The sequence below is a fragment of the Pelodiscus sinensis genome, chromosome 17, assembly GCF_052426305.1.
Source record: "Pelodiscus sinensis isolate ZL-2025 chromosome 17, ASM5242630v1, whole genome shotgun sequence".
NCBI classification, from domain to species: Eukaryota; Metazoa; Chordata; order Testudines; family Trionychidae; genus Pelodiscus; species Pelodiscus sinensis.
Window position 1 is genome coordinate 35,733,734 of NC_143068.1, and position 266,396 is coordinate 36,000,129.

At 62.8% G+C, this 266,396-nt stretch overlaps 18 protein-coding genes and 1 long non-coding RNA gene across 33 annotated transcripts; 9 read left to right on the forward strand and 10 right to left on the reverse strand.

The window, feature by feature from the left end:
- Window positions 1-20,129: 20,129 nt before the first annotated feature.
- LOC102461881 (uncharacterized) lies at window positions 20,130-23,735 on the reverse strand. Its single transcript, XR_331699.5, has 3 exons — window positions 23,578-23,735; window positions 20,877-21,011; window positions 20,130-20,466 (listed from the first exon to the last, which is right to left on the reverse strand). It is a non-coding gene; the product is annotated as an uncharacterized LOC102461881 (long non-coding RNA).
- A 4,852-nt stretch (window positions 23,736-28,587) lies between these two features.
- On the reverse strand, window positions 28,588-38,214 carry LOC102461634 (uncharacterized). The gene is made up of 2 exons (XM_006118402.5): window positions 38,058-38,214; window positions 28,588-31,117 (listed from the first exon to the last, which is right to left on the reverse strand). The coding sequence occupies exons 1-2, from the start codon at window positions 38,131-38,133 to the stop codon at window positions 29,643-29,645; spliced, it is 1,551 nt and encodes a 516-aa protein (XP_006118464.3). The 5' UTR covers window positions 38,134-38,214; the 3' UTR covers window positions 28,588-29,642.
- A 26,887-nt stretch (window positions 38,215-65,101) lies between these two features.
- Window positions 65,102-81,576, reverse strand: LOC149523480 (uncharacterized). Its single transcript, XM_089769786.1, has 2 exons — window positions 78,331-81,576; window positions 65,102-69,611 (listed from the first exon to the last, which is right to left on the reverse strand). Exons 1-2 carry the CDS (start codon window positions 78,404-78,406, stop codon window positions 68,860-68,862), a joined length of 828 nt encoding a protein of 275 aa, XP_089625912.1. The 5' UTR covers window positions 78,407-81,576; the 3' UTR covers window positions 65,102-68,859.
- A 150-nt stretch (window positions 81,577-81,726) lies between these two features.
- Window positions 81,727-90,355, reverse strand: LOC102461217 (uncharacterized). The gene is made up of 5 exons (XM_006118401.5): window positions 89,889-90,355; window positions 88,116-88,258; window positions 87,341-87,554; window positions 83,192-83,376; window positions 81,727-82,423 (listed from the first exon to the last, which is right to left on the reverse strand). The coding sequence occupies exons 1-5, from the start codon at window positions 89,905-89,907 to the stop codon at window positions 82,367-82,369; spliced, it is 618 nt and encodes a 205-aa protein (XP_006118463.3). The 5' UTR covers window positions 89,908-90,355; the 3' UTR covers window positions 81,727-82,366.
- Window positions 90,356-93,638: 3,283 nt separating this feature from the next.
- Window positions 93,639-104,425, forward strand: DNTTIP1 (deoxynucleotidyltransferase terminal interacting protein 1). Its single transcript, XM_075900777.2, has 13 exons — window positions 93,639-93,792; window positions 94,310-94,380; window positions 95,259-95,355; window positions 95,852-95,950; window positions 99,606-99,674; window positions 100,086-100,142; window positions 100,375-100,436; window positions 101,432-101,477; window positions 102,377-102,435; window positions 102,644-102,704; window positions 103,161-103,232; window positions 103,616-103,671; window positions 103,955-104,425. Exons 1-13 carry the CDS (start codon window positions 93,658-93,660, stop codon window positions 104,091-104,093), a joined length of 1,023 nt encoding a protein of 340 aa, XP_075756892.2. The 5' UTR covers window positions 93,639-93,657; the 3' UTR covers window positions 104,094-104,425.
- Window positions 104,426-105,385: 960 nt separating this feature from the next.
- Window positions 105,386-108,217, forward strand: UBE2C (ubiquitin conjugating enzyme E2 C). The gene is made up of 6 exons (XM_089769788.1): window positions 105,386-105,522; window positions 106,463-106,490; window positions 106,900-106,986; window positions 107,115-107,319; window positions 107,670-107,729; window positions 107,987-108,217. Exons 1-6 carry the CDS (start codon window positions 105,431-105,433, stop codon window positions 108,043-108,045), a joined length of 531 nt encoding a protein of 176 aa, XP_089625914.1. The 5' UTR covers window positions 105,386-105,430; the 3' UTR covers window positions 108,046-108,217.
- A 132-nt stretch (window positions 108,218-108,349) lies between these two features.
- On the reverse strand, window positions 108,350-110,942 carry LOC142818882 (regulator of G protein signaling 9-binding protein-like). Its single transcript, XM_089769787.1, has 2 exons — window positions 109,858-110,942; window positions 108,350-109,069 (listed from the first exon to the last, which is right to left on the reverse strand). The coding sequence occupies exons 1-2, from the start codon at window positions 110,006-110,008 to the stop codon at window positions 108,561-108,563; spliced, it is 660 nt and encodes a 219-aa protein (XP_089625913.1). The 5' UTR covers window positions 110,009-110,942; the 3' UTR covers window positions 108,350-108,560.
- A 140-nt stretch (window positions 110,943-111,082) lies between these two features.
- TNNC2 (troponin C2, fast skeletal type) lies at window positions 111,083-116,038 on the reverse strand. The gene is made up of 6 exons (XM_089769789.1): window positions 115,934-116,038; window positions 114,693-114,747; window positions 114,328-114,471; window positions 113,277-113,391; window positions 112,889-113,025; window positions 111,083-111,367 (listed from the first exon to the last, which is right to left on the reverse strand). Exons 1-6 carry the CDS (start codon window positions 115,934-115,936, stop codon window positions 111,336-111,338), a joined length of 486 nt encoding a protein of 161 aa, XP_089625915.1. The 5' UTR covers window positions 115,937-116,038; the 3' UTR covers window positions 111,083-111,335.
- Window positions 116,039-120,784: 4,746 nt separating this feature from the next.
- SNX21 (sorting nexin family member 21) lies at window positions 120,785-123,288 on the forward strand. 2 transcript variants are annotated; one of them, XM_075917070.2, is made up of 4 exons: window positions 120,796-121,415; window positions 121,628-121,861; window positions 122,060-122,217; window positions 122,483-123,288. In XM_075917070.2, the coding sequence occupies exons 1-4, from the start codon at window positions 121,280-121,282 to the stop codon at window positions 123,152-123,154; spliced, it is 1,200 nt and encodes a 399-aa protein (XP_075773185.2). In that variant the 5' UTR covers window positions 120,796-121,279; the 3' UTR covers window positions 123,155-123,288. The 2 variants fall into 2 exon arrangements, with proteins under 2 accessions (XP_075773186.2, XP_075773185.2); XM_075917071.2 differs by lacking the exon at window positions 121,628-121,861 and having other exon boundaries at window positions 120,785-121,415.
- Window positions 123,289-123,865: 577 nt separating this feature from the next.
- On the reverse strand, window positions 123,866-128,237 carry ACOT8 (acyl-CoA thioesterase 8). The gene is made up of 6 exons (XM_075917072.2): window positions 128,062-128,237; window positions 126,658-126,794; window positions 125,500-125,725; window positions 125,080-125,237; window positions 124,280-124,471; window positions 123,866-124,199 (listed from the first exon to the last, which is right to left on the reverse strand). The coding sequence occupies exons 1-6, from the start codon at window positions 128,235-128,237 to the stop codon at window positions 124,081-124,083; spliced, it is 1,008 nt and encodes a 335-aa protein (XP_075773187.2). The 3' UTR covers window positions 123,866-124,080.
- ZSWIM3 (zinc finger SWIM-type containing 3) lies at window positions 128,229-134,330 on the forward strand. Of its 3 annotated transcripts, none has more exons than XM_075917065.2 (3): window positions 128,229-128,366; window positions 129,187-129,398; window positions 131,514-134,330. In XM_075917065.2, exons 2-3 carry the CDS (start codon window positions 129,244-129,246, stop codon window positions 133,519-133,521), a joined length of 2,163 nt encoding a protein of 720 aa, XP_075773180.2. In that variant the 5' UTR covers window positions 128,229-128,366; window positions 129,187-129,243; the 3' UTR covers window positions 133,522-134,330. The 3 variants fall into 3 exon arrangements, with proteins under 3 accessions (XP_075773180.2, XP_075773178.2, XP_075773179.2); XM_075917063.2 differs by lacking the exon at window positions 128,229-128,366 and adding an exon at window positions 128,500-128,655; XM_075917064.2 differs by lacking the exon at window positions 128,229-128,366 and adding an exon at window positions 128,533-128,651.
- Window positions 134,331-137,373: 3,043 nt separating this feature from the next.
- On the forward strand, window positions 137,374-142,970 carry ZSWIM1 (zinc finger SWIM-type containing 1). Of its 2 annotated transcripts, none has more exons than XM_075917068.2 (2): window positions 137,374-137,622; window positions 138,422-142,970. In XM_075917068.2, the coding sequence occupies exon 2, from the start codon at window positions 138,489-138,491 to the stop codon at window positions 140,358-140,360; it is 1,872 nt and encodes a 623-aa protein (XP_075773183.2). In that variant the 5' UTR covers window positions 137,374-137,622; window positions 138,422-138,488; the 3' UTR covers window positions 140,361-142,970. The 2 variants fall into 2 exon arrangements, with proteins under 2 accessions (XP_075773183.2, XP_075773184.2); XM_075917069.2 differs by having other exon boundaries at window positions 137,538-137,622; window positions 138,647-142,970.
- Window positions 142,971-145,785: 2,815 nt separating this feature from the next.
- Window positions 145,786-149,809, reverse strand: NEURL2 (neuralized E3 ubiquitin protein ligase 2). Of its 3 annotated transcripts, none has more exons than XM_075917074.2 (2): window positions 149,005-149,809; window positions 145,786-146,177 (listed from the first exon to the last, which is right to left on the reverse strand). In XM_075917074.2, exons 1-2 carry the CDS (start codon window positions 149,664-149,666, stop codon window positions 146,066-146,068), a joined length of 774 nt encoding a protein of 257 aa, XP_075773189.1. In that variant the 5' UTR covers window positions 149,667-149,809; the 3' UTR covers window positions 145,786-146,065. The 3 variants fall into 3 exon arrangements, with proteins under 3 accessions (XP_075773189.1, XP_075773188.1, XP_006127231.3); XM_075917073.2 differs by having other exon boundaries at window positions 148,910-149,809; XM_006127169.4 differs by having other exon boundaries at window positions 149,009-149,805.
- A 107-nt stretch (window positions 149,810-149,916) lies between these two features.
- On the forward strand, window positions 149,917-157,473 carry CTSA (cathepsin A). Of its 3 annotated transcripts, none has more exons than XR_016347063.1 (16): window positions 149,917-150,030; window positions 150,336-150,499; window positions 151,718-151,829; window positions 152,074-152,124; window positions 152,532-152,618; window positions 152,722-152,877; window positions 153,210-153,301; window positions 153,867-153,951; window positions 154,177-154,268; window positions 154,524-154,602; window positions 154,728-154,876; window positions 154,944-155,019; window positions 155,120-155,209; window positions 156,421-156,522; window positions 156,984-157,147; window positions 157,237-157,473. XR_016347063.1 is itself a non-coding variant. In XM_089769793.1 (16 exons), exons 2-15 carry the CDS (start codon window positions 150,336-150,338, stop codon window positions 157,065-157,067), a joined length of 1,419 nt encoding a protein of 472 aa, XP_089625919.1. In that variant the 5' UTR covers window positions 149,917-150,030; the 3' UTR covers window positions 157,068-157,112; window positions 157,186-157,473. The 3 variants fall into 3 exon arrangements, 2 of the variants coding, with proteins under 2 accessions (XP_089625919.1, XP_089625918.1); XM_089769793.1 differs by having other exon boundaries at window positions 156,984-157,112; window positions 157,186-157,473; XM_089769792.1 differs by having other exon boundaries at window positions 156,984-157,473.
- A 446-nt stretch (window positions 157,474-157,919) lies between these two features.
- PLTP (phospholipid transfer protein) lies at window positions 157,920-167,287 on the reverse strand. Of its 2 annotated transcripts, none has more exons than XM_089769791.1 (16): window positions 167,091-167,287; window positions 166,006-166,127; window positions 165,612-165,711; window positions 164,886-165,014; window positions 164,635-164,790; window positions 164,138-164,201; window positions 163,802-163,865; window positions 163,235-163,326; window positions 162,918-163,088; window positions 162,697-162,756; window positions 161,957-162,121; window positions 161,775-161,842; window positions 161,648-161,690; window positions 158,558-158,621; window positions 158,393-158,469; window positions 157,920-158,124 (listed from the first exon to the last, which is right to left on the reverse strand). In XM_089769791.1, the coding sequence occupies exons 2-16, from the start codon at window positions 166,112-166,114 to the stop codon at window positions 157,990-157,992; spliced, it is 1,497 nt and encodes a 498-aa protein (XP_089625917.1). In that variant the 5' UTR covers window positions 166,115-166,127; window positions 167,091-167,287; the 3' UTR covers window positions 157,920-157,989. The 2 variants fall into 2 exon arrangements, with proteins under 2 accessions (XP_089625917.1, XP_089625916.1); XM_089769790.1 differs by lacking the exon at window positions 167,091-167,287 and adding an exon at window positions 166,710-166,846.
- Window positions 167,288-174,831: 7,544 nt separating this feature from the next.
- Window positions 174,832-191,942, forward strand: PCIF1 (phosphorylated CTD interacting factor 1). 2 transcript variants are annotated; one of them, XM_075917066.2, is made up of 17 exons: window positions 174,832-174,988; window positions 175,311-175,405; window positions 177,569-177,707; window positions 177,916-178,040; window positions 178,463-178,600; window positions 182,179-182,312; window positions 182,513-182,667; window positions 182,902-183,049; window positions 183,236-183,319; window positions 184,336-184,435; window positions 184,649-184,811; window positions 186,036-186,208; window positions 187,477-187,563; window positions 187,969-188,153; window positions 189,894-189,987; window positions 190,164-190,339; window positions 191,552-191,942. In XM_075917066.2, the coding sequence occupies exons 3-17, from the start codon at window positions 177,584-177,586 to the stop codon at window positions 191,796-191,798; spliced, it is 2,133 nt and encodes a 710-aa protein (XP_075773181.2). In that variant the 5' UTR covers window positions 174,832-174,988; window positions 175,311-175,405; window positions 177,569-177,583; the 3' UTR covers window positions 191,799-191,942. The 2 variants fall into 2 exon arrangements, with proteins under 2 accessions (XP_075773181.2, XP_075773182.2); XM_075917067.2 differs by having other exon boundaries at window positions 182,185-182,312.
- A 6,613-nt stretch (window positions 191,943-198,555) lies between these two features.
- LOC142825200 (E3 ubiquitin-protein ligase RNF182-like) lies at window positions 198,556-200,099 on the forward strand. The gene has a single exon (XM_075917079.2). The coding sequence runs from the start codon at window positions 198,731-198,733 to the stop codon at window positions 199,418-199,420; it is 690 nt and encodes a 229-aa protein (XP_075773194.2). The 5' UTR covers window positions 198,556-198,730; the 3' UTR covers window positions 199,421-200,099.
- An 18,426-nt stretch (window positions 200,100-218,525) lies between these two features.
- ZNF335 (zinc finger protein 335) lies at window positions 218,526-237,931 on the reverse strand. 5 transcript variants are annotated; one of them, XM_075917060.2, is made up of 29 exons: window positions 237,831-237,931; window positions 235,509-235,597; window positions 234,503-234,737; window positions 233,768-234,041; window positions 233,352-233,429; window positions 232,732-233,061; window positions 229,471-229,602; window positions 229,246-229,398; window positions 227,338-227,596; window positions 227,044-227,221; window positions 226,857-226,969; window positions 226,647-226,665; window positions 226,391-226,507; window positions 226,232-226,308; window positions 225,915-226,075; window positions 225,606-225,835; window positions 225,413-225,521; window positions 225,243-225,337; window positions 224,897-225,156; window positions 224,201-224,336; window positions 223,746-224,129; window positions 223,527-223,669; window positions 223,205-223,344; window positions 222,166-222,269; window positions 221,976-222,053; window positions 220,786-220,869; window positions 220,032-220,097; window positions 219,756-219,837; window positions 218,526-219,073 (listed from the first exon to the last, which is right to left on the reverse strand). In XM_075917060.2, exons 3-29 carry the CDS (start codon window positions 234,704-234,706, stop codon window positions 218,955-218,957), a joined length of 4,125 nt encoding a protein of 1,374 aa, XP_075773175.2. In that variant the 5' UTR covers window positions 234,707-234,737; window positions 235,509-235,597; window positions 237,831-237,931; the 3' UTR covers window positions 218,526-218,954. The 5 variants fall into 5 exon arrangements, with proteins under 5 accessions (XP_075773175.2, XP_075773174.2, XP_089625920.1 ...); XM_075917059.2 differs by having other exon boundaries at window positions 223,746-224,132; XM_089769794.1 differs by having other exon boundaries at window positions 218,526-219,070; window positions 223,746-224,147.
- Window positions 237,932-253,723: 15,792 nt separating this feature from the next.
- MMP9 (matrix metallopeptidase 9) lies at window positions 253,724-263,752 on the forward strand. Its single transcript, XM_089769795.1, has 13 exons — window positions 253,724-254,257; window positions 254,412-254,647; window positions 254,852-255,000; window positions 255,098-255,226; window positions 255,320-255,493; window positions 255,597-255,770; window positions 256,632-256,805; window positions 258,083-258,238; window positions 259,071-259,314; window positions 259,571-259,710; window positions 260,000-260,150; window positions 261,676-261,779; window positions 262,295-263,752. The coding sequence occupies exons 1-13, from the start codon at window positions 254,114-254,116 to the stop codon at window positions 262,402-262,404; spliced, it is 2,085 nt and encodes a 694-aa protein (XP_089625921.1). The 5' UTR covers window positions 253,724-254,113; the 3' UTR covers window positions 262,405-263,752.
- Window positions 263,753-266,396: the final 2,644 nt, after the last annotated feature.

Genomic DNA, 266,396 nt, shown 5'->3' on the forward strand with positions numbered 1-266,396 from the left:
TGCCAGGGGTTCTCCCGCGGGTGCACCCCGCCGGGGGGATTGTGTGCAGAGGCAGTGGGTGATCGCGCTGCCAGGGTCACCCACGCCCCATTCCTGTGGCAGCCATGGGGAGGCCACACACGGGAGCAATAATAATAATTGCAGCCAAGACGCGGAAACGTTTATTCCCACTCCACATGCCGCACCTGTGGAACTCACTGCTGTCAGGAAGGAGGGCGGCCAAGAGTGGGAGCCCAGGAAGGGACGGCGTGTTTCTGTGGCTCAGGCCCAGATCCAGCCCACATTCCACAGGGTCACGTGCCACGCCCCAGTAGGGCAGCTCGGCTGGCAGGGGATAGCCAGGGTGTGTCCTGGCTTGTTCTCTAACTGCCATGGCAGGACGCTCCGAGCAGCTGGGCCCAGCCTGAGCGACGGGGCGAGCAGGGCAGCACAAGCCCTGGCAGCAGCGGCCTGAGGCCTGAGCTTGGCGAACAGGAGGCAGAGTCAGGCGAGCCCCAGAGGCCGCAGACCCCCGAGGAGGCCAGGCCGGCAGCGCGATGCAGGGACCTTTGGTCCGACCAGTGTGCGCCCGGCAACGGGCGGGGCTCGGAGGGGCCACACGTGGCTTGTTTAAAACGGCATCTCGGGGGGGTCCTGGTCCATGCGAGGGGAGACTGCAATGTCCCACAGGCCACTGGGCCCGTCTCTCGCACACCAGGGGCGGCACCGCCAAGGGGTCCCATCGGGGAAACTGCTCCAAACCCGGGCAACTGGCAGCCTGGCCTGGGGCCCTTCCCTACGTGGCACCAGCCCAGCCCCACCGAGCACGACCGCTGCCCCCCTGGCCAGCAAGGAGCCTCCCCAGCAAATCCCCTCAGCACCCCAGCGCCCTGTGCCCCCCCTGCGCCCCCACACGGGGAGAGGTTATAACCCCTCCCCCCTCCCCTCAGACACCCCAGTGCTCCCTGTGCCCCCCCCCCAGCCCCACCTCGCACAGGGGAGAGGTTATAACCCATCCCCCACCTCCCCTCACACACCCCAGCGCTCCCTGTGCCCCCCCAGCCCCACCTCGCACAGGGGAGAGGTTATAACCCCTCCCCACCTCCCCTCAGACACCCCAGCGCTCCCTGTGCCCCCCCCAGCCCCACCTCGCACAGGGGAGAGGTTATAACCCCTCCCCACCTCCCCTCAGACACCCCAGCGCTCCCTGTGCCCCCCCCAGCCCCACCTCGCACAGGGGAGAGGTTATAACCCATCCCCCACCTCCCCTCACACACCCCAGCGCTCCCTGTGGCCCCCCAGCCCCCTTACACAGGGGAGAGGTTATAACCCATCCCCCACCTCCCCTCACACACCCCAGTGCTCCCTGTGCCCCCCCAGCCCCACCTCGCACAGGGGAGAGGTTATAACCCCTCCCCCCTCCCCTCAGACACCCCAGTGCTCCCTGTGCCCCCCCAGCCCCACCTCGCACAGGGGAGAGGTCATAACCCATCCCCCCTCCCCTCAGACACCCCAGCGCTCCCTGTGCCCCCCAGCCCCCCCTTACACAGGAGAGAGGTTATAACCCCTCCCCCACCTCCCCTCAGACACCCCAGCGCTCCCTGTGCCCCCCCAGCCCCCCTTACACAGGGGAGAGGTTATAACCCCTCCCCCACCTCCCCTCAGACACCCCAGCGCTCCCTGTGCCCCCCCAGCCTCCCTTACACAGGGGAGAGGTTATAACCCATCCCCCCCCTCCCCTCAGACACTCCAGTGCTCCCTGTGCACCTCCCAAACTGGAGCGGGTCACATGATCACCTCCCCTGCCCGGGTCCTTTCTATGGCGACAGCCGGGGGGTCCCTGCTGGTCTCCGGCTCCCGGCCGCCTCCCTCGGCCCGTATGGGCCACGCTCCAGGCCCCTCGCCCAAGCGGAATAGCCAGTCCCTGAGCAGCCCCCTCCCCACAGGCGGCGACGCCGGCTGCTCCCGGAGACACTGAGATAGCAGCGCAGGTACGCGGGCGCAACGCCCCACGCACACGTCCCACCGGGGACTCAGCAGAGCATCCGCGTCCCAGCCCCTCCCTGGCCCCGGCCCAGGATCTGGGGCAGACCCACCCCAGAGGGCACAGCACTGGCCCGCCTGTTCCTAGTGCAATCCGGTAACCAGGAGCCCAGCCCACGGCTCACCAGCACTGCCCCTGGCCGGGCGCCTCTCAGGGATCTCCTGGCCGCCGGGCGGTGCCTGCTGCACACAGGGAGCACACACACGCCCCCCGCCACAGGGGCACCTGGTCTGCCTGGCTCCCCGGGGCAGTGCTCAGACCAGCACTGAGGGAATGGGGTAAACGCCTGGGGAGGGAGAGAAAGGGACCCGCGGCGTCAGTGAACTACCCCCATCCCAGCCAGCCACTGGCCCCGGAACGACAACGCCCAGCGGGACACGGGGGGGGGAGCCCCGCTGGCTGCGTGGGGGCGAGGGGCGGAAGTTCGACGTGGGCCGGGTTGGACCGGTGCCACCTGCGGGAACGCTCGGCAGAGCTCACGTGGGCCGGCGAAAGCAGGTCGTACATCGGCCCAGCCCTGTGGCAAAGCCTCCCTGGCCGCTCCTCTGGGGCTCCCTGTGTCCCCGTGTGACGGCGCGTCGGGTCCCCAAACCCTGCAGTCCCGGAGCAGCAAGAACAGACTCGGCCAGTGGTAGAACTGGGGGGTTATTGCTCCTCCAGGACACGGCCCAGCACAGACGGGTGTGGCTACAGGGGCCAGGGCCAGGCAGCCTCAGACCCCAGGGTGGGGGCCCATCGCCCCTAGGCCCCAGCTTAGCCTCTTCTCCCCATGCTTCCCAGACAGCCACTGCCCCCCCCAGGCCCTGCCCCCCAGCCAGGTGCTGGTCTCCGCCCCCCTCCCTTTGTCTCCCCCTGGGCGGCTGAGCCGGGGTGTCTGGTGAATCCACATTTGGGAGAGTCAGTGGGAATCCCCCATCCCAGCACAGGGGGGCCCAGGTCACAGAGCAGACAGCCCCCCCTGCTGCGCCCCACAGCCCCCCCGCTGCGCCCCACCCCCAATCCTGCACCCCTGTAGCAGCATGAACAGACTCTGCTGCCGGTAGAACGGGGGGGGGGGGGTTATTGCTTCTCCAGGACACCGCCCAGCACAGACGTGACATGGCTACGGGAGTTAGGGCCAGGCAGCCTCAGCCCCCTTGGATTGGGGGATCCGTCGCCCCCCCAACCCTCAGCCCCCAGCTTAGTCTGTTCCCTTCATGTTTCCCAGCCAGAAACTGCTTGTCACAGACCCTGCCCCCCAGCCAGGTGGTGTCTCCGCCCCCCCCCCCCCCCCCGGGAAGAGCCTTGTTCCCTGCCCAGGCTGGGCCTGGGTGTCTGGGCCAACCCCCATGTGGGTGGGTCAGTGGGGATCCCAGCCCAGCGCAGGGGACCCGGGGTACAGAGCAGACCCCCCCACGTCACACCCAGCCGCAGGCCGGGCAGTTTGTCGTGACGAGCCTGTTCCACGCCGAGCCCAGGCCGGGCAGGGCGGAGACCAAGGGGGGCTTGGGAAGCCATCGGCCTGCTCAGCCGGCCATGGGGCTCCCTCCCGGACTCCCTGACTCCCCTGGGCTCCTGCTCCTGAGAGGCGCCAAGGGCTGAGCTGGCTCCCAACAGCAGGGTGGGCCTGAGGGAGGCTCTGCCCCTCCCCCCCCGTCCTGTGGTTCTCAGAGCCCGTGGGCACCTGATGGGCTGCACCCCAATGGGACGCTGTCCAGGAGCCAGCTCGCTCCCCGGGAGGGGCGTCTGAGGGGGACCCAGCCGGGAAGGTGGGCACGGCCCCCAGCACCCCATGCAAAGGACACGGGACGGGAGGGGAAGGGGGTCTCTGCCCTGCGCTCCCGTCAGAGCACACGGCCGTGCTGCGCGGGGGGAGGGCACCAGGCGGGCGCGAAGCCAGGATAAGACAAGAGGGGCTGCGGGGAGGGAATGCCCCTCGGGGAAGCCAGCTGCCTGCCCAGGTGCTGTCTGCTAGGCATGGGGGCACTGCTCTACCTGAGCCTGGGGGCCTGCCCCTGCCCTGCCCCTTGCTGGCGTGGCCAGGGCCAGTGGAGTGCTAGTTCAGCAGTCAGGGCTCGTGTCTCTGCTGAGCGCCGCCCGGCCCCTGCCGCGGGAAGCCGGGTGCTGCTCCCACACCCATGCTGCTGGCGTTGCTGCGGGGACTGGCCATGGAGAACCCCGAGGAGCTGGTGGTCAAACGGGCCCCTCCAAAGACCCCAGGCAAGGCCCGCACAGACTCTGCCTTGGCACATGCCAACCAGCGGGACCCTGCGTCTCCAGGCAGGGCGACGTGCCTGGAGCAGAGCACGCAGGGACCAGAACCCGAGCCAGGGAGCAGCGGTTCTGAGCCCAGCCTCGTCCCCGGGTGCAGGGCCGGGTCCTTGCCGGCTGGACCGCCTGCATCCCTAGGCTCACAGGCTGCTGCCTAGGCAAGATCGGCTCTTCCCTTGGGAGTTTGCAGCCAAGTGACAGTGCAGCTCTTGGGTTGGCTTGGAAAATAGCCATCTTCCTTAGCATCTTTAGCTCGGCACTTTGCCCCCCATGGCACCTAAGAGGAATTGGCCTGCACCCCGGCTCTGTTGTTTGCCACCCCCTGACCGCCCCGGTGCCCCAGTACTCAACCCCAAACACTCAGGGCCGGCTCGAGCCATTCCTGCGCCCCGGGCAGCGGGCACACGACGCATGCACGGCTCTGCTCCCGGGCGCACAGCGCATGCGTGGCCCTGCCCCCCAGCACGCTGCACCCCTTAGAGCTGCCATCAGGCGCTACACGCCAGGGGCCGGGGGTCGCACGGTGCCCCTTAGAGCTGCCATCACGCGCCACACGCCAGGAGCCGAGGGTCGCACGGTGCCCCTTAGAGCTGCCATCACGCGCCACACGCCAGGGGCCGGGGGTCGCACGGTGCCCCTTAGAGCTGCCATCAGGCGCCACACGGCAGGGGCCGAGAGCCACACGGTGCCCCTTAGAGCTGCCATCAGGCGCCACACGCCAGGGGCCGGGGGCCGCACGGTGCCCCTTAGAGCTGCCATCACGCGCCACACGCCAGGGGCCGAGGGTCGCACGGTGCCCCTTAGAGCTGCCATCAGGCGCCACACGCCAGGGGCCGGGGGCCGCACGGTGCCCCTTAGAGCTGCCATCAGGCGCTACACGCCAGGGGCCGGGGGTCGCACGGTGCCCCTTAGAGCTGCCATCAGGCGCCACACGCCAGGGGCCGAGAGCCGCACGGTGCCCCTTAGAGCTGCCATCAGGCGCCACACGCCAGGGGCCGGGGGCCGCACGGTGCCCCTTAGAGCTGCCATCATGCGCCACACGCCAGGAGCCGAGGGTCGCACGGTGCCCCTTAGAGCTGCCATCACGCGCCACACGCCAGGGGCCGGGGGTCGCACGGTGCCCCTTAGAGCTGCCATCAGGCACCACACGCCAGGGGCCGGGGGCCGCACGGTGCCCCTTAGAGCTGCCATCAGGCGCCACACGCCAGGGGCCGGGGGTCGCACGGTGCCCCTTAAAGCTGCCATCACGCGCCACACGCCAGGGGCCGGGGGTCACACGGTGCCCCTTAGAGCTGCCATCAGGCGCCACACGCCAGGGGCCGGGGGCCGCACGGTGCCCCTTAGAGCTGCCATCAGGCGCCACACGCCAGGGGCCGGGGGTCGCACGGTGCCCCTTAGAGCTGCCATCAGGCACCACACGCCAGGGGCCGGGGGTCGCACGGTGCCCCTTAGAGCTGCCATCAGGCGCCACACGCCAGGGGCCGAGAGCCACACGGTGCCCCTTAGAGCTGCCATCAGGCGCCACACGCCAGGGGCCGGGGGTCGCACGGTGCCCCTTAGAGCTGCCATCACGCGCCACACGCCAGGGGCCGGGGGTCGCACGGTGCCCCTTAGAGCTGCCATCAGGCGCCACACGCCAGGGGCCGGGGGCCGCACGGTGCCTCTTAGAGCTGCCGTCAGGCGCCCCCCATAGGTTGGCGCCCTGGGTAGCTGCCCGCTTAGCCCCTCCCTTGCAGGAGGAATAACAGGTAGTTCGAACCAGGGCTTTAATTCGAAATACGGGGTCCCTGCCGCGTGTAGACGCGGGGAGTTCGTCCGGGCTTGTACATTTCAAAAATGGCGCCGGCCGGGAAGATGCAAATCAAGCGCGGGACATTTAAATCCCAGGCTTGATTTGCAATTCGAATGCCACATTAGCCTCCCTCGTTCGAACCGGGGGCTAGTGTAGACAGACCCTCACTGAAAAAACGTCAACAACCACAAATGGTCCTGCAGCTCCTCGGAGACTCACAAAACACATGGAGGTGAGTCAGAGAGCAGGGACAATCCGTCTTTCATCCCCAGTTAGAACCTGGTGAATCCGGGCCCCGTTCTTCTGCAGGCGGCTAACGCCTCTCGTTCTATTGCCGGCCCTCCCCAAGGCGAAAGGGCGTGTGGCCAGCGCAGGGGTGGCAGGTCCGAGGCCGAGGAGGGAGTTTGCTGCACCCTGGCAGTCAGAGGAAGAACGGCTGCGAGGTGCAAGGTGTCGCCCTGCAATACTGAAAGGAATGGCGTCGGGGGGGGGGCTCCAGGCTGCACCGGGGGCTAATCGTGAATCACAGGCCTTGGCAGGAGCGGAGCATAAAAAGCCTCCGAGAAGAACTGAACTGAAGGCGTTTGCTGTGCACCATCACCATCTGCTGGGGACCCGTGGAAGTGGCAGAGGACGGGAGCTGAAATCGAGTCCTCCCGCGGCAGGTGTCCAATGACATCAGAGGCGAGGCCCTCCCGTGAGCCAGGAAAGGGAGGGCACCAAGGCTATGTCGACACTCGCGGCTTCTTGTGCAAAAAATATGCAAATGAGGCTAAGAGTGGACTATCGCTGAGCCTCATTTGCATACCTAATGAGCCGCCATTTTTGCAGACGAGGCTGTTGCGCCAGAAGGAGCTGTCTACACGGCCCCTCTTGCGCGATGCTGCTACGCCGATTCTTTTCAGGAACAGCGGCATTGCGCAAGAGGGGTTTTCTTGCGCAAGAGGGGGCCATGTAGACAGCTCCTTCTGGCGCAACAGCCTCTTCTGCAAAAATGGCGGCTCATTAGGTATGCAAATGAGGCTCGGCGATAGTCCACACTTAGCCTCATTTGCATATTACTGGCACAAGAAGCCGCGAGTGTCGACATAGCCCCTGTGCCCAGAGAGAGACTCAGCCCAACAAGGGGCTGCAGGCCTGGCCCAGCCGTGGGGAAAGACTCCCGGGGGGTCAGGAGAAGCCAGGGTATTTCCCCTTCTGTTGGCTGCTGTCAGTAACTTGCCAGCTCCCTGCTGAGACCCCAAGCAACCAGAGTCTCCACTTTACGGCCTGTGTGTCCAAATCAGCCGGAGAGACTGGAAGCAGGACGGGAAGCAGTGGCGTTTGCTGGTCTCAGCTTGTCTCTCCGGACCTTGCTATTGCTCTTATCCTACCAGCCTGCCCGGTCGCTTCAACTTCAGCTTTACGTCCAGCCGGCCTGTCAGCAAAGTGTGACGGCGCGTTGGGGTCCCCCGCCTCCTGCACCCCCGAAATGGCACGAACAGACTCCCCCAGCCAGTAGAATAGAGGTGGTTTATGGCTTCTCCAGCATACAGCACAGCACAGATGTCATCAGGTTACAGGGCAGGCCTAGGATGCCTCAGCCCCCCTTGAGATGGGGGGGGGTCTTGGCTTCTAAACCCCCCAGCCTGTTGCTGAGGCTGCTTCCTCCATGCTCCCAGACAGAAACTAACTCTCCTCCAGCCCTGCCCCCGAGCCAGGGCGGCATCCACCTTCCTTTGTTTCTCCCCATGGGGGGTGGCTGGTCAGACAGGTTTGGAGCCCCCTTTGCATAATGACTCGTGTTACAGACAGCAGAGGTTGCCACAGCCCTAGCAAGTTCCCCCCCACTACGTGACAGTTCTCCCCCCTCCGAGAGCGAACTGAGCAGGGTCATTCTGCTCTTAACAGGGACGTCGTGGGCCAAATACAGCAGCTTGAGGCGATGCTTTTGGGGGACGACCAGCTGCTGCTGGACCCCCCATGCCCTCACCTTCCTGGGGGGAAGCCATTCACGGAACAGGAATCCCTGCTCCCACAGGAATCTCTCCTGGCCACCTCCCCCCAGAGGCTGAGCCGCCCGGAGGCCAGCCTGGTCCCTCAGCCTCTGCAAGGAGGGGTCTGCCTGCACCTCAGCCTGGAATTCAGCCACTGAGGCAGGGATCGGGACCTGTCCCCCACCTTTGCCTAGGTCCGGAGTCCCAGCCTGGCTGGACCCCGTGTCCACCATGATGGTACCTTGAGGACCCTGTCGGGAGGCCTCCTCTGGACCCAGGTTGCCGGCCCCTCGTTGGCTCTGGCTCTGGGTGGTTACTAGAGCCCGCTGGGATTCATGGGGCCACTCCTCTAGGTCATTCCCCATCAGCACCTCGGTGGGCAAGTGCGGGTGCACACCCACTTCCTTGAGACCTTCCTTGGCCCCCCATTTCAGATGCACCCTGGCTACAGGCACCTTAAACGGGGACCCGTCTATGCCCTTCAGGGTCAGCTGCGCGTGGGGTAGTATCCACTCTGGGGCCACTATGTCGGATCGGGCCAGAGTCACCTCCGCCCCCGTGTCCCAGAAACCCGTCACCTTCCTACCATCCACCTCCAGGGGTATGAGGCACTCGCTCCGCAGGGGCCATCCTGCCCCCACCCGGTACACGGAGAAATCCGCCTCCTGAGGATCAGACCTCCCAGGGGAGGTGCACTGAGCATCCTTCCCCCCACTCTGAGCTGAGGTTTGCCTGCCAGCCCCTGCCTCTGGGGCAGCCTGCCCTTCCTCCCGCCCCAGCCAGTTAACCCTGGAAAGTCCCCGGTCCTGGGACCTGGTGCACTGAGCCCTCTTGTGGCCTTTTTGCCCACAGCGATGGCAAGTTAGGCTTTGGGCTGTCTCTGTCCAGGCCCTGGCTGGTTCTCTGGGGCACAGACGACCTGTTCCTTGGGCTCGCCCCGTAGTTGACTCCCTCCGTCGCTCAGCTGAGATCCGGTCTCTGCGCGGTTCCCTTTCTCTCCGGGACTCCCGTTCACACCCGGACCGGCTCTCCGTGAACTCATCCACCAGTCTCCTGGCCTCCTGGGGGGTCTCTGGTCTTCGGTCCTTGAGCCACAGCCTCAGTTTGGGTGGGCACGCTTCATAGAACTGCTCCATCAGGACCAGCTTGAGCAGCTCCTCTGCGGCCTGGGCTCCGACTCCAGACACCCACTTGCGGCAGTATTGCGACAGGCGGGAGGCCAGGTCCACATAGGTCTCCTGTGGCTCCTTCTGCACCCCCTGGAACTTCTTCCTGTACATCTCGGGGGTCAGCCCGAACTTGTGCAGCAGGGCCTCCTTGACTCGGTTGTAATCCCCTGGCTGTAGGTCCTCCAGCTGACTGAGCACTCCGGCCGCCTCCTGGTTCAGTGCGGGGATGAGCTCCTGCAGCCAGTCAGCTGGGGGAACCCGTTGCAGTCCACAGGCCCTCTCAAAGGAGCTGAGGAACCCGTCTATGTCGCCCACGTCCTTCAATTGGGCCACCACGAGCCTCTCCAAGCGTCTGGCAGTCCCGGGACCCTGGGGCCCATCCGCTCTTGGCACAGCCGGTGCCCCGCAGGTTCTCCGCTCTGCCATGGCCAGCTCATGCTGTCGCTGCCTCTCTCGATCTTGGTGCTCCTTCTCTCGGTCCTGTACTTCCAATTCCTTCATCTGCAGCTGGATCTCCAGCTGCCGCAGCTCCGCTGGGCTGGCCCCTGCCCTAGATGGGCTACAGCTTGCAGGCCTCCTGGGGGAAGCTGTCTCATTTCTCCGGTGGGTTCCAGTACTCTGCCCACCCTCAGCGTCTGACATGTTCCCAGGGGAGGTGTGACATTGTGGGGGGGTAACTTGCTAACTCACTGGCTGCTGTCTGTAGCACCACCGAGCAAGACAAGCGATGAGTCACTATGCAAAGAGGGTCTCAACCTGTCTGACCAGCCACCCCCCATGGAGAGGAACAAAGGGAGGTGAATGCTGCCCTGACTGGGGGGCAGGGCTGGAGTAGAGTGAGTTAGTTTCTGTCTGGGAGCATGGAGGAAGCAGCCTCAGCAAAGGCTGGGGGGTTTAGAAGCCGAGACCGCTGCCCCATATCAAGGGTGGCTGAGACATCCTAGGCTGGCCCTGTAACCAGATGACATCTGTGCTGGGCTGTATGCTGGAGAAGCAATAAACCACCTCTATTCTACTGGCTGGCGGAGTCTGTTCGTGCCATTTCGGGGGTGCAGGAGACGGGGGACCCCAATGCGCCGTCACAGGAGGTCTGACTGCTCCCCCTGGGGACAGGATCCTGGCCCTGTGGCTGGTCATTCTCTTCCAGCTGGGCAATCAGCTGGGCCTTGGTTGCTTTCTGCACAGGCAAGCCCCTCTCTCTGCACAGCCCCACCAGCTCTGCCTTCAAGAGTCGGGCGTAGGCCATCTGCCTGCTGGGCCCCTTGGTGCAGACTCACCAGTCTAGTGCTGCAGCACCCATGATTCCCAGGAACCGCTTTGCTCTGTCTGGCTCCAGGGCTCTTGCTTCTACTGCGCCTTGTCGCTCACCGCTGGAAGCTCCATCCACGGGGTGCAGTGGATCCCACTGCTGACACCAGTGTAACAGCACGTTGGGGGTCCCCCGCCTCCTGCACCCCTGAAATGGCACGAACAGACTCCGCCAGCCAGTAGAATAGAGGTGGTTTCTTGTTTCTCCAGAATACAGCACAGCACAGATGTCACCAGGTTACAGGGCAGGCCTAGGATGCCTCAGCCCCCCCTTGATATGGGGGAGGGGGTCTTGGCTTCTAAACCCCCCAGCCTGTTGCTGAGGCTGCTTCCTCCATGCTCCCAGACAGAAATGAAGCTAACTAAATTCTCCTCCAGCCCTGCCCCCCAGCAAGGGCAGCATCCACCTTCCTTTGTTTCTCCCCATGGGGGGTAGCTGGTCAGACAGGTTTGGAGCCCCCTTTGCATAATGACCAGACAGCAGAGGTTGCCACAGCCCTAGCAAGTTACCCCCACTACGTCACACAAAGACATACCCGTGGCGCCCATTCGGGCTCACCCTGCCCCACCCCAGGGACTCGGGAACCGGGCTAGGCGGTGGCCAGCCACAAGGAACTTCCATGTTGCTCCCAGTGCCAGGACTTAGGCCAACGCCGGGGGCCTCTCTGAATCCCCTCCCCCTGCTTGCCCAGCAGGAGCCATGGCAAAGGGGAGGGGGTCAGGGGCGCTATCCCAGCACTCCTGCCCCCGGCGTCTCCACCCCTGCCTCTCCCCTCGGTCTACCAGCCTGTGAGCTCTTGTCCCCTCCGCTCTGCCTGGGGCCTACAAGGGAGATCCAGCCACACGCTGCCCCCGTGGGATGGCACCTCCCTGGGGCTGCACAGGCCTGGCTGCTGGTTTGGGGGGGCTGCCTCGGCCCCCTGCCCATGGAGCAGGCTGAGCTCCCCCTCCCAGCACATACCAGGCAGCTCTTCCTACCCCTCCCCCAGCCTGAGCAGGGGGGACGGGACGGTGAAGAGCTTCGGGTGCCGGCCAGCCCCCCAGTCCTGGGCAGGGAGCGAGGGCCTGGGGGGCTGAGGAGGAGATGGGGAGCAAGGGCCAAGTTCATGCCAGGCCCAGGAGCAGCACGGGGGGCTCAGAAGCAAGCAGGGCACTGGGGGGCGGGCGGAAGACAATTGGTTTGCGGCTGGAATCAGTTGTTGCAGATGGGCTGTTATGGGAGACAGCGGCCATCTTTACTAAGGGCAGCCCGAGCCCAGGCGCAGTCACTTGGTGGCTTCAGTCGGACAGAGAGGCACCACCACGCACCCAGTGTACCCTGCGCAGCCCCAGCCAGCCCCCCTCGTCCTCCCGCTTTCAGTGGCAGCCGCGCCAGAACGCGCCCCGTGCGGGCCCGGCCCCTCTGGGCACACACCGCTGTGCCGGGCTCCTGGCAGGGAGCTGGAAACGCCGTGCTGTGGACGGACACCCAGGGCTGTGGCTACAATCCCAGGCCACAGCTGTCGGCAGCGGGGCCACATCCGGAGCAAAGCACCCGCGTTCCTGAGCGTGTGGCTTAGCGTCTGCTCTGGGGGCCCCATACAGACCAGAGAGGCCATCGCCGGCCAGCCCAAAGGCCCATCTCGCCCAGGGGCCCGGCTGCCCACAGTGGCCAGGGCCGGGTGCCCTAGAGGGAGTGACCGGAACAGGGAACCATCATCCCCTGCCACCCAGCCCGCTCCCCGCACCCAGCGGCTGGGGGCACTCAGAACTGGGGGTTTGACCCCAACCCTCTTGGCTACCGGCCGTAGGCGAGTCTACCCCCGTCCAGTTAGCCCGCTCTGTTTTCAGCCATTATAGTTTTGGGCTTCACAGCACCCGCTGGCAGCGTGTCGCACGGGCTGTGTTGTGTGAGGAAACGCTTCCCCCGGCTTGTTTTAATCCTGCTGCCTACTCCTTTCACCGGCTGGCTGCGGGTTTTGGTGCTACATGAAGGGGAACAGCACTTCCTTAGTCACGTTTTCCACCCCAGACCCGACTGCATAGACCTCTCTAGCACGTCCCCTCTCGCGCATCCCTTTTCCAGGCCGAAGAGCCAGTCTGATGCCCTCCTCTGTACTTTTCAAATTCTAATGCACAGGGCGACCGGCTCTCCACACCATACCGAGGGGGGCACACCAGGAACTTATATAAAGGCGCGTGGCTATTTCCTCATCAGCCTTTAAACTGGGAGCCCTGGATTCATTGGCTGAAGTCCCTTGTTTGCCCAGCCCCAGCACCGCCCCAGGAAGGGCTGAACAACCTCCACGTCCCGACGTCTGACGGCCTGGCGCTGGAGTCAAAGGTGAGTTGCCAGCAGCTCTTCTGAGGCAAGACGCGCTCCACGCAGCACACTGCTGTGATGCTCTATGGCTAAAAGGAGACATGAGACACCCCTGGAAACCAAACACCTCCCAGCTTCCTAATGCTCTGGGGCGCGGACCGTGCACAATTCATTCTGGATGAGCTTGAATTATGGCCTAGTGGTTTTGGCAAGCAGATCTGTCTGCCTAGCCAAAGCAAGGGGGCTGTAGTCCTTTGGGAGCCCAGCCCGGGGTGAAGGAAGGGCAATTGAACTGGGAAGCAGGCAGTGCTAGCAAGCTGACTGGCAGGACGGAGGACAGGGCGGCATCTACACCCCAGGAGAGAGAAACTTTGGGCTACAACAGGGGATCTGGCAATCGCCCCCAAAGGGGACCGTGGCAGAGAAGGGTGCCAAGGAAGGGCTCTTCTGAAAGCCAGCGAGAGGCTGGTGATGAAACCCCTTGTGAAATGCCTGCGTAGGCATCCCGGAGCCTCATGCATGTTTGGCTTCAGTCTGACTAGGAGCTGTATAAGCAAGGCGGGCCAGGGCGTTGCCAAACAGGTTCTACTCCCAGCCAGGAGAGGAGGCAGCGTGTGTCTGCAGTGAAACTCGTGCCCACTCGGGTACAAAACAAGTCCCTGGGCACTGAACGTAGGTGGGACAGCGGCTTAGGCAAAGCTCTTTCACCAGGGAAGACAAGGGAAGCCGGCCCCTTGCACTGCAGCGGGAGGTGCTGGGAAGGAAAAGTTGGCAAGAAAGCTACCTGGATCCAAGGCTGATGGCTGTGGAGTTGTGGCTTAGCCACTAGACAGGGTCTTCACTGTCTGTCGGTAACTCTGCAACTTTATTCCTCCTGCCCAGGCCCCGTCCCCACCGCCCTGGGTTGAGTTTGACAGGAGGCCGGCTCAGGGCCAGGCTCGCGGGGAAGTTATGCAGCTGCCATGTGCTTTTGTCCCTGCTGAGGAGCAAGCCAGTGGAGGATTGCTCTGCGGGCTCCAGGAGCCGTCTGGCACCTCGAGGCAGGCGGCTCTGGGGAAAGGCTGGTGGTGGGAGCGTGCTGTGGTCACCCCTGCAAGGTAGCCCTGGGTAGAGCTGCCCCAGGCCTGCCCAGCACCCAGGGACCTGCGTGTCGGCCAGCTGGTGGTTGGGCTGGACCATGGGCCGGTTCAGGCTCCCACAGCTGCGACAGCCCTTCACCGGGCTGGGCTGCAGCCCAAAGGGTATCAGCCTTTGGACCCATCCCAGGCAGGCCTGAGGGGGCACGGATCGGGCCAGCTTCTGTGTGTTCTCGAATCCTGACGTGGGCCTCTCCCGCGGGAGCCAAATCCTGCAGGAAGCTCAATGAGCGAGGAGCCCACGGATGCTCCTGTGCGGTCCCCAGGAGGTGTCCATCCTTCTGCCCTTTTCTTGCAGCGGGGAAGTTCTGCATTTCCCGTGAGCCCTGGCTGTGCCGGGCCCACTGGCCTCTGGCCCAGGCTCCCATGTGCGGCCTCAGCCCCTCGACACCCCGCACTCTGCTCTGGGGGCTTGCCTGCCCCGTGGGGCCTGCCCTCCTCCAGGGGCCCTGCCCCGGTGCGTGTGCAGAAGAGGGTGCACGAATAGGGTTGCCAGGTTTCCAGTACTGACCCGGATAGTCCGGTATTTCCTCCTCCTGGCCGGTAAAACAATGCAGAAAATTCCAGACACCTAAAATGTCCTGTATTTTCTGGGGGGGGGGGGCGGGGGTTTCCCTGCCAGGAGGCGAAAATACCAGACACCTGGCAACCCTACACATACTCAGCCCCCCGGACTGAGCCCACCTGGACCCGCAGCCCCCGGGGCCCCCGCCCACCTGGTTCCGCAGGGAAGCTGCCTTCTGGCTTGACCAAACAAGATGGCTGCCGCAAAAAGCCTAAAGACCTGAAGCAAGGGGAAGCAATGCCGTCCCTGGGTCTTAGTGCTCAACCGCTCTCACGCTCTATTCTGCCTCTGCATGCACTTAAAGGGGCCATGCTGGCTTTGTTTTTTTTTGCTTAATAACTCTCATGGTCCTTTTTTTGCTCAACAACTTTGGTCTCCCCCCTTCCTCCCCATCCCCCACAACAGAATTTTTTCCCTGGTGTTTTTTTGGGAGGGGGGTGTAGTATTTTTGGTTAAACCATCTGGCAACCCTATGCACAAACTGTCCCAGAGTGGGGCAGACTCACTTAGAGGTGCTGCTGCTGCTGCTGCAATCCAGCCCCCCCCCCCCCCCCCCGTCATGGGGCTGGTCGTGTGCTGCAGACTTGGGACTGCCAGCACCTCAGACGACTGTCCCAACCTGAGGAGGATAACGGGGCAGTCGGAGATAAAACATCTCAACACTGGCAGGACACCTCTTCTCTCCACTTCCTTGTTCTCCCGGCCATCTCCCCCGCCCACTGGCAGGAGGGTGAGGAATGAGGCCCCCACCCAGTGCCGACCTGTTCCCATTATTCCACCTCCACAGCCACCTGAGAATGAAAGCACACCTCCCACTGGGAGCAGGATTTGCATGCATTGCACATTCATCCTCCGGGCCAGGCGGCCAGGCCAGGAACTAGGGCACCGAGTTTCACCTGGCAGGACGGCTCTGCCCTCAGCCGAGTCCCCTCGCGAGTGACGTGTCACGGCTGCTCCCCCGCTCGTGTGCCCACCACGGCTGAGGTGTGAGTGCCGCGCACCCCTGCCCTGGGAGATCCGGCCTGGCTCCTCCCGGGAGAGCCGCTAGCAGGGAGCGAGCCGAGAGAAGGCGCCGCAGGCTGCCCCGGTGCTGCGGCTGGCCGGCTGGCAGCGCCGTCGCTGGGTCCAGGCACTGGCTCCGAGGCGGCACTGCCCAAGCTTCAGCCCCGCTCCAGGGACCAGACTTGTTGGGGGTCCCCCTGTGGCTAGAAATGTGTTTCCAGCACGGGGGCGTCCCGGCGGGTGGGGCTGGGCTGCGAGCAGGAAGCCGTCTCGTCAGGGCAGGAACCAAACAGGGAGGCAGTTTCCCCGGCCCCAGGACTCCGCTGAAGAGAGACGCAGGAAAGGCCCCCAGGTCTCTGGGGACACTTGCCAAGTCCCTGTTGTCGCTGGCAGGGGAGGGAGCTCACCCCCCTGGGGCTCGGCAGCGCAGGGGAGACGTGTCCCAGGCCGGGGAGGGGAGCTCCCCTCAGAGGGATCTGGGCAGCCTGCGTCTGCCCCCCATGGCCGCTGGGCCCTGGACAGGCTCACCTTGGCGGAGTGCAAGGGGAGCTGCAGGGAGCAGAGACAGGGAGGGGCCCCTCTGCTGCCCAGATGCCGGAGGCTCTGGGCCCGGAGCGCGTGGGAACCTCTCAGGCGGCTCGGGGAAGGGGCCTGTCCTAGAGCTGCCGGGAAGGGAAGGGGCCCGCGCGCGAGGCTCTGAGGCGTAGCCAGGTACAGCTCCCAGTGAGCACTAGCCTTGGCGTCCGGTCGGGAGTCGGGGCTCAGCCCGGGTGGGGGCTGATGGAGCTGCCCTTCAGCTCGCGGGAGGGGCCACCCGCACACCGTCAGCTCAGCCTCACGTGGCGACTGAGCCGCTCCCTGGAGCAGGGAATCCCCACCAGGAAGGGAACCTGTTACAGGCCTGGGTGTTCCCAGAGGCGCCTCACGCCTGCCCCCAGCCCTGGCCACGCCCGTGGGATGGGCCCACGCCCGCTGCCTGCGCAGAGGTGACGCACTTGGCCTCGCTGGCGGAGGCTGCTGCTTTGGGCAGAGCGGAGACGCACGGAGCCGGCCCAGCCCGCTTCCCAGGGAGCCGAGAGGGGCTCAGTGTGCACCAGCGTGGCCATGCCCTTGCCCGGCGTGCCAGCGGACAGTTCTGGCCACGGGCCCCAGGGCCCGCACCGGAGACAGTAGGGCTGGTGTGTGGCCCCCAGCCCCAGTGCAGGGGCAGTCTGGGGGGGCCTGGAGGCCATGCGCTCGAGGGGGGGGTCAGCAGGCGCTGGGAGTGGTTTCAACAAATGTTTTCGGGCAAGGGGCCAGGTCTTAGATCCCAACCCCCCTCGCCCCAGGCACCAAGCATCCGCCTCAGCCCGGACAGAACGGGGGGCTGCGGAGCCAAGCCCAGACTGAGCGGCTCTCCCTCACCGCCCTCCCCCTCCCTTTGCCTGCACCAGGGAAGAAGCGAGCCCCGTGCACGAGGCCTGCCTGGTGATACAGCCCGGGCTGCCCTGGGGCACGTTGGACGCCCCGCAGGTCACCTCTGCCGGGGGCTGCCCCCTCGCTTTGGGACCACTCGTCATGGGCCCTGGCCCCGAGGCCATGGCTGGCCCCCAGATCCCAGGGGTCACAAGCCAGCTTTGCCACTGTCCCTCCAGTGCGAGGCCTGGGCCGTCTCGTCACCAGGGCCTGGGGTCGGTGGCTTCACTGTCCCTCCCGGCCAGGCCTCTTCCCCCCACAGGAGCCCCAGGACACGTGACCTCCCTTCACCCCCTTGCAGACAATGGCCAGCCCCAGCACACGGAGGGCACCACCTGCCCGCCCAGTCCCGCCCCAGAGACCAGGGGTCCAGGAAGGGGCATCAGCCCCTCCCCAGTGAGTCTCTGGCCACGGCCGAGCCCTGGGCACAGTCTGAGCGGGCTGGGAAGGAGGCAGCGTGAGCCGAGCTAACGCAACCACAGGCGGGAGGGAGCGTCACGGGGCAGACTCACCGCCACGGCGCCTGCAGCGGGTTGCTCTGCGAATAGCTTGTTGGCTCGCTGGACGCCTGCCGGTGTCTCCCCGCGTCCTACTTGAGCACAGCCCCCCGGCAGCGCCCGCGCCAGTCTGCACCCCCTCCCAGGGGGGTTACCCAGCTGCACGCTCCAGGGTCCTCCCTGGTCCTCCCAGTCTGCACCCCCTCCCGGGGGGGTTACCCAGCTGCACGCTCCAGGGTCCTCCCTGGTCCTCCCAGTCTGCACCCCCTCCCGGGGGGGGTTACCCAGCTGCATGCTCCAGGGTCCTCCCTGGTCCTCCCAGTCTGCACCCCCTCCCGGGGGGGTTACCCAGCTGCACGCTCCAGGGTCCTCCCTGGTCCTCCCAGTCTGCACCCCCTCCCGGGGGGGTACCCAGCTGCATGCTCCAGGGTCCTCCCTGGTCCTCCCAGTCTGCACCCCCTCCCGGGGGGGGGTTACCCAGCTGCATGCTCCAGGGTCCTCCCTGGTCCTCCCAGTCTGCACCCCCTCCCGGGGGGGTACCCAGCTGCACGCTCCAGGGTCCTCCCTGGTCCTCCCAGTCTGCACCCCCTCCCGGGGGGGTTACCCAGCTGCATGCTCCAGGGTCCTCCCTGGTCCTCCCAGTCTGCACCCCCTCCAGGGGGGGTACCCAGCTGCACGCTCCAGGGTCCTCCCTGGTCCTCCCAGTCTGCACCCCCTCCCGGGGGGGTACCCAGCTGCACGCTCCAGGGTCCTCCCTGGTCCTCCCAGTCTGCACCCCCTCCCGGGGGGGTTACCCAGCTGCATGCTCCAGGGTCCTCCCTGGTCCTCCCAGTCTGCACCCCCTCCCAGGGGGGTACCCAGCTGCATGCTCCAGGGTCCTCCCTGGTCCTCCCAGTCTGCACCCCCTCCTGGGGGGGTTACCCAGCTGCATGCTCCAGGGTCCTCCCAGTCTGCACTGGCCACTCATCACTGGCAAAGGGGTGGACCTGCTGCCCCGCCCACCCCAGCTGCCTCTCTACAGCCCTGGCAGCCTCGGCTTGCTCGGCCATCCCATCCCATCCCATCCCTGCTCTGCTCTGCTCTGCTCTGCTCTGCCCTCCTCTGCTCTGCTCTGCCCCCAGGCCCCTCCTGCTCTCTGCCCAGGGCAGCAGGCCAGTATCTCGTGCCCTCCGGGAGCCCTGCTTTATAGCCCCCAGCTGGGCCTCCTTAGCCAGAGCTGCCTCCTGGGGCTCGGCTCGCGTAGGGCTGGGGTTTGCCCTTAAAGGGCCAGCGCAGGGCAAGCACCCTGTCACGGTGCCTCTTCCCCCTGGAGCTGACTCAGTGCGCACCCCCCGGCCCTCGGCCTACCCCCTGGGGCTTGGGCTGGGCCTGAAGGGGGCTGAGTGAAAGCTGAATCTGACACTGCTCCCTCTTGGCCATGAGCACTGCCTGCAAGAGGGGCCCCGCCTGCCACCCCAGCAGCCACGTGGGGCTGAGGCCACGGGCCGGTGTGCGATCTTTGGCCATTTGTGGAGCTGTCCTGTGACAACGTGCTACTGTCCGGGGACACAACGTGCCAGGTCACGGCCCGGCCCTCTCCCCTCTCCCGAGTGCCCAGACCGGCCTCCCCTGGCTTCCAAGGAGGCCTGAGCACCTCCAGCAGGAATGGGGCAAGCAGAGGGCTGGGTTCTGGCATGGGCATGGGGGCTCCCCCCTCCCCTGACGCATGGCTCCCGGCTTCGTGGGGCTCCTGAGAGCTCACCTGAGCGCCCAGACAAGCCGGGCTGAGATCGACTCTGCATTGGGGCAGCGGACGATGGACGTGCCAAGCAGGGGCCTGCAGCTCCCACTAAGCCCCGTCCCTCCTCCTGGCCAGGCAGGGGAAGGCCCTGAGCCAGGGCGTGGCTGGCCGTGCTCGGCAAGCGGTGACGGCCGCGTGGCCAGCCAGGCGCTGCGGGGAGGGCGGAGCAGCTAAGATGCCCCCGTTGCGTGTGGAGCAGGCTGTGGCAGCCGGACGTCTCCGCGGGGTGCTAGCCTGAGTGGGGTGCACGGAGGAGCAGACAGTGCAGGCCCCGAGGAGACCCGCGATCTAACAGATGGGACAGGGCCTGGAGAGCCCGACTCCCGACCGGGCCAGCCAAGGCTGCTGGTGCCGCTGGGAGCTGAGCCTGGCTACGCCTCGGCGTCTCGGGCATGTGGACCCTCCCTTTCCCAGCAGCCCCTGGGCAGGCCCTTTCCCTGAGCCCTGCCTGAGAGGTCCGCAGGAGCACCGGGCCCAGCGCCGGAGGCCCAGCTCAGGGCCTGGCTCGGGGGGGCGGTACGCACGCTGCCAGCGCCCCAGAGGCCCGGGCGCTGCGCTGCCCTGGTGACGACAGGGGACCCGTGCGCCATCACTTCCCAACACGCCAGGCCTGGGGCGGCCCTCCCGCTGGGGAGAAGGAACTGGCCGTGCAGGGAGGGACGGGGAAAGGGCAGGGTCAGCACCTCAGGACCTGCCCTTCCTGACTGACCAGCCAGGCTGCTCCAGAACCCCGACCGGCCCCCATGGGCCAGGGCCATGCAGAGCGGAGGGAAGAGCCCTGGTCCCTGCCGGCTCCTCCAGCATCATCCTGCCACGAGAGACACTTGGCACCTGGGATGGCCCTAGGCAGCCGGGCGGTCGCAGCTCACACACACAGCTTGTTACACAGAGACAGGCTTTACTGAGGCATTCACGGGGGGCTGCTCCGAGGCAGAGCCGGGCAGCGGCTGGGCACACGCTTCTTCCCCCGCCATAGCCACCAGCCTCCTGCGCCTGCAGGCACCCGCTGGGGTCTTGTGGGAGATGCTATCCGAGGGCGCTGGAGCAGGCAAAGGGGCTGGGCAGGGTGGTGGAGCAAGTGGGGCGCTGGGAGTGGGGCCTTTGTCTGCAGAACGAGCCGATCTCAGCAGTCGCCTTGCGCCGGTCAGCGGGGTGGAGGCAGCGCATCCCCTCTGGCGTCGGGGTTCCGGCAGGCGGGCGCTAGGGAGACCCTGGGAAGTAGCACGAAGCCGTCAGAGTCCCGCTCCCATATCACTGCTGCCTGCACACCGGGGCTGCCCTGTGCTCACCAGTGCTGTGCCGGTGGGGACAGCTACACCGGTGTGACGCCGCAGCAGGCGTGAGGTGGGACTCCACGCCCTGGGACAGAGGCTGGCTAACGGGGCTGAGGTCCTGGTCTGTCCCCCAGTTCCTCCCCCCCACTCGGATGCGAGCACATCCCCACCTCAGTGTTCCCGCTGCTCTTTTCCAGCCACGTGTGGATTTTTTCCAGTCCGCATGCAGAATAATGTGTATGTGCACCGAGGCATGTGCACCACCCGTAGAAACCCAGCCCGTCGCAGTGGGCCCTGGAATCTCCCCTCTGGCCCTGGCAGCCAAGGATCCCAGGCATGAAACTCACCTCCAGACACTCGCATGCACTGGTGGCCACACCCGTTACTGCAGCACTTTTCTCCCTCGCTGCAGGATCCGTCAGCGCCGCACAGCTCCACACAGAGCCCAGGGCCGGTCGGAATTGGGCAGCTCCCATGGCGCCCTGGGACACAGACGGGTCGTGTGGCCGTGAGACACTAGCCCTGCCATTCAGCGCCCCGCCCCCAGCTAAGGCTCCCAGCTCCCTGTGGGAGCGAGAGGGGCCGCCGAGGGAAGCCGGGGTGCAGAGACCCCAGCCAGGGAGCGCCCCGGAGGAGACTTGTGTCCCCACAGGGTGGCCCAGCTCAGCCGGAGCCAAAGGGCAGCGCTGACAGCAGGGAGAACGTGGCGCTGCCTCTCAGCAGAGGTGGGGGCCAGCCGCAGGGCCGGTTGGCTCTCCGGGTCCCTGCAGACCAGAACGGACAGCGGAGGCCCCTCTCCGGAGCCGTCTGGAGCCCACGGTGCAGCCTGGCCAGGGCCACTGGGCTCCTCCACCAGTGCCATGCAGAGCTGGCATGTGCTGGCTGGAAATGGCTTGGACTAGCCAGCCCCCTGCGTCTGGGCCAGGCACTCCCCGAAGACTCGCCCCACAGGGCCCTGCGAGTGGTGGGCAGAGCCGGATCCAAGAGCCTCCGGCCTGGAAAGTCCCCCCCCCCCACGACCAAACACACCGAGAGCAGCCCTGGGGCTCAGGCATGTGTCCAGCTGCTCTTAACCGCCCCGTGAGGGGTCCCCCCGCCCCCTGTTCCCGAGGGAACGAGCTGTAGAGTTAGAAACCCCGTCCCCAAATCGAAGCTAAACCTCCCGTCCTGCAGACGAGGCCGGTTCCTTCTCCCCTGTGGACAGTGAACCCCCGACTCTCGCCACAGCCCTCCCAGGTGTGGGGGCGGCTCGTTCCCCCCTCCCCCCCGCCGCCTGTTCCCACACTCACCCAGGTGTGGGGGCGGCTCGTTCCCCCCTCCCCCCTCCGCCTGTTCCCACACTCACCCAGGTGTGGGGGCGGCTCGTTCCCCCCTCCCCCCTCTGCCCGTTCCCACACTCACCCAGGTGTGGGGGCGGCTCGTTCCCCCCTCCCCCGCCGCCCGTTCCCACACTCACCCAGGTGTGGGGGCGGCTCGTTCCCCCCTCCCCCGCCGCCCATTCCCACACTCACCCAGGTGTGGGGGCGGCTCGTTCCCCCCTCCCCCCGCCACCCGTTCCCACACTCACGGTGCCCAGCTCTGTCAGCCTCCCTCGCAGGCAGAGGGCCAGAGCAAGTGGGGCCCCTCTCCACCCCTCCCACCAGCAGCCCCCACGGCCCCCAGCACTCCTGCTAGGGAAGTAGGATCGGGGTGCAGGGCCTTCCCACTTCCCAGCAGAAGGGTTGGGCAGACGGAACAAGTTGGGGCGGGTGAACACCCATTTTTCCAGTGCCTCCCAACCGCCTGGGGCCCTGGGCGTGGGCCCCACGGGCTTAGTGGCTAATCTTACAGGTCAGGTTTTCTCACCCTCTTGCCTCTCCCCCGTGTCTCCACGTCTTTCCTAAGGCGTGACCCAGAACTGGGCACCGGCTCTAGCCGAGAGCGCCCGGTGCTGGGCAAAGCAGGGGGGAGACTCCCATTCTGGGGCCTTTCCAAGACTCACATGCCATGTGTGGTCTGCTAGGGCTGCCCAGCCTGCGATTGCCCGGGGGGGGCGCATGGCTCCCCCGGGCAGGACTTTGCCCGCCTGTCCTGAACATCATGAATTCTCTCCAGCGTCTCAAGAGAATTCACCCTGGGAGTGCGCCGCTCGGCCAGCTGATACCGTCTCCCTCAGGGGCCGTTCCTCCCGTGCTCATCTGAGGCCTCTACACAGCGCTAGGACCACTCTGATACCCAGGCCTGAGCCTGACACACCCGCCCCCATCAGTGACTTTGCTCAGCATCTCCGGAACGCAGCGTCTGGCCTGCAACGGTGTCTGCTACTCTGAGGGAAGCGCATCCCTGCCCGGTCTTTGCCATGGTCAGTCCTGTCCCCAGGCAGTGACGACAGCAGAGACGCGTGTCTGTTGGTCCCTGCATCACTCCCTGAGGAGACAAACCAACCTGTCCCCTGACATGATGTAGGCTTGCCAGGTGTCCGGTATTGACCTGGACAGGCCGGTATTTTGGCCTCCTGACCGGTAAAAAAAATTCAGAAAATACCAGACACCTAAAATGTCCTGTATTTTCTGATTTTTTTTCCGTGCCAGGAGGCAAAAACACCAGACGCCTGGGAACCCTACACTCACTCAGCAACCGGGCCCAGCCCCCGGCCCCTGCCCCCCAGACCCTTCCCCCCGAGCTCCCCGGACCCTCCACTTACCTGGCTCCGCAAGGAAGCTGTCTTCTGGCTCGATCAGGAAAACAAGATGGCCGCAGGCAAAAAGCTTCAAAGGCTTTTCTTAAAGGGGCCATTGCTTAATAACTCTCGGGGTCCTTTTTTTTCTCAATAATTTTGGTTTCCCCCCTTTTTTTTTCTCAACTGAATTTTTTTTGCCGGGAGGAGTGTTCGGTATTTTTAGTTAAACCATCTGACAACCGTACTGCTATGCCAGGTTTTTCCAAGCCCCTGCTGCCCTTGCCCCTCCCCCTCCATGCTAGGGTTCCCCTCCGGGCCCTGCTCCCTTCCCTCTGTACTCCCTTTCAGTTGGTGCCCCCTGCACTCCTCTGCCTGCTGCCCACACTCACCTCCAGCCGCAGGCGGCAGCTCGGCCCAGAGGGCCAGGAGCCCCAGGAGGAGGAAGATGGTCCCTGACTTCATGCTGCTGCCAGGAGCCAGGTCTCTGCCCAGCGCTGAGCCGGGCTGGGATTTATACCCTCTCTCTGCTGGAGCCGGATCCGGTCAGAGGGGAGGTGGCTCACCGTGACCTCTTGGCTTCTGCCTTGCCCCAGCACCCAACTCACGGCATTTCACAGAAAACCCGTTCCACCTGCAAATCCCCTGCATGGAATGAGGAAAAAACCCTCTCCCCTGGGCTAAGAATCCCCCGAAGGAACCTGGAGAACAGGCAGACCCAGGTTCCAAGGTGCAGGTCGTAGCCAGGCAGTGGTGGGGGAACAGAGCCAGCCCATCCTGCGGGAGTGCTGGTCGCCCTTCACCCAGACACGGCCCATTGCCCTCTGAGTGCCCGGTGCCCTGCCAGCCCCGCTGTGGCCCAGCACCCAAGACGGCACTGGCTCTAGGCAAAGTCCCCAGGTGGATTCCATCCCCGGCAGTGCCCACGTGCCCCCTGGCTCCTGTTTCACCTGCAGACCCTGCTCAGGCCTTTGCCCCCCAGAGCTGTTGCTCCCCATGCAGGGCTCAGATCTCTAAGGCCCTCAGTAGCTGCCCTGTGCGTAGCAGCCGTGCGCCTCCTCCAGACTGCGTGCCGGAGGCAGCATCCAAGAGGAGCTTGTCCCTGGCCGTGGGCAGAGCTTCAGCCCCATTCCTGGTGTGGCATCCAACTGGCCTGGCAGGGACGACGTTTGCACTGGCACCTGCTGCCATTGTGCCGCAGCTCCAGCAAGGCAGCGGGACGCCCCGCCACCAGCAGGGCATGACACCATGTCTCCCGCCACCTGGAATCCCCTTGGCACCGCATGCCCCCATATCCATGCCCTGCCCACATGCCCCCTGGGCCCTTGCACTAGCTGCCTGGTCCAGCCCACCTCCCCGCCAGCCTCACTTTGCACAGGCAGCCCCCGCACAAGGCGCTCTGCAGCCAGGACCCTCCCTGTTCCCCAGGTTCTTTCAAGGGGCTTTCCCACGCCCTGGGGGCTGGTTGTTTCCTCTTCCATCCGGGGTCCCTGATTTATTCAGACTGGGCAGTGTTATGTCGTGGGGAGTCTCACGGCATAGGGAGAGATCAGCGGAATGGCAGAGAGCTGGAGTAGGTGCAAGTGTCCGTTTTATTGCACAGCACAGAGCTCACTAGAACAAGCCCAGACTAGCTGAGCTGACCCCAGTGACCTGCTCAGTTACCTAACAACAAGATCTAGATCTACGACCCAATAGACAACATATTCCTCCCCCCTTAATAAAAACGTCCCTTTAAGAAAACAAAAACTAACTATGAAATGAGGGTAGAACGCCTCAAGTTCTTAAGGTGATCCTCCTCATTCCCACCCGTGGCCAGGATGTCGTCAAGATAGCACTGAACTCCTGGCAAGCCACACAAGATCTGCTCCATAGCTCTCTGGAACAAGGCTGGGGCAGAAGTTATTCCGAAGGGTAAGCGACAATAACGATAAAGCCCTTTATGAGTCACAATAGTCAACAGCTCTTGGGATTCCTCATTAACTGGCATCTGTAAATATGCTTGACTCAGACTCAGATCAATCTTGCTGAACCTTTGTCCCCCAGCCAGGCCCGCAAAGATAGCATGGATGCGAGGAAGGGGTATTGCTCTGCACATAAAACAGGGTTAACAGTGACCTTAAAATCCCCACAAATCCAAATAGAACCATCTTTCTTCAATATCGGAACTATTGGAGTTGCCCATGGACTATGGGTAACTGGTATTAGGACTCCATTTTTGACTAGGCGCTCCAGGTCTGCTTCAACTTTTGGCCTGATCGCATATGGCACAGTTCTGGCCTTCAGATATTTTGGTTGGCTACCAGGTTTAATGTTCAGTTTCACGGTGATTCCCCTCATACTTCCCAGATCCTCTCCAAAAACAGCAGCATGTCTCTTTAATATACCAGTCAGACCTGTTTCTTCTTTAGTCATCCGGTGCACTTCTGCCCAGTCCAGTGGGATCTTCCTAAGCCATGATCTCCCCATTAAGGCTGGGTAATGGCCTTTCACCACAAACAGTGGTAATTCTGCAGTCCGTCCATTTAGTTCCACCTTAACATCAGTAGTGCCCAATGGGGTACTGCTTCTCCGGTGTATGTCTTCAGAATGATCTTTGTTGCTTTAAGTGGAAGATGCTTCAACTCTTCCTTATACACCGAGTCTGAGACCAATGAAACTGCTGCACCAGTGTCCACTTCCATGCGTACCGGTTTGCCATCCAACAGTGGGGTTACCCAGTATTCATGGGAGCCCCCTTTCAAAGACAAAACATAGCAGGGCACTTCTTCTTCAGACAAGGTGTCGCTTTGATCATCAGGCATCTGCTCGATGGGATGCAGATTTTCCTTTTTGTTCCGCCAGGCCACAAGCCTCTTTTTCTTTTGTTTACAGGCACGCTCAATGTGTCCTTTTTCCCACACTGTCGACACACTAGGTTCTTACACCAGCATTCTGCGGCATGGTGACCTGGCTTACCACAGCAGTAACATTCCTGGCTCCCCACTGTTTTGTGAGTAGGTTCTTGGGACATTTTATGCACCCCCGGGGGCGCACTCAGGTATTGTGCCTCCTGTGTGGCCAGTTCCATGGAGACCGCAATATCAATGGCCTTCTGTAAGGTGAGCTGAGCTTCTGTTAACAGACGCCTCCGTATAGCTTCACTGTGCAGGCCACACACTAACCTGTCACGTATGGCATCATTGAACATCTCCTTAAATTCACAGTGTTCAGCAAGCTTTTTCAAATTGGCTACAAATTGTACAATGGTTTCACTTTCTTTTTGGTCTCTGCTATGGAACCTTTCTGCAATGACCAGTGGGTTTGGAGCATAATGTGACCCCAGGATTTCCACAATGTCGCTGTAAGATTTGGTCTCTGGCTTAACAGGGAGCAGCAAACTGCGTAGCAGAGAATAGGTCTTAGCCCCTACAACACTTCAAAATATTGGCACCTTCTTCTCTTCTTTAATGTCATTTGCAATAACAAACAGTTCAAAGCGCTCAGTATGTGAGGCTCTGGGCCCGTGTCAGGCTCTGGCAGTTCACAAGGGCAGCAACACAAGCCCAGTGGTCCCCGAGGTGATTCCCTCCTGGCTCTGGCTACGTCCTCGTCCCCCGGGCAGGGGTCCCCCTTGGAAAGGGAAGGGATGAGGCTCAGCCTGTGGCAGGATCCCTCGGTCCCATCTGGCTGGCTTCCCCTGGGCTAATGCAGCCAGGCCACCAGGCAGCCAGCTGGTCCGTGGGCTTTGCAGGAATTGAACTCCGGGGCCCCAGGAGGCTGGTGGAACCATGGACTGGGAATGCAGTGGGGGTGGGGCCATGACCTGGGTCCCAGCCCGTGTCTGGGGTGAGAGGGTGATGCCCAGTCCCCCGCAGGCCAGTTGTCTGCTCCGGGGGCCAGCAAGGAACGAGGGGCATGCACCCCCAGCGCCACCAGCCAAAGACCCCTCTTCTCTGGAGCACGGAGCGGGGCAGCGTCCTAGGCGTGAGCATGGGCCCCCCGCAGTCTCTGAGCTGCAACCAACAGGACTTCTGGGCCTGGGCCTCCCTGTTTCTCCAGGTTCCTTCAAGGGGGTTTCCCACCCCCCAGGATCTGGGCTGTTTCCTCATTCCATGGGGGGGGTTGATTTATTCTCAGTTTGTGCTGGCAGCTGGAGCTGGGCCACTGGGTCACTGCAGGCGCCTCCCCCTTCTAATCCATCCCCACTGGGCTTAAATCCCAGCCCAGCTCAGCACTGGGCACTGGCCCGGCCTCCCAACAGCAGCATGAAGTCAGGGACCATCCTCCTCTTCCTGGGGCTCTCTGCCCCGGGCTGGGGGTGAGTGCGGGCAGCAGGCAGTGGAGGGGGAGGACTGAGAACCTCTGTCCCAGTTCAGCTGGGGAATGGTTCTACCACACAACTCCTGCCTGCCTCTGAGCTAGGCTCCTGGGCCCGTGCACCCAGCTCGCGACCCGGGAGCCCAAGGCCCTGGCAGACAGTCGCTTGCTTTGCTCTGCCCCTCGGCGCCTCTTATGCCAGGACTCCTGCTGGCTTTGCAGCAGGCCGGCCAAGAAGCGTGAGGAATTCACGTGTGGAGGCTGCGATGGGAGTGAGAACAATCTGGAGACTCCGAAAGTCTGGTGGGCACGGTGCGGCTCAGGGCGGGTCACCCCGTCCTGCAGGGCAGGTTTGGCAATATGGGGGCTGATCTGCACTCCCGGACCGGAGGGCCCTGAGACCTGCTAACTCAGCTGCAGCCCTGCATATCCCCATAGCTGAGCTGGGGGAATCAGTCACTGAGTGAAGGGCCAGGCCTGCCACCCCATTAACCAGGCCAGAGTGACCCCCCATAGCCCAGGCAGCAGCTCTGAGATTCTGCCAAAGCTGCGCATGGAGGTTCTCGCCCAAGCTCCAAGGTCTCCCTCCTGCACCCTCCTCGTTCCCACAGGAAGCCAGGGACTGTCAGCTGGGGCAGCAGTGTCAGGACGGGCATTTCAGTGGGGCTCTGTGGCACCTGCTGCTGGTTCCAGCCTCCACAGATGGTGCCGAGGCTTCTCAGTGTGGATTATCGCAGCAGAATTAGTCCAGGCAGAACCCTGCAATTTGTCCAGAAAACCTCCGGACTGCTGCTGCGGCTTCCTACGTTCTGACGTGCTCAGACCACATTGCTTGAGAGCAGCTGACTAGACAGTGGGAGGGGCCGTCTTAAAACATGGCGTTAGGCATGTGGGCGTCTTTGTTGTAGCTGCCATTGACAAGGACAGTGCAGCATTAGAGTGACCTGCTGCACTGCTAGCGAGTGGGGCTGTACGACACAGCCAGTGGGGACGACTGTTTGGTATGAGTGGCAATAGTGCTGCCTTTACCGAGAACACGGAGAGACACAGTAACTGGAGACTCATTCGCCCATTCACTCCACGGGGCGCCAGCAGCAGATGTGTCAGATTTAAAGATTTTATTAACATTCATGTTAAAATGATCTGATACACAGGTTAAGGGCAGAGCATCTGTACGTCTGGGTGGAATGCGCAAATTATCCCAAGGTACAAAATTTGGCTTAAAATCCATCACATCAATATAGTACGTAATCTGCTATATCCCCAATTATGGTTAACAAATGTAAGGATTCAGTTTAGATATTAGCATCCAAATGTTTGGGTATCTCCCTCACTAGTGGTTGTACTGACAGTAGCAGTAAGTGCAGTGTACCCTCAGTAGCTGAGAATTGAGGACAGGTTGTCCCTCAGTGAATACAGTCCATTGGAAAAGAAAGTCCCAGAAATTAGAGATGGAAAAGTCCCTTGACTCGTTCATCCCATTTACTCCATAGGGCACCAGCAGAGGCGGTATCAGACATTAAACCAAAGCTACGATCACTCTTAGCAGAAGGTCTGGCTGACCTATGCAGAGGAAGCCACAGTAAAAGGGGAATTAAGTAAAAGAGCTTTCCTTCTACTCCGAATTTCATCTCCCAGATGAGAGCACTGGCGCCAGCCCCAGCCTACACGGTCTGGAGGGAATGGATCTGGATGCACCGTGCGATGGGACAGGTATTTCAGAAGAATTGGCCTGAACCTGGAACACTGCTGGGAGTGGAGGACATCAGCGCAGAGGCCAGGCAACCCATCAGGAAAGATTCAATAAGAAAGAAAATTTATTTCAAGAATAAAATGAGCTGGAATCTGACCCAAAGTGCTCAGACACTACAGTGACGAGCTTGGAGTGAGAGCCCAGAGAGAGAACCCCAATGCACCTTCCTCAGGCCAGAGAAAAGATCCCTGATCACTGGTTTCCTTCACCCAGAGACTGATCCCTGAGCAGTAACCCCATCATCGATGAGGCAGCATGTTCCCAGGCAACCACTAGTAAAAGAAAAGGGAGAGCTGGAAAAATCACACAGGAAAGCGAGGCTCTTTAAGTGATGTAGAAGGAATATTTTGCAAGATGATCTGATAGGTTCTGTGTCAAGGTCAGTGGGGTCTGAAGAAATTCCCCTCAAAACTCAAAATTATCACTATCCCCATCAAAGTCTTCATCCCCTTCGGCGCCGTCATCCTGCAAGTCAGAATCGTCGTCTCCCCCGTCAAGGTCTTCGTCCCCTTCGGCGCCGTCATCCTGCAAGTCAGAATCGTCATCTCCCCCGTCAAGGTCTTCGTCCCCTTCGGCGCCGTCATCCTGCAAGTCAGAATCGTCATCTCCCCCGTCAAGGTCTTCGTCCCCTTCGGCGCCGTCATCCTGCAAGTCAGAATCGTCGTCTCCCCCGTCAAAGTCTTCGTCCCCTTCGGCGCCGTCATCCTGCAAGTCAGAATCGTCGTCTCCCCCGTCAAGGTCTTCGTCCCCTTCGGCGCCGTCATCCTGCAAGTCAGAATCGTCATCTCCCCCGTCAAGGTCTTCGTCCCCTTCGGCGCCATCATCCTGCAAGTCAGAATCGTCGTCTCCCCCGTCAAGGTCTTCGTCCCCTTCGGCGCCGTCATCCTGCAAGTCAGAATCGTCGTCTCCCCCTTCTAGGTCTTCGTCCCCTTCGGCGCCGTCATCCTGCAAGTCAGAATCGTCGTCTCCCCCGTCAAAGTCTTCGTCCCCTTCGGCGCCATCATCCTGCAAGTCAGAATCGTCGTCTCCCCCGTCAAGGTCTTCGTCCCCTTCGGCGCCGTCATCCTGCAAGTCAGAATCGTCGTCTCCCCCGTCAAGGTCTTCGTCCCCTTCGGCGCCGTCATCCTGCAAGTCAGAATCGTCGTCTCCCCCTTCTAGGTCTTCGTCCCCTTCGGCGCCATCATCCTGCAAGTCAGAATCGTCGTCTCCCCCGTCAAAGTCTTCGTCCCCTTCAGCGCCATCATCCTGCAAGTCAGAATCGTCGTCTCCCCCTTCTAGGTCTTCGTCCCCTTCGGCGCCGTCATCCTGCAAGTCAGAATCATCGTCTCCCCCATCTAGATCTTCGTCCCCTTCGGCGCCGTCATCCTGCAAGTCAGAATCGTCGTCTCCCCCGTCAAAGTCATCGGTATCATCATCCTGCAAGTCAGAATCGTCGTCTCCCCCGTCAAAGTCATCGGTATCATCATCCTGCAAGTCAGCATAGTCATCTCCCCCGTCAAAGTCATCGTACCCAACAACATCGTCATAAGAGCGAATACGTCTCACATTAGAATCATCTTCCCCATCAAACTCATCGGCCTCATCTGAGCCACCATCCCTTAGGCCAGCATCAGCATCAGCTCCATCGAAGTTGTTGTTCCCCATGGAATCTCCCACATCAGAACCACCGACTCGCAGGTGGGAGTCCTCCTCATCCCCATCAGAGTCATCATTCTCATAAGTGCGAATATCCGTCCCATCAGAGCCATCACCTCCGGCGCCAGACTCTTTTGCAACAGTTGCAGGGTTTTCACTCAATCCAGGTTCTGCTTCGGGCACATCTTTTGCTACGTCCTTTCCTGGGTCAACAGCAAAGACAGGAGAAGTTGCGTGTGAGATCCCTGAAAATGGGAGAGAAAACAGAAGAGTCAGAGACCCAATTCACATGTATCTGCTTCCAATCCACCCTGCATACTGGCTTCAGGCTGCAGCAACCTATGTATAGGATCAGGCACTGTCTTCCCTGGGATAGGTAGCTGTACATATGGTACCACATTTTACTCTATTCCTCTCTATTTAAGTTCTTAATGCTCCACCCCCATCCCTATGATATCTAAGCACCTTCTGGAAAGGCAGAAAACAACGTGACTTGTGTCTCCCACTATGACTCTCTCGGTTTCACCTTTCCTCTCCAGAGAGGAGACTGTGTTTTCTGTGACTATTTGCTCTCTATCCGCTGTGCTCTGTGTTTGTTACTGAAAGTAGATCAAACAGGCAAGCTTGGTATTAGAAACAGAAAATGGTGAGCGTCAAGGGGGGATGTAAATCCTGCAGGTGTCCATTCCAGTCTTGGACTGACCCCTGAGAAATGCTCTGTCTTCTGGACACATACCATGAAACCAAATACCATGTGAGTCTCAGCTGAAAGCCAGTGTCTCATTGGTTCTAACTATCACTGTGAAAGGGATGTGCACACACTGGGGAGTTATGTATCTAGGGTACACTGAGGCGTGGGGAGGGTTGTCCAGCAGCAGAGGTGAAAAGCAGACATTCCGACATGTAAGACGAGTTTATTCCTCGCTCTGTTCACATGGAAAATGGGTATTGCCTCATTCACAGTGAACCTCCCAGCAGTCTGTGGTAAATGCAAACGAAGGACTGTACGCTGGGACTCTCAGGAAGAGAAACGTAGTGGCCAAGGGTCCCTTATCTTGGTGTGCACTTCAGAGGCTTGCTCCACTTCTAGGGAGCGTGGTGGAGCCTCAGGAACACTGCGCTGGGGAAGACAATGACATGAAAAAGGCCTCTCTGCCAGGCTTGGCGAAAACAGTGAAGAGAACTTTGTAATAAACTCCTTAAGACAGACCCTGGGTTGGCTCTTACGAGCTGGGTCGGGCTGGTCCTTTGGGAATAACTGACCTGGTCATTCTGTGGGAGAACGAGGCCTGTGAGGACCTGAAAGGCAGGGCTTGTGCTGCCAGAGGCTCATGAACTCAGGGAGCTGATTGGCAGCAGGCAGAGGCAAGACTGCGTCACACTAAGGACAGGGGATTGTCAAGGGTCTGGACCCATGGGGAGCTGCTGTAACTTTCTGGCTTGAGTGTAAAAAAACCACATCCCCCCGCTCCCACGATGCCAGCAAGTTACAGCTCTGTCACGCGCCAGTGTGAACCATGCACGGTGCTGGGAGCTGTACGTCCAGTGCTGCTCGCTACTCCCCTGACAGAGGTGGTCTCCACAGAGCACAGGGAGAGCTCTCGTGCTACGGCCACACTTCCAGTTTCAAGTGCTGCATGCTGAGCTTTAAACTTTTACGTGTGGACAAAGCCTTAGTTTGAAGGGGGAGGGGAGAATTCCTCTGTAAAGGAGGCGCTAGCTGCTTCAGTCAGGAGAGGCACCTGTGACTTGTGGCCTCTTTTAGCCGCCAGGAAGGACAAGCATCAAACTCCCAGGTCTTTGCTCAAGTCTCCTTCAGGGCATCCCGTGCTTGTGGCATGAAGGAGCTGAGCTCATGGAGGCAGGTTGGTTCTTCGCTGGCTCGAGGGGATCAGACCCCTGGGTACGTCCACACAGCAGTGTTATTTCGAAGGAACTGATGTTATTTCAGAATATCACAATGCGCATCTACAGAGCAGGCCGTTATTTCGAAATACTGTCGAGCCGGAGGACTTCTTACTCCAGCTGCTGAGGAGAAGGGGAAGGTGGGGGAAGAGCGCTCTTCCTTCCATCCCCTGCTGTGCAGACGGTGCCAAAAGCCGAGTTCAGCTATTCTGGCTTCCGCCACGCAATCGACACAGCTGACGTTGCGTATCTCAAGCTGACTTCTGCCCTCCGGTGCAGGCGTGCCCTTGCAGCCCAAGACTTCCTGGATGGGTGATCTTTTCTCCTCCTGCCTTCTGTGCGAGTTAGCAAGGCCCTTCCTAGCAGGAGGCTGCGCTGCTTCAGAGGAAATGAAAAGGCCAAACATCCGACCCCTCCTTCCCACTCCCACCAGCCCACTCTGCCTCACACACAGGCAGCAAATGTCAAAAGCTTCACTCTCACTGAAACTTGGGATCTTTTGGTGGCTCTAGACCCATATCCTGCCTCCGTTAGCAGCTCTCACTTGATGCATCCAAGAAAGGGAGAAACCTTCCAGCATAATCCTCGATAAATTGTGAAATGTTTGTGGGAGTAAACCTCCCTCCTGATAGCACACGGATCAGCTGCTGTCCTTGAGATCTGACCGCCCTGATCTCAGCAAGTGGACCTACAAAGGCTGTAAACAGGTACAAAACTCTCCAAACTCTCCAGGAATAAGCAGCAAAAGGCTCACTCTGAAAAATGGCCCCTGGCCTGTTGTGACTCTTATAAGAGTCCTCTTTTCGCTCCCCACTCCTCTTCTCACTGCTCAGCCTCTGCTCCAAGACCCCTCGCTGCTCAGAAAGTAGCCGCAGTCCGGGCCCCCAGAGGTAGGGCAGAGCAGACCGGGTCGGATTAAGACTTGCTGAGACCCTAAGATATATGAGGTTTAAGAGGCCCCATAGCGTTACAAAAAATGAAATTTCGTAATGTTTTTGTATTTGGAGGCCCTTCATACTCTGAGGACCTAAACTGTATTTTACTTAGCTCATGCATAAATCTGGTACTGAGTGCAAACTAGAGATTTTGACACAGAACACAGGCGCTACGTCTAGACTGGCAGGATTTTCCGGAAATGCTTTTAACGGAAACGTTTTCTGTTAAAAGCATTTTCGGAACAGAGCGTCTAGATTGGCAGGATGCTTTTGCGCTAAAGCCCTTTTTGTGGAAAAGCGTCCGTGGCCAATCTAGACGCGCTTTTGTGCAAAAAAGCCCCAATTGCCATTTTCGTGATCGGGGTTTTTTTGCGCAAAACAAATCTGAGCTGTCTACACTGGCCCTTTTGCACAAAAGGACTTTTGCCCGAACGGGAGCAGCGTAGTATTCCCGCAAGAAGCACTGATTTCAGACAGTAGGAAGTCAGTGCGTTTGCGGAAATTCAAGTGGCCAGTGTAGACAGCTGGCAAGTTTTTCTGGAAAAGCGGCTGATTTTCTGGAAAAAGTGGCCAGTCTAGACACAGCCCGTGTCTGTCCCTGCTGCAAGCTTTGGCTATGACTGGCTAAGAACCGCTGTGTTGCTGGGCAGGGGAGATGCAGGCTGAGGCTGGGCCAGTGGGTTGAGTCGTATCTGGAAGGCAGTGACAATCTGTGGCAATGGGATCCTATGTCTGACCATTTGCAGTGTTCTAGCCCTCCCAGACCCAGCCAGCCTGCCCTGCTGCGTGTCTGCGTGAGGTTTCTTGGCCAGCGCGTTTCTCAGCACCGATTAGCATCAGGGTGCTGCAACGACGCTCCAATAGAACAGGTCGTTCTTGTCCCCTGAGCCCTGCCAGTTTCTGGGAGAATCCAGAGGTGTAACCGCCACGTATTCGCCACCACACCCCTGTGGCCACTGTGCTCTCACTGATTCATCCCCATGGAGCCACGCAGGCCCAGGCAATGGGTGAGTCTCACAGGCCGCGCACGGCAGCCAAGTAACAACTCCATGAGGAGGAGGGAGGAGCTGGAAGAGCGGGGCCCAATGACAGATCTCTGCCCCCCTCTCTCAACTGCTCGGCTCAGCCCCAGGGCCCCGCTCCATGCCAGCCTCTGCTCCCACATGCCACACTGGTGTAACCCCCACGTCTGCAGGGCACGGGCCACTGCCCCATGGGTACAGAGAGAAGGGGCGGGGGCAGGGCTGAGCTGGGGCAGGGGGCAGATTCTGTGGGGCAGAGATGGGGGCATGGCTGAGCTGTGGCAGGGGGCAGATGCTATGGGGCAGAGACAGGGGCAGGACTGAGCTGTGGCGGGGGGGCAGATGCTATGGGGCAGAGACAGGGGCAGGACTGAGCTGTGGCGGGGGGGCAGATGCCAAGGGGTCAGAGATGGGGCAGAGCTGAGCTGTGGCAGGGGAGCAGATGCTGTGGGGCAGAGATGGGGGCAAGGCTGAGCTGTGACGGGGGGCAGATGCTGTGGGGCAGAGATGGGGGCAGGGCTGAGCTGTGACTTGGGGGGCAGATGCTGTGGGGCAGAGATGGGGCAGGGCTGAGCTGTGGCGGAGGGGCAGATTCTGTGGGGGCAGAGATGGGGGCAGGGCTGAGCTGTGACTTGGGGGGCAGATGCTGTGGGGCAGAGATGGGGCAGGGCTGAGCTGTGGCAGGGGGGCAGTTGCTGTGGGGCAGAGATGGGGCAGGGCTGAGCTGTGGCGGGGGGGGCAGATGCACTCCTGTCCCATGCACAGCAAAGCTCTCCCAGGTTGCTTTCCCTGCACAGTGCCTCTTGTGAGGTGCAAGAGGGTAAAAGCTCCCAGGGCGAGGCCCAGATGTGGCAAAGCCACGTCAGCTTTAGGACTTTAGGGTCACAAGTGAGCTGAGAACTACACAGGCTCAGCAGGGCAGCAAACTACTGAGACTGGGGGGCAGATGCTGAGGGGCAGGGCTGCAGCTGGGGGCAGGGCTGAGCTGTGGCTATGGGGGGGAGATGCTATGGGGCAGGGCTGCAGCTGGGGGCAGGGCTGAGCTGTGGCTATGGGGGGGAGATGCTATGGGACAGGGCTGCAGCTAGGACCGTCTGTAGCTGGGTGCCCAGCGCTGCCACATGCCCCAGGCATAAGGCCTCGCAGCCTGGGCTGGGGGGCTTGTGACCAGACGGGGACTAGGGGTCGGGCGCCTGAGGGCGTGTGGGCACCGCCAGAGCAGGGCCCCCTGGTGCCAGCCCTGCCAGGCTGGGGCGTGCGAGGGGCAGTCTGGGCAGGTCTGGCGGGGCCCCAGGTCCCTCTCCCCTTCCCCTTGCATGTATGAGCTTTTAAAACACACCCAGGGTACGTCTAGACTTCATGGCTCCGTCTAGTTTACTAGAGGCAAACCGGAGCGGTCAACAAAGGCTTCCCTTGGTGACCGTGTCTAGACTGCCGCGCTGTGCCGGATCGGCTGATTATCGGCACAGCGCGGCGGCCATTTTTATTTTAATGAAGCTGGGATTATTTAAATCTCCTCTTCATTGACTATGCCGAGTAAACTATTTAACATGGCTCCATGGACGGAGCCCTGCAGTCCAGACGTACCCCCCGTGTTATTAACCTTACACACTAAAGGGAGCAGAAATAGCTGGCTCTCCCCTGCTGGGAATTCGTACAACCCTCGGGGGCAGGCTGGGCCCAGGCGGGGCACGGCCAGAGGCCTCTGTGCTCCAGCTCTCCTTCGAAGACAACGGGGGCTGCTCTCAGCAATGAGGACAGAGCAGAGGGGCGCAGAGTGGTGACTGGCTCCCTGAGGCTCAGCCCTTTCTGCTGTGCCCATGACGCAGTCTGGACCCACACATTTCCCGGGATGAGCCGGCGTGTGAGTGCGAGTGAGAAATGGGAGATCTCTGTGTGTGTCCTTCCTGAAGCCGCTGCTGTCCCACTGCCCATCCTGCCACAGCTCCAGGCCTGTTTTCAGCGCACAGGCTCAGTCATAGCTAGTGCCAGGACGTCTCCCCCGGCTGGAAATTGCACCTCCAGCTCCAGAGGCCAGTGGCTCTAACATCAGCTCAGCTCAGCACTGGCAGGTCTCTCTGGTGGTCACAGGCTGGTCCGTGTTTTATGTTGGAATATAAAGTCTCTCTAGTTAGCAATGCAAATGGCTAAATGAACTGCAGTAAAATAACAGCTGCCCAGCCCTCACACACAAGCCCTCTCCCTGCCGCTCAGTAACCCGATGCAGTCAGCCTTCCTTATGAAAAACCAGTTTGCCCATCAGGCAGCCAGCACATCAGCCTGGCCACAGGGCTAAGCGACGTGGCTGAGTTCTGACAGCCCGGGAAGACCTCGCTGGGAAAGGTGATTCAGAGAAGCAGCGCATGGTGCTATGGTTCCATCACTACAAGGCAATATAGCAGGGGCCTCGGTACCTGGAGGGGCGAGGCGATTGTGTGCTGATTTCCAACTGGACTACCTAGCACGATGGGCTTGGAGCCTGGTTGGTGTTAACAAACCCTGGGACAGAGGGAGCACGCTGGAAGCAGGGCTGTGTCCTCAGGAGCCAGAGCACCCAGCCCAAACCAGGCTGTCTGATGAGCTTTCCTGCCAAGTATCCATGTGAGACAAGAGGCTGAGTTCAGGGCCTTGGGTCTCTTGTGAAGTGCCGTGTCTAGCACTTACCCCCTTCACCCCCATCCAGAGCTGGGTCCCTCCAACTCCGACTCCCCTGCCCCCTTGCTGACTCCTGCCTGCCAGTCCACAACCAGCTCAGTTTCCAGGGAGGGCTCTCCCAGAGCCCGCAGGTGCAGCTCACAGGCACCTTCCAAACATGGAACTGGGAGGCCAGCGAGGCATGATGTTCCGTGCCAAAGGCAGCAGGAGCCAGGTGCTAGCGTGGCTGAGGAGTCTGAGATGATGGAGCTGACTGGCATGCCAGCCATGACAGTGGAGCATGGCCCCGGAGACCGTGTAAAACTGGGTGTCCTTGGGACACTGTCATGAGAGGTCGGGCACCTACAGATTTAGACGATAAGTCTCCAGCTAAAGCAGTCCAGAGCTGCCAGCCTGCCCCTCCAACGCCTGCCCCTCAGCAACACATGAATTGCAGAGTCTGGCCGGTCCAGATGGTCTGTAATTCCGTCTGCTGCTCCGAGGGAATGGCAGCCCTGTCCCTGTGCCACCCACAGTGGAGATGTGTTTCTACTGGCCCCTGAATCGGGTCACTGAGGAGACAAACCAACCCACTCCCTAACGTGTCTGGTATTTCCAAGCCCCCACTCCCACTGCCCATGCCCCCTCCCCTAGGGCTCCCCTCCAGGCCCTGCGCTCCCTGTACTCACTTTCTGTAGGTGCCCCCTGTAGTGCTGTCCAGAGGGTGATGAGCCCCAGGAGGAGAAAGAGGCCCCCTGACTTCATGGTGCTGCCAGAGCTGGGTCTGAGTGCCCAGAGTGGAGCCAGTCTGCAATTTAAAGTCACACCCAGGTGGAGCTGGTTCAAGCGTGGGAGGAAGCAGCGCACGGTGATCTAGAAGCACCACCCATGTTTAAGTCTAATTCAATGTTCTAAGGAGTCAGCTCCAGGTATCTGTCCCTGCCCACACAGAAGGGTATGATCAGCACTTGGTCATGTTTAGAAATTGCCCTGGAAGGCAAAGCAAAGAGCCCTCAGGAGGAAAGTAGAGGGATTGATCCATCAATGTCTAGGGCCATTGGCAACTGCACAAAACTGGTGATGTCAGAAATACTCCCAGCGAATGAGAATCAGACACGTAGAGAAAACCTCCCGACTCGATTAACATGCCAACAAGAGGGTGGGTGAGAGAATGGTGAGACACAGCAGGAGGGCCTAGTGGTCAGCGTGCACAGGACACAAACACGCCGGCACAAGGAGACTGGACACCAGGCTCAGAAATGGCTGAAGTGTGAAAGCTGCAACTTGGCTGCCAATCGTTCTTATTCCCCCCAACCCTGAGCAGCAAGGGATGCAGGGAAATTGGTCGGAACTGGACATTATTCCAACCCCTCCCCTCTTCCTATGGCGATTCTGACCGCTCCTGCAGGCTCTCGCGGCAGGCTGGCGCAGGCTGGGGAGTCTGCCCCAGAGTGGATCTGTTCGCTCACAAGTGAAAAGCTCCCAGCTTGCCAGACCCCTTCGCAGAACACTACCCATGGGAAAGAGGCTGGAGTATGGGTGGGGTGCCAGCCTCCCCACTGTCCAGGATTAGTTCTCTAACCTCCAAACCAGTATGCGGCTCTTCCCGTGAAGCCTAGAAAGGCAAGATCCCTGCCTCAAAGCGCTTGCAGTCAGACTCAGTGAGAGGCAGAACAACTCAGCGTGGGAGGCTGCTGGGGAAATCTCTGTGGGAAGGCTCCTTGCAAGAAGCAGGTTTTAAGTACAGGTTTACCTCACTTCCCAGCTGTGGCTCAATTCTGGTGCCAGCACAGAGTGATCCACCTTCTTCTATTGCATTTCCAGTATCCACACCTTGCAGCTTCAGAGCTTTCATCCCAGACAGTCGGTTGTTTGTCCTGCCCGGCTGTTATTATCATTGCCGGACTGAAAACACCACTGAGTTAATTCCTCCAGCTAGTTGGTTGAGGCTCTGGGAGGCGGCAACTGCAGCAAATAAAAGCTCGCTCTGGACACAGGCAGCTCCTGGGCTGAAATGTCAAACTACCCCAGCAATGGCTCACACCATCGGGCTTCAACGTAATGAGACTCCACAGCCTGAAGCCACACTCCTGAGGCACGGTGCTAGATCTCAGAGCTAAACATGGCCTGGCCGGGTCACTACTTGGATGAGAAACCCCCAAGAGAACCCAGGAGCTGCAGGAAGTGGCAGGAGTAATGATACTTTACCTTCTGGATCAGTTCAGAACCCAGGCTCCATCCTTGGAGGTCCCTGGACTCTTTTCTTAAGAGCAGGGGTGTTTGTCTTTGTTTCTTGGCCAAATTCCAAGGCAGGAAATCCCATCCTGACTCCCTGAATTCCCACCTGGATTTTCAGATGAACCAAGTATTTGTTGTGCAGTGTCACTGGTGAATAGAAAGTGATACCGAGCTTTCTGATGCAGGCTTGGCTGCACAGGGCTCCTGTGGACGTGACATCCATCTATGTTCCTATACTGGCCTAAACTGTCCGTCAAGCGCATTGTATGACAAATGTTATCAGAAGTCAGCGCTTGGTGGTAGTAATTAGACTACCATTTCCATAATCTGGAACCCAAATCCAACTCCTTCCGCCTGCCCCAGGGCACTTTCACAAGTTAGTCGTGCAACAACCAAAGACACGGGACCAAATTCAGCCCTGAGCAGATGTGACTCACTGATTTCCATGACGTGGCACTCACTTACACCAGGGCTGCACTGGGCCCACAAAGGAGTCCAAAGGCCCTTCCCTGGGAGGGCACAATCCTGCAGTGCCAGGAGGCTTCTTGTGTTTGGGGACAGCTCACTCTCTGTGTGTTTTAAGGTTAGGGTATTTGGATAACAGACGTCATGTCACGGTTAATAGAAAAACTGCTTTCTGCTCCCTTGAGATATGTCAGCACCACAGCGCTGCCTGCGTGCAAGGCCCAGGACCGTGACCCTGTAACACACAATATGAATCTTGACTGCTAGCAGTTCTACTTTTGTGATGTTAACGAGGAAGTCCCAGAACAGCAGTGTACAGGTGGATGCAATACCTGGGTGCATCTAGACTGGCAAGATTTTGTGCAAAAGTGCCTGCTTTGGTGCAAAAACTTGCTAGTTGTCTACACTGGCCGCTTGAATTTGCGCAAGAGCACTGACTTTGTAATGTACCAAATCAGTGCTTCTTGCACAAATACTTTCACGCTACCGCTCAGGGATAAGCCCGCTTGTGCAAGAATACTTGCGCAAGAGGACCAGTGTAGACAGGCACCTACATTTTTGCGCAAGAAAGCCCGATGGCTAAAATGGCGATCGGGGCTTCCTTGCGCAAAAGCGCGTCTAGATTGGCACGGATGCTTTTGTGCAAAAGCGCTTTTCCGGAAAAGCATCCTTGCCAATCTAGACGCGCTTTTGTGGAAATACTTTTAACGGAAAAAAATTTCCGTTAAAAGCATTTCCGGAAAATCACGCCAGTCTAGACGTAGCCCCTGTGTTTCCCCAGCAATGCCTGGTCTCTGCCGTTACCTAAAGGAGGCTGGTGTGGTGCTGCTCAGCTGCCATAGTGCATTTCACCTTCATGTGGAACATCAGGTGCTGGGCACTGCAGCCGGCAGAACACCCTGCTAGAAGTGCCGGTGTGTAAAACAGGCTGAGCACCAGTCTGACAGGACATGGCCATGCCTGAGCTATGCCATGGCGAGTGGAACTGGGACCAGAGACCCGTGTTCCCCAGAAAGTCTGTGGAATGGGCACGTTGGGCTGAAAGCAGCTCACCCACATGGAGAGAGCAATGCCTGGCTGGGGTGGAGTCCCCGCTCAGGCCCCTGGGTCTGGTGCAGTCACCCGTGCGTTTATTGTCAGTTCCCACCACCTCCTGTTTACAGTCAAGTCCGCCAGCTCCTCCATCTACCTGGGAGCACACTGAGCCACACCCTGGCTTTTCTTTTCTAAACTAAACAAGCCCAGTTCTTTCAGCCTTCCTTCATGGGTCATGTTCTCTAGACCTTTCATCATTCGTGTTGCTCTTCTCTGCGCCCTCTCCAATTTCTCCACATCCTTCTTGAAATGCGATGCCCAGAACTGGACACAATCCCCCAACTGAGGCCTGATCAGCGCAGAGCAGAGCGGAAGAATGATAGTGGGTTGTCCCCATGAAAGCTCATGATACCAGCTACATTTTTTGTGAGTCTCTTTGGGTATGTGTACACTGCCACCCTACTTCGAACTAATGTGGCTAATGTCGGCATTCGAACTTGCAAATGAAGCCCAGGATTTAAATATCCCGGGCTTCATTTGCATGTTCCCGGGTGCCACCATTTTTAAATGCCCCGTAGTTCGAACTCCCTGCCCACGGCGACACGCAGCACGGACTAGGTAGTTCGAATTACAGCTCCTAATTCGAACTACCGTTATTCCTCCTGCAAGGAGGATATTTAAATCCCAGGCTTCATTTGCAAGTTCGAATGCCTACATTAGCCACCCTAGTTCGAACTAGGGTGCCTAGTGTAGACAGACCCTTAGGTACTGCAGGACCATTGGTTGTTTTTTAAGTTTTTTCAGGTAAGAGATTGTCAGACAAAGGGGGTTCCTTCCAAAAACTCTCCCCTTCTACAGGGGAAGGGAACAAGGGATGCGGTGAAAATGGAGGCCTTGTTCAATATGTTGCTTTCAATGGCTGTAAGTGTTTTTCCTCCTTAACAGTATCTTTAAGAAAAGTTACAAGGAGTATCAGTAATGGTATAAGCAGGTTGTTTACGATGGTTTTAATGTTGGATTGAGACTGGATCGTTAAACACGGTTAACACTTTGGGCCCGTAGATTTCCTCCAATTTAATCCAACCAACAGCCCCAGAATGTTATAGCTGCAGTGCAAGAAGCAAAGGAGCAGCCCCATGAACAATGGACGCCATTTTGAAAGCATCTGGGGATATGTTTAAAGGCAGCAGGTGCTTCGAAGGAAAGCTGCATTTGGAAATAGACCCCACAGGGAATCTGTGCGCTTAGAATCGTAGGGTTAGGAGGACCCACAAAAGAGCAGGCCACCGATGGGGCAGTGGGGGGCCAAAGGGGGCAATTGCACGGGCCTGGCATTTCAAAGGGGCCCGGAGCTCCCAGCTGCTGCTGCTGCTACTTCAGCAGCCGTGGTGACTGGAAGCCCAGGCCCCTTTGAACCGTGGCTTTGATGGCTGGGGGGGACAGTGCCTTGGTCCAGGCGGCGCTAAGGGCTGATTGTCCTAGGCCCTGCCCCTTACACCCTTGGCCTTGCTCCTTCGGGGCATGGAGCCAGGGCCCCTCCCACCTTGCCCCAGGGCCTGCAGTGGCTGTCAGCCCTGCTGCAAGGGATATATAATCTAACCCCCTGCCGGGATGCAGGATCTGTTGTGTCTTAACCATCCCACAGGCGGCTCCAGCCTCCTCTGAGGCTTCCAGGGAAGGAGCCGCGGTGCCCTCCCCAAGCATCTGTCCCATGGGCCTCCTGTTCTCACAGCTGGGCCGTTCCCCTGAGATTTCTTCTCCCTGCTGTGCAGCGGTTGGACCCCGCTGCCTCTTGGCCGCCCTCTGTGGCAAGCGAGAGCAACGGCTCGCCAGCTTTCCTGGAGCAGCCTTTCAACCAGCTGAAGACCCTCTCCCCCCCCCCCCCCCCCCCGCTTCATCTCCTCTTTACTAAACTAAACAGGCCCAGTGACTGCAGCCTCTCCTCCTCCAGCGGCATCCATCCCTTTGATCTTCCTTGTCACTCGCCTCTGGGCCCTTTGCAGTTCCTCTACGCCCTTCGTAGACACTGGGGACCAAAACTGGACACTACTGCAGCCAAGGCCTCGCCAGTGCCATGCTGCGCGGTACAGTCACCTCCCAGGACTGGGCCGCTGTCAATGCAGCCAGACTTGCCTTTGCTTTCTTTTGCAACAGCATCGCCGTGCTGCCGTGTGCCGAGACAGTGACCCATGACAACGCCCGGCTCCTGTCAGCCACGCGGCAGCCACGTCCGGCTCTCCCCGGTCTGTCTTTGTGTGCTTGGCTTTCCGTCCCGAAACAGGCACCTTACCTTTGTCTTTGTTGAATTTCCTTTTGCCGTCTCTAGCCCCATTCTCCTGCCTATCAAAACCCCTTTGAAGTTTAGCTCTGTCCTCCAAAGTATTGGCAACCCCCCCTCCCCAGCTCTATGTCATTGGCAAATTTGATCAGTCTGCTCTTTAGATCTCCATCCTGGTCATGAATACAGATTTTAAACAAGGCTGTACCCAAAACAGAAGCCTGTAGAAGCCCATTGGAGCCCTCCCTCCAATCTGCCATGGCTCTACGCTGTTCAGTACATAAGGAGCTCGAAAGCTGCAGAGCCAAGGGATCGTTGCTCCAGTACAACCTGGGTAAGCAACATGGGGGAGGCAAAGACGCCATCAGGGAGACTATGCACCTGCCGGAATCGTAGCCTCTGAACCAGGCACTGACTAGAGGCCGCTAACCACTGCCCAGAGCTGATGGCCCTCGCCACAGCCAGAATCGTTGCGTCGGAGACGTGACCCATGGGGGTTGGGCACATGGGCCTGGGCGAAGGTGGGGGTTGGGCACATGGGCCTGGGCGAAGGTGGGCGTGACAGGGACTCGGCCCTTCGTAGGCATGATCCATTTTCTGCCCAAGTTCTGTCCACAGCCAGCTGCTGAAGGGGAACCAAGATGTCAGCTCCCGAGGCAGGATGAGGGCGGCTCTGGACACGCCCCCAGCAGCAAGCCTGGGACGTGCCGAACCAACTGCGAAGGGCCGTGTCTGTGCGGCGCTGCTGCCCACCAGAAGAGCCACGGATGCTCCAGAAGATGCTTCAGGCAAGGGCTCAGGGCGGCTCTTTCTCAGGAGCAGTTGATGGCTTGTGCCCGCAGAGCCCTGCCGCAGGCTGCCCTAGACGCCCCACTGCCCCGGGGAAAACAGCTCCACGAGCACAGCTACAGCCAGCCAGCAATAGCACCGGCAGCCCACCAAACCCAGGGACCATCTGGCAAGGCCCTGCCTTAGTGCACCAATAGATTGCTGCACGTGTTGACACACCGCCTGTGCTGGTGGCAGAAAGCAAGCATGGTTCAGGATGGCCACTGCTGCTAGTGACACCCTGAGCAAGCGGCCCAGTGCCCCTGGGTGAGCTGCGGGAAGGGGGTCAGGCTGCATGATCTCCCACTTTCTACTGCTGGAAATGAAGGTGGCTACAGACTCAGGCATCCAGCCACAAGCAGCCCGGAGAGGATCCTCACCAGGGCCCGGAGGAGCAGAAGGGCATTTTCAAATTAAAACCCAGCTGAGTGTGTGGGCTGGAATCGCACTGTGCACAGAGAGCCTCCGAACGGAGGGCTGTCGTGCAAACAACACGTGCCTCACGCCTGAGCACTGGCAGCTCTCTGGATGGGCGTAGAGAGTGCTTGCTGGCCAGGACCGCGTGCTCAGCTCTGCTCCTCCGCAGCGGGGCGTGGCACGGCCAGTTGTGGGATAATTGCCAGCAGAGTGTGGGAGCTGAGTTATTTACCTGCAAGTTAAACACCAGCTGCTATCCATATTGCGGGAGGTCAGTGCCTTGCCCGATACAAGAAGTCATTCGGTGCCTGGCAAACTGAAGGCCCGTTTGGTGAGAGATGCTATTCCAGACACGGCATTCACTACACCAGATCCCAGTTTGCCTAGGAAGAAATCAGGAAGTTTGCCCACAAATGGGAATTTAACCAGCACGTCTCCTCCGGGGAATGCACAGATCAACTCGGCTATAAGAGCTAAGAGACCCTCACACAAGCTGTTTCTTCTGGCTCAGGCCCCTCGTTAACATTGTGGACACAGGAATGTCTCTTCACAGGGGATCCAAACCGTCCAGCACAGACACTGACGGGCAAAAGGCCCACCCCGTGGTGCCAGTGTGGGAAGACCTGTTGCAGGGGGGAGATTCCACCGAGGGGAGGAGCCAACGATCAGAGCAAATAGGCAGTGGGGTATGACGGGCCAGCCAGTCACCCGCCAGCTTTGGAGATGGGCACTGCGGTGGGGAGCCAGACTTTAGCGGGACACCAGGACCATATTCGGGGGGTGCAGCAGCCCCCACGGCATGCGGGAGACAAGAGATACGAAGGCTCAGGAGACACTTACCAGCCAGCAGCAGCCCCGCTGCCCTGCAAGCCCCCAAAGATAGAGCCCAGCCCGAATGCAGCTGCAGAAGCAGCCGGAGGCCAGCCCCACAGGGAGGGAGGAGCGATGCCACAGGGATCGTGGTTTGTTGGAGCCGGAGGAAGGGAGATAGAGACAGGCGGCTTCCATGGGGCTGCCTGCTGAGAGCAGACTGTAAGCAGCTGAGAATGTGGTAAAGACAGGACCCCGGCTCGGCTCAGCGCCAGCAGCGGCTGGCGGAAGGGGCACAGGGTGGGGGCTGGTCGTCGGAGCCTTGTCTTAAGGTGCACGTTTGTGAAGGGGGGAAGAGGTTTCGTAAGCAGCGAGACTGGAGCCAGCGGGGCCATGTCCCTGGAGGGGCTGGTGGTGATGGGATCCGCGAGCACCTGGAATGCAGGGAGATAGGCTGCAAGCTGCTGAGCCGCGTGGACAGGCCGTTCAAACTTCCTCGTTTTACCCTGCGCTCAGCTTCACCCTCCAGACACACGGCTGGAGCAGGGCCAGTCGTGCCGGGTCTCTGCGAGCTGTGCTGCTGCTGGGCACCCCCGGTGAGCTCACGACCCTCTGAGAACTCAGACCTCTGGGTTGGCATTGACCGCCCAGCGTGGCGCCCAGCAGACTGCCCCGGGACCCCACGCCGAAGGCAGCAAGCACACTGAGGCTGCCCCTCTGGGCTTGGTGTAGCCACTGCTCCCCACGGACCGGCGGGAGGGGAAGAAACCTGAGAGCGCTGGCAGAGAGGGTCCCCTCCCTGCATGACTCCTTTCAGAGTCCCTTTGACTCTACCAAGGTGAGCTTATCCAGAGCCCAGCAGCCCTGGCAGGGGCAGACCCAAGCTGTCCAGAAGGGCATGAACCCCACCGCAGGGCAGCCACACCGGTGGTAAGCTTATAAGAAGCACAAGGGATCTTTTTCAGGGGAAAAGGCAATACACCACATTTATTGAAAAGACAGTGGCGAAGCCGTTATCATAAAGACAAGCCCACACATACATCTAGGCTGTGTCTAGACTGGCAAGATTTTCCAGAAAATCAGCTGTCTACACTGGCCGCTTGAATTTCCGGAAGAGCACTGACGATCTCATGTAAAATCATCAGTGCTTTTCCGGAATTACTGTGCTGCTCCCGTTCGGGCAAAAGTCTTTTTCCGAAAGACTTTTGCGCAAAAGGGCCAGTGTAGACAGCAGAGATTTGTTTTCCGCAAAAAAGGCCCGATCACGAAAATGGCGATCGGGGCTTTTTTGCGGAAAAGCGCGTCTAGATTGGCCATGGATGCTTTTCCGCAAAAAGTGCTTTTGTGGAAAAGCATCCTGCCAATCTAGACGCGCTTTTCCGAAAATGCTTTTAATGGAAAAGTTTTCCGTTAAAAGCATTTTTGGAAAATCATGCCAGTGTCGATGTAGCCACAGGGTGTGTCTAGACTACATGGCTCCATCGCCGGAGCCATGTAGATTAGGTTTCTAGACATAGCAAAATGAAGCAGCGATTTAAATAATCATCGCCACTTCATTTACATCAAAATGGCCGCCGCGCTGAGCCGATCAGCTGTTTGGCGGCACAGCGCAGTAGTCTGGACGCGCCGTGGTTGACTAGGGAAGCCCTTGTCGACCGCCCCATTATGCCTCGTGGACTTCCCTGGTCAACCGCGGCGCGTCCAGACTACCACGCTGTGCCGCCAAACAGCTGATCGGCACAGCGCGGCGGCCATGTTGATGTAAATGAAGCGGCAATTATTTAAATCACCGCTTCAGTTTGCTATGTCTAGTAAACTAACCTACATGATGAGCCATGTAGTCTAGACACACACACACACACACACACACACACACGTCCTTCAGATGGTGCGTAGTTACCAGTCTGTCATGGCTCAAGTCAGTGTCACTGGCCAGGCCAGGCTGACAGAGCGAGGGGTTGGGGTTCCTCTGACTCTTCTGAGGCTCGGCTTGCAGGACTGAACCCAGAGTCCCAATGGCCAGAGCCCCCCTTCTTCTCAGGTACATTCCCGGTTGGGGCTGTGGGTGCAGTGTCAGGCTGCAACCCTCCATCCTTGGGGAGTCCGTCTGTCTTTCCAGAGTTATCCTTTGCGAGGACTGTCGGCTGCCCAGCGGTGTCTCACTCGCGGGGGGGGGGTGTCTCTGCCTGTCTCCGGGGTTGTCAGTGCTGCTCATGTAATTCAGCCGCAGACACAAGGGCTGTTTCCTCCTTATCTTCTAAGTTTCCACTTCTTCTTGATTACCTGGGCATCCGTGCTGGCTGCCACACTCACCCCCCTCCACTCACACCACACAACTGAGCAGTTTCAGACAAGAATAGTTACTAAATGACACAACTTGGTGACACAGACAAGGAGTAAGACTCAATTTGTAATGCTAAGAGGGAGCAAGGCCTTCCAGGGACATTATCTAATCGTGAGAGACAGAGAGAGAGAAGCTACAGAACTTATAACCTCAAATCATCGGGCATCACACTTAGTCTCCTGACCAATACTAGCCAACACTAAAACACCGTGGCCTGGCCACGAGAGTCCATTGGACATGGCAGTGGAATAGAGACACTAGGACGTGGCAGGGAGAAAACCGGCCATGCAGAGAGTGGAGGAAATTGGTGGAGAAAGCCGCACCCTGTGTGGGCGGACGGGAAAGTTCTGGCGGGTGGGGAGGCTGCGCCGCTCGGCTGCTCCCTCCCTCCCCTTCACCAGACACAGGTGGCATGGCTGGAAACCCGGCTGCCCCCGCGGGGCGAAGGGCCAATTCCTCTTTCTGGGATCTCTTGGCCCCTTGTTCTCCTGGACGGGACCGGGTGGGAGGCAGCTCTGCCCTCTGAGGGGAGCTCCCCTCCCCGGCCTGGGACACGTCTCCCCTGCGCTGCCGAGCCCCAGGGGGTGAGCTCCCTCCCCTGCCAGCGACAACAGGGACTTGGCAAGTGTCCCCAGAGACCTGGGGGCCTTTCCTGCGTCTCTCTTCAGCGGAGTCCTGGGGCCGGGGAAACTGCCTCCCTGTTTGGTTCCTGCCCTGACGAGACGGCTTCCTGCTGGCAGCCCAGCCCCACCCGCCGGGACGCCCCCGTGCTGGAAACACATTTCTAGCCACAGGGGGACCCCCAACAAGTCTGGTCCCTGGAGCGGGGCTGAAGCTTGGGCAGTGCCGCCTCGGAGCCAGTGCCTGGACCCAGCGACGGCGCTGCCAGCCGGCCAGCCGCAGCACCAGGGCAGCCTGCGGCGCCTTCTCTCGGCTCGCTCCCTGCTAGCGGCTCTCCCGGGAGGAGCCAGGCCGGATCTCCCAGGGCAGGGGTGCGCGGCACTCACACCTCAGCCGTGGTGGGCACACGAGCGGGGGAGCAGCCGTGACACGTCACTCGCGAGGGGACTCGGCTGAGGGCAGAGCCGTCCTGCCAGGTGAAACTCGGTGCCCTAGTTCCTGGCCTGGCCGCCTGGCCCGGAGGACGAATGTGCAATGCATGCAAATCCTGCTCCCAGTGGGAGGTGTGCTTTCATTCTCAGGTGGCTGTGGAGGTGGAATAATGGGAACAGGTCGGCACTGGGTGGGGGCCTCATTCCTTACCCTCCTGCCAGTGGGCGGGGGAGATGGCCGGGAGAACAAGGAAGTGGAGAGAAGAGGTGGCCTGCCTTCAGCTTCAAGAGCTCCCCTTTGGAAGCGGGGCAGTCGTCCTGAGCTGGAGCCCAGCCTCTGCCTCCTGGGGAGCAGTGCCTGTTCGGGAGGCGACAAGGACACCAGCCCCCCAGGATTTCACACGAGCCCTGGCCCGCCGGATGGGAGCCGGCAGATGCTGCTCCCTGAGGTTCTAGAGGTGCCGAGAGGCCTTTGCCCCACAACCCACATCCTTCTTGGCAGGGCCCTTTACTCAGGAACCGGGGCAGCGCTGCTCATTGAAGAGATTTTGAAGGAGCATCAGTGCAGCCCCTGGCTGGCGGCTCACCCCGTCCTGGCCTGGGGTCACATTTTCCTCTTTGGACCCTGATGCAGTGAGAAAACTCTCGCCCCGTCTCCCTGCTGCCCCTGCTGCACACGGGATCCTTGTGGGGGAAAGGCAACACACCACATTTATTGAGAATACAAAGTAAAAAGTGAACGCGTGTGCACGCTCACACGCACACGCATACGCACACACGCACGCACACGCACGCGCACACGCACGCGCACACACACGCGCACACGCTCACACGCACACACACGCACACACGCACACACACGCTCACACGCACACGCATACGCACACACACACGCACGCACACGCACACGCACACGCACGCGCGCACACGCACACGCACACGCTCACACGCACACACGCACACCGTCCTGCTAATGATGTCACAGTGATGACTTTGGACGGGTCTCAGGGCAGTAGTGAGTCATGAGGCCCCCTCCTTTCTTCACACTAATAGCAAACACAGCGCTGGGCCAGACCTTTCTGCTAATGGGGACGGATGGCCAGGTACACTGAGGCACACTCCATTGCATAAGGCTGCATTTGAGCTACCCAGCCGTGGCTCCGGCGCAGAGCCCGCACTGCTCCTGGGTCAGCTCCTGCCAAGAAATGGAGCTCGAGGGTCGGGGCTGGGACGATCAGACCGAGGTGCTGCTGACCCACCTCTGCAGTCTGGGGGGCTGCTCACCGCTGGCTTTGCTCCTGACTCTGGGGTCTCAGCCGTTCGTGGTGGACAATCACTCCCTTCCCAGTGCAGGCTGCTGCCCGGGGGCATTCTGTAGCCCCTGCTCCTGCCCAGCCTGAGGCCAGTGGGAGAAGGAGGAGGCCTGGGTAGGGCTGCCGGATGGTGTCACCAAAAACACCGGACACCCCCCAAAAAAAGCGTCTGGCTGCCAAAATGAAGTCGCAGCCCCGTTAATTGCCGGGCCGCCCCCCCCCCCCCCCCGTTGCCTATGGCCGGCGTTTTCTCAATTCCTTTACCGGGCAGTAGCACAAATCCCAGACTGTCCGGGTCAACACCGGAGCCCTGGCAGCCCCCGGCCTGGGGCACCCAGTGAAGGTCTCTGCCTCGCCTGCCATGGACAGAGCAGTTCACTCCGCAGTCAGGTCCAATTGAGCCTGGGGCCTGAGGAGAGGCGCCGGCTGCGGCCCAGCCCAGGCAGCGCTGAATGGGGGAGAAGCCGACAGAAGAGACATCTTGCCTTTAATGCAGGGAGAGTCATCTATGACTTGCCGGGGTGGTTCTAGGCCGCAGCAGCGGCGGGAGACGCAGGCGCAGCTGTAACCCAGACAGCCACACACCTGCAGTGCCTGGCCGGAGGGTGGCACCGTCCCTCTCACGTCCCGCCCTGGGCGCTGCTCCCCAGGTTGGCACCAGTCTCAGGCTATTGCAGCGAGCCCTGTGTGGGGTGCGCCTTAGAGCCGGCCGGAGGCTGGCACTGGTGCAGAACGCAGCCACCTGCTTCCTGAGCGGGGCACGTCTCCGGGAGCGTGAGACCCCTGCTCCGCGATCAGCACCGGCTGCCTGTCGCTCTCTGCCACCCAAACCAGCCTGGGACCAGCCTTACTTCAGGGATCACCTTTGTCCCAGGCCAGACGGCCACAGCACGGCTACACTCCCGCAGCACCATGCAGTCAAGGGGCAGATTTCTCCTCCTAGGGCTCCCCTCCCTCCGGGCCGAGCCACCACCTGCATCTGGGAGTTTCTAGGTGTAGCTGCTGCTCAGGAGCTGTGCAGGGCCCTCAGCTGCACCATCCCCGGAGAGCCATGCGCTGCAGGCTCCGCTGCACAGTCCGACCGACCCCGCCGCTCCCAGCTCCCCGACGCCAGCACCTCTCTACAGCTGGCGGGAGCGTTTCTCTGCGGGCCAGGACCCTTGTTCCTGCTCCGGTCAAGCTCTGGCCTAGAGAGATGATGCCATCGGGGGTGGCAGGTTTGCAAAAGCTTTCGCGGTGTCCAGAATGTGCAAAGCCCGCACCCCTCCCTAACTCAGACTCTCCGCCCCACCACCAGCTGCCTGAGGCTGAGGGGGAGCTTGGTGGGAAGGGACGTGGGCTTTGGGAGGGAGTCTGGGTGCAGAGGAGTGAGGGGTGGAGCTCTAGGGGGCCTGAGGGGCAGGCTCTGGGAGGGAATGTGAGTGCAGGACAAGGTGAGGGATGCTGGCTCTGGGGTGGAGTCTGGGTGCAGGCTCTGGGAGGAAGTTAGGGGGCTACAGAGGGAAGGTAATTAGAGGGCAGGGCAGGAACATGCGGGAGAGAATACAAGCTCTGGAGGGAGTGGGGTGCACAACGGGTGGGTGGGGGTACCCCACTTATCTAGGGGCACCCCCCTCTGACAGTGGCTCCTGGGGAGGCAGGACTCTCCGTGTGTGCTCCTCCGGCCATCCAGCCCCGTGTGCTCTCCCCAGGTGACCCCCAATCCCGTCTGCCACACCCAGGTGAATTAAAATGCCCGGGGGGCCGTGGCCATCACCACCAGCAGCACAGTGGGGTTAGACCAGCTGCTGGCACAGGGTCTCAGTGCCACACCCTGAGCAGCTCTGTCCTTCTCCTGCATCTCTGCCTCCTCCCCTCCACCTCGGGACTGGGCCGGCCAGTTCTGGGCCAGATGGAATCCAGAGAGAGATGCCGAGTTGCCTGTGGGGGACGCTGGGGGTGTTCCTGTGTTTAACTGCGACTGGCTGAGCAGCAGTTCAGCAGAAAAGGCCCTGGGGGTTCCAGTGGATGAGAAGCTGGAGGTGAGTCAACAGGGGCCCTTGTAGCCAAGAAGGCCAATGGCATATTGGGGAGCATTAGGAGAAGTATTACTGACAGATCTAGGGAAGTGATTATTCCCCTTTATTCGGCTCTGGTGAGGCCACATCTGGAGTGTTGCATCCAGAACTGGGCCCCCCATTACAGAAAGGATGTGGACGCATTGGAGAGGGGCCAGCAGAAGGCGACCAAAATGATTAGGGGCTGGAGCACTTCACTAGTGAGGAGAGTCTGAGGGACTTGGGTCTGTTTAATCTGCAGAAGAGCAGAGTGAGGGGGGATTTGAGAGCAGCCTGCAACTCCCTGCAGGGGGGTCCAGAGAGGCTGGCGAGAGGCTGTTCTCAGTGGGGGCAGATGGCAGAACAAGGAGCAATGGGCTCAAGTTGCAGTGGGGGAGGTCTAGGTTGGAGATTAGGAAAAACTATTTCCCTAGGCGGGTGGGGAAGCGCTGGGCTGGGTTCCTGAGGGAGGGGTTGGAATCTCCATCCCTAGAGGTGTTTCAGTCCTGGCTGGACAAAGCCCTGGCGGGGCTGGTTGAGTTGGGCTGGTCCTGCTCTGGGCCGGGGGCTGGACCCGGTGACTCCCGAGGTCTCTGCCAGCCCTGGGACTCTGTCTTTCTTAAGCCCCAGAGGCTGGGCTGGTCCTGTGTCATGTATTACTGGGGGGGGGGGCACAGTCCCTCCACACCCTGGGGGAGCAGGGCTATCTCCACAGCACCCCAGGCAGCACCTCTGAGATGGGGTCCAGGGACACACTCCAGACTGTCTATGGAATAGGGATTTGGAGGGGAAGGGTTGGGGTGGATTTTTCCCATCAGCCCCTCCCCATAGCTGGGGGGGTGTCATTCAGGTAGGGCAGACCCAGCTCAGAGCCTGTGTCCCCTCTCCCCAGCAAGGCCAGCTGTGGGGATCAGGCCTGGGTGCCATTGCCAGGTGAGTCAGGCACCTTCTCCAGGTGTCTGAGTTCAGGCTGAGTCCAGGCGGGCGAGTCTCTCAGGAAGGGTGAGCGCATGGGGTGCCAGCAGGGCCCCGGCCAGCGTGGACAGGTCAGGCCAGTCCCTCAGATGCCCAGGCCCCCCGCCCTGTGGGGCTGCTCTTGCCCTGCCAGGCTGGTGTCCCAGAGAGGCTCTGGGTCACTGCATCTCGTGGTTTGGATTCCCCCGCCTTTGATATTCGTATTTCCATATCAGAAGCTAGGAATGGAACACGTCCAGCCTGACAACTAGCTTCATTAACACAGGTCCTGCAGGTCACTGGATTCTGAGTGTCCACTCAACGCATCTACCCCCGGAAGATCATGACCTAACATGTCAGTCTCTGAGGTGCCGCGGGACCGCTTGTTGTTTTCAGATTGTAAGAGGAACTCAAGATCGGAACCCAGTTCTACTACTTCTCCGGCTAAGGGGCCGAGAAGAACAGCTAAGAGACTCACGGGGATGCCCCCCAGGCTACCCCAGCTAATACAAGAGGTCAGAGAGGAGGAAGAAAGGCCGCCAGTGAGTCGTGGGAAGCCCTGACATCTGAGCCAGCCAGCACAGCTCCCCTGCAAACAGCCGGTGTACTGATGGTGAGCACCAGAGAGGAACTCGCCCAGCAAGCGTAAGCCCTAACAGAACGGATGGCTGAATCGTAACACACCATGGACCACACTAAGATGTCCAGAAACAAGGAGTCCCAGGCTGTGATGATGGAGAAGTCCACATTTAGAGCCAGGCAAAGGGGAAAGCACAGTTCTGCTACCGTGTGGTCAAGATGGGCACAGTGCTGCCAATTGCTGTAATGAGGAAAATCCCTGCTTAGTGTATGGAAAGCTAAGGATCAGTTGGGAGGGGCCAGGAAACTGCCACAGGGAATGGGGATGGATTTGCAAGAACCTTGGAGGAACATGAAGGACGATTTCTTAAGGGCTGGACATGTCGGAAGCCTGTGGACCAGCACTTTCCATTGCTAGGAGCCAGTTCTGCAGAACATCAGTATGAGTGAGGTCTGAGTACGGATCCAGGTAAAATAGAAGCATGGCCATGCCCCAGCACTTACAGGGAGCTTACGACCTTCCTCGGATTTAGTGGTTACTGTCTGTGACGTAGTGGGGGTACTTGCTGGGCTGTGGTGACCCCTGCTGTCTGGAGCAAGACCCAGCAGGGAAAACCTCACTATGCAAAGGTAATGCCAAACTTGTTGAACCAGTGGCCAGACACCCCCCATGGAGAGGAACAAAGGAAGGTGGATGCTGCCCTGGCTGGGGGGCAGGGCTGGAAGAGGGTTAGTTAGTTCCTATCTGGAAGGCAGGGAATAAGGAGCTGGGGAGGGGGCTGGGACTCCCCTATCTCAAGGGGGGCACTGAGGCCTCTTAGCCCCAGTTCCTGTAACCAGATTACATCTGTGCTGCGCTGTGCTGGAGGAGCAATAAACCACCCTCAATTCCACTGGCTGGTGCAGTCTGTTTGTGCCATTTCGGGGTGCAGGAGACGGGGAACCCCCAACGCGCCGTCACACTGTCGCAGGTTTGTGAAGAATTATGCTGCCGTTTTGAAGCCTCTAAATGATCTTACTAGGGGATACCCATCCAGCAAGCACAAGTATAAGTTCAAAGGTCAGGGGAGGTCTCCCAAGCAGAAGCAGTAGGCTCCAGAGTCCTTAGACCACGATGGGACAAGAGCCGTGAGAGGGATTTTTGAGAAATCGTTAACTGCCTGACTCATGCTCCTGTCTTAGTCTTTGCTGACCCAAGCAAGCCATTCACCCCACGTGCAGATGGCAGGTTGCTGCTCGTATGGTGTGGACAGACAACAATCCACTGACGTACGTGTTGACAAGTGCTACACTGGATGCTGCGGGGTAGAGATGGGAGGCCGCCTGGGCTAGCTACGAGTTCAGCATTCATCCCCAGTCAGGGAGATGCAGACACGCCCCATCCGCTGCTGCCATTGGAAATCCCTGTGATTCCTATGGATGGTATAAACACTATCTGCAATGGAAGTTAGAGGCCCACAAGAGTCTTCATGGCTGCGTTGCAGAGCCAGTGGTCCTGCCCTCTGAGAGCGGGCCATCTGCCTCAGTGAATTATATTGTGCTGGGCCAATCTCCATTGCGCAGGCTCAATTCTACTGACTAGCAAAAGCCCAACTGCAGGATGCTGACATTAGTGACACATTACTTGCAAAAAGAGACGGGCAACCTCCCGTTGCAATTATTCCATCCGCCCCGAGGGCAACTACTATGGAGGGAATGGAGCAAGCGGAGGTCATGTCCACGCTGGCAGATGCCAAGCCCTAGTAGTAACCACAGGAAAATGCTCTGGGGTGTCCACGCCATCAGCTGGAAGCGCATTAGGGTGACCACACTCATAGGGCTTGCAGTGCCTTTTGGAGTGGTGCATTCTGGGCATCTGTGCCACGGAGCACCTCTTCCTCTGCTGCTGCAGAGGCTTGTGGAGAGGCAGGGCATCCTGGGTCCTGCCCCAATGACCCGTGGTGCATCGCTTTGCAACCCAGCAGCCCTGCGATGCTGATGGGTCTCACTAGCACATCGTGCACGGCCCTCGAGTTATTCCGGAAGCTGCAAAGCGACAATGGGGAGTCGGAGCAGCATTTGCACAACACACGATTTCTTGGGGCATTCACAGAGGTGCTGACCCCCTTCTGGGCTCGGGAGACAAGCACTGAGGGTGGATCACACAGTCGTGCAAGCCTGGGATGACAAGCAGGAGCTGCACAACTTTCAGCTGAGGAAAGTCACTTTCATGGGGCCGTGGCTGAGCTCACCCCACCCAGCAGCACAAGGACGTGCAAATAAAGGCTGCCCGGCCAGTGGAGAATCCCAGGGCTGGAAGAGACCTCATCCAACGCCCTGCCCAAAGCAGGGCCAGTTCCATCTGCATCTTCCCAGCCAGGGTTTTGTCAGGCCGGGACTTACAAAGGCTCTTGAAAGTGATCACACTGTGGAAGCTGGCTACTCCAGACAGCTTTCGCTTGGGTCGCCAACCATTTTGGAGTGGGAAAGTCGACCATTAGGCTTGTGCTGATGGAAGTGTGCAGGGTCACCAATCGCATCATGCTCCAAAACACTGACTCTGGGCAACATGCGTGAAATTGTGGTTTGACTTTCCCAAACTGTGGTGTAGCAGTAAATGGCCATGCACCGTCCAATTTTGGCACCAGACCATCTTGTACATTAACCTCAAGGAGTATTTCTTCATGGTTCTGCAGGCACTTGGGGCTCACTGTCAGCATTTCACAGACATTCACCCAGGCTGGTCCGGAAAGGTGCATGACACACACTGGCCTGTTCAGGAAGCTGCAAGCAAGGCCTTTCTTCCCAAACCAGATCACAGTGGGGGAAGTGGAGATGCCACTGTGGTTCTTGGAGACCCTTCCTACCCTGTAGTGCCGTGGCTCATGAAGCCCTGCACGAGGAGCCTTGACAGTATCAAGCAGCAGTTCGATAACAGGCTGAGCAGGTGAAAAATGACTGGAATGTGCTTTTGGCCAACTGTAGGCCCACTGGGGATGTTCGTATGGGAATCTGGACTTGGCCGACGATAACATCCCTCTGGGTATCGCTGTGCGCTGCACCGTCCATATTGTTTGGGACGGGAAGGGTGAAAGCTTTGCTCACGGCTAGACCACTAAGCGCACTCTGGTTTGAAGCCTCTTCAGCAACTCAGCCCTCCGGCTGAATCGCACGCCCTGAGTCGCACGCCCTGAGTCGCATGCCCTGAATCGCACGCCCTGAGTCGCACGCCCTTAACATGGGCCCATCTTCGTGCCATCTTGACTCGTGTTTGAGTCCATTCCCTCAGTCTGTTCCCCTTCTGGTAGAGACTGGTGCCTCCCGGCCTTTGGAGACAGCATTCTCGCCTTTACCCTAGGCCGGTGGCTCTTCAAGTGCAGTCCACGGATCACTAGTGACTTGCGGCCGCTTCCCAGGTGGTTCGTGGCGGGAGCTCACCACCCTCTCCTCCCCCGTGCAGCAGGGAGCCCGCGCTGCCGCCTCGTGGTTGGCACACGGCTGTGAGGCTGCAGCACCAGCTCCAGCCAGCAGACAGGCAGCAAACTCACGCACAGCCTGTGCGGGCCACGGAGCTACGCGTGGAGGAGCGCCGCTGCGAGGTCAGAGCGGCGCATCCCTCAGTTGGTCCCGCAGGGCAGGCGGCCGGTTGGGCTGCACAGGACTCAGCCGGTAGAGGGGGACTCTCGTGGCACACAAGCAGCCAGCACGCCCCCTCCCCCAGCAGCAGGCTGGGCTGCACCGTGTGTGCCAGCAGTGAGAGGAGGCAACATGGGGCTCAGGACCCTGCACGCGCAGGAGGCAGTTGGGGGCTCGGGGCCCTTCGGGGCTTTGCACCCACGGGGACTCAGTCTGGAGGGAGGGCAGCTCCCAGGGGAGCCATGGGCTGGACACCTACGGAACCCCAAACCCTTCTTCCCTTTTTTAAAGATGGGCACCACATTTGCCTTTTTCCAATCATCCGGGATCTCTCCCAGTTTCCACGAGTTTTCAAAGCTAATGGCCAAAAGCTCCAAAACGACAATTGCCAACTCCCTCAGTGCCCTTGGATGCATTAAATCTGGGCCCATGGATTTGTGCATGTTTAGCTTTTCTAAATTGTTCCTAACTTGTTCTTTCCCCACCGATGGCTGCCACCTCCTTCCCATACTGCCTTGCCTACTGCATTAGTCTGGGAGCTGACCTTGTGCGTGAAGACAGAGACATAGAAAGCATCCAGTACTTCAGCTTTTCCCACCAGGTTACCTCCCTCAGCCAGTAAGGGCCCCACACCCTCTCTGATCACCTCTTATTGCTAACATGCCTGTAGAAACCTTTCTTGTTACCCTTCACATCCCTTGCCAGCTGCAATTCCAATTGCGCTTTCACTTTCCTGATAACTCCCCTGCATTCTCGAGCAATAGATTTATACTCCTCCCTAGTCATCCGTCCAAGTTTCCACTTCTTGTCAGCTTCCCTTTTGTGTGTAAGCTCACCAAGGATTTCCCCAGTAAGCTAATCTGGTCACCTACCATATTTGCTTTTCTTGCTGCACATCAGGATGGTTTCTTCCTGTGCCTTCAATAAGGCTTCTTTAAAATACTGCCAGCTGTCCTGGACTCCCTTCCCCTTCATGTTACATCCCAGGGAATCCTGCCCATCAGTTATCGGGGGGAGTCACAGTCTGCTTTTCTGAAGTCCAGGGTGTGTATTTTGCTACTCTCCTTTCTTCCTTTGGTCAGGATCCTGAAATCTACCATCTCATGATCACTGCTGCCCAGGTTGTCACCCACCTCTACTTCCCCTACTAGTTCCTCCATTTGTGAGCAGCAGGTCAAGCTGTGCATGGCCCCTGGCTGGTTCCTTCAGCTCTTGTACCAAGAAATTATTCCCAACATTCTCCAAAAACTTCCTGGATTGTCTGTGTACTGCTGTATTGGTCTCCCAACAGATGTCAGGGTGGTTAAAGTCCCCCGTGAGAACCAGGGCCTGCGATCTGGAAGCTTCTCTCAATTGTCCAAAGGAAGCCTCGTCTACCTCATCCACCTGATCCAGTGGTCTATAACAGACACCAACCACAACATCACCCCTGTTGCTTCCACCTCTAAACTTAACCTATAGAGTCTCAACAGGCTTTTCTCCCTCTAAATACTGGAGCTTTGAGAAATCCTACTGCTCTCTTACATCCAGTGCAACTCCTCCTCCTTTTCTCCCCTGCCTGTTCTTCCTGAACAGTTTATACCCTTCCATGACAGCGCTCCAGTCATGAGAGTCATCCCACTAAGTCTCCGTTATTCTAATCAAATCATAGTTCTTCAACTGGGCCAGGGCTTCTAATTCTTCCTGTTTGTTTCCCAGGCTTCTTGCATTTGTGTACAAACCCCTTAGATAGCCAGTTGATTGCCCGACCTTCTCCATTCAAGTCAGGGGTCCTCCTTTGTCGCTCGTTCCTCCTTGTGATTCTTCCCTGTATCTGCTTGACATCAACCAGTCAACTGTGATCGATGTCTTGGATACCCAAGATACAGGATATAATTGGGCCCTGCGAGGCGTCCCACAGGCAATTAGTGCTGCTTGGTAGCAGATTGTTGTTCTTTTCATTGCAAAGATGGCTACCAGTTAGGATGCCAATATAAAGCAACAGTAGACAAACTGATGAAACTTTCGCGTTAGCTTTCCAGCACTGATGGTTTATTTTGAAATGGCTGTATACAGGCAATTTCACTGCAACTAGGATGATTCCTTATATTAATAGTATTCTAGTTTAAATTAGTATTTATTTTTTAAATTGGTTTTTAGGCACAACTGGAATTTAACTGGAAAATAAGGGACCATTTTAAATTTAAATGAAAACTATTTAAAAATAAAACCCCTTACAAGAAATGGTCCCTTATATTCCAATTGTGATGGTTTTTATTCCAAACAGATTTAAATATTGCTATGAGGGAAAACAGCAGTAGGAAGTATATATTTTAAAATATATTTTTAAAAATTGCATTCCGCATTTATAAAAAAAAGCACGCGCGCACATGCACACACATACACACGCACACATACACGCACACACATGCGCACGCACACGCACACACATACACACACACACACACCAGAAATTCCTGCATATGGCCTGCTAGCCTAGGCACCTGCACATTTGTGCCTCTACCCTGCAGGCTGCCTTAGGGTGCCTGCCCATGCAAAGCATGGAGATTAGCCTGCCGTGTCAACACCCAGCTGGCCATTGGCGCAGCTTGAAGGTACGTCCTCGACGTTTGTGCATGGAAAACAGGCAGCCTGCAACTGCATCTAGTGTTGGGCTGGGGAACTGTGGAGAATCAGCCTGTGACGGGGCGGACAGGCCCCGCACTGATGAGCAGGGGATAGCCCAGGCCCAGCTGGCAGAGAAGGCCCCGCCCCTCCGACCCTGCTGGGCATGCTCCCAGCAGCGGCCGGGTATAAAGGCCGAGGGAGCCCGGCAGTCAAGGAGGCCCCAGGGCGAAGGAGGAGCCGAGGCCGGACCAGTGTTCTTGCAGCCGCTGGGCCCCGAGTCGCCGCCCGCGCTGGACCCCGACGCGGAGGACGCAGCTGCCGACCAAGGGCGGCAGGAGCGCGCCCACAACCCCGACAGGTACTGCCTGAGAGGCGAAGGGGCCCGGGGGGAACCAGGGCGTGGTAGGAAGCAGCCCAGGGCAAGGGAAACAAGATTTGGCTCGGCGTGTATCGGCCGGAGCCCCCGCCGGGCCGGCAGGAGCCATGGACCCTGCCTAAAGGGCCCTGGGCTGGGACCCGGTGGAGAGGGAGGGCCCGGGTCCCCCTACCACCCATTTTCCCCCTACCCTGGACAAACAAACCCCGGGCCAGGAGAGGCTTCTCAGAGCGGCTAGGCCTCTCCTACCGTATTGTCCCTGATAGAAGGGCCTGGACTTTTGCATTGAGACTGGAGTACCGTATAGGCCCTGATGGAAGGGCCGGGGCTTTTACATTGAGACTTTAGTACCGTATTTGCCCTGATAGAAGGGCCTGGACTTTTGCCTTGAGACTTTAGTACCGTATATGCCCGGATAGAAGGGCCGGGACCTTTGCATTGGGACTTTGGGGGCTGGACAGGCCCGGTAGGAGGGGGCCGAACCCCTTGACGGGGGCGTACCCCGCGACAACATGGTGAAGAATGTGGGTACTGCACCCCTGAACCTAGGGGGGGAAGGGGAGCATGAACGCCCCAACGGAGAGAGAACCATCGGGAGTAGAGAGAGCGAGATGGAGGTGGAGAGATTGTTAGAAGAGGCGGCCAAGAGGCAGAGGGAGCAGCTCCTGCAGCTGAGCCGGAGTCTGCAGCAGTGGACAGCGCTACAACTGGAGCAACAAGGGCAGCTGTTCCGGAAGCTGACGGAAGGGTTACTCGCCCAGCAAGGGCGGAGACTGCAACCCAAGGCGACCGCAGACAGTGGATATGCCCAGGTACCAAGCTCGGGGCACAGGGCTCGGGGGAGTGGGCCAGCAAAGGCCGTGGCGGAGGTACGGGTAGAAGGGACCCTGGTCAAGGCCCTAATAGACTCCGGGTGTAGCCAGACCCTGGTACAGGAGAACCTGGTAAAGAGCCCCGAACCCGCAGGGGGGCCAGTCCTGCTACAATGTGTGCACGGGGACATAAAGGCATACCCGACGGCCTGGGTGCGGATCGCAGACTCCTGCGAAGAGAGGATTTGTCGAGTAGGGCTAGCCCCCCAACTGGCGTACCCGGTAATACTGGGGCGAGATTGGCCCGGTCTCCGCAGGTTGGTCCAAGAGTGGGCCCAGCAGGAACCTCCCGAAGTAGGAAGACGGCCCCGAGGAGAGACGGTAGCCGCCCAGGGTGACAACCCCGAACCCAGTGACGAATCGAGAGTTGAAGCGGGGACTTCGGGCACAGCAGGACCCCCGCCCCTGCCCATAGGGGAGGGAGAGGCGGAGTGGCCAGGTGCCGGAGGGGACTTTATGCGGGACCAGAGGGAGGACCCGACACTAAGCCGAGCCTGGGAGCAAGTCCAGGAGGCGGAGGATAAGCGGTCCGGGGGCGAAAGAGGACCGCAAGGCCCGAGGTTTGAGGTCCGAAACGACAGGCTCTACAGAGTGGTTCAGGACCCGCAGACTGAAGAGGAATTCGCGCAGCTCCTAGTCCCTTCCAGGTACCGAAAGGGGGTACTGCGGTTGGGCCACGCCAGCCCCTGGGCCGGACACTTGGGCCGTGAGAAAACACTACAGCGGGTGGCCCAGAGGTTTTTTTGGCCAGGGATCCATCGAGAGGTACGGGAATTCTGCGAATCCTGCCCTGAATGCCAGCGCACCAGCCCAAAGGGGGTACCCAAGGCTCCCTTGGTGGCTCTACCAGTGGTGGGGGTTCCCTTTGAGCGGATCGGGTTGGACTTGGTGGGCCCTCTCGAGAAGGCTAGCTCAGGGTGCCAATATATTCTTGTCATAGTGGATTATGCCACTAGGTACCCTGAGGCTGTGCCTTTACGTAATACAACCGCAGCTACCATAGCCGCGGAACTCCTTGAGGTATTCTCCAGAGTGGGGATACCGAAAGAGATACTGACCGATCAGGGCACCAATGTATCATCCAAATTAATGGCTGAGCTGTGCCGGTTGTTAAACATTCGAGCCCTGCGAACGACTGTCTACCATCCACAAACAGACGGATTGGTGGAACGGTTTAATCGGACACTGAAATCAATGCTCCGCAAATTCGTAGAAGGGGACCCCCGAGGGTGGGACAAAATGTTGCCGGCCTTGCTTTTTGCAGTACGGGAGGTACCACAAGCCTCCACGGGCTTCTCCCCTTTTGAGCTCCTATACGGGCGGCAGCCCCGGGGGATCCTTGATCTCCTGAGAGAGGACTGGGAGGGGCAGGAGTCCCGTGTGATGGGGACGGTCCCCTATGTGTTACAATTGAGAGAGCGCTTGCAGAAGCTAGGGGAGTTCGCCCGAACCAACCTCTTGCAGGCCCAGGAGACCCAAGCCCGCTACTACGACCGAGGGGCAAAACTACGAACGTTCGAGCCAGGCGACCGGGTGCTCCTACTCTTACCCTCGCAAGAATCAAAGTTACTAGCCAAGTGGCAGGGCCCCTTTGAGGTGGTGCGCAGAGTGGGGCCTGTCGATTACGAGGTGAGGTTGACGGGGAGGAAGAGAGGAGTACAGATATATCATGTAAACTTGCTAAAAAAATGGAAGGTGCAGGAAGGACTCCTGATCGATCCCCGCCCACCGGACGAAGACTTGGGGCCGTTGGTGGTCGACCCCCCCACGAACCAACCAGCCACTCTGGGGGAAGAACTGAGCCCTGGCCAAAAGGACGAGCTGTTCCGCCTAGTCCAGAAATACGCCCACGTCTTATCTACCCAGCCAGGCCGGACTAGGGTGATGAGTCATCACCTAAACACCCTACCTGGCCACAAGGTTCGGGACCAACACCGTCCACTACCCCGGAAGATGTGGGGGCTGGTGCAAAGAGAAATCCAGGCGATGCTAGAAATGGGGGTGATTGAGGAATCACGCAGCGAGTGGCGCAGCCCCATCGTGCTTGTCCCGAAGCCTGACGGAACGATGCGATTTTGTATCGACTTCCGGAAAGTCAACGCCATCTCAAGATTTGACGCCTACCCCATGCCTCGCGTGGACGAGTTACTCGAGAGGCTGGGAAAAGCCCGGTACCTCTCCACGCTAGACTTAACTAAGGGGTACTGGCAAATTCCGCTGACCCCGACCTCCAAGGAAAAGACTGCCTTCCCCACCCCGTTCGGGCTGTACCAATTCGTCACGATGCCCTTCGGCCTCCATGGCGCAGCTGCCACCTTCCAGCGCTTAGTAGACCAGCTATTACGCCCTCATCAGCTGTACGCCACCGCATACATAGACGATATAGTCATCTATAGCCACACGTGGCCGGAACATCTCCAACACCTTGAAGCAGTACTAAAAGCCCTCGAAGAAGCGAACCTCATGGCAAACCCCGCGAAATGTCACTTGGGACGAAGGGAGGTGACTTATCTGGGGTACACGGTGGGGAGAGGGACGTTGAGACCCTTAGTTGACAAAGTACAAGCCCTGCAGGAGTGGAAGACGCCAACAACGAAGAAGCAGATTCGCCAATTCCTGGGACTGGCGGGCTACTACCGCCGATTCATACCCGAGTTTTCAACACTGGCGGCACCCCTGTCGGACCTGACCCGGAATTCCATGCCGACAAAGGTACGGTGGACGCAAGAATGTGAAGAGGCTTTCCAAGCATTAAAAAAACGTCTGGTGAAAGAACCAGTGTTGGTCCCCCCTGACTTCGAGAAGGACTTTATCCTCCAGACAGACGCTTCTGAGAGGGGTCTAGGAGCCGTACTAGCCCAAGAAGGGGACGGTGGAGAGCACCCGGTGCTCTATCTAAGCCGGAAACTCTTTCCCCGGGAGCAGACGTACTCCACAATTGAAAAAGAGGCCCTAGCTGTAAAGTGGGCTATAGACGCACTCCGATATTACCTGTTAGGTAGCCACTTCCAATTGGTAACTGACCACGCCCCGCTGAGATGGCTACACAGTATGAAAGACACCAACCCTCGGATAATGCGATGGTACTTATCACTGCAACCATACGATTTCGAAGTGGCCCACCGCCCGGGTAAGACTCATATAAATGCTGATTTCTTTTCCCGAGTAGGAGAAGAAGAAACCGGCGCCAAGCAGACTGTAACTACCCATTTAAGGGGGAAGGTGTGTGACGGGGCGGACAGGCCCCGCACTGATGAGCAGGGGATAGCCCAGGCCCAGCTGGCAGAGAAGGCCCCGCCCCTCCGACCCTGCTGGGCATGCTCCCAGCAGCGGCCGGGTATAAAGGCCGAGGGAGCCCGGCAGTCAAGGAGGCCCCAGGGCGAAGGAGGAGCCGAGGCCGGACCAGTGTTCTTGCAGCCGCTGGGCCCCGAGTCGCCGCCCGCGCTGGACCCCGACGCGGAGGACGCAGCTGCCGACCAAGGGCGGCAGGAGCGCGCCCACAACCCCGACAGGTACTGCCTGAGAGGCGAAGGGGCCCGGGGGGAACCAGGGCGTGGTAGGAAGCAGCCCAGGGCAAGGGAAACAAGATTTGGCTCGGCGTGTATCGGCCGGAGCCCCCGCCGGGCCGGCAGGAGCCATGGACCCTGCCTAAAGGGCCCTGGGCTGGGACCCGGTGGAGAGGGAGGGCCCGGGTCCCCCTACCACCCATTTTCCCCCTACCCTGGACAAACAAACCCCGGGCCAGGAGAGGCTTCTCAGAGCGGCTAGGCCTCTCCTACCGTATTGTCCCTGATAGAAGGGCCTGGACTTTTGCATTGAGACTGGAGTACCGTATAGGCCCTGATGGAAGGGCCGGGGCTTTTACATTGAGACTTTAGTACCGTATTTGCCCTGATAGAAGGGCCTGGACTTTTGCCTTGAGACTTTAGTACCGTATATGCCCGGATAGAAGGGCCGGGACCTTTGCATTGGGACTTTGGGGGCTGGACAGGCCCGGTAGGAGGGGGCCGAACCCCTTGACGGGGGCGTACCCCGCGACACAGCCCTACAGTCCTACACAGTTTCCTCCCCTACCTTCTGATAGGTATAGATTTACATTAAAGTGCTAAACTGGTGACTCCTCATAGCCGCACGAGGTAGGTCCCCATTCCACACCTGGGGAAACCTATCCCCAGAGGCAATGTCCAGACAGTTACACATGGGCTCAGCTGAGATTACAAACACAAGCAGAGCACAGAGGGACATACCCAGTGCCAATCCTCCATGAGGCCATGCTGCCTCTCTTTTGGCATGTTGAGTAAAGACGTGACTTAAAACACATAGTTAATCTTGGCGTCGGGTGCCACTTGCTCACTCCACAGTCCTTTCTCCGTGCCCTTCCAGAAACGGACCTCAGTTTTTATGTGCACAGCTGTGTAACTCAGCCATACGTATGGCTTCCAACACGCTACTTCAGGGCTACATTGTCCCCAGGAGAATGGATCAGCAGAGGCCCACCCAAGCTGCACAAATGGTTTCAAAAGCCAAACCTCCACTTCTAGAGTTCCAGAGCCACACATGCTCCTGTCATGAGGGGCAGCACGAGAGGGAACTTGCTAGAAACCTCCCACAGGTAAGTACTCAGACCTGTGGAGGGGCCAGAGAAGATGCTTTCTGGCAATGGACTGTCTCCTGGGCCTACGTCCTGGAGAGCAGCTTAGCACGGAATGAGTGTGAAGAGCTAGTGGAGTGAGTTGGTAGCAGGTCAAGGCTCAGTGGAATTCTCTTCAGTCTTCCAGGTTTGTCGAGGCATTTCAGTGGGGCTCTGTGGCACCTGCTGCTGGTTCCAGACTCCACAGATGGTGCTGTGCCTTCTCAGTGTGGATTATCGCAGCAGAATTAGTCCCAGGCAGAACCCTGCAATTTGTCCAGAAAAATCTCCGGACTGCTGCTGCGGCTCCCTACGTTCTGACGTGCTCAGACCACATTGCTTGAGAGCAGCTGACTAGACAGTGGGAGGGGCCGTCTTAAAACATGGCTTTAGGCATGTGGGCGTCTTTGTTGTAGCTGCCATTGACAAGGACAGTGCAGCATTAGAGTGACCTGCTGCACTGCTAGCGAGTGGGGCTGTACGACACAGCCAGTGGGGACGACTGTTTGGTATGAGTGGCAATAGTGCTGCCTTTACCGAGAACACGGAGAGACACAGTAACTGGAGACTCATTCGCCCATTCACTCCACGGGGCGCCAGCTGAGCATTAGTCACTAAAAAGGCTATGATTATGTTACAGCCCCCTTATGATTTATGAAAATTGGCTTATGAATATGCATAACTCGAAGTCTCAGACGGGTAGCCATGTTAGTCTGTAACTTTAAAAAATGATTGCTTTTGGTGTTAGTCTCTAAGGTGCCACAGAACTACTCATTTGTAATGAAGATTCTTTATGCAAAACAGTTCATTTAACATCAATTTACTGTGGTAATCTGCTGTATCTGTGTATCCTATTTTTGTGCATCTATTGTTCTTGCATATGAAGTTAGAAATATGAAGCGTGAATCTGTTTATAGTTCTAAATGTACTAAAGAGGCCCCTTAGTGATAATTCAGGTACCTAATGACTCATATTCAAACCAAGGACATGTGAATTGTTTTCTTTGTCCTGTAAGCCTAAACTGTAGTTGGTCCTAGAAAGACATGCAGCCATGCCACCTAGTATTGGAATCCATCTTGAATCTGATATTTTTCAATGAGGATGGGGTATATTGAACAAAGGGTTCCCACCCTGGGAAAAAGTGTGTTTAAGCAACGAGAAGCCATCACCTTTGGTCTTCAGTTGGCCTTTGAAACTACCTGGCCCAAGAGGATACTTAAAGAACTCTGAAAAGCTGTAGACCCAAGCCAGAGTAAAGATCAACTCTGACTGGAAGTTCTTTACCTGAGATAAGAACAGCTGTTTAAGTTAGGAATTTGCATGTAACAGGTTTCTTACTGGATTAGAACTAGCTAAGCAATTTTTTCATTTTAATTTAGTAACTTACTTTGATCTCACTTGCAATCACTTAAATCCTATTTTTTGTACTTAATAAAAACATTTTTGTTTCTTATCAAGCCTAGTGTAAATAATTCTTACGTAACGGGCCCACCGGCTGGTGAGTGCCCTACCGCAGCCAAGTGGTGCTGTGCAGGATCCTTACCTGGTTGCCCTCAAAGTCCTGGAACCAGGCCTGACTAGCCCTGTCCACGGTGCTCGTAAGTCTCTGCTTGTGGCAGGTCTTTTGCCAGTGGGTCTGGGTTTTACCCAGATCTAGGCTCAGCTCACACTGGAAGCTAGCCGTAGTGCTGATCTCCCAGGGTATAGACCTGGCTGGGTCAAGCTCCTGAAGGGAACTGGCAGGCCCCAGTCCTGCAGTTTCTTTTATACTCCTCTGCTGGGTCCTGATTGGCTGCCACAGAGACAGGCATTCTATAATGTCTGGAGGACCTCTTCTCTATTCCTCCTGCTGGGATGGGGGCGGCAAGGCTGCTAGCCTCCTGTAGGGTGCGTTGGGGCCTAGTCCAGCCCATCACATGTTACCTGCAGGGGGAACAACCATGGTGCATCGCTCTTTCATTGATAAAAGGAGCTGACTTTGTAAGCTTTCTCTGTATAAAACTTTTATACAGGGTAATATGGATTTATTGGGGATTTTGGTTCTTTTTGCAGACTGGTTTCTGGGGTTTCCTGAACTGGTTGTGTCTGTGTTGCTCTGCAAGGATACACTAACCCCAATTCTGTGTTTTGTCAGGAGGGATACCAGAGGATATGGCCCTGCAGGACAAGGAGGTGGGGAGCCCCACAGAGCAGGAAGGCAGGCATCAGAGGCATGATCAGTACATCAGGGGATAACCCTAAGGGGACTTCTGTGGTTCAACCCATCACAGATTACTCTTAGCCAGAAGGTCTCGGGGCAGAGGAAGCCACAGCAGAAGGGAAATGTTTAACTAAAAGAGTTTTCCTTCCGCTCAGAATTCCATCTCCCAAATGAGAATACTGTCCCCAAACCCAGCCTGAAGATGTCCAGAGGGTATGGCTCCGGGTGCACAATCCAATGGGACACATATTTCAGAAGAATTTGGCCTGAACCTGGAACACTGCTAGGAGTGGATAACATCAATGTGAAGGCCCAGGCTAACCCATCTGGAAAGATGTAATAAGAAAAAAAATGTATCAAGAAAAAAAGTATCTGGAATCTGAATCAAAGTACTCAGATACTATGGTGATGAGCTTAGAGTAAGAACCTAGAGAGAGAACCCTACTGTCCCTTTGCACCCTACACAGACCCCTGAACACTGGTTTCCTTTATCCAAAGACCAGTCGCTGGGCAGTAACCCCGTCATTTGATGAAGCAGTATGTTGCCAGTCAACCACCAATAAAAGAGAAGGGAAAGCTGGAAAACATCAAAGAGGAAAGAAAGGCTGTTGTCGCTAGGAACATGTTTGCAGGTCGATCTTATATCAGAAGGTTTCCTCACCATCAGCTGCTTTAGTGTCACCATCCCTTAACTCAGAATCATCTCACTTAGCACAACCATCAGTCCCAACAGAGCTTCTATTCCTCAGGGAAGAATCATCATCTCCCCCATCGAGGTCATCAGCCCCATCAAAGTCAACTCCCCTGGCAAACTTATCTGTCGCGTCAACATCATCAGATCCCTAGTCCCTCAGGTCAGTGTCATCATCTCCCTCAGAAAAGTCATCCTCATCCTCTCCTTCAGCAAAGTCATCCTCATTCGGGTCAGCACCATCATCTTCCTCAGCAAAGTCATCCTCACTCAGGTCAGCGTCATCTCCCTCGGCAATGTCATCCTCATTTATTTTAGTGTCATCATCTCCCTCGGCACAGACGTCCTTCTTCAGGTCAGCACCATCATCTCCCTCAGCACAGACAACCTTCTTCAAGTCAGCGTCGTCATCTCCCTCAGCAACATCATCCTTCTTCAGGTCAGCATCATCATCTCCCTCGGCTACGCCATCGGCCCCGGCAACGTCACCATTGCTTACTTCAGATTCATTTCCCCTGACAAAGTCATCAGTCCCAGGAAAATCACCATTCCTCATATCAGATTCATCTCCCCCAGCAAAGTCATCAGCCCAAGGAAAGTCACTATTCCTTGGGTCAGAAATATCTCCTCCGATGAAACTGTCATTCCCATCCAAGCCATTATCCCTCAGGAAAGAGTCTTCCTCACTCCCACCATAGGCATCATCATCTTCTCCACCAGACACAGGATGCTCATCAGATCCAGATTTTACAGCAGTCACAGGTATTTCACTGGGTACAGGATTTGCACTCGACACAGGTTCTGCTCCAGACACCCCCAATACAGGTTTTTCTTTCAGCTCAGCTTCTGATGTGTGCTTCCCTGGGTCATTGCCATGGACAGGAGAAGCTGTGCCAGGGATTTCTAAAAATAGCAGAGAAAACAGGAAAGTTAGAGACCCAAATATGCCTGGCACATGTCTGCTCCCAATCCACCCTATATACCTTCTTCATGCTGCAGCAACCTGTCTATAGGGTATCGGCACTGCCTCTTCACTGGGATAGACACTATGTAGTGGCACAGACGGTACCCAATTCTATTCTAGTCAGGTTCTTACACTGCACCCATCCCCATGTTATCAGAACACCTTTCAGAAGTGCAGTTAGCAATGCAATTGACACCTGTTGCTCAAACCTTGACTGTCTCTGTTTGGCCCATTGGCCAGACTCTAGAGGAGAGCCCCAACTGCTTGCAGCTGCCAACTTTTATCCCCTGCCTCACATCTCTGCAGTCCTTCATTCTCCAGCTCTGGAATTGTGCTCAGCTTTCCTGATGAGAGATGGAGAACTCTATATCCCTCTGCATCATTGATCGCCAGGTGTCTATGACTTGGTAACTGCATTTTCCACTGTTTTCTTCAGTACTCCACTGATCTGGGCACTGAGGCCCAGAGAGCGAGACAACTTTCCTATGTATGTTTTTAGCTTGCACGGAGAGCAGACAATCCTTTCCCCCTTACTTGGTAACAATGCAGCATGTGGGGGAAACGGACGTATAGCAGATTCATATAAATGTTATAGGAAATACCCATTTGGACACACTGAAGTGAGGTTGAGACCCAGTCCTCATCTGTAAAGATGGCAAGGAGTCTCCTAGACCATCCAAGACAGCAGGAACTGTGACTTGGAGGCGCTGCCTTGAGAGAGCTTAACATCCACGAGGTTTCTTTAGTGCCAGCTGGACTCTTGTGACTTTGCAAGGGGGAGGGGAGAATTCCTCTGTACAGGAGGCGCTAGCTGCTTCAGTCAGGAGAGGCACCTGTGACTTGTGGCCTCTTTTAGCCGCCAGGAAGGACAAGCATCAAACTCCCAGGTCTTTGCTCAAGTCTCCTTCAGGGCATCCCGTGCTTGTGGCATGAATGTGCTGAGCTCATGGAGGCAGGTTGGTTCTTCGCTGGCTCGAGGGGATCAGACCCCTGCAGCCCAAGACTTCCTGGATGTAGGTGATCTTTTCTCCTCCTGCCTTCTGTGCGAGTTAGTTAGTGAGGCCTTTCCTAGCAGGAGGCTGCGCTGCTTCAGAGGAAATGAAAAGGCCAAACATCCGACCCCTCCTTCCCATTCCCACCAGCCCACTCTGCCTCACACACAGGCAGCAAATGTCAAAAGCTTCACTCTCATGTCTGCAGGGAGCTTGAAATGCTGCTGCTGAGCAATCTGAACTGTACCTGTTAATCTTGAGGTAGGTTCCTTCTAAGTCCCAGTGAGAACACACTAAATTCCAATCTTCACATCTACTCCAGGGTGGTCACTTAAGCAGAAGCATCAGATTAATGTGCTTATCTGGCATCATCTGATAGTGGCAGACACTACCGTGGAGTGCAGTGGGACAGCTTGTCCAGGGCTGCTGGCTGGGGTGGGGGATGAACGGAAGCCTCTCCATTCCCCGTCCAAACCTGCCCGAAAGAGGGTGGTGAGAGGAGATGGAGACTCTTTCCCCAGGCCCCTAGTGTCAACTGCAGTTTAGATGATCAAAAATAAACCTGACATGTCATCTCTGTTGCAACTGTCAAAGCCTCCGTCTACCTGCAACGTATTCTACAGGGCGTGCACTTCCTACACTTACTGAGTGACGGTACAAAAGTCCGTGGGACACTGAAAACGGAAAATCAGAGTAAAACCGAGTTCAGTATCGAAATAAGAACCCAAGGAATGCTACACGGACGGCACTACACATGGGAATTCTGCAATGGAGGTTTTCACAATTGGCTACAGGGTTGCTAGTTTGCTGCCGAATTCAGACCCAAGTTATAGCTACATTACACCTGAGCCATGCCCATTGACTCCACGTCATCACAGCGCCATACGGTAGAGCTCCAGCTGCATCTGCATCAGGCATGTTGGCACCATCGTACATCCAAGTTCCTGCTTTTCACCCTCCAGCCCCTCTCCACCCAGGACCTTTCCTTCACTATTCAGCCTCTGCTTCAACATGCCCCTCTGCTTCGACAGGGCACCATTCGCCTCCTAGGAGATCATGGACTCCACATATAGGAGGCCTTCTATTCCCAGTCCACAGGAAACCTAGAGCAAGATAACTCCGTGTGAGTTTTCAGTGGGAATCCAGGGCCATAGCAGGATGTGGACAGAAATCTTCAATGCTCAGTGGGGCACGGAGTTAATTTCCTCTTGTCCTGAAGAGACTTTAAAAACTAGAATTCAGCAAGTCAGGAACAAGGGACAGTCCAGATTAGCGTGTTCCATGAAGGGGCTGCGGGGAAGATGGATTCTGGTGTTTGGAGAGGATGGATTCCAAAGGGCACTGCCATCAGAGCATCTCTCTGCAATGGGATGCATGTATGAGCTTTTAAAAATACACCTAGTGTTACATACTGAACCTCTGTAATCCGGATGTCCCTAATTCAGCAACACCCCTGGTCCGACATCGTCAGGATGCTCTGGGAGGGAGCACTCACAGGGAAAACCTGATGGGCTGGGACCAGGAACATTGCAGGAGTAGGGAACAGTGGAGCCCCATCCCCTAAGGGCTGGCAGCCAGGAGCAGAGCCGCTGCACCCCAGAGCTGTCGGCTGGGAGTGAGCCCCAACACCCTGGGGGCCAGCATTGACCTCCCTTGGTTCAGCAAATTCCCTGGTTCGGGACTGGTCAGGTCCCAAGAATACCAGACCAGGGAGGCTCAACCCAGGCACAGAAATTGCTGGATCTCCACCTCGAGGAATTTCTATATCCCTTCTCCTAGGTGGTATTGTGGGCCCAGAAAGGGGCATGACCAGAGATCTCTGTGCTCCAGCAGTCCCTAGAAGAGAAAGGGAGCTGCTCTAAGCAAGATGGGGGAGAGCACAGGACCAAGACTAGGGTCGGGGAGCTGTGACGGGCTCCCTGATAGCCAGTTTTCTCAGCCGTGCCCACATGCATTTTCTGACCTTTAGATGGTATTTGAGTGCAAGAAAAAATGGGGGTTTTCTTCGAGTGCTTGTTCACGTTGAGTCCAATCAGGTGTGCGCATTTGTACATGGTAGTGGGAAGATCTTCCCCATAGCATCATCTGTCAGGTCAGTCCACAGGCCCCGTGGATCATGGCACTCAACATAGAACCCTGCCAACCTGCTCCTCCCTCAGTTCCTTCTTACCATCAGTGACAGCAAACTGGAACTTCCCATAGCCCTTCATTTAACAAGCACGTTCACCTGGTTTGTACGTCGTTTATCTAAGTAGTAGGTAGAGTTGTGGGGGTCTCTATCCCCTTCTGATCCCCAGGCTCGTGGCATGTCCTAGTCGCTAGACTTTAGAATGTGTGGTCTGCGTGAAGCACATGCCAAAGAGTGATCCGCATTTGGTAGGGTCACCCAAAGGATCACTGGAAGACCAGCTGTGAGTTCTGCCCTGGACCTCTCAGAGATAGAGGGCAGTGGCTTCAAGTGATCCTCATGGAGGCAGCCTACACCCTGTGACAAAGCTCCTCCTTAGTCTTGATTGGTCTCTAAATTCATGGAGATTAAGTCCATTAATGGCTGTTAGCCAGGATGGGTAGGAACGGTCCCTAGCGCTGTGTCAGAGGGTGGAGTTGGATGGCAGGAGAGAGGTGGCTTGGTCATTACCCGTTCGGTTCCCTCCCTCTGGGGCACCTGGCGCTGGCCGCTGTGGGCAGACAGGACGCTGGGCTGGATGGACCTTTGGTCTGACCCCGTCTGGCCGCTCTGATGTTCTTAAGTCCCACACTTTCAGGTGGATTACTTGGCTCAGAGGATCCCAGCAGCCCTCAGTTTAGACACTGACTTGCTGTTTTGCTGAGCTACTCTCATCCGTGGCCAGCACAGGGAAAAGAGGGAAATAGGCTCGGTGGCTCCTCCTAGTGATACAGGGTAGGACATGCACTTGTACCAAAGCCAGTCTCTGTAGTGCTGGAATGGGGAATTGGTGTTGGGGAGGAGGGAACCCGGGGCCCAACCTCTATGCTGAGCTCCAGTCCAGAGACCCTGTGATAGCAGCTGTCTGTAATGTCTCTGGTAACCGCTGTGTGACAGCTACGATCCTTGGGCCACTTCTCCACCGCCTACCCCAGCAACAACCTTACCACACGTTCTTCCTCCTGGTACCTGCTTGCACTTTCTCTTCCGGACTCTCCTCAGACACCTTGCACGCTAACTGAAGAGGAGCCCTTTTTAACTGGTCTCAACTGATTCTTCATTGGCCCCAGGTGGTCTAAATAGTCTGATTCACTTGACTCTGTAAACATCCTAATTGGCTCCAGATGACTTAATTGCCCCAATTGGTTCTGGAAAGTTCCTGCTGGTTCTGAATTAGGCTTTGTTAGTTTACCCTGAGGACAGAGACTTCTTGGCTGTGTCTAGACTGGCCAGTTTTTCTGGAAAATCAGCCGCTTTTCCGGAAAACTTGCCAGCTGTCTATACCGGCCACTTGAATTTCCACAAAAGCACTGACTTCCTACTGTCTGAAATCAGTGCTTCTTGCAGAAATACTATTCTGCTCCCGTTCAGGCAAAAGTCCTTTTGCACAAAAGGGCCAGTGTAGACAGCTCAGATTTGTTTTCCGCAAAAAAGCCCCGATTGCGAAAATGGCGATTGGGGCTTTTTTGCGGAAAAGCGCGTCTAGATTGGCACAGACGCATTTCCACAAAAAGTGCTTTAGCGGAAAAGCGTCCGAGCCAATCTAGACGCTCTGTTCCGGAAATGCTTTTAACGGAAAACTTTTCCGTTAAAAGCATTTCTGGAAAATCATGCCAGTCTAGACGTAGCCACTCAGTCTAGGGTTAATATACTTCCCTTTTATTACTCTCCTGTACCCCTCTGGCCTGACCCTGGCACAGCTGCCATTCTGACCTTCGTTCAGGGGACTTGGCTCCTAGCATTTTCCCATTGGCACAGAGAACTCTGGCTCCATCATCAAGTTCAGTGCTGAGAAAAGACTTGTCCCGAGATGCTTAGCACCAGCATGGCGCCTCCTGAGGCCTGGTGGGGAGCAAGCTCTGGTCTCAGTCGCTGGTGCCCCAGGAAAAAAAAAGAAGCAGCTGGGCTGTTGGTCACTTCCAGCCAAATCTAAGGAAGTGAGATCCTGGTGGGCCAGTTTGAGATCCCGTTAGGGCCACGTTGACTCCTGTCCAGACAAGGCAGTTGAGTTTGCCCCCCCCCCCCCATTCACCGGTCCCAAGGAGCCAGCAGCTGCCACTTCCTTCAGCACTGGAAGTGTTTGAAACCACTTAGGACCTGCTGCCCCTTCCAGTGACACTCTTGCCCTCTAGGCAGTGGCAGGAACCTCCAGAACTGGCAGGACCACCCCCCGCAAGTGCAGTAGAGTGAGGCCAGCAATGGTGTCCAGCCATGCTCCCTCTCCACATCCTTCCGCACCAGCCCATTCAGGTGGAGAGTCTCGGCACCCCCCAAGCGCTCAATGACGTGAACCTCAGTTCCGCCACGGTCTCCAGTCTCAGAGGCCTCAGCGTCAGACTCCTACCACTTCTGGTGGAGAACACACTGGGTCAGACCAAAGAACCATCCAGCCCAGGGTCCTGTCGCCCACAGCGGCCAATGCCAGGTGCCCCCAAAGGGAATGAACAGAGCAGGGAATCCTGTCACCTTCCCAAACAGGCTATGGACACCACCCCTACTCCTCCTGGCTAGCAGCCATCGATGGACCCATCTAGAGTATTGCGTCCAATGCTGGGCCTCTCATTACAGAGGGATGTGGACGCGCTACAGAGAGTCCAGCGGGGGGCAACCAGAATAATTATGAGGCTGGAGCACATGACCTACGAGGAGAGGCTGAGGGATTTGGGCTTATTTAGTCCGCAAAAGAGAAGAGTGAGGGGGGATTTGAGAGCAGCCTTCAACTTCCTGAAGGGAGGGTCCAAAGAGGCTGGAGAGAGGCTGTTCTCAGTAGTGACGGATGCAGAACAAGGAGCAATGGGCTCACGTTGCAGTGAGGGAGGTTCCTAGGATATTAGAAGAAATGATTTCCCTAGGAGGATGTTGAGGCACTGGCATGGGTTCCCTAGGGAGGTGGTGGAATCTTCATCCCTAGAAGTTTTTAAGTCTCGGTGTGACAGCGAGTCGGGGTCCCCCAACTCCTGCACCCCGAAGTGGCACGAACAGACTCCACCAGCCGGTAGAACAGAGGGAGTTTATTGCTTCTCCAGGATACAGCACAGCACAGATGGAATCTGGTCACAGAGCTGGGCTAGGATGCCTCAGCCCCCTTGAGATGGGGGAGCCTGGGCCCCTAAATCCCAGCCCCTTGCTTAGGCTGCTTCCCCCCATGATACCAGACAGAAACTAAAAAAACCTCTCTTCCAGCCCTGCCCCCAGCCAGGTGCTGGTCTCGCCCTCCTTCCTTTGTCTCCCTCCCTGGGAGGCTGAGCCTGGGTGTCTGGGTTAATACACATTTGTGAGAGTCAGTGAGAATCTCCCATCACAGCGCAGGGGGACCCGGGTCACAGAGCAGACAGCCCCCCGCTGCGCCACACTCGGCTCGACAAAGATAGTTGAGATAGTTGGGATTGGTCTTGCTTTGGGCAGGGGGCTGGACTCGATGACCTCCTGAGGTCTCTTCCAGCCCTATGATTCTATCCTCTGTGAATTTATCTAGTTTTTATTTTGGGGGGGGGGTTGGAACCCTGTTAAAGTCCTGGTCTTCACAACCTCCTCTGGCAAGGAGTTCCACAGGTTGACTCTGGGTTGTGTGAAGCAATACTTTCTTTTTGTTTGTTTTTAAACTGCTATCTATTAATTTCATTTGGTGACTCCTAGTTCTTGTGTTATGGGAGCAAGTAAATAACTTGGATCTGTGAATGGACTTGTGGGGCTATGTAGAGCTGACGACAGGTTTCCTGAGTACTGGACATTTCACTGCATCATCCATCGGGAGCAACTGGTGTCTAAAAACCTGAATTTAGACCATGTAACAAAACCCGTCCTAGACATGGTCAGTTAAATTCGTATACATGCTCTTAACCACAGAATGCAAGAATCTCATTGCGGAGCTCAACCAAGGTCTTCCAGGAGACTTGCCACTGCACTGTACTGTAAGATGGCTTTCGAAAGGCAAAGTGCTGTTTCGGTTTTTTTAAACTTTTGGATGCCGTGAAACTGTTCATGGTAGAGAAGCATAAGGAATATCGCAAACTCTCAGACCCGCATTGGGTTTTAGATTTGGCGTTTCTGGTGGACACACTGGGTCATCTGGACAGACTTAACCTGACCTACTACAAAGGAAATTAAAGATGCTGCCTGACCTGGTGCAAAGTGTATTTGTGTTTGCCAATAAACTCAAGCTATTCAAGGCACAACTTCAAAGGCAGGAACTGACACATTTTCCCTCGTTGTTAAATGCGGTCAACAAGCAGCTGAGGCCTGGAAAAAAAGCACAGCACAGTATGCAACATTGTTGAAAAACTTCAGGATAGTTGTGTAGAAAGATTCTATGATCTACAATTGAAAAGGCCACAGATTTCATTCCTGGTCGACCATTTCACTGCGGAGTCTGACTGTTTGAAAGCCCTGTTGGTCACAGATGAAGCAACTTCTCAGATTGAGCTGACAGAACTGTCAGAAGACGATAGATTGAAGTCTTTTCTAAAGGAAAGAACACTTGAATTCTGGAAAACTGAACCGATGGGAAAAAACCACAATATTAAACAGGCTGCGCTCAGACTACTGTCAATGTTTGGATCAACATACCTTTGTGAGTCAGTTTTTTCTACATTGAAACTTGTGAAATCGAAGCATCGATCTGTTCTAACACACACGTGAGGGAATTACTTCGATGGCCTCAACCGAACACAAGCCAGATTTTAAGAGGATCGTTGAAAACAAGGATTGCCAAAAGTCCCACTGAGTCAAAAACTGTAACATGCAAGGTAAGAAATAACATTGTGGTTTACCTTTCCAAGGTATTGTAAATTACACACTGAAAAGATCTGTGTACATATATATATTTATACACACACACATACATACATACAATCACTGCAAACTTACCATCATGCAAGTTACATCTAAGTGCTTCAAGAGGATTATGCAGTTTACAGCTTACCTAGAACCTATAGTGTCTGCTTGTTCGTACCCAACAGAAATAATTTCCAAATTTCGAATACATTTCAACCTCTTGTTGAATCTTTATCTACGTAAGTGAAGGACCTTTTCTACAAATTCTTTAAGATTTCAAAGAATTTAACAAATTCAATGATTGTCTTCTTTTTACCATGGATATTAAGAGTTTCTACACCATCATCCCCCACAAGGAAATCAAGGTGTCATTGGGATGCTGTCGTGCAGAGGTTGGGCACCTAATATTTAGACGATAAGTCTCCAGCTAAAGCAGTCCAGAGCTGCCAGCCTGCCCCTCCAACGCCTGCCCCTCAGCAACACATGAATTGCAGAGTCTGGCCGGTCCAGATGGTCTGTAATTCCGTCTGCTGCTCCGAGGGAATGGCAGCCCTGTCCCTGTGCCACCCACAGTGGAGATGTGTTTCTACTGGCCCCTGAATCGGGTCACTGAGGAGACAAACCAACCCACTCCCTAACGTGTCTGGTATTTCCAAGCCCCCACTCCCACTGCCCATGCCCCCTCCCCTAGGGCTCCCCTCTAGGCCCTGCGCTCCCTATACTCACTTTCTGTAGGTGCCCCCTGTAGTGCTGTCCAGAGGGTGACGAGCCCCAGGAGGAGAAAGAGGCCCCCTGACTTCATGGTGCTGCCAGAGCTGGGTCTGAGTGCCCAGAGTGGAGCCAGTCTGCAATTTAAAGTCACACCCAGGTGGAGCTGGTTCAAGCGTGGGAGGAAGCAGCGCACGGTGATCTAGAAGCACCACCCATGTTTAAGTCTAATTCAATGTTCTAAGGAGTCAGCTCCAGGTATCTGTCCCTGCCCACACAGAAGGGTATGATCAGCACTTGGTCATGTTTAGAAATTGCCCAGGAAGGCAAAGCAAAGAGCCCTCAGGAGGAAAGTAGAGGGACTGAGACCCATCAATACCTAAGGCCATTGGTGAGGGCAGAGAACGGGTCGTATAGACTAGACCCACCTGAGTCCAACAGACAGGCCTGGCTCCAGACCTCCAATGCTCCTGCAGGGAACTTCTTCTGAAGCAGCAAGAACCATACTGGCTTGCACTGGGTCATGCACAGATTAGGATACTGATCCCATCTGAGGACTGAGAAGCACTCGTACCATTGTCCGCTTCCCTTGAGGCCCAGTCGGATGGATTCTGTTAGTGCTGCCCCGGGCTGAGGCTTGGAAAGAGCAAAAGCTCTCGGTGCATGTTTACTGCACGTATCATTTCTTTGGCATTCCTAATGGCAGGCATCTCCAGGAGCCCCCCGTCCTCATCCGAGTACTTGGAAGGTGCTGAAACACTATCACATTCTCCTTCCCACACCCTGGCACAGCCATGGGCAACCAAGGCTAGACAGTGGCCGCGGGAGGGGGCTGCAGGACTGTCGTAACCAAGTCGGTCTCCTGCTTGCCCACCTAGAACGCGCAGAGTGCCAACAGAACCGCAGCAGTGCTGGGACTGGATTGATGTGAGCAATCGGACGTACCTCACTCCATGTGCCCTTGATCTACACGCATGCCACTTTTGTAATAGCAGTAGGAAAAAAATCCCATGTGGATGGAAACCAGCAAAATATGGCAACCCTGCATGGGCAACGGTACACAAGATGTCGGGCCTCCCCCAGAACCCAACAGGCTATAGGTTGCCCACCACTGCCTTCTTATCGCCAGCCTGTGCTCAGAACTAACTCTGCATAGATTGATCAGTTCAGCAGCTCTTCTCCTGAACGTGGGATTCCCTGGGGTGATGATGTGCCCTGAACTGGATGCAGGAATCCAGGAGGGGCCTGTCAGCCAGGACTTTATACCATGTCTTGCCTGCTTTGCAATGCTCCTTCTGATGCAGAATACAGTCCTCGGTGTTTCGGGCTGCAGCTGAGCGAGCAGCAGCCGGCTACGCGAACATAATCCCCGAAGTCCCTTTCAAGGTTATCCTTCGTCCACATGGATGACTGCCTGTTTCTGCCTGTTATGCCCAGCAGCTCTTGCCTAGACTCTCCCTGTAACGGGTTGAAATCTTCTGGACAGTGGCTGTGGCCGTTCTGCTGTAAGAGCTGGTGCTATTCACAGGGCCTTCTCCTGCCACTGTCATCCATCCAACGGTGCTTCCGCAATCCCGTTTACATGCCTGACTTCTGCTCCCAGACTGACGCGTGCAGGCTGTGAGGCACGTCGACTGACGTGTGCAGGCTGTGAGGCACGTCGACTAACGCCTGCATCTAGGGGCCGGACCTCGCAGCCCTGGAGCAGTGCCCCAGTGAAGTCAACAGACAAAGAAAACCCAAGACAACATTCAATAACCAGCATTATCCACATTCCCCTCAATAGTAGCCTCTTGGGCCTGTTCAACAGGAGATTGCATCACTCTCCCCAGGGCTGTTCAATGCTATCGGCGCTGGTGCCCTAGGCAGCCCAGCACCAGCACCCCCCACTCCTCATGGGGGGTGATGTAGTGGGGGGGCCTTGCTAGGGCTGTGGCGACCTCTGCTGTCTGGTCATTATGCAAAGGGGGCTCCAAACCTGTCTGACCAGCTACCCCCCATGGGGAGAAACAAAGGAAGGTGGATGCTGCCCTGGCTGGGGGGCAGGGCTGGAGGAGAGTTAGTTTCGTTTCTGTCTGGGAGCATGGAGGAAGCAGCCTCAGCAACAGGCTGGGGGGTTTAGAAGCCGAGACCCCCCCCATATCAAGGGGGGCTGAGGCATCCTAGGCCTGCCCTGTAACCTGATGACATCTGTGCTGTGCAGTATCCCGGAGAAGCAATAAACCACCTCTATTCTACTGGCTGGCGGAGTCTGTTCGTGCCATTTCGGGGGTGCAGGAGGCGGGGGACCCCCAACGCGCCGTCACAGGGGGGACAGCCACTCTGAGAGGGACAGGGGGCTGCCGACTCTCCCCAATCGGACACCACTGCCAGAAATGGCATCTGGCCCGTCTAGCTCGGAATAGGGATGTGACTGGTTGGCTACCCTAGGCAGAGACAGGGAGGGGGGGAGGCTCACCTCCTCTTCAGGAAGCAGGCAGGAAGTGTGGGTGGCAGCAAACAGCACGTGCACAGGCCATTGGAGCAGAGAGGCTGTGCAGCCGGCAGGAGAGAAGTGGTGCTCTGAAGGGGACTTTCCCACCACTGACTGTGTGGACGCCCACTGCTCCTCCTGAGACCTCCGGCCCATGCTCGCGCCATTCACTGCCACCTGGGGAGCAGGGGCTGGGCGCAGCCTGCGGGGGGAGCCCGGCCGTGGGGTGGAGTTGAGGGATGGAGCTGGCAGAGCACGGGGCAGAGGGGCTGGCCAGAGCATGGGGACACCCTGACATGAGGCAATTTAGTGCCTCGTCTTTGTGGTGCCCCCTGCAGCTGCGTTTTGTGTGTCAGCAGGGATGGCCCTGACTCTGTCATGTACCAAATTAGTTTTTGCTAATAATTTTTGTCCCTTCAACCTTTTCCCTCCCCCCTTCTTATGTCTCGGAGTTTCACTGAGAACTGAATTTAGATTCACTGACTTGTAGTTTCCTGGTTTATTCGTTCCCTCATTTAAACTGAGGCAACGCGAGCTCTGCTCACATTGGGTCTGGCATCCAGGGGCAGGTTTCCTCCAATGAATGCATCGGACAGAGGGGCCCGAAGACATGCGGAGAGCAATGGTTGCGCCATCAAACCTCGACAGACAGGGCTGTCCTGGCGACTCTGCCCAGCACTCCATGGGGTACCCAGACAGCTCTGGGCAGGCCCCCTAGCTCCAGTGTGTCTCTCCCACTCCCTGGGACCATTCGGAGGGGGAGGTGATACAAACGTGACCTACCAGTGCAAAGGAAGTGCAGAGAGGCTTCTGAAGGAGGCAAGCCAGTGTAGCGTTACCCCCAAAGCAGAGTGCGCCCCCCCCACCCCGAGGTGCTGCCCAGCTGCCCTGGGAGAGCGCTGTGACCAGTACTCAGACATGCACATGCCGGCTCTCACATGTTCAGGAAAGCAGTTGTATTTTAAAACAATACACAGAACTGAGAAAAGCCCCTGCAGGCCACGTCCCACAGAGCAGATAGCTCCACTCTCATTCTCCAATCTTGCCCACTTCTCTGCAGGTCATGTTCACCCCGCCCCAAGGCAGCTGAGAGTCTTGGTCTGGCTGTACAGGATCTGCACATCACCCAAGACCTGAGCTTCAAGTTGGGTCCTTCAAGACAGAGGCAGCGTTTCCCAAAGGGATGTACTAAAAGTAGGCTTGTAGTTGTCTGAAGAGCTGGTGTTTCAGGCCAAACATCACCCATGTGCTGGGCTCTTTTCAAGCACAGACTAAGACAGCCTCTGCCCTGATCTTACAGTCTAACTGGAGCCCAGGAACTACACCCCACTGTATCGAACAAGGCAAAGGACATGGGGAGGGAGAGAGAAAAGGAGCAGTGCTGGGGGCCTGTGGCAGCAGAGAGCGGCTACGGGCCATGTAGTGCACCTGACGTCATTCCAAGCTTCTGGAATCATTCAAGCTCTGATCCTCCTTTCACTGCTCAAGGCTCAAGCTACAAATGCAGCTGCTCCTAGTTCCTGCACACAAGCTGCAAATTCTCGGTCGAAGCAAATCTCTCTCTTTCCATCATCTTCACACTTAGAGGCTCTCTCCCGCTTTGTTCCCTCTCTTTCCTTTCAGCATGACGACAATCACCTAAAGAGAATCATTAAAGCAGAGAGATCAGTAACTCCTGAGATTACGGCCTCAGCCTTAAAGGCTACACGCTCAGCTGGTTCCACTCACCCTCAGATTCTGGGTAAGAACGTATTTGCACAGGCAGAGCCAGACGCTGAAGCCTAATTCGCCCACTGGCAAAGGCAAGTCACCTTTGCATTTATGTTGTGGTTCCACGTCCAAGCAGCTCTTACCGTAGTTTGGCGTTTACAAGATGAAAGCCCCTTTTGGAAACCAGGGCCCTCCATGTGAGACTCGCCTCAGCCCGCCCAGAGCATTCCAGGCTGAGAGACACTTTGCTGCTGCAACCCCTGAGCTTTGGCTTCTGGATTAATGAGGACAAAGGTTATCCTGCAGCAGTGAATCCCCAACGCCCTCCCTACTTGTCCTCTCCATGCTGCCCGTCTGAGCCCCCCGGCTGTAGTGCAGCACCCAGGGGAGAAACACCTACCCCCACAGGACAGCCATTCTACCAACCCCTCCAGGAGGCACCATCTCTGGGCAGCCCGGGCGAGGGGGCTGAGCAGCTGCATCCCGTCTGCAAGTTGATTTCAAGTGCAGCATGTTTATGATGTTCTCAAATCCCACCAGCAAGCTGCTCCCTGGCCTCCTCTAGCCAAGCTAAGTGGAGACTCATTCCCATTCGGCTGGGAATCCCTTGCAGAGGGATGAGGTGAGAGTTCTCCTTCCCACCTTCACGCCCAGGGCAGCTGGCGCTGTAAAACACTCCAGGCTCCAAGGACTCACCGGAGTGAAGGCAAGGCTGAGCAGCCCTTTCCCCAGGTTGAGAGCCAACAGCCCCAGGGCAGTAGCAAGGACAGGAACCGGTTTCCCCCAGCAGCAGGTGGAATTAGGGCTCACGCTGCTTCCTTGCTCTGAAACCAGCAGCATAGTCCCCCTGGGTGATGAGATCGACCGGGCAGTTGAGCACTCTGGAAGACAAAAGGCCAGGCACAGGCGGCGTCAGACAGACTTCCTCCACCCCTCCCACAGACAGCGACACTTCCCGCTGGGGGGAGAGAGTTCCATGGAGCTGGACTCTCCATGGGACTGCCACACGCTAGAGACAAACCGCAACAAGTGTGGCAGCATCCCCACCTCTAATCACCACCAGGGAACCTGGTGGCTCGTTATTCGTGAGTCTATTAACAATTAAATGTCCCCTCCCCAAACTGAGCCTCCTTTTCCTTGAGGGAGATTTCAGGCTAAGGGGTATCTCCAAGCCGTACCCATTAGAGGGTCAGACCATGGCTTCCATTACGGGACATTCACTGGTGGAAATGGAGTTACTCCAGGTTTACACAAGTGTGACTCAAACCAGACTCTGACCCAGAGCATTTGGGGGTCAGACACGTAGAGAAAACATCCCTCCCGCCAATAGGAGGGTGGGTGAGAGAATGGTGAGACACAGCAGGAGGGCCTAGTGGTCAGCGTGCACAGGACACAAACACGCCGGCACAAGGAGACTGGACACCAGGCTCAGAAATGGCTGAAGTGTGAAAGCTGCAACTTGGCTGCCAATCGTTCTTATTCCCCCCAACCCTGAGCAGCAAGGGATGCAGGGAAATTGGTCGGAACTGGACATTATTCCAACTCCTCCCCTCTTCCTATGGCGATTCTGACCGCTCCTGCAGGCTCTCGCGGCAGGCTGGCGCAGCCTGGGGAGTCTGCCCCAGAGTGGATCTGTTCGCTCACAAGTGAAAAGCTCCCAGCTTGCCAGACCCCTTCGCAGAACACTACCCATGGGAAAGAGGCTGGAGTATGGGTGGGGTGCCAGCCTCCCCACTGTCCAGGATTAGTTCTCTAACCTCCGAACCAGTATGCGGCTCTTCCCGTGAAGCCTAGAAAGACAAGATCCCTGCCTCAAAGCGCTTGCAGTCAGACTCAGTGAGAGGCAGAGCAACTCAGCGTGGGAGGCTGCTGGGGAAATCTCTGTGGGAAGGCTCCTTGCAAGAAGCAGGTTTTAAGTACAGGTTTACCTCACTTCCCAGCTGTGGCTCAATTCTGGTGCCAGCACAGAGTGATCCACCTTCTTCTATTGCATTTCCAGTATCCACACCTTGCAGCTTCAGAGCTTTCATCCCAGACAGTCGGTTGTTTGTCCTGCCCGGCTGTTATCATCATTGCCGGACTGAAAACACCACTGAGTTAATTCCTCCAGCTAGTTGGTTGAGGCTCTGGGAGGCAGCAACTGCAGCAAATAAAAGCTCGCTCTGGACACAGGCAGCTCCTGGGCTGAAATGTCAAACTACCCCAGCAATGGCTCACACCATCGGGCTTCAACGTAATGAGACTCCACAGCCTGAAGCCACACTCCTGAGGCACGGTGCTAGATCTCAGAGCTAAACATGGCCTGGCCGGGTCACTACTTGGATGAGAAACCCCCAAGAGAACCCAGGAGCTGCAGGAAGTGGCAGGAGTAATGATACTTTTCCTTCTGGATCAGTTCAGAACCCAGGCTCCATCCTTGGAGGTCCCTATAGAATCGCAGAATCCAAGGGCGGGCAGAGCCCTCATGAGTCGAGTCCCGCCCCCTGCCCAATGTAGGACCAACCCAAACTCAATCATCCCAGCCAGGGCTTTGTCAAGCCAGGACTTAAAAACCTCTAGGGATGCAGATTCCAACCCCTCCTTAGGGAACCCAGCCCAGCGCTTCCCCACCTTCCTAGGGAAATTGTTTGTCCTAATATCCAACCTAGATCTCCCCCACTTGAGACCATTACTCCTTGTTCCGCCACCTGCCACCGACAACAGCCTTGGAACCTCCCTTCAGGAAGCTGAAGGCTCCTCTCAAATCCCCCCTCACTCTTCTCTTCTGCAGACTAAATAAGCCCAGATCCCTCAGCCCCCTCTCCTAGGTCATATGCTCCAGCCCCCTCATCATTCTGGTTGCCCGCCGCTGGCCCCTCTCCAACGTGTCCACATCCTTTCTATAATGGAGGCCCAGAACTGGACGCAAAACTCTACATGTGGCCTTACCAGTGCCGAATATAGGGGGATAACTTCTCTAGATCTGCTGGCAATGCTTCTCCTAGTACAACCTAATGTGCCATTGGCCTTCTTGGCTACAAGGGTGCCATGTTGACTCTTATTCAGCTTCTGATCCACTGTAATCCCCAGGTCCTTTACTGCTGAAGTGCTGCTTAGCCAGTCGGTCCCCAGCCTGTACCAATGTTTGGGATTCTTCTGTCTCAAGTGCAGGACTCTACACTTGTCCTTGTTGAACCTCATCAGATTTCTTTTGGCCCAATCCTCCAATTTGCCTAGGTCACTCTGGACCCTATCCCTGCCCTCCAGTGTATCTACCTCTCCTCCTAGCTTAGTGTCATCCACAAACTTGCTGAGGGTGCAATCCATTCCGTCATCCAAGTCATTAATAAAGATGTTTAACAAAACCGGCCCTAGAACTGTTCCTTGGGGCACTCCTCTTGAAAATGACGGCCAACCAGATGTCGAGCCGTTGATTGCTTACCTGTTGGGCCTGATAATCTAGCCAGCTTTCTGTCCGCCTTACAGTCCATTTATCCAATCCATACTTCCTTCACTTGTGGGAGACCGTATCAAAAGCTTTGCTCAAGTCAAGGTCTATCACATTCACTGACTTCCCCATGTCCACAGAGCCAGTTACCTTGTCAGAGAAGCTAATCAGGTTGGTCAGGCACGACTTGCCCTTGGTGAATCCATGCTGACTGTTCCTGATCACTTTCCCCTCTTCCATGTGCTTCAAAATGGATTCCTTGAGGATCCCCTCCATGATTTTTCTGGGGACTGAGGTAAGGCTGATGGGTTTATAGTTCCCTGGATTTTCCTTCTTCCCTGGACCCTTTTCTTAAGAGAAGGGGTGTTTGCCTTGGCTTCTTGGCCAAATTCCAAAGCAGGGAATTCCATCCTGACTCCCTGGATTCCCACCTGGATTTTCAAATGAATCAGGTATTTGTTGTGCTGCGTCACTGGTGACTAGAAAGTGGTATGGAGATTTCTGATGCAAGCTTGGCTGCATGTGTCTTCTGGGGAAATGACATCTTGGAACCCAAATCCAACTCCTTCCGCCTGCCCCAGGGCACTTTCACAAGTTAGTCATGCAACAAACAAAGACACGGGGCCAAATTCAGCCCTGAGCAGATGTGACTCACTGATTTCCATGACGTGGCACTCACTTACACCAGGGCTGCACTTGGCCGCTCGGGGGACAGTCCCACAAAGGAGTCCAAGGGCCCTTCCCTGGGAGGGCACAATCCTGCAGTGCCAGGAGCCAGTCACAGGCTTGCCGCCTGCACCCTTTTCCCACTTGTGCACATGGGAACAGTCTGGAACCTCTGTGAATGCTTTTTGTGCGTTAGAAGCTCTAGAATTCAAACAACCGTTTCCTTACGGAGTGCTGAATCTAGCAGCACCTTGATCTCACTAGCACAGGGCGAGACTGTTCCCTGGTTCTGCATAGCTATGCAGGAGAGCAAGGCCTCCCACCTGTGGGGGACCTTCAGGGGACCAGGTTCAGGGACAGAGTAGAGGCAGCATCCAGGAGCAAGTGGGCAGAGTTCTGGAGCCTGGTCAGGCATGAGGGAGCAACAAGCTGCATGCTCAAGTGGTATCACAGCTCAAATCCCTCCTCCCCCGCCCAACTGCAAGAGGGGGAGCAGAAGAGGACTGAAGAGTCCCCGAATCACAGGACCTTGCTGGAGAGCACAGCTCTGTACTGCTGAGGTGAAAGGCTGTCCAGCCCTGGGAACTACAATGAACCTCCTTTCTGCCCCTGCACCTTGTGATCAATCCGAGTCTCACTCATTTGCGTGGCCCATTGCCTTTGGCTGGGGGAGGGCACAACGTCTTTTGTCTAAACCCTTTTGTATCCCCGTGAAGTCTGACTGTGATCCAAACACTGCGCTGCCGCCTCACCTGCTACCTGCAGGATGATGTCTGCCTGCTGATTGAAATGCCCAACTCTGGCCCACAGGGAACAGCGGTAGGCGCCAGAGTCCTCCGGCTGGACCTCAGGAATGACCAAGGATTGCTGCTCATCCATCAGGAACTCCCGCTGGGTCCCTGAATACAGGCGGGTGCTATTCTCATGTCTCCGGATCAGCCCCATTTCATGACTCTCGTTGGCTACCTGCAATGCCCCAACAGAAGCCCTGTGAGCACGTCAACAGCGATCAGCGACAAGCTGTGGACTATGCTGCCACCGATCCCAAACATCTGACTTCTACTTGTGCAAACATTGGCATGAGCAGCCGTGGCATTAATGTGGGTGACCCCGTTTTATGCACACCAATGCCCCGTTTGCATGTATAAATTAGGTACTGAGTCCCCTGCTAGCAAAGCTCAATGTTTCTTTCATGGGAAACAGGTGCAGCCCAATTGGCGACAACCCGCTAAAATGGTCTCAAACCTGGAAGCTGGACATGAAGAGGCAGACTTTCCTGTTGCTGAAGGGAGAGTCCATAGCAGCTGTCTGGAGAAACCACCACTTCCTCCAGGAGCCAGGAGTAAGACAGAAAGCAGCACTGTCACACCCCTCTGGGTCTGTGCCTGCCCACCCCACAAGTCATGGCACGTGAAATAAGGTAGGGAGGACAGGACCCCTGGTTTGCTGGCCACGAGAAGCTCATAATGAAATTTGCTGCTGCTCAGAAAGGTTGCAACTTTCCAGGACGGTTAATAAAACAGTTACCTTGTACCAGCCAATGGCCCAGTAGTTGTGCATCCCTCCAGCAGCAGTGGGACATGGTAGGAGTGCAGTTTCCCCACACTGGGCTCTTACAGACCCAGCTGCCACAGCTGTTCTTTGCAGGAGAAGCCACAGGCAACAAAGAGCTAGAAAGGAGAGAATCAGGGTTCTGAGTAGTCTACTGCCGTCCCGTCCCCGTCCCCCCCCCCCATCGGTATTCTCAAGAGAGACTTAAATCCAGGTATCAGAGGGGTAGCAGTGTTAGTCTGAATCTGCAAAAGCGGCGAGGAGTCCTGTGGCGCCTTATAGACTAACTGAAGTGTAGGAGCAGAAGCTTTCGTGGGCAAAGACCCACTTCGTCAGATGTCTATAAGGTGCCACAGGACTCCTCGCTGCTTATATCCAGGAAAAGCCACTGATAAATCCGCTTCTGAATTCCTTATAACAGGAGCTGTTTCCACTGGGGCTGGAACCGAGGTCACCTTGGGAGGATTTCTTGTTAGTTCTATGCCAGCCTACTTATATACCTCCTGCACTTACTGGTGCTCAAAGGGTCCAGTACACCTTCTCCAGCTCTGTGAGACACCTTGTCCCTGAGTCCTTTTGCTGAGCTTTCAGAGGAGCTGCAGAAAAGTGACTGCTGTTTCTCTGAGATGCCATGAGTTTATTTGAAAGAAACGTCAGGCAATTAAAGCACAGAGACTGTGACCTGCTCCACATCACACAGGAAGTCTGTGGCTGAGCAAGGAATTGCATTGTGCGTCTTGTTTACATGGAGACTGAGTCTATGCTTTGAGCTAGAAGTGTAAATTCCCCAGTTCATGGAGCCAGCCCTAGGCTAGCTCAAAGTGAGTTAGTGTACTTAAACAAGAGTGTAGCCAGAGCGGAACACACGGTGAGTGGAGCTAGCTACTCAGAATATGCACCGTGTGTCCTGGAGGGATCTCACTCAGGGCCGCCAGCCCTTCCTGCCAGTCACGCAGCTTCAGCAACACTCTATTTTTAGTATGCAAGCTCCATCAGAGCAAGCATAGGTATGTTTCCTTGAGTTGAGAACTATCACTGCAGCTCCAAATGTAGATGCACCTGAGCAAATGGCAGGCCAGGGTGCAAATCTACAGCACAGCCTGTCAGGCACTAACAGGCCACACAGACCTCGCACTAAGCGTTTCATAGTGTAGAGCCCTGAATACATCACAAACGTTAATGTATTCATCTTACAACCTCCCTGGAGCTAGAAAAATATTATCCCCATTTTCCAGTTGGGGATACCGAGCCTAGGTGAGATTAAGCAACTTGCCCGAGGTCTCAAATTGAGTCTGTTGAACAGCCAGGAACAGAACTTAAATCTTCTTAACCACAAAATCATCTTGAGTCTTTCTTTCAGAGACACTTGGGGCAGAGGCTGTGTCTCCCCATGTCTGTAGCGTATTATTGGCACCGACAGGATGCAAAAAGAGTCATAACAGAGGACACTATTAGAGGAGAGGCGAAGACTTCATTTGGTTTTAAGAATAAATTTCACTCCCTTCCAAGTTACAGCTACGCAGACAAGTAATAACATTCTCCTGGAACATAAAAATAAGCAACTGAATTCACGTCCTCACAGGGAATTCTATTTCACATTGTACTGATCAGATGCACTGTCAGTCTCTCCCCTTGCTGGGCCACACAGCCTGTTGGGAGCTCACTCTACACCCTCTTGGCATGGTGCTGCCAAAGACGAGAGAAAGAAAGCGCAGGCAGGTGAATAAACGTCTAATGAGGAGGACTCACCCAAGCACAGGATCTGCATGGTCTGGGCAGCTTGCAGTCGCAGGAGTACCTGTGCCCCCTAAACTTCCTGTCGAGTAAATGGAAACAAGTGGGCTTGGCTTTGCAGAAAACGAAAGCGAGCGCTTCATCAAACCCCGCTCCCCAACATGACGCACTAGCTGGGACCCTGACTGCGGCACCGCCTGAGCACAGGGACAGGCCCAAGGTCATCAGACTGCCAGAAGGAACGGACTGGACTGGAGCGTGTGTCACCCTAGGGCAGTGGGGGGTTGCCGGGCTGGGGGGGCGGCCGTGCCCGGGCCACGTGCCGGGTGGCGGGGCCGCCCACGCGCCATGGTCCAGGAGCCAGCACCGCACACGCCGTGGGCAGGGCCGCCCACACCATTCCACGGGGACACAAACACCCACGGGCGCCACGCTGGGGACCACGGCCTAGGGCCCAGAGCCCTGCCAGGGCAGCCTCCCTCCTCCCACGCTGGGGCAGCCATTGCCCCCCCCCGCGGCTCTGCCCCTTGGGGCCTGAGACAAGACGCAGGCGCGGAGCGGGGGGGGAAGGGCCGGGCCCCCCCAGGCAGGGCCCCCCCCCCACGGCAGCTGGCGCCGGGCCGGGCCCCCCCAGGCAGGGCCCCCCCCCCACGGCGGCTGAGGCCGGGCCGGGCCCCCCCAGGCAGGGCCCCCCCCCCACGGCGGCTGAGGCCGGGCCCCCCCAGGCAGGGCCCCCCCCACAGCGGCTGAGGCCGGGCCGGGACCCCCCAGGCAGTGCCCCCCCCCCACGGCGGCTGAGGCCGGGCCCCCCAGGCAGGGCCCCCCCCACAGCGGCTGAGGCCAGGCCGGGCCCCCCAGGCAGTGCCCCCCCCCACGGCGGCTGAGGCCGGGCCCCCCAGGCAGGGCCCCCCCCACAGCGGCTGAGGCCAGGCCGGGCCCCCCAGGCAGTGCCCCCCCCCCCACGGCGGCTGAGGCCGGGCCGGGCCCCCCCAGGCAGGGCCCCCCCCCCACGGCGGCTGAGGCCGGGCCCCCCAGGCAGAGCCCCCCCCACAGCGGCTGAGGCCAGGCCGGGCCCCCCAGGCAGGGCCCCCCCCCCACGGCGGCTGAGGCCGGGCCCCCCAGGCAGGGCCCCCCCCACAGCGGCTGAGGCCAGGCCGGGCCCCCCAGGCAGTGCCCCCCCCCCCACGGCGGCTGAGGCCGGGCCGGGCCCCCCCAGGCAGGGCCCCCCCCCCACGGCGGCTGAGGCCGGGCCCCCCAGGCAGGGCCCCCCCCACAGCGGCTGAGGCCGGGCCGGGCCCCCCAGGCAGGGCCCCCCCCACAGCGGCTGAGGCCAGGCCGGGCCCCCCAGGCAGTGCCCCCCCCCCCACGGCGGCTGAGGCCGGGCCGGGCCCCCCCAGGCAGGGCCCCCCCCACGGCGGCTGAGGCCGGGCCCCCCCAGGCAGGGCCCCCCCCACAGCAGCTGAGGCCAGGCCGGGCCCCCCAGGCAGTGCCCCCCCCCCACGGCGGCTGAGGCCGGGCCGGGCCCCCCCAGGCAGGGCCCCCCCCACGGCGGCTGAGGCCGGGCCCCCCAGGCAGAGCCCCCCACAGCGGCTGAGGCCAGGCCGGGCCCCCCAGGCAGGGCCCCCCCCACGGCGGCTGAGGCCGGGCCCCCCAGGCAGGGCCCCCCCCACAGCGGCTGAGGCCAGGCCGGGCCCCCCAGGCAGTGCCCCCCCCCCCACGGCGGCTGAGGCCGGGCCGGGCCCCCCCAGGCAGGGCCCCCCCCACAGCGGCTGAGGCCGGGCCGGGCCCCCCCAGGCAGGGCCCCCCCCACAGCGGCTGAGGCCGGGCCGGGCCCCCCAGGCAGGGCCCCCCCCACAGCGGCTGAGGCCAGGCCGGGCCCCCCAGGCAGTGCCCCCCCCCCCACGGCGGCTGAGGCCGGGCCGGGCCCCCCCAGGCAGGGCCCCCCCCCCACGGCGGCTGAGGCCGGGCCCCCCAGGCAGGGCCCCCCCCACAGCGGCTGAGGCCAGGCCGGGCCCCCCAGGCAGTGCCCCCCCCCCCACAGCGGCTGAGGCCGGGCCGGGCCCCCCCAGGCAGGGCCCCCCCCACAGCGGCTGAGGCCGGGCCGGGACCCCCCAGGCAGTGCCCCCCCCCCACGGCGGCTGAGGCCGGGCCCCCCCAGGCAGGGCCCCCCCCACAGCGGCTGAGGCCAGGCCGGGCCCCCCAGGCAGTGCCCCCCCCCACGGCGGCTGAGGCCGGGCCCCCCAGGCAGGGCCCCCCCCACAGCGGCTGAGGCCAGGCCGGGCCCCCCAGGCAGTGCCCCCCCCCCACGGCGGCTGAGGCCGGGCCGGGCCCCCCCAGGCAGGGCCCCCCCCCCACGGCGGCTGAGGCCGGGCCCCCCAGGCAGAGCCCCCCACAGCGGCTGAGGCCAGGCCGGGCCCCCCAGGCAGGGCCCCCCCCCCACGGCGGCTGAGGCCGGGCCCCCCAGGCAGGGCCCCCCCCACAGCGGCTGAGGCCAGGCCGGGCCCCCCAGGCAGTGCCCCCCCCACCACGGCGGCTGAGGCCGGGCCGGGCCCCCCCAGGCAGGGCCCCCCCCCCACGGCGGCTGAGGCCGGGCCCCCCCAGGCAGGGCCCCCCCCACAGCGGCTGAGGCCGGGCCGGGCCCCCCAGGCAGGGCCCCCCCCACAGTGGCTGAGGCCAGGCCGGGCCCCCCAGGCAGTGCCCCCCCCCCCACGGCGGCTGAGGCCGGGCCGGGCCCCCCCAGGCAGGGCCCCCCCCACGGCGGCTGAGGCCGGGCCCCCCCAGGCAGGGCCCCCCCCACAGCGGCTGAGGCCAGGCCGGGCCCCCCAGGCAGTGCCCCCCCCCCCACAGCGGCTGAGGCCGGGCCGGGCCCCCCAGGCAGGGCCCCCCCCACAGCGGCTGAGGCCAGGCCGGGCCCCCCAGGCAGTGCCCCCCCCCCACGGCGGCTGAGGCCAGGCCCCCCCAGGCAGGGCCCCCCCCACAGCGGCTGAGGCCGGGCCGGGCCCCCCAGGCAGGGCCCCCCCCACCACAGCGGCTGAGGCCAGGCCGGGCCCCCCAGGCAGGGCCCCCCCCCCACGGCGGCTGAGGCCGGGCCGGGCCCCCCCAGGCAGGGCCCCCCCCCCACAGCGGCTGAGGCCGGGCCGGGCCCCCCAGGCAGGGCCCCCCCCACGGCGGCTGAGGCCAGGCCCCCAGGCAGGGCCCCCCCCACAGCGGCTGAGGCCGGGCCGGGCCCCCCCCCCCACGGCGGCTGAGTCCGGGCCGGGCCCCCCAGGCAGGGCCCCCCCCACGGTGGCTGAGGCCGGGCCGGGCCCCCCCAGGCAGGGCCCCCCCCCCCCACAGCGGCTGAGGCCAGGCCGGGCCCCCCAGGCAGGGCCCCCCCCACGGTGGCTGAGGCCGGGCCGGGCCCCCCCAGGCAGGGCCCCCCCCACGGCGGCTGAGGCCGGGCCCCCCAGGCAGGGCCCCCCCCACGGCGGCTGAGGCCGGGCCCCCCCAGGCCGGGCCCCCCCCACGGCGGCTGAGGCCGGGCCGGGCCCTCGTGAAGGGTCTGGGGCCACGGGGCGGCCCGGGGCTCAGGCAGCCGCAGGGGCACGTGGGAGCGCGCGGCCCCCGGGGGCGGGCCAGCGGGGTGTGGCTCGGGGGGGGGGGGGGCACGTCGCGGCGGCAGCGCGCGGCTCCGGCCCGGCGCGTGCCCGCCGGGAGGAGCCCGCCCCGCCCCTCGCAGAACAAGATGGCGGCCGGTTGCCATAGTAGCCGTCGCGCTTCCTCCTGGAGCGGCGTCGCAGGCGTGATGACGTCAGGCCCGTTCGGCTGCTTCCGGGTGCGGCGGGCCGGGGGCGCTGCGGGAGCCGCGATGGGGGCGGCCCGGGACCCGGAGCAGCAGGCGCCGGGGGAAGGGGGCCTCGAGGAGGGGGATGGGCAGCCGGTGAGCGCGGGCGGAGGGGCCGCCTGGCGAGCCCAGGGGGAGGCGGGGGGGGTTGCCTGGCGAGCCCCCCCCCCAAGGGGAGGCGGGGGGGGTTGCCTGGCGAGCCCCCCCCCAAGGGGAGGCGGGGGGGTTGCCTGGCGAGCCCCCCCCCAAGGGGAGGCGGGGGGGTTGCCTGGCGAGCCCCCCCCAAGGGGAGGCGGGGGGGTTGCCTGGCGAGCCCCCCCCAAGAGGAGGCGGGGGGGGTTGCCTGGCGAGCCCCCCCCCAAGGGGAGGCGGGGGGGGTTGCCTTGCGAGCCCCCCCAAGGGGAGGCGGGGGGGGGTTGCCTGGCGAGCCCCCCCGGGGGAGGCGGGGGGGGGGGTTGCCTGGCGAGCCCCCCGGGGGAGGGGGGGGGGGGGTTGCCTGGCGAGCCCCCCGGGGGAGGGGGGGGGGTTGCCTGGCGAGCCCCCCCCCCCGGGGGAGGCGGGGGGGGGGTTGCCTGGCGAGCCCTGCGAGCTCACCCTGCCTCTCCTCCCGCAGAGCCCCTGGAACATCATGATCAAGCACCGGCAGGTGCAGCGGCGCGGGCGACGCTCCCAGATGGCCACGAGGTAACAGCTGCCCTGGCCGCGCTCCCAGCAGCACAAGTCTCCTCTGACACCCGCTGTGTGATCCCAGCGGGCAAGGCTCCTGCCAGGGCCATGCCGGGGCCAGAGAAAGGCTCCGTGTGAAGTCTGGTCCTGCCTCTGCCACCCGCTCCCTGGGCCAGCCACAATGTGGGGCGCTCGATCTGTACAGTGGGGCTCGCTACCCACGGAACTGATATTCTTTGGGGCTGGAAATGCTCCCTAGCTGCTAAGGGGTTGAGGCCACACTGTGAGATATCCGGCGTTCTAGGGGCCGTGGCAGGTTGTTTGATCCTGGTGAAGTGGGGGATTCATCAGAATGCTCATACTGGGCCAAGCCAAAGATCTGTCTGCCCAAGTGTCCTGGCTTTCAGCTTGTGGCCAGTGCCAGATGTATCCGAGGCAGTGAACAGAACAGGCCAATGTATCGAGTGATCCATCCCTGTCATCCAGGCCCAGCTTCTGGCAGTTACGAGGGTTAGGATCATCTCGGCTAATAGCCAGAGATCGGCCTGTGCTCTGGGAACCGATCTCGTTCTTTGTTGAACCCAGTTGTGTGTTTACATCACTTGCGTGCAAACCACACTCCTCTCGGGCTGACACTTGGAGCCAGAGGCACTTTGTGTTCTCCTCTGCTGGGAGACTTAGAGTTGGAATCAGTGGGTAATTCCGCTGCTGGCTTTGGAGTGGAAATCAGCTTGCAGCCTGTGTTGTGTCCTTTGCAGACGCCTGTAAACTCTGGCGGACACTCACGTGGGTGAGAGCATTCGGGAGAGCACTGCCGCGTGGGGCTTTGGGGACTGTCTGGGTGGTGTGCTAGGTGTGGCAGGAAAGCCAGGTGGAGTCATTTCTCTCTCATTCAGCTTTACAGACCCTGCTGTCTCCATGGATTTGCTGCGAGCTGTTCTGCAGCCTAGTATTAATGAGGAGATCCAGACTGTCTTCAATAAATACATGAAGGTAAAGCTCACAGGAAGAGGGAAATTTCTTGGACGGACATCATCCTTCCCCTGCCTCTAGCCTGTGCTGGAAGGTGCTGCCACTGTGAAAGCCCTGCCCCATAGGCCAAGTCACATACACAACCCAACCCTGTGAACTGAATAAGAGGTGCAGGTGAAGGCTGCTCTGCCTAACCCTGAAAGGGTCCCACTCCAGGACTCCTGGTCTGAAATCCACAGAACTGTAAAAGTGAGTTCTGCTGGAGGGCACTGAGGGACCAGAGAGAATGGAGTCTTCTCCCAAAGGATACGGAGCTTCCGAATGGGACTACGTCCTGTGTTCTCAGTGCTGACCCTGATGGTATTAGGTTGTGGCATGAGCAGAGGTGGACCCTGGAATTGCCAGACCCTGCTTTTGTCTGTGCAGAGAACAGCCTTGTCCCAAGGAGGCAGCCTTCTGTGGAAAGAGCTGAGAGCAGCCAGCGTCATGCTAACTCTCTCCTTGGGCCCCTTCCCAGTTTTTCCAGAAGGCAGCAGGTAACGTGAGAGAGAACGTCGGGGAGGACGTGGATCCAGAGCAGCTCATCCAGGAAACGTGTCGGAGCTGCCTAGAACAGGTAGGCATGTGCCAGCGCCACACACCTGCTGCCACCGCCCTCTGGGACCAGCCTTGCAAGGAAATACCTGCTGCATGGTCTCCTGGGGGTGCAGAGCATTACAGGCTGGCTTCCCAGGACCTCACAGTGCAAAGAGTCCCTGGAAACAGGCTTTTGGATTCAGGTCAGTGATACGCGGGCTGCCACTCCCTAACATGCCCCAGCGGCTCGGGGCAGCCGTGGTATTAAAATGCGTGTGGTTTCGTTGTTAGTCGGGATGTTTCTACAGTGTCAGTAACCGACTGGCATTGGTCGGTCACTTTGCTGTGTGACTTGTGCAGTGAGTTCACGCTGCTGCAGCTCTCGGGTAATTTGGCTCCTGAAGCATGGACATCTGAGAGCTGCCGGCCTGGGGAGAGGTGGTTGTATGGCTCAGTCAGCAGCGGGTCTGACGGGAGGCACTACGTGCTCCTCTCCCACTGAGCTGATGTGGGCTGCAAGCGTGGCACGGCTGAGGGGCCGGGGCATAGAGCCAGCACAGAGCTGCTTGTCTCCTACTCCTTTGCTATGCAAAGCCAAGCAACAAGGAATTCCAGGGGTGGTTCTAGGCCGCAGCAGCGGTGGGAGATGCAGTCACAGCTGTAACCCAGACAGCCATACACCTTCAGTGCCTGGCCGGAGGGTGGCACCTTCCCTCTCACGTCCTACCCTTGGTGCTGTTCTCCAGGCCTGGCACCAGTTTCAGACTATTGCAATGAGCCCTGTGTGGGGTGTCTGTTAGAGCTGGCCGGAGGCTGGCACTGGTACAGAATGCAGCCACTTGCTTCCTGAGCGGGGCACGTCTCCGGGAGCATGTGACCCATGCTGCCCTGTTGGTCTCTATGTGAACGCTAAGGTGCTAGGTATTACCTCCGCAGCAGTAAGTAGCCTCGGACCAGTGTTCCCTCTAAGGTTATCCATCCGTGAGTGGAGTGAGTTTCGTTATGTGCACCAATATTGAGGTCATATGTGCCGCCGCAGCACCTGCCGGTTACTAGCAAATAGATAGATCTCTCTAAAATTAATACTGCAAAATGTTCAGTAGCCATTTGGTATCTTACATGTATCTTTTCCTTTGAGGCATAAAATAAAATTGTCCATTTTCTTGATAGAGCAAACAAAATATTTTGATTAGTATTGTCGAAGCAAACGCCTCACTCAGTTTACGCGGCTAAACAGACAGTTTTATTGGCCAATAAAAGCAAAGTGAGCCAAACGTGGTCCCAGCAAAGCTGGGTCCAGTAAGGCTGCTTAATACAATCAATCCTAGTATTTTATACCCTTAACCAAACAAGTCTGACGTCAGGGCAAGAAATCAAAGAACTTCAAAGAGGAATTATTATCAGCATAGAAAGAAACAGGTTAAAAGGGAGTTCGAGCTTCAGCTCAAAATAGTTCATTAACACATTCCAACAGCGCATCCCTCTGGTCTCTCCCCACCTCGGTGAAGGCCAGTTCACTCCCTCGTGCAGACACAAGAAACTGAAATGGCTTTTTGTTATACAGAATGGCTTCTAGCTAAATATGAAATAGCTTCTACAGTATTGATACATGCAATGAAATAGTTGTTACCAGTGCTTTTTTTTTTTTGTTAAAAATACATTTTTTGTGTGTGTGTGTGTGTGTGTGTGTGTGTGTGTGTGTGTGTGTGTGTGTGTGTGTGTGTGTGTGTGTGTGTGTGTGTGTGTGTGTGTGTGTGTGTGTATATATATATATATATATACACGTATGTGTGCCGGTAATAGGGTTACCAATGGTTTTGTCAAGCAAATAACCATGGCGAACGGCTTGGTTTGGGCGAACGGCCAAAATGCGGTCGCGGCTCCTTTAATTGCTGGACATCCCTAGTGGGCTTCCTTCCGGTGTGGCGCGAGTGCTCCCAAAAAGGTGCGTGCTGTCACAAAAAAAGCACTGGTTGTTACACTTTATGCTTGAAATTAAAGATGGTTACGTAATGGGCTCATTTCCAAGGACTTTTGTGCACATATTGCTCCCTTATTATCTAGGAAACAGGGTTTTTAATATTTCAGTGGTTTACACGTCACAAGTCTGGCGTAACTCAGCTCTGTGGAAAGAGGAATGAAATCCTTCCTCGGGTTTTATTCGTTAAGTTTTATTTCTGCACCTGAGCAGTGTCTGAATCGCATGGGTGGACAACGAGCTTCACTGTAGCAGCAGGTTAGCACGGAGTCGAGTTGTTCTCAGATGCGGATTGCTCTCTTAGGGGCCTTCCTGCCTTGCACTCTGAACAGGAGCCAAGCAGCTGGAGTTACCTGGGGGAAAGGGAAGGGGGCAGAGGAGCCTTTTTTTAAAGCAGCCCAACAAAACACGCGGCAGAGGGCAGGGGACATAGAGCTGCCTGAGCGGCTGCCCGGGCTTTTTGTAAAGCAGCTTCCTCTGTTCCCCCCCCGACCTGTTCCCACTTCCAGCTCCGGTGCCAGCAGTGCTCATGGGTGCAGGGCTGCAGGAACACTGCTGAAGGGCTCTGCTAACGAGGTGGGCGGGTCTTAAATACTTAGGTGCAGCCTACAGGGCACTGTGGCTGTGACTGGCCTTGTCTTGGGGATCAACATGTCTCCCTCAGCCTCTGTGGGGGGGCGCTCCGCCGGATTCCCTTAGGTACAGAGCACAGAGGGCGGCTGGCAGGGCACGGTCTGAGAGCCTGGGACTCTGGAACTTGCTCTTGGGTTGTGAGCCTGGAGGCCCAGGCCCAGTCCTCTGGAGGGGCGGGGGTTCTGCTTCCCTGACTGAGGGCGTGGTGGGGAGGTGGCTGCCTGCCTCTTGGCCGGATGATTAATGCTGCTCAGGCCGGGCTGTGATGCTAATTACCAGTTGGGGCGCCTGCGTTCTGGGGGAGGCGTCTCTGTTCTCTCAGTACCTGGCTCTTAATTGGATTTCCCAATGCCAGGAAGCGAGGCGCTGTAAGCTCCCAGGAGAGCAGCCAGAGCGTCCCGAGACCTGGAGAGCGCTTCCTCCTTGCTGCATCCCAGCGGGGCTGCCGCTCCCTGCACTGAAGCACAGCTTCATCTCTGCGGGGGTGGGGTGGACTGAGGGGCTGCAGCGCGGGCTTGTTTCTATCATCAGGCCCTCCTTGGGACCCCGCCCGGCAGCGTGGGCCTGTACGGACTAGGGCCTGGGCCTGGCGTACCATCTCCTTGGAGGAGGCTCCGGGTCTGGCTGGGAAGGATAAGGGGACTGGTGTGGCGGGAAGGAGTCTGACTGGGCACCACGCGTTTTGATTGAGACGAGGATTCTCCGAGGCAGTGTGGTGCCCACGAGTGGACGTCAGACCAACGCGCAGCACTAAGCAGGCTCCTCCTCAAGGGCTGTGCTTTTCGGGGCATCCCACAGGGATTGGTTCCTGGCCCCACATGTTTAACGTTTATACCCACGACCCGAAAGGCAGCCTGAAATCCCACTGGTCGAGTTTGCGGGTGGCGCACGGATCGAGGGGCGGCACGAAGGGAAAGGCCTGAGCCATCTGGAGCAAGCAAGCACTGTGCGTGTGGCCTGGCTCAGCAGAAATGTGTGCGCCGCCCCAGAGATGAGGTCATGGGAATCAAAGCAGCTGGGAATGCCGCGTCCGGCCGCCTCCTTGCAGCAGCTGCTGGAGGACGATTCCTTTCCCTCTCCGCAGGCGAAGCTGCTGTTCTCGGATGGCAAGAAGGTGATCCCCAGACTGAGCCATGAGCAGTCAGTGCCAAAGGTAGGGATGCGGGCTGGGCCACGGGGCTGGGCTTCTCACCCCCTTTCTCTAGCAGGGGCTTGGCAGGAGCTAGGAGAGCCCCAGAGCAGGACTGGGTTCTTATCTGCTAGAGACCAGTGGGGCGGGCAGGCATCTCCTAGCCAGTCTGTCCTTCGTCACGCCCCTGGGTAAGTGGGTTCCTAGTCTCTATAAGGAAATGGCCTGGGGAGAGCAGGGGGCTTGGCCGGAGCAGGGAGGCACCCAGGTCTGGCCTCCCTACGGCAGATGGGACCCGAGCGCCCGTCTCCTGGATCAGGGTGGGCTGCTGTCCCTCTCGAGCGCCGGGCGCTTCTCGGTGCCCGGGAAGAGTGGCCGGGGCGCTCCTGGGATGGAGAGGGGCCGCGTTCATCCTGTTGCTCGTTGCTTTGCCAGCGTGCCCGGCAGGCGGAAGAGGAAGTGAGTCGGCGAGGAAGCCCTGTTCCCAAAAAGGTAAGGAGGCCACCCCGGCACTGCCCCGTGGGGAAGCCTGGCCCTTGTTCCTTGCGCAGGCCTCACGGTGGCTCCCTCCTGGGTGCTGGGAAGGGGCAGCCCCCAGGGCGACCTGTGGCCATCACCCTGCTCAGCAGTGCTGGCTCCTTCGGCCCAGGCCCAGCTCTCCTAGCTGCTCCAGCTCCTCGGGGCCTGCTGAGAGAGGCGTTAACGGGGGACTTCTCTCCTGCAGAGGAAGGGGCGGCCTCCAGGGCAGAGCCTGCAGAACGATCGTGGAGCTTCGGGTGTGGCTGCGTAAGTGAGAGCCCGAGAACAGAGGCCCGGGGCTGGCTGAGAACAGGGCGGGCAGCCCCGCTCTCCTGGTGCCTCTGGCGAATGGGTGGCCAAGTGGGGGAGACGCTCTCGGAGAACAGAGGCCCGGGGCTGGCTGAGAACGGGGCGGGCAGCCCCGCTCTCCTGGTGCCTCTGGCGAATGGGTGGCCAAGTGGGGGAGACACTCTCGGCTGAGGGTGACTTGTCCTCCCTGAGTTCAAGCCCTCCCGGGAGGCAGCTCCGCGCAGGGGGAGGGTCGTGGCTGAGGTGCACTCGTGCATGTTGGCAAGCGGGAGGCTCAGGCGAGGGAAGGGAAGACGCGTTGGCGGGAGCCTGGCCACGAAGGGGTTCCAGTGGCAGCTCAGACACGCCAGTGAGGAGCCTGTGGATGGGGGCCGTGGCCCCGCTCCCTGTCCAGAAGGCAGAATCCCAGCACACGTGCTGGAGACAGGAGAAGCTGTAGAGAGAAACTCCAGAAGTGGAGGGGACGAAGCTCGGCGAGACAGTGGGGCCCGCGTAGGACTTGGGCCGGTGGCACTGGCAGATTTGCAGCCACAAGGGATGTGGAGGAAAACTCCTGGTGGGGGTGGCACTCGGCAAGGTGTCTGGCTCGGCTCAGACTCCTCCTGGCCCACACGTGCAGTTCTGGGGGCAAGGCCATCGCAGCTTTTCCTCCGGAAGGCCGGGCTTGGAGGGGCTGACGTCCGCGTGGCTGTGTTGGCAGGGTTAGGCTGCAGGCAGAGCGCGGGGGCTGTGAGTCTCATGGGGCGATGGAGACGCCAGCCTCAGAGAAGTGGGCAGGCGTGACCGGCCTCTCTGGGGAGAGCAGGATCGCGTTAGGCTGTAGGCAGCCTAGCTTAGTAAAATCGAAGGCTGGCAGCTCCCGCCCCACAGAGTCTGAGCCAGGGTTGATTCAAACTCCAGCCTCTCAGCACAAGCCCCTGGGAATTCGGTGCTATTGGGTTTTTCTCCAACAGATGGAAGCTCAAGTCCTGTGAGCCAGTGCGGCGGGAGGGGCCGAAGGTACGGTGTGCAGCCGGCAGGCTTGGCCCTGGGCTTGGCTCAGCAGAGCTCTGTGGAGCCCCGCTTCTCCCTTTGCCTCTGCTGTGATCGTCCTGCCACCCACAGGGCCAGAGGCCAAAACCGCCTGAGGAGCTGCACAAAGATCTCGCCAGGCGAAGTGATTGGGCCCCAATGGCAGATGACATTGGCAAAGTAGGCATAGCAAGGGTGGGGAGCCATGTAGCTACAGCTGCTCAGGAGAGATCCTGGAGCCTCCGGACAGTTCTCTGGGAACATCCTCGCAGTGCGCAGCAGCGAGCAAACGAGCACATAGAATGTGAGGAGTCCTTCAAAAACGATAGAGAATAAGACGGAGAATATCTTATTGCCTCTGTATAAAACCAGGGGCCGCCCACATCTGGAATCCTGCGTCCAGACGTGGTCACCTCATCTCAGAGAAGATCTCTTGGCACTGGAAAAGGGCAACAAAGTGACAAGGGGTTTGCCACGGGTCCCGTATGGAGAGAGATTCAAAAGACTGGGGCTTAGGAGACTAAGGGGGGCTAGGATAGAGGTCATCGCCCATAGGGGGAGTGTGGGGCTGGGCAGAGGCCTTTGTTTGCTGTGCCCATGCCCACAGCCTGCGAGCAGTCCCCAGTGCAGCATCTGGCCCCCTCCTGACTGAGCTGTCCCAGGGCAGCGCGTTCTGCTGGGAGGGCCAGAGAACCGCCCAGCCTGGTCGATAGGTAGAGCTGTATTTTCCCTCCATGGAACCCTTGAGCCTGCAGCTAGTCAGACCCCCCTACCCCCTGAACCAGTGGGGCCCCTGCTGGAGTTTCCTCCAGAAATCTCAGGCTCCCAGAGCAGGTGCAGGATCTGTTGGGTTTCTAATCTCTGCCCCTTTCCCAATGGCACTGTAGTGGGATCCATCCCGACTGACTGAGTCCACGACCTTTGTGCTGGGATCCCGAGCAAACAAGTAAGGAGGCTTCGGCGGGGGGCGGGCTCTGTGCCCCGTGGGTCTGGGCGCGGGGGGCTGCTCCCTCCCGAGTCACATCTCTCTGTGCCGGAGCAGAGCAGGCGGGACACGGCTCTGGGGGGGAGGAAGCCTCCGTATCCCCCAGCTGAGCTGCCCTGCTGCACAGGCCTAACCCTACCCCCCCCCCCCCCCCATGTTCCTGTTTCAGGGCTCTTGGGATGGGCGGGACCAGAGGGCGACTCTACATCAAGCACCCCCACCTCTTTAAGGTCAGTAATGGCAGCGCACCACTTCCTCCTTTGGGGTTTGCTCGGGGGGAGGGGGGAGCTGTTGCTCGGGACATGCTGCGGTGGGGGAGGGGGACTGCTCCGGACGTGCTCGGGGTGGGGGAGGTGTGTGTTTGCGCTCGTACGTTCTGCCCTCCCCGCGTTGCTGGCTGCCCCCTGGGGCAGGGACTCCAGCTCGTTGTGGGTGGTAGCTCACACCAGAGCTGGCATCACACAGCAGCAGTCTGGTGTATTTGCCTGGCACGGGAGGCTTTGCTTTGAGGCGTAAGCAAGAGGGGGCCAAGTCCTTGTTCGTAGGCAGCTCTCTTCCTGGGAGGCATGGGGTTACCCAGGTTTCCCCAAAGGCCTGGCCCTGGCCCTGTGTCTCTCGCGGGCGTTGGCCCGTGGTGGGGGCTACGGAGGGCACTGTGGGGCTCTGACCTGGCTGCTCTGTTGCAGTATGCGGCCGATCCACAGGACAAGCATTGGCTGGCAGAACAGCAGCACATGCGGGCCACGGGGGGCAAGATGGTGAGTGTGGCCCGACCTGGGTGGGGACGGGGAGAGAATCGGAAGCCAGCTCAGAATCGAAGGGTACAAATCAGCAGAAGCCAGGGATTCCAGGGTCCCCAGTGAGCTGACGGGCGCGTCCCAGCGCCATCTGTGAGGCTGCTCTCTGTGCCTCATCTCCTGGGGCTCCAGCCCGGGCAGGCGTCCGTTGTGCCGTGGTGGCTGTGCGAGCGAATGCGGAGAGCCCACTTCCCCTGGAGTGGCGGGAGCAGTGCTGCTCACAGCAGGCCCAGTCTCTTAAGAGGTGTGGGGGGCGGGTGCTATGTAGAGAGCTGGTGCCAACAGATCTGTCTGAGTAGCCCAGTGGAACGGCTCCAACCATCTCTCGTTTGCCCTTGCTGCAGGCTTACCTCCTCCTAGAGGAGGATATTCAGGACCTGGCTGCCAGTGACGATTACAGGTGAGGCGAGGAGCCAAGACTTAGTGGTGCTGACCCCTTGCCCTCTTTTCTTACCAAACCAACAGCTGGGGAGCGGAGGGGAGGGGGGCCAGGCAGCCAAGCGACCCTGCCGAGGACTGTGCTCTGCCCGCTGGCCTTGTGCCCACACTCGCCACTGGGATGCGGCATCATGGGCACACACAGGCTGCTGATCTCTCCTGAACGTTGGGGTTCTCCCAGGGCGTGGGGCTGAACTGTCTGTCCCTCCCCCCACGGTCACTCCTGTCTCCCGCTTGCTCGCCAGGGACTCTGTTGACTTGAAGCTGGAGGAACTAAAACCTTTTATCCCGCCTGCATGGATGACTGAAAAGATGCAGAAGTACATGGAGACGCTTCGCCGGGAAGGGGACCCGCAGCCTCCAGAGGGAACTCATGAAACATAAGAAGCCTCGCCCTCCCTCCCACACGGTGTCACGGCATGGACTGGCGCAGGAGCGTCCTCATTTTCCTGTGTTTCACAAGGCAGAGGGGCTGTGGTTTCAGTGGCCTGGGTCCCAGCAAGCTGCCCCCAGGGGAAAGCAGGGTAGCAGCTGTAATTGAACCTCCTGGGAGCTGTTGGGGCCAGTCCCCTAATTGGTGGTGGCTGGCACAGAAAGCAGAGTCACTGGCGGTTTCCTGCTTCTCATCAGAGCTGAGCTTTCGCTTGTGTGAACTTCCTGTTTTGGATCCTCTCCCTGTACAAACTGATTTGTAATAAATACACCTGCTGTGTCTATGCAAAGGCATTTACTGGGGGGGGTCGCTGTCCTGGAAAAAGGGTGTATGGACCTGTTGCTTACATGGAGCTAATGAGGAAGTGAAACCCCCCCCCACACACACTTCTGGGAGCTGGGCAAGAGGCCACAGGAGCTGCTCCTGCCTCCTTGGGGCAAAGTTTCTGTAGTAGAATTCCAGGACTGCCCTATTCCAGCCGGGCTGCTGCCCTCCCTCAGCGTGAAAGCGCCGCCTGCTTCCTGCTTGGTCCAAGCTGGCTGCCTGGGCTGGAGCTGGGATTTCAAACCGCCTGCGGCCGGCGCATCCTGCCTGACCTAGTTCCTGGGGGGGGGGGGAACAAGGGGTCAGCGCCCCTGGGGGGGGGACAAGGGGTCAGCGCCCCGACGCTCCGGGGGGGGGACAAGGGGTCAGCGCCCCGGCTCCGGGGGGGGGGGGGACAAGGGGTCAGTGCCCCTTGGGGGGGGACAAGGGGTCGGCGCCCCGGGGCTCCGGGGGGGGAAGGGGGTCAGCGCCCCGGCTCCGGGGGTCCCCTCGCAGACTCCCGGCAGAGAGCAGGGGCACTGGCGAGCGAGCTCTCGTCCTGCCGTGCACGCCCACGTGTAACACGCCCGCTGGTGCCTGCAGGAGTGTCACGCCCTTGCACACGCGCGTGTCTCACGAGTCCCTGCGCCTACAGCCCCCCCCCCGTGACACTTCAAGACACGGGGGGGGGGCACGTGGCTGCAAGAGTCGCCGGCGCTGCTGGTTCCTGGCCCTTTAAGGGCCCGGCCCCGCCCCTCCGGCCGATTGGCTGTTGCGTGCCCACTCGCCGCCCAGCCCGGGGAATTGACGGGCCGTCGGGCCAGTCCGGGGGCCGATCGAGCCGCAGGCCGGTTGCTAGGGCGATGCGTCTCCGGCGAGCCGCGATTGGCCGGCGCGGAGCGGAGGGGGCCGCTGATTGGCCGAGCGCCCGGAGGTTTGAAACATTCAAACGCGGCGCGGGCGCGGGAGGGGCAGCGGCTCCGCCATGGCCTCGCAGAACGCGGATCCCGCCCGGCCCCCCGCCCGCAAGGGGCCCGAGCCCGGCAGCGCCGCCACGCGCGGGCCCGTGGGCAGGAGGTGACCGGGGGGGCGAGACCGGGGGGGGGCGCGGGTCATGGGGGGGGCGCGACCGGGGGGGCGCGGGTCATTGGGGGGGGGGCGAGACCCGGGGGGGGCCGCGGGTCATTGGGGGGGGGGCGAGACCCGGGGGGGGGGGCCGCGGGTCATTGGGGGGGGGCGAGACCCGGGGGGGGGGCCGCGGGTCATTGGGGGGGGGCGAGACCCGGGGGGGGGGGCCGCGGGTCATTGGGGGGGGGCGAGACCCGGGGGGGGGGCCGCGGGTCATTGGGGGGGGGCGAGACCCGGGGGGGGCCGCGGGTCATTGGGGGGGGGCGAGACCCGGGGGGGCCGCGGGTCATTGGGGGGGGGGCGAGACGGGGGGGGGGGGGCCGCGGGTCATTGGGGGGGGGCGAGACCCGGGGGGGGGCCGCGGGTCATTGGGGGGGGCGAGACCCGGGGGGGGCCGCGGGTCATTGGGGGGGGGAGAGACCGGGGGGGGGGAGCCGCGGGTCACGGGGGGGGGCGAGACCCGGGGGGGGGGGGGGGCCGCGGGTCATGGGGGGGGCGAGACCCGGGGGGGGGGGGCCGCGGGTCATTGGGGGGGGCGAGACCCGGGGGGGGGGCTGCGGGTCGGGGGGGGGAGAGACCAGGGGGGCTGCGGCCTGACAGGGAGGGGGAGAGACCGGGGGGGGGGGCTGACGGGGAGGGGGAGAGACCGGGGGGGGCTGCGGGTCATTGGGGGAGGGGGAGAGACCGGGGGGGGGGGGCTGCAGGTCATTGGGGGAGGGGGAGAGACCGGGGGGGGGCTGCGGGCTGCCCCGTAGGGGTGAAGGGACCGATGCAGGGACTGTGGGCCGCCCTGGGAGGGGGAAGTGGAGGGGGCGCTGCTGGCCATGCGCATGGTGAATTGGGGGGCTGCTGGCCACGCCCACTGACCTGAGCCCACTCTCCCCCGCAGGCTGCAGCAGGAGCTGATGACGCTGATGGTGAGCAGGCACTGCTGGATGCTGGTCCAGGCTGGGGGGGTTCTGGCCCGCCCCACCCCACCCCGCTCCCTGCGGGGGCTCAGCTGACTCCCAGAGGTCCCCCCCCACCTGAGCAGCCAGTCACAAGCGGACCCTCCCTGCCGCTGACACGGAGCGGGCGGGGGCCTGGGTTCTCGTCTGTCAGAAGGCTGGTGGAGCAGGGGCTCCCTGGTACCTTGGCGGGGGCTGGTCTCACCCTGAGGCTGCGGGGCCCATGGCAGGTGGCCCCAGGCCCACCCTGGGGTGCTGTGTCTGCTGCTGCAGCTCCAGAGCTCCCTTGGGCCCGGCCTGCTGAGGGGGAGGGCCGCTGTCCCCTGCCCCCTTGTGCAAGCACCCCCGGGGCTCGTAACCCTGCGCCCTCTCTGCTCAGATGGCTGGCGACAAAGGGATTTCTGCCTTCCCCGAGTCGGACAATCTCTTCAGATGGATCGGGACCATTGATGGCGCCGCTGGCACGGTGAGCCCAGGGGGGCTGGGCGGGGGGCAGGCAAGCGAGAGCCCCATGGGGTGGGCACTGAGGCTGGGTTTCTGCTTTGGGGCACAGAGGGGCCTGCATTCACCGTGCTTTGACCTGCCTTGCCCTAGGTGTATGAGGACCTGAGGTACAAGCTTTCCCTGGAGTTTCCCGACGGGTACCCCTACAACGCCCCCACGGTCAAGTTCCTCACCCCCTGCTACCACCCCAACGTGGACACGCAGGGCAACATCTGCCTGGACATCCTCAAGGACAAGTGGTCTGCGCTCTATGACGTCCGGACCATCCTGCTGTCCATTCAGAGCCTGCTGGGCGGTGAGGCTGCGTGGGCTTCGCAGCGCCGAGGCTCTGGCTGCGCCTTGCCCGCGGGCTGGGCGGTGAGGCTGCGTGGGCTTCGCAGCGCCGAGGCTCTGGCTGCGCCTTGCCCGCGGGCTGGGCGGCATCGCGTCCTTGCGCCCCGTCTGCCCGCGTGCGCTCAGGGGCAGGGCCAGCGGTCGGGTGTGCGAGGCCTCCGCGCCTGGGCTCCTCAGTGCTGCTGTGGTAGACTGGCCGCTGCAGCTAGCCGCGGGGGGGCAGGTGCGCGGGTGGAGTGGCGGGGGGTGATGCTGCACAAGAAGCCAGCTGGCTCCTGGCTGCGCGCTGACGCTCTGTCTCTCACCTGCCAGAGCCGAACATTGAAAGCCCCCTGAACACGCACGCGGCCGAACTCTGGAAGAACCAGGCAGGTGAGTGTCTCCCGTCCGGTCCGCGCTCTGCTGGCTGAGCTGCCTTCAGACCAGCGTGGGTGACGTCACCCTCCCCAGGGACGGCCCTGGGGGCTCAGCCTGGCCCTGCCGGGACCGGGTGAGTTCCTGGGCCCTGCGAAGGCTGCTCTGGCCAGCCGCGTGCGCAGCCACAATGGCCGAGCGGAGAGCCCAGGCCGAGCGCCCCGTGGGCCTGGAGTTCGCTGCTCCCCACAGCTCTGCCCTCCCTCCCTCCCCAGCCTTCAAGAAATACCTGCAGGAAACCCACGCCAAGCAGGCGAAGAGCCAGGAGACCTGAGGCCTGCCTGAGCTGCAGCTGTCTGTCTGTCTGTCCGTCCGTCCCTGTCTGTGCTCTCTGGACCTGTCCTTGCCTGCTCTGTACAGGACTCTGTATCATAGGCTCTTTTCCATTCACTCTGGCGGTGGGGCCCGCAGCGACTGTATAAATAAACTCTCGGTTTTTACTTGGGCGTGGCGCAGCTCGTGCATGTGGCTGCCGGTGTTGGGCCGTGGTGACCCCTCGGCCTGGCCCCGCCTTGGCACCCGAACCTCCGCGCGCCAGGCACCCCCTTTCCCCACTGCTGCTGTGGGGTGGGAATGTCCCTGGCGGGGCCTTGGCCAACAGGCTCTGCAAGGGACCGACTCGAGTGAGGGAGCAGCGGCGTTTATTCCCCCGCACCCCCCCCCACCACCACCACCAGCTGGTCCCTTGGCCCCAAGCCAGGGCCCTCTTCCCTGGGCTCCGTGTGCGCCGAGGGACTCGCTTCTCCCGGCTGAGGGGCCTGTGCTGGGTTCCCCCCGGGCGGGTGCTGCTCAGCACAGCCTGCAGCAGGGTGCGGGCCAGCCCTGGTTCTGCCCACAGCCCCTGGGGCCCACCGCCCCCTCTGCAGCCCAGGCCTCACTGCCCAGCCCCTCACAGGCCTCGCTGCTCTCAGGCCAGGCCTCGTCCGTGGCCTCCACTGTCCAGACGGGGACATTGACTCTGGTCTCCATCTCCAGCAGCAAGGCCCCCGCTTGCTCAACCTGCTCCTCCAGGCCGGGGGGGCCACCCAGCTGCTCCGTGCTCCTGGCGCCCTTGCGGCTTGGCCTCCGCCAGGGCTTGTGCCCGGTCTCCGGGCCCTTCCCTGGGAGCCCGGTGCGGAGCAGCGGCGCCCCGCCCCCCTGCAGGGGGAAGAGCTGGCAGAGGTGATGGGCTCTGCACAGGTCTTGGTGGAAGAGCTCCAGGGCCGAGAGGGACAGCACCCACAGCCGCTCCAGCTCCAGCCGCTCCTCGGGCCCCGCCAGCGGCTGCCGCAGCCCAGCAAGCAGCATGTTCTGCAGGCCTGCGGGGAGACGGGCGGGTCAGTGCTCCTGGCCCCGGGCGGAGCGCCGAGAGGAGGTCACTGAGCGGCTGCCCTAGCGAGGGAGGAGAGCCAGCCCACCAGCCTGTGCCCGCCCCACGGCGGGGTCCCCGCTGGGCTCAGACCCACGGGGCACTCGGTTCTCTACCCTGGGGGGTTGCTACGTTCTGGTTTCCGTGTGTGCAGGGCAGGGTGCAGTCCCGGCTCGCCTGGATCCAGCCCTGGCACATGGGACTCCCCCAGCATTGGGGAGCCTGGGTTGGCTCCAGCTGCCGCCCGCCTGCCTGATTCTGCTGTGGGTCAGCGGCCCCGCCCCCGGCGTGGGTTACTAAGCGACCGCGCGCTGCCCGCACAGCAGTGAGTGCGCCGGGCGCTCCCTGCAGCCAGCGCAGTCGGCCCCCCGCCGGCGAACTCGCTACGTGCCAGTGAGCATGGGAGCCCGCCCTGGTCGCACAATCCCGCACGCCCGGGACCACGCGCCAGCCTGGCCTGCCCCCGGCCCGCTGCAGGAGGAGCCTCCCTGGGGCTCAGCGAGGCCGCTGTCGCCGTGAGCTCCAGCAGGGCCGGGCGGGGGGCAAGCGCCAGCTCTCGGAGCTGCCCAGCCAGGCGGGATCTGCTCTGGCCCGTGGCTGGGAGAGCAGGCGCCCCCCAGGGCGGGAGGCTGCGCCGTCGGTGCTGGGCGCATGGGCCGAGCTGCTGGCGCTGTTCTGGCCAGCAGGCCCCTCCTGTCCTCGCCTGCTCCCTGCCGGCAGCCCAGCCCCTCTCCTTACCCTGGCCGAGCTCGTTCGCCTCCTTGCTCCTCTCCCGCAGCTCTTCCCGCAGCCGGGGCGAGTCGGCCGAGCCCCCCAGCTGCAGCACCAGCTGCCTGTGCCATGCCACAGCCTTGCTCAGGGCGGCGTGGGAGGCTGCACGCTCCCCCATGGTATGGGATGGCCGCCAGGCCCCAGCTGTACGGCGGGGTGCACAGCCGGCTGGGGCCTACCCTGGGGCTGGGATGAGCCGGAACCGGCTCCTGTCTCGCCTGCTGGGCCCTCAAGCAGCCGCTCGTCTGCCAGGCGCCAGAGCTCCAGCAGCAGGGCCCGCGTGGGACAGCAGCCTCCACTGCACCTCCCCTGGCCAGCGCTCCCACGCCAGCACCGCCTCCCTGCTCCAGTCCCGCCGTGGGAACCGGGGGGCAGGGCCACGGACCCCAGCCCGGTGTGCTCGGCAGCTACAGACTCCTCTGGCCAGCCCTGGCTGGTGGGGCGGGCTCTGGGGTCCCAGGGGGCTGCGGCAGGCCTAGGCAGGCCGGCGAGAGGCGCCCTGCGGCACAGCACTGCCTTGCTAGTTTCCAGGGGTGGGGTTAAGCCCTGAGGTGCTGGGGGGCTCCCAAAGTTGCATCTTCCTCCCAGGCGGGAATGGCTGTGGCAGCTGGGGTGACGTGGCCTGGACTGGTGGCTCGGGGCTCCCAGTGGGGGGGCCCAAGCCCTGCTCCGGCCCACCCCGAGGAGGAAGGGGCTGGGGGGGAGGGCTGGCCCTGGGAGCAGTCCCCGGGCCTGGGCACGGCCGGGTGTGGGCCCTGCGGCACAGGGGCTGCCCAGGCCCGGAGGAAGGGGGCAGCCCAAGCTGCAGTCGCTCTGCTGATGGGGCTGCCTGGCCGGCTGCCAAGGACCCAGGCTCCCTGAGGCTCAGCCTGGCCGGAGTGGGACCCTGGCCCGGTCGCTGCTTGTTCCAGCTCCTCCCCTGGAAAATCTGAGCTCATGGCTGGCCGGGTCCCAGGGGCCATGTGGGAAAAGCAGCCAGAGCCCGGCCCCGCCCAGCTACCCCCTCGCACAGGGGCTGCACCGGCTGGCAACGCTCCCTCCCTGCCACGTGCCAAGGCCTGGGCCGTGCCCGTGGGGGGCCTCCCATCCCCCGCCAGCTCCCCAGCAGACTCCCCTGGTGCCCGGGCTGGGTCAGGCCGGAGGGTCCCTCCCCCGCTCCCAGAGCAGAGCCAGCTGGACGCCGGGCTCCCGCGGGGGCAAACGTTGACTTTTAATGAGGCTTCGATTCTATACACAGCAGGGATGGGGGGGGCCCTCAGCCACAGCAGGGGAGTCCAGAGCCCGCCGGCCCCGGGAGCCGGCCGCAGGGAGCCGTGCGGTTGTGCAGAGCGAGCGAGTCACGGGGCAAAGGGGACCAGGCGTCCCGGCTGCAGGCTGCTCCCAGCGGGGGCTTGGCTTTGTGAGCAGGGCTGGAAGCAGGCCTGGCTCGCAGGAATGTGCGTCCTTTACTGCACCCCCTCCATCATCTTCAGGAACTCTGCGGGCGCAAGCAGACGAGCCCTGTTCAGGGCTGGGGGCTGGGAGCTCGGGCTGGGTTGGGGGGCTAGGGAGCGGCCTGCCCCCCTCCCACAGCATGCCACCGTGCTGCGCTCACCAGGGAGGGGGCTGAGAGCTCAGGGGCTTGGTTGGGGGGCTAGGGAGGGGGCTGGGTTGGGGGCCAGGGAGGGGGCTGAGAGCTCAGGGGTTGGGTTGGGGGGCCAGGGAGGGGGCTGAGAGCTCAGGGGTTGGGTTGGGTGGCCAGGGAGGGGGCTGAGCGCTCAGGGGCTGGATTGGGGGGCCAGGAAGGGGGCTGGGTTGGGGGGCCAGGGAGGGGGCTGAGAGCTCAGGGGCTGGGTTGGGGGGCCAGGAAGGGGGCTGGGTTGGGGGTCAGGGAGGGGGCTGAGCGCTCAGGGGCTGGGTTGGGGGGCCAGGAAGGGGGCTGGGTTGGGGGGCCAGGGAGGGGGCTGAAAGCTCAGGGGCTGGGTTGGGGGGCCAGGGAGGGGGCTGAGAGCTCAGGGGCTGGGTTGGGTGGCTAGGGAGGGGGCTGGGTTGGGGGGCCAGGGAGGGGGCTGAGAGCTCAGAGGTTGGGTTGGGTGGCCAGGGAGGGGGCTGAGCGCTCAGGGGTTGGGTTGGGTGGCCAGGGAGGGGGCTGAGAGCTCAGGGGCTGGGTTGGGTGGCCAGGGAGGGGGCTGAGAGCTCAGGGGCTGGGTTGGGGGGCCAGGAAGGGGGCTGGGTTGGGGAGCCAGGGAGGGGGCTGAGCGCTCAGGGGCTGGGTTGGGGGGGCAGGAAGAGGGCTGGGTTGGGGGGCCAGGGAGGGGGCTGAGAGCTCAGGGGCTGGGTTGGGGGGCCAGAAAGGGGGCTGGGTTGGGGAGCCAGAAAGGGGGCTGGGTTGGGGGGCCAGGGAGGGGGCTGAGCGCTCAGGGGCTGGGTTGGGGGGCCAGGGAGGGGGGGGCTGGGTTGGGGGGCCAGGGAGGGGGGGGCCAGGGGGGGGGGCTGAGAGCTCAGGGGCTGGGTTGGGGGGCCAGGGAGGGGGCTGAGAGCTCAGGGGCTGGGTTGGGGGGCTAGGGAGGGGGCTGGGTTGGGGGGCCAGGGAAGGGGCTGAGAGCTCAGGGGCTGGGTTGGGGGGGGGGGCCAGGGAGGGGGCTGGGTTGGGGGGCCAGGAAGGGGGCTGAGAGCTCAGGGGCTGGGTTGGGGGGCTAGGGAGGGGGCTGGGTTGGGGGGCCAGGGAGGGGGCTGAGCGCTCAGGGGCTGGGTTGGGGGGCCAGGGAGGGGGCTGAGCGCTCAGGGGCTGGGTTGGGGGGCCAGGGAGGGGGCTGAGCGCTCAGGGGCTGGGTTGGGGGTGCTGGCCATGCCGCTCACAGACACCCCTCCTTTCCCCGCACTGAGCTAGCAGGGTCCCTGGCCCAGGCACCCAGCCGTGACCCCGCTGGACCGGGGGTGGCGCCTCCCTGCCCCAGCCCAGTGGTTCGGAAGGGGGCTCCGGAGAGCTTGGCACGGGGGGAGCGGCCCTGGCGCTCACCATCGAAGTCGATGCGTCCGTCGTTGTTCTTGTCCCCGTCTTTCATGAGCTCCTCGATCTCCTCCTCGGTCACGTGCTCCCCGGAGGCGCGGAAGATCTCGGTCAGCTCCTCGGCGTCGATGTACCCGTCCGCGTTCCTGGGGAGGCGTCAGCCTGAGCCGGGGCAGCAGGGCCCGCGGGGCACCCTGGCCCTGCCCTGAGGGAGGCAGTGCCCTCGTGACAGCCCTGTGCCCATGGGGGGGGCAGCCTGGGCACCGGGCCTGCAGTCTGGGGGGGCTCAGAGCAGGTTGGCAGGGATGTGACCCCCTGAACTGGTATCCGCGCCCCCCACCCCGTGCTGGGGGAGATGCTCAGAGCGGGCGGTGGGGCCCGGGCTGCACCCACTCACTTGTCGAAGATGCGGAAACACTCGGCCAGCTCCTCCTCCGACTTGCCCTTCGCATCCTCCTTCATCTGCCGCACCATCATCACCAGGAACTCCTCGAAGTCGATGGTGCCGCTGCCTGCGGGAAGCAGCCAGCCCTGAGGGCCAGGATGCCAATGCCAGTCCCCCCCAGTGTGCCACCGTGCGCCAGCCCCCCCGCAGCGTGCCACCGTGCGCCAGCCCCCCCCGCAGCGTGCCACCGTGCGCCAGCCCCCCCGCAGCGTGCCACCGTGCGCCAGCCCCCCCCGCAGCGTGCCACCGTGCGCCAGCCCCCCCCGCAGCGTGCCACCGTGCGCCAGTCCCCCCTCAGCGTGCCACCGTGCGCCAGCCCCCCCAGTGTGCCACCGTGCGCCAGCCCCCCCGCAGCGTGCCAGCCCCCCCAGTGTGCCACCGTGCGCCAGCCCCCCCAGTGTGCCACCGTGCGCCAGCCCCCCCGCAGCGTGCCACTGTGCGCCAGCCCCCCGCAGCGTGCCACCGTGCGCCAGCCCCCCCCGCAGCGTGCCACCGTGCGCTAGTCCCCCCTCAGCGTGCCACCGTGCGCCAGCCCCCCCAGTGTGCCACCGTGCGCCAGCCCCCCGCAGCGTGCCACCGTGCGCCAGCCCCCCCAGTGTGCCACCGTGCGCCAGCCCCCCCCCCCGCAGCATGCCACCGTGCGCCAGCCCCCCCCGCAGCGTGCCACCGTGCGGCAGCCCCCCCCCCCGCAGCGTGCCACCGTGCGCCAGTCCCCCTCTGCGTGCCACCGTGCGCCAGCCCCCCCAGTGTGCCACCGTGCGCCAGCCCCCCCGCAGCGTGCCACCGTGCGCCAGCCCCCCCGCAGCGTGCCACCGTGCGCCAGCCCCCCCGCAGCGTCCCACCGTGCGCCAGCCCCCCCACAGCGTGCCACCGTGCGCCAGCCCCCCCTCAGCGTGCCACCGTGCGCCAGCCCCCCCCTCAGCGTGCCACCGTGCGCCAGCCCCCCCCTCAGCGTGCCACCGTGCGCCAGCCCCCCCACAGCGTGCCACCGTGCTGCGCTCACCATCCTCGTCCACTTCCTCGATGATGGCGTCCAGCTCCTCCTTGGTGGGCGTCTGCCCCAGCATGCGCATCACGGTGCCCAGCTCCTTGGTGCTGATGTCCCCGCCGCCGTCCGCGTCAAACATGTCGAAGGCGGCCTTGAACTCTGCCGGGCAGAGCGTCAGCGGGGGCTTGCCCCGGGCACCGGCCTCTCAGCAGCCTCGGCCCCCTGCCCCTCGTCCCGCCTGCCGGATCGGCCCCTGGGGCGGGCCCAGAGGGTCCCGTCTGCTGCCCTCTCCCCTTGGCAAGCAGGGCAACTTGTGGGGAGCCCCCCAGTAGCTCTTATTCCCCCCTCCCCCGAGCCCAGAGGGGCGGGGTCTCACTCACCTGCGATCATCTCCTCGGAGAGGAAGGACCGCGCCTCCGCCTGCTGGTCCGTCGTCTGCAAGGCAACCGGAACAGCGGCTCAGTGGGCCCGGCCCTGCGGCGTCTGGGCTCCGGCTCCAGCTCCAGCTCCGCTCTGCAGCGGGCGCAGTGCGGCGGGGCCCGAGTCGCGCAGCCCCGGAGCCGAGCACGGCGACACCCCAGCACCACCTGGACACCCGAGGGCAGGGCCACGCCGCTGGGGCCTCCCCAGAGCACCTGCCACCCTGGCCAGCACCCAGCGTGGGCCACAGGCGTCCCGTGGCCTGGGGCGGGGCACGGGCCAGGCTGCGCGTTTCACCGGATTCACGCCACCCATCAGCGCTCCCCTAGAGCAGTCAGTGCGGGCACTGGGGGTCCTGCCCGTCCCCCCCCCGAGCCCTCGTGCGGCTGCGTCTAGCCCTGCCGTCAGCACTGGGGGCCGCAGGGGCCGGGCTGCCTGCGGGGCGTTGCCGGGCCTGGGCGGGGGCTATTCTTAGCCCAGACTCGGCCCTTGTAGGGGGGCAGCAGGAGGCCAGGCCCAGCCCACACACCTGCCGGGCTGGGATTGAATTACTCCTTGAGGGCACGCCCAGGCAGCTGGCGGCTTGTGGGCCACAGACGGTGTCTTATGACCCGGAGCTCAGCTTACGGCAGCCTGCTGAGTCCGGCCCTGCTGCGCCCAGCGCTGCTCCTGCCAGACCCGCACTTCCCTGCCCTGCCCCCTCCCGGGCAACATGGCCGCCTGCCCCCCCCAGCACCAGCACTGCCTGCCCCCCCCAGCACCACGGCCTCCCCGCCCCCCCCGGGAACATGACTCCCAAACGCCTGGGGATGCTGGCCCAGGGCTGCCTTGGACTCCCCTGCCGGCCGAGTGAGATGGGGGCAGCCCCCAGCCCCCTTTGCACCTGCCCCATTGCCCACCCCAGGGGCAGCATCGTTCCGGGCAGGGGCATGATGGGACGTTCTGCAAATCGCCGATTTTTCTAAATGCCCCAACTCCCGCCCCCGGGGCCTGGCCCCCTCGGCCTCCGCCAGCCCGGTGCCTCCACCCCGCCAGCACCCGGAGCCGGAGCCGGAGCCGGAGCCGCTCTGTGCTCAGCCTGTCGCCAGCACCCACCGGCAGCCCCGCCTCACGACCCCAACCTTCGCCCTGCTGCACCCGCCCGGGCTGGCCACCTCCTCGCACGCACGCCCCTCCCCGCCCAGCGCCCCCCCAGGCTCACCATGCTGACAGGCTCTCGCAGCACCTCCCAGACCAGTCACCGCCGCCCGCAACCACCAGCCCCAGGAGCTCCCCCTCCACCCCTGGCCCCCCAATTTGTACCGTCCTCGACCCGCCCGCTGCCCCCCCAGCACCGCGCCATTGGGCCTCGCCGGGCGCCGCTCTCCCGCAGCCTATCAGCTGCCTCCTGTCGGCCCTTGGCCCCTGATTGGCAGCCGGGCCATTTTACCTAATTTAGCAAACACTTTATTGGCCGAGCCAGGGGGATTAAGAGCAGGGCAGGAAATTCAACCCCGCGGGGCGCAGGAGACGCAGCGCCTCCCTCCAGCACCTGCCGGGGCTGCCGCAGCAAGAGGCTCCAGCCAGAGCCAGTTGCTGGCCGGGGCCAGGGCCGGCTGCCAAGGAAAACCCACGGCTGGGGGGCTCCGGCCTATTGCCTTCAGCATGGCGGGGAGGGACGTCCATGCCCCCGGCTGGGCAGGCCCGGGGGTGGCGGACGGCGGCGGGAGGCTGGATGGGGCAAGCACCCGCCTCCCCGGCCGAGAACGTCTCGAGTTTGTGCTGGCAGCTGAGGGACCCGTGAGCAGCGGTAGCAGCCGTTCTCACGCTCTGCCCTGGCCCGGCCCTCCTCCAGCCAGTGCCACTGCCCTGTGGCCGGCTCCCCTCCCAGCCGGGTGCCACGTGGGGCTGGTCCCTTTACCCCTCTTCCCAGATGCCGGGGGGCCCTGCCGACTCCAGCTGCGGGACGCTGGGTTTGAGCCTTGCTTCCAACCCTCTGGCCCGGGACTCGGCTGTCCCTGGGTCGCTCTGTCTTTCCCGTCCCACCGCACCCTCGGCCCCGTGGCTCCTTCCCTGCCTCCCTGTGCCCCGCCCCATGGCCCGGTGTGTCCTCCAAACATCCCACTGCAAGTGAAGACGCCTCCAGCCGGGAGGGCAAGGAGCAGGCCGGCCAAGCCTGCTCTGCAAGCCCAGGCCGGGAGCGCCTGGGGGGCAAGGGGGGCCGGAGGGCCTGCTCTGGGAAGCCTGGAATGCAGAGGCGAGGGGAGCAGCTCGGCGCCAGGGGGCTGGCCCGACGCCTGCCTCGCACTGGTACGGCTGGGGCACTAGCCCTGCTGCAAGGCTCTGCCCAGCCCAGGGAGACCGTCGCAGCATCAGGTGCCCAGGGCTCTGGCCAAGGAGCGGAGGTGGTGGCCATGGGACTGCGGGGTTAGGCTTGTGTCTGGCCCGGATCGCCTCGGTCACCGGGGACCTGCATGGCCAACCCTGGCCTGCCTGCGGGGGCACAGCACGGGCGCGGGAGCAGGGCCGGAGGGAGCCGGGAGCCTCGCCCTGCATGGAGTCAGGCTGCCCTGCGCCCCCGGCACTCGCCCCGCCCCCGCTCTCTTGTTTACATGGGGATCTGGTTCCCACCCGTCTGGGGCCCAGGAAAGCACGTGTGGACCCGGCGACGGCCAAGGGACAGTCCCTCCCACCCTGGGGCCTATGGGACTGGCTGCCCGCGCTGGCCATGCCTACAGCCACGGAGGAGACGTGGCACAAGGGGGCCGTGCTGGCTGCACAGACCGTGCCCATTGGGGTGATGCTTTGGGCACCAACAAGCGTGTTGCTCTGGGCACAGGGTGCTCCTTCCCCTGGCCCCCCCAGCACACGCCGAGTCCCTGGGGAGGGCACAGGGCTCCCGATTCCTGCTGCATCCGTGTAAATCAACCTGCGTCCTGCCCGGAAACCGGCTTTGATCCCTGCCAGGCGTGGGACGGGGCGTTTCTCGGGCTGGGATTGGAGGCCCCCCCGCCATGCCAGGCGTGGGACCGGGGCGTTTCTCGGGCTGGGATTGGAGGCCCCCCCCCGCCATGCCAGGCGTGGGACGGGGCGTTTCTCGGGCTGGGATTGGAGGCCCCCCCCGCCATGCCAGGCGTGGGACGGGGCGTTTCTCGGGCTGGGATTGGAGGCCCCCCCCCGCCATGCCAGGCGTGGGACGGGGCGTTTCTCGGGCTGGGATTGGAGGCCCCCCCCCCGCCATGCCAGGCGTGGGACAGGGCGTTTCTCGGGCTGGGATTGGAGGCCCCCCCGCCATGCCAGGCGTGGGACCGGGGCGTTTCTCGGGCTGGGATTGGAGGCCCCCCCCCGCCATGCCAGGCGTGGGACCGGGCGTTTCTCGGGCTGGGATTGGAGGCCCCCCCCCGCCATGCCAGGCGTGGGACCGGGGCGTTTCTCGGGCTGGGATTGGAGGCCCCCCCCGCCATGCCAGGCGTGGGACGGGGCGTTTCTCGGGCTGGGATTGGAGGCCCCCCCGCCATGCCAGGCGTGGGACCGGGGCGTTTCTCGGGCTGGGATTGGAGGCCCCCCCGCCATGCCAGGCGTGGGACCGGGGCGTTTCTCGGGCTGGGATTGGAGGCCCCCCCCCCGCCATGCCAGGCGTGGGACGGGGCGTTTCTTGGGCTGGGATTGGAGGCCCCCCCCCGCCATGCCAGGCGTGGGACCGGGGCGTTTCTCGGGCTGGGATTGGAGGCCCCCCCCCGCCATGCCAGGCGTGGGACGGGGCGTTTCTCGGGCTGGGATTGGAGGCCCCCCCCCGCCCATGCCAGGCGTGGGACAGGGCGTTTCTCGGGCTGGGATTGGAGGCCCCCCCCCGCCCATGCCAGGCGTGGGACCGGGGCGTTTCTCGGGCTGGGATTGGAGGCCCCCCCGCCATGCCAGGCGTGGGACGGGGCGTTTCTTGGGCTGGGATTGGAGGCCCCCCCCCGCCATGCCAGGCGTGGGACCGGGCGTTTCTCGGGCTGGGATTGGAGGCCCCCCCCCGCCATGCCAGGCGTGGGACCGGGGCGTTTCTCGGGCTGGGATTGGAGGCCCCCCCGCCATGCCAGGCGTGGGACGGGGCGTTTCTCGGGCTGGGATTGGAGGCCCCCCCCGCCATGCCAGGCGTGGGACCGGGGCGTTTCTCGGGCTGGGATTGGAGGCCCCCCCCCCGCCATGCCAGGCGTGGGACAGGGCGTTTCTCGGGCTGGGATTGGAGGCCCCCCCCCGCCATGCCAGGCGTGGGACGGGGCGTTTCTTGGGCTGGGATTGGAGGCCCCCCCCCGCCATGCCAGGCGTGGGACCGGGGCGTTTCTCGGGCTGGGATTGGAGGCCCCCCCCCGCCATGCCAGGCGTGGGACAGGGCGTTTCTCGGGCTGGGATTGGAGGCCCCCCCGCCATGCCAGGCGTGGGACCGGGGCGTTTCTCGGGCTGGGATTGGAGGCCCCCCCCGCCATGCCAGGCGTGGGACGGGGCGTTTCTTGGGCTGGGATTGGAGGCCCCCCCGCCATGCCAGGCGTGGGACGGGGCGTTTCTCGGGCTGGGATTGGAGGCCCCCCCCCGCCATGCCAGGCGTGGGACGGGGCGTTTCTCGGGCTGGGATTGGAGGCCCCCCCGCCATGCCAGGCGTGGGACCGGGCGTTTCTCAGGCTGGGATTGGAGGCCCCCCCGCCATGCCAGGCGTGGGACGGGGCGTTTCTTGGGCTGGGATTGGAGGCCCCCCCCCGCCATGCCAGGCGTGGGACGGGGCGTTTCTCGGGCTGGGATTGGAGGCCCCCCCCCCCGCCATGCCAGGCGTGGGACCGGGGCGTTTCTCGGGCTGGGATTGGAGGCCCCCCCGCCATGCCAGGCGTGGGACGGGGCGTTTCTTGGGCTGGGATTGGAGGCCCCCCCGCCATGCCAGGCGTGGGACCGGGGCGTTTCTCGGGCTGGGATTGGAGGCCCCCCCCCGCCATGCCAGGCGTGGGACAGGGCGTTTCTCGGGCTGGGATTGGAGGCCCCCCCCCGCCATGCCAGGCGTGGGACCGGGGCGTTTCTCGGGCTGGGATTGGAGGCCCCCCCGCCATGCCAGGCGTGGGACCGGGCGTTTCTCAGGCTGGGATTGGAGGCCCCCCCGCCATGCCAGGCGTGGGACAGGGCGTTTCTCGGGCTGGGATTGGAGGCCCCCCCGCCATGCCAGGCGTGGGACAGGGCGTTTCTCGGGCTGGGATTGGAGGCCCCCCCCGCCATGCCAGGCGTGGGACCGGGGCGTTTCTCGGGCTGGGATTGGAGGCCCCCCCCGCCATGCCAGGCGTGGGACGGGGCGTTTCTCGGGCTGGGATTGGAGGCCCCCCCGCCATGCCAGGCGTGGGACCGGGCGTTTCTCGGGCTGGGATTGGAGGCCCCCCCCCGCCATGCCAGGCGTGGGACCGGGGCGTTTCTCGGGCTGGGATTGGAGGCCCCCCCCCGCCATGCCAGGCGTGGGACGGGGCGTTTCTCGGGCTGGGATTGGAAGCCCCCCCCCCCCATGCCAGGCGTGGGACGGGGCGTTTCTCGGGCTGGGATTGGAGGCCCCCCCGCCATGCCAGGCGTGGGACGGGGCGTTTCTCGGGCTGGGATTGGAGGCCCCCCCGCCATGCCAGGCGTGGGACAGGGCGTTTCTCGGGCTGGGATTGGAGGCCCCCCCCGCCATGCCAGGCGTGGGACAGGGCGTTTCTCGGGCTGGGATTGGAGGCCCCCCCCCGCCATGCCAGGCGTGGGACCGGGGCGTTTCTCGGGCTGGGATTGGAGGCCCCCCCCCGCCATGCCAGGCGTGGGACAGGGCGTTTCTCGGGCTGGGATTGGAGGCCCCCCCGCCATGCCAGGCGCTGCCACCCTGCGGAGGCCTGGTCTCTTTATGGGCGGGCAAGGTGGGTCTGCTGCCCCATCAAGCCAGCAGTGCTTCTGGGGTGTGGGGCAGGTGGTGTCTCGGGGCAGAGCCTCCCACCCGGCCCGGGGCGAGGGAGCAGAGCCGGGGGGCGGGGGGCCGGCTCCGACTGACGGGCGCAGCTGGGCTGGGGCCGGTATTAATAGACATGCCTAAGACGCTGCAAGGAGGGAGTGGGCGCATCTCTCTAAATAAGGCTGGGAAGCAGCTGGGGGCAGAGCTGGGCAGGGAGCCCAGGCGGGGCCTGCGTCCCAGTCTGGAGAGACGCCGAGCCCCAGGGAGCCAGCCGCTCCGGACAGGCCACGAGGGCCTGGGGGCCCCAGAACCGGCGCGAGAGTCGAGCCCGGCCCCAGGACACCAGTGTACCTCACGCAACCAGCCCCCTGCTCTGTCTGATCGGGGGTAGGGGGCGGGCAAATCGCCCCTGGGGCTGCTGGAGCCAGACCCTGAACCCTACTGGACCAAAGCAGACTCCTGATTGGGCAGCCACACAACTGGGAGTCGATCCGGATTGAGTCCAGATTAGTCGGGGGAGGCAGGAGCAGGCCCGGCTACTCCAGAGTGGGAGAGGGGTGGGTGCCGCCCTGTGGCTCAGGAGTGACTCCGGATTGGGCGGCGGCTCTAGATAAGGCGCCCTGCGCGCCGGGAATGCCGCTGTGGCTCGGCGAGCCCCCGGCCGGCCAGGATCCGGGTTCCCGGGCGGAGGCGGAGCCGCGGCAGGGAGGATCCAAGGAGGAGCCGCGACTGAGCGGCCATCGCAGCCTGGATCGCGGCTCCGGCCTCGGTGAGCAACGCGGGGGGGCCCGGCCCCAGCTGCCCCTCCCCCCGCCCGGAGGGGGGTCCCAGCTGTGGCCGCCTTGCCCGGCAAGTTTGCAGCAACCCCCCCGGCAGGTGCCTTAGTGCCCCCCCCTGCTCTGTCCTCCCCCGCCCCCGGGGCAAGCGCCGTCTCCCAGGCACCGCCCGCTCGCTCAGCCCCGCTTCTCGCTCCCTCCGCAGCGCCCATGGCCGCCCGCCTGCTGCACCGCCTGCGGGACGCCCTGGCGGGGGCGGCGCCCGGCCGGCCCGGCGCGGAGGCGGAGGAGTTCCCGGAGAGCTCCGAGCTGGAGGACGACACCGAGGGGCTCTCCACGCGGCTCAGCGGCACCCTCAGCTTCAGCAGCGGCCCGGAGGAGGAGGCGGAGCAGGAGCAGGAGGAGGAGGAGGCGGCCGCCCAGGAGCTGGGGGGGCTGGGTGAGCCGGCAGGCGCGGGGCGATGCTCTAGACAGCCCCATGCAAGAGGCCCAAGGACCCAGTGGGGCCGGGAGATGGGGGGGGGGGGAGCCCCCAGGTCCCACGGGTGACAGGGCTGGAACAAGGGGCGGGGGCCTGGCCTGTTCCCCCTCCCTGGCACGGCCTGGCGGGTGACGGCCGGGCTTGTCTCCGGTGCAGCTCCGAGCCCCTCTCCGGCTGAGCGCCCGGGCAGCCACCTGCTGACCCGCCAGCTCCAGGACTTGTGGAGGAGGTCGCGTGGCACCCTGGCTCCCCAGCGGCTGCTCTTCGAGGTCACCAGCGCCAGCGTGGTCAACGAGCGCTCCTCCAAATACGTGGTGAGTGAGGGGCTGGCTGCCAAGCCCCCCGTGGGCCGTGCTGGGTTGGGGCCCTGAGCTGACGCTTTTCTCTCTCTCCTGTGCTGCGGATGGCGCCGGCGGCTCAGACGAGCCTCAGGTAACTTGCTGCCAGGTGCTTGCTGTGCCCCAGCCCTGCCCCAGCACAGCCCCGAGGGAGCCTGTCCCCTTGGCCCAGCGTGGGCGCCCGGCGAGAGGCGAGGCGTGCGCAGTGGTGCGGCGCCCTCACGCCCTGCTCTCCCCCCAGCTCTACACCATCTACCTGATCCGCTCCGGCCAGTTTGACAAGGCCCCTGCCGCCATTGCCCGCCGCTACTCGGACTTGGAGCGGCTGAACCGGCGCCTGCGCCGCCACTTTGCCTGCGACATGGCGGGCGTCGCCTTCCCCAGGAAGCGGCTGCGCAGGAACTTCACGGCCGAAACCATCGCCAAGCGGAGCCGGGCCTTCGAGCAGTTCCTGTCCCACCTGCACTCCATCGCCGAGATCCGCCGCTCCGCCGCCTTCCAGGAGTTCTTCTTCCTGCGCGAGCTGCAGGCAGCGCAGCGCCTCACCTGCACCGGCATGTACCGCGAGGCCCTGGCCGCCTGGAGCAACGCCTGCCGGCTCCAGGACAAGCTGGGCGCCGGGCGCTCCGGCCGCTTCCTGCTCACGCTGGCTGGCCTGGCCGTGTGCCACCAGGAGCTGGAGGAGCTGAGCGAGGCTCACGGCTACTGCGAGCAGGCTCTGCAGCTCCTGGAGGCCCAGGACAGTCACCCCTTGCTGGAGCCCTTCCTGCAGGCCCACGTCCACCTGTCCTGGAAGGTGGGGAGAGACAAGCGCCAGTCGGAGGCCAGGCTGCAGGGGCTGCACGGGCCCGGGCTGCTTCCGCAGCAGCCGCCCACCCTGAAGGAATTGTTGATCAAGGAGGCCTTGGACTGACCCCCAGCACTGGGCTGTGCGTGGGGCCGGGGGAGGCGGGCCTTGGCGGGGCAGTGGGTCTGTACGGCCCAGGCAGGCGTAGCGGCAGGGGTGGGGGAGGGGAGCAGGGCAGGCGCTTGGCGATACTTGGCGCTGGTCTCTGCTGCACTCGTGGAAACGTGCTTGTCAAAGGGCCCGCAATGGCCCCGTCTCGGGGCCAACCCCTCCCGGGAGGGGCTGCCAGGCCTGCAGGGGAGGTAGCTGGGCCCTGCCATGCTGCACTAAGGGACTAGCTGGCTCCTGGGAGCCTGTAACAAGACTTGGTAGGAAGAGGGGCAGAGACCCCCGGAGCGTGTTCTGATTGCCCCTCCCACGCCCCAGCCTTTCAGGAACTACCCCCCTGGCCAGGGCTGCCCCGCGCCTTGGCCCACAGCCAGTGCCTCTCCTCCCGGCCAGGCCTGGCTGCTGTAGCAGTGGCCAGGGCTCCGTGGGAGCCTCTCGCAGCCAGCCCTTGGCTGCACAGCCCAGGGGAACAAGCCGCAGGCCAGCCGCTGGGACATGGGGCAGAAGTGAGAAAGGGAAGCGGCGCCGGCTCTGCTCAGCTCTGTTCAGGCACAGCCAGGCTCCCTGCAGCCCCGGGCCTTGGCCTCGCCCCCAGCAGGCTCCTTTCGTGTAGCTCACGGCCCCTGGGTGCTGGTGTAGCAGGGCCCGGGGCAGTGCAGAGGGACGGTGTCAGTGAGCCATGGTGGCTTTATTGGGAGGGGGGAGCCAGGACACTCTGTAACACAGTCAATAAAGCTCATTCCTGCAGCCCGTGTGTCTGCGTGGTCCCTCCAGTGCAGCCCCAAGCTGGCTTGAGGCTTCTCTGCTTCTGCCCGTCTCTGCCTGGGTCCCCAGCACTGCCAGCTGCCCGGCCTGCTCCCCCAGAGTGGCGATGACTTGTCCAGCTACAGCTTGCTCTCAGCTGGGCTCTGCTTCACCCGGATGACTCCCTCCTGTGCACAGGTGACAGCCAGGACTCCATCCCTGCGCCACAGCCGCCCGTGCACCAGCCCTCGGCACCCGCCTGCCCAGGACAGAGAGAGAGTGAGATCCGTTACTCTGAAGCACGGCTGCCCCCACACCCGCCGCAGAGCGAGGACTTACCGGCCCAGGGGCTCTCGCACTCGTACAGCATCCAGTGGTCAGCTCGGAAGGGGGCGTGGAACCACATGGAGTGGTCGAGGGACACCATGAACTTGACGGGGTGCTGGTGGTGCGGGAGCAGGGCCGTGCCCAGGAAGGCGTAGTCTGAGATGTAGGCTGCCACGCAGCAGTGCAGCTTCATGTCACACTCCCCTGCCGGGCAACCGGAACACGGGCTCAGCCGCAAGCCAAGCTCTGGGGTGCACGCACGTCCTCATGGGGGACCCGGGGGCAGAGCTGCTGAGGGTTCAGCTCCCCCAAGGAGGCTGTGGGCCAGGCCCCCGCCAACGCTGCCCTCTAGCTTGGCCACACAGCTGAGAGCATGGGAATGAGCCAACAGCTGCAGAAGGGCAGTCCCTTGGCCTGCCCTGGGTGGGGCAGGCAGTGGCACTGAGCCCAGGGGCATCACAGGCCGGGGAGCGAGTCTGTCTGTACCACTGCCCCACAACCTGTCGAGGCAACGGGCCTCTCTGCGAAGGTCTGTTCCTTCGTCTTGGTTGTGGGGCCAGCGGGCCTCAGGCCTCCCCCGAGGGGCCCGCTCTGGCCACCCCACGGTAGGGGCAGTTACAACCTGCATTAGCCCTTAGGATGAAGGCCAGTGTGGCTGCTCCACGTTCCAGAAGGGGACGCTGGCGAGTTACGAACTTGGCCCCAGGAGTTCTTGGAGCCATTCCCTGCTCAGCCACTAGGCAGCGCTGTCTTGCTGGGAGCCTGGCGTAGGCATGAGGACTGCCCGGTGCATGCTGAGAGCTGTTACTTACCAATGTAGCCTCGTGCCCGCACCCAGAACAGCTGCTTGGGCTCCCGAGGCTGCTGGCAGAATATCTCCGGGGGGTTCACAGGCTTGATCTCCACAGGTACCTCCTGGGCCAGAATCTTGTTGAGCCCCAGCCTGTATTTCTCCACCAAGTTGGGATCCCTTCAGAAAACACGCACAAGGGCAGCCGTGCTGGGGTCCCCGCGAGGCTGCCGGGGCGATGGCGGAGCTCCCAGTACAGCCCTGCAGGCCAGGCTGCCTTGGGGGGAATCTCCACGCCAGCTGCAGCAGTGTCGGCTCGCAGCCCCAGAGCAAAGGGGAGCTGCCTGTGGCCAGAGAATCACACCTGCTGGACTTCTCCCTGAGGTGGGTTTCCTCTCCCCAGCCCTCCCCAGCACGGGGGCAGAACTTCCCACGTACTCACTGCAGGTATTTCTGAATTAGCTCTTCCTGAGTCAGCAGCTCCTCGGGGGGTGGCACAGCGGGCATGGCGAACTGGTGCTGCACCGGGCTCTCCTGGCTCTGCTGGAAGGAGGCCTGGCAGATGAAGATTGGCTTTCCATGCTGAACGGCCTTGACGGAGCGAACAGAGAAGCTCTTGCCCGTGCGGGTGCGCTCCACCTGGTACAGGACCGGCACCGTGGGGTCCCCTGGAACAGGGAACGGCCGTGTGATGGGAAGCAGCATCTAGCTCCCCCAGGGCAGCGCCAAGCACCTCAGAACAATGGCTGCTGTTTGAAGGGGGCTGCACTTACAGATGGGGCCCTCTGCCTGGCCCCCATCATCTGCATTAAGATGGGGACTCCAATCCAGAGCTGCCTCCTCAGGTGAGTCTCCTACCCAAGGCTCCCATGAGGAACCCTTGCTGCTGCTTCTACGGCGGCAGCTCTGGCTGCTTCGGGCTCACAGTCCCTGGAGGGGACGGGCTCTGCTGGGCTGGTGACTAGCGCACCGAGCATTGCACTAATCCCCATCAGCTCTGAGCTCAGTCACTTCACCCTCCCTCCGGCTGCATACAAGGAGGCAGGGGAGTGATTTGCAATGTGATATCCCAAACTCACCACCAGGAGGTGCTGTTCACCCACCCAGCAACGGGCCCCAGAGCCATACAGCACTACCCCAGCTTACTCCACGTGTACCAGCAAGGGAAACTCCCTCACTTCACCACAGCAGCAGCTGAGCACTGCACCTTGATGGGAACCGCAGGGGCCTCCCCCAGCTCCTACTGCTACCTTCAATATCCCCCCCACCATGCTCCACAGACTCCAGGGGCAGTGTTGGCTGAAGCGTCCTAGGCAGGCTAACCAGCTGACCCTCTATTATCTCAGTTCTGGCTTGTCCTTGGAGTAGCTGAGCACCTTCCAGTCCTACACTAACTGAGGCGACTACTCTGCCATGTGGTGGGAGTTCTCTCGTCCTCGGCTGCCGCGGGGCCAAGTCTCATTGCTGGAGCTACCTACTCCATTGCACACGGGGCTGTGGGTGCTAGGATACTGAAGCCACAGACGTGCACCTTGCACTTGGACTAGCACCAACTCCCTCCAAGCAGAAGGGGGCTTGGCTAGCCTGCTGTCGGGTTTACCTGCTCGCACAAAGTAACAGTGCAAGGAGTGGACATGGACATCCTCACTCACAGCCTTCGCAGCCGCCACCAGAGCCTGGCCCACTATCTGCCCTCCAAACAGCCTCCGTGTGATGGGGACCCAGTAGTGCCTCCCCCTGCAGGAAGAGGAATGAGGGGCAGAGTCAGAATCCTAGAACTGGAAGGGTCCTTGAGGTCATCAAGTCCAGTCCCGCCCTCAGGGCAGGACCCAGCCTGTCCCGGCCAGGTGTCTATCCAACCTGCTCTTACATCTCTCCAGTGATGGGGATTCCACAACCTCCCTGGGGAACTTATCCCAGTGTTTGACCATCCTGACAGGCAGGAAGTTTTCCCTAATGTCCAATTAAACCTCCCTGGCTGCAGTTTAAGCCCCTTGCTTCTTGTTCTGTCCCCAGAGCCCAAAGAGAACGATTTGTCTCCTTCCTCTGTGTGACACCCTTGTAGATCCCTGAAAACGGCTCTCCTGTCCCCTCTCTTCTCCTTTCCAAACTAAACAAGCCCAGGTCCTTCAGTCTTCCTTCGGGGGAGGGGGGTGCAGAGCGGACCCGGGGGGGGGGGGGGGGGGGGCGGTCCCGGGGGGCGGGGGGAGGGAGAGGGGGCGGACCCGGGGGGGAGGGAGCCGGGGGGGGGGCGGGGCGGACCCGGGGGGGCGGGGGGCAGACGGGGGTGGGGAGGTAGCCGGGGGGGGGCGGGGCGGTCCCGGGGGGAGTGGGGGAGGCGGGGCGGGGCGGCCCCGGGGGGCGGGGGGGGAGGGAGAGAGGGCGGAGCCTGGGGGCGGCGGGGCGGTCCCGGGGGGCGGGGCGGTCCGAGAGGGGGCGGAGCCGGGGGGCGGGGCGGTCCCGGGGGGCGGGGGGAGGGAGGGGGGGGAGAAAGGGGCGGAGCCGGGGGGGCGGGGCGGTCCCGGGGGGCGGGGGGAGGAAGGGAGCCGGGGAGGCGGGGCGGGGCGGTCCCGGGGGGCGGGGGGGAGGGAGGGAGCCGGGGAGGCGGGGCGGGGCGGAGCCGGGGGGGGGCGGGGGAGGGAGGGAGCCGGGGAGGCGGGGCGGGGCGGTCCCGGGGGGCGGGGGGGAGGGAGAGGGGGCGGAGCCGGGGGGCGGGGCGGCCCCGGGGGCGGGGGGGAGGGAGGGGGAGCCGGGGAGGAGGGGAGAGGGGGCGGAGCCGGGGGGCGGGGGGGAGGGAGGGAGCCGGGGAGGAGGGAGAGGGGGCGGAGCCGGGGGGCGGGGCGGTCCCGGGGGGCGGGGGGGAGGGAGAGGGGGCGGAGCCGGGGGGCGGGGCGGTCCCGGGGGGCGGGGGGGGGGAGGGAGAGGGGGCGGAGCCGGGGGGCGGGGCGGTCCCGAGGGGCGGGGCGGGAGGGAGAGGGGGCGGAGCCCGGGGGCGGGGCGGCACCTGAACAGGTCCAGGTCCAGGGGCTCCAGGCTGAGGACGCTGGTGACCAGGACGCTGCGCAGGTCGCCAGGGGGCGCCAGCTGCCCCCCCTCGGGCAGGGCCCCGCCCCCGGGAGACTCGGCTCCAGCCCCCGCCGCTGGGACGCGGAAGCCGCCGGCGCTCGTGGGGGCCGCCATCTTCTTCGTCACGTGACGCGCGGTCTCTCCGGCAATGGCCTCTCTGCAGACCGGAAGCGGCCCGCGAGGCCGGCGCGATGGCCATTGCGGTGATTGGCTGCGGGGCCTGCCCGTCATCCCACACATCCGGTATCTTCTCGAAGAAGCGGGAAGTACCGGCCTAAGACGGGAGGGGGGCGGGACCTGCGACCTTATTCGAGCGTTTGCTTGTCCGTCACGAGTCACGCGTCGCCCTGGGGGCGCGTTGATTGGTGAGGCTGCTGTCAGTCCAGCAGTATGGCCGCTGATTGGCCAAATCGTTGAGGGGGGCGGGGGCTGCGGCTGGGTTAAGATGAGCTGAGCTGGCTCTCGCCGTCTCCATCTTACCCGGCCGTGGAGGAGGCGGCCCGAGGCGGCTGTGGGCGGGGCTAGCAGGCCGGTGAGAGGGGGGGTGGGGACCGGGCCGGGCCCTGCCCTGAGGCGGGAGGGGGCCCTGGTGCGAGGCGGGAGGGGCCCAGGCCTAGGCCCTGGTGCGAGGCGGGAGGGGCCCCGGGCCCTGGTGCGAGGCGGGAGGGGCCCAGGCCTAGGCCCTGGTGCGAGGCGGGAGGGGCCCAGGCCTAGGCCCTGGTGCGAGGCGGGAGGGGCCCCGGGCCCTGGTGCGAGGTGGGAGGGGCCCAGGCCTGGGCCCTGGTGCGAGGCGGGAGGGGCCCAGGCCTGGGCCCTGGTGCGAGGCGGGAGGGGCCCAGGCCTGGGCCCTGGTGCGAGGCGGGAGGGGCCCAGGCCTGGGCCCTGGTGCGAGGCGGGAGGGGCCCAGGCCTGGGCCCTGGTGCGAGGCGGGAGGGGCCCAGGCCTGGGCCCTGGTGCGAGGCGGGAGGGGCCCCGGGCCCTGGTGCTGCCCTGGGAGAAGCCGGGCGCGAGGCGGGAGAGCAGCAGGCCTCGGCTCAACGTCCTGTTCCTGCTCTGACCTCAGGAGGCGGCTGCCCAGGGCCCAGGCGCGGCCGTTGACCACGTGCCGACGACAGCAGCCATGGAAGTTGGCTCGTGCTTTAGAAACTACTACGACTTCAAAGAATGCTTCAACACGTACAAGAAGGAGAACAAGTGCCACTACGGCTTAAAGAACTGCGTCTCGGTCCGCTTTTACAACCGCAAACATGGAACCAGCATCCGTGAGGACATCACGTAAGGCGCCCGGCACCCCACAGGTGGGAGGGAAGGGGAAGTATTGCAAAGGTGGTTTTGGGCAGTTCTGAAAATACTTTCCTGTTTCCAAGGTCCTGACCCACTTGTGGACATTAAAGATCCTCTGGCCTTCTACTAGGTATTGGATAGTCACCTTAGAACCCGGCCAAGTTGCAGGTTGGAATCAGTCTTTAGTGTTGCCAAACTAAATAGCTTCTGCCGTCTACATTGGAAATAGGATTCTTTTTCACTTCTTGTCTGAAATTGCCATGCAGTGTTGCCATGCACAGTTAAATAGCTGCCTTGGTCCATTGCACAGCTGGGTGTGCATCACTGGGGAAGAAGTAGGTCCCCTGGAAAGTGCTTTAGGATAATAACAGTGCCCAACTCTTCTCTGGCTTTCAATGAGCAGGGCTCAACAATTAGTGTAATCTACTTGGCCGTGGCGAGCAGCTTACAAAATGGCAGCACAGTATGCGCAGTGCAGTCTGCACGTGTGCAGCATGCCGAACCGTGCGGCTGGTGAGCGGGGCTCGCCGCCACTTGGCAAGCCCTGTGCATGAGTAAATCTCAACATGCTTTACAAAGGTCAGTATTGCGATCCCTGTTTTATAGAATGGGAAACAGGCACAAAGCAAGGAGAGGTCATGCCTAGGGTCACCTAGCAGGCTCATGACAGAGCCAGGAACAGAACCCAAGTCTCTATCCAGCAGGCTGTGCCACGTCCCACTTAAAAATCATGGGCCAGATTTTCAAGTCAGATGAGCATGTCTGTGTGCACCTGACATGGATGCAAATACCCACTATGCAGGCACTCGTTAGGTATGTGCCACACTTCCCTGTTAAAAGCTCTCCTTCCATTCACCTTTTCACGTCTTTTTCCCTAGTACCCATGTCCTCCCATAATATCATCTCTCACTTTCCCTTTCACTCCTCTGGTAGGATGCCCTTATTTTGCACTTTGGTGGTTCATAGCTTTTCCCTGCAACCTGAACTGATTGTTTATTAGTTTAATGGCATTCTTATTTCTTGCAATTTTCTCTTTCCAATGAACTGACCTAATTAGCAGGCCAGCCATAGGGGGGTGCAGGACATGGGACAGATCAACCTGGCTAGGCTGCCCTTAGCATTTTTTATACATGTGAAATCTGGTGTGGGAAGGGGACAAAGGAGAATCACAGGGTGGCACCTGTACTGGGATGAGGAGGTCCCTGGATCTGGGGGTCCCAGAAAGGAAGGGTTGGAGCGGAAGGGCAGTGGATGGGGTCAGCCTGGCACTGGTTGTTCTGGAGGTGCTAGGACACCGGCAGCAAGTGCTGCAATGCTGGAAACCAGTGGGGGAGGCTAGAGTCACTGCTGCAGAGACTGAACCTGACCTCCACACAACACATGCACACTGACGCGCAGGGCCTGGAACGGTCGCCCCTTTGTGCAGTACCCAAGGGATCGCTCTGTTAGTTAGTGTCTATTTGCTTCCCCAGTCCCCGTCACACTGATGGATTTTCAGTATTGCCTTCCGTTGTCCTTTACTTACTTGAGCAGCCTTATTGACGTAATGGACCCAGTTCTGTTTCTGTGCAAGTCAGTGCAGTTAGTCCTGGGAGAAAAGGCTGCAGGATCAGATTTATCTTCCTTAATTCCTCCAGCCTTGCATTCTTGAAACATAGATTCCTGGTGCCTAACAGGAAATGTTTCCTTACTAAGTTGAGCTAATGTAGCTTCTCCTCTGCTGCTCTTGATGCAGAAGGCAGCTGCAGGAGTGATTTGGGTCTCAAAGCAATGTAATAAGAGCAAACAAAACTTCCTGAGGTCACAGTGACTGAGGGTGTCCAGACCAATTGCTCAGGCTTTGTCAGGTGGAGCTTTCAGGCCAATCTGAGACCATGACCACGCACTGTAGGTATCACTTTATCCTTTTCTCTCTTGATCTACGTGTAGAACACTTGCCATCGTCCGCTAAATCTTTTCCTTCTAACATCTCCTATCATGGCTTATGTGGCCATGCAGTTCTTGGCTACCTGGTAGTGGCGTGTCAGAGAGGGGGATGTCTGTGCATTGGTACTATTTGGTCAGGCTGCATCCTGTTCCATTATTAACTGTCTTTCCACTTCCCAGGTTCATCCAGGTGAAGTTTGGCTGTGTCCGGACACGGGAATACAGTAAGAAGAGAAAACAACAGCCCAGCTTGTGTCCGGCCTTTTTTATCCTGCAGTATAACGAGGAAATAGATCGGTTGGTGATTACTGACCTGAACAGCAATCACATCCATGTAGACCCAGGAGGAGCTTCCCTGGCCCGTACTAGCTCTTCTCAAGTGACAAGAGCCACAACCAAAACTGCAGGTTGCTTGGCAGACGGCAGCCCCAGAACAAAACTGCGCAGACAACAGTCGAGAGAGACCGAAGCCACCGTGACGCTGAGTGAGGAGTGCACGATGGCTGACGTGACTCTGAATGGGGCCTCTGCGCCGCTCACCAAGGCTGCTGTGCTCCCCGAGCCAGTGAAGGAAAGTGCCTCAACTTCAGCGTTAGTCAGAATTGCAGAGGTCATGAAAAACTTCCTGAGGGTGGACATGGGCTCGCTGGCTTCTATCAGCGTGGGCAGCAACCAGGACCTCGACAGACTGAACTTCCAGACCAGCAAGATGAGGAGCCTGTTTGTCAAGTTCCCAGAGAGCCTTTTGCTGCACAGGGTGCAGAGCGAGCGAGGGCATGTGCTTTACGCTTTCCTGGTGGAGAGTAAGGAGCGAGTAGGGAAGATGGTGCATTTTGCTGTCCTGAAGGAGGACACTGGTGAGAATGTAAGCAAAATGCTGACTGTCTTCAGAGAGTTCAATCCCGAGTGGCAGAAGGTCAAGGTAGTCTTTGTGGACATGTCTTTCCGTCACAAAGCCACCATGCAGGAGCTCTTCCCCACAACCCAGGTGCTTCTCTCTGTCTACCACACTGTCCGATTCCTTGAGAAGAAGGTCAAGGAAACAGAGGCCTCAGTTTCCTTCAAACACAAGCTGAAGCTGGCTTTGAAGGAGGTGGTTTTTTCTACCTCCACTGCAAATCTAGACGTCTTGTCTCAGCTGGTAAAGCGCTTGGACAAGGAGCTGTATGACTATCTTCAGACCAACTGGTTCTCTTGTGAGATGCTGTGGTACATGCACGCAAAGAAGGGCCTTCATTCCTGCAGCACCTATGTAGACAGTCTGGATCTCATCACTCATAAAATATCCAGTCTCTTCAACAAGCAGTTATCCCTGGAGACCAGCATTGTTCACTTTGTTGAATATGCAGACTGCTTCAATACCAAAGGTCTGGAAAACCTGAACCAGGGCATCTCAGTTGTTGAGGAGGAGAATCGGAGCAAACGCATGGAAAAATCTAAGGTGCGTACTCGCGCCTCCTTGAAACGCACCCCTGATGCTGCCTCACCACCCCAAAACAAATGTTCTGAGCCCCCCAGCCAAATTGCCAAACAGAATCCTGCAAAGACCCCAGGCACCATGCTGGCAGCGATCCGAGAAAGTTGCACAGACCTGAGCTACCAGCTGTGTCTGAATGAATGGGAGGTGGTACAGCGGTCAACTCAGCTCATTAATGTCATGAAAGATAATATTGTGGTGCAGTTGCTAGAAGACACACACCAAGTCAGCAAAGACTGCAAGAGCTGCAGCTGTTACTTTCACTGCCGGTACCAGCTCCCCTGCAGGCACATCCTCTCTGTTCTGCATGCCAACAAGAAAGCTGTGGAAGAAGCTATGGTATGCAAGCGTTGGCAGAAGAAGTACCAGCATCTTTCAGTCTTGGGAGAAAATCTCCTAGAGGATATTAGGCCCTCAGTAGGTAACCTGCCAGCAGCTGCAGAAGAAAGATACGACAAAATCCAGTCCCTCAGCAAGGAGCTTGCTAATCTCCTGATGCAGTGTGATGGGGAAGAGTTAGAAGAGCGCAGCTCCACGCTCAAAATGATTGTGGATATTTGGGCAAAATCCTCAGAGCCAGTGGAGGACTCTGGGAAATGTGCCACTTTCAGAAATGTGGGGGACTTGCCATTTCTGTGGGTAAAGCAGGAGGAAATGGAAATGGAGGGTGCTGAGAGATCACTGGCAGGTACCAACATGGTCCAGATTTGAAATGTCAGCCATTCTGAACTCAGACTGGGAGATTCAAGTGAGCTGTTGGTTTAACCCTCTCCTAGCTTCTTATGGTTCTCTCCCCATTCCCAGTCCCAGGAGACTCAGGGTTAACTGTTAACTTCCAAGACTGTTGAAGAGCTCAGTAATAAACTTGAGACTTTCCTGTGTGATCTTGTGTCTTCTCGGACTAGCCATGTTGTGGGGATTTTTGTTTTCTTATTTGCAAGATAGGATAGATGGGTAGAATATGGCAATTCCCACTTGCCAAGAACACGCGAGGTGCCTGTGTGAGAACCTCAGGGCTGCTGAAGTCAGGCCAGTAATGCTCTGTTGGATGGTCTTCTTAGCCCTACCACAAAGGCCTGAAAACAAAGCTGAATCTAGTTCAGGGGGCCTTGCACTTAGCCCCTGGTTTTAGGGATAAAATGAACGAGATTCCTGGCTCATTCTTCAGTTTCTGGAAATTGGTTTTTTGGTTTCAAAATTTGGAGTGAATGTGTTCTCATTGCTCGCTGTGGTAAGATTTAAAAAAAAAAAGTACTTGGCTTCATACAGGCAGAGAGATCTAAGTCCAGCTGCCTGCCTCCCTTCACCCTCTGCTGTGCACTATTTCAGGGCTGTGCCCTGCTCTCTAAGTAGCAGCTGGAAGAAAGTGCAATAATGGTTTGTATGTTGCTGTTTGTGCTGAGGCCACTGCTAGCAGTGGTCATGTCGCTGCTGTGTATTTAGACCAAATTAATTGTTAAAATACAGTTCTGACTGTTGTTTTGCCATTAAATTTGTTTTCCAGTTTGGCTTAGGCCGTAGCCTGTCATTCCTGCTTGGCTCTTTTACTCTTAATCCCATAGTGGTCTCTAACTAAAAGTATGTAACACATTGCTGGGGCAGCTATAATTTCCAGTCTTCGAACTTCAGCCTATAAACTCGAAATATGTGCCCAGTGCTGTAAAGGCTCCACAGGATGAATTGCATTTAATGTGGCAGTCTCTTGGTGCCTTGCGTGCAGTGTGCTGGAGCCATGATGGGTGTGAGTCTCCCTGGCTGCTAATGAAGTGGCTTAGAGCTCGGGGAAGAAGGGTTGTTTTCCACCATAAGTGTTAATGCAATATATCTGTAGACAAATAACTGACTTGAGTATTTCGGTTACTGGAATGGAAGCAATGTCCATCCCAGGAAAAAAAAAAACCCAGGCCATTTACCTTCACTTGATCAGGGTGAATGAACCCTGCTTTCCTTTGCGTGCTGCCAGGGGCCTCTTTTCAACTGGGAAACTTTGACTTGTGCCATGGGCCAATGCCACGAGCAGCAAGACTGAATCCCCAGTGTGGACTGTTGTCTGCACTAAACTGCTAAGTCACTCACATTCCAGACCCTGTGTTAGCCCATGGTGGCTTTAAGGGGACCATCCCCCATTGTACACACAATGAAGGTTTTGCACTTGGTTGACTTTTTTCAGGAAGGCAAAGTCTTTCCCCTCATTTGCTTTCAACTGACAAGAGACCTAGTTGTATCTTTCGGTCACAGGAGGCCTAGGAGTAATCTGTAGTATCTCTATCCTAAAAGCTTGTGCTTCAGGTTAGCTGGTCCAAGAAGGAAATTCTTTACTCTCTACCCTATAATATATTCTGAGTTTCTTTCCCCCTTCCTCTTAAATATCACACTGGGATATGGGACAGAGTGGGCCAATGCTGAGGTGGTACAGAATAATTTTCCCCCAAGTGCTTGGATCGTGCTCAGGGTCTGATTTCCCTATTCCAGATCAGGAAGGAATTTTTTCTCTAGTTAAATTGGCAAGAAACTTGAAGGTGGCCAATTGTCACCTTTTGCTGCACTGGGGAGAGGGGGTTGCTTACTGAGTTCATCTGCCTATATCACTAAATCACTTCTCTGCTCTTGCAAGGGCCTGAGCCAGTGGTGGGCCTTGCTCTCTTCAGTTTTCTGTGTGGGGAAAGTCTTCCCTTATAGAATCATAGAATACTAAGACTGGAAGAGACCTCGAGAGGTCAGCGAGTCTAGTCCCCTGCCCTCATGGTAGGACCAAATACTGTCTAGACCATCCCTGCTAGACATTTATCTAACCTGCTCTTAAATATCCCCAGAGATGGGGATTCCACAACCTCCTGGGCAATTTATTCCAGTGTTTGACTACTCTGACAGTTAGGAACTTTTTCCTAATGTCCAACCTAAACCTCCCTTGCTGCAGTTTAAGCCCATTGCTTCTTGTTCTATCCCCAGAGGCCAAGATGAACAAGTTTTCTCCCTCCTCATGACACTCTTAGATATCTGAAAACTGCTATCATGTTCCCCCCTCAATCTTCTCTTTTCTAAACTAAACAAACCTAATTCCTTCAGCCTTCCCTCATAGGACATGTTCTGTAGACCTTTCATCATTCTCGTTGCTCTTCTCTAGACCCTCTCCAATTTCTCCACATCTTTCATGAAATGCAGTGCCCAGAACTGAACACAATACTCCAATTGATGTCTAACCAGTGCAGAGTAGAGCAAAAGAATGACTTCTCATGTCTTGCTCACAACACTCCTGTTAACGCAGCCCAGAATCATGTTTGCTTTCTTTGCAACGGCATCACACTGCTGACTCATATTCAACTTGTGGTCCACTCTAACCCCTAGATCCCTTTCTGCCATATTCCTTCCCAGACAGTCGCTTCCCATTCTGTATGTGTGAAACTGATTGTTCCTTCCTCCTTATCCTATGTCTACACGCACAGCTTCTTGTGCCAGAAATATGCAAATGAGGCTGTGTGGCATATCGCTGACCCTCATTTGCATAGCTAATTGTGATGGCGCGTTGGGGGTCCCCCATCTCCTGCACCCCAAAATGGCACAGACAGACTCCACCAGCCAGTGGAATTGAGGATGGTTTATTGCTCCTCCAGGATACAGCACAGATGTAATCTGGTTACAGGAACTGGGGCTAAGAGGCCTCAGTGCCCCCCCTTGAGATGGGGGAGTCCCAGCCCCTCTCCCCAGCTCCTTCTCCCCTGCTTTCCAGACAGGAACTAACTCTACCTCTCCCAGCCCTGCCCCCAGCCAGGGCAGCCTTCCACCTCCTTTTGTTTCTCCCCATGGGGGGTAGGCTGGTTCAACTGGTATGGTACTTTTGCATAATAAGGTTTTCCCTGATGGGTCTTGCTCCAGACAGCAGAGGTCACCACAGCCCAGCAAGTACCCCCACTACGTCACACTAATGAGCCATCATTTTTGCAGAAGAGGCTCTTGCTGCAGAAGGAGCTGTCTACACTGCCCCTTCTTGCACAACAAAAACCCTCTTGCATGATGCCATTACGCCAATTAATTTTCAGGATGGACAGCATTGCACAAGAGGTCAAGCGAGACCGCTGCACAGGCTCAGAGCCGAGGCAGCCCCTGTGCCCCATCCTGTTCCCTGACAGGACAACAGGGTGGGTAGGCAGGGTGAGGGAAGCTCTTGCTCCATGGCACAAGTTCCCATAGGGAAGCCCCAGCACCCAGACAGCATTTGCCTCTGGAGGAGTTCCAGTTCCCCCACTCCCCTCAGGGGTGGGCAGATCTCACCCAGGCTGCAGGCCTAGGGCGATGACAGATTCTCTGGCCTGGGGAGGGGAAGGGCAGAACAGGGTGGGTCTGTGGACAGGCGGGGGCAGGGCTGGCGGGGATCTCCCCTTGCTCTTAGCCCGCCCAAGCTGGGGGAGTGGCCTGGGCACTGAGCCAGCTTCGCTCTCCCCTGGGAAGGGGAGAGGAGGGTGTGTCACATGACCTGGCCCAGCAGTGCCGTCACGTGACAGCCCTGCGCTGTGTGGGCCGCTTAAGGTGGAACGCTATTGGGCCGGGCGCCAGGGAAGCGTGCTGAGAGTCTCTCGGCCGCTCCTATTGGAAGACGGGTAACCATGGAGCCCAGACTCCGGCTCACGGCTTGCTGTACTCTTATTGGCTAGTCGTCCCTCCTGTCTGTACCCTCATAGGTGGATTCGCCAGAGGGATGTCGGGGTCTCTTCTGATTGGCTGGGGTTGCGGACCCGCCGCTTGATGATTGGTGGGTTGGCTTGTCAGTCATGCCCCAAGCGAGGAGAGGAGTGAAGATGGCGGCGCCGCGCTGAGGTGAGAGAGGCGGGGCGGGCCCGGGGAGCGGGACACGCCGAAGCTTTCTGGCTCTGTGCGGAGACCCCGGCAGGGCCGTCGCAGTGCATGCCGGGACAGGGCGCCTCCTCCCCCCCCCCGCCGTCGCAGTGCATGCCGGGACAGGGCGCCTCCTCCCCCCCCCCGCCGTCGCAGTGCATGCCGGGACAGGGCGCCTCCTCCCCCCCCGCCGTCGCAGGGCATGCCGGGACAGGGCGCGCCCCCCCCCCCGCCGTCGCAGTGCATGCCGGGACAGGGCGCCCCCCCCCCCGTCGTCGCAGTGCATGCCGGGACAGGGCGCCTTCCCCCCCCCCCCCGCCGTCGCAGTGCATGCCGGGACAGGGCGTCTCCCCCCCCCCCCCCCCCGTCGCAGTGCATGCCGGGACACGGTGCTGCCTCTGACCACCCCCCCTTCCCGGCCGCCGCAGTGCATGCAGGGAGCGGTGGCTGCACACCTGTCACTCAGCTAGTCAACCTGTGGAACTCCTTGCCTGAGGAGGCTGTGAAGGCAGGACTAGAACAGGGTTGAGAACTAGATACATTCATGGAGGTTAAGTCGATCAATGGCTCTTAGCCAGGCTGGGTAGGAACGGTGTCCCCAGCTCTGTGTGTCAGAGAGTGGAGCTGGATGGCAGGAGAGAGATCGCTTGATCATTCCCTGTTCGGTTCACTCCTCTGGGGCACCTGGCATGGGCCACTGTCATCAGACAGGACGCTGGGCTGGATGGACCTTTGGCCTGACCCCGTCTGGCTGTTCTTATGTTCTCCCCTTCTCCCACAGGCCTGAGCCACGTGGCGCAGCAGCCTGAGGTGAATCCTCCCCAGGGTCGCTGCCCCCATAAAGAGCCATGGCCCTGGACACCGTGAAGGAGCTGCTGAGCTTTGACTGCGGCTCGCTTGTGGCCTACCAGTTAGATAAAAACTCTCAGCTGGATTCCATCAGCTTCCAGACCGTTCTCATGAGAAACATATTTGTGCATTTTCCTGATGTTGTCTTCATCCACAGAACCCACAGCCCCAGTGGCAAAGCTCTGTATGTGTTCATGGTGGATGGCCCTTTCCTGAAGCTGCCAGGGGAGATGACAAAGGTCATTCATTTTGCTGTCCCAGCCAAAGAAACTGCAGAAAGCCTGGCTCACATGTATAGGACCTTCAAGGCCTTCAACCCTGAGTGGAGGAAAATTAAGACCTTTCTGGTAGATCCACACTTTAGATTGTTGCAAACTCTTTCTGAAGCATTCCCATCTGCAGAGGTGCAGCTTTCTGTTTTCCACGTGTGCAAGCACCTGCAGCAGAAGATTCATCAGATGTCTTTGGAATGCATCTCCGAGAGACTGATCTTAAATGCTTTGAGGAACACTATGTGTGCAGCCACTGAAAGCAACCTGAGAATGATGCACACCATTCTGAGTGACTTTGTGAAGCCTGATTTGCTTCCCCAGCTTCATACTCACTGGCTTCTTAATGACAAGATATGGGCTATGCATAGATGGAGGAATTGGATGGAATGCAATCAGTATTTTAAAGACTTGGAGATCATCACACGGGGCTTAAGCCAAGTCTTCTGCACTGGACTGTCTCTGGAAACCTGCATCACTTCTCTGGCAAAACACTACCAGAACTGTGTTTCAAAGAGGCCCCCTGATGCTGTGCTGTTCTCTGTTAACCCTCTGAGTAGTACCACGTCTACTGAGACAGTCTTTCAGAGCGTACCAGCTGAGCACTCACCAACAACCTCTCACAACCCCCAAATAGCTCTTCAGAACCACCCAGCTCAGAGTTCTCCACCAGTTTCTCCCAGTCTCACAGCAGCTAATCAGAAATGGCCAGGTCAGAAGTCCATTCCAAATCCTCTGGTTTTAATTCCGCATCCCCTGCCTGCTCCGCAGAGCCCCCTGCTTCTTCAGAACCAATCGTCAGCCCCTCAGGTCTTCCCTTTTCAGAACCAGTCAGCTCAGCATTCTCCTTCAGTTTCTCTGAATCTCACAGCAGCTCATCAAATATGGCCAGGTCAGAATTCCCTTTCAAATTCCATGGTGGTTCTTCAGAACCCTTTGCCCACACCTCAGAACCCCCTGCTTCTTCAGAACCAGCTAGCAAATCCTCCGAGCCCCTTAGATCATTTACCCCATGAAATTAAAGTAGAGATCATCACTGAAGACTCAAAAAGTGGCCAAGATGTGGAATGTAACCAAGAGACTGAAGACCGCATCAGGCAGTCACTGAGAGACATTTGCACAGAGCCTGCAGCCAGACTGTGCTTGAACGAGTTTGCAGTGGCACAGAAGTCTGTGCAGCTAATGGGCACCAATGAAGACATAGTCAATATACAGATCCTCGAAGACACCCACAAAGTGCAGCAAAGGGGATTGAAAAGCTGCACTTGCCACTTCCGCCAGGCTTTCCAGCTGCCCTGCAGGCACATCCTGGCTGTGTTGAACTCTGATAAGAAGGTTTTAGAGCCAGAGATGCTCAGCAAGCAATGGCAAAAGGAACCTAACGTCTCTCAAGCAGAGCAAAATGGTACCGATGGCCTCTTGGAGGTTCTGAAAAGCTCCTGGAATGAGTCTCTAGATAAATCCTTAGCAGTGTCCTTTCTTACAGCGGAGATTAGCCGGCTTCTTACTCACTGCAGCAGTGAGGAGTTTGAGCGGAGGTACAGCACGCTCCGAGAATTGGCCGACAGCTGGATCGGTCCTTATGTTCAGGTGAAGCTGTAGCTCAGAACTGGAGAGTTCCATGCCCCTGCTCTCAGCCTGTGACTCTCCCGCTTTCTGTGGCTCGGGGAGAAGTGAGGTGTCTGTTTAAATGCAGTTACTCCCGTGGTATGTCTTCCATTCTTTTCTCCTTAAAGTGATATGAATGTGAGCCTTAAATCGGCATCCTGGTGGTTTCCCCTTTGGCTTAAGATCCCGAACGTGTTCAGCCAATAGACTTCCCCTTGCCCGTAAGCGTGCGTACGAATTCTGTCTCTGGGCCAGCCCACGGGAAACACTCCTAGGAGTGGATTGGGGAAGGAAGTTAATAGCCTGGGACTAAGGTGCCTGAGCCATGGCTCATATATTCAGACCTTCATGGGATCCCTTTGCTCTCTGTTGCTGCAAGGCTCATGTGGTTGGTTCCAGGTAGGGATGTAAAATAGGGATGCCAGTGACTAGTCGAATCAGTGCTCGACTAGTCACTTCTCCCCTCCCCTTGCTGCCTCTAGGAGAGGCAGCAAGGGGGGAGCAGGAGCGGGTGCAGGGGGGAGCCAGCTCCGCCCAGCACCGTCTCTGTGGGAGGGCAGGGGAGGCAGAGGCACAGCATCTGGGACTGGAAGCCGGGCTCCTACATTGACACTGCAGAGCCGCAGCAGGGGAAATCAGGTGTTTCTCTCTTCCCTCCCTTCCCCCCCATCAACTACTTGAGTAGCTGATTCTCCATATTTTAACATGCTTAATGTAAAATCCTGTGTAAATTGTTACCCGGTTAAGCGATAGGTTTAACCCATTAACCACCCGCCAGAGGCAGGAGGGGCACTGGACAGCCCCCTGCCTGTGGCGCAGTGGGCCTGGCCTGGCTGCTCCAGCAGGGCTTGCTGTGCCGCAGGTGGGGGACTGTTCTGGCTGGGCCAGGTTACCCTATGAAGCAGGCCACTAAGGCAACACTTACCAGTTAACCCTCAATCCCAAGTGCTGGGATGCGTGAGTGTATCTGAGCCAGCCTGTGCTTCCCTGTTCTGTCCTAGTGACATGGGCCTTCCCTCAGCTGGCAGAGCAGGATTTGCTCACGTGAAGTCAGGCCTTGGTGTGATACCACATCTTTTCTCACTTCATTGCTTCCGGTTGTTTAACTGAGCCTGCTTGTTAAGAAGCTGCCAGGCCCCACAGGTAGCAACCCACGCTACTAGGGAGCTGCTGCTGGCACCCTCTGCTAAGAGCACTGAAGTGGTTTGGCTGGTTATGGCAGCTGCCCGTAATCCCACAGAAACCTGCCCTCTGTCCCCTACCAGCTCGTGTCACTGGCCTGGGAGGGGAACTAATTACTGCTCCCGTAAATCTGACAGAGCTGCTGGAAAACAAACAGTGATGGGAGACAAAAGGGGCGTGGAAAGGAGAGAGCAAACCTGCCTGGAAGAGCAGCTGCACGACCTGGGCCTATTGGGATGGGCTGGTGCATAGTCCCTCTCTGTGCAAAGAGAGCCTGGGGCCAGGCGGCTGTAGATAGAATTTCCTGTGCCAGCCAGAGGGAGTGGCGAGGGACAGAAAGTGCTATTTAGGTCAGTAATTTGTCCCACCCTAGCTTAGCCTGGTTTATCCATGTCACATCAAATTGTAAAACAAAGAGGCAGTCGCGTAGCACTGTAAAGACTAACAAGATGGTTTATTAGGTGATGAGCTTTCGTGGGGCAGATCCACTTCCTCAGATCTGTCCCACGAAAGCTCATCACCTACTAAACCATCTTGTTAGTCTTTAAAGTGCTACACGACTGCTTTCTTTGTTTTGCCAAGATCAGACGAACACGGCTACTCTCTGTTACTCTACATCAATTGTGTGTGCTTTGTTTGGGTGCTTTTGTTTGGCTCAATAGCTCATTCACCATTTAACATCAGAATCAACACTCCAGTCAGAAGAGCAGAACTCCTGTATGGTCAGGTATTTCCTTTTGAGCTAGCGGCCTGTCCTATAAACTCCTTGTATGTAAATCTAGCGTCAAATGTTCTTTGTTTGGAATCGCACATTTCTCCTTGGCTTTACTTCTCAAAGTGCTACGGAAGGGGGCTGGAAGCCTCTGTCTGGTCTCTTCCTCTGTCCGTCTGTCTTCCACAGCCGTGTGTCCCCTCTCCTTTTTGGACTTCTCTCCCCTTGAGCACTGGGCTCTGGATTCTCTGTCATGAAGTTCTGTGCAGCTCTGATTAGATCCTCCTCTCTAATCCCTGGCACAGGCACTGTGGGGATGCCCGCGATCATCATGGCAAGCGTGAGGATGCAGATGTCGGGGGGAGGGCTCTGCACTGACTGCCCCCCTCTGTTCTTACTGAGACTGACGGGCATGAGAAAAGTACCTGCAGGAGGAAATCCACAGGTGGCTCGTGGGAAGTCGCCCCCTGGGCTGCCCAGCTCCCCAAAGTGCTGCCCACTCCTGTGTTGGGTTGGAGGGTATCCTTTCACAGAGGCACTCGGACACATGCCAGGGGGGCCGCATGGCTCGTCTCTGCCTCGTTCAGCTGGATAATCCCATCCCGAGATCTCACAGTGCTGATGCTGGGGAAACTTTCTAGAATATCTTCCACAGTAGTGTCCACTGTGAGACTCCCACCTGGCATCCCTGTACCGCAGTCTGCTGCTGAGAGGGAACCTTGCACACTGCTGGGCACCACTACAAGGCTGCTTTAGTGCCTTCTCCTGATACAGCAGGGACGCCTCTAGGTGTGAAGGGGCTGCGCTCTTCTGCACTGTCCTTCTGAGCACGCCTGGCACCAAGACCGCAGCAGCAGGAGGCGTCTCCCCAGAGTGATAGACACTCAGTAGATTGCTCTGTACCAGTTGGAGTGGTCGGCTGGCATCTGTGGGGGGAAGGGAACAGAGAACGTGTAGGACCAGACTGAGTATCTGCTGGGGCCGAGGCAGGGTTCTGGCTAAGCAGCTGTTCATTCACTGACACCTGGGGCTGTGCTTTCCTGGGGACTCGTGCTCCCTACGGAGCATGTTGGTGTTCATGGTGCACCCCAGCGCTGGGTACTGCGCTCTGAGGCCTGCGGGTTCCGAAATGGCTGCCTGACGTGCAGGAAGTCGCATAGTGGTGAACTGATGCACGATTCGCATCGTTTGTCCCAGGATTTCCACTGCATCCAAAGCCTGTGGCTGTCCGGTACAGGCACCTTTCCACAGGCAGCACTGGAAATAAGTCACCACTATTTTTGAGTCAACATCTTTCCTAAGAGAATTGGCATCAGAGGAACGAGGCCAGAGCTGTAATTTTCATTCCTGTTGCAGGGCTCAGGAGGCACTGTCCTGCGTCCCACTCCGCCCTATGGGCTGGAAGCCACGTGCCTTCATGACCGTGAGGTGCACTGGCACCTGCATCCCGGCCGTACCTCTCCTGTTCGGAGCAAGGCCCCGTTTTCAGTGAGAGCCCTGCCTCGGCATTGGTGGGCTTGGCGGGCAGGCTGCAAAGAACTGGTCCACATGGGCGGCTGGCTGTTTCCAGGGAAAGGAAGGCGTGTGGCTTGAGGCTCTCGGCCTCCCCCGTAGGGTGGAGAGCGTTAGTTACCGTTTGGCCAGTGCTCTGTTCATTCTGGGGCTGCCAGGCAGGGAACTGAACAAGGAAGGCCCTGCAGACCTGGTAGGGCCGCGTTTCTCAAACTGGGTCCCGAGCCCCTGGAGGGTCGCAGTATCACAAGTGTGAGAACCCCTGTGACGCTGACCCCCCCAGAGGTAGATGATCTGTAAAAATGGACCAGCTCAACTGCAGCTAGGGCTGGGGAGGGTGGTGGAGTCACCCCCATGCAGATTGGGACGGAGGGGTAGAGCTGAGTCATGGGGAGGCTCCAACAGGATAATATGGGGTTTGGGTTTGCAGGGCAGCTAGGCGTGAGCTGGGAGAACCAGGCCGGGCCACAGCAGGGAGTGGTGAGAGCAGGACGATACACTCATGTCCTGTTTACATGCCACCGCAGGGTGGCTCTGGATTTGGGTCTCTGGAGGAAGTGGGGCTTGTGACGGAGGAGCCCTTAACTCTGCGTCTCCTACTTGATGGGTAAATCTGCTGGGCAGCAGCTCCCTGGCGCCTGCCAACCACGTTTTGGTTTCTGTGCGCGTGCTCCCATGGCGGCAGGAAAGGCCGTTACCTTGCGGGGGAGGCACAAGCCCCGACGAAGCGTTTCCCTTCACGAAACAGGACATTGCCAATGGCGGAATCAGGCTGGTGCCTCTTCCCCCGTAATATCCCAGCCTTGCCCTCCCCATTCTAGAACCAGCATCACAGGGCCTGGCCTGACCTCACACTGGTCGCTGGGCCCCTGCCTGCTGGTGCCCAGTTCTCAGCCCGTCCCTCTCCACGGAGGTGCCGTGTGCCACGAGGCAGGGAATTCGCCCACCCACGTGGGCACAGACTGGGGGGGTCCAGCTGCCCAGCTCCCACTGTTTCACTTCCAGTGGCTCGGAGGCCCCTGCCTGCTGGTGCCCCAGTTCTCAGCCCGTCCCTCTCCACGGAGGTGCCGTGTGCCACGAGGCAGGGAATTCGCCCACCCACGTGGGCACAGACTGGGGGGGTCCAGCTGCCCAGCTCCCCCTGTTTCACTTCCAGTGGCTCGGAGGCCCCTGCCTGCTGGTGCCCCAGTTCTCAGCCCGTCCCTCTCCACGGAGGTGCCGTGTGCCACGAGGCAGGGAATTCGCCCACCCACGTGGGCACAGACTGGGGGGGGTACCAGCTGCCCAGCTCCCCCTGTTTCACTTCCAGTGGCTCGGAGGCCCCTGCCTGCTGGTGCCCCAGTTCTCAGCCCATCCCTCTCCACAGAGGTGTCGTGTGCCACGAGGCAGGGAATTCGCCCACCCACGTGGGCACAGACTGGGGGGGGTACCAGCTGCCCAGCTCCCCCTGTTTCACTTCCAGTGGCTCGGAGGCCCCTGCCTGCTGGTGCCCCAGTTCTCAGCCCGTCCCTCTCCACGGAGGTGCCGTGTGCCACGAGGCAGGGAATTCGCCCACCCACGTGGGCACAGACTGGGGGGGGTACCAGCTGCCCAGCTCCCCCTGTTTCACTTCCAGTGGCTCGGAGGCCCCTGCCTGCTGGTGCCCCAGTTCTCAGCCCATCCCTCTCCACGGAGGTGCCGTGTGCCACGAGGCAGGGAATTCGCCCACCCACGTGGGCACAGACTGGGGGGGGTACCAGCTGCCCAGCTCCCACTGTTCCACTTCCAGTGGCTCGGAGGCCCCTGCCTGGAGGAAGTAGCCTGGGCTCCTGAGTTACCGGGATTGTCCCTTTGAACTTGCGCTGGGGCCGATGAGCCGTGAGCACCCCCAGCCCCATTTCCCAGGGCAGGTTTATCCCCGCTGGGGCTGTGCAGGGGCTGACAGCAGCTGGCACCCCGCGGGGATGTCCCATGCTACCTCCTCCCCGTCGCCAGGTGGAACCCGAGGCCCCCGGCCACACCACTCCCAGCAACTTGCTTGGGAAGCTCTTTATTACCCTGTGATCTCTAGAACAGCATTGTGGAACAGGGACCCCCGTGCTGCTACTGACTGGGCTGCAGGCCCTGCCATGCCAGTGGTTTGTGGCACTGCACGCTTCCGCGGCACCATGTGGCTCGGTGCGGTAACTGCCGAGGGCCCCTTGCTCCGACGAGTCTGGGGGTGAAGATGGAGGAGCACTCGTGGCCCCTCTTGGGAAGGCCGTTCTCCATCACCGGCAGGAGCGGCGCACGGGAGCAGCCCTTGCCACCTCATTCATATTTGCAGAAGTCCTTCAAGAGCGGCGGCAGGTCCAGCCCATCCATGGCCAAGCGGTGGACAATGTGCTTCTGGATGACCAGCCGGCAGAGGGTCTGCAGGGACGGCACTGGAAGGAAGGGAGGGAAGATGCTGAGCTTGCTGCTCTGAGGGCATCTGACCCCCCACACGTGGGAGGCAGGGCGGCCGTGGGCAGAAGAGAAGAGCTACTGGGCCAGTGACCCTGGCAGGTGGTTTGTTCTGGGACGGCAGCAGATCAGTCTGCTTCAGAGGCAGCCGCCATTGCGCCTCCCAGAGGCCTGCCTGCTGGTTACCCTGGGGCCGGGCTCCTGCCGGGTGCCTCGGACTGCCCCTTGGGGGGCTCTGCTGAGACTCGCAGCATGAGCGGGACAGGGAAGCGCTTCCCCTTCCAGCCTCTGGTACAGGCGGGAGCGCGGTTCCGTGCCTGGGCTGGTGCCGTGGAAAAGGCCCCGTTCCTTTATCTAAACACTGAGCCCATGGCACCCGTGTGGGCACGCAGGCAGCCTGTGAGCGCGGGTCCCTCTGGGCTCTGGCTGGTGTTTCTCAGCAGCGTCTGGAGCTGCTTTAATCAGTGACTTCTCTGGTCCCTCAGAGCAGGGTTCCTGCGCTGCAGGCTCTGCCTCCCCCCCCATAGTCCTACCAGCTTCCCCCTCGGGGGGCTTTTAAGACTCAATACAGGAGATAAACACTGCTTCTGACACTTTGGTAAGGCCTTGGGGAGCAGCCCCTGGGACAGAGCCCTGCTCAGCCCCTCCCTGAGGAGAGGGCAGTGGCGCAGGATGAGCCTACGCCTGCGGGGAGGCTGCCTCTGACCTTGGCAGTATTTCCAGACAGTTGGGTTGTTTCCCTGAACTTGGACACGTGGGGTTGTTGTGACCAGGGCACTCGGTAAGAAGTGTCTGTAGCAATCTGCAGGAAAAGCTTCCTCCCGTCCCTGGCCCTGAATAGCCCCGCAGTGCCAGTGGCAGCAGCTTCTCTGTTTACTCTGTAAGCGGGTGAGCCGGCAGGGCAGTAAAACGTCTCTCTGGGTGCTGGGCTAGCGCTGCAGAGCTGGAGCCCTGCCTCAACTGAGACCAGCCAGTCTGCTTCCTGCATCGGTTCCAGCTGCCTTACGAAGCCCTAGAGCACAGCCTCAGTAGGGGCCATATTCCCTGTGGCACACACAAGACACCAGGTGCTCAGAGATCTAGCCCTGGGAGGGGGCTGCCGGCACTCGGGCCTTCAGCCGCACAGTGGGGGCGGGCAGCTGCCAGGACGTGGGGCTCCAGCAGCTGAAGCGCTGAGTGCCAATGGCTCCCTGCCCTCCTTCCTCCACTGCGGGGATGAAGTTCCACCCCACAGCATGCTGCCGGTCTTGGGGTTCAGTCACTGGAGCCCCAAGTTCCAGCAGCTCTGCCCCCTGCCGTGAGGCTGAAGCCCTGAGCACTGGCAGCTCTTCTCCTCCCTCCCCCCCGCAGCAGGAGAGGCATGGGCTAGTTGCTCATTTTTGTAAAAAGTGGGGATGCCAGGAGGCGGGCTTAAATAAGAGACTGTCCTGGTAAAAATGGGACTGAGGGTCCCCCTAATCCTGAGGCAACCTGCCTGGTACCGCAACTGCCCCCAACAGCTTCCAGCCGGGAGGACTGATGGGACAAAGATACTTAGCACACAGGCCTTCCCCGAAAGGTGTGCCCAGGACAGGGGTACTTTGCCTGCTTTGTACCGAAGAGCACAGTAGGTTAAACGATGGATGATTGCACATGCATGAGCCCTGTTCAGAATCTCCTCCTCCCACTGCAAATCCTGCATAGCAGAGCACACTGTACCGCCCGGCGGCCGGCTGGTCACGGGACTGACGCAAAACAACTCCCAGAAAACCCACTGGGTTTCAGCCTTGGTGCCCAAATAATCTGAACTTTAAGCCAGTGAGACTTCCCCTATGCTGCTATTCTTTGGCTTTCTTTTAGGGTTGTACATGGCCTCACAGCTCGACTCCAGCTGCCAGCCAGCGAGCCCTGGTGCCTGTGTGACAAGACAGCCAGCCCAGCCTTTGTTACTAGCCATTAACATCAGTTGATGTCTCCTTGTCTCGCTTAGGCCTTGGCCTCTGCTAGTGCAGCTGAGGTGGCTAATGAGCAGGGTGGCTTTTGTGACATGGCCTGTGTCTCATTAAGAGTTTGACACTAAATTCCTTTCACTCAAGGGGCACTGAGCACTGTGCCATGCACGTGATTTTACCACCATGGCCTGGATGGCAGCATTCCCCCAGCCGTCAACTTCCCTGGATGTCCCACAGCCCATGGCAGCACCCGGCTCAGTGCACCTGAACCTCCGGCCACAATTGCCTCACCAGGCTGCTCCCACCTCAGAAGTGTCACCAACACGGGAGCAGGTGGCAGCTCAGAGATTAGAGGGTGGCAGGGCAGGGCAGCAGAGACTAGAACTGTGGAGCTCAGGACCCAGAGGTGAGAGCCCAGGACTGCAGGGCATGAGGCCAGGGGTCCAGAAGAGGGAGAGGGCAGGGCCACGGGAGGGGAGAGAAGTGGGTATTAGGACACCACTTGGTCTGGGGGACCAGGGCTGATGTTCAGGGCGGAAGTTGTGTGCGGCAGGCCGAGCGTTCTCCTGTCTAATCCACCGGTCGCGTTGGCCCAGCACCGTATTAGAGCCTGGGCCTGTTGAGGCTGAGACATTTAACTTACTGGATTCATGTAGGTTTTTTGAGCCCCACAACTCTGCTCAGCCTGAGCTCGGATCCATAGCCTGAGCCGTGTGCAAATGCAGAACTGAGCTGTGGCTATCCCTGGCGCAAATGGACACCTGCAGCTATAAAGCGGATACCTGCAGATTTGCAGGGCTCTATTGATCCAGCACGGGTGGGGGCAGCAGGGGTGTCTGTCCAGAAGGGTTCTGCAGGGAGGGCGACACACAAATACCTACGGCCATATTCCACTTGGATGACACGGACGCTCTTGGTTGAAGCAAAGACATCGATCACCGCGTAGAGTGGGCGGGCGGCAGGGAGGTTCCTGGCACTCGGCCCCATGTCCTCGCCATTGATGACGATGTGCATGTCTGCCGTCCCGTCCGCCCGGGGGGCGTAGAGCACCCCGATCCGGCTGCGCCGGGCCGTCGGGGGCAGCGCGTTCGTCTTGTACAAGTCATCCAGGATGTGGCTGTACCGGCCGGGCCTGCTGCGGCCCACCAGCTTGTCCCGGGGGACCCGGACCTGCTCTATGCGCAGGTAGGGCTCCGAGAGGAAGCCTCGCACCCGGGCCTCCCCGCCCTCGCGCGCAACTCGGTTGTGGTGCCTGGTGATGGCAAAGACCCACGTGTCCCCCATGCTGGCCAGGTCGGGCAGCGAATACTCCGGCACCCGCAGCCCCGCCGGGTCGTGCGCCGTGAGCCCCACGCGCAAGTGGCCGCACCAGCCCGGCTCCTTCTCCTCGATCTCCACCAGGAAGAGCTGCCCCGGCCCCAGGGGCTCGCGGCTGAAGCACAGCCCGTGGGCGAAGCTCGCCACGCGCGTGGCCCGCGTGCCGGAGGGGTCCAGGCGCACGTTGGCGCCGTGCACCGGGTGGAAGCGGGCAGCGGCCATGCCGGGCGCTCTGCGCCTATTTTTAGCGGGGGCCCTGGCCAGGGGGCGCGGGGCGGCCGCACCCGGGTCCTAGCGCCGCCGGGCAGGCCGGGGGGCAGCACCGCCCCCGCCCCCTGGGCCGGGCTCGACGAGGAGCACGTGCTCCCCGGACCCTCCGCCAGGCGGCGCTGCGCCCGCGCGGGACACAGCCCGGCCCTGAGGGCGGGGCCTGGCGGCCGCCGGGTTCTCATTGGCTCGCTTCTGAGCTGGCTCCGCCCCTGCCCGATCAGCTGCCTCTCCCGTCACGTGACGGTCTGGGCTCATATGAGCGGGAGTCACGTGCTCTGCCGGCTACTCAGGGGGAATCCGCTGGCGCTGCCGGGTGGTGAGAGCCGGGAGCTGGCGGGGGGGCTGGTGGGGAGCCTGTTCCCGCGGGGGGGCCGGGGAAGGAGCCTGTTCTGGGGGGGGCGGTGCTGGTGGGGAGCCTGTTCTGGGGGGGGAGTTGGTGGGGAGCCTGTTCCTGCGGGGGGGCCGGGGAAGGAGCCTGTTCTGGGGGGTGGTTTGGGGGCCAGGGAAGGAGCCTCGGGTGCTGGGGGGGAGCCTGTTCTGGGGGGTGTCTTGGGGGCCGGGGAGTGGGTAACCTGGGCTGTTCTGCCCCCCTGAGGGCCCTGACTCTGGTCTCTCCCGCAGATGGGGTCCATCCTGCTCTGCGCGCTGCTCCTGGCAGCCTCCCTTGTCGAGGCTGCTCCCTCCGCCGACGAGGTGACCTACCTGCCGGGGCTGGCCAAGCAGCCCTCCTTCCGGCAGTACTCGGGGTACCTGCATGTCGGCCATAACAAACACCTGCACTACTGGTACGTGTGGGGCTCGGCAGGCGTGGGGTGGGGGTGAGCAGAGACTCCATTGCTACCCTGCCCACAGCAGGCAGAGGCCACCGCAGATCGGAAAGGGGAGGGGGGAGCTAAGTGTCCCCTGTGGCTCTTTCCTGCAGGTGACTTGAAAACACTGTGATTTCATGATTAACCAATCAGGCTGCTTTTACCAGGCCCTGCCCTTCCCCTATTTCCTGCTGGAGCCTCCCCACTGGGGGGGGCAGAGGCAAAGCAGGAAGCAGGAGGAGGTCAGGAAGCAGTGGAGCGTGGGCAGAGCTTGGTGTGTGGTAGCTGCTTCCCCTGGTTGTTAGGCAGCTGTTGATGGGGATGTAAATGACTATTGGCTAGACAGTTAAGCAATGAGCCTGAGCTTCTCTGTGTATCTTTCCAATACTCGCTTTCGCCCGCTTCTCCTCCCCCCACCCTCCGCTGCCTCTATTGGGCAGCAAGGGGGAGGGGGAAGTACGAGCAGATGCTGGAGGGGGTCGGTTTAAAAGCTGGTTCCCCCTCAGCAGCGGCTCTGCGGTGCCAGCTGCTTCCCTCCCCACACTGCTGCCTCTATCACACTGGGCCGCTGCTGCGGACTGGTTCCCGCCTTGTACAGCGGTAGCCGCACGGGGCAGCAGGGTCCTCGAGTGGTGCCGGATTGCACTGACTGCCAGCCCTGCCCCCAGGGACTATAGAGTAGTTTGTAACCGCTAGGGCTTCCTGCCCTTACTCAACTAGTCAATTATCTGCTGACTAACGTCCCTAGCAGCTGATAAATAATAGGTGACGGTCAGAGCGCGTAAGAGCCATACACCGCGTATCCCATGCTACAGTTGCTTGCGCTGTAGCCAGCGAGGCGAAGCGTTTCCCCTACTCTGACTTCTGGGTCTGCCCCTTGTGCTTGCACCTTGTGGGCAGGGAGGGGGGAAGCCGCTTGTGTGTTCCTATGATCCCAGGGGCTGTGCCAGTAGGTAGGTTCAGCCAAGCTGGCATGGTCAGGGGGGAGGAGCCAGACTCAGCATGCACACCGGCCCTCCGGGATCGGGGGTCTGGCTCAGGGCTAACAACCCTGACCCAGAAAAAGCCTTTTGGTACAGAAACAGCAATGTTGCTGCTCCATACGCCAGTGGGTGTAACGGGCGATGATGGTGACTTCTGGGTAATGGCGATGGCTAGTTTGGCTCTGGAGATCTGAGTGTCGCTGGTCTGCAGGTTCGTGGAGGCTCAGAGCAACCCTGAGAGCAGCCCTCTGGTGCTGTGGCTGAACGGGGGACCTGGCTGCAGCTCCATGACTGGCTTATTGACCGAGCACGGCCCCTTCACGGTCAGTAACCGCAACCCCTCTCCTTGGCCGGGGCGACCCGGCGTCTCCCCGTGCGGGCCTGTGCCCCGGCGTGCTGGGCGCTAGGTCCCTGCATGGGCTGGCAGTGACAGGGCCGTGCCTTCCCTCCTGACCCTGGCGAGGTCTCGCCACCTGAGCACTGTTAGGGCCGTTGCCACTGCCCCGGAGGAGGCCAGGCCGCCAGCACCGGCTCTTCTGGCCTGGTAACCGGCTTCTCCTTTCTCAGATCCAGCCAGATGGGACCACCCTGCAGTACAATGACTATTCCTGGAACAAGGTATGTGCCCTCCCCCCAGACTGTCTCGCTCACCCCCACTCCTGGAGTGGGACGGCGGGTCCTGTGGACCTTGCAACAGCTGTGCCAGGGTCCAGGTCAGGGAGGGTGCTGGGCCCTGTGCATGTGGGTGAGACGGGGGCAAAGTCCTGCCTTCATTTCTCCCACCAAGATGGCGCCTCTGGCAGGTTTCTCCCTTACTTCTGCCCTCTTGGCTCCCCGGCTGTGTCTGGACTAGGACCCAGAGCTGCGGTGCCAGGCGTTAGCCAGCGCCTGAGTGCGAGGTTTCCACCTGAGCCTGTTAGCAGGTGCTACAGGCAGCTCGTGCCAAGGCAGCATCTGGTCCCATGGCGCTGGGCGGAGGGTCTCGGCTCTCGCCCGGTCTCCCCAGTGACTGGCTGTCTCTGCAGATTGCGAACATGCTGTACCTGGAGTCCCCAGCGGGGGTTGGCTTCTCCTACTCGGATGACAAAAACTATGCCACCAACGACACGGAGGTGAGTGAGATTCTGGGGCCGCTGCCCATCTCCTGCAGCAAGGAGCTGGTCCCGGAGCGGGGGGCCTGTGGGGAGCCTGCCTCAGCCTGCTGTCTGATTGCAGGTGGCCCACAATAACTACCTGGCGCTGAAGGAATTCCTCCGCCTCTTCCCCGAGTACGGCCAGAACTCGCTGTTCCTCACCGGCGAGAGCTACGCCGGCATCTATATCCCCACGCTGGCCGAGTGGGTGATGCAGGACGCCAGCATCAACTTGAAGGTGCAGGGCGTCCCTGGAGCATGGGGTGGAGGGGCAGTCATGTGACTCCGAGCCCCCCGGTTCCTCCTGGTGCGGCGCACGGTGGCAGGGGCCAGTTCTCGCACTAGGCGGGGAGGAGCAGAGGGGCGAGTGTGCCCCAGGCTGGGTCTCTCCTGTGGCTTTGCATCAGGCCAGGTCGCGGCGGGGGAGTGCTGAGCTGTGCTCCGAGCGGCCCATCTCCAGTGGGGTGGGGCAGTGTCCAGGTCAGCGCCCCCTCCCCCCCACCCCCAGCACCCAGTTCCTGCCTTGCTGCTGCTCCACCGCCTGTGGCTCTAACTGCTCGTGTGCTCTAGGGCCTTGCCGTGGGAAACGGCCTCTCCTCCTACGAGATCAATGACAACTCCCTGGTGTACTTCTCCTATTACCACGGCCTCCTGGGAACCCGGTAAGGGGGTGCGGCTCCTGGAGCTGCCCAGCCCATTCTCCCTCCCCCGGCTCTGGGGCACCAGCAGGTCAGTTCTTGGAAGGGATCTGCTGGGGTGAAAGGCCTGGAGGACTGGCCCGTGCTGGCTGGGAGTGAAGATTCTGTTCTGTTCTACTGGGAGCCTCCTCCTGCTCCCAGCTGCGCAGCCTGTGGCGGGCGCCCGGTGCCACGTGGGACTGGCGCCTGGCGGGCGGGGCTTGTTCTTCCTCCCACTCCTCAGGGCGGGCTGTGTGCGGCAGGTCCGAGGCTGTCGGAGCGGCAGGAGGGGCGGTTTGGGGTGGTCCCCGTTACGTAGCCGGGGGCCTGGCCTGAGGCCGCTTGGTCCCTGGCTATCCCCGATCAAGGCAGGGCCGTTGTGCCTAAGCGGGGTCAGCCCGGAGCCGTGACAAGGGCTCTCCTTGCTGGCCATGCGACAGGCCCGTGCTGCAGGGCTTGGGGTCAGTGGGGTTTCCACAGCGCTGGGCCCCTGCCCTGTTCTGTCTGGCATGACGGGGGCCACGGGTCTCACCAGGGTTTCTTGCTCCAGGCTGTGGACTGATCTGCAGAACTTCTGCTGCTCCCAGGGGAAATGCAACTTCCATAAAAATCCCAACCTGAACTGCACGCTCAGGGTGAGTGCCGGCCGGCCGGGCGTGCGGGGGGGGTCCGGGTGCCACCCAGCACGGCTGGACCAGGCAGCCTGGGGAGAGCAGAGTCGGGCTGCTCTGTGCACTGGGTGCAGGGGCTGGGCCCAGCCTGGCTGCGGGAGGGACTGGATCCGAGGGCAGGTGCCTGGCAGATGGGCCCATGAGGAGCGCCTGAGCCGGGGGGGCTGTAATGTGCCGGGCTTGTTCCAGATGGAAGAGATGATCCAGATTGTGGAGGAGTCCGGCCTGAACATCTACAATCTCTACGCCCCGTGTGCTGGCGGCGTCCCGGGGGTGTACAGGTAGGAACCGCGGGCGCCCGGGGGTCTCAGCAGCCCCGGCAGCAGGGGTCTGCCAGCCTGCTGCAGGTGGCCTGTGGCTGGGGCTCTGGTGCGGACCCCTCCGGGAGAGGGCTGTGGGTCAGGGGCCCCACTGCGGCCTGGGGCTGTGTCCTCGGCAGGGGGCCCAGGCCACTGGCAGCCCCTCCTGGAAAGGGGAGGGGAATGGGAGCTGGAGGGGCTCACGGCCGGCTCTGACTGCTCTCGCCCCGGCTGCAGGTATGATCAGGACCAGCTCCTCAGCCACGACCTGGGCAGCTCCTTCATCCACCAGCCCCTGAGAGTCTCCTGGAGGCAGGTGCGTGGGGGATGGGGGCTGGCCCTGGGGTGGCCGTGGGCCAAGGAGCTGGGCTCCCTGCTGCGCTGCGGGGGTGGGGGAATCGGGTCTCGGCCCCACTGTGGCAGCTTTCTCTCCTCTCCCAGAGTCTGCTGCAGATGCCGGCAGCCAAGAAAGGGCTTCACCTGGAGCCCCCCTGCACCAACTCCACGGCCTCCAGCCTCTACCTCAACGCCCCCCAGGTGCTCAAGGCGCTGCACATCTCTCCCGAGGCGCCCAAGTGGAGCATCTGCAGGTGGGGAGGTTTCCACTGGCGGGGGGCGGGGGGGTCTCTGCCAGCGTAACTCTCTGCTCCCTCGCAGTTCGGAGGTGAACCACAACTACAACCGGCTGTACATGACCATGAACGACCAGTACCTCAAGCTGCTCGGCACCAAGGTGAGTGGGGGGCCTGGACCCCTCCCCCATGACACAGCCTGCCCAGCCCCACCCTGGCTGCCCCGTGCAAGGCCCGGGGTGACACTGGTTGTCTTGGCAGAAATACCGGATCCTGGTGTACAACGGTGACATCGACATGGCCTGCAACTTCCTGGGGGACCAGTGGTTCGTGGACTCCCTGGAGCAGAAGGTAAGTGGAGGGGACGAGCCGCTCACAGGCCAGCGGGGAGGCTGAGGGCACCAGCCTAGAACTGTCCGATGGGCCCGGGTGAGGCCATCGGCAAACGCCAGGCCTGGTGGAGGGAGCAGCCTCCCTGCCCCACAACCAGGGTCCTGGGGGCTGGGCAGGTACACGGCCTGGCATGGGGGGTGGGTGGGGCGGGCAGGCCCTGGGGCTGGGCAGGTACACGGCCTGGCATGGGGGGTGGGCGGGGCGGGCAGGCCCTGGGGGCGGGGCAGGTACACGGCCTGGCATGGGGGGTGGGCGGGGCGGGCAGGCCCTGGGGGCGGGGCAGGTACACGGCCTGGCATGGGGGGTGGGCGGGGCGGGCAGGCCCTGGGGGCGGGGCAGGTACACGGCCTGGCAGGGGGGGTGGGCGGGGCGGGCAGGCCCTGGGGGGGGGCAGGCGGGGCCTGGCATGGGGGGTGGGCGGGGCGGGGGGGCGGGGGGGGTGGGCGGGGCGGGCAGGCCCTGGGGGCGGGGCAGGTACACGGCCTGGCATGGGGGGTGGGCGGGGCGGGCAGGCCCTGGGGGCGGGGCAGGTACACGGCCTGGCATGGGGGGTGGGCGGGGCGGGCAGGCCCTGGGGGCGGGGCAGGTACACGGCCTGGCATGGGGGGTGGGCGGGGCGGGCAGGCCCTGGGCTGGGGCGGGGCAGGGGGTGGGCGGGGCGGGCAGGCCCTGGGGGCTGGGCAGGTACACGGCCTGGCATGGGGGGGGGGCGGGGCGGGCAGGCCCTGGGGGCGGGCAGGTACACGGCCTGGCATGGGGGGTGGGCGGGGCGGGCAGGCCCTGGGGGCGGGGCAGGTACACGGCCTGGCATGGGGGGTGGGCGGGGCGGGCAGGCCCTGGGGGCTGGGCAGGTACACGGCCTGGCATGGGGGGTGGGCGGGGCGGGCAGGCCCTGGGGGCTGGGCAGGTACACGGCCTGGCATGGGGGGTGGGCGGGGCGGGCAGGCCCTGGGGGCGGGGCAGGTACACGGCCTGGCAGGGGGGGTGGGCGGGGCGGGCAGGCCCTGGGGGCTGGGCAGGTACACGGCCTGGCATGGGGGGTGGGCGGGGCGGGCAGGCCCTGGGGGCTGGGCAGGTACACGGCCTGGCATGGGGGGTGGGCGGGCAGGCACTGGGGGTGGGCGGGGCGGGCACAAGCTGGCGCTGAGGGGGCTGGGTTCTGGTTCCAGGTGCAGGTGGCCCGCAGGCCCTGGCTGTACAATGACGGGAGCGAGGACCAGATCGGGGGCTTTGTGAAGGAATTTCCCAACCTCTCCTTCCTCACCATCAAGGTACCCACCCGGGGGCAGCGGCGCTGGCGGCTTGAAGTGGGGGTGGCTGCCACGGGGGCTAGGAGCAGGAGTGGGGCCGGGCACGGGGACCCCAGCTGGGGGCGAGGGGTGGGGGTGGAGCCAGGAGCGGAGCCCAGGGGTTGGGCGCAGGCCCTTGGGCATGGAGCCAGGGGCTGGGGCTGGGGCGTGGGGGCGCAGGAAGCCTTTGAGGGGCAGTGGTGCTGTAATGTCTGGGGGAGCCGCAGGGTCCCCTATCTCCCCCCCCCCCCTCGCCTCTGGCATTGCGTCTGGGGCAGGGCCCCATCAGCCTCCCTGCCTTGGTCGCAGGTGGCCTGGGCAGCCGCAGCTCCTGCTTAGCACTGGGGAAGCTGGGGGGGGCCTGGCTGGCTCAGCAGATGCTGAGACTCCCTGGCCCGCCCCCTGCGGCTGCCCCTCACCTGGGCCCTTCTCCTCTTCCGCAGGGAGCCGGCCACATGGTGCCCAGCGACCAGCCACGTGCCGCCTTCACCATGTTCAGCCGCTTCATTCAGCAGCAGCCTTTCTGAGAGCCCGGCTGTGGGCCCTGCGTCCCCGGCGCTGCCCCCTGGCGCCTCTGCTCTGCCCCCGCCCGCTACGGGGCTCCTGCGGGGGGGGGGGGTCCCTGGGCCCTTGCGTGCCCGGCGCTGCCCCCTGGCGCCTCTGCTCCACCCCCCGCCCGCGACGGGGCTCCTGCAGGGGGGGGGTCCCTGGGGCCCTGTGTGCCTGGCGCTGCCCCCTGGCACCTCTGCTCCGCCCCCACCCGCCACGGGGCTGCCTGCAGGGGGTTCCTGGGGCCCAGTGCCTGCTCTGGGCCAGGTCTCAGCCGGGCCCTGCTGAAGGAGGTGGAATGAAGGTGTCTCCGGCCCGGCCCCGCACTCACTCCTGGGGCCAGGGCTGCTCCTGGGCATTGCAATAAAGTGTCAGTGAAGCCGGTGCCCTGTGCTGCTTGCGCGTCGTGCCCAGGCCAGGGGCTGGAGCCGGGCTGGCTGCTTGGCTCGGCGAGAAGCGGTTCCCCAGGGGCTCTGGGGCCAGTTCTCCCCAGGGGAGGGGAGGGGATGGGGCAGGAGCTGAAGGCTGGTGGGGCCTTCCTGCTACCCCAGCCTGGCCACGGGTTACTGTACCCTGACAGGCTGGGGGGCCACAGCCTAGGGGTCAGTGGCGTGGGGCCTGTGCCACCCCAGCCTGCCGCTGAGGGGTCACAGGACCCTACCAAGCCTCTGGCCTGGCCCTGCCCCCAACAGCTGTGGGGCTGAGCTGGGGGTGGGTGTGTGGATCCCGGATTTGCCCGGCTGGGGCAGGGCGGGTGGCCCTGGCCCTTCTGTAGCTGCTGGACAGCCACTGCCCCCCCCCCCCCCCCAGCAATGGCCAGGCTGCGCGAGCCGAGTCTGAGCCTGTTTATTGGCGTAGCTGCTGCTGCAGGGCACAGGCTGGGCAGGGGCTGCTCTCCGGCTACGGCTCCGTGCTTGGGCCAGGGCTCGGCGGGCGCAAGGAGTCAGCGGGCGGGGGCCGGGCTGGCTGATATTTATCAATCACCTCCCGCAGCCCCTTGGAGAAATGGAGATCCGCCCCCACCGTGAGGAATCCCTGCAGGGTGGCAAAGGAGGGCGTGTTAGTGCCGCAGAGCTCCCCGCCCCCGCCCCCAGCGCCCCTCTCCCCTCCCCACCAGCTGGAGCCAGGGCCCCGAGCTCCTCTCTCCCCTACCCCCCCATCCCATGCCAGGGCCCTCAGCTCCCCTCTCCCCTACCCCCCCATCCCAAGCCAGGGCCCTCAGCTCCCCTCCCTGCCTGGCACAGCTGGCCGGGGGGGGCTGCGCACTGCCCAGCAATGGGCCCAGCCGGCCAGGCACACGTACCACATGGCTAGTGACCACCTCCTTGGTGAAGTCCAGGCCCTCGGGCAGGGGGATGGGGACGCCCTTCTTGGTCCTCTCTGCCAAACAGAAAAGGGACCCTGTGAGCGGGGGGGGGGGGGGGGGGCTCAGGCCCAGCTCCCCCAACCCCGCAGGGCCTGTCCCTACCGTTCAGCATGGGCATGATCATCAGTTGCAGCAGCGTCTTCAGGGGCGTCTGCAAGGGGAACAGCTGGGGAAAAAGGAAGCGGGTCAGAGCAGCGCTGGGCGGCCCAGCCCCTTTGGCTGAGCCAGGGGCCCAGACCCCAGGGGGCTTCTGCCTGGCCCCAGGGGACCCAGGGATGGGCAAGTGACGCAGCCAGGCCCTGCCCACGCCCGGGGGGCCCAGGGACCGGCGTGCGACACGCAGCCAGGCCCCGCCCAGCCCCGGGGGGCCCAGGGACCAGTGTGCGACACGCAGCCAGGCCCCGCCCACGCCCGGGGGGCCCAGGGACCAGTGTGCGACACGCAGCCAGGCCCCGCCCAGCCCCGGGGGGCCCAGGGACCAGTGTGCGACACGCAGCCAGGCCCCGCCCAGCCCCGGGGGGCCCAGGGACCAGTGTGCGACACGCAGCCAGGCCCCGCCCACGCCCGGGGGGCCCAGGGACCAGTGTGCGACACGCAGCCAGGCCCCGCCCAGCCCGGGGGGCCCAGGGACCAGTGTGCGACACGCAGCCAGGCCCCGCCCAGCCCGGGGGGCCCAGGGACCAGCGTGCGACACGCAGCCAGGCCCCACCCAGCCCCGGGGGGCCCAGGGACCGGCGTGCGACACGCAGCCAGGCCCCGCCCAGCCCGGGGGGCCCAGGGACCGGCGTGCGACAGGCAGCCAGGCCCCACCCAGCCCGGGGGGCCCAGGGACCAGTGTGCGACACGCAGCCAGGCCCCGCCCAGCCCGGGGGGCCCAGGGACCAGTGTGCGACACGCAGCCAGGCCCCGCCCAGCCCGGGGGGCCCAGGGACCAGTGTGCGACACGCAGCCAGGCCCCGCCCAGCCCGGGGGGCCCAGGGACCAGTGTGCGACACGCAGCCAGGCCCCGCCCAGCCCGGGGGGCCCAGGGACCAGTGTGCGACACGCAGCCAGGCCCCGCCCAGCCCGGGGGGCCCAGGAACCAGCGTGCGACACGCAGCCAGGCCCCGCCCAGCCCCGGGGGCCCAGGGACCAGTGTGCGACACGCAGCCAGGCCCCGCCCAGCCCGGGGGGCCCAGGGACCAGTGTGCGACACGCAGCCAGGCCCCGCCCAGCCCGGGGGGCCCAGGGACCAGTGTGCGACACGCAGCCAGGCCCCGCCCAGCCCGGGGGGCCCAGGGACCAGTGTGCGACACGCAGCCAGGCCCCGCCCAGCCCGGGGGGCCCAGGAACCAGCGTGCGACACGCAGCCAGGCCCCGCCCAGCCCCGGGGGCCCAGGGCCCGGCGTGTGACGCAGCCCAGCCCCGCCCAGCCCTGGGGGGCCCAGGGACCAGGCCCAGAAGCTGCGCGCCAAGGGGCCGTTTCGCCGCCCCGGGATCTGCTGTGAGAGAATGTCGCTCGCGCTGTTAGCAACCAGCTGTCATTCAACGTGATCGGGGGGGGGGGGGGTCCTCCCCTCCCCCATGAACCCCTCCCCTCCCCCGCCGCACTGAGCTCCAGCAAGGGGAATTGGGGCAGGAGGCAGCTGCCGGAAGGGAAGTGAAAGCCTGGGGCGGAGGGAAGCGACTGAGCTGCGGGGAAACCCCGAGTGTCAATCTCCAATTGCTAAGAAAGGGAAGAGCCCAGGCAGCCGGCAAAACGTTTCCTGGGCGGGCGGGGGGGGGGGGGGGGGGGGGGGGTTCGTGCAGGCTCGAGCATTAACCTCGACGCTCCTGCTTGCCGGATACTCAAATGCACGATGCAGCCCGACTCCCGGGAGAACTCGCAACAGCTGGGGGGGGGCGTCTGAGCGGCGGGTTGGTCTCTGCTGGGGGGGGGGGGCGCCTGAGCTGCGGGTTGGTCTCTGCTGGGGGGGGGCGCCTGAGCGGCGGGTTGGTCTCTGCTGGGGGGGGGGCGTCTGAGCTGCGGGTTGGTCTCTGCTGGGGGGGGGCGTCTGAGCGGCGGGTTGGTCGCTGCTGGGGGGGGCGTCTGAGCGGCGGGTTGGTCTCTGCTGGGGGGGGTTCTGAGGGCCTGTCCCAGCCTGAGCTGGGAGCGTTTGGAACGTGTCCGAGACGTCGCGGGGCCGGCGAGGGCTGCAGGGAGGCTCTGACGCTGCAGAGCGGCCGGTTGCTCCGCAGCCTGTGGCTTAATTCAGCCTCCGCTCGGTGGTTGGCAAAGGTGCCAGCGGCTCTGATAGGCTCCAGCGCGGGCTGGCAGCTTCTGCAAAGGGACCTCGGGCCCCTCCCAGCCTCGGAGGGCCCCCGCTGTGGACAAGGGGGACTGGGATGTTCCAAACGCCTGGGCCAGGCCTGAGCAAAGCGAGGAGCCGGGAGAAGAGGGCAGGCCCGGGCGGGGGTGGGAGCTGGCCCGGGGGGAAGGGGCCCCAGGGACCGCGCTGTCCGTGCTCGGGTCCGAGCTGGCACAACGGCAGAGCCGACAGCGGAGCCGCGGGGGCAGAGCGAGCTCAGGCTGCAGCAATGCCAAGGCTGCCCCGGGCCCTCAATTCCAGCTCGGCCTCCCGCTGGGTGGAAAGGCGCCGGCGCCGTTTCCGAGGCTGGAGCCGCGGGCAGCCTGACGCCAACGGGCCACGGTGGGGAAGGGAGCCGTGGGGACACCAGGCCAGGACGCCCAGCTTGGATCCGCCCCCTCGGACGCCATGGGATCTGCACGAGGTAGAGACACAAAACCCAGCAGGGGACTGGAGCCGAAACTCGACGCCTGGGAGGAGCCGCGGGGACGAGGGGAGCCTGGCGCTGGGTTCGATCCACAGGGCAAGGCCCAGGCGGCCGTCGGCCCAGCCCTGCCCCGAGCCCCCGACTGCCACGGGCCGCTGACCCACGACCCTTCTCGCCTTTGGGCTCAGGCTGGCGGCAGGTTTTCGGCCTGGGAGTGCTCAGGGCAGGAGGCAGAGCAGCCTGGGGCGGGGAGCACCCCCCCCACACATCCTTGGGAATGCCCTGCCTCTTCCACGGCTGCCCCACGTTAGGCCCCCCGGCCATCCCTCCCCTCCACCCCGCCCCCACTGCTCTCCCCACCCCCAGCGGCTTTGTCCTGGGCTGGCTGCGAGGGGGGAGGGGTTCAGGGGGCTGGGTCAGGCCGTGGGGCCCACTCACCGCCAGGGACTCCAGGGCTGACTGCTTGGAGTAGATCCGGAACCTGCCGGGGAGAGAGCTCTGAACGTGACTCCTGCTCCCGCTGCCCCGACGCCCGGGTGAGGGGCTCCCAGGGACAGGGCGTTACCTTCTCAGATCCAGCTGCACCTGCAGCGCCTTCCCTCGCAGCGACACCTTGGCGCTCAGCCTGGCGTCCTGCAGGGGAGATGAGGCCACGGCGCCCTTAGTGCCCACGCCAGGGAGCAGCCAGGCCGGCCCCTCGCCACCCTGCCTGGCTGCCCCGGGACTCGCGGGCCCCCAGGCACTCACCATGGTCATGCAGGAGAGCGGGACGGCGGAGAGGTTGGCGGGCACCAGGGAGATGTTCAGGTCGGCGGCAACGGAGACGGAGGCGCCCGAGGGCTTGATGGTCCACAGGGGAGGAGCCGACACCTGCAGCACCAGCCTCAGGGGCGCGTCCACCACAGCGGGGCTCTGCCGGGAGAGCGGGGAGCAGGCGGCACCGGGGCTGGGTCAGGTCCCTGAAGGCTGGCGCCAGCAGCTCCGGCGCCACCCCCACGGGGTCTGGCTGCGCGCCGGCCTGGCACCCCCGCCCCACGGCGCCCCCCAGAACTCCCACCCCACGGCGCCTCCGCCTCCGCTCCCCCCCGCCCCCGGCCTGGCATCCCCGCCCCACGGAACCTCTGCCTCCGCTCCCCCCCACCCCACGGCGCCTCCGCCTCCGCTCCCCCCCGCCCCACGGCGCCGGCCTGGCACTCCCACCCCACGGCACCTCCGCCTCCACTCACCCCCGCGGCGCCCCCCAGAACTCCCACCCCACGGCACCTCCGCCTCAGCTTCCCCCCCCCCCGCCCCACGGTGCCGGCCTGGAACCCCCGCCCCACGGCACCCCCGCCTCCGCTCCCCCCCCCCCCCGCGGCACCCCCCAGAACTCCCACCCCACGGCACCTCCGCCTCCGCTCCCCGCCGCCCCGCGAAGTCGGCCTGGAACCCCCGCCCCACGGCGCCTGCGTCTCCCCCTCCCTCCCCCCGGGCCCACGGCCCCTCACCAGCATGATGATGCTTCCAAACAACGTGGCTTTCAGCAAAAGCTCCAGGTCCTTGGGCACCTACAACAAGGTGCAACCGCCCTGGGTAAGAAGCGAGCCCTCCATGCCCATGGCCCCCGGCCCTCCTCCCCCTGCATGCCCAGTACTCCTGCCCCTTCCCCCCACATGCCCAGTGCCCCTGCCCCTCCCCCCCGCATGCCCAGCCCCCCATCTCCGCTCACCTCCTCCCCAGTGATCTCCTTGCTCAGCACGCCAGCCTGGTAGTAGGCGTCCATGGCGGAGTTGAAGAAGTACTCGGAGATGGCCACGTAGACCATGCGCTCCTTCTCCTTGATCACAGGCGCCACGGCCTGGTTCAGCAGCGTCTCGTTCGCCCGGTGGTAGAACATGCCCTGGGCAGCACAGAGCTGGTGAGACCCTGCCCCCGCCCCGCCAGGCCCCCCGGCTCACGGGTCCCTGCAGGCCCTGGTGGTGCCTGGTGCCCCGGGCGGGGGTCGCGCCCAGCGCGGACGTGGCGGAGCCTCTCCACTGCCCCTACCTTGAAGTCCAGGTCGAGGGTGTCGGGGGAGATGACGGGGTCGCCGAGGAGGGAATAGTCGATGCTGACGTGCTCGTCCACCGGGCTGCGCACTGCACCCAAGGGAGGCGCCTCAGTCGCTGGGCAAGGCTCCTGGCCCTCGCCCCCTCCGGCCTCCTCTGGCTCCTGCCCCCAGGCCGGGCGGCTGCGGGACCCCAGCCCGTCCCCACCACTGCACCTGCAGCCCCTTCCCCCAGGCAGCGTGGGCCAGCTCCTGCCCCGCCCCCTCGGCGCCCGGAGCCAGCCCCTGCTCCGCCCCCTCGGCGCCTGGAGCCAGCCCCTGCTCCCTCGGCGCCCGGAGCCTGGAGCCAGCCCCTGCCCCCGCCCCCTCGGCGCCCGGAGCCAGCCCCTGCTCCGCCCCCTCGGCGCCCGGAGCCAGCCCCTGCTCCCTCGGCGCCTGGAGCCTGGAGCCAGCCCCTGCCCCCGCCCCCTCGGCGCCCGGAGCCAGCCCCTGCTCCCGCCCCCTCGGCGCCCAGGGTCGCACTCGCCCATCCCCCAGCCCCTTCCTGCTCCCTCGGCTGCACTCACCCGGCACGGTGTCCAGCAGCGAGTTCAGCTCCACCAGCCCCGCGTAGCGCAGCGCCGGGCAGATCTGAAACACACCCCAGTTCTCACTGCCCCTCCCCGGCACTCAGCCCCCAGCCGAGGCATCCACAGCCCCCTCCTCCCAAGCACCTGTTGCACACATGGCAGCCCTCACACCCAGCCCCCTCCCACCTGCCCCTGCTCCATCCGGGACCCAGCCCCCTCGCACCTGCCCCATAGCCCTGACCCACAGCTCCCTCCCACCGCTCCTGCTCCACCCGGGACCCACAGCCCCTGGCCCTTGATGCGCTCGGTGGCAGGCACTCTGCCCCTGCGTACCTGCCGGTTGAGAAGGAAGCGCATGCCAGTGGTGATGAAGGTGGACAGGAATTCATAGACCTTCCTGTGGAGACAGAAGCACAGCCCTCACACCCGGCCTCCACTGGGGCTGGGGGCCTCTGGCGCCGGAGCGGGGGGCTAGGGGGAATTGGGGGCGCCGGGAGGCTGGGGGCCTCTGGCGCCGGAGCGGGGGGCTAGGGGGAATTGGGGGCGCCGGGAGGCTGGGGGCCTCTGGCGCTGGAGCGGGGGGCTAGGGGGAATTGGGGGCGCCAGGAGGCTGGGGGCCTCTGGCGCCGGAGCGGGGGGCTAGGGGGAATTGGGGGCGCCGGGAGGCTGGGGGCCTCTGGCGCCGGAGCGGGGGGCTAGGGGGAATTGGGGGCGCCGGGAGGCTGGGGGCCTCTGGCGCCGGAGCGGGGGGCTAGGGGGAATTGGGGGCGCCGGGAGGCTGGGGGCCTCTGGCGCCGGAGCGGGGGGCTAGGGGTAGTTGGGGGCCGTACCGGAGCGTGCCCGTGAAACCCGTCTGCATCCGGGCGATGGAGGCATTGCAGGTCAGGTTGGAGATCCTGAGGCGCCCGGCCTTGTGCATGGACAGCTTCAGCGCCGTGCGGATGTTGACGCCCTCGGCAGAGGCGTTGATGGAGCCAATGTCGTAGCTGGGGGGGCAAACGGCGGAGGCCAGTGAGCGGCGCCCGAGCAGCCCCAGGGCCTGCGTGGGGGCGGCTCCGCGCTGGGGGGGGCGGTGGCTCACAAGAACCAGTAGAGCAGCTGGCGCCGGAAGCGCAGGCTGATGGAGGCGTTGTTGATGCTGAAGACCAGGTGCTGCGGAGGCTGGAAGTGCAGGTTGGAATGCGCCAGCTGCAGGCTCAGCACCTTCACCCTGTGGGCACAGGCAGCTTCAGCCCCAGCCCCCCAGCTCCGCCCCCCCGGCCTCTGCTCCGCCCCCCGGCCTCTGCTCCGCCCAGTGTCTCTAGATGGGCTGTGCTGCAATGGGAGAAGCCCCTGCCCCCAGCCCCTCCAGGGAGCCTCCCTGCCCAGGCTGCAGAGGGCTGGCCCATCCCGATGCCCCCCACCGCTGCCTCCTTGCCCTTTGAGGGCCACCCCACCATGCGCTCTGCAGCCTCGGGCCCCCGACCCCCAGCTCCTGCTCCAGGCTTCGGCCCCAGCCCCTGGCTCCGGCTGCACTCCCGGCCCCAACCCCCGGCCACACTCCCGGCCCCCGGCCCCAACCCCCGGCCGCACTCCCGGGCCCCGGCCCCAGCCCCCGGCCGCACTCCCGGGCCCCGGCCCCAACCCCCGGCCGCACTCCCGGCCCCCGGCCCCAACCCCCGGCCGCACTCCCGGCCCCCGGCCCCAACCCCCGGCCGCACTCCCGGGCCCCGGCCCCAACCCCCGGCCGCACTCCCGGGCCCCGGCCCCAGCCCCAGCCCCCGGCCGCACTCCCGGCCCCGGCCCCTGGCCCCAGCCCCCGGCTCACCCGCTGATGTTGTACTGGAACTGCCCTTCCTTCCCGTGCACATCAGGGATGCTGATGTTCTCCAGCTCCTGCTCCACAAAGCGCAGCCCTTCCTGCTTCACTGCAAAACAGCAGCCAAGTCTGCTCAGCCTTGGCCCCCAGGCAGGGAAGGAGGCTGAGCCCTGCCAGCCCCCTGCCAGCCCAGCCCCTTTCCGGGCAACCGGAGCCATGTGACCAGCAGCCTCGTCGGCCCCCCTCCCCTGCCCAGGAGGGTGGGCTAAGGACAGTGGGACAGCCGGCCCCCACCCGCTGGCTCAGCCCAGCCAGGGAGCGCCCCATGGGGGGACCCTGAGCTCGGCACACCCCGACCTGGGCCCCCTGAGGGGACCCACTGACTCCTCCGCCGGCTCCTTACCCAGCTCCAGGGCCTTGGCGGTGATCCGGATCTTGCAGCCCGGGTGGGGTGGGGCCACGGCCGCCACCAGGCAGGGCAGCAGCAGGAGCAGGAGGCTGCACGGGGCCATGGTGCCTCTCTTCCTGGAGGGGGGAGACGGGTTGTCGGGGCCCAGCCGAGCGGGCAGCCCCAGCTCCACAAAGCGCCGCCCGCCAGGTGCCTCCTCCCCATTGCCTGCCCCCAGCCCTGTGGTCCCTGCCCCGCCGCTCACTCGCTTCTGGCCCGGGGTGCACAGCTGGGCCGGCCCCACAGGGCAGGGACCAGGAGCCTGGCCGAGCCCCCCTCCCTGCGCAGAGTCCCGGGCACGGGGACAAGCTGCCCACCGCCGCTCGCCCGCCCCTTCCCCGCAGGGGGCCGAGGCCGCGTCCCGGGGCGAATCCCCACCGGCCGCACCTGCCAGGGGGCTCGTTCCGGCCGGGGGGGGGGTTGGCTTGCCCGGGGGGGAGGGGTCCAGGGGCCCCGAGAGGGGCCTGCTCTGCGCAAGCTGCCCTGGATGCAGTGGACTCAGGTGCAGAGCGGGGGGGGGGGCTGGCTCCTGCGGGGGGGGGGGGGGGGGGGGCTGCATGCACCTGTGCTGGCCCTGGCCAGAGCGCCCCCTGCTGGGAGCCCTTCCCCTCCCTGCCTGCCCAGCAGGGTACCGGGCACAGCCCCCCCCCCCGCCTCACGTGCTCCTGGCCAGCGGATTTGGGCAGCTCGACATTCTTCGCAAATCCCTGGGATGCTTGGCCCCTTCTGGGGGCGGATTAGCGGCAGCTTCGACCGGCCAGAGCCCCCCGGGAGCAAGGCACCTGCCCCCCCAGCGCTCCCTGCTCCGGGACCCCCCCGGCCCCTGCTCCACAGCGGGCTCCAGGCCCCGCGCCCGCGGACCCCCCTCCCCGCAGCCAGGCCGTGCGCGGGCGCCCGAGCCGCGGGGATTCGGCACGTCGAGGCAGGGCAGGGACCCAGCCCGTCCCTGGCTCCGCTCGCCCGCGGGCTGGGGCCAGGGCAGGGGCTGAGCCCCCGGGCCACGGTCCGCTGGCGGGGCGGGGGCGCCCCGGTGCACTCACGGCCGCCTGGCTCCGCCGGGGGGCTGCAGGACCGCTGGCTCCAGCCGCGTCTCGGGCTGCCCGCGCTTGCCCGGCCTTTATAGCGCCGCGGGCGCCCGGGGGAGGAGACGGGGCTGGAGCCGCCGGACGCCGGGTGCCAAGGCCAGCCCCGCAGAGCCGCTTCCCCCGCCGGCCGCCCGGTGCCGGGGCTGGCGGGGCGGGGCCAAGCACGCGGCGCACGGGGGAGGCCCGGGGGGGTCAGACTCTCCCTGCGCCCCCTCGGCTCACGGGGCTGCCGCCCTGCCCCGCCCTGCGGCACCGCCAGGCCGAGGGCAACGTGCCTCCCAGGGGCTGGCCTGTCGGTGCCGGGGGGTCTGGGACACTCCCCCCCCCACCTGCTGCCCCCCCCCAGCAGCCCTAGGCTGGCCTGTCGGTGCCGGGGGGTCTGGGACACTCCCCCCCCACCTGCTGCCCCCCCCCAGCAGCCCTGGGCTGGCCTGTCGGTGCCGGGGGGTCTGGGACACTCCCCCCCCACCTGCTGCCCCCCCCAGCAGCCCTGGGCTGGCCTGTCGGTGCCGTGGGGTCTGGGACACTCCCCCCCCACCTGCTGCCCCCCCCAGCAGCCCTTGGCTGGCCTGTCGGTGCCGTGGGGTCTGGGACACTCCCCCCCCACCTGCTGCCCCCCCCCCCAGCAGCCCTGGGCTGGCCTGTCAGTGCCATGGGGTCTGGGACACTCCCCCCCCACCTGCTGCCCCCCCCCCCAGCAGCCCTTGGCTGGCCTGTCGGTGCCCTGGGGTCTGGGACACTCTGCCCCCCCCCCACCTGCTGCCCCCCCAGCAGCCCTGGGCTGGCCTGTCGGTGCCGGGGGGTCTGGGACACTCCCCCCTCACCTGCTGCCCCCCCCCAGCAGCCCTGGGCTGGCCTGTCGGTGCCGGGGGGTCTGGGACACTCCCCCCCCACCTGCTGCCCCCCCCCCAGCAGCCCTTGGCTGGCCTGTCGGTGCCATGGGGTCTGGGACACTTTGCCCCTCCCCCCGCCTGCTGCCCCTCCCCAGCAGCCCAGGGGTTGTCCTGTCGGTGCCATGGGATCTGGGATATTCTGCCCACCCACACCTGCTGCCCCCCCCCCACCTGCTGCCCCCCCCAGCAGCCCTGGGGTAAGGGCTGGGGGCGGAACCAGGCCAGCCCTGTCCCCGCTTGCTGAGGGCTCCCTGGCTGGGATTGCCCCTGGAACAGCCGCCTGCCGCTTCCTTCGGCGACATGCCGGAGAGGGACGCGCAGGGGGCCAGAGGCTGGCACGTCCTGTGCCTGAAATGGGCCCCCAGGGGCCCCACCCTCAGCTCCCACCACCCCCGGGGGAGAGGAGCAGCCTCCGGCGGGGGTTCACCCCTGCTCTGGCCATGCTGGCTCCTGGGGCCGCCCCTCGGAACAGGGAGCCCATCACCCGGCCCCTGGGCTCCCCCAGGGAGGGAGCAATGGGACCCCCATCTCTAGCCAGCAGGGAGACGAGGGTCATTGAACAACACAGCCCAGGACAGTCCCAGGGCCCTTGGCCTGGGCACTCAGCCCTGGCCAGGGTCTGCCTCCACCCAGGCTGCTCTTTGCCCTGTGCCTTCCCGCTGACACCCCCCCCCCCATCACCTTCCCAGCCCCTCCCCCGCCTGGGCTGCAACTTCCCTCCTTTGTTCCCACTGGCCAGAACCGGCCGAGCTGCCTTCCTGATCCCAGGCTCCTGTCCCCCCCACCCTTTGCCTTCCGCTGGCCAGAAGCAGCTGGCTCCCAAGATGGGGGCCTGGGGGTCACCAACTGCTACGTCCATCATCTGGGGGGGCAGCCAGGCTGCTAGGCAAGGTCACACCTACTCCTCTGCAGCAACAAGCCCCCCACCCTGTTACATGTGCTGCACACAGAGAAACTGAGGCACACAGTAGTCATGTGACACACAAAGAGACTCCCCCACCATTGACCTCTCACACACACGATCAGCATAGTCGTGCACGTGTCCCCCGGGGCTGTGGCTAAGCTGCATCCAGTTTTCATGGGCAGCTGGGTTGGTGCTCACAGGCCTGGCTAATCTGGGGCTTTGTGACACAGTAGCTGCTTGTGCATGTGCACACCACGTGGTGCCAAACACCCGCACCGCAGCCTGGATGCGGCAGGGAGGATCAGCGCAGTGCTCTGGGCTGGGCCTGGGGCGGCGGGAGGATCAGCGCAGCGCTCTGGGCCGGGCCCGGGGCGGCGGGAGGATCAGCGCAGCGCTCTGGGCCGGGCCCGTGGCGGCGGGAGGATCAGCGCAGCACTCTGGGCCGGGCCCGGGGCGGCGGGAGGATCAGCGCAGCGCTCTGGGCCGGGCCCGTGGCGGCGGGAGGATCAGTGCAGCGCTCTGGGCCGGGCCCGGGGCGGCGGGAGGATCAGCGCAGCGCTCGGGGCCGGGCCCGGGGCGGCGGGAGGATCAGCACAGCGCTCTGGGCCGGGCCCGTGGCGGCGGGAGGATCAGCACAGCGCTCTGGGCCGGGCCCGGGGCGGCGGGAGGATCAGCGCAGCGCTCTGGGCCGGGCCCGTGGCGGCGGGAGGATCAGCGCAGCGCTCTGGGCAGGGCCCGTGGCGGCGGGAGGATCAGCGCAGCGCTCTGGGCAGGGCCCGTGGCGGCGGGAGGATCAGCGCAGCGCTCTGGGCCGGGCCCGTGGCGGCGGGAGGATCAGCGCAGCACTCTGGGCCGGGCCCGTGGCGGCGGGAGGATCAGCGCAGCGCTCTGGGCCGGGCCCGGGGCGGCGGGAGGATCAGCGCAGCGCTCGGGGCCGGGCCCGGGGCGGCGGGAGGATCAGCGCAGCGCTCTGGGCCGGGCCCGTGGCGGCGGGAGGATCAGCGCAGCGCTCTGGGCAGGGCCCGTGGCGGCGGGAGGATCAGTGCAGCGCTCTGGGCAGGGCCCGTGGCGGCGGGAGGATCGGCGCAGCGCTCTGGGCCGGGCCCGTGGCGGCGGGAGGATCAGCGCAGCGCTCTGGGCAGGGCCCGTGGCGGCGGGAGGATCAGTGCAGCGCTCTGGGCCGGGCCCGTGGCGGCGGGAGGATCAGCGCCCGGTTCCCAGGAGGAGCTGTAGGACACCCGCCTCCCCAGAGGCTGCAAGGTGAAGTCCACTACTCTGGCTAAACCTTCCGTGCAGCTGAAAGTAGCTAAACTGGGGAGCCCGCTGGGAGCCCCCAAAAAGGGCAGTGCCCGGCGAGGGATCAGCCTGGGCGCAGGGCAGCCAGATTTGGTGAGGGAGGGGTGTTTAGAAAATCCCCTTTAGGCAGGGCCATCCCTAGGGCAGCCCCCCCGCCCCAAAGCCCCCTCCCTTGAGAGACACGACATGGGGGGCTGGGGCTGGCCGCAGGGAGCCACCCCCATGCTCATTGCGGCGGCAGGAAGTCGCGCGCCCGGGCCCCAGCCTGCTCCCTGTGGCTCATCGCCCCTCGAAGCAGAGCTCCTCTTCCCGTGGGTCCCGCTGCCCCAAGCCGTTCCCGGGCGCCCTGGGCCCCGTCCAGAGCCCCACTGAGGCGGTGGCTGCAGGCCCCCAAAGCGCAGGGCCGGGCCGGCTCTCCCTGAGCGCTCTGTGGTGGCGCCGCATTCCTGCCAGGGCTAATCACCAGGCTGGCGTGGGGAGAGGCCGGTGTGGCTGCCGGCTGTGCCGTGGCTTGGCCAATGCCGACGAGGCAGCGTTGGGGTGACCCAGCAGGGACCATTAGCAGCACGGCCCCTCCCCTCCCCGCCCTGCCCCGCTGCCAGGGCTTCCAAGCCGCCGTGTGCCGCTGGCTGTATGCAGGCCAAGCCGCGGTTAACGGCTTCTGCCGGGGCCCGCCCTGCCGGCAGCCCAGCTGCTGGGAGCAGGAGGCCTGGGGCAGAGCCGTGTGTGGGGAGAGGAGCCTCGCTCTGGGCGTGGCGCTGCCGGGGATCGGCCTGGGCCAGAGAGGGACCCAGGGCACTCGGCAGCTGGGGCTCCACAGGACACGGCCCAGCCCCCCCCCCCCCCCGCCCACCAGGCAGCCGGGCCCATACCAGGGTGGGCCGAGAGTCCCCGGCCCAGAGCCAGGGCCCGTGTGTGCAGACACCGTCGCTGGGGGCCCCTGCCCTCCCCTGCGCCCCCCGCCGGGAGCCCGCCTTGCTGCTTTGCGTCTACTTGTAAGGCGGCACCAGTGTCCTGCTTCAGTGTGGACTCCGTCCGGGGGGCTTCTCTATATGGGGGGGGGGGGGGGCTTCTCTGTACGGGGGGCTTCTCTATCTGGGGGGGCTTCTCTGTACAGGGGGTTCTCTATCTGGGGGGCTTCTCTGTATGGGGGGTTCTCTATCTGGGGGGCTTCTCTATCTGTGGGGGCTTCTCTGTACGGGGGGCTTCTCTATCTGGGGGGCTTCTCTGTACGGGGGGTTCTCTGTACAGGGGGGTTCTCTATCTGGGGGGCTTCTCTGTACGGGGGGTTCTCTATCTGGGGGGCTTCTCTATCTGTGGGGGCTTCTCTGTACGGGGGGTTCTCTGTACAGGGGGGTCTCTATCTGGGGGGCTTCTCTGTACGGGGGGGTTCTCTGTACGGGGGTTCTCTATCTGGGGGGGCTTCTCTGTACGGGGGGTTCTCTGTACGGGGGTTCTCTATCTGGGGGGGCTTCTCTGTACGGGGGGGTTCTCTATCTTGGGGGCTTCTCTGTACGGGGGGTTCTCTGTACGGGGGTTCTCTATCTGGGGGGGCTTCTCTGTACGGGGGGTTCTCTGTATGGGGGGTTCTCTATCTGGGGGGGCTTCTCTATCCGGGGGGCTTCTCTGTATGGGGGGCTTCTCTCTACAGGGGGGGTTCTCTATCTGGGGGGCTTCTCTATCTGGGGGGCTTCTCTGTACGGGGGGTTCTCTGTCGGGGGGGCTTCTCTCTACAGGGGGGCTTCTCTCTACGGGGAAGGGTTTCTCTCTACAGGGGGGCTTATCTATCCGGGGGGGGGTTCTGCATATGGGGGGGATTCTCCCACCCTGTGCAGGCGGCTCGCATTGGCCTTCCACTGACCGAGCCCTGCCTGTGGGGCGAGGCCACTCCGGCTGGGTCCTTGGGGCCGTGTGGATTTTTCAGGCCCGAGAGGCGTCAGTGCCCAGCGCGCTCAGACTGTCGGCTCTTTGGGCCTGGCACTGTCCTGCTTGTGTGCACAGCCCCAGCGCCCGGGGCGCGGCGATCCCACAAAGCAGGAGACCTGCCACCCCGCCTGCCTCCCACGTTCATCCCGGGGCACGGAGCCAGCCCCTGCTCTACTGCACTCGGGAGCCGTGGCGGTCAGCGCCCCCCCACACTGCAGAGGAAGGTCCAGTCTACGCGGGTGGGGCTCCGTCTCTCAGAGTTGTGAGACGTGCACCCCCAAGACACGGCCAGGCCTGGTGCTGGGAGAACGCTCCGTCGCCCTGGTGACCCTCTGGGGAAGGCGGGTGACCTTCGCGGCCGGGAGCAGCCTGCCGTTGGCCTGGGCAGCGTGTGCTGTGAAGCGCTGCGGAGGGGCAGCTGGTGCTTTCAGTGTAAAGCCGGAGGCGTGCACCAGTGTTCCTGCGAGGGTCTGGGAGCCAGGGAGCCGGCTGGCAGGCCCAGGGGAAGTGAAGTGGAGTGGCTAGAGCAGGAGCAAGCAGGCTCGCTTGGGCGGTTATTTCACACCTCTTCGCCTCAGCTCCGCTCGCAGACGCGGGGCGGGTGACCGCGCTCCACGCCGAATTCACGTTCGGGGGCTGGGGGCTGAGTCTGGTGCAAGGACCCAGGGTGGAAATGGTCCGTTCCAAAGGCTCTGCCGGCTGTGAGAGGAAGGTGGAATCAGAGCTAGCGGCCAACAGGGAACGCTGAACACACTCCACGTGGCACCGAGGCACAGAGTTAGCAGGTAGACGCTGGCGCTGGGCGAGCCCAGCTGAGGCCCGGGTCCCTGCCTCCCCTGAACCCTGACAGACACCCAGCGGGGTCGGCCCGGCCCACCTGGGCGTTAGCGCGGGGGAAATAGGCTGGGGTGTGCCGGGTGGTTTTTAGACTGTACCGAATGCCGGCTGGGGCACTCAGCCTGCGTTATTCTCACTTGCACCGGGTAGCTCCGGCGTGTACGGCAAGGCCCTTGTGACCCTCACTCTCCGGGCAGGACCGCGTGAAAGCTGCTCTCCTGCAGGCGCTATGCCCGTCCCGGCGGGATTACAATGGGCATTGGAGAGGACAAGGGAGTTTGCTGCTTCCCCCTTCCCCCAGGGGGAATTAACCCAGAACCCACTGCACCCAAGTTCTGGGAAAGTCTTTCAAACACCCGGAGCCCCAGCACCGACCACAGGGGGGCTGGGGGCTCAGCCCCACAACGTACACTGGGGCTCAGGTCTTTTGTCCCCCATGGGAGCGGATGCCCTGGCTAGAGCCCTGAGTCACCCGAGGAAGGGAGCCCTCCCTCCAGCAAATAATCGCTGAGAACTTAAGCCCTGCTTACAAGTGAATTCCTCCCGTCAGCTGAGCTTGCAGTTCAAAGCAGAAGTGGAGAATGGAAAAACAACAACCCACAAGGAGGAACAGCAACTTTCTGTGTTTGCACCATGAGGACAATGTTTCAGAGCATAAGCAAAACCAGTTCCCAGTGCTTAGCTTGGGTGCCCTACCGGACAGCTAGACTCTACAGCTTGCCAGCTATAGAAGCAGCTTTTATTTTGAAGCTTGAGATTTGTGCATTTCCTGCTGTCCCTTGTAATAATTCTCTGGTTTCCTTTTCCTACTTAATAAGCCTTTAGCTCGTCTATTGTAGGATTGGCTACAAATGCGTCTTTGGGGTGAGAGCTGAAGTCCAATTGGCCTGGGATACATGACAGATCCTTGAACCTGACTTGCTGGGACCATGTCACAAAGCAAGCAGGCTCCCCTGCATGGCGAGACAGACCAGCGCGCTCCTGGCGAGACAGACCAGCGCGCTCCTGGCGAGACAGACCAGCGCGCTCCTGGCGAGACAGACCAGCGTGCTCCTGGAGAGACAGACCAGCGCACTCCTGGCGAGACAGACCAGCGCGCTCCTGGCGAGACAGACCAGTGCGCTCACTGTGATTCGCCGGGGTTGGACCTGCTTTGGGCAGGGGTCTGGACTCGATGACTCCTAAGGGCTCTTCCAGCCCAGGGATTTGAGGATTCTGTGACTCCATGCTTAGGAGGTTGCAGTGCCCAAGGAGTTCACACTTGGCCCTTGGTTGGGAACAGCCCGTCCCGGGCTCAGTATCACACTCCTGAGCCCCGCTGCGGCCCAGCTGGCCACAGTCACTGGGGGAAGTGCAGGAATGTGGGCCGGACGAGAGGCCTGTCTGGAAGAGGCTCAGAGAGGTGCAGGTGCCCGTGTCTGTCAATTGCTGCCTGCTCGGACCCCGGGGAGACGCCCCACACGGCGCCGCTCTGCACCCTGGCAGGGGCGGGCGGAGGGATGCTGGGGGCTCCCCATGGCGGGAGCGCGGGGGCGGGCAGGGGCTGAGCCCAGCACACCCCTCACCTTGGGCAGTAGGACCCAGGCGCCCCAGCAGGCAGGGCTCCACCCCCCAGCCGGTGCCTCCCCGGCCAGCCTCCCTTCTAGCCACGCCCAGAGGGGAGGAGCCTACTCCTGCCACACTACAGATGGCGCCTGGAAGCTGACAGGGTGGGGCAGGCTTGGCGCATGCGTGTTGCGAGCACCTGAAGGGCGACTCTAGCTTCTACACATGCGCATTGCCTGGGGCCGCGGTGTGGCGAGAGTTACGCCTGCGCAGTGCCCGAGTTTGAGAGCGGCGCCTGCGCACTGCCCAGGGCGGGGCGGCCCGGCGCCTGCGCACTGGCGGGTCTGGGTTCCGACACAAGATGGCGGCGGAGGGGAGGGCGCGCCGGAGGCGGGACGGCGGCAGGAAGCGGAGCGCTCCCCGGCGCCCACAGCCCCTCACCCCGCACGCAGGTACCGGGCGGCGCGGGCCGCGCGGGGGAGGCGGGGCCGCGGGCCGGGGGGGAGGGGCCGCGCGGCGGAGACGGGCCCGCGCTCCCGGCCGCCATCTTAGAGCCCTGCGCGCCTGGCCCCCGGCGCCGCCGTGTGCGCGGGCCCGGCCCCGGGCCGCCTCTGCCGCGAGACCCGCGCGTGCGCGCTCCCGACGCCAGCGCCGCCCGCGGGCCGGGCCGGGGGAAAGCAGGCGGGGGCGGGAACTGAGCGGCGGCCCGCGGGCCGGGCGGGGGCGGGGCAAGCGGCCCGCGGGCCGGCACTAACGCGGCGTCTCCCCCCGTAGCGCCCGCCGCGGGCCAGGCGCGCCCCCGCCCGCTGTGAGGATGCGGCCCCGCGCAGCGCTCGGCCTCGCCGGAGAGGAGAGATCGGCCCGCGACTGTAAGTACCGGCCCGGCTGCGGCCCATCCCCGGGGCCTCCGGGCCTCGCTGCCAGGCGCGAGCGTGGGGGGCTCCGGCCACGTTGCTGCTCCCGCGGCGCCGTCCGCCCAGGCCGCGGCGGAGGGAAGCGATCGGCTCGGCCGCTTGGGAGGATCCCGCGTCGCTGCCCTTCCCTGCGAGGGGAGCGCGCCTGTCACTGCTGGGAAACGCGGGCTGCCGCACTCGCCACCTTCCCGCAAACTTTGCCACAACTTCTGTCATTTCATGGAACGTTTTGTCGCCTCTGCGTAGCTGTAGCTCCTTAAAGTGCAACCCTCGTTTAGTTTGACTCTTACCCCCTGTATTTCAATCCACCAGCAATCCTATTCAACGGGCATGGGCTTGGGCTTGCTACATATTTGTCTAAAGAGGAGGGATTAAAAGCTTGGCTAGACCATTGAATGAAGATTGTGAGTCGAGTCCCACAAAAATGCCAGCTCTGGTTTGGTGCATGACAGTGACTATATAGTGGGGCTGAGCGGTTGCTTTTTTTCCTGCAAAATGATCGAGCTAGTATTGCAGTCTTTGCTTACCCCCGTTAGGATGACTGTACAGGTCACACCAGGGTCAGCGTGGAGGAAGTATACAGCACAGTTATGCAAATTCAATATTTCCTCCGTTCGCTGAAGGGTCTAAATGTTTGTATGTCCTGCTACAGGCTGTCTAATAGGTGCTCTCGGCCTTTCACTTGTTGGCTTACTTGTCTCTTGCCTGCCTCTGGAGAATCAAGCACATCTCTGCTAAACTATATTACCTTTCCTGGGAGAGAGAGGGTGACTCCCCATTTTGCAGCCCCTCCTGTACGAGCATGCCTGCCAATAGGCTTCATTTCTGATCTACACTGCGCTCTTCTGTAGTTAGTGCCCCTGGGAGCCAGCTGGTGCTAATTCCTGATTTGCAGACCTTCATTCTGTCCCATTTCTGCTGGCCACACTGCCTGTTTTGGCGTATGCAGGAGTGTAATCTAGAATGAGTGACTACTAGATTTATTACAACCCAAATCAGGGTTTTCACGCTGGTCTCTGTAGGTGAAAGATGAGAACATGGTCACTTGGTGATGTTATATTATTGCCACTTAAATGCAAGTATTTGGTGCCACCTCTTTTCTCCCGTCTTAAATGCTGAATTGGGGGAGATAAGGGCAATGAAATACAAAGGCAGCTGCCCAGTTGGTGTTGGAGAAACTGGGGTAACAGCTGGAAATGCCTTAATATTCATCCCTTTTTCCTGTTTTCACCGTAGAAGTAGGATGTTTAGGACTGATAGAGAAGTCATCTCTAGTGCTTGACTCAATACTAACTGTTTTGGTACTTTTACAGGGAGGCTTCTGTCCAACTGACATTTAATAAATAATTACATGGTGCTTGAGCAATGTGACCTATTAACCTTCCTGTTTGCCTTTGTGGGCAGACAGGAGCATCACCCCTGTTTTGCAGCTCAGGAAACTGACATTCAGAGAAGTGCAGGAACTTATTCAAAGCCTTGGAGCAGATCAGTGAGGATACCAAGGGGTTCTTGCCTCGCAGCCTGTGTCTGCACCTGTGGCTCCCTGGTTGCCTTTCTAGTAGAGCATTGGAATTCGTATTTTAGTGCATGAATGTTTCCTGGCCGCCTCGTGTTTAAAGCTAACAAAGTGTGCGTGTATTTTTAAGCCTATGCTACCTCCTAAAAATGACTGGAGCAGGCCAGCGTGTGCTGTGTGCCTGGCATTGTGGAGGGGTGGTGGGGGCAGGTCTGTTTTCAGGTGAGGAGCTGCTGCCTTCTCCGGTAGGCGAGTGGGGGGATGGGCACTCAACCTTTCACATGGGGTCTAGTTGTAAGTTGTGTATTTCCAGTGCTGCTAAGTGCTTCCTCTTGCAGTTGAGTTCCCATTAATCTGTATGTAAATAGGCTAACAGGCACCTGTAGCAGCGCTCTGCCACTGAGCAGGTAGCAGCGCTCTGCCACTGAACAGGTAGCAGCGCTCTGCCACTGAGCAGGTACTGCTCTTTCCCCGTTTCGAGCCCTGGGGCACTGCTGATACGGGCTTGGACTCTAGAGCTAAGCTGTTGAACTGACTCTGGGCACACAACCTGCCTTGGCCAAATCATCATTTCATCTGCTGGTTGTTCCTATTTTCTCTAGTGCATGTGCTGAGAAATGGCCAATGAGAATCACGGCAGCCCCAGGGAGGAAGCCTCTCTGATGAGTCACTCGCCTGGTACCTCTAACCAGACCCAGCCCAGCTCCCCGAAACCAATCCGACTGGTGCAGGACCTGCCAGGTACTTGCTCTGCTCTCAGAGCTCAGGGTTAGGGTTCTGGAGCCCATTGGCAGCAGGGAGGGAGAGGGGGAAGTTTAGGGCAAGGAGCCTCTCGGGCTGGGACAATCCCCCTTCCCAGATCAGCACGTGTGGTGGCAGCGATGGGGGCGGGAGCAGCAGGGTTGCTGTTCAGGGCTGCTCCTGTGCTGATACTTTTCCTCTCCTCCAGATGAGCTGGTGCAGGCAGGCTGGGAGAAGTGCTGGAGTAAGCGGGAGAATCGTCCTTACTACTTCAACCGTTTCACCAACCAGTCACTGTGGGAGATGCCTGTCCTGGGACAACATGATGTCATTGTGAGGACCTGTTTGCTTCAGGCAGTCATAGGAATGTGGGGTGCCTTGCTGGGAGTCACATGCACTCCTGTAGGAGTGGGATTGCGCCTCGTCGGAGGGTCTGCTTCACCTGCTACCATCAGGGCACTGTGGGGAAGCAGCTTACCAGCTGCAAGAGTCTTGTCTGGTCCTGGCTAGGCATTTTGGGGGAGGGCGGCGGCGCACTGCTGGAGTTGTCTCAGACTCTGCACCTCTTCTAGGGCGCTGCCTAGAGTAAGGCCACTCTGTAGTTCCTAACTTGAACTCTCTGCATGTGAGAGACTGGGGCGATGACATGGGAAAGATGAGAGCTTGTTCTCTCCAGTTGGGATATGTGGGGCTGTGGAAGGCGTGTGAGCTAATGATTCTTCTCGTAACTGTATGCCTGGAACTAACCCTTTTAGTCTGACCCTCTGGGATTGAACGCCGCTCCAGTGCCTGCGGAAGGAGGTGTGTTGGAAAGCACTCCGGAGGGCAAGCCAAGGAAGAGGAGACTCTCTGAGGAGGTTCAGCCCAGTGGTAACAGCGTCAAGAAAGTGAAGGTGGGTCCCAGTTCTCGATCAGGTGCCCTTAAAGCACACCCAGAGGAGAGGAAACTCTGGAATGAATGTCACATGTGGTTTGTTTAGCTGGGAGGGCTGCTGAAGAATTGGCCGGCAGATGAGAGCTGAGTTACTGGGGAAGCTTTTACAAGAGCTGAAGAGTCTGTGGCTGTGTATTTTGGGGATTGAGGAAAATCCTGGCTTGCTGAGGAGAAAGGGAGTGGAAGTGGCTAAGGCTGCTGACTGCCTGAGGAGCAAAGGAACATCTAACAGGATAAAGGTGGCGGGATGGCTCCCCACTTCCTGACTGCCTAAGAATACAGGTAATGGGGTCTCAGTACAGTGCAGCGAGCATGACAGGCTGGGTCAGACCAACGGTCCATCTAGCCCAGAGCCCTGTCTGCCCATAGGGACCAATGCCAGGTGCCCTCAGAGGAATCATCCAGTGATCCCTCCCCTGTCACCCATTTCCACGCCCTCCCTGCCCATCCTGGCTAATAGCCATTGATGAACCTGACCTCCATGAATTGATCTACTTCTTTTTTGAATACTATTAAAGTCCTGGTCTTCACAACATCCTCTGGCAAGGAGTTCCACAGGTTGACTGTGCACTGTGTGAAGAAAAACTTTTTAAAAATCTGCTACCTATTAATTTCAGTTGATCCCTAGTTCTTATGGGAAGAAGTAAATATCTTTTCCCTATTCACTTTTTCTACACCAGTCATGATTTATAGACCTCTATCCTATTCCCCCCTTAATCTCCTCTTTTCTAAGCTGAAAAGCCCCATCTTTTGATTTTTCTCTTCATATGGGACCTGTTCCCAAACCTCTTAATCATTTTTGTTGCCCTTTTCTGAACCTTTTCCAAATGCCAAGAAATCTTTTCTGAGATGAGGTGACCACATCTGTACAAGTGTTCAAGATGTAGGCGTACTATGGTTTTATACAGAGGCAATAAGATATTCTCTGTCTTATTCTCTATCCCTTTTTTAATGATCCCTAACATTCTGTTTGCTCTTTTGACTGCCGCTGCCCAGTGAGTGGATGTTTTCAGAGAACTATCCACACTGACTCCAAGATCTCTCTTAAGTACTTGTAGCCAAATTCATCTCCATCGTATTGTATGTATCATTGGGATTATTTTTTCTAATGTGCATTACTCTGCATTTATCAACATGAAAATTAATATGCCATTTTGTTGCCCAATCACCTAGTTTTGTGGATTCTTTTGAAGCTCTTCAGTCTGCTTTGGGCTTAACTATCTTGAGCAGTTTGGTATCATCTGCAAATTTTGGTACCTCATTGTTTACCCCTTTCTCCAGATCATTTATAAATCGATTGAATAGGATTGGTCCCAGAATGGACCCTTCGGGGACCCCACTAGCTACCTCTCTCCACTCTGAAAACTGACCACTTATTTCTACCCTCAGTTTTGTCTTGTAACCAGTTTTCAATCTGTGAGGGGGCCTTTCCTCTTCTCCCATGACAAGTAACTTTACGTAAGAGCCTTTGGTGAGGGACTGGTCGGAGGCTTTCTGGAAATCTAAGTAACCTCCATCCACTGGATCCCCCTGTGCATCAGCCTGCTGAACCTGAAAGGGCATGCTCAGGCTGTGATCACCTTATGTCTCGTCACGTAGCAGTGACCTTGGTGAGGGGGTGTCTCGCCTGCTTCTGCAGCGTGCGGGTCACTCACCAAGATTATTTGGGTATCTCACCGGATCGTTTCTCTGCCGTTGCAGGGCCCTGGGACATTCATGCCCCTCAGTCCCTCCTATTCTTCCCCCGTGCACAGAACACCCTAGTCTGCTGTGGGCTGTAATGCTTTGGTATCATTTGGCTGCTGGGTGAGCAAGCTGGTGCAAAGTGGTGTTGGGGGTCTTTGATATGCAGAAGGTCAAACTAGATGCTCTGATGTCCCTTCTGTCCTTACACGCGGTGCCTATAGAGCAGTGCTCACCAGTCAGGAGATCAGGATCTACTGGGAGATCTTGGAGCCTCTGACGGGATCCTGACTGGTTTGGCCAAGAGGCTATCGAGTGCTGGCACTTGAGCTGCCCCTCCAGCTTGCCGGGCTGGGCAGGGAGAGGAGGGGGCGTTGATGTCGGGATGCCCCCTCTTCCACTCTGTATCCTATTTCCACAGAATGGAGGGAGGGCAAAACAGGGCTTGGGACGGAGGGTGTTTGCTGGCTGCTTTTGAGAGTGGGGCAGGGCCGAGCCTGCCTGAGTCCCACTGCACCTCCACCCAGGAGCTGCCTAAAGTAAGCAGTGTCCAGCTAGAGCAAGCATCCCAAAGTCCTGCCTCAGTCATGACCCCCCCCACCACCACATCAAACCCCAGTCCTAGCCCTGAGTCCTCTGGAACCAAACTCCCCTACAGAGCCTGTACCCTGAACCCCAACCCCTGCCTTAGACTCAGCTCAAAGCTCCTCTCACGCTCCCCATCCCTTAGCCCAAGACTGGCACCTGTGTCCAACCCTCTGCTCCTGCCTCGTGAAAGGGACGGAGAATAGCGTGAGCAGGGTCAGGGCAGGGCCCACAAAGGCGGGGGGGGGGGGCAGGGTATTTGGATCTGAGGATCCTGGATTGCACTTAAAATCAAAAAGTGATCTTGAGCTTAAAAAGGTTGGAGCCCCCTGCTCTGCAGCGAAGGGCTCCTCTCAAAGCAGCCTGAAAGTAAGCACTCCTAAGCGCCCAGGAAGCCAGGGGAAGATGCGTCCAGTACCAAAAGGCCAAGCACAACTTATTCCTTAGTGTACGGCAGACAGGAGGCTGGGGCCCGCTGGGAGAGGCATTTGTTGAGGGCTGAAAAGCACAGGCTAGAGAGCGCGAGCACAAGCCTTGCTGTGCTGTTCAAAACTCTGGGAGTGTTGGTGAGCACAAGGCGGCTGGCAAAGCGAAGGTTCTTCCTGGCTGTTGCTGTTGGGAGATGGGGACTGTCTGTGACAGAAAACACATGGTGGGGGTGTCGCCACCGAGGATTTGTGAGCGCTGGTTTGACTCTGAGTTGGAACGTTCTGGGAGGAGTCCGTGGCAGGCGGCAGGGTAGGAATGTCGGGGGAGGTACGCTGAAGGTGAGCTTTCAGGTAGTTGTGTTCAAGTGGTGAATGTTCAGTTGTTGCTGTTCTGAAGAGTCCCACAAGGTCGGGTGTGTTGTGCTGTGACAGGAAGAGACAGGATTCCTAGAATGGCTGAGAAGGAAGCCCTGTACAAAGGCACTGTCTTCTCTGTGTGTTCCTTCCTTCCACCTGAGACAGAATCAAAGGGGCTTGGAACTTGGGCTCTGTCACCGGCACTGTTCAAGGTCCGAGGACAGCTCCTGTCCAGTGACTCAGACCTGGCACCCAAGGAAGAGGAAAATCCGACTCAGCCCGCACTCAGTGGTCCTTGTGCTTGTGGCCGGCAGGGAGTTGAGCTGGGAAAGGCGCTCGACTGAGCAGTGCCCATGTTTGTGTAGGCCAGAGGCAGTGTCGACATACTCTCTCGAGCAGTCCTGGGCATGCTGACTGCTGCTTTTTGTGGGATGGATTTGGTGCCCAGTGCCTTGCTTTCCAGTGTAATGATGGCATTTCTCAGTCACAGGTGGATGTTCCAGTGAATCCAGCTGCCCAGGCAGTCCCCGGCTCCCCCAGTATTCCAGGGACCCCTATTTTGAAGATATGTGGCATTACATCTGAAGATAAACAGGCAGCTCTTTTCCGACCAACTGAGTGAGTTGGCTTCTCTTTGCTGCTGCTCTTTCCTTGCTACCAAGCTGGGGACAGCAGACTTTCCCCATGCCTGTGCAGGGGGACTTGGCAGGCTCCAGGCTGCCGGGTGGCTGGAGGGTTCAGTCTGCTGACTTCGGTACATCCCACAGTGACTTGGTTAAATATCCCACCATCCTGACCAACTGTTGCTTCTGCTGCAGAGTGTACTGGGACCTGGACATCCAAACCAATGCGGTGATAAAGCAGAGGGCTCCGTCTAAAGTGCTGCCTCTGCACCCCGAGGTGGAGCTGCTTCGATCTCAGCTTATACTGAAGCTGCGGCAGCATTACCGGGAGCTCTGCCAGCAACGAGAGGGTAAATTCCTGTGTCTGTTCCCCCCGCCCCCCCACTGCACACACGCACAGGCTGCTGTGCCTTGCTCTCCTTCCTTCCGTCTCCTCTTCTCTTCTTCCCTGTCCTTTGCCTGCCTCGTGTGGCTCTCCTGGGCTCCCTTGGACGTGATCCGAGATTGCATGCTGATCCAAGCATCTGGCTGCAGCCTCGTGCTAATAGTAAGGGGCACTAAGCAGGCCTTTTCTGTTCCTCTAGGGATTGACCCTCCACGGGAATCCTTTAACCGCTGGATGTTGGAGCGGAAGGTAGTGGATAAAGGAACAGACCCTCTGCTACCAAGCAACTGCGAGCCAGTAGTGTCTCCTTCCATGTTCAGAGAAATCATGAATGACATTCCCATCAGGTACTGCTCTGGGCTTCCTGGCCTTGGGGCACTCTAGGGCTTTCCTCGAGGATTCTTCGCTGCTGGGTGTCACTTCCCCAGTGCAGCGTCAGCAGCTCGTGCGAAGGGTGGGCTGAGAGCTGATGCACCTGCGTGCTGCCATAGCCGGGAAGCGGGCCGTGACGTGTGTGTTTGTATTTGTTGCAGATTATCCCGAATCAAGTTCCGTGAGGAAGCCAAGCGACTGCTATTCAAATACGCCGAGGCTGCGAAACGGCTCATTGAATCCAGGTTGGGGTTGTCTCTTGCAGCTGGTTATCTACTGCTTAGGGCAGAGAATATTCCAAGGCCTTTCCAGAAATGGCTGTTGCAGCCCCACCTTGAATTCTTCCAAGTATTCTCAGAACAAAGCAGGAGTAAAGACCCCCGAGAGAGGCAGTGAAAATGGCCGGCGGCATCTTATGTCGGCAGGGATGAGTAGGATGAGAGTTTGGAAAGATGTATGCTGTTGAGATTGGAGAGACGAGGAGACGGTGTCTGAGAGATGCCTGGCCCAGAGAAGGCCAAGTGGGTATCCTGTGTGATGCTACAAGGACAGTAGGCACCAATGGTGGGAACAAGCAGCCAATTTCCAGTGGCTAAGGGGCAACACTAGGCAGCGTGTGAATGCTCTGAGCAGCTCTCCGTCGCAGGGTAGCACTGACACACACAGGTCCGTGATGTTTGCTAGGAGTTTGGTGAATGAGGGCCATTATCTGTGGGGTGCGAGTTAAGTTAAAATGACACGAGCTGAAGAGCCTTCAGGGCCAGGAAGAAAGAATGAACTCCTGCCTTGCTGCTTTTCGTGGCTCTGGCATTGGTGTCTGGGGCAAGGCAGAGCCCAGCCCCAAGGAGTAAACGTTGAAGCCCTACACAGATGGTCCTGTCCGGGCTCCGAGCTAGGCTGCAGTTTCCATTGATGCAGTTTTTCGTTGTGTGGGAGAGGATTTAATGCCGTCCTTGGAAGCGTTCAGTAGTGGGCACCTTTGGAGGTGAGAGGCCCACTGGTCAGTTAGGGAATTCCTGTCCTGCTGGGGAGAGGAGCGCAGGCATGTACATTATGTGTCGGCAGCATGGAGAGCCATGTGCGTTGTGATGGCATGGCAGGTCCTGATCAGGCAGGCGTCGGGGACACTGCCTGCGGGGCGCCCGTCTGACAGTGATGGGACGCTGTGCTGGGGAAGACGTGTCTGCCATGTGACCCAGCGTTGGGAAGGGACATGTCACCGCAGCTGTGGGTTAAATTCCTGTTTCTGCATTGTGTGCAGGAGTGCGTCGCCAGACAGTAGGAAAGTGGTGAAATGGAATGTGGAGGACACCTTCAGCTGGCTGCGACGGGACCATTCAGCCTCCAAGGAGGACTACATGGTCAGTATCCCTTTGGAGCAGGACTACGTGGGCAGCTCCCTTTGCCTACACCTGAAGCAAGGGAAGGTGGGGGCTGTGGAGGGCGGGGAAAGCTCCTCCGTCTCTGGCTGACGTCTCGCCCACAGCTGCTTAGTGAGAGGAAGGGCCCAAGGGGGAGTGTCAGCTGATGGAGAGTTGGTGACAGGGTGTGAGGGCCTCTCTCTGCCGCTGCAGGACCGCCTAGAGCACTTACGGAAGCAGTGTGGGCCCCATGTGTCTGCTGCAGCCAAGGACTCGGTCGAAGGCATCTGCAGTAAGATATACCACATATCGCTCGAGTACGTCAAGCGGATCCGGGAAAAGCATCTTGCCGTCCTCAAGGAGCACAATATATCCGGTAGGCAGCAAGCCTGGCGAGCCCCAGGGCAGTGCAGCACATGCCAACAGCGCCAGTGGCAGGGCAGCTGGGGATGGAAAGGGTTACCGGGAAATGGCTAACTGGCGGGTAGGCCCAGCCAGGCCGGAGCAGGTGTGACGTAGTGTCTGCTCTGTAACCCGGTCCCCACGACTCACCCACATGTGGATTGGCCCAGACACCTAGTCCCAGCCTGAGCAGATAAGGCGCTTCCCAGAGGGACAGACAAGGGAGGTGGAGACGGCCACCTGGCTGGGGGGCAGGGTCTGGGAGCTGGACAATTTTCTGGCTGGGAAATGTGAAGGGAACAGACTAAGCTGAGGGCTGAGACAGGTGATGGATCCCCTACCCGAAGGGATCTCAGGCTGCCTGGCCCTGACTCCTTTAATCGCATCACGTCTGTGCTGTGCTGTACCCTGGAGAAGCAATAAACCCCCCCTGTTCTACTGGCTGGGGGAGTCTGTTCTGGCTGCTACAGGGGTGCAGGATCGGGGGGAACCCGACGTGCCGTCACAGCAGGCCCCTCCCCCCCGCCCGCAGAATCCCATAAACAGGATTTTACATCCCTAAATGCGGGCTAGCCTGTCCAGTTCACATGCACCTCGTTGTAGTGGGGGAGGTGTGCTTTCCAAACCCTGCAGGCCACGTGAACAACAGCCACTTCTGCCCGGAAAACGCCGCTCGCCAGCAGTCTGGTTTTTCCTCAGCCCTGAGTGACACAGGCTTTGAGGACGTAAGTGCTAGTGTAGACATGGCCATGCAGTCCAGGTTCATCTTCCCCACAGCAAATAGTGCAGCTGCTGCTGTGTATGGCGGGGGGGAAAGGTCGGGGGGGGGGGGGGAAGACCTCTTGCAGGGGACCTTGATTTCCCTCGGAATCTGGCTTGTCTAGTGTCTGCAGCTTATGACCTTTCCCTGAAATTTTGAGCTTGATCCAGAGTTCCTGTCTCGCAGCCAGCCAAGTGCCATTGAGGGAGTGTCGGGTCAACACGCGTCTGAAGGAAGCCGCGGGTTCCACCCTTAACTGGGTGCCTTAGTGGACTGCCTGGTTGCCCTGTGATGTGGTCACTCCAGTTCTGGCTGTGGAGTGGGGTCTACCACCTTGTCTGCAGCCCTCTCACTGCTGTCTCGGGTGGCGGTGGGGCCTGTCCCCTAGTGGGCTTGGAGTCTAACAGGACTGTCGCGCTTTCTCCGTCTCCCACGTAGCTGAGGTGGAAGCAGCAGAGGTCCAGGATCGGCTCGTCTACTGTTACCCAGTGAGACTGGCCATCCCTTCCCCTCCAGTCCCCAGCGTAGACATGCACGTGGAGAACAACGTGGCGTGTGTGCGGTACAAGGGGGAGATGGTGAAAGTGAGCCGCAACTACTTCAGCAAGCTGGTAAGGGCTGCGCTTCGGTCCTGAGGCACAAGAGAAACTCCCCCCATTGCAAATGGCCAGAGCACTCTGCCCTCTCCTCGCCTTCCAGGAGGGATGCTGTGCCGGGGGGTCTGCCCCCAGTGCAGGATGTTTGAGGCCCAGAGGTCGGGGGGAGGCCAATGCAGCCGCAGTGTACATCTGGCAATGAACCATTTGTGGACTGGCCTGCAGGCTCAGAATGCTGACGCGTTTCAGTGAAAATAGACCGTTGCCTGCTGTAACTCAGCCCTCCAGTATTAGGCCGCTCCTTAAACGTAGGGGGCAATACACTTAGGCTGCGTCTACACTGGCATGATTTTCCGCAAATGCTTTTAACGGAAAAGTTTTCCGTTAAAAGCATTTGCGGAAAACAGCATCTAGATTGGCACGGACGCTTTTCCACTAAAGCACTTTTTGCGGAAAAGAGTCTGTGCCAATCTAGACACGCTTTTGCGCAAAGAAGCCCCAGTCGCCATTTTCGCCATCGGGGCTTTTTTGCGCAAAACAAATCTGAGCTGCCTACACTGGCCCTTTTGTGCAAAAGGACTTTTGCCTGAACGGGAGCAGCACGGCATTTCCGCAAGAAGCACTGATTTCAGACAGTAGGAAGTCAGTGCTCTTGCGGAAATTCAAGCGGCCAGTGTAGACAGTTGGCAAGGGTTTTTTTTTTTTGCGGAAAAACTTGCCAGTCTAGACACAGGCTTTGAGCCAGTAAAAGGCAACAGTTCCTTGGTGTGTAGACATCCTGCGACACGCCTGTCGTTCCTGGCCACTGAGGGAAGGGCCAAGCTAGGTCACATGATTACATACGTTATAGTCCTAAAATAGCAGGCTCGCCTCTTTCGGGGGATTAGCTGCTTAGTGGCGGGGTCAGAAAGGAATCTCCCTCCCCACGAGAGCGGCTTTGCCAGCTGGCCAGGTTCATCCTTGGTTCTTCTGCCTTCGAAGAATCCGATATTGGCCTGTGCTGGACTCGAAGGCCCAGCAGTCTGATCAGATGTGAGAGGCCAGGCCGTGCCCCAAGGCAATAGAGACTCTTAAAAGCAGTGGAGCAGGGGCTGTCACTTGGTGGTGTTTGTGCAGTCCCTGGTGAGTTCACCTGCGGGCCTGCTCTCACCCTGCATCTCTAGTGGTTGGGAAGCCCTTGCACTAGCCTCGGCCGGCCCTGATTCCTTATCACTTCATCTCGCGGCTCCCCAACTCGCCTGCTGCTTTATTGCTGTGTGTAACGACCTGGGTTTCTCTTCCAGTGGCTTCTCTATCGGTACAGCTGCATTGACGACTCTGGCTGTGAGAAGTTTCTGCCCAGGGTTTGGTGCCTTCTCCGTCGCTATCAGGTATGGTTCCTTCTCAGCTCTGGCGGAATTGCAATACTGACACTCACTGGTGCTCTGGAGCCCAGCTGCAAACTCTGAAGAGTGGAGCAAAGTTGGGCTAAAGGGGTTTCCTCCAGAGCTCGGGGTGGGGTGCTGTGCTGGGGAGCTTGGCGTTGGTCGTCAAGCAGGGAGATGTGCACTCGTTTACAAAAGCAACCTGCTGCTCTTGGCTGGAGTTCCAGGGGAGGGGAATGTCATTGGATGAGCGACAGTGGGGCCCAGGTGCAGTGTCTAGAGGCCATTCCCGGCTGCTCAGGAGACCTGCCTGAGAGCGAGGGGCAAAGGGGGTCCTGTCCGGGTCTGGGCCTGGCCAGAGTGCAGCGTGCGCACCGCTCCGAGGGCAGTCACTCAGCGTTTGCTCTCCAGATGATGTTTGGTGTTGGGCTCTATGAAGGAACTGGCCTGCAGGGGGCGCTCCCGGTGCACGTCTTTGAAGCCCTCCACAAACTCTTTGGAGTGAGTTTTGAGTGCTTTGCCTCGCCCCTGAACTGCTATTTCAAACAGTACTGCTCCGCCTTCCTGGACACAGACGGCTATTTCGGATCCCGCGGGTGAGTCTTGCCTTCTCTTGCCCTTGCCGTGTGTGTGTGTGCGTGTGCGTGCGTGTGCGCATTTCTGGCCTGGGGGGACCTCTCTCCTGGACTTCCAGTGCTCACAACATTTGCTAGTTGACCTCACGAAGGCGGAGGTGTTCAATGCCTGTTTTGTTTGTCAAAAGATGAGTGGTGACCAGAGATCCAAACCAGTCATGCTGACGACAACAGGGAAAGAACGCAAGCCCAGATAGAGAAGGAGGAAGCACAAGAATAACTAGATAAATTGGCTACGTTCCAGTCCACAGTGGCTGAAGGAATTCATCCCAGAGCACTCGAACTAGCAAAGGCAATCTCAGAACCACTAGCAGTTACCTTTGAGAACACAGGGAGAACAAGTAAGGGTCCAGAGGATGAAAACAGGGCAACATTCCTGTCTTTAGGAAGGAGAGCAAAGAGGACCCGAAACTGGTAGACTGGTCAGACTAATTTTGATGCTATTAATCACCATGTAAGCAGGGATATGTGGAATAACCAGGAGGGATTTGTCAAGAACCAATTGTCAGATGCATCTAATTTCCTTTGACGGGGTTACTAGCCGACGGGCTGGGCAGAGGGGAAAGGAGTCGCCATGCTGTATCTTGATTTGAATTTGGTTTTTAACATAGTTCTTATAGGTGAATGAGGGCAATGTGGCCTAGCGATGGAATTACTCTGAGGTGGGTGCACAGCTGGTGGAAGGGCTGTACTCCGTGTAGTTGTCGGGGGTTGCTGTCAGACTGGAAGGGTCTCTCTCCCTCCCAGTTCAAGTGCAACGTGTGGCTGAATGAGTGTCAACATGATGCAGTTGTGAGGCTCATAGTTCTGGGTTCTATTGGCAGATGTCGCGTGTAAGGCACGGGAGGTAACTTCCCCTCTACTCAGCACTGGTAAGGCCTCCACTAGAGCCCAGTGTCCTGTGCTGGCCATTGCACTTGAGGAAAGATGTGGACAAATTGAAGAGTCCAGGGGCGAGCAGTGAGAATGCTCCAAGGGTTAGAAGACCTGCTGTATGATGAACAGTTACAACTCCTGGCCATGTTGAGGACTGGGGGGGATTCAGAATGTTATCCATGTCTGTCGAGGGCTGTTAAAGAGGGCGATGGCCCATTGCTCTGTGTCCACTGGAGATTGGAACAAGGAAGCTGCAGCGAGAGAGATGGAATTAGAAGCTTTTCCCAAGGGTGGCTCAGCACTAGAACAGGTTTCCAAGGGAGGCTGTGGAATCCCCAGCACTGGTGGTTTTTAAGAGGCTGGACCAACACCTGTCAGGGCTGGTTAGATTTACTTGGTCCTGTCTCAGGGCTGAGCTAGCTGACTTGGGTCCCTTCCAGTCTTTCATCTGACGTACTCCAGGCCTGGCTGTGGGTATGGACTGGCCGTGAAATGCTCAGGCCTGTGTTGCAGGCCCTCTTGGGACAGCGACTTGCTCTGGATTTGCCATGTTCACTAGGCCTGTGGGTGTGTCACTCTCCTACTGAAGGAAGAGGGAGCCTCACACAATTGAAAATAGCGGATTTGGAACTGTGGCGTGTTGGCCTGCTGCTTCCCATGTGGCCTGTCGCTCCTTAGTGGCCGCTTGGGCCACAGAGGAAGTAAATGTGGCAGGCCCTGCCTTGCTAGGATGTCGGGCTGCATCTGGCCACGTGGCTGCCCTTTTACAAATGCCAGAGTCTTGTAAGGTGTCTATTAACAGCAGGGTCTCCCTCTTCCCTTCAGCCCGTTCCTGGATTTTTTCCCTGTAAGTGGCTCTTTTGAAGCAAACCCTCCTTTCTGTGAGGAACTGATGGATGCCATGGTGTCTCACTTTGAGGTACGTCACTCATCTGCCACCCTGCGTCCTCTCTTCCCTCTGCTGCTGTCCTGCGTCCAGAGCAGCGGGTGGCTGAGGACTGGGGCAGTCTGGGAAGGCTGTTTCCTCCTTACAGAGCCTGTCTTGTTTGTCGTTACTTGGTCAGGGCTAAGACTCTTCTTTTCCTTGTGGATTAGAAACTGCTGGAGAGCTCCAATGAGCCTCTCTCCTTCATCGTCTTCATCCCTGAGTGGAGGGACCCTCCGACGCCAGCCTTGACCCGCATGGAGCAGAGCAAGTTCAAGCGGCACCAGCTCATCCTGCCAGCCTTCGACCACGAATACCGCAGCGGGTCTCAGCACGTCTGCAAAAAGTGAGCATGCCTGCCCTGGGCTGCTCTCGAGATGTGGTACATTTTAGAGAGGGCCTTGGCAGGCATCCCTGGCTCATAGTGGCAGCGGTTGGGGTAGGCAGTAGCCCAAGAAGAGTGAGGTGGCGTATCCCAAGTGAACCTCCAGCACGTCTGCGATTGGGCTCAGACGGCAGGGTCACTATATCTGGGCAGCAAGTTTCCCTGCTGCGGGCTGAACTCTAGTTTGGCAACAGCCGGGGCCTGGCAGGACTGGAGTGAGCCGGATGCCCACTTATCACGCGGGTGGCCAAGCTTCCAGCAGCCCCATAAAGTTTGTTTACGGCTGCCTGTCCTGGCTCTGTGTTCTGTGCTGCTGTTCAGCTCCACATGCCTTCTCAGAGCTCCGCAAGCTGCAGGAGCGTTGGTGATGCTGCTAGCCAATACCGACCTCCGTGGTTTGGCCGATTCTCTGGATCGGCACCGGCCAGGTCCCGAGGGCGCTGGACGAGTGGTTCAGCCTGTACTGAAGATTGTCATTGGCCTCCCTCAGGGACTTGTCACTGAGCTGAGCTGTGTGCCGCGTGGCACTGTGGAGAAGAGCTCCGTGCCACTTGCCAGCTGACGCCTGAGGAGCCTCTGCCGAGGAGCCTTCTGGGGTAGAAAATGCCCCCTTGCCTCTGCCCCTGAGGAACAGTACAAAGCAGAAGCTTGGGCCAGTTTTCACCATTGGCTTCTGCCTGGTGGGCAGCATGTGCTTAAATACCCCTTGTCCACACTCGCTTGCTCCTTGGCCCAGGAGGCCTGACAACATGGGTGTTGGTAGCCAGGCTGGCGGGACTTCCCAGCTGTGTGGTGGAGTGGGAGCTGCAGTGCGAGATGGGTACTTTGTTCCCTCTTCTCTCGCTTGCTGAGCTCCCTGCATCTTCCTGTCCCTCAGGAGCTAAGGGGGCTGCTGTGTGCGCTTGGCCGAAACCCTGGGAAGTGACACGCTGATCTCGGGGGCTCTCCCGTGGAAGGCTCCGAGCCCACGTGGGCGCCACGGAGCGCGCCGCAGCGCTGTATTGGCTCACCGGGGCCGATCTTCCCCTGCCGATTTGAACTCCCCGTATGGCTCCCTTAGAGTGGCTGTTTCGCAGCACGGGAGGGGAAGGAGGTGGTGAGGTCACTAGCGTGGGAGGGCCTGGAGCCGTGGCTGGTGGGGAGCGAGTGCTGAGTGCCTGTCTTCCCTTGCAGAGAGGAGATGTACTACAAAGCCGTGCACAACACTGCTGTCATCTTCCTCCAGAACAGCGCCGGCTTTGCCAAGTGGGAGCCCACGCCGGAGCGGCTGCAGGAGCTCGTCACAGCCTATAAGCACTCGGGACGGACTCTCAGTTCCACAGGCTCCTCCTCTGCCTCCTCCACTTCTTCCTCAGTGGCAGACAAAGATCGGGAGACAGGCCGAGAGCAAAGCACCAGCCGGGAGACCAACGCCAATTAATCTGCAGAGGGCAGCGTGTGGGGACAGCCGGCAGGGGGCGGAGGGCACAGCGCCCTGGAGAAGGGGAGGTTTGCAGTGGCAGGTGGAGAGACTGCTGGCTGAATCGTGCTGGGCCTGGGGGACTCTCCAGGCAGCCCACACTGCTTGCTTTTCTCCCCAGAGTCCAGGGAGCGTCCCTGGCCTCATGCCCTGGGGAAAGGCTCAGCTGCTGCCCTAGGCGAGGGGCTAGGAAGCCAGATGTCGCAGTCATAGGAAGATCCTGCAGCCCCTTCAAACACTAAAGCGTTGAGGAAGAGGCAGCAGAAGCTGGGACCGCTGTACAGGAGGACAAACGGATGGACTGACGGGCAGAGCTGTGGCCTGGTGGGCCCTTGGCAGCTGGCTGGGGTCTGGCATTTCCAGGAGAGAGGCAGGCAGAGCCCAGAGGCTCTTCCTGCTGCCTGGCCCCAGCCCAGCCCCCGTCCAGAGTGTAAATAGTTCTGTGCGCAGCGCCCGTGCTCCCTGCAGGGCCTGTCCGTAGCAGCCGTGTATCCCTCCCGCGCAGGCGAGTTCCGTGCTGCCGAAGCTGGTTCCCGTAGGACAGAGGAGCAGAGCGAAGGGATTTCCGTGTGACGACGTCTTTGCAGCTGTTTGTAGTTGTTGTGGTTTTCCCTGGGGCCCTCTGGGCTTTATTTAACCTCCTCGGGGTTTGTTTTTTAAGGATTAATTTAACCCGCTAACCATTTTATTACGTTTATCAAAGAAAGCAAAGTAAAGTCTATTTTTGATTTTTGTTTCCTAGTTCTTAGGGACATTAAAAACCAGCATTCCAGCTGCCCTTGGTGTTGGTGCTGTTCCTCCTCCAGGGGCCTGGGACTGTCCGGGGAGGCCAGGTTCACCATGTGTGCCCTCAGATTCACCACTGCCTCCCGTGCCTCTGTACTGGGTGAATTCTAGGACGTGATCGTTTCTTACGGAGCCCACGCTTTGAATCTGCTTGTCTGAGGGCTTGTGGGTTGAGTGGGCAGGGGTGTGCGCGGCAGCGTTAGAACCGTGCCAGGGAGACACTCGCCATAGGCAAGGGAAGGGAGCCTTTTCCTGAGATTTGGAATGGCGGGGCGGGAGAGGTGGCCGGCACTGATCCCTAGGGCACAGTTCCTTAGCACTGCCACAGTAGCAGGACTGTTGAGGCCGTGGGTGGGGCTCAGCGCTGTTAGTGGGGACAGGAGCAGGGCGTGTTCGACCAGGGGATTATCAAGTAGTGGCGCTGGGCGTTGAGTGACACGGGCTCACTTGGTCTTCAACGGGAAAAGGACAGAAGGCCTGGGTGGCATGTGCCCTGGGACTCGGGGGCCTGGATGCAGCTGAGGGGAGACGGTTGTGAATGGAGAGAGCGACAGGCCAGCTGCTCCCAGGACTGCAGCCAGCGATGACGAGGTTGGAGCTCGCCTTGGAGAGGCACTTTGGCCCAGAGGCCGTGCTTTGGGGCGTGGGCCCTTGGACAGAAGTGAGGGGCACGGGCGCGGGTCAGAGGCCCAGGGAGCAGGCAGGGAGGGTTTATATTCAGTTTTGTTGTTTTAAGGCCAGGAGGGGCCATTGTGTTTATCTAATCTGATTTTCTGTATAACCTGCCTTTCCTGCATTAAACCCTTACCTGCTGGCTCAGCTCGTGCTCCTCTTTTAGATCAAACAGCACAGGTAAGCGCGAATGGCTAATTCTGTTACAATGTGAGCCTCCTTCCCAGCGTGCTTCCTGCCATCCGCTCTCGGGCTGTTTGCTGGGCTGGAGAGCCTCTTCCCCAGGTAGGGCCTGAGACTTAACTAAACGGATTGGATCTGAAGTCCTGCACCTTCAGGTTTTCTGGATCTCGAATCGTTCTTGGAGCTCTTGGCTGAACCGTTCACCTTTTCCAGTGTGGTTGGAACAAGACTGCGGCCCGTAAGGAGCTCGTCAAGTCCCTGCGGGTCCCAGGGCGCGCAGCACAGGAGCGCAGGACCAGCGGGTAGCGGCAAGCGGGCCGGTGACCCTGGAGCAGAGGCTGCCGGAGCAGTGGGCTGGCATGAGTTGGGAACTTCCAGGCCTTTCTCGCAGGAAGCCAGGGGCCATGGGGCCAGTTTGCACGTGGTCGTGCATTCTGACCCAGTGCAAGGGCCCGTGCGCCGGAGCAGAGATCTGAACGGGGGCCGGGGGGCTCTTTGTTACATGGGCTGGGCCTTCCTGCCTCGATTCCGGAAATCCAGTGTGCACAGGCCCTGCAGAGACTTCTGGGACTTCAGCAGTGGCTGGAGCCTTCCTCCCTGAGCAGGTGTGAGGCTCCCTTTGGTCCTGGAGCTCACCAGATTGCTCGAGCCACTTCCACCCAGCCTGTTCCAGCCTCTTGGCCCCACGGGTCTGCATGTGCCACCCCAGTGACCGAACATGGTCCAGCACAGCAGCCTCCTGCCCTGACCACTTCCATCTGCTCCAGGCCAGGCACTGCGAGGGAGCAGGAAGCCTCCTTCCAGTGCCCTGAATGACCCCCTGCAGGCAGCCGTCTGCCTTGAATGGGGACGAAAGCTAGACGGAGCCAGGGAGGTAAATGGAGGGGGGCAGATTAGCTGAGGACTTGGAGGGGAGTGGGGTAGCTGACTGGGTAAGCAGCTGGCATTGGGGCAAGGCCCTGGCAGGTGAGTGACAATTGGGAGCGGCTGGGCACAGACTGGCGCACAGCCAGGGAGAGCTGGGGGAGGACAGTCGCCAGTGGCAGGAGCGGTGTTGAGGCCAGGAGAGGTGGGTTGGGCACAGTGAAGGAGATGAGGAGTGGGGGGGCAGTGGGCCCGGGCTCAGAAACCTGAAGGGTAGGGTCTAGGCTGGGGCCTGGGGCACGGGAGAGGAGTCTGGGGAGAACAGGCTGAGGAATCTGCACTAACCCCCCCCCCCAGAATGGAATCAAGATCCTGCGTCTCCCCGTTTCTCTGCAAGTGTCTGTCAACCCCCTGGCAAAGTGCGGTGCCTTTCAGTGCTGGTCCCCAGGCACCAGGCCCACCCGCTGCTGCTGCCTTGGCTCAAGGGCAGAGGCCTGTGGGGTCCTAGCCCTACCACTGAACCCGCTCGGGGCAGCTCGATGCCGCAGGAGAGAACGTGCGTGAGGCTCACCCCTTGAAATACCTAGGAAATGATCCATGGCCTCAGACCATTCACGACATCCATTGCTCCAACCAAGGAACCACTCAGGTTGGCCATGGAGCCTTAACGCTGCCCTCTTGGTGGGCTCTAGCTCCGTGATCACACTATTCCAGCCCCTGCCTCGGTGCGCGGAGGGCCTGCTCGCAGGGTAAATCACACGGGGTGGTGCCGCAGGGGCATGTTTCTGCCTCTCTGCTTGCAGAAGTTGGGAGGGCTGCTGTGAACAAAGCCGAGCAGTGCAGGGAGACGGGTGGTCTCGAAGGACCAGTCTGATCACCGGCGCGTTACAGGGCGCCTAGCTCGGGCTGAGTTCCTGGAGCCCTCGCATCCTGCTTTAAAGGCTGCCCGTGACAGCGGGTCTGCTCTTGGCGCTAGCTGGCGTGCATGTGTCCTGTGCTCCACCCCACCCAGGAAGGTGGAAAATCTTCCAGCTCTGTGCCCATCGGCCCTGGAGGAAAATCCCTTCCTGACACCAAACCCAGTGCCCTGGGAGCGAGCCCCACCCCCAGCTGCCGGGGAATGAATGAAAATAGCAGCTCAGAGCCCCCTCCAATAGCGCCCCTCTCTGGGCAGGGCGGCTCTTCGCTCCTAGCCTTGTGCCACTACCAGCTAGCTCATCCTGCCACGTGCAGCCTGGGGGCCAGCTGGGCCTTGCTCCACTGCTTTCCTTGAGGCAGTTCCAGACCTGCCCTGAGGGCTGGGCAGTCTCTAACTTCACCCCCCACCACTGAGTGGCCAGTTTCTCTCCCTTTGCACCTGGGGCATGCGACTGGCCTTAGGCTGAACGAGCCCAGCTCCTGCAGCTGCCTCTTTTGGGCCAGGTCTGGGCCGGGCCAGCGCCGGAGAAGCTGCAGCTGGAGTGGGCTTCTCTTAAGCCGAGCAGGGTGCTGTCCCCGCTGCGCAGGCCGATCTCTTCCTCCTCGTGGCCGCCGGGAATTCGGTCACTGGCCGGAGCCGCCCTCCGCGTTCGATTTATGAGTCCATACGAGAACCTCGATCCCGGCAGGGTGAGTGGAGACAGCCTGGGCTTAGCGCTTTCATCCTGGTACCCGCTCCCTGCACCAATTCGCTCTGAATTCATCCCCGCGCCAGCCGAGGGCTCCCCAGGGCCGGGCGTAACGTCCGTCTCTACTGCAAATCCTTGGCCCGTGCGTCCTAGGAGTCGCCTCTTTCCCGTTCACGTCACCGTAGCAGCTCCGGGTCCTGTGCCGGCTGGAATAAATCCGACTGCCTGCTCAGTAGCTGTCAAGGTCTTGGGCGCTTGCCTGGGCCCCAGCTTTGGGGCAGCCAGTTTTGTCCGCACGCTCCCGCTTCTGGGGCCGAGGTCCTGAATGAAACTGCTCGATGAGATTGGTGCCAGCGCCAGGCCCTGAGCAACTTGGCTTGTAGCCACCGTCCTGTCTGCCAGCTCCTGGTTCCATCTGACCCCTTGGCCTCCCGGCGCCGGGAGTTGAATGTTGCCCTGGAGAAGTGGAGTCCACAAGGAGGGGCTGGTCACTGACTCTGCAGTCCCCGTTTGGGGGGGGCTGGGGAGTGCGACTGGCGGAGGGGGAGCTGAGGGGCTCTGTGCACACTACTAGATAGTGCTACGCACGGCACCGATCGGATGCCAGCTGTCTCCTCAGGCAGCCGGGGGGGGTCTTGGCCTAGGTGCTCTGCCTCTGTTGCTGCTCCGTGGCTTTTCCAGCTTGCTCTGGACTTGCTCCCAGCCGGCACCGGCTTTGTGCTGCAGCCCCGTGTGGTGCAGTGGGGGGGGGGGGGCTGCCTGCTCTGTGACCGGGCCCCCCTGTGCTGGGATGGGGGATTCCCACTGACTCTCCCAAATGTGGATTCACCAGACACCCAGGCTCAGCCGCCCAGGGGGAGACAAAGGGGGGGGGGGAGACGAGCACCTGGCTGGGGGCAGGGCTGGAGGAGAGTTGGGTTTTCTGTCTGGGATCATGGAGGAAGCAGCCTGAGCAATGGGCTGGGATTTAGGGGCCCAGTATCCCCCATCTCAAGGGGGGCTGAGGCATCCTAGGCCTGCCCTGGAACCAGATGACATCTGTGCTGTGCTGTATGCTGGAGAAGCAATAAACTCCCCTGTTCTACTGGCTGGGGGAGTCTGTTCGGCCACTTCGGGGGTGCAGGAGGCAGGGGACCCTGACTCCCCGTCACACCCCGGTGCTGGTGCTGGCCATGGAGGGTGCGGGCGCGCTGCCGCCTCTGCTGTGGAGATGACTCAGGCCTGTCAATCCAGCACCCAGCAGCAGCCCTGGCTTTCGCTGAGCTGTGCGGGAGACGCTGCAGCTTCCTCCGGCGGCCTGGCCCTGCCGTCGCCCAGAGCCGCTCCTCGGTGCCCGGAGGGCCATTGCAAGGGCTGGGCCTGGGGGAGCGTGGCAGTGCAGGTGCTGGGGCTGGGGGGGGGGGTGGCAAAGTGCCATCTGCTGCAGCCTGCAGGTAGGAGGTGGGCTGGGGAGGACGAGGGGGGGCGGCCGTTCCGCCCTCTGAGCCTGCAGGCCCTGGGCACCGCGGTGGGGGCTGCCCCTGCGAGGGGGAGGGGCTCAGTGCCCAGGGCAGGGCCCACGTGGGGCTGGTGTTTGCAGCCAGAGCCTGGCACACGGGGGGGGGGGGGGCACGGCCCCTGGGCCGCCACAGGCTCCTCTGCCGGGGGGAGGGGGGGGCCGGACTCAGTCTGCCGCCTCGGCGGTGCCAGGGAGCTGCCAGCTGCTCGGGGGCCGGGCACGAGCCCGTGGGGGGGGGGCAGGGTCCCGGGAGCAGCGGGCTTGTCCGGCGGCGGCTCCTTGCCCCCCCCGCAGGGCGAGCCGGGCTCACGCGGCAGGTGGCTGCGGGCGGGGTCCCGGGGCGCGGGGGGGGGTCCCGGGGCACGGAGGGGCCCCGCCCGCGGCGCGGGAGACGGGAGACGTGTCCGCCCCCCCACCGCGGCGGATGCGTCCGGGCTCGCCAGCGGGGCTCGCACTCGGCCCGGCTGAAGGCGCGGGGGGGGGGGCCGGGCCGCGGGGGGGCTCTGCCCTGGGCAGGCTCCTCCTCGGGCGTCAGACGCCGCAGCCGCGGAGCCCGGGGCAGCCCCAGGCGCGCGCCCCGCTCCAGCCCGGCGGAGGGGCCCTGTGCAGCGCCCGGGGGCGGGGGGCCGCTGTCGGGGGGGCCTGGGAGGCCGGGGCGCTGTCGGGGGGGGCGCTGTCGGGGGGGGGCCCCGGGAGACCGAGGCGCTGTCGGGGGGGGCCTGGGAGGCCGGGGCGCTGTCGGGGGGGCCCTGGGAGGCCGGGGCGCTGTCGGGGGGGGCGCTGTCGGGGGGGGGCCCCGGGAGGCCGGGGCGCTGTCGGGGGGGGCGCTGTCGGGGGGGCCCCGGGAGGCCGGGGCACTGTCGGGGGGGGCCCCGGGAGGCCGGGGCGCTGTCGGGGGGGCGCTGTCGGGGGGGCCTGGGAGGCCGGGGCGCTGTCGGGGGGGCCTGGGAGGCCGGGGCGCTGTCGGGGGGGCGCTGTCGGGGGGGCCTGGGAGGCCAGGGCGCTGTCGGGGGGGCCTGGGAGCCTGGGGCGCTGTCGGGGGGGGGGGGGGCCTGGGAGGCCGGGGCGCTGTCGGGGGGGCCCTGGGAGGCCGGGGCGCTGTCGGGGGGGGCGCTGTCGGGGGGGGGCCCCGGGAGGCCGGGGCGCTGTCGGGGGGGCCTGGGAGGCCGGGGCGCTGTCGGGGGGGCGCTGTCGGGGGGGCCTGGGAGGCCGGGGCGCTGTCGGGGGGGTCCGTGGGTCTCTGCTCGCACTCATGCAGGTCTCCCCTGACCCCCCAGGCGATCATGGAGCCCCAGGCCGGGGAGCTGGCGAGCGACCAGCCGGGGCTGCCGGAGCTGGAGTGCCAGATCTGCTGCCACCGCTACGACGCCCGGGCCCACGCGCCCAAGCTGCTCGGCTGCTGCCACCGGGTCTGCGCCGCCTGCCTGCGCAGGATGGCGGCCCTGGGCGAGCCCGCGCCCCGCCTGCTCAGCTGCCCCTTCTGCCGCCAGGAGACCCCGGTGCCCGGGGCGGACGTGCAGCAGCTCCGGGATGACGGGCAGGTGCTGGCGGCGCTGCGGGGCCCCCTGCCCTCCCCCGAGGTGCTCCTGTGCCCCAGCGTCCTGGAGCCCGCCCGCAGCGCCCCCGACTGCCTGGTCCTCACCCTGCTGGAGCTGCCCGGGGACGGGCCGCGCCCCGAGGGGCTGGGCCTGCGGGACGTGATCCGCCTGTACCGCCCCGTCAGCCTGGACGCGCTGCCCTGGGACGGCCCCCCCCCGAAGTGCCCCGGGCGGGCCGGCCCCCACTTCCTCCTCTGGGCGCTCTGCCTCGTCTACCTCAGCTCCCTGCCCTTCGGCATCTACCTGCTGCTCATGGAGCGCCGGGGCCTGGGCCTCGTGCTGGCCGGCCTGGTGCCCTGCACCCTGCTGCTCTGCGTGCTCGGCAGCCTCTGCCAGTGCCTGTGCCGGGAGCTCCTCCGGCCGCCCTCGCCCTGAGCCTGCCGGAGGGCGTCACCGCTCGGGGCCCAGGCCAGGCCCCCCTTGCTGCAGGGAGATGCGCTACGCACCCTGCTGCCATCGTCCTGCCGGGCAGCGCCGGCCTTCCCGCTGCCTGGCCCGGCCCCGCCCGGCCAGCGTGTAAGGAGCCGTGCGCAGCACCGCGCTCCCCGCAGGGCCCGTCAGAGCGAAGGGATTTCCCTGTGACGGCGGCTTTGCAGCTGTTCCTAGTCGTTGTGGTTTCCCTGGGGCCCGCTGGGCTTTATTTAACCTCCTCGGGGCTTGTTTTTAAGAACATCAGAACAGCCAGACGGGGTCAGACCAATGGCCCGTCCAGCCGGCAGTGGCCAGGGCCAGGTGCCCCAGAGGGAGGGGTCACAGCAGGGAATCCTCACGGGATCCCTCCCGCCACCCACCTCCAGACAGAGGCCAGGGACCATCCCCACCCAGCCTGGCTAACGGCCGTTGATGGACCCAACCTCCAGGAATCTATCTAGATCTTTTTTCAACCCTGTTATAGTCCTGGCCTTCACCACATCCTCTGGCAGGGAGTTCCACAGGTTAACTGTGCGGAGTGAAGAAAAACTTCCTTTTGTTTGTTTTAAATATGCTGCTTATTGATTTCATTTGGTGACCCCTCGTTCTGATGTTATGGGAACAAGTAAATACGTTTTCCTTAGTCACTTTCTCCACACCGCTCGTGATTTATAGACCTCGATCCCATCCCCCGAGTCTCCTCTTTTCTAAGCTGAAAAGCCCAAGTCTCTTTAATCTCTCCTCATATGGGACCCGTTCCAAACCCCTCAGCATTTGTGTTGCCCTTTTCTGAACCTTTTCCAAAGCCAATAGATCTTTTTGAGATGAGACGACCACGTCTGGACGCAGGATTCCAGATGTGGGCGGCCCCTGGTTTTATACAGCGGCAATAAGATATTCTCTGTCTTATTCTCTAGCCCTTTTTTAATGATCCCTAACATTCTGTTTGCTTTTTGTGTGGCTGTTTTCAGAGAACTATCTACATGCAAGTATCCACACTGACTCCAAGATCTCTCTTGAGTGGTTGTAGCTAAATTAGTCCCCATCTTATCGCAAGTATCTTTGGGATTCTTTTCCCCAGTGCGCGTCACTTTAGTCATCAACGTTCAATTTCATTTGCCGTTTTGATGCTCAATCACTTAGTTTGGTGAGATGGTTTTGAAGCGCCTCAGTCGGCTTCGGTCTGAACTCTCTGAAGGGTTAACGAACCCGCCAGCCCCTTTATTACGTTGATCGAAGAAAGCAAAGTCAAGTCTAGTTGTGATGTTTGTTTCCTGGTTCTTAGGGACGTTAAAAACCAGCTGCCCTGGGTCTTGGTGCTCAGCTGTCCCCCCCAGGGAGGCCCGGCCCTGCTCTGTCTCGAGAGTCCCCCTCTGCTGCACCCTGGAGCTCGCTGCCCAGGCTGGTGGGGAGGGGGCCTGGGCCCACGTGGCCATTTCTAGTACTGAGCCCTGGAGTCTCTTGCAGTGCAAATGGCAGGCTCCTTGCGGCCCCGGAAAACCCGGCCAGGAGAACCCGGCCCCAGAGCCCGGCCCCAGAGCCTGGCCAGGAGAACCCGGCCCCAGAGAACCCGGCCCCAGAGCCCGGCCAGGAGAACCCGGCCCCAGAGCCCGGCCCGGAGAACCCAGCCCCAGAGCCCGGCCAGGAGAACCCGGCCCCAGAGCCCGGCCCGGAGAACCCAGCCCCAGAGCCCGGCCAGGAGAACCCGGCCCCAGAGAACCCAGCCCCAGAGCCCGGGCCCAGAGAACCCAGCCCCAGAGCCTGGCCCCAGAGAACCCAGCCCCAGAGCCCGGCCCCAGAGAACCCAGCTCCAGAGAACCCGGCCCCAGAGCCCGGCCCGGAGAACCCAGCCCCAGAGCCCGGCCCGGAGAACCCAGCCCCAGAACCCGGCCCCAGAGCCCGGCCCCAGAGCCTGGCCAGGAGAACCCGGCCCCAGAGAACCCGGCCCCAGAGCCCGGCCAGGAGAACCCGGCCCCAGAGCCCGGCCCGGAGAACCCAGCCCCAGAGCCCGGCCAGGAGAACCCGGCCCCAGAGCCCGGCCCGGAGAACCCGGCCCCAGAGCCCGGCCCGGAGAACCCAGCCCCAGAACCCGGCCCCAGAGAACCCAGCCCCAGAGCCCGGCCCCAGAGAACCCGGCCCCAGAGCCCGGCCCCAGAGAACCCGGCCCCAGAGAACCCAGCTCCAGAGCCCAGCCCCAGAGAACCCAGCTCCAGAGAACCCAGCTCCAGAGAACCCGGCCCCAGAGAACCCAGCCCCAGAGCCCGGCCAGGAGAACCCAGCCCCAGAGCCCGGGCCCAGAGAACCCAGCCCCAGAGCCTGGCCCCAGAGAACCCAGCCCCAGAGCCCGGCCAGGAGAACCCGGCCCCAGAGAACCCAGCCCCAGAGCCCGGCCAGGAGAACCCGGCCCCAGAGAACCCAGCCCCAGAGCCCGGCCAGGAGAACCCGGCCCCAGAGCCTGGCCCCAGAGAACCCAGCCCCAGAGCCCGGCCCCGGAGAACCCAGCTCCAGAGAACCCAGCCCCAGAGCCCGGCCCCGGAGAACCCAGCTCCAGAGCCCGGCCCCAGAGCCTGGCTCGGAGAACCCAGCCCGGGGAACCCAGCTCCAGAGAACCCGGCCCCATAGCCCGGCCAGGAGACCTTGGACCCCTGGTGGAGCCTGGCCCCAGAGAGCCTGGGCCGTGGGGGGGAGGGACCTGTGAGCCTGGGGGGCCGGTGGCTGGAGTTTGCCCACTAGGCTGCCCATCCGTCCTGCCCTGCAGTCCAGCGTGGCAGGAGCCCATGGCAACGGGGGAGGGCGCGCCACCCCCACCGTGCGCTGTGCCTCCGGGTACGATCCCTTTTGCCCACCCAGGCCCCTTGCTGCTGAGCTCCCCCTGTCCCGACGGCCCCGGCCTCGTGGCTGGGTGGGAGCCTGGCTGGGGCGGTGGGGGGAAGCGCAGCTCTGTGGCTGTTTGGGGGGGCCCTGAGCGCCCTGCTCTCCGCTGCTGGCCATGAGGCAGCCAGAGCCTCTGGCCCCCGTGCCGCCTGCCTCTTGCGGGACCCCTGGGCTGCGCGGGGAGCCGTTGCCTAAGGCACCGGGCGAGTGGCTGGGTGGGGGCCTGGCTGGGGCGGTGGGGGGAAGCGCAGCTCTGTGGCTGGGTTTGGGGGGGCCCCTGGGCCGCGCGGGGAGCCGTTGCCTAAGGCACCGGGCGAGTGGCTGGGTGGGGGCCTGGCTGGGGCGGTGGGGGGGGGGAAGCGCAGCTCTGTGGCTGGGTTTGGGGGGCCCCTGGGCTGCGCGGGGAGCCGTTGCCTAAGGCACCGGGCGAGTGGCTGGCAGCTCCGCAGGCGTTTCCTGCTGCTCGGCTGCAGGGGCTGGGGGCTTCCCCCCCCAAGTGGTTTCCAGCCATTTTGTCCCCTGGCCCTCGGCCCCCACGGTCGGACTCGCTCCAGGGCCCCGGTGGGGCTGCCCAGCCCAGCGCTGAGCCGGGGGCCCTGGGCCGGGGGGCTGGCAATTCGTGCCCAGGAAGAGGCTGGTGACTCGAGTGGCTTGTTCATCTTTATTAGGCAGAAGGGAAAAGGCTGCCTGGGCCCAGCTGGGCTCTGTCTCCCCAGGGGCCCCGGGGGGGACAGCACCACTGGGCTGTGGCCCTCAGGCCCCGCCTCGAGCACGTGGGGCTGGCGAGGGCCCTGGCGGCAGCACAGTGGGCGCAACCGGCCCCCTTCAGACCCACAGGCCTGCTGCCCCCCCGCCTGCCAAAGCCTCTGGACCCCTCCCGTCTCCTGGGAGCCCCTCGCGGACCCACCCCCAAGGCCCCGTGGGCAGAGAAGCCCCCCCTGCGCCCCCGCTGCCCGGCCTGGCTCACAGGGGGAGCTGCCAGTGGCTCTCGGGGCCCCAGGGCAGGGCCAGGCTGAGGTGGGGGGGGAGGACGTACACGGTCCCCCCTGCCAACGCAGGTGCCCCATGGTCCCCGCAGGGCAGGGGCCCCCCCGTGCGCAGGCGGGATCCTGGCTCCGGCTGGGGGGCTGCCGCGGTCTCAGCCAGACGCCAGAGCTGGGGCTGCCTGCCCTCGGGCCGGGGACTTGGCGCCGGGCCGGGGCCTGGGCTGCTCTGCCGGGGGCTGCCCCCCGGCCCCTCGTCCTGGGGCCCGGGCTCCCGGCGGGGGGCCCCGCGCGCCTGCTGCTCCTTCCTGAGGCGCCGGCGGGCGTTGGCGAACCACGTGGAGACCTGCGTGAGGCTCATGCGGCTGAGCAGGGCCAGCGCCACCTTCTCGCCCCGGCTGGGGTAGGGGCGCCGGCGGTGCTGGCCCAGCCAGGCCTTCAGGGCGCGGGTGCTCTCCCGGGAGGCGGGCGCCCTGGGGCGGGGCGGCGCTGCAGACGGGCCCTGGCCGATGCAGGGGGCGCAGAGCAGAGGGCTGGGCAGCAGCAGGGGCTGCAGGGCGCTGGCAGCCGGCACCTGGAAGGCACAGGGGGGCGGGGAAGGGGGGGCTGTGGGGCCCGGTTGCGGGAGCCCCGAGGGAAGGAGCTCGCTGGAGCCTCCCAGCCCTGCCCCCTGGCAATCCCAGTGTCCAGCCCCCGAGGGAGAGCAGGGTCAGGCCCTGGAGCCCGCCAGTGCAGAGCACACGGGGACCTGCCGGGCTGTGGGGCAGGTCCAGCCCTGCCCCCCTCCTCCAGGGTCCTGAGTCCCATTGGCAGCCCCTGGGGTTTGCTGAAGGTCGCCCCCGTCCCCTCCCCTCCTCTCCAAGGGGCTGTGGCTAGCACCAGGCCCCCCAGCCCATGGGCAGGGTGCCGCCACAGCTCCTGGGCTATTGTTCCCGGGGGCTCAGAGCACCCCGCAGCCAGGCCCCCCCAGGCCCATGAGCCCCCCCAAGGGCAGGCGGGCGAGTCCCAGGTGCGGGGACCCAGGCGGGCATAGCAGAGTGGGCCGTGCTGCCCAGCCACTGGCTCTAATCACTTGCCCCCAATGCCACCCCCTAGCACCTCCCCGGGAACCCTGAGCCACCCGGCTGAGCCCAGCCACACTAGGCGCCGCTACCTCCCCCCTTTCCCTGCCAGGGTAGGGGCCCCCCGGGTATCTCCTCTGCCGCGGGCAGACAGCCCCTGCCCCACCCCCCGCTGGCCCCTCACTTACTGGCTGCGTGAGGAGCCCCAGGGGCCGCGGCAGCAGCAGGCTGGTGCCGTGTGAGGCCGGGTAGGTGAAGGGCAGCTGCAGGACGGCGCCGGGAGGAGGAGGCTGCACCCCTGGGGTGCCCCACATGCCACTGGGGCCTGGCTCGGTGCCAGCCTGCGCCTCTCCTGCCAGCTGCTCTGTGGCCATGCTGCCGGTGCCAGCGGGAGGGAGCTGGGGCAGGGAGATTTATAGGGAGCTGGGGGGTGCGTGTGGGGCCGGGGGTGATTGACAGCTGCTTAGCAAGGCCCAGGCGGGTGGTGCCAGCCCTCGGCCAAGCGCTGCACAGCTTGTCTGGGTGGTAAATCCCTGTCCGGCTGGTCGCTGGCAGGGAAACGCCCTTGGCCCGGGTCCCACGCAGAGACGGGCCAGAGCAGCCCCAGGCGGGCACCTTGCTGGCATTGCTGGGGCCTGTGCACCCCACTTGCAGCCCCCTGGCCCATGCTAGGCCCCACTGAGGTGCCCAGAAGGAGGGGCACGGGAGGCCATGCGCTGCTGGGGGGGCCAGCTCACGGCGCAGCGGCTGATGGGGGGGGGTGGGGAGGGGCTGCAGAGAGCAGAGGCTGGAGCCAGGGCTGTGGGGGCAGGAGGACCCATGTTCCTACCTGGCCCCCTCACCCCACCTGCCACCGGAGCCCTGGGAGCCCCCAGGTGGGGAGGGGCCATGGAGCTGGGATTAGCCCCAGCTGGGCTGTACGGGCAGGGGCAGAGCCCTGGAAGGCAGGGCTGTGTGCTGGGTACGGGCCTGGGCACATCAGCATCTCCCCTGTCCCCCCCCCCCAGGCTCTGGTGGCAGGAATAGCACCATGCCCCGCCCCCTCCAGTCACTCAGCACCCAGCAGGAGGCTGCCCCAGGCCCTGCCAGGTGCAGACACAGCCCCACAGCTGGCTGTCATGGAGCGTGGGGGAGTCCCCAGGCCCTGCACCCTCACCTGCAGCCAGGCGGGACTCTCAGGCAGCAGGTAGAAGAGAAGGTTCCCAGGGGGACAGCCTAGCACAGACTTGTGGGTACAGGATCCAGCAACCATCAGCCCAGCCCTGCCTGGGGGTGGGGGGAGCAGAGCCCCAGCTCTGGGCCCCCACCCCGGCTCCCCAGGCCAGCCAGGCTCCCCTCATCTCCAGCCAGCCCAAACTAACTCCCCCCAGCCACTGCTCCCAGCCCCCAGGCAGCCCCACCCCCTGCGCTGTCCTGCTGCCAGGCTGTGATGTCACGTTGGGGTCCCCCACCTCCTGCACCCCTGTAATGGCACAAACAGACTCCCGCAGCCAGTAGAATAGAGGTGGTTTATTGCTTCTCCAGGATACTGCACAGCACAGATGTAATCCGGTTCCAGGGCAGGCCTAGGATGCCTCAGCCCCCCTTGAGATGGGGGAGCCTGGGCCCCTAAATCCCAGCCCCTTTCCCTAGGCTGTCTCCTCCATGATACCAGACAGAAACTGCCCAACTTCCAGCCCTGCCCCCCAGACAGGGGATGGACCCTGCCTTCCTCCCTTTGTCTCGCCCTGGGAGGCGACCTGTCGGACAGGTTGGGAGCCCCTTGCCTAGTGACTCATCCCGTCCTGCTGGACCGTGCTGCAAATAGCCACCCGTGGAGGTCACCCACGGCCCAAGCCCAGCAAGGCACCACCATAGCACACTGGGTTCTAGAGCAGACAGCTCGCCCCCACTACGTCACACAGGCCCAAGGTGGCATGGAGGGGCTACGGCCGGGTCAAAGAGGCCCTGCTGCACAAGTTCGGGCTGCCCCCGAGCCGTCCAGGAGACGTTCCAGGAGGGGCCGGGGCAGACCTATGTGGACCTGGCGCAGTCCTGGCGCCAGACAGTGCTCGGGGCGGGGCCCAGACCGCCAAGGCCCTGGTCACGCTGACAGTCCTGGAATGTTCTTGTCCGACCTGAGGCTGTGGGTGACGGACCGGACGCCAGACCCCCCCCCCCCCCGTGCGGATGAGTCCACAGCCAGCCCGTGGGGGGGGAGAGAGAAGCGCGCAGAGACTGGGCCTCGGCTGAGCAGCTGGAGAAAGTGCCCACAGGGCGCGTCCTGGAAGCAGGGTCCAGCCATCCGCCCCCAGCGGGCCAGCCAGAACCTGGACCCCCATCGGGCTGGACCTGCCATCGCTGCAGGCAAGGGGAGCAGACACGGGCTCCGTGCCCCAGGCACCAGGCAGGCCCCACAACCTGCGACCCCCCAGGGTTAACTGGCTGGGGCTGGGCCGGCTGCCCTGGGGGAGGAGGCCTCTCAGGCCACCGCCTCTGGAGACCCGACACTCCGGAGGCGGATTTCTCCGTGTACCGGGTGGGGGCAGGGCGGAGCGAGAGCCTCGTGCCCCGGCAGGTGGGTGGCAGGGAGGTGACGGGCCACTGGGACACGGGGCGGAGGTGACGCTGGCCCAGCCCGAGGTCGTAGCCCCAGACCACATGGTGCCCAACACTCAGCTGACCCTGAGGGGCACAGAGGGGACCCGTTTAAGGTGCCCGTATGCCGGGTGCATCTGAAATGGGGGGCTAAGGGGGGCCCCAGGGAAGTGGGGGTCACTGGCACTTGCCCATGGAGGTGCTGATGGGGGTGACCTAGAGGAGTGGCCAGACGGACCCCACAGGGTCAGGGTCACCACCCGTAGCCAGAGCAAGCGAGGGGCTGGCGGCCCTGACCCAGGGGAGGGCTCCCTGCAGGGGGCTCAGGGCCCCATCCCAGCAGACATGGGGCCCAGCAGGGCTAGAGCCAGGCAAGTGGTGGTGGTGGGGGGGGGGCAGGTCCCTGTCCCTGCCCCAGCTGTGGATTCCAGGCGGAGGTGCAGGCAGACCCCTCCTTGCAGAGGCTGAGGGACCGGCCTGGCCCCGGCGCAGCTCAGCCCTAGGGAGGGGCAGCCAGGAGAGATTCCTGGGGGAGGGGGATTCCTGTCCGGGAATGGCTCCCCCCAGGGGAGGTGGGGGCGTGGGGGGTCCCGCAGCAGCTGGTGGTCCCCCAAAAGCATCGCCCCAGGCTGCTGTATCTGTCCCGTGACGTCCCATTCGCGGGGCACCAGGGGATCCAGCGCGCCCGGCTGAGGCTGCTTCAGGCCTTTCACTGGCCGGGATGTTTGCGCCGTGCAGCGGGACGGCCGGGCCTGCGCCTCCTGCCGGAGGGGCGGGAAGCCCGAGACGAGGGGAAGCCGCCGTGAGGCCCCTGCCCCTGGGAGAGGAGTAGGGATGCCAGGTGTCCAGTATTCAGGAGTAGGGATGCCAGGTGTCCAGTATTCACCAGACAATCCAGGATTTTCGCCTCCTGTCCGGTAAAAACATTCAGAGAAAACCAGACACCTAAGATGTCCTGTATTCTCTCAATTCTTCCCCGTCCAGGCGGCAAAAATGCCGGGCACCTGGAAAAAGAACGGTTACTTACCTGGAACTGCTGTTCTTGGAGACGCGTTGCTCACGTGCATGCGAATTAGGTGTGCGCACCGCGTGCACCGCGTCTCCTGGAGCGTTTTCCCTAGCGGTACCCGTAGCGCCGGCAGGCCGCCCCCTGGAGTGGCGCCACCATGGCGGGGCATAAGTACCCCTGCCGGCGCTGCCCCCCCTCAGTTCCTTCTTGCCGGATGCTCCGACGAAGGGGAGGCGGGGGGGAGTCGAATGGACGTGAGCAACACGTCTCGAAGAACAACAGTTCCAGGTAAGTAACCGTTCTTTTCTTCTTCGAGTGGTTGCTCACGTCCATTCGAAGTAGGTGACTCCCAAGCTAACCCCACGGAGGGGGGGTCGGAGCAGGCAGAAAAGGTGAACAAACAGAACGAATTTATTCAAACGAGCCAACACACACAAGGCACGTATTAACAACAACTCAAGATATTTACATCACAGATTTGAGAACTGCAGAGCCCACACCTGTGTCCTCCCTGGCCTGCTGTGCTAGCGCATAGTGCGCCGTAAAAGTATGGCGGGACGACCATGTGGCCGCCCTGCAAATTTCCGTAATTGGTACCTGAGCACCAAATGCTACCGAGGACGCCTGCGCCCTGGTAGAGTGTGCCTTCACCCTGGGTGGGGTTTTACCAGCCAGTTGATAATATTCTCTGATACATTGTGCAACCCAGTTTGACAACCTTCGTGTCGAGATAGGCGACCCTTTCACCCTGTCCCCAAAAGCGATAAACAACTGTTGGGATTTGCGAAAAGGCTTGGTCCTCTCAATGTAGAACGCCAGCGCTCGCTTAGCATCCAGGGAGTGAAGCACCCGCTCCTTAGGGGAGGCGTGGGGCTTCGGGAAAAAATCCGGGAGATAAATCTCCTGGGAGAGGTGCAAAGGTGATACCACCTTTGGGAGGAAGGCTGGATGAGGCCGGAGCCTCACGTTGCTATGTGAAAAAACAAGGTAGGGTGGATCAATGGTTAACACCCTTAGTTCAGAGACCCTTCGAGCAGACGTAATGGCTACGATGAAAGCAACCTTCAACACGTGGGAACACGTGGCCAGTGGCTCAAAGGGGGGCGACATAAGCCCGTGCAGTACCACGTTGAGGTCCCAGACGGGAAGCGGGGCCCTCGCTGAGGGGTACAGCTTTTCCAGACCAGTAAGAAACCTTGTAACCACCGGGTCAGAAAAGAGGGAAACTCCTGCCGTACCGACATGGAAGGCGGAGAGGGGTGCCACATGGACTTTGATAGAAGAAAAGGAAAGGCCACTGGACCGAAGCTGGAAAAGATAGTCTAGAATAGTGGGGACAGAGGCCGAGGACGGGTGCACTCCTCTTCGGGACGCCCGAGACGAGAAACGCTGCCACTTGGCAGCGTACGGCCGTCTGGTAGAGGGTTTCCTGCTACTGAGGAGCACCATCTGAACCTCCTGGGAACATTCCCTTTCCGGTTGGTTCAGCCATGGATAAACCAGGCCGCTAGGTGGAGAGATCTGAGATTCGGGTGAACCATGGTCCCCCCGTCCCAAGGTTGAGTTAGCAGGTCCCGGACTGGAGGGAGCGCTATTGGATCTTCGGCGAGCATGTCCACCATGATGGGGAACCAGAATTGTCTGGGCCACCTGGGGGCTATAGGAATGATCGTGGACCGAAAAGTCCGTGCCCTGGTCAACACCCTGGAAATCAGGGGAAACGGGGGAAACGCATAGAGAATGCCCTTTGGCCACATGGCCGTTAGGGCATCCCCCAGGGAATATTTCCCCAGTCCCAGGAGGGAACAGTAGTTCTGGCACTTGGCATTGTGCGCTGAGGCGAACAGGTCTAGGAGGGGATAACCCCACCTGCGGAAAACCTGACGCAGGACCGAGTCCTTGAGCGACCACGCGTGGGCTCCGAAGGATCTGCTGAGTGTGTCTGCTAACAGATTCTTGCACCCCGGAAGGTACTCTGCCTGTGGCGTGATACCGTGTTTCATACACAGGTGCCAAAGGAGCAGGGCCTCTCTGCAGAGGGGAGGTGACCGGGCTCCCCCTTGCTTGTTGAGGTAAAAAACCACTGCTGTATTGTCCAAATGAACCAGGATCGAGCGGTGAGAGAGTCTTGGCAGAAAGGCCTCGCAGGCTGTTCTCACTGCCCGCAATTCCCGGACGTTTATGTGAAGGGTCCGTTCCGAGGGGGACCACAGACCCTGAGTCCTGTGCTGCCCAGCCCAGGTCGGAGGCATCGGTGACCAGTGTGAGGGAGGGGGGAGGAGCATTGAAAGGTACCCCACTGCACACCACAGTCTCCTGGGTCCACCATTGTAGGGAGGCCAGGATCTCTGGGGGCACTGTTATGACCGAATCCCAAAGACCCCGCGACTGGCTGAAGGCCTTCGCCAACCAATCCTGCAGGGGTCTCATTCTCATTCTGGCGTGGCGCACCGTGTACGTGCACGCAGCCATGTGACCCAGGAGCCTGGAGCAGACCCGAGGGGTCGTGACAGGGGACCAGGTTAACCCCGAAATCAGCTCCACTATGGAGAGGAACCTGCTCCTGGGGAGGAACGCTCTTGCTACCCTTGCGTTGAGAAGGGCCCCCACGAATTCTAGGTGCTGGGAGGGGGTCAGGGACGACTTCTCGTCATTTAACATGAGCCCGAGCTTTAGGAAGAGGGCCTTGGTGAGTGACGTGAGCCTTCACCTGCGCATACGAGCGACCTCGGATTAGCCAATCGTCGAGGTGCGGGAACACGAGCACCCCTTGCTTGCGGAGAAACGCTGCAGCCACAGCCATGCACTTGGTGAACACCCTTGGTGCCGTAGATAAACCAAAGGGGAGCACCGTAAACTGAAAATGGCGTTGGCCGGACCTGATCTCCACGTGGAAGTACGCGTCCTTGAGGTCGAGAGGCGCGTACCAGTCTCCTAACTGTAGCACTGGGATGACCGAGGCCAAGGTCACCATGCTGAACCTGTGTTTTATAACCACCTTGTTTACATTTCTGAGGTCCAAGATGGGACGGACTCCTCCCTTTGGTTTGGGGAGGAGAATCCCCTTCCCCGCAGGTGTGGGGGAGCCTCCTCTATTGCTCCCTTTGCAAGGAGAACGGACCCTTCCTGATAGAGGATTGTTCGTGAGGGGTGTCCCTGACGAGAGGCGGGGAAGGGGGATTTGAAGGCGGTGGGCCCAAGAACGGGATGGTATAGCCTTCATTTACTATACTTAGAACCAGGTATCCGATGTGATTAGTGCCCACGCACGGGCAAAAAGGGATAGCCTGGCCCCAAACGGGGGCCCAGGGTGGGAGACCGGTGCGTGACCCTCGAAGAGCGCGTCACAATTGCGGCTTGCCCCGATGGGAAGGGCCGTGGGGACCTCCCCGCTGGCTGTCTGCCCTGGGGCGACGACGGCAACCCCTAGCACCCTGGGGGTGCGCAACCACCCCGGAACCTCCACCGGCGGCCCGGGAGCAGCGCCTCCAGTAGTCCCCACGGGGGACCTGGGGCTGCGCCCTCCCCTGTTGCCTATAGGGCAGCTGTCGACGCTGCGGGGCAGGCGTGTGGATGCCCAAGGACTTCAGGGTGAACCTCGTGTCCTTTAGCGTGTGGAGCCTAGAGTCGGTGCGCTCCGAGAACGAAGTCTTGCCCTCGAAAGGCAAGTCTTGGATCGTATTTTGAACGTCAGGGGGAATCCCCGAAACGTGCAGCCAGGCACCACGACGCGTAACTACACCAGTTGCCATAGTGCAGGCTGCCGAATCGACTGTGTCCAGGGACGCATGGAGGGCAGTTCGGGCGATGACCTTGCCCTCCGAAGCAATGGCTGCGAACTCCTGACGGTCCTCCGCTGGGAGCCTGTCCCTGAATTTCTCAACAGCCTGCCACGTATTGAAGGCATAGCGGCTCAACATGGCCTGCTGGTTAGCGATGCGGAGTTGTAGTGCCCCTGTGGCGTAAACCTTAAATCCAGCCGCTTACGCTCTCTTGCCTTTGGAGATGGGCCAGGCTGGGGAAGCCTTTCCTTTTGGGCCGCGGCCTGCACGACCAAGGACCACAGTCGGCAGGCTCGGTGCCGGGTCTGCCAGAGCCTCGTCAGGGGATGACGACGAGGATGATTCCTGCATCGGTATCGGACTGGTTGGTGCCAACTGCGGTGCCGACTGGGCGTCTTGTGCCGCGTGCAGGTCCGACTCCGGCACCGGGGCCTGTGCCGCTGGGTCAGGCTGAGGTGCCCCCTGCGGGGAGGCGGGAGGTCAAGACAGCGATGCCGAGGGTTGTGAACGGCGACCTGAAGCCTCCGACACCAGAGAAGGGGGCACTGGCCCCTGCCACTGATGGTAGGCCCAGGGAGTCCAAAAAGGCCACTGCGGATGCGGGGGCCAGGTTTGCTGTGAATGGTCCTGCCGGTGCCGGGACCGGGACCTGTGGGATGAGGACGCTCCCGAGGACCCTGAATGGATGGAAGTTGCGTCTGAATCTGACGAGTAGTTGGACTCCGGCCAGGGAGGAGCTGAGGAAGAGTGTGGGGCAAACCTAGCCGTGGACTCTGGCTTGCCCGCATGAGTACGGCGGGGACAGACGAGTTGTGGCACCGGGGGACCCATGCCCGATGCCAGGAGACTTGCCATCAGATGCGGCGCCGTGGTGTCGATGCCCGGTGCCAGGTGAGTGGTTGGCAGCTCTTGTGGCACCGGGGTGCTCAGGCCTGGTGCCGGGACCATTGCCGCTGGCTGTGGCACCGGGGTGCCCAGGCCCGGTGCCGGGATAGTCGCCGCCGGCAGTTGTGGCACCGGGGTGCTCAGGCCTGGTGCCGGGACCATTGCCGCTGGCTGTGGCACCGGGGTGCCTAGGCCCGGTGCCGGAAGAGTCATTACTGGCACGGTACCAGGGGACCCAGGCCCAGTACCGGAGATGGTGCTGTAGAAGCAGCTGATGGTTGGGGCACTGTTGAAGACCACCGGGTCGACGTCGGTGCTTGTGACGGCGCGGAGATGGACGTCGATTCCAGAAGGCCAGGTGCCGTGGAGGGGAGAGATGCCTGAGTGGACGCCACTTATCTGTGGGAGTACGGCACCGGTGCAGCCAGACGAGGGGCTGGCAAGGAACTCAGCTGTGCTGAGGTTCGAGCGTGGTCCAAAGCTGAACGGGACTGGCGACATGGCGTCGAAAACGGTGTCGTGGTAGCGATCGGTACTGACCCCACATGGGATGGTCCCGACGCATGAGTCACCTTAGCATGCCGACCGGGGCCATGCGGAGACGGGGCCGTAGCCAACTCAGCCTCTGGCAACCTCGACCCTTCCGTCTCAACCGATGACGGAGGGGAAGTAGTGAGGCTAATAAGGTCCTGCGCCGCCTCGAACGTGTCCGGCGTGAACGGACGGTGAGAAGGCAGGTGTCCCGGACTATCGAGACCTCCTCACCGACTGTGGTGCACCGCAGGCGATGTGTGCACCGGTGAGCCGGCACCGCGGTACCTGACCGAGGTCGACTTCTTTGAAGGGGACCTGCCGCGGGGCTTCTTCACCCTCTTGGATGGTGGAGAGTGAGACCGGTGCCGGGATCTCGATGCGGACGCGCGGTGCCTGTGAGGAGCCTCATGGGTGGACGCCGGTGCGCTGCGCACCGTAGGCTGCTCCGGCGGCACCGGTTGTAGTGCTGTCTCCATGAGGAGAAGTTTTAGGCGGGAAACCCTTTCCCTCCTCGTGCGGGGCTTAAAAGACTTACAGATCTTGCAAGCAATTGCGAGATGGGCCTCACCGAGGCACTTACGGCAACTGTCGTGTGGGTCGCCTCTGGGCATAAACTTCCTGCAGTCAGTGCACGCCTTGAAGCCTTGCGGCCCTGGCATTCCTCACCCCCAAGGGGGGAGGGAGGAACAAAGAACCTAACTATCTAGCTAATAGAACTATTTACAGGTAAGTGATAGAACGGGAACCATCAACTAACTAAGAGAGATAGAAACGCTCCAGCGACCGTCACTGCGGTAAGAAGGAACTGAGGTGGGGCAGCACCGGCAGGGGTACTTATGCCCCGCCATGGTGGCGCCACTCCAGGGGGCGCCCTGCCGGCGCTACAGGTACTGCTAGGGAAAAGGCTCCGGAAGACGCGGTGAGCACACCTACTTCGAATGGACATGAGCAACCACTCGAAGAACCACCCTACAAACACTCAGCGTCCGGCCTCGAGCAACCCCCACTGCCTGGGTGGCATCAGCACCACACACCGGAGCTTCGGCCCAGGGTGCTGGGCTCCGAGCCAGAGGGGTCCCCGTTGGGAGGCAGTCGCTCAGTGCCAGCCCCGCTGGGCTGCCCCCAGGCTGAAGGGCCCAGCAGCTGGCAGGGGGTGCCCATCCCCAGCTGTTGGCGCTTTCCCGGCCCTTTCTAGGCTGGACTAACTTCCAGCCCGGCTGGCCCCTGGCCACTGTCCCTGCCCTGTGTCGCCCACCATTCTGGGCTCCCTTTCGCCTTCCTGGGAGGGCTGGGGCGCCCCCTTCCCCAGGCCTTGGAGCCAAGTGAACCAGGCTGCCCAGCTCCCTCCACTGCCCCCATGGCTCCCCGGCCAGCAGCCCCGGAGCTCTGCGGGGTGGGCTGGGCTGCACAGGGTCCAGCTCAGGGCCCGCTGGCTGCCACGGGTCACTCACAGGGCAGGCGACTGGCCCAGGCCGGGGAGGCTGGGCCAAGAAAGGGCCAACGAGCCCGTTACTCAGCCCTTGCGCAAGAGGATGGCTGAGCCCCAAGCCCCTTGTTCCTGCCTGCGCACGGGAGGGGCTGAGGCCAGGGGACACCAAGCCCCACGTGCTGCCCGCTCACAGCGCTGGCAGGACACGCTGAGGGAGGCAGAGGCTTCCCTTGGGAACGGGCCCACCAGGACGGGGAGGTGGGAGCCAGGCAGGGGCAGCCTTTGGGGAGGGGCTGAGGGCAGCTGGGAGCAGCTGTTTGAGGCAGCTGGGAGCCCGCCCTGCCCCTGCCTGGCACGTCTCCCTGCTCAGCCGGGGATTAGCGCCCAGGTTGGGGACACAATTACACAGCGACTAATCACACTCAGGATATTAAACGTACCAGCCCGCCGGGCTCTGCCAGGGCCAGGCCACGGGAAGGTCACCCGGCTAACGAGCGTGTCCGCACCCACCACCGGTCACACACAGCCGGCCCTGCCCTATGCCTAGCGCCCCTTTGCCCCCCGGGCACCCCACGGCGCCTCAGCCCATCGCCCCGCACGAGGCCACGTCTCTGGGTGCTGGGGCCGAGCCCACGGGGATCCCTGCCCCGAGCCGCACACCACCGAGCACAGGGCCACAGCAAACGGCAGCAGCACCCCAGGGGCACCTGCACGTGCAGCCTGTCGGCCCCGGTGCCTGCAGACAGCCCCAAATTCTGCCCTCAACTCCGCCCCAGCTCGCGTGGCACGACGCCCAGCAGGCGAGCCCACCAAGGCCCGGCCCTCCCTCCCTGAGCACCAACGAGGGGGTTGCCAACGCATCCAGCGTGGAGCCGGGCAGGGCCCCTGGAGGCAGCCCCACCCCGGGGAACCCCGCAGAAAGGCTGGTTCTGAGCTGGATCTTGTGCCCAGGGTCCAAGGCACCAGCGCGGTCACTAGGGGGATGTGAGCACCCTTAGGGACCAGCCTCTCCCAGGCTGGGCCCACCTGGCAGCTGCACATAGTGGGCAGGGGAGCCCCTCTGGCTGGGCTGTCTGCAGAGGAGGGCAGGCTGAGCCCCAAGGGCAGGGGGGGCCGCAGGCAGCTCCCCCCCGCAGGCAAGGGAAACTCCTCTGGCTGGCTGAGGTCTGTGCGGCAGGCTGCTTGCAGGCCCCATTGGGCCCAGGGGCCCAGCAGAGGCCGGTGGCTCAGTATCACTGTGCAGCTCCCGGGCAGCGCACAAGTGGGGGAGGCTGTGGAGGGCTCCTGCAGCCCAGCAGGGGGTGGAGCCGCCGTGAGCCCCACCAGCACAGGCTGGAGCATCCGCGTGAGTCGCAGGCAGCCCCTGTTCACAGCACGGGCCCCACCCCAGCCCCTCGGCCAGCCGACGGCCCAGCCAGCGCAGGGAGAGGGCTAGTCTGGCACAGAACGCAGGCCCTGGAGCACCACGGCCTGCCCAGCGGCAGGAGAGACAGGCCAGGGCAGGACGGGGCCCACGCGTACCAGGCAGGGCTCAGCCCAGGGCAGGACGGGGCCCATGCGTACCAGGCAGGGCTCAGCCCAGGGCAGGACGGGGCCCATGCGTACCAGGCAGGGCTCAGCCCAGGGCAGGACGGGGCCCACGCGTACCAGGCAGGGCTCAGCCCAGGGCAGGACGGGGCCCACACGTACCAGGCAGGGCTCAACCCAGCGGCAGGACAGGGCCCACGCGTACCAGGCAGGGCTCAGCCCAGGGCAGGACAGGGCTCACGCATGCCAGGCAGGGCTCAGCCCAGGGCAGGACAGGGCCCACGCGTACCAGGCAGGGCTCAGCCCAGGGCAGGACGGGGCCCACGTGTACCAGGCAGGGCTCAGCCCAGGGCAGGACGGGGCCCACGCGTACCAGGCAGGGCTCAGCCCAGGGCAGGACGGGGCCCATGCGTACCAGGCAGGGCTCAGCCCAGGGCAGGACAGGGCCCACGCGTACGAGGCAGGGCTCAGCCCAGGGCAGGACGGGGCCCACGCGTACCAGGCAGGGCTCAGCCCAGGGCAGGACGGGGCCCACGCGTACCAGGCAGGGCTCAGCCCAGGGCAGGACAGGGCCCACGCGTACCAGGCAGGGCTCAGCCCAGGGCAGGACGGGGCCCACGCGTACCAGGCAGGGCTCAACCCAGCGGCAGGAGAGACAGGCCAGGGCAGGACAGGGCCCACGCGTGCCAGGCAGGGCTCAGCCCAGGGCAGGACGGGGCCCACGTGTACCAGGCAGGGCTCAGCCCAGGGCAGGACGGGGCCCACGCGTACCAGGCAGGGCTCAGCCCAGGGCAGGACGGGGCCCATGCGTACCAGGCAGGGCTCAGCCCAGGGCAGGACAGGGCCCACGCGTACCAGGCAGGGCTCAGCCCAGGGCAGGACGGGGCCCACGCGTACCAGGCAGGGCTCAGCCCAGGGCAGGACGGGGCCCACGCGTACCAGGCAGGGCTCAACCCAGCGGCAGGAGAGACAGGCCAGGGCAGGACAGGGCCCACGCGTGCCAGGCAGGGCTCAGCCCAGGGCAGGACGGGGCCCACGCGTACCAGGCAGGGCTCAACCCAGCGGCAGGAGAGACAGGCCAGGGCAGGACAGGGCCCACGCGTGCCAGGCAGGGCTCAGCCCAGGGCAGGACGGGGCCCACGCGTACCAGGCAGGGCTCAGCCCAGGGCAGGACAGGGCCCACGCGTACCAGGCAGGGCTCAGCCCAGGGCAGGACGGGGCCCACGCGTACCAGGCAGGGCTCAGCCCAGGGCAGGACGGGGCCCACGCGTACCAGGCAGGGCTCAACCCAGCGGCAGGAGAGACAGGCCAGGGCAGGACAGGGCCCACGCGTGCCAGGCAGGGCTCAGCCCAGGGCAGGACGGGGCCCACGCGTACCAGGCAGGGCTCAGCCCAGGGCAGGACGGGGCCCACGCGTACCAGGCAGGGCTCAGCCCAGGGCAGGACGGGGCCCACGCGTACCAGGCAGGGCTCAACCCAGCGGCAGGAGAGACAGGCCAGGGCAGGACAGGGCCCACGCGTGCCAGGCAGGGCTCAGCCCAGGGCAGGACGGGGCCCACGCGTACCAGGCAGGGCTCAGCCCAGGGCAGGACGGGGCCCACGCGTACCAGGCAGGGCTCAGCCCAGGGCAGGACGGGGCCCATGCGTACCAGGCAGGGCTCAGCCCAGGGCAGGACGGGGCCCATGCGTACCAGGCAGGGCTCAGCCCAGGGCAGGACGGGGCCCATGCGTACCAGGCAGGGCTCAGCCCAGGGCAGGACAGGGCCCACGCGTGCCAGGCAGGGCTCAGCCCAGCGGCAGGAGAGACAGGCCAGGGCAGGACGGGGCCCACACGTAGCGGCAGGGCCAGACCCCACAAACCAGGAAAGCGGTGTCTGCACGCAGCCTTCCGGGCACCTCTGCTCCACAGCAGCTGCTGAGGGGAGCCCAGGCGGGGAGCAGCCTGCCCCTACTATGGGGCCCAGGCAAGCCCTGGGCTAGTCACAGGAATCCAGCCCCGTCTGTGCAGCCAGTGGGCTCCCCCCCCCCGGGCAGGAGTCTGGGCAAGGCAGCAGGGGGGGCAGCCAGACCCGACTGAGCTGTTCTAATCCCATGTAAATCCTGCTGCCGAGCGGCTGGGACAAGGTACATGGATTGAGGCTGCTTACCGCTCCCCTCGTGTCACCACGACGCAGCCCGTCCCTGGAGGGCAGCCCAGCCCCGCCCCGGCCCGCCCGTCAAGGTCACTGCGGCTCAGGCAGGCGGCAGGCAGGGCTTGTGCACCCCCCAGCAACTCCCACGCCCCAGGCAGGCTGGCTGGGTGCTGGGGGCCGAGCAGACACCCGTACCTGGCACCTGCTGCCGTTGCCAGAGCCCCAGGTCGGGGAAAGGCCCCTGCAGCCCCAGCCCCACTGCACACGCAGGCCTGGCAGAGCCCAACACCTCTTTATTCTTAAGCAGCTTCCCGCGGCTCCCGCCCCGCCCAGAGCAGCTCTCTCCAGCAGAGTCCGTCTCTGGGCGGAAGAAAAACAGAACATCTCTTGCTTGGGGGGCCGCGCCGGGCTCCCTGCGCCCCACAGCACCGCCTGCCTGCAGGCCCGGAAAGCCGCCGGGCCACGCCCACGTGGAACAGCAGCGGCCCCGGCCCAGCCCTGCGATCAGCCGTGGCTCTCGCCCCCCGCGCCAGGCAGCTCGCCTGGCACTCGCGCCCCAGGAAAGGGATCTGAGGCCGGGAGGTGCGAGAGGCCCAGAAACTAGCCCTGGGGGGACGCCAGCGGGCAGAGGGGCAGCACCCGGCCCTCCTGGTGCACGCGCCAGCCAGCGAGCGGCCAGACTTGGGCCCAGCCACCGTCCAGCCCTTAATCCGCCAGCGTGATGACGTCATAGTGGATTCCCTGCTGCAGCTGCTGGATCTGCTCAGCCGTTGCCTCGGCCGTGAACACGCCCTGGGCTTGGGCCATGGCCGCATCAGCCACTGCTGCAAGGGAAAAGCACCGTCAGGCCTCCTGTGCCCGGGTACCCTTACCACGCGCTCCCCACTGCTCTGCCAGGCCTGCCGGGGAGAGCAGAGAGCATGTGAACCCTGGGCTCGGGGCACCCCCGCCAGCAGAGGGGAGGCCATGGCCGGGCCCGGCTCCAGCCCAGAGGCACGGAGCATGGGGAGCGGGCACTCCTGGCACAGCCCCTCCACAGCCAGCAGACCAGGGTTGCTCTCCTGACGGGCGGGAAACCGCAGCCGCCCTGCCAAGCCGCTGGCCACGGCGGAGGTTGCTTTGTGCAGCCAGTGTGCGACCAAGTGGCCAGGAGATGGAACTGCTCTGCCAATGCCAGCCAGCAGGGGGCGCCCCAGGACTCCGCCCCTGGGCAGGCAGAGTAGGCATGGCCCAGCAGGGGGCGCCCCAGGACTCCGCCCCTGGGCAGGCAGAGGGGGCGTGGCCCAGCGCAGGAGCGCCCCAGGACTCCGCCCCTGGGCAGGCAGAGGGGGCGTGGCCCAGCAGGGGGCGCCCCAGGACTCCGCCCCTGGGCAGGCAGAGGGGGCGTGGCCCAGCGCAGGAGCGCCCCAGGACTCCGCCCCTGGGCAGGCAGAGGGGGCGTGGCCCAGCAGGGGGCGCCCCAGGACTCCGCCCCTGGGCAGGCAGAGGGGGCGTGGCCCAGCGTACCTGTCACTGCTGAGTGCGCCGCAGCTTCCAGCTGAGCCTGGGTGACCAGGTGGTGCTCGGGGGAGACAGGCAGGTACTGGATCTGCGGGGAGCAGTGGGGGGGGCTCAGTCTGGGCAGGCAGCACAGACCGGACTGGGGGGCACATGCTTGGCTGGCAGCTGGGCCCTCACAGGCCGGGCCACTAGCTCATGCAGGGCACTTACCCTGCGCACAGTCCCACACCCGCCCTCCCCTCCCCTCCCCTCCCCCAGCAGGGCCCGTTCTGCTCCCATTACCTGGGGCTCCTGCAGGAACTGGCTGCCCTGCTCGTACTGGATGTGGGTGATCTGGCCGTCCTGCACCTGCAACAGCCGCTGGAGTGAGCCGCTTGGCCAGCAACTACCCCTGCCCCTGCCCCTGCCCCTGCCCCGGCCCGGCTGCCCGCACAGGAGAGGGAGTTTGCTCTGCCACTGAAGGACGATGGGCTCCCCGGGGCGCAGCACGTGGTGGGAGGGCACAGCCGGTGTGGGGGAGATGGGGCCAGGGCGCACGGGGCCCGTACCCCAGAGCGGGGGAGGGGGGAGGCCTGATTCACTTCAGCCTGTGGGGAGACTGCAACCCAGGAGATGCACCTGTGACGGCCCCCAGCCCTGCACCCCACCCGCAGCCAGAGGGGACTCTCCAGATGTGGACACAGGAGCCAGGGCAGAGCCTCAGTCCTCCTGGGGGGAGGGGCCTTCACCCCCTTCCACGGTCTAAAGCACCCCCCTCCCCTAGCCCAGCTCCCAGGCCCTGCCCCACAGTGGCCGTCCCTGCCTCCCCTCCTGTGTCTCTGCCTTCTGATCTGCCCAGCCTGGGACTGGGTGTCCGGGCCAATCCACAGGTGGGGGGATGAAACCCCACAGCCAGGAGAGGTGACAGCCAGCCCCCCCCGACGTCACAGGCCCGATCCAAGGGACCAGGGATCCCCGGCCGCCCCAGCTCCACCCTGGACCCCACGACCCAGGCAACAATCTGGCACCAGCCCGTGCCAGGCAGCGGGGCCCCTACCTGGATGTGATGCCCTTCTGGCACGACGACGTACTCGTGGGGGAGCAGGTGCTGCACGCCCTCCTGAGCAATGATGTACTGCACCTGCAGGGGCACAGAGACTGAGCCCCACCGCAGTGTCCCTACAGGGACCGGCCCCCCGCCCACAGCGCCCCTACAGGGACCGGCCGCCCACAGCGCCCCTACAGGGACCGAGCCCCCCGCCCACAGCGCCCCCGCAAGCAGGGACCGCCCCCCCCCCGCCCACAGCGCCTCTACAGGGACCGAGCCCCCCGCCCACAGCGCCCCCGCAAGCAGGGACCGAGCCCCCCCCTGCCCACAGCGCCCCTACAGGGACCGAGCCCCCCGCCCACAGCGCCCCCGCAAGCAGGGACCGCCCCCCCCCCGCCCACAGCGCCCCTACAGGGACCGAGCCCCCCGCCCACAGCGCCCCCGCAAGCAGGGACCCCCCCCCCCCCCGCCCACAGCGCCCCTACAGGGACCGAGCCCCCCGCCCACAGCGCCCCTACAGGGACCGGCCGCCCACAGCGCCCCTACAGGGACAGAGCCCCCCGCCCACAGCGCCCCCGCAAGCAGGGACCGCCCCCCCCCCGCCCACAGCGCCTCTACAGGGACCGAGCCCCCCGCCCACAGCGTCCCCGCAAGCAGGGACTGGCCCCCCCGCAGTGTCCCTACAGGGACCGAGCCCCCCGCCCACAGCGCCCCTACAGGGACCGGCCGCCCACAGCGCCCCCGCAAGCAGGGACCGCCCCCCCCCCGCCCACAGCGCCCCTACAGGGACCGAGCCCCCTGCCCACAGCGCCCCCGCAAGCAGGGACCGAGCCCCCTGCCCACAGCGTCCCCGCAAGCAGGGACCGGGCCCCCCCACAAGCAGGGACCGGGCCCCCCCGCAGTGTCCCTACAGGAACAGAGCCCCCCTGGCCCACAGCGCCCCCGCAAGCAGGGACCGGGCCCCCAAGAGCAGGGACCGGGCCCCCCCGCAGTGTCCCTACAGGGACCAGGACCCCCCCCCCGCAGGTTGAGCAAGATATCAGCCCCGAGAGGCTGAGCACGTGGTCTCCTCGCCCTGGGAGCCTGGCTCGCTCTGGGTCACCTCCGTGCCAAGATTCAGCTGGAGATTCCCGCTGGTTCCTTTCAGCCAGTCAAGCCCCACGGCCCTCCCCTGGCAGAGCCCCCAGCTCCCCGCACACCTGGTTATCGGCGGTCACCAAGTGCTGCACCGTCTGCCCGTCGGCCGTGGTGATCTCCTGGATGTAGGTGGCCTCGTCCTGCACGAGAGCCGAGCGCCACCCGTCAGCCCAGCCCCCAGCGGGGTAGGTGACGGGCGCAGGCCCTGGCTGCGGGGCGGGGCGGGACTGGCAAAGGCGGCGCCAGACTCACCTGGCTTGTGATGCTCTGCTCCTGGGCCACAATGATGTGCTCCTGCCCCAGCGCCTGCTGCAGCCGATCCGGAGCCAGCACTGCCTGGCCGGTCTGCAAAGCCGCTGGGGGGGAGGGGAGAGCCCCCGTCAGCCCCTGAGTACGGGCAGGGTCACGCTGGCCTCACCGCCAGCCATGACCAGCCAGACCCAAGCATGCAAGCTGGGACCAGCCACTGACCATGAGGGGGCGCCGGGCACCGGGGCCAGCGCGGCAGCCAGAGGGGAGCCCCCCGAGCAACGCACCAGGCACAGGGCCAGCGCGGCAGCCAGAGGGGAGGCCCCCGAGCAACGCGCCAGGCACAGGGCCAGCGCAGCAGCCAGAGGGGAGCCCCCCCAGCAACGCACCAGGCACAGGGCCAGCGCGGCAGCCAGAGGGGAGCCCCCCCAGCAACGCACCAGGCACCGGGCCAGCGCGGCAGCCAGAGGGGAGCCCCCCCAGCAACGCACCAGGCACAGGGCCAGCGCGGCAGCCAGAGGGGAGGCCCCCGAGCAACGCGCCAGGCACAGGGCCAGCGCGGCAGCCAGAGGGGAACCCCCCCAGCAACGCACCAGGCAAGGGGCCAGCGCGGCAGCCAGAGGGGAGCCCCCCGAGCAACGCACCAGGCAAGGGGCCAGCGCGGCAGCCAGAGGGGAGCCCCCCCAGCAACGCGCCAGGCACCGGGGCCAGCGCGGCAGCCAGAGGGGAGCCCCCCCAGCAACGCACCAGGCAAGGGGCCAGCGCGGCAGCCAGAGGGGAGCCCCCCCAGCAACGCGCCAGGCACTGGGGCCAGTGCGGCAGCCAGAGGGGAGCCCCCCGAGCAACGCACCGGGCACCGGGGCCAGCGCGGCAGCCAGAGGGGAACCCCCCCCCAGCAACGTGCCGGGCACCGGGGCCAGCGCGCTAGGAGTTCACGAGGTTCACGGACGCGTCAATGAACTGCTATTGACCATCCCTACGCCCGGCCCGGCCCGGCCAGCTCTCCAGCGGTGTGGCCTGGCAGCCCTGCCTGGTCTCTTACTCTGCAGCGTGGCCAGCGCTTCCTCCTCACTGTTCAGGACGATGGTCTGCTGGGCGGGGGCTGCCGGTGGCCCGGGCCGCTTCCCCTCGGAGCAGTGCAGCCGCTGCATGTGGAACTTGAGATGCCCGTTGCGGTTGAACCTGCCGGAGAGCGAGCGTGGAGTGGAGCTGGCTGCGGGGCCCCGGCTCCTCTTCCCTGCACAGGCCGGCTCCTCGGTGCTGCCAGGCAGCTGCAGGGGCTGGAGAGGAGGAGGGGCCGAGAGCAGGGCCCACGGTCCAGCCAGAGGAGCACGCCCAGGGCAGGCCCCGGCTGCTCTACCCACCTCTGCCCACAGACCTGGCAGGCGAAGGGCTTCTCGTTGGTGTGCGTCAGCATGTGCCTGCGCAGGTCCTTCTTGTTCTTGGAGGCAAAGCTGCAGTGCGAGCACTTGTGGGGCCGCAGGCTGGCGTGCTGGGCCATGTGACTCTGGGGACGGGGACAGCGCCATCAGCAGCGGCCAGCACCCGACGCCCACCCAGCCCTGGGCGCCCAGCCCACCTACCCGGACCTCCAGCCACACGGCGGCCGTGAAGGGGCAGTCGGGACACTTGAAGGTGCTGGGTCCCACATGGGCCCTCTTGTGACTCTCCATCTCCGCTCTCCCGGTGAACATGGCTGTGCAAATCTTGCAGGAGAATTTCTTGGTCGTGGAAATCTTGCACGACAGCTTCTTGGCTGTGGAAATCTTGCACGACAGCTTCTTGGCCCCCCCCTGCAGCGGGGCCCACTTGCCCTTTGGGGACGGGCTCTCCGGCTCGTCGGGGGCAGGTGAGAAGGCAGAGCTCCTCCGGAGCTGCCTGGCCAGGCACTGCAGCACGGGCCACTTGCTGGCGGAGCCCGGGGCCTCCTGGCCCGGCCCTGGGGAGACGGCAGAGTCCCCGCTGAGCTGCTGGGAGAGAAGAGCCTGAGGATCACGTTGCCTGAAGCCCCCGCCAGGCCCGGGACCAGGCCTCTTACCTCCACCCGATGCAGCTGGCTCCCGGGGAAGCTGGCTGACACGATGTAGTGAGCGCTGTGCTCCTTCAGCGCGTCCGTCACCACGGCCTCGCTCACCACCACCGTGTGGGTGGCCTCTGCGGGGCGCTCCTCCTCGCTGCGGGGGCAAGCGCAGGGTCAGGGGGTCCCCATCCCCACGGGGCTCCGCCGGGGCGGGGGGATGGGCCGTCTCGCACTCGGAACTGGAGCAGACTGAGGACCAGGGCAGGGGCAGCTGCTTTGACACCTGCCAGCAGAGCTGGCACGGACGTGTACCAACGCTCCCCTTGGGACCCACGGCGTGAGGCGCACCGAGACGGAGGGGTGTGTAACACACCCTCAGCCTGGTGGGGCGGGGCCCCGGGAGGAGTGCTCCGGGCTGGGGCAGGGGGGTCGGCGCGTGCGGGGGGCGCTCCGGGCTGGGGCAGGGGGTCGGTGCGTGCGGGGGGCAGGGGGCGCTCCGGGCTGGGACAGGGGGGGTCGGTGCGTGCGGGGGGTGGGGGGCGCTCTGGGCTGGGACGGGGGGTCGGCGCGTGCAGGAGCTCCAGGCTGGGCACAAGGGGCTCCGGGCTGGGCACAAGGGGCTCCGGGCTCCTCCCCGCTCTCCCTGCCCCGGGGCGCGGGCCGGCGGGGAGAAAGGCCTCTCCCCTGGCCGGGCGGGGCCGAGCGCGCAGCAACCTGTAGAGCGCCTGCGGGGCCTGGAGCTCCTCGCCGGCGGGTGCCATGACGCCGTACTCCACCGCGCCCCCGAAGGGGAGGGGGATCTGCTGCAGCTCCGAGCTCGCCAGGCCCGCCTCCTCATAGGCCTCCTGCACCAGGGCCTCGTGCTCAGCCACGTGCAGCGTCACCACCTTCTGCTGCGGCCCAGGAGACTCCAGCTCCGGCGCCTCCTGCTGGGCCTGTGCCACCCCGGAGCCGTCCGCCTTCACCACGGCCACCTGCACGGCAACAGCCAGCAGGGTCAGCCGGAGCCGGAGCCGGGCCTGGGCCCTCCTCGCAGCCGGGCGGGGGCTCGCGACCTCACCTGCAGGGAGCCTGCAGCCAGCTCCCGCTGGGCGCTCATGTTCAGCAGCAGATCCAGCGCCGTCTGCGTGGCCAGCTCTGCCGAGCCCTCCACGCCTGGGGAGGCAGAGAGAGCAGGTGAGAGGCGCCGGCCGGCCCAGGCAGGCCCCTCCCCCTCCCCCGGGAGCTCACCTTGCTCGTAAATGATGGTGGCCTCCCCCAGGGACTCCTGGGAAAGGATGGGGGCCTCCCCAGGCGGGAGGGGCTGCACCGTGTGGTAGGTCACCGGGCCAGGCGGAACCTGGATGGGAGAAGAGGCGATGGAGAGCCCGTCCGAGCCGGCCAGGGTGGAGGCGGGGGGGCAGCCCAGGACCCCGGTGCTCACCGGCGCGCTGGCGGCAGGGTCGCTGGGAGGCTGCGCCTGGCCGTGCTGCTGCTTCAGCTCCTCGATCTGCTGCAGGGTGAAGAAGGGCCGGCGCCGGCAGGGGGGCTCCTCGGGGTGCCGCTGCGCCCACTCCTCGAAGGACTCGGCGTGGCGGCACTGCACGTGCAGGCGCAGGTTCTTCTTGTGCTTGGTGGTGAAGTGACAGTACTCGCAGGCAAAGGGCTTGCCCCCTGCGGCAGAGAGGGCAGCGCTCAGCCCCAGCGGTGCGTGTGGGGGGGGGCTGGCACGAGGCCGAGGTGGGGGGCTCACCTGTGTGTTTGACAGCCACGTGCGACACCAGGAAGTCCTCCCGGAAGGTGGCATATTTGCAGAAGCTGCATTTGTAGGGCTTGTCGTTCACGTGGGACAGCTGGTGGTTCAGCAGGACCTTTTTGTCCTCGCAGGCGTAGTCGCAGAACTCGCACTTGAACCTGCCAGGCCGGGAGAGGGCCCGCTCGTTACTGGGCCCGGAGCCCCCCGCCCTGGGCCGGCCCGGAGCCCCCCCGCCCTGGGCCGGCCCGGAGCCCCCCCGCCCTGGGCCGGCCCGGCGCCCCCCCGCCCTGGGCCGGCCCGGCGCCCTGCCCTACCTGCGGTTAGCAATGGCCTGGATGTGCGTCAGCAGGTGCATCTTGAAGGTGTAGCGCTTCTTGAAGGACTTCCCACACTGCAAGAGAACAGAGTGGCCCTCACTGCCCAGCCTGCCCCGCCCCAGACTGCAGCCAGCCCCGCCCCCAGCCCCGCCCCACCTTGTCACACATGTGCGGCTTCTCGGTGCTGTGAGTTTTCATGTGCTGGGTCAGCCTCTTCTGCATGGGGTAGACTCTGCTGCACACCGGGCAGGGGAAGGAGCTCAGCTTTGGGGGCTGCAGAGAGAGGACGCAGGGATGAGCGAGCCCCTCGGCCCCCACCCAGCCAGATCTGGGCTCAGTCCCCCTCAGCCAGGCAGCGGGAGCAGAGAGAGGCTGGGGCGCCTGCCCTGGGACTAACACAGCAGCCACTCACCGGCTCGGCTCTCTTCTTCCTGCGAGAGAGAGAGGAAAACCACACTGGTCAGACAGCCCCTCAGCCCGAGGCCCCGCCCGCCCACGGGAAGCCCTGGCTGGCAGGGGAACCGAGGCATTTGCCGCCTTCGGCCTCGCGGCTGCCTGGCTCAGCACGTGGGGCCGCGGGGAGCTGGGGGCGGGAATGCGGGCGGTCCCACGGCCCCCTCACCGGTCCCGGCTGTGCACAGTGGAGTGGCGGAGGACGTCCTTCTTGTACACACTGGTGTAGTCACACTCCTCGCACTTGTATGGCTTGCTGCCCACGTGGTTGAACATGTGTTCCTGTGAGAGGCAGAGAGCAGGCCGTGAGCGAGAGCCAGCTCTGCCTCGGGGGGCCGGGCGGGGGGCGGGCTCACTTTAAGGGAGGACCAGCGGCGGGAGCGGTAGCTGCACTGGAGGCACTTGAAGAGCTGAGGGTCGTTGGCCTCGTGGGAGTTCACGTGAAAGCGCAGGTCGTCATGCGTGAGGAAGCGTGAGCCGCAGATGCGACACAGGTAGGGCCTCAGCAGGGGCTTGGGGGACTTGTAGTAGTACCTGCAAGAGCAGAGCGGAGCTCAGCGCTGAGACGGCTACAGGGCAGCCCGCCTGCCCGCGGCACTGCCACCCACCTGGCTCACCACCCCGCCCGCCTGGCTCGCCGCCCCCCTCACCTGCGCCCCATGTACTTGCGGTACTTCTTGCCCAGGAAGCGGCGGGAGGGCCGGCCACGCCTGCGGGGCGCAGCGTCAGCCTCCTCGGGGCCCGTGTTGGAGGAAGGGTCCTTGTTCTCCGAGTCCGACTGGCTGATGCCGGGCTCTGCCAGGCTGGCACTGGCCCCGTTCTCCAGGCTGGAAGAGCTGGCTGCCTCGGAGCTCTGCAGCTCACTGCTCAGAGCGCTCTGGGACGTGACCACGGGCTCCTCCTCGCCACCTGCCCGACAGCGGCCCGGAGTGAGGCTCCTGGTGCGAGCACACCGGGGGGGCCCGCACCCCGTCTGGGACCCACTGAAAGCTTTAGGTGCACCCACGCCTGCGCGCTGCCCGCAGGACCACACGGGGCGGGGAGACCTGGCTCGGGGCGGGGAGTTACATGCTTGCTGCTGGGAGACGCCCACAGGCCCGGCCCACGGACCGCGAGGGGGGCGGCCAGCCACGTGAATGGCAGCACGTCCACAAGCACCCCGCAGCGGGGCCAGGCCGGCGGGGCCAGCGCCTGCTCACGAGACAAACTCCATCTGGGGCTGTCGCACGAGGAGGCAGGGGCCTGGGCCTTCGCTCCAGCTCGTCACTTCTGAAGCAGCTTTGCTATGAACTGAGCCTGAAAGGAGCCAACCTGCCCCAGGACGAGCTCCAGAGACTTGTGAGCCAGCTCCTGGTGCCACCTCTGCTCCCAGCCTGCCCCAGGGCCCGGGGTGTGCAACGGGCGCTTTAACCATCGCACTCCCAACCTTCTCTTTGGTAAGAAACCTCTCCATGTTCGATGCCAAAACACAGGCCCAGTGGGCTCCTTTGGGTAAGATCCCAGCTATAAATTGCCCTGGGGCTGGTCCTTTGGGACTGGAAGAACCTGTTCGGAGTTGGTGGGATTGGTTTTATAACCTCTCCCCCGGGTGAGGTGGGGCTGGGGGGGCACAGGGAGCACTGGGGTGTGTGAGGGGAGGTGGGGGATGGGTTACAACCTCTCCCCTGTGTAATGGAGGCTGGGGGGCACAGGGAGCACTGGGGTGTGAGGGGAGGTGGGGGATGGGTTATAACCTCTCCCCTGTGTGAGGTGGGAACGGGGGGGCACAGGGAGCACTAGGGTGTCTGAGGATGGGTTATAACCTCTCCCCTGTGTGAGGGGGCTGGGGGGCACAGGGAGCGCTGCGGTGTCTGAGGGGAGGTGGGGGAGGGGTTATAACCTCTCCCCTGTGTGAGGGGGGCTGGGGGGGGCACAGGGAGCGCTGGGGTGCCTGAGGGGAGGTGGGGGATGGGTTATAACCTCTCCCCTGTGTAAGGGGGGGCTGGGGGGGCACAGGGAGCACTGGGGTGCGTGAGGGGAGGTGGGGGATGGGTTATAACCTCTCCCCTGTGTAAGGGGGGCTGGGGGGGCACAGGGAGCACTGGGGTGTGTGAGGGGAGGTGGGGGATGGGTTATAACCTCTCCCCTGTGTAAGGGGCGCCAGGTGGGGCACAGGGAGCACTGGGGTGTGAGGGGAGGTGGGGGATGGGTTAGAACCTCTCCCCTGTGTAAGGGGGGCTGGGGGGCACAGGGAGCACTGGGGTGTGAGGGGAGGTGGGGGATGGGTTAGAACCTCTCCCCTGTGTGAGGGGGGAACGGGGGGGGGCACAGGGCGCTGGGGTGTCTGAGGGGATTTGCTGGGGAGGCTCGTTGCCGACCGGGGTGGCAGCGGATGCGCTCGGCGCAGCTGGTTGGTGCCGTATAGAGGAGGGCCCCCTCCTCCCCTCCCCTCCCCCCGGCTTGGGCTGTCAGTAGCCCTGGTTCTGAGCAATTCGCTCTGACCTGACCCCCCAGCTGTGCCCCAGCCCCCTGCCGTGGGAGCAGGCCAGCCAGGCCCCCCGCTCCGCTCCAAGTCCTACCCTCAGGCTGCGGCAGGGCCTCCAGGCGAGGGAACTTGCGTGGCCTCCCTGGGCGCCGGCGTGGCCTCTCCTCGCTCGACGTGGGGACAATGCGGCTGTACTTGGGCTGCCGCCCACGAGGCTCGTCCTCAGCTGGGTTATAGTCACTGTCCTCTGTGGGGCAACGGGCCAAGGCGTCAGACACAGGCCCTGGCAGCAGGGGCCAGAGGGGAGAAGGGGCCGTACCTTCAGGGTCATCAATGGCTCCAGCATCCATGATATCATCCTCCTCTTCCTCCTCCGGCCCATCTTCCTGCGGGAGCTTTGGCGAGGGAGCCCCCTTGCGCGGCCCCTTCTTCAAGGCCAGAGCAGCAGCCACTGGCAGAGCAAACAGCGTGAGAAGCGCTGGGGAAGCTCGGCTGGGCGCCACAAGCAGGCACCCGCCCGGGGCAGCTGCGCAGAGCCGCCCTGGAGCGGTCAGCACAAGGCGGTTACAGAGCTGGGCACGGGCCTGGCCCTTGGGGTGGGCAGAGCCGTCTGTCTGAGGGGCGCACAGGGCAGGAGCGGGGCACCCTGCACGTAGGCTGCATCTGGCCGTGGCTTGCCTTGACTAGGCCCTCACAGCTGGGGCTCCTGCCTTCTGCAGAAGGGTTTGCTGGCACTGGAGCTCCAGCCAAGTGGGGGTGCCAAGGCTTGCACCCCACCTCCTGACCAGATTCCACCCCCATCCCGCTCCTACACCCCACCCAGACCCTGTACCCCTACACCCCATCCCGCTCCTACACCCCACCCAGACCCTGTACCCCTACACCCCATCCCGCTTCTACACCCCACCCAGACCCTGTACCCCTACACCCCTATCCCGCTCCTACACCCCACCCAGACCCTGTACCCCTACACCCCATCCCGCTCCTACACCCCACCCAGACCCTGTACCCCTACACCCCATCCCGCTCCTACACCCCACCCAGACCCTGTACCCCTACACCCCATCCCGCTCCTACACCCCACCCAGACCCTGTACCCCTACACCCCTATCCCACTCCCTGGCAGCCCCCCCCCCCCACTGAACCGCTCATTTTTGGCCCCTCCCTAGAGCCTAGGGGGCTCCAGAAGACTTCATCTGGCCGGGGGGAGGAGGGGGGCTTGAGCCTTGGCAGTTCCTGCTCCCTGCTGGGGCCGGAGCGTGAGGGGAACCCTGGTGCCGTGAGCTGCATGAGTGAGGTGAGCGGCTCCTTTTCCCGCTCAGCAGTGGGGGGGGCTACGGCCAGGAGGATTTTTTTTTGCCTCTCATTGGTCTGTGGCCGGCGACCGAGTTTTCGGTGGGCCAGTGGCCCCCACCCCGGTGGGAGGAGCACTGTCGGTACAAGAGAACTGGAGTGCAGCACGGCTCAGCGCACGGTCTGGTGTGCCTTGTGAGTGGGGGACCCCAGCCCGGCCTCTCCACAGCGCCCCCCAGAACTCGGGTGTAATCGTGTAGTCGAACCGGTTAGCCAGTCAGCAAAGCTTACAGGTTAGTGCTCTCGGCTACATCCAGTCCCCCCCCCGCCAGTACAGTTTTTAGCAGGCTGGCCAGCAGCCCAGGTCAGTCCCGGCTCGCACCTGGTCCAGAACCCCCACTGCATCTCTGCATTTAAAACGTATAAGGAGCCCGGCCGGCAGCCCGGCTCAGTTCCAGCTCTCGCCGGGCCTGGGCGCTCAGACCCCGGGAGGCAGGGGCTGTCAGAGGCGGCAGCGCAGGGCAACAGGCAGCAGGTTTTGAAACTGGCTCCTCTCATGGACCAGCTCCCGCCTGGCACCCCACACTGCCTCTGGTACAGCGGCTGCCACCCCCGCCACGGGGACTATAGTCTAGTGACCAGTGGTCCCCAACCTTTCGGGGCTGCCACGCGCCCAGAGCCGGTGCTGTCCATGCGCCGCGCTCCCGGGGGGGGGGGGGGGGGGGGGGCTGGCCCAGATCATTCCGCAGGCAGACAAATGCCCCAGTGGGTGCCATGGCGCCCGCGGGCACCGCGTCGGGGACCACTGGGCTAGTCGACTAACCGGGAAGCATTCCTGAGGTTGCTCCACTAGTCAGTGAACCGCTATTGAACCTCCCTGCCCAGAACACCCTGTGTATGGCCTCTGCAGCCACCCCTCAACGTCTCTCTGAGGGACAATCCTGGTTTCCTTTCACTCTCTCCTCACGTCCATCGCCCCCTCTGTTTCCAATTCCAATGCTTCTTTGTGAGACCAAAGCCCTTTGGCTCCCTGAGCACCCAAGGTGGGGCCGCATGGCAGGGTTACACGGTGGCACTGGAAGACGTTTCTCCTCACATTGGCACTTTGGGTCTTCACTGCACTCGCAGGGGATGTTTTCAGAGAACTACCCACAAGGACTCCAGATCTCTCGAGCGCCTACAGCTAATTTAGACCCCAGCATTTTGCAGTATAACAGGGTTGTTAAGTGACGGTTAATCAGCTAATCGAGCAGTCGATGGAATTTCCATCAACTACTTGATTAGTCGATGGGAGGGCGGGGGGGGGGGGGGGGGGGGGGGAGGACGACTGCCCCTGCGGCTCTGCATTTTAAATGTAGGAAGAGTTGCCGGGCTCTAATCACATTTAGAATACAGCGCCGCAGTGGGGTTAGCTCACAGGGGCGGCTCATGCCAGCTCCTGGACTGCTGCGGCTTTGCCTCCCCTGCCCCGCCCCCCATGGTGATGGTGTTTGGGGGAGCCGGCTTCCCTCAGCACCGGCTCCTGCTCCTCCAGTTGCTCCGTCTGATACAGAGGCAGCGGGGGGTGGGGTGGGGAGAAGAGAACTCACTCGACTAATTAGTAGACTAATGTTTACATCCCTAATGTAGAACAGGGATCATGCTTTCCCATGCTCAGCACTTTGCCTCTACCACCACCAACTGTTCACTTTGCTTAACAGTCTGAGGGGAGGGACACGGAAGAATTCTCAGAGACTGATGATGCAGGATTTCTCCTGGCAAGGCTGTGTTGACTCTTCCCCAACAAATGGTGCCTAACTAAACGTCTGGCAATCCTCCAGCTGTAACCTGTCTGCCAGGCAGGGAACTTCGGCTCCCTGTTCTGTGATTGCCAGGGCTGCCTTTGGGCTGGTTTTGGGTTTGTTTTTAATGGTGTTACATTCACTGCTCTCCAAATCAAAAGCTTTGGACAGGGTGTTTCGATTTTCATTCTGTCAGCTGCGGACGGCTGAATATTTCTAGTCATTTTATATTCAGGGTCAAATTCTCCCCTGCCAGAGAATTCTGAATTAAGGGTGGAACAATTTAGCCTCAGTAAATGCATTGCAGAAAAACAAGTTCTGGCCACACTTCCACTGGGGAAGCCTAATTCCCTCCCATTGCGAGAGAGCCATTCTAAGCCACCTCCCTGGAAGCAGTGGGGCCCCCACCCGGCCCATTAACCACCTTGCTCCCCCCAGAACAGAAACTCCTCCCACCCTGGCACCCCACCCTGGCAGATAAGCCTCCCAAGAGGCAGCATCCCTACCTGGCTGGAAGTGCCGCTCCCTCATGTGATTGATGAGAGTTTTCTTGGAGATGCTCTTGTACTGGCACATCTTGCACCTGAACTGCTGCACCACCACCACCTCCATCATCTCCTCCAAGCTCTCCAGGTCCGGCTGGTCGGGCTCCTCCCCAGCATCTACCTCTCTGGCCTGCTCCGGCCGCGTGGGCAGCTCCAGCAGGTCCGACTGCTCCGATGGGTCTGAAGGGCCAGGCTGGTCTAGGCACGTGGAGGTGGGTCCATCGGCTATGGCTTCTATTGCCAAACTGTTGGCCAGAGCAGACGTGGCCATCTGGGACACCATGGGGGCACCTAGAGCACCAGCAAGAGCTCACCAAGGGAACGGAACGAACACACACACACGCACACGCACGCACACGCACTCCCCCAGAGCCAGTGCCCCTTAGCGCACCCCCCCACTCCCCCAGAGCCAGTGCCCCCCAGCACAGCCCCACAGGCAACACCCCCACCCTAGCTACAGTGCCCCCTGCTGGGAGACTGGGACTAGAGCAGTCAAGAAGCCCTGCACAGCCAGTGGATGGAAATGGAAGAGAGCCCAGAGGCAGAGGACGGCACTGACCGACCCAGAAGCATTCGTTTACCATCATCAGGCCCCTGCAGAATGAGATACCGGGTCGTCTGGGCACCGCTATCCTCCGCGCTCGTCACTGCGATGCAGCCTAGGAGGAGAATGGAGAAGAGGGTGAAGGGGCAGATGAACTACCAAGAGCAGGCATTCGTTCAGGGAGTCAGGGTGGGGCGGGGGGAGAAAGGAAAGCTAGCTGGAGGCTGCACGGGTGCTCACGCGGTGAGCTCAGGACGGAGGGAGGATCCCGGCAAGCCCTTTCCCAGCTAGAGGGAAGGCAGGGAACAGCAGGCACTGCTTCCAGTGGTCAGGGCAAGCTGGGGGCAGTCTTCCACTAAACGGCGTTTCCTTTTTTGGACCAAGTCACTTAGCTACAGCAGCGGCCCCTTGCCCGGCCCTGGGCACACGTGCCTGGGACTCCGGGGCACTCACTCTGGATGATGTCCGGCCCAATCGTGGATTCGATGATTTTGTCTATGGCCGAGCCCAGGTCTGAGGAGGTGGATGCAGTGCAGTCCGACACCACTGTGGCCCCATCGGTGATGACGCTGGAGTGAACCAGCACCTGTGGGGACTCCGATACCATAACGGACTGGCTCACGGTGGAGACGCTGGAGACCAGGGTAGACTGGGCGATAGAGGAAGAGTCTGGCAGGTAGATCCTCTGAATGGCATCTGTGCTAGAGCTGCTCTCCGACACTTCCTCCTGGGGGACAGACAGGTCGGGGAGCACAGCTCAGAGGCCTCTAGCAAGCCTCCTCAAGAGCCAGTCAGCACCCTGCCTCGCAAGGGGGCGCCTGCCCAGAAGACAGGCCTGCAGGGCCCTACAAGAGGGTGACAAGCGATAGCTTTTCTGGCTTCTGCTGATGACCCTGCAGCCCTGTGGTGTAGCTGAGACACACCCTCAGACACAAGCTGCAGGTAGGCAGAGCTCTTCCCCTGGGTGTGGGACAGACCTGACGTGTATCTCAGTACTGTTACTGTAGACAGAGCAGGCCCATGGTCACCCTGCCCTCTGGTGTGTAGGGCTGGCTCCCACTTAGCCGGGGCAGTGGGTCAGAGAGCCTACTCCCTGAAGGAGATGATCCGTGTTCTCAGTCTGACAATGTAATCCGACAGCCACCACGTCACTTCCATCCCCAAAGGGTCTCCAGACCTCCTCCCTACCAGAGAGCCCCCGCTGCTGTCGGAGCTCTGCCCCACGCCAGAGTCGTCCGCTTCGGAGAGGATGGGCACGAAAGCAGCATCGCTGCTGTCGGCAGACATGGCCTCAGAGGTCTCCACGCCAAGCCCGCTCTCCGAGGGCTCTTCCTGGGCCAGAGGAGGGGCCGCATCGCTGCTGCTCTCCACTTCGTTCTCCTCCATCTCCATGCTCAATCTGCCTGGGTTCCTCAAGTGAGACCTAGGCAAGAGGAAGCGCTGCAGTCAGTCCTGCTGTGCGCTCAGGGCACACCATCCCACCCGCCAGGGAGGAGTGACAGGGTAACTGGCATACAAGAGAAGTGTAAACGAGGGTGTCTTAACATGCATTTATTAGGTAAGCGTGTAACCGCTGACATTTTCAGATACAGAGGCAGCGGTGTGGGGGTCGGGGGAGGCTGCTCCCCTGGTGCCGCTGCCTCTGATATAGAGGCAGCTGGGCCAGAGGAGAGGGGGGAAGAGGGGCTGCGTGTAACCGTGCATGTTAACCGGTTAACCTTGGACACGTGCACATCCCCAGCATTAACACAACATACGCATCCCGATGCACGCAGCAGGGCTTCAGTCCTTAGGGAAAGGAGGCATCAGAGCACAGTGAGCTTTAGGCCCAGGTCTGCACTACACTTTAGCGTCTGATGAAGACACTTTATGCCAATGGGCGAGAGCTCCCGTCAGCTTAATAAGTTCCCCTCTGCAAGCGACAGTAACTATGGGGGCGGGAGAAGCGCTCTGGCAGACACAGGGCTGTGCACATTGGGGTTAAGAGATGTATAAATACGTCACTAAGGGGGTGGATTTTTCGCACCCCGCAGTGGCACAGTTGATGTACACACTTGTGTACACTGAAATGATATAAACATGACAACACACACTAATTTAGCAGGCTGCAGGCTTTATGAAATGCTCTGATGGACACAGGGTGGGCACCACAGCAGTACTCTGTTGGCACTCGCTCCAGAGGAACGAAACATACCCGTGCAGCAATTTCCCAGGACTTATTACAGCCTGACACGTCTCCTACTCTTGTTCTTGAAGGCAAACAGCAAATGCCAAACTTTCATCCTAGCCAAGGGGAGACAAACCAATAAATACCAAACCTCATATGAGCATTGGGTGGCAGCCCAACCAGCCCTCACCTGAGCAGGAAGGGCTGAGGTAGAGCTCTGGTCAGGGCTGTCAAATCCCCCCAGGGTAAGGAATGAAAAATCTATTCAGGGATCCTCAACCAAAGTGTCTTCAGGAAGGTCACATGATGCTGATCACTGAACTCATGGGTAGATTAACAGTACAGCAAACACCCCCACTTTGCCCATATTTGGAGACTCCTCAGAGCATCACAAATACTCCTCCCCCTCCACTAATAATTTAACTTTATAACACATCACCACCAAGTGGGAAAGGATAATTATTGCGATTTTACAGAGAAATACACCACAGGAGAGAAAAGTGAAGTGACTTGGGATTCCTCATACGCAGCAAGTTTAAAATGACTAAAGGAAATATTTCTTCACACGATCCACAGCTGAACTGTGGAACTCCTTGCCAGAGGATGTTGTGAAGGCCAAATGTATAACTGGTTTAAAAAAATCCAGCTAAGATTCTGGAGGTTAGGTCCATCAATGGCTACTAGCCAGGATGGGCAGGGACAGTGCTCCTGGAGGCTGGAGCTGGGTAACAGGGGAGGGATTGCTTATCATAGAATTCTAGAACTGGAAGGGATCTCGAGAGGTCGAGTCCAGTCCCTGCCCTCACAGCAGGACCAAGCGCTACTCAACTTTGGAAGCCCTGGGGGCCCAACGATACTCACAACATATGCCGAGGGCTGCAATTTAAGTATGGTTGCATATACACACAGATATATGCAAATATATGCAAATAGCTTATTTCACAGTGATGGGCATGAACACAACATTTAAGGCAAGACTACACCACATGCAGGCCCCATTTAAGTCTGTTCTGCTATTAATAAAATGCAGCATTGGCCCGATTTCCACCCATGTGTCAGCATCTGTAACGAGCAGCGACAGCCCAGGGATTTAACTAACTGCATCCCAACAGCGGGCCCTTATAGTGACTCGTTTCCGCTTCCGCCCTGGGCTAGACCCGCCCGGGCCAGCGTCCTTCTGACCTGCTCTGCAACCGCCCCGGGGGGAGACTCCACAGCCCCCCACGTGTCCCCTCCCAGGGTGGAGACTCCACAGCCCCCCCACGTGTCCCCCCCCAGGGTGGAGACTCCACAGCCCCCCCCACGTGTCCCCCCCCAGGGTGGAGACTCCACAGCCCCCCCACGTGTCCCCCCCCAGGGTGGAGACTCCACAGCCCCCCACGTGTCCCCCCCCAGGGTGGAGACTCCACAGCCCCCCCACGTGTCCCCCCCCAGGGTGGAGACTCCACAGCCCCCCCACGTGTCCCCTCCCAGGGTGGAGACTCCACAGCCCCCCCCACGTGTCCCCCCCCCGGGGTGGAGACTCCACAGCCCCCCCACGTGTCACCTCCCCCGGGGTGGAGACTCCACAGCCCCCCCACGTGTCCCCCCCCAGGGTGGAGACTCCACAGCCCCCCCACGTGTCACCTCCCCCGGGGTGGAGACTCCACAGCCCCCCCACGTGTCCCCCCCCAGGGTGGAGACTCCACAGCCCCCCCCCACGTGTCACCCCCCCGGGTGGAGACTCCACAGCCCCCCCCACGTGTCCCCCCCCAGGGTGGAGACTCCACAGCCCCCCCCACGTGTCCCCCCCCAGGGTGAAGACTCCACAGCCCCCCCCACGTGTCACCCCCCGTTGTGGAGACTCCACAGCCCCCCCCACGTGTCGCCCCCCAGGGTGGAGACTCCACAGCCCCCCCCACGTGTCCCCCCCCAGGGTGGAGACTCCACAGCCCCCCCCACGTGTCCCCCCGTTGTGGAGACTCCACAGCCCCCCCCCCACGTGTCACCCCCCCGGGTGGAGACTCCACAGGCCCCCCCCCACGTGTCCCCCCCCCCGGGTGGAGACTCCACAGCCCCCCCCACGTGTCCCCCCCCCGGGTGGAGACTCCACAGCCCCCCCCACGTGTCACCCCCCCAGGGTGGAGACTCCACAGCCCCCCACGTGTCCCCCCCCGCGGCCAGGCCGGCCCCGCCCCCCGGCAGCGCGCGGCGGGCCCGCTCCCCAGGGCCCTGCGGCCGGGGCTGCCCCTGGCGCTGCCTGCGCCCCCGCTCGGGCCGGCGCCATCTTGGCGCGGGGTCCGGGCGGCCGGGCGGCGCCGGCGCGGAGGCGGAATCCGGGGCCGCGGGGCCCGCGCGCCGCCCGCTCACCGCGCCTGGGCCCGTCCCTCGGAGCGTCCCGCCGCGGCGGCCCGGGCCCGGCATCCCCTCGGCCGCCATCCCCGCGGAGGGATCCCGCCGGCGGGACCCCGGCCGGACTACTTACCGCGCCGCGCGCGCCGCGCCCGCTCCTGCCCCCCCGGATCGGGGCGACCCATGGACCCGGCCGCGGCCCGTCTCGCGTCCCCGGGGCGCCGGGCCCCCGCGCCGGCAGCGCGCCTCCGCCGGGACTATATTTCCCCGCGGAAGCACCAGAGGCGCCATCGGCGAGGCCGCACGCAGAGGACGTCACGGCGCGCGAGGCTGGCGCTGGCCGGACCCTGAACGTGGGGTCACGCCGGGGTCAGGCGGATCACGTGGGGCGGTGGCGGCTCAGCCCGCGGGTCTCTGTGGGGCGGGGAGCCGGGTTAGGCCCCCCCCGGACACAGCGGCGGGGGGGCTCCCTGGGGGCGGGGCCGCGGGGGAGCGCGCGAGGCTGCTCGACGCTTCGCTCAACGGCGCGCGGCCCCCCGAGGGCGGGGCTGGGGCGCGGGGGGGCTGCGGGGGGGGTCATACTGGGGCGGGGCGGGGCCGGCTGGGCGGGTCAGCGGGCGCGGGGGGGCTGCGGGGGGCGGGTCAGCGGGCGCGGGGGGGCTGCGGGGGGCGGGTCAGCGGGCGCGGGGGGGCTGCGGGGGGCGGGTCAGCGGGCGCGGGGGGGCTGCGGGGGGGTCACACTGGGGCGGGGCGGGGCCGGCCGGGCGGGTCAGCGGGCGCGGGGGGGCTGCGGGGGGGTCACACTGGGGCGGGGCGGGGCCGGCTGGGCGGGTCAGCGGGCGCGGGGGGGCTGCGGGGGGCGGGTCAGCGGGCGCGGGGGGGGGCTGCGGGGGGCGGGTCAGCGGGCGCGGGGGGGCTGCGGGGGGCGGGTCAGCGGGCGCGGGGGGGCTGCGGGGGGGCCCTTCGGGCGCCGAGGCCCCGGTTCCATGGCGGTGGCGGCCGGTCGCAGCGGACGTGCCGGTGCTGTGGGCAAAGCCCCCGCGTGGACTCGAGACTTGTGCGAACTTCCCAGCGGCCGGGTCCGGGTGCCTCGGAGGGAGGGAGCAGAACCGGGACTCGCCCAGCGATCGATCCCTCCCCGTTCCCAGTCCCTGCCCTTGCTGGCTAGTAGCCACTCCCCGGACCTGTCTCGCTCTTTCTTGCGTCCTGGCCTTCACGGCCGCCTCTGAAATTGTTCCAGGCGCTGTGCGAGGTTTGGCACGTCTGCACAGGGGGCATGTTACACCACGGTGCAGGAGACAGCGCCTCAATGTATAAAATGACTAATGAGGCATCTGTGTCCCTATTAAAGACACTGAGTTGTATCTCCCTGCTAGTGGGCCAGGACCTGTGTTTGGGGTCTGTCTTTGCCTGACACCCTAAATACGATGCTAAGCGAGATCAGTTGCTCTGGCTAGGCCACGTGCTGCACTCATCCCTGTGGTACTGGAGGGACACAACCGGCAGCGTCAGCCAATTTCTGCCTTTGGACCTGTGTTGGACAGGAAGCAATCTGGGATGTGCGTCTAGGCAGGCTGTTGGGAGGGAAACTACTCTGAGATGCATCATTATTGCAGCTAAGCATGGGGAGGTTATGGGACTGGAAGCCATGTATCCTGAGTTTCCCCACCATCTTCTGCCCGTGTGGACTTCCTGAACAGGAGCGCTCCCTAGCCTGACCCACTGTTGCCCACAATGACACTGCTCCAATTTCTTCTGGCCTCATTGGCTGCCTTCAGCCGGGACTGACTCCTGCAGGGAGGAGGAGAACCTGGACCGAGTTGTGCTTGTGCAAGTCTGCTGGCGTCTCTTCTGACAGCATATTGACCCTGGACTTGGCAGTAATGCTTCAGGGAGCATCTCCCTGGCTCCTGCGTGCGTGATCCCTGGGGCTCCTGCGGTCCCCACGGCTCTTGTATAAATTGCGTGTGTGGCCGGGGCAAGCTCCTGTCAGGGCTCTGCTCTCTTCACTCCCTCCTTGGGGCTTTCTCTTCCGTGCTCCTCCCTGCTGAGCCACTGCCCTGAGTCTGGCAGGCTCCACGTGCCCGGCAAAGGGCGGAAGAGGAACTTCCCTGTGTCCTCAGCAAATCGCATTTCTTGCTGCCAGCCGGGCTAATGAAACGTGCCTGTGGCTTGGCACCATCCACCTCTGGGCTGGAACGCGGCATGAGCGACTGGACCAGGGCCTGCGCACGTGGCTCGGCGGCTCCCGGTGCTCTGGCTGGCGGGCCCGGGGAGCAGGGGTCTCCCTGCCTCTCTGTTCTGTGGCGTCACAGTAATAAGCCCGTGCGCCCATCCTGCCTGAGCAGGGGAGCACCTTTCTGGTGTAGGATGGGGGGCCCTTGCCAGTGGCTGCCCCGTACAGTACATGCTCTGAGCACTAGACTTCAGTGTCACAGCCCGGTGCTGACGGTCCGGGCAGAAGAGCCTGGAACAGTTCTTCGAACTGCCGCAGGCGGGCGAGTGCTGGCGCGGGAACTCGGGGGTTGGGTTCATGGGCTGGAATAGGAGAACTGCTCCCTGGGCTGGGAGCTCGCGTAGTTCCTGTTTCCTGGCCCTCTGGCCAGCTGCTCCAGGGAGTCAGTTGGGGTTTCCGGGGTGGAGGGTTGGGACCAGGCCAGGAGGGGATGTGGTGGCAGCTGGCTGTGTTTTGGTACAGAACAGGCCGGAGGGACTTACGCCTGCCCTTGTGATGTAGCCCAGCCCTAGGCTTCCGTAGGACCAGAGCTTGGCTGGACGTGGGGTCTGGTGCCTTTTGGGAATGTGTGCTTGCAGGTAAACCCATGGATTTCCCCGCCAGGCTAGCTCAGCCTCTTGCCCCTGCCGCTCACCCACTCTGCTCGTGCCCCTCCCTCCTGGTCTTCAGTAGCCCTGCTGCTGCAGGCCTGGGGACTTGGAAAACTGCCTGAGAGTGAGACCTACAGAGCTCATCTGTTCAGCTTCTCAGGAAGCCTGAGCGAGAGCCCGTAAGTGCTTCCAGGTTAAAAGCCCTTCAGGCATGGTGGGGAAAGGCAGAACCAGCCGCGGGGCACTGAGGTCAGACGCATCAAATGAGGAACATGCGGGTGATTGGCCATGGGACAAACCCCCAGGAAGCGCCGGGTTCCCTCTCTCGCTGTCCCCTTCGCTGCGCTGGAGCCTTTCTTTGGAGATGTTTTGGTCACAGCACATGCCTGGCGCCTTGCGGCGGGACCGAGGGATGCAGGAGGCCAAGGGAGGCCGTTTAACCATCCCGTCTACCCTCTGACTCCCTTTGCTGATGCGTCCCAGCTGCCCTGCCCTCTGGGACGGCTGGGAGCTGCGCTGCCAGCAAGGTGGCTCCAGCCATGGACAGTCTCAGCCTAGCACTCGGGCTCCATCTATGCTGCCTTTTGCCGATTGTTTTTCCAGAAGAGGCTCTTCCGAAATGTGGCCCGTCTACACTGGGCCAATTTTCAGAAAACCCTCCTCTCTGGTCCCGCGAGGAAGACAGAGCTTCCGAAAGAGCATCTGCTCTTCCACAAAAGATGTCGGACGAGCAGACGCGTTCCCTGGATGCTTTGGAATTTAGGGATCCTGGAAAAACTCCGTCGTCTAGACGTAGCCTCAGTCCGGCGGGATTGTCCCTGGGCTGCTTGCTAGTCTGTGACACTAAGCAGGGATGTTTGTTCTAGGGATGTAATCATAGTCGATTAGCTGACAAGCAAAACCTTATCGGTTAATGCTATAGACTATACGTGTTTCTCCCTCGCCTTGCCAATACATTTTTGAGTGGGCTGGCCAGCAGGCCGGCTCAGTCCTGGCTCATGCTGGGTCTGGGACCTCCCCCCACTGCGGCTCTGCATTTAAAGTGTATTAGGAGACGGGTGACAGGCAGCCTGGCTCAGTTCTGGCTCATGCCGGGTCTGGCAGCTCAGCCCCTCCTTTTCCCCCCCGACAGGGGCTGCTGCCACCCTGTGTTGCTGCCTCTGTATCAGACCCCTCCAGACCAGCTCCCACCTGGCACCCCACGTTGCTGCCCAGAATAGTCAAGTAACTGCTAAGAATTCATGAGCTTACTCGACTATCCAACTCACTGATACTTAACGTCCCTCGTTTGTTCCTCGCGTGCAAACGCCCACAGCAAAACCTGACTAAGGAGGTGGAGATGTGGGCTAACGCCCTGCAGCTACATCAACACGGCTCCTATTTATAGTCCACCTGGAGAGCAGGGTTGCATCAGCACATTTTGTAAACTGTTGAGCAAAACAACCATTGCTGCAGGAAATGGGTTTTCCCTCCCACCACATTGCTTCACTCAGCAGCTTCGCCACCGCCTGCTTCCCAGCAGCCGAGACCCCCTCCTGGAGGGCATGCCAGGCGGCTTCCCTGGGCGTGTGCCTGCACAGCTTGGCAAGCTGGCCCTGGGTCTCCGTCCCCCTCGCTGTGAGCCAGGCCAGCGCTGAGAGCTGGTGTGATTACGCCCGTCGGGGGCTGGTGCACAGGCAGGGAATGCCATCGCTGCCCCCGAGGGCACAGTGCCCCCTGCCAGCGAGGCTGTGGGGAGGGTGGCGAGCATGGCGTAGCTGCCACATTGGCGGAGTTGCCCACCTGAGGAGGACAGATAGGCGGCAGCGTAGTGCTAGGGGCTGTAACCGTAGTTTGAGGAAGAAAGAGACGTCCAAAGAGGTGCTGGGGGGCGGGGAATTAGGGATGTGACCCAGTAACCGCTTACCCAGAAAGCAGGCGCTGGGGGGAGGATAGCTCAGTGGTTTGAGCATTGGCCTGCTAAGCCCACGGCTGTGAGCTCAGTCCTTGAGGAGAACATTTGGGCTGTGTCTAGACTGGCCACTTTTTCCAGAAAAGCAGCCGCTTTTCCAGAAAAACTTGCCAGCTGTCTACACTGGCTGCTTGAATTTCCGCAAAAGCACTGCCAATCTCATGTAAGATTGTCGGCGTTCTTGCGGGAATACTGTGCTGCTCCCGTTCGGGCAAAAGTCTTTTTCCAAAAGACTTTTGCGCAAAAGGGCCAGTGTAGACAGCTCAGATTTGTTTTCCGCAAAAAAGTCCCGATTGCAAAAATGGCCATCGGGGCTTTTTTGCGGAAAAGCGTCTAGATTGGCCACGGACGCTTTTCTGCAAAAAGTGCTTTAGCGGAAAAGTGTCCTGCCAATCTAGACGTGCTTTTCCGCAAATGCTTTTAACGGAAAACTTTTCCATTAAAAGCATTTCTGGAAAATCCTGCCAGTCTAGATATAGCCGTGGAGATCTGGGACAAATCTGTGAGGGATGGTGCTTGGTCCTGCCATGAGGGCAGGGGCTGGACTCGATGACCCGTCAAGGTCCCTTCCAGCTCTAGGAGATGATGCTATATCTCCATCTCCATCTATATATCAGCCTTGCTAGTACTGGTTAACCGGTGCCAGGAGCAGCCCGTTACGGGCAGAGGACTGCTCCAGCCCCTTGGGGATCAGGAGACGGCTTCCTGCTGCGTGGGGGGGCCCCAGGAGCAATCCCGGGGGGAGCTGCTCCCACCAGGCTGGAGCAGTCCCCACCACCCCTCCCCCCGCAAGATCTCGCTTAATCGGGTAACGGCTTGACCCTAAGATTTAACTGACTAACCGGGACTTCACAGCCCCAGGGAGACGGGGCAGCTGTGGCAGAGAGCGCTCCCTGCTGTGTGCGCTGACTGGTTCCCTGCGCGTGTCCTTGCCCCGGTGTGGGGACCAGGCTGTTGGAAGCCGACTGGCTGCTGGGCCCTCCCGCTGGCGGGGGGCTTGCAGGAGGGAGGCGTCCAGGGCCCTTTGGGGCTGCACTGAGGCCTGGCTTTTTCTTGGCCACTAAAAGTGCTAACAGCAGCATGGCCCGGCCCTGGCCGCGCTGGGAACTGCTCTGCTGGCTGTTTTCCCCCCGGCCGTGTTGTGTTCTTGTGGCTTCCTTCCCAGGACCTGAGACCTCTGAGCCACCGGATCCCAGCCCTGGAGGGGCTGCTGAGTCATCAGCCTGCTTTGGCCGAGCAGAGGGGGGAATAAGCAGCTTGCTGGAAAGTCCAGAAAGCCAAGGTGAGCACGGGCCTGTGTGGAGCAGGGTCCCCGGGGGGCGGGTGCCGTGAGGTGCCCAAGTAACCCCCCAGCGTGTTCGTTCTGCCCAGCCCTGCTGCGTAGGCCTAGCACCCCCCGGAGCCAGCAGGACCGGGGTGCTGAGCCCCTCGGCCGAGCAGCCTGTGGCTTGCAGTCCTGCTCGGGGCCCCAGCAAAGTCCGGCTCAGGAGTCTGGAGGGGGCTCCCCCGCAAGTGGCACATGCTGGGCCGGCCCTTGGCGGGTCTCCACGTGCTGGCGCTGGCTGTGCTGCGGGCAAGGTGCCTTGTTGGCCAGCGCCGGCTGGAAACGCCCAGCTCTGACTAGCCACGTTACCGTTGGTTAATCGACTAGTCGAGGGGCTTCCCGTGGGCTGGTGGATGAGGCGCTTCCGCTTGGAAATGCACAAAGATTGAAAGGCAGCAGAGCCTGCCAATGCCGGGAGATCGCCGGGGCCCTGCCAATGCCGGGAGATCGCCGGGGCCCTGCCAATGCCGGGAGATCGCCGGGGGCCCTGCCAATGCCGGGAGATCGCCGGGGGCCCTGCCAATGCCGGGAGATCGCCGGGGGCCCTGCCAATGCCGGGAGATCGCCGGGGGCCCTGCCAATGCCGGGAGATCGCCGGGGGCCCTGCCAATGCCGGGAGATCGCCGGGGGCCCTGCCAATGCCGGGAGATCGCCGGGGCCCTGCCAATGCCGGGAGATCGCCGGGGCCCTGCCAATGCCGGGAGATCGCCGGGGCCCTGCCAATGCCGGGAGATCGCCGGGGGCCCTGCCAATGTTGGGAGATCGCCGGGGCCCTGCCAATGCCGGGAGATCGCCGGGGGCCCTGCCAATGCCGGGAGATCGCCGGGGGCCCTGCCAATGCCGGGAGATCGCCGGGGCCCTGCCAATGCCGGGAGATCGCCGGGGGCCCTGCCAATGCCGGGAGATCGCCGGGGGCTCGCTGCAGCGCCAATGCCGGGAGATCGCCGGGGCCCTGCCAATGCCGGGAGATCGCCGGGGGCCCTGCCAATGCCGGGGGCCCCGCCTCAGCTAGCCGCCTGTGTGGGCCCGCAGCCGTTCGTTCTGTTGCGCCTGCAGACAGACCTGCCCTCCCTTTGCTGCTGCATCGCGGGGGCCGGGGGCCTGAGCTTTGCTGACAGTTCCACCTGCGCCCCTCCGGCCCAGAGCATGGGGAGTCCCCCCGCTGGGGCGGTGCCTGGGCAGCCGGAAGCAGCATGGCTGAAGGGCACAGACCCTGCTCGGGCTGGGTGTGCCTCCTCCCTGCCCCGCCCTGCAGGCTTGCGTCTTGCCTGGGCCCTGGGCTCGCTGCTCTTTGGGGCCGGGCTGTCCCGCCCCGTGTCGCTTAGCTGGGCACGTGGGGTGCGCTCCCTTGGCAGCGGCTGCAGAGAGGGGAGACCTGGGCCAGGCTGGGAGCCAAGCAGGGCCGGGGGGCGGGGAGCTGGGGGGGGGCTGCGGGGGCAGGGGCTGAGCCTGGCCCTGTGGAGTGGGATATGCCTGGCTGCGGGCCGGGGCTGGAAGCGAGTCCCCCGGCTGGGGGCGGGTGGGTCTGGCTCACGGCCCCTTTCGCCTGCTGCGCTGTGAGCGGCGTGTCCCGCGCAGGGGTGCTGGGGATGCCCCCCCCGCGGCTGGCAGCCCAGGGCAGAGGCAGCGCTCGGCCGGCTCCTGGGGCCTCCCGGAGCCACCCCCAGGTGAGGGGCAGGTGCAGCACCAGGGCGGTCGCTCAGGCGCCCAGCGTGGGCCAAGGGGCCCTGATGAGCATCGGGGAGTGTGGCCAGCCCATGGGTGCGACTGGCAGTCTCAGCCTGAGCCTGCCCCGCTCCATCTTGCCAGCCCCTCTGCGTGGGACCCGCCCTGCCGGATGTGCTGCTGCTGGCCCGGGTCCCGGCACCCCTGGACTTCCTCCAAGGCCCGGCTCCAGGCGGTGCTCCCCAGGCTGTCTGCGCAGGCCTTGGCCCTGCCGCACCAGCACCCCGTGGCCTGTGCCCCACCCTGGCGAGCCGGGAGCCTGGCCTTGTCACCCGGGGCAGGGGCAAGGAGCCCGGGGGTCCTGTCACGGGGTCACAAGCGCCAAGGCCCCAGCAGATCTCCTGACCCGTCAGCAGGGTCCGGCATCCGTGCAGGAGTCAGGGTGCCAGCAGGCCAGCCATGCTGCTGGGGGCAGAGGGAGGCGGGTCTGGCTTGTGCTTGCCCTTGCGCTGGCTCGGGGTGGCCCTGCCCAGCCGGCGGGTGTTGGGTGCTGCCCGCTGCCTGCACAGCGCCAGCTCGGAGCTGGTTCCTCTCCTCGGGTTTTGCTTTCATGCAGCACCCTGAGCTCTGCCGGGCGCGGCTGTGTCACCCTCACAAGCTGCTGACTCCTGCCGGGCTGTGCACCCGGTGGGGCCCTGTTCTCTCGCTGGGCTCCAAATGCAGCAGCTCACACTCCCCAGCCACGGGGGCGGGCCGAAGGGCTCTGCCCCAGCCCTTGCTGTTTGCCCGCCCTCCGTCCCCAGCTGCCCGTCAGCCTGCCCTGGGCTCAGCCCCTGCCTTCCTAGGCCCCTCTGAACACCGGGCTCTTGCGTCTGCTCCTGGCGCCGAGGGGCTGGTCCTGCCTTGGCCCCTCCCCGTCTGACAGCGCCAGCGCCGCCGTGTCGCCTTTTCCCATAGAGCCATCGAACTGGCGGGGCCCTGGAGAGCTCAGCCAGTCCTGGCAGGACCGAGGCCCCCCCCCGTGGGTGTCTGCCCAGCCTGCTCTTAACCCTCTGCGGTGATGGAGAGCCCTGCACCTCCCGGCTCCCCTGGGCTCAGTTCCCCCCGAAGGCAGGGCCTGCAGCTCGGGCACCGCGTGGGGCCTCTGCAAGGCCCAGCTCCTGGGCCAGGGGTTGCAGGCGCACCCCAGTGTCGGTTGGCGACCACGTGCGGCTGCCTTTGAGGGAGGGTTGCCAGGTGGTTCCAACAAAATCCCGGACCTCAGTCGACATCTTAGTTAGAAACCCGCCAGTTCTGTCCTCTCAGGTCTCGTCTCCGTGTTTCCCGGACACAAAGCTCAAATACTGGACTGTCCGGTTCAAACCCGACCCCTGGCAGCCCTAGTTTGTGGCGGTTTCATAAAGCCCGTGTCTGCCTCAGTTTCCCTGTGTGCTGTGCTGGTCCCCGGGGGTGGAAAGGGCTGTTTGCTCTGCGGGTGGGCTGAATGGCACCTGGGCATGAGCTCCTGTATCCGTGGAGCCCTTGAGACCACACTGATCCAATTGCCTGGTCACTGTCACCTGCCACCCCCGGACCCTGGGGCCCACCTCTGGGCAGGCAGCGGAGCAGCATTTCCCCCACTGGGGAGTGTGGGGCTTTTGGGTGCCATTGGGGCCCACAGGATTCTGAGCAAGGAGGAGGGACAGATGGAGACAGACGGAGCTGGAACCCAGGGGTCCCTGGGGCTGGGCTGGGTTTACCCGGCCAGCCTCAGTGCTGCTCTGTGGCAGCCTGTGCCAGCGAACGGCTCCACCTGACCTGGGCGGCGCTGGGGCTGTGGCTGCAAGGGCCAGGCCGGGGCGTTCATCCCCACCCTGCACGTGTCTGCCCAGCGCCTGTCTCCATGGCTCTTGCTCACAGGGCTCCGGGGGCTGCAGGCCCCAAGCTCCAGCCTAGGGCGGGGTGGAGCTGTGGGGCGTGCCTGGAGGAAACCGTCCCGCCCAGGTGGATCTGCCACCCGCGGAGCCAGGCCCACGCAGAGACCGTGACCACGCGGAGCAGAGCACAACCCATCCCAGCCCGCAGAGCTTCCCTGACAGCCACCGCCCTCAGGAGCGGAGCTGGCTCGGGTTGACCTTGGTGGGAGGCTGCCCCCTGGCTCAGGTAACTGCCCCGCTGGGTCCCTGGCCCCTGGCCCACGTGCAGCCTCCCCGGGGTGTTCCCTGGCTGTAATGCTCCTGCCCAGGTGACCTCACGCCTCAGTTTCCATCCCGTGCTGCTCCAGGGCCCACCCCGTGCCAGGCTGGCTGGGACCCTGTGGGGGTCCTGAGGTACCACACTGCCAGGAGCCGGCCACTGGGCCTCGCTGGGCATCTGTCCTGCAGGAGGGAAGGGGCTTCCCCAGCAGGCCTGTCTGACAGGAAGACCTGGCCGTGAGTAAGAGGCTGGTGGGCAGCTGATGCAGGCGGCTTCCCCTTTCGGCTGGTGGGAGCCGGGCTGGGCTGGGGCTGACGCACGGCAGGAAGGGGAGCTGGGCCGCTTCTCTCATGGCCAGGCTCCTGCAAGTCCCAGGCCCAAGCAGGCTCCCTGCACCCAGGCCCCAGGTGCTCTGGGCTGAGCCCTTCTCCTGCCCCCAGCCGGCCTTCGGGCAGGGGCCTTGCTCCCAGGCTCCGGGTGCAGGTTCGGAGGCAGCTCAGGCCGCACAAGCCTGTCCGTGGCTGGAGACCCACCTGCAGCCCCTCGCCTCTGGGCCCGCTGCCCTCCCTGCAGCTCCTTTGCCTGCTGAGACTGAGCCCTCGCGGGCTGCCTGGAGCTGGGCCTGGCCTGGGGGCTGGGATTCCCCACCGGGGCCCTGCGTGGAGGTGTGCTGGCTCCAGACAGGGTGCTTTCCCTTCCCCTGTCTGGCTCCAGGGAGTCACCCGAAAATCCCCGGCCTGGCGCTGATGCCGGGCGAAGCTGCAGGAGCCTGGCCGTGACTCATGGAGCAGCTGGCCGGGGGAGGCTGGGGCTGCGCTGTGTATGGGTGTCCAGGGCGCTTCCAGCCCCCAGCGATCGCCCCGCTGGGGCACGTGCAGGCCTGTCCGGGAGCCCCCTGGCCAGAGGCGTGCGAGCTGCTGTTGCGCGTGCCAGCCCTCTGCCCCAGGCTCCATCAGATGCCACCCCGGCCCTGGTGCCTGCCCCGCCAAAGGCCTCAGGCTGCTCCCACGCTGGGGTGCAAGCTCAGCCACCAGGGCTGTCCCGGGGGGCAGAGGCTGAGTCACCCCCCACTTCCCCAGCCCCCGCCTCTTCCCGCTCCATCCCGCCCCCCCTTGCAGCCCTTGCCTGAAGCCCCTGCCCCAGGCTACGTGAGCTGGGCATCGCCAGCCCCGGCTGGCTCCCCTGAGCCCTGCATCACTCGGGGACCGGGGCCAGGCGGGGCAGTCGCTTGCTGCCATGGGGCAGGGCAGGGGCTGGGGGCGGCAGTGGGACAGGGTGGAGCAGAGCTGCCTGTTGGGTCACTCTGGCTCCTGTTGCCATGGTGACTGCTGCTCCCTGACCATGCCAGGCCCCCTGCGCCCCCAGGTCCTGTCCATAGGCCTGTTGGGGGGGCTGCTGGTGGGGACCCCAGAACACAGGGCCTGGGGCGGCCTGCCCCATGGATGGGAGGCTCTGACAGCCACCAGGGCAGATTCTGCCCACTCCCTGTGGGGCCTGCTGGAATGGAGGGGCCCAGGGAGAAGGGGTTTCGAGGGGCAGGGCTGGCCCAGCAGGGAGGGGTGCAGGGCTGGAGCACGGGTGCCGGCACGTCAGGGGAGAGGATCTGGCGTGGGGAGCCCAGCTGTGGAACCGCCCCCCGGGGTGCCTGGGCTCAGGGCCAGGGCTTGTCCAGGAGGCTTTGCCATCCGGGCTGGCCCCATGGAAGGCCTGGGGGCGGGTGGTGCCCGGGCTGCTGGGTGCAGGTTCTGCGCCAGGTGCCCAGCGCGAGGTGGAATTTGGCTCCCCCCTTGTGGCCCGTTTGCATCTGGTCCGTGTCCCGGGAAGCCGGGTTCCCAGCCCAGGGAGCAAGGGAAGGGACCCAGGTCCCCTTCTGCCCCTGCCCTGCAGCCCAGGCAGCGGTGACAGGCACGGGGCCAAGGTGCTGCCCTCCCCCCAGCTGCTCCCCAGGCTGTGGAGCATGGGGGTCCCTGGGCCTGTAGGTGCTGAGTGCGGGGGTGTCACGGCTCTCAGGTCCTGCCCACACTTGGCCCTTTGGCTCCCGGGCAGAACCCCCCCTCCTGCACGGCAGCCCCTTCTCAGGGGTCCGCTCCTGTGCGGCGACCCTCTCTCGGGGGCCCCTCTCACCTGGGGGGTCCGCCCCTCCGCCTCCGGGACGGCGCCTCTCGGGCCTCCAGCCGCCTCCTCCGCCGTGAGCCCCTCGGGGGTCCCCTCCCCCGGCCCCGCCGCAAGGAACGGTGCCCCCTGTCCCCCAGCCCAGAGCGACTCAGCCCCCACCGAACAGGCGGGGCTATTGGGCTTTGAACAGCGACGGATCCTCCGGCCGGTCGGCCTGGCCCCAGCCCCGCGCCAGCCTCCCCTGCAGCCGGCTGAGTCCTGCCTGCCCTGCCCTGCCCTCAGCCCCAAAACAGCCCCCGGCTCCCCGCAACAGCCCCTGCCCCGGCCATTGTCCTCTCCCCTGGTAAGAGGGTCGCCTGGGCCCCTCTTCCCCCCCCCCCGTCCAATGTTCCCCCCTCGCTGGGGCCAGCTGGGCCGGTGGCCGGGTTCCCTCCGCAGCCCCTTGTCTGCCTCTGGCCAGACCCGGCCGTGTCCTCTGAGCAGGGTCGGGGGCACCAGGGTCCCAGACGCCCCGGCTGCACCTCTGGGCTGTTCCCTGCAACCACAAACTCCCCCCCCCCCCGTCACATTGAACCAGCAACATCCGGGCACTGAGCCCCCCTGGATGCAGCCCCCCCCTTTGAGCCCCCAGACTCCCCCCTTCCTCCCGGGGGGCTGGCAGGCGTGTGCAGAGCTGTGATTCAAGGAGGGTTTTCTTCATCGGCTTAGTAACTTCCTGCCCATCACGCAGGCTGTGGCGTGCGGTGAAGCAATCGAAGGCTGCGCTTGGAGGGGGAGGCTTCCTTGCCAGGTGCAGCTGGCTCTGGGGGGCTGCTCTGAGCCCAGACCCCTGCAGCGACCCTGGCTCCTTGCACCCGGAGCAGCCCTTGGCTTGTGGGGGCAGACGCCTGCTGCCACGGCGCCCCCGGCCCGCGGGGGGTCATTCCTCGGGGGCGGGCGAACGGGGAGCCAGCTGGCTGAGTGCAGCCCCAGCGGGTAACAAGCTCCCGCCCCCGGCAGTGCCCGGTGCCAGCGACTGGCCCTGGCAGGGTGAGGCTCAGACCCATCAGCCGAGGCGGGCGGGCTGTGGGCACCGCACGGCTCCCCCATGCTCTGCGGGGCTCCCCTGCTGAAAGGCAGGACCAGCCCCACGCAGGCCTGAGGGGGCCGAGGCCGCGGAGACTTTCCGGGAGCCTTTGGTCTATGGCAGAGCCAGGTCCAGGGGGCACAGGGATGGCAGGTGGGGCCTGGGCTTCTGCTCCCAAGGGGGGAGGGAGCCAAGGACCCTCCCAAACTGGCGTGAGAAGAGCCAGCCTGCCCAGCCCCACAGCCAGGGGCCCCAATGGGCAACAAGGCAGTCTCTGGGCTGCTCCCTCCTGGCCACCCTGCTCCCAGTCCTGCCCAGCAGGGCCCGAGCTGCCCCTGGCCCCCTTGGAGAGTCCGTGTCACTCACCGTGCCGTACAGCCACTGAGTCTGAGTGGGGGGCGAGCTAGAGCCACGAGCCAGCAGGCCAGGGCCGGGGCGGGGGGGCAGGACATGTTCTCTGCGGGTGAAATAACCAAGGGAAAGTGACATGCCCAGGGCGGGCCTGGCGCTAGCCCTGGGGGGAGGCTGGTTGTGGCTCACACCCCGAGTGACCGGCCTGCCTGAGGCGCTGAGCCAGGAGGCCGGGCCTGAGCCATGCACCTGGGGGCTTGGCATGTCCCTTGGGGCACAGAGCCAGCTGGCTGCTCCGGTGACTCTCCAATGGTGCAGCACGTGTGGGAGCAGCTCCCCTCCCTGCGCCCAAACACGCACTCCAGCCTGGGCCCCCGGCCCCTTTCCCACAGGCCCAGCCCCTGGCACCGCGGAGCGGCTCCGTCCCGAGGCGGCTGGTTCTGGCTGAGGCCGAAAGCCGGTGGCTGGGCGAGATGGGCATCCCGCAGTGCCTGTGTACTGTTACCCCACGGCGGGGCAATGGCCGGGGCATCCCGCGGTGCCTGTGTACTGTTACCCCACGGCGGGGCAATGGCCGGGGCATCCCGCGGTGCCTGTGTACTGTTACCCCACGGCGGGGCAATGGCCGGGGCATCCCGCGGTGCCTGTGTACTGTTACCCCACGGCGGGGCAATGGCCGGGGCATCCCGCGGTGCCTGTGTACCGTTACCCCACGGCGGGGCAATGGCCGGGGCATCCCGCGGTGCCTGTGTACCGTTACCCCACGGCGGGGCAATGGCCGGGGCATCCCGCAGTGCCTGGGTACTGTTACCCCACGGCGGGGCAATGGCCGGGGCATCCCGCGGTGCCTGTGTACCGTTACCCCACGGCGGGGCAATGGCCGGGGCATCCCGCGGTGCCTGTGTACCGTTACCCCACGGCGGGGCAATGGCCGGGGCATCCCGCGGTGCCTGTGTACCGTTACCCCACGGCGGGGCAATGGCCGGGGCATCCCGCGGTGCCTGTGTACTGTTACCCCACGGCGGGGCAATGGCCGGGGCATCCCGCGGTGCCTGTGTACCGTTACCCCACGGCGGGGCAATGGCCGGGGCATCCCGCGGTGCCTGTGTACCGTTACCCCACGGCGGGGCAATGGCCGGGGCATCCCGCGGTGCCTGTGTACCGTTACCCCACGGCGGGGCAATGGCCGGGGCATCCCGCGGTGCCTGTGTACCGTTACCCCACGACGGGGCAATGGCCGGGGCATCCCGCGGTGCCTGTGTACCGTTACCCCACGGCGGGGCAATGGCCGGGGCATCCCGCAGTGCCTGGGTACTGTTACCCCACGGCGGGGCAATGGCCGGGACATCCCGCGGTGCCTGTGTACCGTTACCCCACGGCGGGGCAATGGCCGGGGCATCCCGCAGTGCCTGGGTACTGTTACCCCACGGCGGGGCAATGGCCGGGACATCCCGCGGTGCCTGTGTACTGTTACCCCACGGCGGGGCAATGGCCGGGGCATCCCGCGGTGCCTGTGTACTGTTACCCCACGGCGGGGCAATGGCCGGGGCATCCCGCGGTGCCTGTGTACCGTTACCCCACGGCGGGGCAATGGCCGGGGCATCCCGCGGTGCCTGTGTACTGTTACCCCACGGCGGGGCAATGGCCGGGGCATCCCGCGGTGTCTGTGTACTGTTACCCCACGGCGGGGCAATGGCCGGGGCATCCCGCGGTGCCTGTGTACCGTTACCCCACAGCGGGGCAATGGCCGGGGCATCCCGCGGTGCCTGTGTACCGTTACCCCACAGCGGGGCAATGGCCGGGGCATCCCGCGGTGCCTGTGTACTGTTACCCCACGGCGGGGCAATGGCCGGGGCATCCCGCGGTGCCTGTGTACTGTTACCCCACGGCGGGGCAATGGCTGGGGCATCCCGCGGTGCCTGTGTACCGTTACCCCACGGTGGGGCGCTGGCCCAGGAGCCCGGCACCCAGGGACCCCAGACTTGCCCCACAAGCTGTCCCTGGTGCTGCCCCGACAGGCCAGTTTTCGGGTGGGTTTGGCTTTGCACGGGGGCTCTGAAGGTCCCACTAGGCAGCGCTACCCCTGTGGTGCCAGCTCCGGCCACCCTGCCCCCGTGCGCTCGGCTGGCTGCTTCTCGGCCCGTTTACGCCACTGAGCAGAGCTGGCCCCAGCCACCCCGGCCAGCCCCGAGCCCCACAGGGCCTAGGGGAGGTGCTGCCCCAGCCCCTTGGGAGAGCCGGGGCAGGCAGCAAAGCGTGGTGGTGTCTTCCCAGGCTGTGCGCCCCAGCGCCGGGCTGGGGAGCAGCGACCCCTGGGCGTCGCTCTGGGTCTGGGGCGCTCTGCAGCCTGGGGGCACGGCGTGGTGGTGTCTTCCCAGGCTGTGCGCCCCAGCGCCGGGCTGGGGAGCAGCGACCCCTGGGCGTCGCTCTGGGGCTGGGGCGCTCTGCAGCCTGGGGGCACGGCGTGGTGGTGTCTTCCCAGGCTGTGCGCCCCAGCGCCGGGGCCGGGGAGCAGCGACCTCTGGGCGTCGCTCTGGGGCTGGGGCGCTCTGCAGCCTGGGGGCACGGCACACGTGGGGGCAGCCCAGCCCCTCCGCCGGGCTCTTGCCTCACAGGATGTCCCGCTGCTGCGCCTGTGCCTGGTAAACAGGGTGTTGCAATAGTGAAGGGCTGAGCAGCCCAGGCCTGAGTGAGCGTTTCGTCACCTGCGGCTGCCTCTGACTCACGGCCCAGCATAAATAGGAGCCGGCGGCTGGGTGCTGCAGAGTGGCAGGGCAGCCGGGCACCAGTGTCAGAGCCAGCCCAGGGACCTCAGCCACTGCCTCGCCATGGGGCTCGCCCTCCTGGCCCCACTCGCCGTGGGGCTCCTGGCCCTGAGCTGCTGGGCGGCACCGCTCCACTCCCAGCCCCCAGCTCTGGTCACCTTCCCCGGGGAGCTGGTCAGTAACCTGACGAACCTGCAGCTGGCCGAGGTGAGGAGCTGGCCCGGTGCCCCCGCGGCCCCCCCGGGGCCTGGCTGATGGAGGGGGGGAGAGCTGCGTGTCCCCGGGGCAGAGCTGGCGTCTCCTTGGGCTGGGGGGCACTTTCCCAGCGGGCCAGCCGCCCTGACTGTCTCTCCTTGCTCAGCGCTACCTCCAGCGCTTCGGCTACGCGGAGCCGGGGCCCGAGACCCGCAGCAGGCAGGTGTCCCTGGCCAAGGCGCTCAGGAGGATGCAGAAGAAGCTGGGCTTGGAGGAGACGGGCGAGCTGGATGCCAGCACGCTGGAGGCCATGCGGGCCCCTCGCTGCGGCGTCCCCGACGTGGGCCGCTTCCTCACCTTCGAAGGGGACCTCAAGTGGGAGCACCACGACCTCACTTACCGGTGAGTCCCCCGGGCCTGGAGATCCCAGGTGGGCGCCCCGGGGCGGGGTGGGGGAGCGGGCCTGGTTTTACAGCCCAGCGCTGGCCAATCTGCCATGCCCGGGGGGCCTTGGCTGCCAGCCTGGCCGACCTGGGCTTTGCAGTCCTAGGGGGGCAGCGCCTCCCCTGCCCGGTTCAGTAGGGTCTGACCCTGTGCCCCCCGCAGGGTGCTGAACTACTCCCCAGACCTGGACGCAGCGGTGATAGACGACGCCTTTGAGCGAGCCTTCAAGGTGTGGAGCGAGGTGACCCCGCTCACCTTCACCCAGCTGCGCAGCGGCGAGGCCGACATCATGATCCAGTTTGGCACCGAGGGTGAGCCGCGGGCGGTGGGCGGGGGAGGCTGCCTGGGTGGCAGGGCTCACGGGGCGCGGAGCAGGGCCGTGGCTGACGGAGCGGGGTGTCTCTCCAGAGCACGGCGACGGGTACCCCTTTGACGGGAAGGACGGGCTCCTGGCTCACGCGTTCCCCCCTGGCAAAGGGGTCCAGGGAGACGCCCACTTCGACGACGACGAGCTCTGGACGCTGGGCACAGGGATAGGTGAGGCCAGACCCAGGGCTGCTGCCCGGTGGGACCCCGCCCGCCCCCCGGCACTGCCCGCAGCCCTGAACCGCCCTCCTCTCTCCCGCCCAGTGGTGAAAACCAGCTTCGGCAACGCCAACGGGGCCACCTGCCATTTCCCCTTCACCTTCGAGGGCCGCTCCTACTCCGCCTGCACCGCGGACGGGCGCTCCGACGGCCTGCCCTGGTGCGCCACCACCGCCAGCTTCGACCAGGACAAGGTCTACGGCTTCTGCCCCAGCGAGCGTGAGTGAGGGCCGGGCCGGGCGGGTGGAGGCTCCTGGCGCTGGGGGGCAGGAGGCCAGACCCCGGCTGGCAGAGACGTTTCAGCTCCCTCTCTCCTGGCTAGTTCTCTACACCTACGATGGCAACAGCGACGGGGCCGCCTGCCACTTCCCCTTCACCTTCCAGGACAAGTCCTACTCCGCCTGCACCACGGACGGGCGCTCCGACGGCTACCGCTGGTGCGCCACCACCGCCAGCTTCGACCAGGACAAGAAATACGGGTTCTGCCCCAACCGAGGTACTGGGCTCCGGGGCGAGGGCGGGTCCCTCAGGGCACTAGCCAAGTCGCCGCCTGCGGGAGTCTCTGCCCTTGGGCACCGCCGAGGCCTGCAGCTTTCCCCAGCTGCCTCTTCCAGCCTGTCTGGGCCCGCCCCTCCCTCGGCGCCGGCTGCCAGCAAAGGCCCTTGGCCCAGCGGCTGCCTCCCGTGGGCTCTGCTGTGGCCGCTCGCACCACCCGGGCCAGCTGCAGAGGGACCCCGAGAGGGGACTGGCTTTGGGAGCTGCTGCTTCACTCACGGCCCCTGGCACTTGCTGGCCTTGGCTCCCTTGCCCAGGGCCTGTTGGGCAGGAGGGTTCTTTCTAGGGGCAAGTGCCCGAGCTGGGCTGGCCCCAGACTCCTCAGAAGCCAGGCCCTCGCTGCCTGCCCCCACTCTGAGCCCTCTACCCGCAGGGGCCCCAGGGAGTCTGTGTCTGCAGGGGCAGCTGCCCCAGTGGGCGTCTCCTTGGGCTGCTCCCCGCCAGGGGGCTGGAGTCCGGCTCACCAGGCTGGTTTGCAGAGTTGTTGACTCGAGTCCGACCTAAGTCGCCAGGTGACTCGACTCGAGACTCGACTCGGCTTCATTGTTTGTGACTCGAGACTCGACTTGAGACTTGCTCATTTTGTTCAATCGACTTGGTGAAAAATTGTCCGAAAATGCCGATATTGACGGCTTGTACGAAAGCGACGTGACATTTTTAAAATGAAGACTCGAGACTCGACTTGGGACTTGACTCCAAAGTGACGTTAGGGACTCGAGACTCGATTTTGGACTTAAACTGTAGCCACTTGAGACTCCACTTGGACTCGACTTGAAGACAGCACTGCTGGTTTGTGCTGCAGACACAGCTGTGATTGGCGGGAACTCCCAGGGCGACCCCTGCGTGTTCCCCTTCACCTTCCTGGGCCAGACCTACGGCGCCTGCACCAGCGAGGGCCGGCAGGACGGGAAGCTCTGGTGCGCCACCACCAGCAACTACGACACTGACCACAAGTGGGGCTTCTGCCCCGACCAAGGTACCACGGCCCCTCCGCTCCCCCTGGCCCTGGCCTCAGCCCGTCTGCTGCACTCCCGCTCCCTGTGGGGGCTGGCCCGGGGCTTGCTGGACTGCAACGTTGGGTTGGCTGGAGGGGGGGAAAGACCCCTGGGGCTAGGCAGGGCTGGCTGGAGGGGGGTCAGACCCCCAGGGCTAGGCAGGGGTGGAGGGGGGTCAGACCCCCGGGGCCAGGCGGGACTGGAGGGGGGTCAGACCCCCGGGGCTGGGGGGCCGGCTGGGGGCGGGGCTGGACCCCGGGGCTAGGCAGGGCTGGGGGGGTCAGACCCCCGGGCTAGGTGGGGCTGGAGGGGGGTCAGACCCCCGGGGCTAGGCTGGGCTGGGGGGGGTCAGACCCCCGGGGCTAGGCAGGGCTGGGTTGGGGTCAGACCCCCGGGGCTAGGCAGGGCTGGCTGGGTTGGGGTCAGACCCCCAGGGCCAGGCAGGGCTGGCTGGGTTGGGGTCAGACCCCCGGGGCCAGGTGGGACTGGAGGGGGGTCAGACCCCCGGGGCTGGGGGGCCGGCTGGGGGCGGGGCTGGACCCCGGGGCTAGGCAGGGCTGGCTGGAGGGGGGTCAGACCCCCAGGGCTAGGCAGGGCTGGCTGGGGGGGGTCAGGGGGGGGGGGCCGGCTGGGGGCGGGGCTGGGGTCAGACCCCCGGGGCCAGGCAGGGCTGGAGGGGGTCAGACCCCGGGGCTGGGGGGCCGGCTGGGGGCGGGGCTGGACCCCGGGGCTAGGCAGGGCTGGCTGGAGGGGGGTCAGACCCCCGGGGCTAGGCTGGGCTGGGGGGGTCAGACCCCCGGGGCCAGGCAGGGCTGGAGGGGGTCAGACCCCGGGGCTGGGGGGCCGGCTGGGGGTGGGGCTGGACCCCGGGGCTAGGCAGGGCTGGCTGGAGGGGGGTCAGACCCCCGGGGCTAGGCTGGGCTGGGGGGGTCAGACTCCCGGGGCCAGGCAGGGCTGGAGGGGGTCAGACCCCGGGGCTGGGGGGCCGGCTGGGGGCGGGGCTGGACCCCGGGGCTGGCTGGGAGGGGGGTCAGACCCCCGGGGCTAGGCTGGGCTGGGGGGGGTCAGACCCCCGGGCTAGGTGGGGCTGGGGGGGGTCAGACCCCGGGGCTGGGGGGCCGGCTGGGCGGGGCTGGGGGGCTGGTGGGAGGGGGGTCAGACCCCCGGGGCTAGGCAGGGCTGGGGGGGTCAGACCCCGGGGCTGGGGGGCCGGCTGGGGGCGGGGCTGGCTGGGTCCTGACACTGTGCCGGGTCCCAGGTTACAGCATCTTCCTGGTGGCTGCCCACGAGTTCGGCCACGCTCTGGGCTTGGACCACTCGAGCGTGCGCGAGGCGCTGATGTACCCGATGTACAGCTACATCCGGGACTTCCAGCTGCACCCCGACGACGTCAGCGGCGTCCAGTTCCTCTATGGTGAGCGGGAGCCCTGTGGGCGGGGCCCGGGGCGGGGCTGGGCGGCAGGGCCGGTCTGTGGGCGGGGCCCGGGGCGGGCCTGGACGGCGGGGCAGGCCTGTGGGCGGGGCCCGGGGCGGGGCTGTGGGCGGGGCCCGGGGCGGGCCTGGACGGCAGGGCAGGCCTTTGGGCGGGACCAGGGCCGGTCTGTGGGCGGGGCCAGGGGCGGGGCCGGGCGGCAGGGCCGGTCTGTGGGCGGGGCCCGGGGCGGGGCTGTGGGCGGGAACCGGGGCGGGGCTGGACGGCAGGGCCGGTCTGTGGGCGGGGCCAGGGGCGGGGCTGTGGGCGGGGCCCGGGGCGGGGCCGGGCGGCAGGGCCGGTCTGTGGGCGGGGCCCGGGGCGGGGCTGGGCGGCAGGGCAGGCCTGTGGGCGGGGCCCGGGGCGGGGCTGTGGGCGGAGCCCGGGGCAGGGCTGGACGGCAGGGCCGGTCTGTGGGCGGGGCCAGGGGCGGGGCTGGGCGGCAGGGCAGGCCTGTGGGCGGGGCCAGCGGCGGGGCCGTGGGAAAGAGAAATGCCCCGACTTGCACGTTCACCTGCTCAGTGCTTCCAGCAGTATCCATGGAGATTCCAGTTTCTATGGCAACCCTGCGTGCTGCAGGTGGGAGGGAGGGGGCGGGCTGCAGGATTGGGGCGCCCCAGGCAGGCCTGCTCCACGCCCACAGGGCTGGCAGCGTGACCCACGTGGTGCCCCCGGAGCGAGGCCGCTGGCTCACCGCCTGCACCGACCTGCCCTTCTGGGGTCCCCGGGGCCCCTCGCCGGCCGCTTTGGCCTCATGCTCCTTCCTGTTTTCCAGGCCAGGGCTCTGGTCCCAAGCCCCCTGCTCCTAAGCCACCCACCCAGGCACCAGACGCCCCCAGCCAGCCCCCCACGCAAGCCGAGGACACGGTCACCACGGCAGAGTCTGACGTGAGCACGGAGGACGACGCCCCCCTGCCCCCTGAGCCCGGCCCCGTGGACCCCAGCAAAGACCCCTGCAAAGCAAAGTCCTTCGACGCCATCACCGAAATCAACGGCGAGCTGCATTTCTTCCAGGGCGGGTGAGCGCGCCGGGCCGCCTGGGCTGCAGGGGCTGTGGCAGATCCCAGCCAGGCGGGGGGCACGGCGGCTACCGAGCAGTGAACCCTGGAGTCGCCCTCCTGGTGCAGGGAGCCGGTGGGACTGGGACGTGGGCCCTGGGCCTGGAACGCAATCCCGCTGGGCGCTGCAGTGGAGCTGAGCGTGGCAGGGTGCCTGGGGGGCACTGGGGCTCCCCCCTCGTGCAGCCAGCTCCACGCTGTAACTTTGTGCCCTCAGGAACTACTGGAAGCGCTCGGTCGCCCGGAAGGGGGCCATCCAGGGCCCGTTCCGGACCTCGGCCACGTGGCCGGCCCTCCCGGCCCTCATCGACGCCGCCTTCCAGGACACGCTCACCAAGAAGCTCTACTTCTTCTCTGGTGAGGATCGGGGCCCTCCCAGCCCAGTACACGCCCGCTGCCTCCCCCACTCGCCCTGCCCTGCTGCACGGGGGGCCAGTCAGCACCTCAGCCTGGGGCACGGCCGGCTTGCTCCCTGGAGCCCTGGGCCCCTGGAGCTGGAGAGGGCCCAGGGGTCGCTCTCTAGTGCCTGGCAGACGGGCTTGGCCCTTCCCAGCTCCCTGCCCTGCCGCTCTGCTCCCTCGGGGGCTCGCTGGCTGCTGCCGGAGCTCGGGGTGCTGCTCCCTGGCTAGCGCTGTCTCTGTTGTAGGCCGGCGGTTCTGGGTCTACGCGGGCAGGAGCGTGGTGGGCCCCCGCGGGGTCGACAAGCTGGGCATCGGGAAGGAGGCCGAGCGGATCTCGGGGGCCCTGCAGAGGGGGAACAACAAGGTGCTGCTCTTCAGTGGGGAGAAGTACTGGAGGTGAGTGGGTGCCGGCTGCTGAAGGAGGGGGGAGTGTCGGTGCAGGTTTGGTGGAGCAGGGCAGTGCCCGGGGGGGGCAGTGACAGAGGGGTGCAGGTTTGGTGGGGCGGTGACGTGGGGGTGCAGGTTTGGTGGGGCGGTGCAGTGACGGGGGGCAGTGACAGAGGGGTGCAGGTGTGGTGGGGCAGGTTTGGCGGGGGGGGGCAGTGACGGAGGGGTCCAGGTTTGGTGGGGCGGTGACGTGGGGGTGCAGGTTTGGTGGGGCGGTGCAGTGACGGGGGGCAGTGACAGGGGTGCAGGTTTGGTGGGGTGGGGCAGGTTTGGTGGGGCAGTGACGGGGGGGGTCGGTGCAGGTTTGGTGGGGCGGTGCAGTGACGGGGGGGGGCAGGTGAAGGGGGGTGCAGGTTTGGCGGGGCAGTGACGGGGGGGTCGGTGCAGGTTTGGCGGGGCAGGTTTGGCGGGGCAGTGACGGGGGGGTCGGTGCAGGTTTGGTGGGGGTGCAGGTTTGGCGGGGCAGTGACGGGGGGGTCGGTGCAGGTTTGGCGGGGCGGAGCAGGTTTGGCGGGGCAGTGACGGGGGGGTCAGTGCAGGTTTGGCGGGGCAGTGACGGGGGGGTCAGTGCAGGTTTGGCGGGGCAGTGACGGGGGGGTCGGTGCAGGTTTGGCGGGGCAGTGACGGAGGGGTGCAGGTTTGGTGGGGGGGCAGGTTTGGCGGGGCAGTGACGGGGGGGGTCGGTGCAGGTTTGGCGGGGCAGTGACGGAGGGGTGCAGGTTTGGTGGGGGGGCAGGTTTGGCGGGGCAGTGACGGGGGGGTCGGTGCAGGTTTGGTGGGGGTGCAGGTTTGGCGGGGCAGTGACGGGGGGGTCGGTGCAGGTTTGGTGGGGGTGCAGGTTTGGCGGGGCAGTGACGGGGGGGTCGGTGCAGGTTTGGCGGGGCGGAGCAGGTTTGGCGGGGCAGTGACGGGAGGGTCAGTGCAGGTTTGGCGGGGCAGTGACGGGGGGGTCAGTGCAGGTTTGGTGGGGCAGTGACGGGGGGGGTCAGTGCAGGTTTGGCGGGGCAGTGACGGGGGGGTCAGTGCAGGTTTGGCGGGGCAGTGACGGGGGGGTCGGTGCAGGTTTGGCGGGGCAGTGACGGAGGGGTGCAGGTTTGGTGGGGGGGCAGGTTTGGCGGGGCAGTGACGGGGGGGGTCGGGGCAGGTTTGGTGGGGGGGCAGGTTTGGCGGGGCAGTGACGGGGGGGTCGGTGCAGGTTTGGTGGGGGGGCAGGTTTGGCGGGGCAGTGACGGGGGGGTCGGTGCAGGTTTGGCGGGGCAGTGACGGGGGGTGCAGGTGGTGGGGGGGCAGGTTTGGCGGGGCAGTGACGGGGGGGTCGGTGCAGGTTTGGTGGGGGGGCAGGTTTGGCGGGGCAGTGACGGGGGGGCAGAGACGGAGGGGGCAGGGCATTAATCAGGTCCGGGGAATCCGCTGCTGCGGGGGCCCAGCTCCGGGTCTGCGGGCGCCGGAGTCAGCGCTGCTCTTCCGCCGGCAGGCTGGACGTGAAGGCGCAGAAGGTGGACAAGGGCTACCCGCGTCTCACCGATGACACCTTCGCCGGCGTGCCCCTCAACGCCCACAACGTCTTCCTGTACCAAGGTGAGCCGGGCGCGGGGCTCCTCACGGGGCCGAGACAGGCCTGCGGCAGGGAGCCCTCCCTGGCACCTGGGCACAGCCCGTAGCCCACCAGGCCCCGTGCCAGGTCCTGCGGCTCTAGGGCCTCTCCCCACCTCCACCCCCAAGTCTGAGACACCCCGGCTGGTGCCAGGAGCCGAGGCAGGGGAGAGCCCCCTCTGCCTGAGAGCTGTGTCGCTCTCCACCCTGCGCCTGCGCCTGCCGGAGCTGTCCTGGCCCATGCCCTCCGGAGCAGAGGGGGCCAGGAGGGGCTGGTCTCTGGGGCCCCTTTGGCTGGCACCAGCAGGGTGCAGGACCTGGGCTGGGCTCGCGGGTGGGCCTCATCGCCGGCCTCCTTAGCCGCACCAACACGTCCTCTGGGGCCCTGCCCTGCCCCGGCAGCACCTCAGCATGGCCAGAGCTGGGACTGCGCCTGGCTTCTTCAGAGCCCACGGCCCCCTTCCTGCTAACCTCTCCCCTCCGCCTTCCTCCCCGCCCAGGGAAGTACCACTTCTGCCAGGACCGCTTCTACTGGCGCATGACCCCGCGCTACCAGGTGGAGCAGGTGGGCTACGTGAAGTACGACATCCTGAACTGCCCGGAGCAGTAGGGCCTAGATGGCTTCCCCTGTGCCAGCGCCTCTCCCCGGACCAGCGCCTCTCCCCGGACCAGCGCCAACCCGGACCAGCGCCAACCCGGACCAGCGCCAACCTGGACCAGCACCTCTCCCCGCCAGCGCCAACACGGACCAGCGCCAACCCGGACCAGTGCCAACCCAGATCAGCGCCAACCCGGACCAGCGCCAACCTGGGCCAGCGCCTCTCCCCGGACCAGCGCCTCTCCCCGGACCAGCGCCAACCCGGACCAGCGCCAACCCCGCCAGAGCCTCTCCCCGGACCAGCGCCAACCCGGACCAGCGCCAACCTGGACCAGCACCTCTCCCCGCCAGCGCCAACCCGGACCAGCGCCTCTCCCTGGACCAGCGCCAACCCAGATCAGCACCAACCCGGACCAGCGCCAACCCGGGCCAGCGCCTCTCCCTGGACCAGCGCCTCTCCCCGGACCAGCGCCTCTCCCCGGACCAGCGCCAACCCGGACCAGCGCCAACCCGGACCAGCGCCTCTCCCCGGACCAGCGCCTCTCCCCGCCAGCGCCAACCCGGACCAGCGCCTCTCCCCGCCAGCGCCACCCGGACCAGCGCCTCTCCCCGGACCAGCGCCTCTCCCCGCCAGCGCCAACCCGGACCAGCGCCTCTCCCCGGACCAGCACCTCTCCCCGGACCAGCGCCTCTCCCCGGACCAGCGCCAACCCGGACCAGCGCCTCTCCCTGCCATCGCCAACCCCGACCAGCGCCAACCCGGACCAGCGCCTCTCCCCGGACCAGCGCCTCTCCCCGCCAGCGCCAACCCGGACCAGCGCCTCTCCCCGCCAGCGCCAACCCGGACCAGCGCCTCTCCCCGGACCAGCGCCTCTCCCCGGACCAGCGCCAACCCGGACCAGCGCCTCTCCCTGCCATCGCCAACCCCGACCAGCGCCAACCCGGACCAGCGCCTCTCCCCGCCAGCAATTCTTCCTGCCCGCAGACTCTTTGTGTTTGCTGTTTTGTTCCCATGTGGCAGCCAAGGCTGGCAGGGGCGGTGGAGACGTTGGCACATGAAATCTCTGCCCAGGGCCTCCCTCAGCTCCAGGCGGGTCCGGCAGGGCAGGGCCCTGCTTTCCAGGGACTGGGCGACTGCGACGGTGGGGGGAACGGGACGCTCTATCTGGTTGCCCCCGGCCCCGCAGGGGCTGCTCCGAGAGGTTTGCCTGGCGCAAACTGCTGTGAGCGACACTGTGTCTGTCTGCCTGCCTGTGCGCCGGGCCGGGCAGGTCTGTGGGCCGTGAGGGCGGCTGGGCTCAGGCCTCGCTCTCTCCTGTTTTGTACTGGGCACGTTTTTAATAAAGAGAATCCTGGAGAACCGTGGCCTGCAGCACTGCTCTGTCTGCCCCGGGGGGCGGGCGGGTGGGGGCACCTGCAGAGGCCCTGCCGAGTGGGAGTGTCTCCTGGAGCTGCCTGGCCCGTCCTCTCAGCACTGTGCCCCCCCGCCGTGGGGTGTGTGCAGAGATGGGGCGGGAGGCTGCTCTGAGGCCCTGCCCCGCCCCTGCTCTGAGCCCTCCTCATATGCTGCAGCCCCCGAATCATTTTGGTTGCCTCCGCTGGACCCTCTCCAATGCGTCCGCATCCTTTCTGTAGTGGGGGGCCCAGAACTGGACACAATACTCCAGATGTGGCCTCACCAGGGCCGAATAAAGGGGAATAATCACTTCTCTGGATCTGCTGGCAATGCTCCTCTTACTGCACCCGAATATGCCATTAGCCTTCTTGGCTACAAGGGCCCCTGTTGACTCATATCTAGCTTCTCATCCACTGTAACCCCAGGTCCCTGTCTGCAGAACTGCTACCTAGCCAGTCGGTCCCCAGCCTGTACCAATACTTGGGATTCTTCCGTCCCACGGGCGGGACTCTGCACTTGTCCTTGTTGAACCTCATCAGATTTCTTGTGGCCCAATCCTCTAATCTGTGCAGGTCACTCTGGACCCTGTCCCTGCCCTCCAGCGTATCTACCTCTCCCCCTAGCTTAGTGTCATCCGCAAACTTGCTGAGGGTGCAATCCATCCCCTCCTCCAGGTCATTAATAAAGATGTTTAACAAAACTGGCCCTAGAACTGATCCTTGAGGCACTCCACTAGAAACTGACCACCAACCTGACATCGAGCTGTTGCTCACTACCCATTGGGCCTGTCAGTCCAGCCAGCTTTCTATCCATCTTACAGTCCATGTATCCAATCCATACTCCCTTAACGTGCTAACAAGAATATTGTGGGAGACCGTATCAAAAGCCTTGCTAAAGTCAAGGTATATCACATCCACTGACTTCCCCATGTCCACCGAGCCAGTTACCTCATCATAGAAGCCAATCAGATTGGTCAGGCACGACTTGCCCTTGGTGAATCCATGTTGACTATTCCTGATCACTTTCCCCTCTTCCAAGTGCTTCAAAATGGATTCCTTGGGGATCCCCTCCATGATTTTCCAGGGACTGAGGTAAGGCTGACTGGCCAGTAGTTCCCTGGATCATCCTTCTTCCCTTTCTTAAAGATGGGCCCTGCATTTGCCTTTTCCCAATCATCCGGGATCTCTCCCGATCTCCACGACTTTTCAAAGCTAATGGCCAAAGGCTCTGCAATGACATTTGCCAACTCCCTCAGCACCCTTGGATGCACTAAGTCCGGACCCATGGATTTGTGTATGTTTAGCTTTTCTAAATTGTTCCTAACTTGTTCTTTCCCCACCGAGGGCTGCCACCTCCTTCCCATACTGCCTTGCCTACTGCATTAGTCTGGGAGCTGACCTTGTGCGTGAAGACAGAGACAAAGAAAGCATCGAGTACTTCAGCTTTTCCCACCAGGTTACCTCCCTCAGCCAGTAAGGGCCCCACACCCTCTCTGATCACCTCTTATTGCTAACATGCCTGGAGAAACCTTTCTTGTTCCCCTTCACATCCCTTGCCAGCTGCAATTCCAGTTGCGCTTTCACCTTCCTGATAACTCCCCTGCATTCTCGAGCAATAGATTTATACTCCTCCCTAGTCAACTGTCCAAGTTTCCACTTCTTGTCAGCTTCCCTTTTGTGTGTAAGCTCACCAAGGATGTCCCTGGTAAGCCAATCTGGTCGCCTACCATATTTGCTCTTCTTGCTGCGCATCAGGATGGTTTCTTCCTTTGATCAGGATCCTGAAATCGACCATCTCATGATCACTGCTTCCCAGGTTGTCACCCACCTCCACTTCCCCTACTAGTTCCTCCCTGTTTGTGAGCAGCAGGTCAAGCTGCACATGGCCCCTGGTCGGTTCCTTCAGCACTTGTACCAAGAAGTTATCCCCAATATTCTCCAAAAATTTCCTGGATTGTCTGTGTCCTGCTGTATTGGTCTCCCAACAGATATCAGGTGATTAAAGTCCCCCACGAGAACCAGGGCCTGTGATCTGGAAGCTTCTCTCGGTTGTCTGAAGAAAGCCTCGTCTACCTCATCCACCTGATCTGGTCTATAGCAGACACCAACCACAACATCACCCTGTTGCTTCCACCTTTAAATTTAACCCGTAGACTCTCAACAGGCTTTTCTCCCTCTATATACTGGAGCTCCGAGCAATCCTACTGCACTTACATCCAGTGCAACTCCTCCTCCTTTTCTCCCCCGCCTGTTGTTCTGGAACAGTTTATCCCCTTCCATGCCAGCGCTCCAGTCATGCGAGTTGTCCCACCACGTCTCCGTTATTCTGATAAAATCACTGTTCTTTGACTGGTCCAGGGCTTCTAATTCTTCCTGTTTGTTGCCCAGGCTTCTCGCATTGGTGTACAAACCCCGCAGGTAGCCAGTTGCTTGCCCTGCCTTCTGCATCCGAATCAGGGGTCCCCCTTTGTCGCTCGTTCCTCCTTGTGATTCTTCCCCGTGTCCGACTTCCTCACTCCCCTCAGGGCTTTGGTCACCGTCCCCCAACGAACCTAGTTTAAAGCCCTTCCCACGAGGTTTGCAAGCCTGCCCGCGAAGATGCTCCTTCC

Excerpts from the sequence above, each read along its gene's own strand:
- LOC102461634 (XM_006118402.5), bottom strand. The coding sequence starts at position 38,133 with ATGAAGTCAGGGGGCCTCTTTCTCCTCCTGGGGCTCATCACCCTCTGG. Across the intron at positions 31,118-38,057 it reads ACAGGGGGCACCTACAGAAA|GGATCTCACACGCAACTTCT; the intron begins GTGAGTACAGGG and ends TCCCATTTTCAG.
- LOC149523480 (XM_089769786.1), bottom strand. The coding sequence starts at position 78,406 with ATGAAGTCAGGGGGCCTCTTTCTCCTCCTGGGGCTCGTCACCCTCTGG. Across the intron at positions 69,612-78,330 it reads ACAGGGGGCACCTACAGAAA|AAATCCCTGGCACAGCTTCT; the intron begins GTGAGTATAGGG and ends TGCTATTTTTAG.
- LOC102461217 (XM_006118401.5), bottom strand. Across the intron at positions 83,377-87,340 it reads CATCATCCTGCAGGTAGCAG|AGTGCTCAACTGCCCGGTCG; the intron begins GTGAGGCGGCAG and ends TTTGTCTTCCAG. Across the intron at positions 82,424-83,191 it reads TCAGCCTTGCCTTCACTCCG|GTGATTGTCGTCATGCTGAA; the intron begins GTGAGTCCTTGG and ends GATTCTCTTTAG.
- DNTTIP1 (XM_075900777.2), top strand. The coding sequence starts at position 93,658 with ATGACGTCAGGCCCGTTCGGCTGCTTCCGGGTGCGGCGGGCCGGGGGC. Across the intron at positions 99,675-100,085 it reads ATGAGCAGTCAGTGCCAAAG|CGTGCCCGGCAGGCGGAAGA; the intron begins GTAGGGATGCGG and ends TTGCTTTGCCAG. Across the intron at positions 103,233-103,615 it reads GGGCCACGGGGGGCAAGATG|GCTTACCTCCTCCTAGAGGA; the intron begins GTGAGTGTGGCC and ends CCCTTGCTGCAG.
- UBE2C (XM_089769788.1), top strand. The coding sequence starts at position 105,431 with ATGGCCTCGCAGAACGCGGATCCCGCCCGGCCCCCCGCCCGCAAGGGG. Across the intron at positions 106,491-106,899 it reads AGGAGCTGATGACGCTGATG|ATGGCTGGCGACAAAGGGAT; the intron begins GTGAGCAGGCAC and ends CTCTCTGCTCAG. Across the intron at positions 106,987-107,114 it reads TTGATGGCGCCGCTGGCACG|GTGTATGAGGACCTGAGGTA; the intron begins GTGAGCCCAGGG and ends GCCTTGCCCTAG.
- LOC142818882 (XM_089769787.1), bottom strand. The coding sequence starts at position 110,008 with ATGGGGGAGCGTGCAGCCTCCCACGCCGCCCTGAGCAAGGCTGTGGCA. Across the intron at positions 109,070-109,857 it reads GGCGAACGAGCTCGGCCAGG|GCCTGCAGAACATGCTGCTT; the intron begins GTAAGGAGAGGG and ends GTCTCCCCGCAG.
- TNNC2 (XM_089769789.1), bottom strand. Across the intron at positions 114,472-114,692 it reads CTCCGAGGAGATGATCGCAG|AGTTCAAGGCCGCCTTCGAC; the intron begins GTGAGTGAGACC and ends TCTGCCCGGCAG. Across the intron at positions 111,368-112,888 it reads CGGACGCATCGACTTCGATG|AGTTCCTGAAGATGATGGAG; the intron begins GTGAGCGCCAGG and ends TTGCGCCCGCAG.
- SNX21 (XM_075917070.2), top strand. The coding sequence starts at position 121,280 with ATGCCGCTGTGGCTCGGCGAGCCCCCGGCCGGCCAGGATCCGGGTTCC. Across the intron at positions 121,416-121,627 it reads GGATCGCGGCTCCGGCCTCG|CGCCCATGGCCGCCCGCCTG; the intron begins GTGAGCAACGCG and ends CTCCCTCCGCAG. Across the intron at positions 122,218-122,482 it reads AGCGCTCCTCCAAATACGTG|CTCTACACCATCTACCTGAT; the intron begins GTGAGTGAGGGG and ends CTCTCCCCCCAG.
- ACOT8 (XM_075917072.2), bottom strand. The coding sequence starts at position 128,237 with ATGGCGGCCCCCACGAGCGCCGGCGGCTTCCGCGTCCCAGCGGCGGGG. Across the intron at positions 125,726-126,657 it reads CTGTTACTTTGTGCGAGCAG|GGGACCCCACGGTGCCGGTC; the intron begins GTAAACCCGACA and ends TCCCTGTTCCAG. Across the intron at positions 125,238-125,499 it reads CTAATTCAGAAATACCTGCA|GGATCCCAACTTGGTGGAGA; the intron begins GTGAGTACGTGG and ends TGTTTTCTGAAG.
- ZSWIM3 (XM_075917065.2), top strand. The coding sequence starts at position 129,244 with ATGGAAGTTGGCTCGTGCTTTAGAAACTACTACGACTTCAAAGAATGC. Across the intron at positions 129,399-131,513 it reads AGCATCCGTGAGGACATCAC|GTTCATCCAGGTGAAGTTTG; the intron begins GTAAGGCGCCCG and ends TCCACTTCCCAG.
- ZSWIM1 (XM_075917068.2), top strand. The coding sequence starts at position 138,489 with ATGGCCCTGGACACCGTGAAGGAGCTGCTGAGCTTTGACTGCGGCTCG.
- NEURL2 (XM_075917073.2), bottom strand. The coding sequence starts at position 149,666 with ATGGCCGCTGCCCGCTTCCACCCGGTGCACGGCGCCAACGTGCGCCTG. Across the intron at positions 146,178-148,909 it reads AGAGCCCTGCAAATCTGCAG|TGCCGTCCCTGCAGACCCTC; the intron begins GTATCCGCTTTA and ends CCTTCCTTCCAG.
- CTSA (XM_089769792.1), top strand. The coding sequence starts at position 150,336 with ATGGGGTCCATCCTGCTCTGCGCGCTGCTCCTGGCAGCCTCCCTTGTC. Across the intron at positions 152,125-152,531 it reads ATGACTATTCCTGGAACAAG|ATTGCGAACATGCTGTACCT; the intron begins GTATGTGCCCTC and ends CTGTCTCTGCAG. Across the intron at positions 154,603-154,727 it reads TGAGAGTCTCCTGGAGGCAG|AGTCTGCTGCAGATGCCGGC; the intron begins GTGCGTGGGGGA and ends CTCCTCTCCCAG.
- PLTP (XM_089769790.1), bottom strand. The coding sequence starts at position 166,744 with ATGTCGAGCTGCCCAAATCCGCTGGCCAGGAGCAC. Across the intron at positions 161,691-161,774 it reads GTGCAGCTGGATCTGAGAAG|GTTCCGGATCTACTCCAAGC; the intron begins GTAACGCCCTGT and ends TCTCCCCGGCAG. Across the intron at positions 158,470-158,557 it reads GATCATGCCCATGCTGAACG|AGAGGACCAAGAAGGGCGTC; the intron begins GTAGGGACAGGC and ends TCTGTTTGGCAG.
- PCIF1 (XM_075917066.2), top strand. The coding sequence starts at position 177,584 with ATGGCCAATGAGAATCACGGCAGCCCCAGGGAGGAAGCCTCTCTGATG. Across the intron at positions 182,668-182,901 it reads GCTCTGCCAGCAACGAGAGG|GGATTGACCCTCCACGGGAA; the intron begins GTAAATTCCTGT and ends CTGTTCCTCTAG. Across the intron at positions 189,988-190,163 it reads CCATGGTGTCTCACTTTGAG|AAACTGCTGGAGAGCTCCAA; the intron begins GTACGTCACTCA and ends CTTGTGGATTAG.
- LOC142825200 (XM_075917079.2), top strand. The coding sequence starts at position 198,731 with ATGGAGCCCCAGGCCGGGGAGCTGGCGAGCGACCAGCCGGGGCTGCCG.
- ZNF335 (XM_075917058.2), bottom strand. The coding sequence starts at position 234,706 with ATGGAGATGGAGGAGAACGAAGTGGAGAGCAGCAGCGATGCGGCCCCT. Across the intron at positions 225,157-225,242 it reads TGGCTGCAGGCTCCCTGCAG|GTGGCCGTGGTGAAGGCGGA; the intron begins GTGAGGTCGCGA and ends GTTGCCGTGCAG. Across the intron at positions 222,270-223,204 it reads AGCGCTGGCCACGCTGCAGA|CGGCTTTGCAGACCGGCCAG; the intron begins GTAAGAGACCAG and ends CCTCCCCCCCAG.
- MMP9 (XM_089769795.1), top strand. The coding sequence starts at position 254,114 with ATGGGGCTCGCCCTCCTGGCCCCACTCGCCGTGGGGCTCCTGGCCCTG. Across the intron at positions 255,494-255,596 it reads CGGCTTCTGCCCCAGCGAGC|TTCTCTACACCTACGATGGC; the intron begins GTGAGTGAGGGC and ends TCTCCTGGCTAG. Across the intron at positions 260,151-261,675 it reads AGTGGGGAGAAGTACTGGAG|GCTGGACGTGAAGGCGCAGA; the intron begins GTGAGTGGGTGC and ends TTCCGCCGGCAG.